Here is a 243,793-nt window from a genome sequence, read left to right as displayed (position 1 = left end):
AGGAGATGGGCCCTGCTACTGGCTGGGATGAGTTTAAACCAAACTCCTATATCCCAAAATCCAAAGCAGGCTCCACATTTTGTAAATGGCCTCTTATCTTCTTCGTGCTCTGACCAAGCCCTGGCTTTTCCCTGCTCCTGTTTGTGCGGGGGGAGCTGATCATTGAGTTGCCACTTTTGCTGGGCCTGCAGCTTTGTGCTCTGGCTTCCTCAGTCCTCCTTACTGTGAACTGGCAGCTGCATGTGCATATTCAGAGATGGCGCATAGTGCTGGACTGACAGCTCTGCAGGCTGAAGCCCTCTACCTAGGGCACTGGTATAACTCAGGCAGCAGCCGGGAAGCTTTGCCTCACACTCTCACCCATGTAGCCTCTTCTCTGCATCCCCCCTACCCCTGGGACAATTTGTCCCTTTGCTGTTGCTTACCAATGACAATTGTAATAGCTTTAATGACAGACCCCTATTCTGACAGGAACTGATCTGATGCCCCCTAACTCATTGTGCTTAGGGCAGCAAACGAAGATTGAACGTCAATGGTGGTGGGTCATTATACCACATCTTCCATCGCAGATCTTCCCTACCCCCCTCTCACCTGCCTCTGTTCCCCCTGGGGCGTGATGAACACTAAAATCAACTCTTTTCTGAAAACTTGGCCTAGCCTCAGTTCCAGCCTGTCGCAGGGAGCAGTGGTGCCCATGAGGCTGGGCTCAGTGAATGTCAGAAACAGAGGCCCTGCAGCGCAGACTGCTGCTAGCTGACGAGCCCCAAGGTGGGCATACAGAAACTGCTGGGTGGAAGGGATGTGCGTGAGACAGGGCACTCGAGCTGCCGGCTGGGGAACAGCAGCAGACTGCACCCTCCACACCAGCATTGCCACCCTGATAACTAATCAGTGTGATCTCAACGGGGGCTCAAGCTGCTGGAGAAGAGAAAAGTATCAAGGGCCTGAGGCAGGGGTGGAGGCTGGATCAGTAGCAGGACGTTCCATGGCGTCACAGCTCAGATTCCTACCCCCACTAAGTTACAGAGGGGAGACTGTGAAGAGGACGGGGGAGGGGTTAGATGGGCAAAACCTTCTTGGAGGAGTTTCAGGTTTAGCTAAACCAAACCAAGGATCCTGGTTTCAATTAACTGATTCCTGGGAGGGCAGCTGGCAGTGCTGGTTAGAGGAATGGCTGTAGCACTGGCCCACCTTTGAATTGACTGGAGGGTGATCAGATGCCATGAGGCCAGGGACAGGACAGATCAGGGAGCACAGGATCTAGCTCCCCTCTTGTTACTAAAGGAAAAAAAACATCTCCTGGCTCAGTGGGAGGGGGCAGTGAGTCCACTGTTGGGGGTTAAAGGGCTGAGGCCAGCAATAACTGTCTCCGGCTAGCTGGCTGCTATGACCCCTGGCCAGAGCTCCTGGAGCAGAAGCTGTTGTCAGTCCCCCTTCTGGCTCTGCCTGCTAATCATCCCCTTCTCCATCCCTCCCCAAGGTCTCTTTTCCCTGTTCAGCCTCCCTTGGGACCTGCCCAGCTTCTAGCTAAGCCTCTTCACAGCTCTTTGCCCTCTCCTGCAAAATGGCTGCCACTCCCCCGCACCCCCTGGGCTTCCCAAACTCCCCCATTCTCAGCCCCCCAACCTCTCTCCACTCCACCCCAGGGAAACACTTGTCCTCCATCACTGGGCGCTCAATTAGGAACCTGAGTCTCATTGGGGGCTGGGTCATGTTAGAAACTGAGGCAGGCTCCTAAATTATGTCGCCCTTGTAACGCCAAGCAGAGAAATGCCTTGATACCTTTAAAACCTGGGTCGTGGGCCTGGTGCCCATCAGCCAGGCAGCGGGTGGGCTCTGCTGAGCAGGTGCATTTTTGGTCACAACTGTGAGGACATGAGGGGTGAACAGGGGTGAGGGGAAAGCAGAAGCACAGGGTCAGGGACTGGGCTGAGGGGGGGGGGGGGCGCAGAGGGACAGAGGTATGGGGAGAGCAGCGGAGCACGTAGGAGCAGAGCTGTAAATCGGGCAAGGAGAAAAATGGAACTCAGGGCCTGTGGGGTGCTGAGGCCCCTAGAAGAGCAATGAAACCTTTGCAGGCCGGCTGCAGGGGGCTGGTGCAGCGGGTGACAGAGGCATAGGACCCAGCACACAGCAAACATCCTTCACCTCCCTCTGCCCAAGTCAGCCATCCTGAGTCAGAAAGACACTGTAAACATGGCACCCACCCTGGCATATGGGGCGAGCTGGGGAGGGGCCTACTCCAGCATTACATGGGGCAGAGAAATGCTCCGTGGCCCCACAGCATGCTGGATTGAGCCTGGGCTGGGCCCATGGATAGTAGGCAGCGAGCGTGCCTTGCCACCTGGCTATTTATTGCCAGCAATGCAGTGTTGACAGGTGATTATTGCTTATTAAAAAAAGGGGGAAATAAATCCACTTTGCCTTACGCTAGCGCCTGAGGCTTTGGTTCCCCGCTAGTTCGTTGTGCTTCAGCTGTCACGGGGTGCGGCTGAAACACCTGCTGCTGCCCCTTGGCTCAGCTTCTGGCTCCGGTTGCACGCGCAGCCAGCAACACAAAAGTCTTATGGGCTGGAGCGGGGGAAGAGAGTAGTGGCACTCAGGGCTTGAGCCCAGTTCCTGGGGAATTTCCCCATTGCCTGTAATGGACATAGGATCAGCTTCTTAGCCTTAAATGTGTCACCTCAGCTAGCAGAATTCCCCCCCCCCCCCACCTCCCCAGGTTGCGTGTGAGTGGAGCAGCAAAGCCAATGTGATAAGATTTCTGACGACTGCCAGAGAGGTAACAGCCCAGGGCTGACAACAGCTAATTGTTTGGTCTGATCCCTTGTGTGGCGTGCTGAGCAGGCTCAGGCTGGGAAAGGCTGGAACCTAACCCAGAGAACGCTGTGGGTTCAGGCACCGCAGGACCACAATTCAGGTGGGGATTGGACCTTGAGTTTTGAGGTGGGCGCGTCTCTCATGAACCTACCGTTTCATTTTCAGTGGTGGTGCTCTGAGGAGGGAGGGGGAGCAGCACAGGGTAAAAACTGGAGGGGATCTGGTTGGTTGAGTGTCTGTTCAAGGGAATCACAGCAGTCATTTGTGTTGGCTGTTGAAGAATCATTAAGTGCCCTTGTGGGTTTCCATAAAGTGCAATTACATGACAAGGTAAAAATGGCCCAGACTTGCTCTAAAGATCTGCCCCATGGGCTGGAGTCTCTTCTCACTTACATCCGCGTAAATCAGAAGTTAACACCATGGGGGTCAATGGAATTTCACCCAGGTAAAACCACTGTAAATTAGAGCAGACTCAGGCTGTGTGCGCGTTCAGAGACAGGGCTACTGACTTTAACACCAAGAGTAATTGTCTTACTCCTCTTGGTCCCACCAAGGAAGGCAGCAATAAAGGACTGCTTTGGTGTCATCTGGCTCTTCAGCAGAAATGTTAGCACTAGTGGTGAGACATGAGAAGGGAAGTACCCAGCTTGACTCTCAGCTCCCAGGCTGAGTTTGCAGGGCAGGCAGTTAGAGGATGCAGCTTTGGATTGTCAGTCAAGCAGGCTGGCTACACAGACATCATGAGAAAGGGAAGCCCAGGCTGCCATTTTTACAGCTACATTTCAGAATGCCTACAAAAGCCTCACTTTCCAGGCCCAGAAAGGTCGTTGCCTGGAGCCACCACTGCCTCAGCAGCAGCTCCCAGCTGGCTCCAGCTCCTGCTTTCTTAAACTTCAGTGCAGCCTTCCCCTGAAGCAGAGGGGAGAGGTAACAAGCAGCTCACATTCAGCCCACGTAAAAGGTAATTAATGGGGTAGTTAGTGGCTTAAAATGTACAGCACCTTGCACAATGGGGCTCAGATTACCCAGAGGTGCTACTGTGATATAAGTAACTAATACTTTCATTTGGGTTTGGGGTTTAATGTGGAGTGAAGTTACTTTAAAACACACACGGCTGCCTTTTCAGCTTTCTCCAGATGTAGACATGGAACCACAGCTCTATTCATTTCCTCTGTAGAGGCCAGTTTTCATGCCAGTAAGGCTCCAGGGTGCGTATGTTATGCTGGGATGCAGCCAGTTCCTAAGGAGTATAGCGCAGCACCCATGGCCTCCATACCTAGCACGGCAGGTGGGGAGTGGCACTGTCCCAGCCTAAGAGGACTTTTGTTTCAGTCCCTCTCAGTGCCAAGCACCTTTACCGATATGGTGCATGAGCGATGAATCTGGGGTTTATGGCCCAGCATCATAAAATCCAACTGCCATGGATCTCATATGACTAACATCTGCTCCCATCCCCCGTCCTTACCTGCTGGGAGCTCAGCCCCTCCTCCTCCTGACTCAGACAGCAGCTGTGTGTTATGACTTTGGCAGGAGATTTAAAAAGTTGTGCTCTGAAGTGGGGATCCCCAGTTGCCTTCAAAGGAGGCTCCCCCGCATCTTCTCAGGGGCCCAAGTGAGATGCATAGCAACAGGGCACTGCAGGCCACACAAGCCTGGCTCAGTGTAGCATGGGGTAGCTGCTAAGGTTAGGAAAGCCTGACATCGTTTCTTTGCTCTAGCCTCAGGTGGCTGGCTGGGCTTCCCTATCCATGAAGCAATTCAGTGCTGGTGAAAAGCATCAGCCCACCCATCTTGGAGCCTGGAGGCGCCTGCCCACAGAATAGGTACAGGCCAAGCAACAACAGCACACACCTCCCGCACTGCTGTGCCTAGACAGGCCACTTCTAGGGGTAAGATGACAGGACAGGTGCCATTATGAGATAGGGAAGAAGGTACCAGAATTGGCACAGGTACCCCACGCCCTTGCAAGCTGGGCTGAGTCCAGCAACAAAACCATATGAGGGAACCTTAGCTGTGTAACTCTCTGCTGCAGGGGAATGGGACATGTCTAGGTCCCATCTTGTTTAGATCACAGTGCAGAGACCATCTTGCGAGAAAGGCATGGCAAGTCCTTCTTCCCCCCATTGACAACTCCCGGAGACCCCATGGGTAACACCCCCCTGAGTGAAAGCGGAGGAGAGCTGCGCTAACAAGGCAGGGAGGGCCCGCAGCTCCTCTCCTCATGCCACTCTCTCACCAACCATAGTGGCCGTATAGCAGCTAGGGCAGAATTTGCCAGCCTGCTTGTTAAGCAGCATCGCTCATCATGAGGAGATCACGCTGGCCGCCTGGGGCTTTCCCACTGGAATTTAAAGGCGGTGGCTTTGATCTAGAAAGCCCTAAACGGCTTGGGAAGTGCTAAGCCACAAGCCCCCTCCCCCGCCCCCTTCTCCAGGGGCAACGCAGTGGCAGGGGAGATGCTCTGGGCGGTCCAAGGGGAGCCAGTGCAGAGAGCAGGGTGAGGTGTTTGTTCACACAGAGCTGTGGGCTGCTGCAGTTCGCACCGAATAGACGCTTTTTCTCTAAACCTGCCTCCCCAGGAGAATCGCCTCTGGCTCCCTAGAGTTAGAGGTTGTTTAATGCCCTGAAACAAGAGGGGTCAGGTCCCTTCCAGTTGTGACTGTCCTTATCATGAATAGCCTCCTCTATTGCTGTAAAAGCCTGTAGCATTGAAGAACAAGCGAAGTCCCTGCTGCAGAGTTTTGGAGCCATCCTTGTGGAATACTCTCTGGGCTTGTTCGGTTACTTTTGCTAGGATGGTTCAAAAAAGAAAAAAAAAAAGTTTCCTCTTTTCTCTTGCGTTCTCCAACACCTCACTAGGGGGAGAGCCCAGGGAGCTGCTGCTTCCCCATGAAAGCAACAGACAACACACAAAAGGCGTCTGAGCTGAACCCTTCACTAGGCAGCAACCGCATGTAGCTCTGGGACCTGAATTACTTCAGTGCCAAAAGAAAAGGAGGACTTGTGGCACCTTAGAGACTAACCAATTTATTAGAGCATAAGCTTTCGTGAGCTACAGCTCACTTCTTCAGATGCATATCGTGGAAATGCATCTGAAGAAGTGAGCTGTAGCTCACGAAAGCTTATGCTCTAATAAATTGGTTAGTCTCTAAGGTGCCACAAGTCCTCCTTTTCTTTTTGCGAATACAGACTAACACGGCTGTTACTCTGAAACCTGTCATTATTCAGTGCCAAGAGCACCATGGAAAGTCCCTGGCAGACCAGAACTTCTCAGGGAAGCTCAGTAAGGAAACCTGCCCTGAACCAGCAGTGCCTCGTTTCTGATGGGGGAAGGGCTGGTTTTCCTGTTTTAGGAACAGGCTGCTGCAGCCATCAGTCAAGAACTCTGCTTCCCACTACCAGCCCCGGAGGGGGTGGGGGAGAGTCAGAGCGGATTGCTCAGAGCTGGCCTGGAAGAATAACAGCAGTGTGTGGTTTGGTCCCTGTGCTCCCCCTGCAGGAGCAGCCCCCATCTATGGAGCTGGGGAGGCGATTCAGACTCCTTTGGGCCAGATGGGGATTGGCCCAGGGCAGCAGCAGCGTGCCAGTTGTTACAGCAGCTGACACTTCCCCTGGCAGGGAAAGGTTCGCTGAGCTAAAGCGTTCCATTCTGCTCCCAGAAGACGATCTGGCATTGACGGGTTTTGGCACGGCCTACTCCAGATGATTCCATTGCCATAGTATCCCAGCTCCTGGAACACAAGAATGTGGCTTCTTAGTCTGGGGATTGTGACAACCCCCCCCCCCCCAGGGGGTTGCAAATAGGTGTCAGAGCATCACATCTGCTCCGACCTATCCATATGGTTAAAGGGAAGGGAGAATCCCAGATAGATGGAAGAGCCCTGGTATGGAAAAGCCAAGAACCCCCTGAACTGGAAACAACCACCACCACCCTGGGGAAGGCAAGTCTCTGCTCCAGAGAGGGCAAATCTTTCAAGGGTGAGAATGTCACAGCTGCTGTTTCTGTATTTGGCATCAGAAACCCCCCAGAGAAAGCTGTAGAACTGTTGACCAAAGAGTAGTCGCAGTCTTAAGTAGCTATTTACTCATCTGGGAAGACCTTCCAAGCAACTTCTTCTGTACAGACAGGGATCTAGTCTGAAGTCGAGCCAAAAGGCACCCCAATGGAGCTGGGGAAGAATACACAGTAACCCTTGAATTCCTCACCTGAATTCTTTGTTGTGAATGATTGGCTCAGCTCCATCTAGCTTGGCAGGACATTGCATTTGGACAATGCAAGGTTGAATTGCCAACACCAGGCTCTCCCAGGTTGATGGTGACTGTTTTCCTTTGGACAGGGAAAAGGAGTACTTGTGGCACCTTAGAGACTAACCAATTTATTTGAGCATAAGCTTTCATGAGCTACAGCTCACTTCATCAGATGCATAAAAGTGGAAAATGCAGTGAGGATGTTTTTATACACACAGACCATAAAAAAATGGGTGTTTATCACTTGAAAAGGTTTTCTGTCCCCCAACGCACTCTCCTGCTGGTAATAGCTTATCTAAAGTGATCACTCTCCTTACAATGTGTATGATAATCAAGGTGGGCTATTTCCAGCACAAATCTAGGGTTTAACAAGAACATCTGAGGAACGGGGCGGGGGGAGGGGGGTAGGAAAAAACAAGGGGAAATAGGTTACCTTGCATAATGACTTAGGCTTGAAAGAGACTGGGAGAGGCTAAGTTAATTGTATCCAATTTGCAAATGAATTCCAATTCAGCAGTTTCTCGCTGGAGTCTGGTTTTGAAGTTTTTCTGTTGTAATATCGCAACTTTCATGTCTGTAATCGCGTGACCAGAGAGATTGAAGTGTTCTCCGACTGGTTTATGAATGTTATGCCACAAGGGGCCACAGCAATGGTTCCCTCAACCCACCCAGCAATATTGTTAATCTATGCAACTATACCCTTAGCCCAGCAGAAGAAGCTGTCCTATCTCAGGGCCTCTCCTTCTGCCCCTCCACCCCCACGAACATGATACAGTTCTGTGGTGACCTAGAATCCTATTTTGGATGTCTCCGACTCAAGGAATATTTCCAACACTCCTCTGAACAACATACTAATCCACAGAGATCTTCCTACCAACACTACAAAAAGAAGGATTCTAGGTGGACTCCTCCTGAAGGCCAAGACAGCAGATTGGACTTCTACACAGAGTGCTTCCACCGACGTGCACGGGCTGAAATTGTGGAAAAGCAGCATCACTTACCCCACAACCTCAGCCGTGCAGAACACAACGCCATCCACAGCCTCAGAAATAACTCTGACATAATCAAAAAGGCTGACAAAGGAGGTGCTGTTGTCATCATGAATAGGTCGGAATATGAACAAGAGGCTACTGAGCAGCTCTCCAACACCACTTTCTACAAGCCATTACCCTCTGATCCCACTGTGGGTTACCAAAAGAAACTACAGAATTTGCTCAAGAAACTCCCTGAAAAAGCACAAGATCAAATCCGCAGACACACACCCCTGGAACCCTGACCTGGGATATTCTATCTACTATCCAAGATCCATAAACCTGGAAATCCTGGGCGCCCCATCATCGTAGGCATTGGCACCCTGACAGCAGGATTGTCTGGCTATGTAGACTCCCTCCTCAGGCCCTACGCTATCAGCACTCCCAGCTATCTTCGAGACACCACTGACTTCCTGAGGAAACTACAATCCATCGGTGATCTTCCTGAAAACACCATCCTGGCCACTATGGATGTAGAAGCCCTCTACACCAACATTCCACACAAAGATGGACTACAAGCCGTCAGGAACACTATCCCCGATAATGTCACGGCAAACCTGGTGGCTGAACTTTGTGACTTTGTCCTCACCCATAACTACTTCACATTTGGGGACAATGTATACCTTCAAATCAGTGGCACTGCTATGGGTACCCGCATGGCCCCACAGTATGCCAACATTTTTATGGCTGACTTAGGGGACGAGAGCTGAGGAAGCGTTATTCTAATACCCCTACTCTACTTGCGCTATATTGATGACATCTTCATCATCTGGACCCATGGAAAAGAAGCCCTTGAGGAATTCCACCATGATTTCAACAATTTCCATCCCACCATCAACCTCAGCCTGGACCAGTCCACACAAGAGATCCACTTCCTGGACACTGGATCGCTCATAAGTGATGCTCACATAAACATCACCCTATACCGGAAACCTACTGACCGCTATTCCTACCTACATGCCTCCAGCTTTCACTCAGACCACACCACACGGTCCATCGTCTACAGCCAAGCTCTACGATACAACCGCATTTGCTCCAATCCCTCAGACAGAGACAAACACCTACAAGATCTCTATCAAGCATTCTTACAACTACAATACCCACCTGCTGAAGTGAAGAAACAGTTTGACGGAGCCAGAAGAGTACCCAGAAGTCACCTACTACAGGACAGGCCTAACAAAGAAAATAACAGAACGCCACTAGCCGTCACCTTCAGCCCCCAACTAAAACCACTCCAACGCATTATTAAGGATCTACAACCTATCCTGAAGGATGACCCAACACTCTCACAAATCTTGGGAGACAGGCCAGTCCTTGCCTACAGACAGCCCCCCAACCTGAAGCAAATACTCACCAGCAACTACATACCACACAACAGAACCACTAACCCAGGTACCTATCCTTGCAACAAAGCCCGATGCCACACCATCACAGGGCCTAATCACATCAGCCACACTATCAGAGGCTCATTCACCTGCACATCTACCAATGTGATATATGCCATCATGTGCCAGCAATGCCCCTCTGCCATGTACATTGGCCAAACTGGACAGTCTCTACGTAAAGAATAAATGGACACAAATCAGATGTCAAGAATTATAACATTCATAAACCAGTCGGAGAATACTTCAATCTCTCTGGTCACGCAATTACAGACATGAAAGTTGCGATATTGCAACAGAAAAACTTCAAAACCAGACTCCAGCGAGAAACTGCTGAATTGGAATTCATTTGCAAATTGGATACAATTAACTTAGGCTTGAATAGAGACTGGGAGTGGCTAAGTCATTTTACAAGGTAACCTATTTCCCCTTGTTTTTCCCTACCCCCGCCCCCGTTCCTCAAACGTTCTTGTTAAACCCTGGATTTGTGCTGGAAATGGCCCACCTTGATTATCATACACATTGTAAGGAGAGTGATCACTTTAGATAAGCTATTACCAGCAGGAGAGTGGGGTGGGGGTACAGAAAACCTTTTGAAGTGATAAACACCCATTTTTTTATGGTCTGTGTGTATAAAAACATCCTCACTGCATTTTCCACTTTTATGCATCCGATGAAGTGAGCTGTAGCTCACGAAAGCTCATGCTCAAATAAATTGGCTAGTCTCTAAGGTGCCACAAGTCCTCCTTTTCCTTTTTGGACAGGGAGTAGTTGCTAGCACAGAGGAAAGCCGAACAATTTGAACTCTGGAAGTTTCTGCTGAATAATAGGACACTTCGTACAAGCCAGGAAAGTGCTGGTCTGGCTGGCTTGCCATGGGGGAGTTCTCATTCAGCTAATGCGTCAGCTTTGTCTACAGTGCATTGAGGGGACAGGGAGAAGTGTAGCCAGCAGGGGGAGATGTAGCTTGTTAATGCTAAGCATAAGCCTGGATCAGTCTTGTATGGAGGCAGCAGAACAAATAGTTTATGTAGATCACTTTACGGAGTGGGATGCCCAGGCCAACCTCAGGCTAGAAGTCAGTTAGGGCTTGATTTCCATTGGCCCTGAGCACACAAGAGTTCCAAACTGCAGTGAACTGGAGCCATGGACACACTCGGCACCTCAGACAATCCAGCCATAAGGCTTTAATATTCTGCTTGGCCTATAGTGCAAGGGGTGACAGGGAATCCAGGGTCTTCACCACCTTAAGATGACCAGTTCTAATCTTACCCGGGAGGTGGCACATGACAGGGGACAGGGTGTTGGGTTCCATGCTGCCCAACTCACCGTGGGTCCTCAGGCAAGTCACTTTTCTGCATTTCCCCTCACCTATCAGAGTGGGATAATGGTGCTTACTTGCTTTGGGACCTATAGGGGAAAAGCAAGGAGGGGGCAAGTCTTTGCTGACTCAATCTCACCATGGTGTCCTGGCCTGGACTGCCCCCAGCAGTAGGTACCGTCTATTTGTAAGCAATGGACTCAAGCCAGAGTCACCCTGGGGGTGACCTACGTAAACCAGAGACAGGTGAACATGTGTGATTCAGTGAGATGGTGGCAGAAGTGACTCCAACACAGCACGATTTCCAAAATCCGTATTTATTTACATTTCAAGTCCAATCACATGCAAATTCTCTTTTCCTTAACAATAGTGTGATTAGCAAAAAAGATGCATTAGAATTTTAAAATAGCAATTAAATATACAAAAATATAGCTTACAAAAAACAGTGAATGTTTTAAAAAACATTCTGCTGCAGAACTCTTAGTGTACAAACAGTCTATGAACCCAGAGGCATAAACATCTCAGGAGTCACACAGTATTTACAGAGAAGGAGAAAACGCCACCCTCCCGCCCCCAACCTAAACCCTTGGTGGCCTAATCACAAGACCGGTCAAATGCTAGCGACAGTTCAGGTACTGATGCTATCAAACTACACAGACTAATTGGTAATGGGACACTTTAGCCCCATTCTAAAAGGATTGGAAAGAACAGTCTACTCTGCCATTAGAAAAGCCTGTACAATGTAATACTGAATGACCCCTTTCTTGCACCCCTTCAGTAGGGAGGGTTGTAAATACTGAAGCAAAAAAGAGAAACTCCTAAGAAAGAGTTCAGGTAATAGCCTGCCCCTTCCATTTACATCCAAAGTCATCTAGATGCTGATCAATAGATAGTTATCCCCATGACATGGAGTTGAATTCTGATCTCACACTGGTATAAATCCACTGGTGGTCAAGGAGTTACTCCAGATTTACACTGGGGTGAGAGATCAGACAGGTCAGCCATCCACTGGCAAACAGCTCAATACTGGGGTCACCAAAAACAAGCAAGGGGGAAAGTAAGCTTTCACCAACCATGTAAAGAGTTTTAGGAAGACACATCCAGGAGGACACAGAGCTATGCCCTGCAGCTCCATTTCCTCATCAAGACAATGAAATCTGATCAAGCTTCAGAATCCACCATCACCACTACAAATGCTCTGGACCAATGGGTCAGTGCAACCTGGTTTATGGCAACTAATTAACACTTGGGCCTTTTGCTTTGAAATACACACAAGAGAGTTTTCAAATGTTGACTACAAGTTGCTTAATTTTCTCCAATAAAGGCAGTCAACTTTTGAAAGAAACACAAGACAGACACATGGTAGAATCTATACTTCCAAATACCTTCTCTGCCACAAGGTTTAGCTTTTACAGTGAACAGTGTATGTTTTGTATCACAAAAGGAGTTGGCACCAAGGACTGGCCATTCACAGAGATCCTGTCCACTCAACTCCTGGGAATGGAAATTTGCATCTATCATGCACTTGGGAGAGAAACAGCAAGCTAGTAGGGATTATCCATAAGCAACTTGTCCTAGTTCAGCTATAAGAAACCAACCATGAACTGACTGCAACTAGCCTGCTAAAATTAGTGGCCTATTCTCACACAGATATGTACACATGTACCACCCATTAACTGGTGGGAGTTATGGGTACATACTATAGGAGAGAATACTGTTAGAAGGTCTATATACGAAGGGACCAATCAATCAAGGGAGATACAATTGCATTTGCCATGAGGGCTTCTACTTTCATCCACTGGCTGAATAGGCTCTGACACCTCTCAAGATCAGACCCTATCACACACAAATCCCATTGAAGTGAATGGGAGTTGTGGGTAGGTGGCCTGTCAAACAAGTATTTTTGACTAACAAGATTGGGAAAGGGAATCTTACCAGACAGGAATGTGGTTCCTGTGAATATTTTAGCCTAATTCCCCCCACAAGCCCGGATCACTGTCTCAAGGAAGTGCTGAGTTTGCAGGGATCTGTGCCACTTTTGGCCACCAGTTAATGTGAAACAAACCACAAATCTGCTCAAGAGCCTGAGTGCTATTTGGCAGAATCTAGTGCTGGGAAATGGAGAGAGGACAACACATTCATATGCTCCGGGATGTGGGTATCACCCCTCCCCCCCATACATTTGTGACATATACCGCTGACGTTTAAGACATTAAATAGCTCTCTTGAGGTAGTCAATTGCTCTAGAGATACCAGACAGATACTATACACAAGGTGGTGGTGTACCGGTTACAGAGACTAGAGTGGAACTGGCAAACTACCTTCATAACATCCCTCAGCAAGGTGAACCTGAGTACGGTTGAGATGGCTCTAAAATGGACAGCAACAGGAGAAAGATGGAGTCTCACTGTAACAGCCCTTTAAAATAAAATACATCTCACTCCACTGGTTCATTGACTGCGTGGATGTGATTGGGAGCTGAATATTCTGGTAAAGCCAAAAGGAATAAATCAGCCATGCTGTAGGTACTCGTTCGACCAAACACTGAAGGACGTAGCACACCAGGCAAGTGCAGGGAATTCCTCTGGCCATTTGAGAGGACATTTCAAGTGGCACCAATTCAGACCAGTTTCTGCAAGAGGCTTTTAACCTTCCCCTCTCCCAGTTTTACAGTTGCTGTGCTGACATTATTCTATATATCTGTATGGTTACCAACCCCTATAGGATTTGGGGACCAATCAGAGCATGGCTTCAAGTTTGCTTGTAACTTGATATGATCCAGAGAACCAGAAAAGTTAAGTTTTGTTTCAGAGAATTTAGTGAAACTAAATAAACTAATTATAGATTGAAACTCTCAAGACTGAAGATCTATGCCCAGAACAGACAGCGGTCCTGCAAACAGCATCATGCAGTCATCTCCTTTGCCTCTGTCCCTGCTTTGAAGAGTCACCCCTAGGAACAAGAAGGAAGAAGCGTCCATGGCCCATTTCTCAGCCTTGCTACTCTGATTCCCAACAAGGGTACCAAATGAGATAAAGTGTCTGGGAATGGAGAGACCAGATGCTAACAAAGGGAATAAGACTGCCAACTCGCAGATCACTCAACCGCCATCATGTGGCCGTGACTTTCAGACACTGCAGACCTAGGCTAGATTACTACCCAGACCTGAAGCTTTTTGCACTACCCTATTACCAACTCACCAACTGAGCCATCAGAAAAAATCCTTAGTGCTGATCCTGCAAACTGTCCTTGCACAGAACTCCATGATTTCTGGAGAAGCTCTGAGCACTGAGAACCTGGAAGGTCAGGAGTTGAATTCATACTAAATTCTAATCCAGCCGCAGGAATGGAGGGACACGGACTCCAGGAGTTGTATGCTGCCAGAGACCAGCCTATGGGTCACTTTTATTTACTGTGGAGACCAAAAGCCACCACTTTCTTAGCGAGCATCCTCAGCGGCCTCGACGTTCAGGGAAGAAATTCACGGATTTTCTCCTGCAGGGCACCTAGGAAGCAGTTCAGCCAGGCTGGCTCTTTTTCCAGGTCACAAGAATGCAGGGATCACACAGTTTTATCCTCAATGATATCTTTCCTGGGTATCTGGCTGGTGAATCTTGCCCATATGCTCAGGGTTTAGCTGATCACCATATTTGGGGTCGGGAAGGAATTTTCCTCCAGGGCAGATTGGAAGAGGCCCTGGAGGTTTTTCGCCTTCCTCTGTAGCATGGGGTACAGGTCACTTGCTGGAGGATTCTCTGCTCCTTGAAGTCCTCAAATCGTGGTTTAAAGACTTCAATAGCTCAGACATAGGTGAGAGGTTTTTCACAGGAGTGGGTGGGTGAGATTCTGTGGACTGTGTTGTGCAGGAGGTCGGACTAGATGATCATAATGGTCCCTTCTGACCTTAGTATCAATGAATCTATGAATGAGATACAGCACTGTAGCCTGTGGTATTCATCACAGAAATAAAATGCAAACATTATCAGCACAGCCAGGAGACAGCAGGGAAGACACTAAGCCAGCCCTGTCACTTTATATTCATAGTTCAAATCCAGATCTTTGTTCCATTCAGAATACAATCTAAGATACCTAATTGCTTAGGTAAGAGTCTCATATATAAAACGTTCAGAACACAGATTCTTCTGAATGACTTAAAAAATGGCTGTGGCAAAAAAATAAAAGTACACAGAAAGGCTCAGTGGTAGTGGTGGGGGGTCAGGAAGGGTGCACGTATCACAGGACAGACTATATGGATCAAATCCTGCTCCTAGTGAAGCCCGTGGCAAAAATTCCCCATTGACTTCAGTGGCAGCAGGAGGTTTTTTGTTCAAGTCTGACCTAAATTATTGTGTAGGCACATTGGAAATGCATATATTAGGCTACATTAGAGAGACAAGTCATCAACCCTCTTTGCGGACATCCATCTATAAGCCAGCGTGCCCTGCTTGGCTGGACCAGAGACAGAAAATCGACAGGCTGAGGCATGGTAGGATTGTTGGTTTCATCCGCAAGAGCTGCTGGTGGTGTGGTACTGTACCGTAGCTCTGTAAAGGGTGCAAAGGTCAAAGGCACCTAACGTTTCTTTAATCAATACTACCGATGACTACCAGCTTGGTGCTGATCGACAAAAGGGAAATAACGGCATTTGGACCTTTTCTATTCTGGTTAAATGGGGAATTTTGAAGTTCACGATGGACAAAGTGGTTAATGGTAGATGTTCACAACCCATCCTTCTTCCCACTGGTTGTTGCAAAGCTCCTCTGCAAAACTGTTCAGTCATTCACAGCTCATGCAAATACCTGCGAGCAGGCAAATAAGCAGAGTAAACTAGCCACAGGTTAACGTTTATAAACAAATACACGTGCCTTCCCCTCCCATCCCGTCACAATACAGTCTGCAAACAACATGCAGGCTGCAATAGTCAAAGTCAGGGCAGAGGGCACTCACGAGTAAGTGAATCTTCCCCCTCGGATGTCCCCTATCCTGATGCCACAGAGGTTCAGGAGAGTTTTTCCATTGAGATCAATGGCAGCAGGATTTGGCCCTTATAAAGCAATGTTTAGAAGACAAAAGGATTCCTGGTAGTACATGAGATGTAAACTGGATTGGATCTGACAGCAAAGGGATCAGGGGATATCAGGCTCCTGGAACGTTGTTAAAGAACCAGAGGATCCGCCTTGAATGGGAGTAGCTGTGAGGCTCTCATGGGACGGCACTCAACAGATGCTAAGCATGCAGATGTGTACCTAGGAGGAGAAAGGGCTGGCAAGCCAAGGCAGTAAGCAATACGCACATTTACGGCATTTTAGACAATGGCTAGCTACGTACATTTAACTTCCCTCTGATCCAGTTGCACCTGTACGGTTTATTATTGGTCTAATTCAGGAATCTCAGTAGTGTCAGCACTTTTGAATCACTCAGAAAGCGGAGCTAGAAATCGGAAACCTACCCTGCTTTAATATACTTCGGCCAAACACCAAGGGTACTCCTCAACCCCAAGAAACGTACATACACAAACAGACCTTATGCCCTGCCACTTATCCCGACACACATCCATTTCAAGTGGGCCACAGAACTCAAAAGGGTGACTTGAATACCTCTGCACCCAGCAGAACGACATGGTACCTCTCTCTAGTTCAGAGCCAAGAGAAAGAAACAAGATAGTCAAGGTTTATCATTGGCTCTGAAGTAAGAGGCAGCAGAGCTCTGCTGAATTTAGTGGACTTGGGCCTGTCTGCGCCAAGGTTAGATCAGCCCTTTGAGATTGTGATTGTGCAGACAGGAGGGCGTGTGGGAGAGTGAGGCGGTGTACTGCAATCATGCTTCACCAACTACACAAGACGGGAAGAAAAGCATGTAACCGCTGGGCCTTGCACTTAGATTTTTCAAATGGGCTTTTTTATTGCAGAGGAAAATAAGGACACATTTATGGCTGCTGTGCAGTTTGCAGTAAGTGCCTGTGTCCAAAGCCAGCTTAATGCCAGCGCTTGGTAGGAAATCATCCCGTCACTTTTCAGAACACTCGGGGGCAATGGATGTTCTCAAGATCAGATCCAACCTCACTGCTCCTCTGGGGTCACGTAAAGGTTGATTCTCAGAGATGAAGACTGGGGAGCCGTGGGTGCTCAGCATCTCCGACACAATCAGGCCATACGTGCACATTAGAGTGACCCAGTTCCCTTACTGGACAGTACCTGCAAACCTTCCCCTGGAACTACTTCAGCCCAGAGTGCTTATGCGCTTGCACTGTCTTGGAGGCAGACTGGTCTAGTGCTGTCCCTGCTAACAGGATATTGTCAAAATTTAAATTTCCGAATAATCCCACAACTTCAGGAAATTCTCCTTAAAGGAACAATGTAAAACCCTTGCTCATTTCTCCAGCCACTAGCAATTCAGCGTGAGGTAATCACTGGCTGGGTTTGGCCTTATGGAGACAGTTTTTAAAGGGGGTGTGAAGGTTGGTTTTGTTTTTTTGAGATGAGAAGATGTCCACTGGCTGCATAGGATCTGCCATTCAAGGTACCCAGGGGCCAGGGTCTTGAAAGACTTGCCCTTGTAAGTTCTCTTACTGTGCTCGTAACATTATCCCTCCTACTCAGCACATCATATAGTCAACTAGCCAGAAACAGGTACCAGGCCTACACATGTAATATCGGCGACAGGGTCCGTCATAAAGTGCTCTCAAAAACCCAAACACATAGGCTTGTTGTTGCCTTTTGTCTTCTTGTTGCGCTGGTGGCATATTGCTTTGGTTGTTCTGAAGTCCAAACATCTGGCCCCATCCCCTAAAGTGCATCGTGGGAGCTCTTCATGAGACAAAGGGAATCCTGGTAGATGCACCAAGGCTGTAAGGAACAGATTCAGAGATCTGCGATTCTCTGCATAAGTCCATCGTTTTCATCCTTGTGATTTTTTTTGTGATGGAAGTGTCCTTTGCTTAGGAGAAGCTATACAATGTTCTCTGCCCCAGGCAGTGGTCCCTGGGGAGGCCCATGGTCCTGCTTATTATGGAGTTGTGCCAGCTGTAGGACAGGCATGTTGCAGAGTGGACACACTTTTCGCACCTCCAACCACTTAATGAGGCACCTGGGAATGAAGAAAAGAGGACAGAGTTAATTCACACTGAACCTGATTACCACCACTGAACACTTTGTACATTTCTCTGGCCCCCCTCATTTGAGCGTCTCCTCTCACTTGCCAAACATTAATTCTCTCAGCCTTTTGGAGGTAGAAATCATTATCTCCATGTTAAAGCTGTGGAAACAGAGCGAAGTGAAATGACTTACCCAAGTTCACGTAGAGAGTCTGCGACAAAGCTGGAATCAAGCCCCAGACTCCTGGCTTCCACACTCACCTGCCATTTTCATCCTATTAGGCGCATTTCTACCTCCAGAGTTTTAGTTCATCTTAAAGTCCCTCTTTGCATTCACGTGTAGAAAGTCAGTTTTATACAGTGAACAGACATTTTTATAGCTGGAAAATCGCTGTGCCAGCTCAATACTGGAACTTGTCAGAGAATCTCACCCAAAGAATTTTAAAATTCCGCACCTCCACTCCCTTATGCAAATAAAAAAACTGCACTTAAACATGCCTGATTCTGCTGAACTGGGATGAACGCCATTATGGACTTCTGCGGTGATGCTCACTGCTGCAATGCTGCTTTCTTTTTAAAGAGCAAGCACCATCCAAGCAACCCCCCATCCTTACAAAAGCCCCGAAACGGTCACAGCTGGCATCCTCAACTCAAGCTCTGGCCTTCTGCCGACCCCCCAACACAGAGATGAGCTCTTCAGAGGCTGCTTTGCACGCAGCACGCTTGGAGAATTAGGCCCAGAGTGTTGCTGTGTTAGCAAAACCCTGCAGGTAGCAATCCCACCTCAGAGCAAAATATCTGGCAGATTTGAGCCCGGTCCCAGGACTTGGGTTCACACCAAAACTGCAGCATGGGAAGTACTACGTGCCGGATGTCAATTCTGACCATCTTTGGCAGGTCAACAGGGGGAAGGTAAAGAACCAGTGACATTTTCCAAAGGGAGGAGGGGTTAACTCCAGCTTCTTCACCAGTATTCTCTCCCCCCTGGGGAACAGGCTCTAGTACCCAAAGGCTGCATTTGAGCTATTGCTAAGTCACAAAGCTGCGCTCCTGCAGGGTGCAAAGCAACCTCAACTCCCACTGAAGCACGGGAGGTGCTCAGCACTTTGCAGGATTGGGTCCTAAGCTACCAGTGTCTGGCTTTTTTCTTTCAAAAGGCTTTTTGGGATGCCTTGTGCACAAGAGAGATAGTCTATTACTGATCTAGCTCCAGAAGCTCATGCAGCTCTTTCCAGTAGAGCGTGCTGCATCTCTGTACAGAGCGTGTGGAATATCTGTCGTGGAACACTATGATCTAAAGGCATGAACAGGTGCAATGCAGAAAAACACAGACATGCACAGAGGGTACATACAGGCCATTACAGCTAGAATGATTTATGGATCTGCAGATTTTTGAGGGAGTAAAGTCACAAAACCTAGTTCCACGTCCAGATCTGGGTCACTGAAAAACCACCTTTGCATGGCGGGGAAAGCATTTTTCCACTCTCTGTTTAGGTTGCATGCTTTGGGGGAGGGGGAAATTATGCATTCATACCATGGGAACACACAGCACTGCTTTAGAGCAAATCTGAGGCTGTGTCTACACTATGCACCTTACAGCTGTAAGGTACGTGGTAAGGTACGCAGTATAGCTGCTCTGTCTGCAGGAAAGAGCTCTGCTGCCAACAAAATAAAACCACCCCCAACAAGGGGCGGTAGCTTTGTCCGTGCGAAAGCGTCTCCTGCCGACAAAGTGCTGTCCACACCGGCGCTTTTTGTTGGTAAAACTTTCGTTGGTTGGGGTGTGGTTTCTTCACACCCCTGACCGACAAAAGTTTTACCAATGGAAGTGCAGCGTAGACATAGTCTAACAGTTCCTTTACGTAGCCAACAATTAGAATCACTTGGTGGACAGCAAGCTGGGGGAAGCGGAGGGAGGGGCAGAGTGGATGAGCTTTTACTGTGTGTTAGCTCAACTAAAATCCTGTTGCAGGGTGTGAAGTTCAGAACTAAACTGGAACGTTCCAGCCCAATAGCTCTAGAGTGCTGTTGGCCTCTCTCCAGCCAGGGATAGAGTGAAAGGTGACTGCAGTGGGATTTAGAGGCCAGCCATGGCCCCTCCCTCTCCCACATCGTATGCTATACAAGAACAATACGTAGCCTACAAATTAACAGGATAACTGCATTTCAGGACAAGTATTTACTTCATTGCTAGCCTTACTGCTACGACCTCGGTGCAGGTCTTCATTCGTTGCCACCCCAATCACTGTAAGCTTCCTCCACCCTGCGTTCTACTCTCTCCACTCCAGCCTGTCAGAAAGGTTACTGGCAAGATTATCTTCCTTTCAGGCCATTCTGATCACATCTCCTCTGCCACTCAAGTCCCTTCACCTCCTTCCCTCTCTCTTTACACATCCAGTTCCAGCTATTAATTCATCAGCCTCTGCACGCCTCTATTCTCACCTCCAGCTCCTCATACATCCCTTGCTACTCCTCACCCGATCTTATCTGGATTTCCATCACCCACTCCACACTTCATGGTCCACATACACTTTGAGATGCCTTGTATACCCTTTGCCAAGTACCTTTGCTCCCTTCCAAACTCTCCAGGAAGGCTCGCCTGTCCCCACCAGGCAAGCCAGCCCCACGCTGCGTGTCCTGCTTTGTTTTGAGCATTCTGCATTGCAGCGAGCTGTGCTTTTAGAATGAAGGTGCAACCTGGGCAGGTTTCACTGTGCAACATGTGGTACAGCGCCGTATACACCTCCTGGAACCCTAGACTTCCAACGCAAGTGAACGTGTGACAAGTCTCTCCATTAAAGGCAAGGCTCGTGCACAGACAACTTTTCCCACCAACTTTCAAGGCAACTGTGACTAGACTTCCAAAGCTTTAGTAAACATGGCTCAACTTAATACAGTAAACGAGGCCTTATTAAAGAGGAGTAGCATTTGTTAATCCTTTAGAACACAGCACAGGCAGATGCTCACAATATAAGCCTTTGTAATTCAGAGGCCATCAATTACTTAGTGCTGCCAGTGTTTCCAAGAGACTTGCAAGGCTTTTGTAAACATAACTTTGGTCTTTTGTACCGACTGGTAGCTCGGCACTTACTTTCTGTGGAAGGCATGTTTACATGGACAGATTCCCAACTCATCTTTGGGCTTGAATTCCTCCAAACAAACGGCACAGATCTGAAAGGTGAGAAAGCAGAGAGACAATGGAATCAGTTGATGGAAAACTTTCTGAATACATACTCTGTAGGTAAGGCTAAGTCAATGGAAACATTCCCCAAGGAACCTCTCCACCAAACTGCTCTCTTGACTAACACTGGAGTATTTTAAAGAACTCTGTTTCATCTTGTTTTGTCAGGGATGCAGATTTGTCAAATGGTCTCACTACGACTCTGCCTTGGGACAGAACACACTTCAGCGAAAATGGGTTACGTTATTCACTTGTGATCCTAACAAAAATATTGTAGGGGAAAAACATCCAGAGGCCAGAGTTACAGGCCTGGTTTACACTACATAGTGAGGTCGACATAAGCTGCCTTGCATCCATCTACGTTTGGAAGTATCTTCACTTAAATTTGGCTCCTGCTGACATAAGTGCCTCCTCTCTATGCCGATTTAGTAACACTACCTCCCCGAGCGGCATAGAGTCACACTACATGTAATTTGGTTAATGCAATGTCAGTATAGACACTGCGTAGCTTATGTTGACTGCTAAGGGCCTTCAGGAGCCATCCCACACTGACAAGACAATCGATACAAGCGCTTCTGGGGAGGACGTGCAGCACCCACACAAGGAGCCACGAGTGTACATGCACAAGTGATTTAATACCTGCAGTGGCTGTATGCCAACATAAATTAGGTCGACATAATTTTGTTGTGTAGACATGGCCACAGTGAACCTGCAGTCTTGACATTTGGACACAACTCTGACATCACTGCCTTTTTGAAGGGCTAAGCTTCTTCTCAATGTTTTTCCTCTAGTATGGGCAAACCCAGAGACAGTATAAGGGAACCGCAAGTGGTCTGTGCTGTGCAGAACCCGTCCTGTGAGGCTTATGCTGAGTAACCATGCACAACCCAATCGGAGTTTGGTATAGTCACATGTGTCAGGGTTGGGAGAGTTTAAGTGATAAGTAACCAAGGGCCTCAGTTCGTTAATCTGACACATTAATCCAAATCAAAGAGTTTAACATTCTCTGCATTTAATACAAATGACTGGGCTCTAATCACCCCAACACAACTTATCGCCTTTTATCGCTGAAGATGATCAGACAGATGGTCAGTCTACATAGACTACCCGACCGCCCTCTCCCCCACCTTGTGACATGCTCTTGGTTTAAAAAAAAGTTCTCTTAGCACGTAAAACTCACTCCCACACAACTGTCACTAGCTCTTCATTGACACTCTTGGCTTAACTGTCAATAGCAGCCACACCTCTCTGGCAATAGGCTCCTAGATCCAGCCAACTTTCCACTGTTGACCACTGGGATATTTCAAGAGAGATAATCAGTAAGCATAGTAGAATATGCACTTGCAGAAAGGCACCAAGATACTCAGTGATCTATGGAAATGATGCCAGCAAAGCAGAAGCACTCAGGAGATTGTTAATGATCCATTTGACTTTCAGAAGTGAACAACTAAAGCTTATGCACACAAGAAACAGAGACTTCTTTCCTACTCAGTATGAAAACCCTGTAAATGACATGTTGTCTGGCAGTAATATCCTATTTATAAAATTCATGATGTCCTTCACTCACTACAGGAGTGCTGGACAATTTGTACAGTGGGGGTGCTGAGAGCCAGTGAACCACACTGTAAACCCTGTATATAATGGAAATCATTTCAAGCCAGGGGGAGCTGCAGCACCCTCTGCACCCCTAACTCCAGCACCTATGTACCACTAACCCACTGGATTGCTGGTAAAAAAAAAAATTATTAGGTGGGGAGATATTTGTAGCTGAATTTACAGGTCAAATAGCCTGCCTTATACCTGACCTAGCCAGGGTTTGTGCTGTACAAGATACCCAGAGAATCCTTCCAAATCACCTTAATCCTGGCCCGTAAGGACTCCTGCTATTCCAACTCTTCAGCCTCTCTTATTTCAAGACTACTGTGTGGGTGCTTTTCATGGTGTGGATAGTTCTTTGTTAAGAATCACGTTCCCATCTGCACTGTGGAAACTACTCTTTTTTGGGTGGGAGGGGCTTAATATAATACATAGTTTAGTCATATAGTACGGACAGGCTGACCCGGGTTTCAACGGTCGTCCCAGACCATGCTACAACCTTGGACTGTATTGGTTTGGGAGGAGGTGAAAATACAACTCAGTCAAATTACAGTAGAATCTCAGAGTTACAAACAACTCGGTAATGGTGGTTGTTCGTAACTCCGAACAAAACATCATGGTGGTTCTTTCGAAAGTTTACAACTGAACATTGACTTAATACAGCTTTGAAACTTTACTACGCAGAAAAAAATTCTGCTTTCTCTTTATTTTTTTAGCAGTTTACGTTTAACACAGCACTGTACTGTATTTGCCTTTCGGGAGGGGAGGGTCTCTGCTGCAGCCTGATTATGTACTTCCGGTTCCAAATGAGATGTGTGTTTGACTGGTCAGTTCGTAACTCTGAGGTTCAACTGTACAATGTAAGTCCTGGGATTGCTACGCTGTAATTGGGTTTCTCAACATGAAAGCTCCTACAGTGCAGATGGCTCCCAAGTTGGACTTCCCCCCACCTCATTTCCATTAGATCTCCAGCAGGGAAAAGACTAGGGCTTTCACCACCCCGCTACTCTGCGACTACCCTTCTTTTAGATCCACTTTGACTCCTTTCCACTGGGAAAGCCCAGTCTGATTTCCTTTCTAACATTTATTCTGTGTGTTCCTCTTCCTCAGCAGTGCTCTACAGGGAGACTGCCACCATGGTTGACGTCAAACATCCATACTTTGCCTATGAGAGCGTTATTCTCTTCTACACTGGGTTGAGCTAGTTAGAAACCAGATTTAAAACCACTTCAGGCCAGCTCAGTTTTAAAACAGGGGTTGGCTAGCTAGTGTTAAGCCCAAGTTTAGAAACAGTATTTTAGGCTAAATCTTCACCATATGAAAAACTAGGAATGAGGTCCTGGTTAGGAGTAGGGGTATAGGCTAGGAGAGAGTTTCTAAGTTTGGTATAGATGCAGTCTGATCCCATCCACCCAAGATGGCTGACCAGTCATGCTAATCCAGTTCAGCAAACACAGCAGGTGGCCCAGTGCGGGTGGGGTCCTTCTCAGTTACTTGCCTTCTGTGAGGCTAATGCAGAAGTGTCTTGTAAAAGATAAAATAGAGAGACTACAAACTTAAGAGGCACATGATCTAGTGGCATAAACCTGGGAGCCAGTAACTCCTAAACTCTAATCCTGACTCAGCCACCTCGGTCACCTTGGGCAACTCACTTAACTGCTCTGCCTGAGTTCCCCCATCTGCAGAATAGGGATAATACTCATCTCCCTCACAGAGTGTTATGAAGGCTAGTGAAAATCTGCCCAGGGCTTTGCATATGTGAAATAGTACAGAAGTAGTATCTATAATGATCACCTCCTGGCTTTCCAAGCCCTAAATACAAAGGAACAGAATGTTAAATATCCTGAAATACAAGTAAAATGAGAGCTGATTGAAGCTCGTTAAAGGTGGCTTGTTATCGGAAGTGCTTGTATGAGGAATACATTTTGATTCCTTCCTCTGAATCGCAGGTTCCCCCTCACCCATTTTTGATGCTTCCAACTCCTTTCACCTCTGACTCTTCACTGAGATGATCCTTTCACTGGGGCTGCATCATCGATACTTGTGCTGGCAGTAGTGCAGGGCTCTTTAATGTGTGTGCTGTATTTTGATGCTGTTCTTCTCATGAAACTGGAAGCTCCCAAAAGGCTGAGCAAAGAGACCATCTGTCCCAGGGCAGCACGCTCTAAGGGCCAGAGCTGCAGGAACACAAGGAGTTCTTGACTGCTCAAGCCTTTTCCAAGGGAGTAAGATCAACTGAGTATATCCAGTCATCAGTCTCAAGTTCTCTTTACAGATCAGATCAATCCTGCAGCTCAGGCAAACTCTCACAGACTTCAGTGGAGCTTTGCCCGAGTCGAGCCCTCAGGATTGGGCCCCAGAGTGCTATCCAGACTTCTTTTCTCCAGTACCATGAACACACAGTTTGCTACATGTTAAGAGCCTGTCAAGTGGCACTACAGAAAATAGAGCAGATGTGCGGACTCAAAGAGCTTTACGGGTTCCTTTCCCTCCTGAGTGTCTGCTAGCTGTCACGAGCAGCAACTGGTGCCCCAAAGGTGAACTGGAGTCTGTTCATCTTCCTTCCTAAGCCAAGTTGCTGAAGCCCCATAATTATTTCTGCTGCTCTTCTTTGAAGTCTCTCCAGCTCGCCTACATCTTCCTGGTAAACAGGTGCCTGGAAGTGAATGCTGCACCAGGGCCTTAAGTACCGTGGACGAGAGGCACCACAGGTGGACTGAGTATTAATATCATTCCAGGTGCAGTCTCAGGTGTATCTCAGCTCCTTCGGTAAATAAACATTCCCACCGCACACCGTGAACGCTTCACAGTGGCAGGGCAGATGCTGTGAAGAGTGTACGCTGGTTAAGATAGCCACTGCTGCATCCCCAGAATACTGGACATGCCAGTACTTCTGGGAATGGTGTGGGCCCAGGTGTGATCCCATTTGTGAGACCTTGCACATATGGTATGTGCAAGGTCACACCGCATGGAGGACGCCATTTTGAAGAGCACACTGCTCCGCCTGGATCGGTGTGACCACAGAAAAAGAGGACCGCCTGCCTTAAAACCAGGCGAAAGGCCTGCCTAACTCTGGCTGCTGGATGAAGCAGGCACACACGTATTACTGCAAGTCTAATTATCAGAGGTAGATGAGAAAATGGTGTTTCTGACGGGGAATATTTTTGAGACCATCCAGCAAACTTCAGTAGTCCTGTGGGATATTCCTTCCCTACCCTTTGTTATCCAATTTTTGTCCCCCATGTTCCTACTTTCCAATTGTGATCAAGTTGCCCCTTAAGCTTCTCTTTGTTGAAATAAACAGATTGAGCTCCTTGAGTTTTTCACTACAAAGCATGGTTTCCAATCCATTTATCATTCTCATGGTTCTTCTTTGAGCCCTCTCCAATCTATCAACATCCTTCTTCAATTGCGTACACCAGAACAGGACACAGTATTCCAGCAGCAGTCACACCAGTGCCAAATACAATTTCAACCCATAACAATGTACACGTACATCTAGGCATCTGGTGAAGGGGGCAGGGTGGTGAGGGTTGGGAGAAGTGGTGCTAATTGGTGCATGCTCCACCACAATCCTGGAAGTTAAACACTGGAGTAAGTTGCCTAGGGAGGTTGTGAAATCTCTGTCACTGGAGATTTTTAGGAGCAAGTTAGACAAACACCTGTCAGGGACGGTCTAGATAATACTTAGTCCTGCCCTATGTTCAAGGGATTGGATCAGATGACCTCTCGAGGTCCCTTCCAGTCCTATGAGTCTAAGGACGCAGTGTTTTTGCTAAAGTAATCAGCAGCGGCATAATTCTGAATGTACCAAAGTAGACATCTTGCTGGTGTGAATGGGTGCCCTTTCTACCTTTCAAGGTATCGTTTATCTGCAGACTGAGGAAGGCAGCATTGTTACGGCTCATAGTGTGAAGGAGATCTCTGCAATCATAATGGACAGAAGCAAAGGTGGCTGGGTGTTTTTAAATTGGAATGAAGTCCCACGGAGTTTACTCAGCCCAACTCAGGTAGCAACCAGAAACGTACCTGTCTGACCCATTACCAAGTCTTGGCCAGACTGAGCCAGAAATCACCTTTATACTGTTATATTTGACAGGTTTCAGAGTAGCAGCCGTGTTAGTCTGTATCCGCAAAAAGAAAAGGAGGACTTGTGGCACCTTAGAGACTAACAAATTTATTTGAGCATAAGCTTTCGTGAGCTACAGCTCACTTCATCGGATGCATTGAGGGACCCACATTTGACTTTCTCTTTTATCTACAGTTTTCTATCATCTTACATACATTATTTCTGTCCCCATATGCTTCACCCCCACCCCCGTGTCACCCCAAACCAACCCAACATCCTGCCCAAATCTCAGTGTAGGAGCATTCCTGATCCAGCAACAGCAAATCATGTGATACAGAAGTATTTCAGAGTCAGGCTTCCAGTTGTTTCATTAACAAATTAGACTTCTAAAAAATTCTAGGACACACCATGACAATGGCATCTGTTTACATTTAGCTAGTTCGGGGACTGGGGATGTGCGTTACATAACATACATATTGTGCTCCCAGTGCCCCATGACTGCTGCAGACCCTCTGTCTGACCAACACAGTATGCTGCCTCAGGCCACGGTTGTCTGTCCATTGCAGTTACTCAACCCTCCATTATTTCTGCTTTGTTCTGGTCTCTTTTGCTGCCTCTATCCCTATTAATTCATGGCAACAACTGGAGCCAACAGAAGCAGAGAGATGGTGTGCTGTGGGGGGCTGTCCTTTCAGAAACCTGTCTTCTGCAGAGAGTCACACAAACATTTTGGCTACAGCGTTGAGTACTACGCCATGGCTGCGTTAGGGAGATGCACTTTGGCCACCCAGAAACGGAATGGAAACGAGTGTGTTTAAGTTTAAGCGGGACAAGAGCTGACAGTTTAGTCATTAGTCTGTTCTGATCACCTTCCTGTAACATTGAAACCACATTAAAAATCCAAACTGGGTTACTAAGTAACAAGGATGTGGCAACAGCTCCTCACTACTGTAAACAACCTTTCTGTTCTTAGACAGCCTGGTATTCAACTCCTTTCCCACTTACAAGTCTACAGTTAAACCCTGGCTATGCTGCAATCAGAGAGGTTGGGTGTACAGTCCCCCTTGCGCTGGGGCCTTCACTAAATCCAGAATGTTTTCCCTCATTAGTAAGATCTCCACCACTCATTTCTCTCAGCCATTTCTATCTTCCTCCTTGCCGGCTTTTATCTCACCTCTTGCCTTGCTTCATTCTTTCCAAAAAACAGCCAACAAGCCATTCAGTCATAGATGCCAACCCCCCACTCATATCATAATTTCATGGCATCAAGTTTTGTGGACAAAGCCTTCCAGACAAATTGACCTTAGATGCAAACTCTGTCCCTCCCTCCTCCAATTAAAATATTAGCATAAAAACCCATTTTTTAGTCCTGGGGGGCTTAAGTTGGGATATTGAGTTCTGCACAGGTGCCTAAATAATCATTTGGGGGCACATGATTGGTATTCTGGAACTTAAGTACCAACCAGATGTAAACCACTGTTGTTTGCTGTGTTGGTCCCAGGACAATAGAGACACAAGGTGGGTGAGGTCATATCTTTTACTGTACCAACTTCCACTGGTGAAAAAGACAAGCTTTCAAGCTTCCACAAAGGCGTACAAGACATTACCTCACCCCTGGTGTCTCTCTAATCTGATATAAATGCAGAAATGAGCACCTGTAACAACACTGATCGAGAACAATCAATTGTTCTATTTTCTCCTGACCTATTTACACCATAAATAGTAACATGGCGGACTTTTCTTTTCATTTGTTCCCTCTTAGCTGTAGATTTTTGGTTATTCTTTATTTACTTTGCCCATCTCCCTCAACCACAAGTCTGCACTAGTGAATAGAAGCCGGAATGTGTGAACTCTACACGAGTTGTATAATCATTCCAGAAAAGGAACGTGACGAACAGCTGACTCCTGAACTGCAGAAAGAGGCCTTGCTCTGTAGGCGTAACTCATTGCAGCCCAACAATACTTGCTTACCTCATGCAGATTAAGCTCTTTTACTTTTTCCTTTAGAATAACCTGCAAGACAGAGAGACAGCATTAGGACCGGGACTTCTACCATTTCTGATCGCTGTACTTCAATTGTCTGGTGCCAATTACATCAATTGGGTCTTCAGAGATTTCCTTTTAAATAAATAAAGCTGATGTAAATAATTTCCTTTGTATTTAATCTTTAACGGAAGTAATTTAAAAGTGAAAATTTCTGTGCAGTATTTCCCCCACTTTAGCTATATGGATTGAATATCCCTAACAACCAGTGAGGAGGGAGGGTCCCCTGAGCCTGAACATCAACAAAGCAATTTTTAGCTTTGCAATGGGAGCCCAAGTCAGCTGACCCAGGCCTGCTGTGGGTCTTTTACTCCACTACTCTAAGTTTCTCCTGTGCTTCCCCAGGAACCTGGAGCTTCGAAGGAGGGCATTTTATATAGATATATAGATTTACAGATAGTTCATGAACGTAGATATTTTTGAACACTGATATACATGTGTAGGCAAATTATAGCTAATATTTTTAGAAGTTTAAAAACAAAAAAACCCACCAGAAACTCGACAGCCTAAATAAACCAGACATGAATATTAAACTAGTAAAAACAGTTTTCAAAATGCTCGCCAAGAACACATTTGAGAGGGAAGGCAGCTATTGTGCAGATTACAACTGCTAATCCAAAAAAGGGGATGAAATCTAGAGAACCTCCTTCTGAAATCAAGTATGCCATGTTCCCATATTTGTTTGATGAACTTCATTATTCAGATATTTCCTCCTCTTACCAATTCATCCTTTTTCCCTTGTTTTTGTTCAGAGTTCTGTGTCTCCTTTGGCTAACTAGCAGGGAGTAGGATTGTAATCAAAGGACTGTAAATTTGTAATGTTATTAATGTCAGAATGCTTGCTCAGACTACAGAATTGAAAGATAAATTACCAAAACTAAAGAACCCTGAGCCACAAGGTGGGTGAGGACCAGCTTCTATTGTTGGAAGAGATTGGGTCTGGAGAAGGTAACCAGAGTGTCACGACTAAATAGAGGCTGGGACAGATTGTTATACATGAGGGGCCAACACATGTTGCAAAAAAATATTTAAAATGAAAGAGGCAATTAACACCTCTGCAGTCGTAAGACAAAGGAGGGATATTAGGTTACAAATTGTTGCATTGAGCCATAAAATCAGTGTCTCAGATGATTTTCAGTGTCTAGCACAATTATGAATTTAAGTTCCCAGGCTCGTCTTTTGAAAGACTTTCAGGTTTCCTTTGAGGACCAGGACTGAGAGGTCAGATATGGAATGATTGCTTTGTCAAGAGTGTTTGCTCACTGGTGATAAGGAGTTTTTGTCTTTTATTATTTTTCTGTCTGAGTTCATTGAACAGCATAGTGATTGTCTGGTCTCTCCCACACAGTTGCTGTTGATGCATTTGATGCGCTGGGTGAGGTACTGCATAGGTTGTGATAGGCATGTGTAGGACCCATGGATCTTGAAAAGGTGTGTTGTGAGGGAAACTGATCATCGTAGCAGCACAGATGTGTCTGCAGGTTTTGCATCTGGTGTTCTGGCAAGGTCTGGTGCCACTTTGAGTTGGTGTGTCCTGGGGTGTGGGAAGCTTGCTTCTGAGGATGAGCTTGGCAAGGCTGGGCCGTTGTTTGAAGGCCAGAAGAGGAGGTTCAGGAAAGATTTATTTCAGAATGTGGTCGCCGTCAAGTATAGGTTGTAATTGTTTGATGATATCCCATATGGGTTCCAGGGTGGGAGTAGTAGGTGACAACTAGGGGTGTGTGGGCAGCGTGTCCCCTTCCTCCCACCCTACTGGAGCAGGTTCTCTTGCAGTATTTGGGTGGCCTGTTCCGTGATGCAATTTACTTCTCAGTCCTTGTTTGATTAAGGTGCGTATCCTGGACTTTCTCCTTGGAGCAGATTCTGTGGTATCTGAGTGCCTGTCTGTAGATAACAGATTTCCTGGTGTGTCCTGGGTCGTTATTGGATCTGTGGAGGTAAGTGTGGTGACCTCTGGGTTTCTTGTAGATAGCTGTCTGTAGAGTTCCCTTGCTTAAGCTGATTGCAGCATCGAGGAACGGGAGGCTGGTGTGGAAGTGTTCTAGAGAGTTTGGTGAACAGATGGTAGAAACCTATGAGGTAGTTTAGGTCATCTGTCCAAAGGATGAAAGTATCTTCGGGCAGGTCTACACTACAAGCTGGCATCAGCATAGCTACACTGCTGTAGCGCTTCTGGTAAAGACACTCTAAGCTGATGGAAGAGAGCTCTCCCGCCAATCTAGTGCCATCCGCTCAGGGGATTACAGTCGGTATAAATGTGTCGCTCAGGGGTGTGGATTTTTCATACCCCTGAGTGACGCAGTAGACTTGGCCTCAGGTATATCATTGGTGAGTGTTAATTTTTCCAGAAGTTCTTCCTCGGAGGAGGCCCTCCTAACCTTCCTTTGTCCCATGACTGCAGAGGTGCTGATTGCCCACTTCATTTTAAGGGGTCTCTTTCCATGTGCTTAACAATCTGTCCCACCACACAGTTAGCTGCAACACTCTGGTTACTTTTTCCAGACCTGAACAAGAGCTCTGTGAAGCTTTTCTCTTTCACCAACAGAAACTGGTCCAATAAAAAAATATTACCTCACCCACCCTATGTATGTCATATCCTGGGACCAACATAGCTAGAACACTAAAGAAAGCAGGGCGTTTAAATTTATCCTGCCACTAATTTATTAGCAATGTTTATTTTGAAGCAGACACTGATGTGTGTCTATGGGAGTGAGTGGAAGAAGTTGTTTGATCTGCCAAAAATACTTGGAAACATTCCCTACAGAGAAATCCCACTATTCCAAATTCAGTACACGGCTTTAATGCCCTCAGGATTAGTGTAATCTAACCCAGCAAGATACAGTTCATGGGAACTGAATTTAGATCCACTGGGACAGCATTTTTCTTTTATTGCTGTAGGAAAGGTATATTACTACTTATTGTAAACATGGCAAGAACTGAGAGTCATGTTGCTGGGGCACATCTATTGCCATTCAAGGCAATGGCAAAAGTCCCATTTGACTTCAATCAGGACAGGAACAGATCCAACCATGAGGAAAAGTACACTCAGGTTTTTCTGACCGCTCCAGACAGTGCAAGCTCCAGGCACAGAAAGTCAGTGCCTCAATTGGCAACTCTCCCTCCCTTCAACCAGGAAAATCCAGTCAAATACAGGATTTTAATTGATTACATTAATTGCCATCTGTGAAAGCCTTGGATGTTTTGTGAAGGAACTGAACCCTCCTTGTGTGAAGGAGGCTGAAAGTCTTGTATTTTTCCCTTTTGTTATCTAGCCTCACACAGTTTGACCCACAGCTCACTATTGGGTTTGAGCTATGATATACCAGTCAATTTCCTGCCACATGGCTGCTCCACTTATAAATACATTTTTTGAAAGTTACATTCTTATAAATCCCTGATTTTCTCTTCTCTGCTTAGTCGACTCCATCCTTTCTCCATCACTTTGAGGAAGCATCTGGTATATAGGGAGTAACATTAAGAATACAAATCCTAGATCGTTGTAGGGAACAACTGACCACATGCACGGATATAGAGTAAGGCCCTGATTCTGCAAAACACACAGATGTGTGTGACTTTAAACATGTGGATATTCCCATTGACTTCAATGGAACTACTTATGTGAGTAAAGTTAAGCACTTATGTAAGTACTTGCAGAGGTAGGCCTAAAATGGCAAGACCTCAAACTCTGGAACAGCTCAGTGGAAACCTAAAATGGTGACCATCACAAGAAATTAACAGTTCTTGCTCAGATTTATCTGTAAGAAGAGAGGGAGAAAAAATAGTTTCCTATTTAACATCTCACCTGTTTGTAGGCATAAAGCTCTTTGTGTGCCTGATGTCTGAGCCTAGAAATCGAGAAAGGAAAATATGAACAAAATAAGCCAAAATATCAGGATTAGCACGAAACCAGATAAGAGAAAAAGAAAAAAAACCCTCTCATTCCCCCCTCATATTTAATAACTTTTTTAGTTTTGAAAAATATAGGACACATAATGATGCAGTATCCAGTTCCCAGGGAGTTAGTTTAAGAGCTTTTATATCGCTCCAATTATATCTATCTCCATTCAATTGCTGAGAACCTTCTATGATTTGTCTTTTTTGAACTATGTAATTTGTTGCAAAAGCATTATCTGAGTTGTTAAATGACGCTCACCAAACTCTTAACCTGTATAAGTTACTGATAGGACAAACAACTAACATACATGTCCATTTCTCTTCCCCCCAATTACTTCTTCACTAAGATTCATATGCTGGGTTGAATGGACACTGCATCTTTTTTTGGTGATGGGAAAGTGCAGAATACTCAGGGCTCAGTGCCTGGGGAATGTAGGGGAGAAAGGCACCTCTGTTCATACTTTAAATGTGGGGAGTGGATAGAATGAAAAGAGAATTGCCCCTTTTAAATATTTACCATTCGAGCCCTACTCATTGTACTGAGTCGTTAAATTAATCTCAAATGCCAATTGTTCGCTATGCTTTTGACATGTAATATTGTTTCAAAGAAGTTTTCTGATATCCAATGTCTTATAGAGAAACATTCAAGGTAAGTCATTGCACTGGTTAAAAAGCAAAAGATAAATATCCCTTTTTAAGAGGAAAATAAATATGAGAATGATTTAAACCTGGTGTGAGATTTTGCAGCTTTCAGTGCAGTTAAGGGACATGAGGCAATTTAATAGCCAAAGAGATAATCACGGTTAAAAATTACAGGAAATTGAAACTTTAACCTGGGAATTTATTTTCATGTACTTAATTCAGCAGAAGACCAAATGATTGTGGTTACCTAACAACTGATCAACTTGTGTTATATTTAACTGTGGAGCCATAATCATATGAGCTCATTATAGGCCATGACTCCACTTTCACTTACGCTGGTGTATATGATGAGTTACTCATCTGGAATTCATGGAGTTACACTGGAGTAAAATCAATTTTAAGTGAGATCAGAATGAGGTCCATACTAAAGATTTTATGGCTGGGATGATTTAATTGGGGATGGGTCCTGCTTTTGAGCAGGGGGTTGGACTAGTTGACCTCCTGAGGTCCCTTCCAACCCTGATATTCTATGATTCTATGCAGTGAGAGGCATAAGTGTAGGGTATCCTGAGTAGTTCTTAAGGCTTTCACATTGCTAGCCAAGTACAATTTTTGTTTTCTGTATAGTTTCATTTTTGGGCATGAATCAAGAGGTGGAGACTAAGTGGATGAATCCACATTAAAAAGCTCTTGAATAGCAAGGAACTCCAAATGGGGACAAGAGATGAAGTATTTATTTATGAAAATGAATGAACGGTTAAGTCACAGATGGAAGTGTCCCATCCCATTTGCTAGGGACAAAAATGAGTGAAACAAAAAATACATTAAACACATCAGAGCCTTAATTTAGAATCAACAGAAAATGCTTAGTGTACCAACATGGTTACAAAAAGTTACAATCCACATAACTTATATGTATTTAATGTTAATCTTGTTTCACAAGCTATACATCTGTTTTTGGAAACCTCCAATGGCAGGCCTAGCCTAAAACGCCTACACTGGGGTATGGGGCTGAGAGGAAAAAGCAGCACATTTCCTAGTCTGTTAGTATTACAGCTGTGCTGGTATGGTTGATGCTCTGCCATGGTTTCCATTATAAACACGTACATTCAAAGACAGAACTAGGTATTAACAGCTACTCTAGGCTGGATTACATTGATGATTTTTAATTTAAGATTTATTAAAAATATATTTGCCAGCCTTAATAACAGCAGCGTCATTTATACAGCTCATTTGAAGATACAAAACCCTTTACAAATGTCAATTGTGCTTATAAAATCAAAAATAGCTTCTCGTTTTAAGCTTGATATTTGGTAAATCATTCATAAAACTGAAGAGGAAAGTTATGGATGTTAAAGAATTGGGCAAGGACTTTTAGAACATGGTCTGAATGTGCAAGCACAAAGGCCAGACAGATGTAAGTAATTTTTCTGAACCGTCATTCACTGCAGTCTCCAACACTGCTTGAAGACATGTAATTTACTGACCTGCAATTCTGCTTCTCTGAAAACATTCCAGTGGGATGCTCATTCCTGGGTTTCAGCTCCCTAGCATTCCACTGATGGAACTCCCCAGGCTCTCAGGTCCCTAAGGGCTGCACTTGGTCCCTAAGGGCTGCACTTAACACCATGAATCAGGCTGACACGCACCAGTCCCTGAGCTTAAAGCGCTACCCTTGACATGTTCCTATCAGTTTGGAGAGTACAAGAAGAAAGTTTCCTGAGACAAACCAGTCACAAAAAAAAAAAAAAAAAAATCAAGAGGCAATCATCTCCACCTCATCCCAATCGAGATAATTTTGAAACTGTGATGAATAAGTAGCAGGAGAGAATCTATCAGAAGCTACCAACAGAGAAGCTGAATTCTAGGGCCACCATTTTCTCTTCTCTAAAGATACCATCCACTAGAATTCTCACTCAACGGATGGCCCAATAGTCAGAATAAAACTTGCAACAGGCAGCAACTAGAAGGCAAATGCCAACCAGGTGCACTGGGATTAAGAAATCTCTGTTATCATTGAGAGGTATCTCAGACAGACTGTAGGATATGCCAATAATAAGAGTCAGGGTAAAAGTGGCCAGCTCAAGGGGGATCCCCAAGGAAGCAAAAAAAAAAAAAAAAAACTTTGGGGACAGGAGACCGTGGCCTTCCCTTTCTGGGGAACAAGTTCTGGAGTCCAGAGAGACCAAAACCAAGATTCCTTTCTGGAGACCAAATGCAAGCAAGAATGCTCTGTGACAGTGGGGAAAGAGGACCCCACAGCTGCCTTGCAAATGCCTTATGGAAACACTGCTTATGCAGTGGAGGCTGCCTTCTCCCAGGTCAACCTATGTTGTGAGCACCGAGACATTGGACAAGTAGAGACCAAAGCTCTCATGCAGGTGCTGAGCCTCTTCAACTGCACATGCTACAGCATCACATACGAAATGATGGAAAGTCTCTGGTGCTAACGCACTGAGCACATTCCAGCACTAAATTGCTGGATAAGAGGCACCAATGTCACACCAAGGCACTAAAACTGAGAGGGTCCAACCCGCACCCTCCCAAATAAAAAGCCTAACACAACCCAGCACCAAAGCCCTTAGAAGCCAAGGAACCTTTCAGAGCCTGAGGAGTTTTTTCACCAGTCCCATGCCAGAAAGCTGGTACCCAGAGTGAGTTCTGGCAGATGGTATCTTTAGAGAAGAAAATATGCAGTATTTTAAAAACATGCTCTCCACAATTAGTGCGGCAAGATAGTGAAGACATATTAATCTCCAAAATTAATCACTCATTTCAGCTACAATTTAGAATCCCCTTCCAATGTTTATGCCCCACACCCAGTGGATTCTCTCTTTAAAAAGGGAATATTGCATCGCTTTGGATAATTTTGTTTCTTTCAATTTCAAGTACTATTAGAATATGCTTCAGTAATGAAGTGAGTAAACTACTAACTTAACAAAATTCAGAGGAAATAACATTTTATAGATTTACCTCCATTATTAGTACACTTAACCTCTCCGAGTTCAAAGATAGAAATCTGTAAACCAGGCAGCACAGTCTAGAAGAAAAAACCTCATAAAAGTCTTACATTTTGCACCGGAGTAGCGTTTAAAGATGCAGTATCTCTGGCTGTACTGTCTCAATGGATCTACTAGTTACAGCCCACAATGGAAGTACAGTGGAATGTCCCTTCTCTATTGCTTCTTTATGAAAAAGATCACTCTTTGGCTGGAGCTGCTATTAGCTTCTGTTGGTTACATTTATTTGCTCCTCCCTTTGTTCCTTCAAATCCTGAACTGAGAGGATTCTCAGCTTGAAAAGACCAATGTTTTCTCCTTCCTAGTGAGTACAGTACCCAGCTTTCTTAGTATTGTATATTCAGTGACAACATCATGTCAGTATTCTGTGCATAGGCAACAGTGATACGCCAGAGGCGATATTATATTCAAAGTGGAATTCATTAAAGAATTGGCCTACTAGACTTCCGAGAGAGCTATTCGAAACAATTTGTGACACTCAGTCAAAAAATGCAATTCACCATAGAGACACAAACCAAATACAACGCCTCCTTGACATCTGACACTGTCCCAATGGGCTTGGGGAGAAATCCACAAGTAAGAACAAGCAAAAAAAAACCAAACCCATGCAATAAAAAGTTCCCATTATATTCAAGATGACTGTATAATTTCCATGGGCTGAAAATAGGTTTATATGAGAAGACAAATCCTTATTTCAATTGGCAACAAAAAAAAGAAGAGAAGGAGCCCAAACTCAGCGCAACAGCAGTACATTTGTGTGGTAATTCTCTCCGTGGTAAAAGAGATCTGCTTTTAACAAAGAGATACCGCATCTTTAGCTTTCCACAGCTGACAAGGAATGACTTGTTTAATCTGAGCATGTTTAAAATCGGAAGGGCAAAAGTGAACAAACAGCCTCTTTGGGAAAGAAGTGCCCCACGTTTCCTTACATAGTTCGAAATATTTCAGCTAAAGGTGGCAACCATAAACATGAACACACTATAAACTGTCCGAAAGTTTGATTATGGACAAAACTAGCATTTACTTTAAATTAGCATAAACACCCCTTTAAAATATTTAAAGGAACACACTGGTGTTAGTAACCCTCCGAGTTTGGGTTTTATGGACTGAATGCAATACATTTGGTGTCACATTAATTAATTTCCCCAAAGTTAAAGCAGATAAAAAAAATCAGCAACTGTCTTTGCAAAATTTCTTTTCCTTGTTAAAAGGCTGAACATAAGAATGGCCAGACTGGGTCAGACCAAGGTCCATCTAGCCCAGTATCCTGTCTGCCGACAGTGGCCAGTGCCAGGTGCCCCAGAGGAAATTAACAGAACAGGTAATCATCAAGTGATCCATCCCTTGTTGCCCATTCCCAGCTTCTGGCAAACGGAGGCTAGGAACAACATTCCTGCCCATCCTGACTAATAGCCATTGATGGACCCATCCTCCATGAATTTATCTAGTTCTTTTTTGAACCCTGTTATAGTCTATAGTCTTAAGGTAGAATGCACCTAAACGGCAACATGATAGGCAGCATTACTTTAAAAGAGTGGAATTAAATGTTCCACATCTGCATGCCTTTTAAGAGTAGAAGAACATTTAATTTTATTTCAGCCCTTCTTGCAAGCCTTCTTGCCCTCTTTTTCAGGACAGATTTCATATATAACCCAATATACTTCTGTGTAAAGCCAATCTGATTGTGGAGGGGAAAACTCTTGGCTCCCACGGAGTGTATTATGGAGCTTCAGAAGGTAGGAATACAGTCGACTCCTGAAACTATGGGCAGGTCTACACTAAAAGCGCTACATCGGCGCAGCTGCACCGCTGTAGTGTGTCTAGTGAAGACACTCTATACTAACAGGAGAGCGCTCTCCGTTGGCATAATTACTCTACCTCCGTGAGAGATGGAAGTGATGTCAGAGGGAGAGTGTCTCCTGCTGACACAGCACTGGTTTGGACAGGGCTTAGGTTGCTGTCATTTGCATCACTCAGGGCGATGTCTTTTTCACACCCCTGCGCGACATAAGTTAGATGGACTTTAGGGCAGGTCTACACTACCACTTTTGTAAAAAGCAGCTCACTTGGCAGTTTCTCCAAACAGCAGTACCGTTTTTTTAATCCAGGCAGCCATTGGCCTAGCTGTAAATACACCAGGAATCAGGTCTTACCAACGTTTGTTTTCCAGTACCTTCAGTCTGACACATTAGTGCATCAAGTTACCTAGGGGGTGCTCTTTTATCGGCTTTATTTGCAACTCCTAAAACCAAATGCTTGGAAGCAGCACGATGGTGTAGTAAGGAATGGAATATGGGAAACATGTACCAAATAACTTCATGTCACAAGCTCCATCTGTTAGTTGCAAAAAGCACTTTTTTCAGCGACCAGCATTGCTACAAGTAAAAAGTTAGATAACGGGATACTTTGCGTTAGCACCTGAACAAAACCCTGTTTTGGCTTCACAGACTGCATTAAAATCAAGCCCTCGTGCATCATGCAAGACCTAAATGATCTGGTCCAGTCAGTATCATGGTGTGGTCTAGTCAATACTGCATCTGTTACTGTTTATTCATATTTATTTTATCCTACTCCAAATGCAGTTTTGTATTAAAATCGTAACTTCATTGCAGAAGTTGCCAGGGGAAAGCAGAAGGTTTAGTCAGGTAGGTAGCGTATTACTGGGGATTTTGGCACACAAAAAAGGTGCGGGAGGAGCGTTTATTTTTGAAAAACAAGAGGTAGTTCAAGCTTTTGGAACTGTGAAAAAGATGCATCTTTTCTTACCCCTTTTGGAGCAGGGGCAGATGGGGCTAATTTTTTTAAGGTGTTTGTATGGAACAGGGAGAGTTTGAATTCCTCATTCTCTATCCACGCAAATCATGACAGCAACTAATTCCCTCATTGCATCCAATCCTACTGCCACTGCATCCAATAAAGACATCCGAGTACATTTGCCTATTTCTACTAAGCTGGTCAGCAATGGAATAGTTACTAATGCTGACATGTAAAGAATTACACCTCAGAGTCAAAACTCTACTGGTATGAAGGGACAGTGCCCACTTCTCTCTGGAGCTACTGCTTCAGAGACTCTGCAGATTCAGGCAGATGTCTCTATAGTCAGCTCATATTTTGAAGGCTATCTTTACAAACATGACAGGTGGAGATCTAATTTTATTTCAGAAATTCAAGCTGAAGTTCTGGAGCACAATTATGCAGTAAATTCAAAGGAGGACAATTATGTGGCAATTTACATGGCTGCAAATCAAATCATATACGAGGCCCTGACTAATGTAAGTTGTTCCCATACAAAAGGTTTCTCAGGTTCATGCTTATCCTGCAAACAACAAATGGAATTGCTGATTATGACTATAAAAGAGAGGGAGGCTTTTTACAGATTCATGGAGTTTAAGGTCAGAAGGGACCAACAGATCAGCCTGTCTGTTTCATTCGGTTATTGCTGTACTGAGCCCAGTAACTTGTGTGTGGCTGAAGCATCTCTTCCAGAAAGGCCTCCAGTCTTGATTTGAAGACATCAAGAGATGGAGAATGCACCACTTCCCTTGGTAATTTATTCCAATGATTCATCACCCTCTCTGTTAAATGCAAATTAGAAGTTAGGCACAACTTTTGTCTAGCTTCAGTTTGCAGCCATTGGCTCTTGTTAGGCCTTTCTCTGCCAGATTAAAGAGCCCTTTAGTACCTAGTATTTCCTCCCTGTGAAGGTCCTTACACACTGTAATCAAGTCACGTCTCAATCTTCATTTTGATAAGCTAAACAGATTGAACACTAAGTCTCTCACTGTAAGGCATGTTCTCCAGCTCTCAAAATCTCTTTCGTCGCTGTTTTCTGCACCCTCTCCAATTTGTCTAGATTTTTTTTTTTTAAAAGTACAAACACCAAAACCAGATGCAGTATTCCAGCACTGGTCTAACCAGTGCCGTCTACCAAAGTATAGTCACCTCCCTACTCCCATTCCCCTGTTTATACATCCAGGGACTGCATTAGCCTTTTTGCCACAACATAGCACTGGGAGCTCATGTTGAGTTGCTTGTCAACCATGACCCCCCCTAGATCCTTTTCAGAGTCACTACTTTCCAGGATACAGTCCTCCATTCTGTAGACGGGGCCTGCATTCCTCGTTCCTAGATGTATAACTTTGCATTTGGATGTATTAAAATTTGTTGGCTTGGTAAACTGGGCCCATTCAATCAGGATTACTCTGTATGACTGACCCGTCCTCACTATTATTTATCACTCTGTCCATCTTTGAGTCATCCAAAAGTTTTAGCCGGCTTTGCTTTGCTTCGGGCAACAGTTATTGAGCTGCAAATATGTGAACATTACTGAGTGCTTGTACTCTGCTTTTATGATCTAAGGGATATCTACGCTACTGAAACTGCTGGTTTTGACTTTTAGGTATTAAACACAGCAGCCCCATTGCCCCCATGCCAGCAGCTATCCAGCCAGTGTAAACAGGGTCAATGGGTCCAGTGTTCACAGTAGCAGAAAGTGCTTCACTCCTGTTGGAACAAGGCATCCAGCAATGGGTGTAGAATCCTGCTGATCTCGTCTACATTAGTGAAACGACCATTTTCAATACCAGCTTGGGAGAGAGCGTAAAGGGCAGCCTGCTGTCTGACGCTGGGCAAGAGACAGGCTCCAAAGAGGAGGAGTGTGTGCATAAATGTAAAATGTTAACGAGACGTTAACGAGAAAGATAATATGCAGAACAGCTGTGTGTATGTAGGTTTTCAGTAGGAATTTTGCAAGGTATCTAAGATGTGCGTGGGGTGAAGTGCAACTGCTGCCAATAAATTGAAATCTTCACAAAGAGATCCTTTGTTCCTGACCACTGAGGAGAGGCAGACACAGCCTTGAATCATGCAGACTGCAGCGTGCTGACTTTTCAGAATAGACTTTTTTCTCTCCCCTCTATTGTAGGTTAGTATTTATTTATTTGGCTATGTTTCCATTCTCCCATTCCATCTGGGAGAAATAGTTTTGCCTCACAATTAAATATTCAAACTTCCCAAAACCAGAATGACCTTTACGGACCACATTCATCACTGTTCAGATTAACAAGTCAACCCTGCATCATTAATCTCTAAACTGAGCTGTTGAATGAGCAATTTGTGTACAAAAGCAAATGGGGCAGGTATCAAACATTTCTTAAGCACACAGTACATGAGTTATTAATTAAAGGGAGAGATGCATCAAAATATAAGCAGCAAGCAGAAAACACTGATGCCAAGAAATCATGCTTTTCATGCACGTTTAAATTACAAAAAAATCCACTTTAAAAGCAGTACATTATAATTGCTTTCCTTTAGACTCAGCTCTAGAAATGTGCCTGGATCCAATTAGGTACTTATTATATGTGCTCTGGATGGATTTAATATATATGAATGTGTGGGTCTAATACTAAGCCACTGAGCAAATTATTCTACTTAAAAATGGAGAATTAAAATAATTTCATAGATGATATCCAGTGGTAAAGACCAGACAACACTGTTTGCAGTACCAGATGGGAAGACAGCACTATCCAAATCTATTCAAGTAATACCTGTAAAGTAAATCAACAATGGATTCATTAAATCTAACGTCTTGCTGCGCCTATGGAAAATTTTACCATTTAGGTGGGGGAAAAAACAGTGTTTTGTTTTCTTTGAACACTACTTAAAAGGGTTCAATCCTAGAAAAGGTAGAGTGCCTCCAGCAAGGTGCTTAATAGTACTCTCCATGCCTGAATGAACCACGGGAAATGTTTGGCACATCACATGACTGGGACCAAATAGATTTCAGTTGGCTTCAGAAAATAGTAATGGTAGTTTATTTACCTGATCAAGTAGCAACAGAAGAGTAAACTAAGGATGAAGACGAATATGGCAGTGCCAAAAACCACAATGTATATATTGAGAGGCAGGTTCTGAAACCCAATGTTCGGCATCCTGAAACTGTAATGCTGGAAATCTGAGCTCATGGATGGGCTGTGAGGAAACAGAAATAAAACAGAAGGCTTTTAGGTGCAGTCAGAAGAGACCAAGAATCAAAATCGTGTTAATTTTTAAAGTGATGAATGACAGCTTGAACATTTTAGAAGGAGAGAAATAAAGACGACCATCCCATTTCCTGGCAAGTATGTCTCCCATGCCCCTGAGGAAGCATTCCAGCAGTACCAACAACATTTGATTGTTCCCTGTGACATAAGAGAGGGGAAAGGAAGAGAAATGCTATGTTGGCTAGTTCACGCTCCCACAAGTTTCTTCTTCGTGAGCTAAGGTCCTGGTTTAGCAATCCCAAGACCAGTCCAGCATTATTGCAGAGCAGATGGACAATAAACCATAGACAGAACTTTTTCTCCTCCTTATGTGATCTTATCCAGTTATTTCCCTTCAGATAAACACATGCAAGTGCTTTAAAAAAAATGCCACAAAGAGTTACCACAGATGTACATTTACATAGTACATGTTATTGTGGCCAGTGACCATCAATACCTGAAACCTGAACAACCAAGAAAGGAATGTTTAAAGGGCTGAAGGGCTTTGAATTAAGAGGATTTTATTTTTTTAACAATTGTTGAGACCAATTCCTCATCTAGTGGAAATTCCCCTCTGAAAACGTCAAACATGCAAATAATTGACTGCTATCCAAACCTGTTCAAATCAACACTGAGCTGATCCTTGTCTTGGCTCAAGCAAAGCTAGCATTCCTACTTGAATATGGCGTTTCCCTTTTATTTTAGGTGTGGTTTCCTATGCTGCAGTTAGTGTAAGCCTGCATGGGGGCAGAGAAGAATGCAAGGAGATTTCCACTAACATATGGCACAGCCACAGGAAAATTACAGGTTTCAGCGTAGCAGCCGTGTTAGTCTGTATTCACAAAAAGAAAAGGAGGACTTGTGGCACCTTAGAGACTAACCAATTTATTTGAGCATAAGCTTTCCTGAGCATCCGATGAAGTGAGCTGTAGCTCATGAAAGCTTATGCTCAAATAAATTGGTTAGTCTCTAAGGTGCCACAAGTCCTCCTTTTCTTTTTAGGAAAATTACAAGTGCCATAAAACTGGATTTTACAACTTTCACACGGGTCAGCTAATGTCTACCCATGTGAGGCAGACTGGCTCAAAGACAGGTTGTAGGGTGTACGCCTCTGTCTAAACCTTCATTGATTCTCCCTGATCATTCAGGGGGCTTACTAAAGTGCCAAATCATCTTTGAATAGGTGAAGCTGATTTGGATAGGGCAACACAGGAGGAGTATGGAAGGAGAAGGCGGCAGTCAGCTCAGCTGTCAATTTACCAAGATTCAAGCATGAGACCAAAATCAAGTCCCAACAGAGGGACCAAATTACATTGTATAAACTCATTATTGCAAGCAGCTGCTTAACATATGATCTCTCCCATGATTTCAGCTTCATGTTTCATTATATGGGATGCCAATATTTTACAGTAAGCATAACAGACAGTATACTGAATGCAGGTAAATCTAGATATAAAATGAATAAAATACCTTATAATCAGGTAAAATAGATTAATTAATGTCTGTACATAGTCATTTAAGTTACAGTGCTACTAATTAGAGTTTATACAGCAATGTTTGGAAAAGGCTTTGAAATCCTTGGAAACAAGTGCATATTTATTATTGTAACTTACTATAGCTTGTAAACAGCCCTCTTGCAAAAAGATCATGCAAATATTAATTTATCCCAGCCTTCCAAATGAACGTACATCAGATCAGGCAAAAAATTTACCTGCCCAACTCTACTTAAGAATTAAAAAGAAGATGTTTACCTGTTCAAATGATTTGCCCAAGGCGAGCGAGCGTGCAGTTTGCAAGGCTGAATTACCCGCTGTTAGCGTGAAGCTTAATGAAAAATTATCCCTATTTTACGAAAAAAAGAACGAGGAGTACTTGTGGTACCTTAGAGACTAAAATGTGTTTGGGCATAAGCTTTCATGGGCTAAAACCCCTTCATCAGATGCATGCAGTGGAAAATATAGTAGGAAGATATATATACACAGAGAACATGAAAAAATGGGTGTTGCCAGACCAACTATGATGAGACTAATCAATTAAGGTGGGCTATTATCAGAAGGAGAAGAAAAGTTTTGTAGTGATAATCAGGATGGCCCATTTCCAGCAGCTGACAAGAAGATGAGTAACAGTAGGGGGAAAATTAACAGGGGGAAATAGTTTTTACTTTGTGTAATGAACCATCCACTCCCAGTCTTTATTCAAGTCTAAATTAATGGTGTCCAGTTTGCAAATTAATTCCAATTTTGCAGTTTCTCGTTGGAGTCTGTTTTTGAATTTTTTTTGTTGGAGGATCGCAACTTTTAGGTCTGTAATCAAGTGACCAAGGTGGTTGAAGTGTTCTCCGACTGGTTTTTGAATGTTATAATTCTTGATGTCTGATTTGTTTCCATTTATTCTTTTACATAGAGACTGTCCGGTTTGGCCAATGTACATGGCAGAGGGGCATTGCTTGCACATGATGGCATATATTACATTGGTAGATGTGCAGGTGAATCAGCCTCTGATGGTGTGGCTGATTTGATTAGGTCCTATGATGGTGCCCCTTGAATCGATATGTGGCCAGAATTGGCAATGGGCTTTGTTGCAAGGATAGCTTCCTGGGTTAGTGTTTTTGTTGAGTGGTTGCTGGTGAGTATTTGCTTCAGGTTGGGGGGGCTGTCTGTAAGCAAGGACTACTTTACAGATGAAGAAACTGAAGTACAAAGGCAAATGAGTTTTCAAAAGGAGGCTCTATTCAGTCCTATTTGTGCATGTTCAAACATTTTTGTGTGCACTCGTAAGTGCTATTGTTTGTGCACCATTGATGCTACATATAAATCCAAGAGTTACTTGCACTTGCATTTGTGTTTTATTTCCACATCCAAAGTTGCATCTGTGCTGTTGCATCAGCACAGTCTAAAACCTCCGGAGCCATTTTCTGGGGTGTGGCGGAAGTCAATTCCCCTCGGCTTGGAATAGCTTCCTCCCTTTGCATATTGACGTAATATAGTCAGACTTCTTTAAGGGATTTGACTTGGTACCACATGACATTCTGATTAAAGAACTTGAATGATTTAAATTAACACGCCACACAAAATGGATTAAAAATTGGCTGATAGGTCTCAATGTAACTATAAACTGAGAATTGTCATTGAGTGGATCTGTTTCTAGTGGGGTCCTGCAGTGATTGGGTCTTGGCCCTACGCTATTTAGCATCTGGAAAAAAAACCACAATCATCACTGATAAAGTTTGCAGATGACAAAAATTGGGGGAGTGGTAAATAATGAAGATGACAGGTCACTGATTTAGAGAGTGATCTGGAATACTTGGTAAACTAGGCATAAGAAAACAATATGCGTTTTAATACAGCTACATGTAAACGTATACATCTAGAAAAAAACAACATAGGCCACACTTACAGGATGAGGGACTATCCTGGGAAGCAGTGACTCTGAAAAAGATTTGGATGTGGAGGTGGATAATCAGATGAACATGAGCTCCCAGTATAACGCTGTGGCCAAAAGAGCTAATGCAATCCTGGAATGCATAAACGGGAATCTCGAGTAGGAAGAGAGGTTAGTTTATCTCTGTATCTGCCACTGGTGTGATCATTGCTGGAATATGGTGTCCAGTTCTGGTGCCCACTATTCAAGAAGGATGTTGATACACTGAAGAGGGTTCAGAGAAGAACCACAAGAATGATTAATGGATTACAAAACTTGCCTTATAGTGATAAACTCAAGGACTCAATCTATTTAACTTAAAGAGAAGGTTAGGATTAACTTGATTACAGTCTAAGACTTTGTCTAACTAGCACTTTTGTCAGTAAAATTTTTGTCAATCAGCGGTGTGAACCCCCCCCACCGACATACATTTCAGCAGGGTGGACAGCACTATGTTGGTGGGAGATGCTCTCCCGCCGACACGGCTACCACCGCTCGTTGGCATAGAGCAGCAACACAAGAGACCGTACAGTGGTGCAGCGGGATAGCTGTGCCACTGTAAGGTCTGTAGCATAGACATAGCCTAAGTATCTTCCTGCTGAACAAATATTTAATAATGGGTTCTTCAATCTGGCAGAGAAAGGTATAACCTGATCCAATGGCAGGAAGTTGAAGATATTCATACTGGAAATAAGGTGTAAATTTTTAACAGTGAGAGTAATTAACCATTGGAACAATTTACCAAGAGTCATGGTGGATTCTCCATTGCTGGCAATTTTTAAATAAAGATTGGATTTATTCCATAAGCTCTGCTCTAGGAATTGTTTTGGGGCAATTCTCTGGCCCGTGTTATGCAGGAGGTCAGACTGGATGATCACAATGGTCCCATCTGGTCCTAGAATTGCTGAATGAATCTATGAATATGCCCTTTCCTTTTTCAAACCCACTTCTTCCGTTAAACCATCCTCTGCTGATCTCGTTGTGGTTTCTTTCATTCCTCCTTGCATGTGAGCCACTGTTACCTGCATGGCATTTACAGGATTTATACTACCCACTTTCAGAGCAAGGAACCAGGGCCTTCTTACCTGTTCTGAAAGCACTGTGTACTCTTATGCTCCTCTATAAACAGTAATAAGGTAGATGGCTGTGCATGTATTATACAACGTATAAGCTTAGTTTTCATGGGAAATGAAAAACCCACCAAAAGAATTAGCGCACAGAAGGCTACCCTTCGTGTATGTTGCTTGCCCTCACCCCTGTAAGAGCTGTGGAACGAGATCATTTATATTGATTTTTTACTCAAACCTGCATAACAGTTCTTCCAACATGTGCTAGCATCAGTCATATTTGGGATTTGCATCACCTTCAAACTTGGCTCTGGTTTATTTTCACTAATACCCCACTGAGTAACAAAGGTGTCTCTGTAACTTTAAAATTACCTTTCATGCTGTAATACTGCTGTGTTCTCTCTCACTGGCTTCAGTTCCATAAGATAGCAGTTAAGTGTTTTCATAGTAATTTCTTGCAACTTCTAAGCTTGATTAAAATCCTTAAAGACCAGAATATGTACCAAAAGAGCCTCTGAGCCAAAGCAGAAATGCTCCAATAACTTCTGAGTCTAGAAGCTTGTATACACCCTTAAAGCCACTTCTCGGGTACTGCTTATAACACAACTGTCTGAGGCCTTGTGTTTCAAATGGGATTAGCTATCTTGTGACAACTATGTTGATTTAAGAAAAAAACCCAAACCCAAACTTATTTTCCTTGTCTAGACAGAGTTAATACAGTTTGGTCTTGCAGTAGGAGTTTGGGGTTTTTTCATGTGTCCCTTAACTGGGCTACTGCAGCCTTGTTTAGTCAAAGGCTGTACTATGGATCAAGGATTCTGTTAAAACACAATTTGGTCACGTTTACATTGCAAGGGGGAACCATGTTGTAACCATTTTAGGGTGTGTGTTGTAACTGGATCCCCAAGATAGCTATAGTGTATATGGGATCTAAGGCAAAAGAAAGGAAATGTCTAGTTAAAGTCAAAGTCAACATGCCAACCTGACCCTCCCTTTGTGGTATAACAACAAGGACAAACAAAACAGCCGCACACAGATTGTTTGGAACTCCGTACAACACCTTAACACAACTAGATAAGGATAGTGTTACAGTTTTCCTCCTTTTGTCAAATTAAGCAGGCTCTTAATGCTAATTGCTAGTTTTCAGCGTGAAAAGCTATCACAACAAAGTGGGTAAGGCAGCTTCCCCCTCCTCCCGAAGAAAGGAGTTTGGGAAGGATGTATCTCCTCCTGTTTTATTACAGGTACACTTTAAACAGTATTGCAAAAGCAGCAGGGTTAAACAAACAGTTATGTAAACCAAAAGCTTTCCATAGGCTGATCTTGCCACATCTTTCTACTTCGTTTTTCTATTGAACACCATTTATAAGTATTACTTCCTTCACCCATCATATGCTACACATCACTTCTTACTTTTATCCAGTGACTTGGCTGCGTTTTACCTCTCATTCTGAAACAAAAGCATTGGGAGCAATTCTTCATCCTCCGACTAGTGCTTCGAATTTTGTTGTGTTCAGACATTATGTTATCCAGTATATATGCCATGGTCTTTTATATTTATGACCTTTGGTATCAGATTAACTATAAAAACTCAGTTAAAGCAACATTCTTCAGAGCAGGAAGTGAAAAGGCAGTTTATTAACCACTAAAGAAAAAAAGAGATGGGCAGTCTTAAATATCTGATCCTGACAGACATCACTTTCCTTCCTCTTACAGTTTGTATGGCAACTTCCACCTTCTCTGTACGTGTATATATATCTTCTTACTATATGTTCCATTCTATGCATCCGATGAAGTGGGCTGTAGCCCACGAAAGCTTATGCTCTAATAAATTTGTTAGTCTTTAAGGTGCCACAAGTACTCCTTTTCCTTTTGATCCACTCAGTCATTCCTTCCTTACATGAGGTAACCCTAACCAACCAATACCTGAAAAAAGTGTAAGTGGGTCTAAGCTGACGATTAAACCCGCCCTAAAACTATCCTAATTAAACCAAATGAAATTCAATCAGATAATAGGCCTTATATAGCCTTTACTCAAGTCATCAGTTCCACTTAAAACAATGAACTGCCTTGAGGCATACTGATGGAAGTGGAAGTAAACTTGCCTGGGTGCTGACCATGCTGTGCATGTTCTATGAACAGGCTTCACAGGATTCGAAGTAAATCGTTAGTTGCCAGTAAACATTGATTTCACCGGACACAATGAATCGACGAAAAAAATATCTATTGGTAATAGTCTGCAAGCAAAGACTCCCCTGCACCTTGTGTCTGCAGGGATCTGGTGTCACCTGCTGCAAAGGGAGTCCCCTGCGGCACCACTGTGAAACCAAACATTTATTTAAAAATAAGTAAACAAATAAATAAATAAAAACCAGAAAAAAGGTTTTAAAAAACCTGATATAACTGGTGAATTTACACAAAACAAAACTGGAATTCTGCCAAGCCTATCTATAAGTAAAGAAAGGACTTCAAACTCTAGGACTGTCAGTCCAGCACTTTTCACAGCATAAAATTCTTTCAGCAATACAATACATTTAACTCTTGCCACATTGGGGTCAACCTGGCAAGTTAATTTTTTTCTTCTATTCCATAACTTAACATAAAGACATGGGAAATAAAAGTGTCAAGTAAAAACCATTAAAGGTTAGACTGAAAATATTCTGCATGAGATTTGGGAAACAAATAGCTTTAAGGGACTTTGTATAAACTGACAGATTTTTAGAAGTTGGGCTCTTCTTTTAACTTGTATTTTAGTCTACTTCACAGATCTATGAAGCAGCAACCGAAAAGAAAGAAGATTTTCTTTGTTTTTTTTTAAATTTTGATGAAGTGTTTTTTTGCTTCTGTCCCTATTTGGAAGTGCTTTGCTTAATGTAAAGAACTCCTTTCCCTACCCCAGGCACCTTCCTTCCAGACACATCAGATCCTTCACTATTCATATTTCGATGGGAAGCCAACGGAGAAGGTGGTCAGTCACCCAGAGATAAACTGTAAAATAAGCAGAGATTTGTCAAAAAGGTTTTCTATTCTAGGGTAATCAAATAAATGTGGTAGGAAGGGGTAAGAGTGCCTTGATGTACCCTCTTATCCATAATAAGGGCAGAAGATCAGGGCCTAGGAAAAAGCAAGTGTAATGACGAAGGATTTGAGATAGCATAGCATGCATTCAACATGCTCTAGATGATCTTGCATCGTTTGTTGCTCCTTGTATGCCAGAGCAAGTGACAACCTTGCATGTGTACAAGAAATAGGGCGGTTTTGAGGAAAGGAGCTGAGGTGGGAGCAACAGTGAAATACAGAAGGGGTTGGGGATGTCTCTCATTAGGGAGGGAAAATGGCACTGAGAGGATAGTACAGGAATTATACTCAAGGAGAAAAGGAGATTTTGCACCAGTGCCCATGGGTAAGAAACCAGAATGGGGTAGAATCTGCTCCCCCAGATCATGGTAGGGCACCAACTGAACTCAATGAAAAACAGCCAGGGCAACTATGCCACTGGTATTTGAGCATGTGTGTGGGGGTATGGGGAAGGCAACTAAAAACTCAGCTTCAGACAGATTTGAAAAATCAATTGGCCAGTGTGAGAATTTGGGATGGAATTCTGTTCAAAGCTGAATTTCCGTACGGCTCTAATTGCCACTGCCTCCAGCAGAACCCTGTGACCTTGCAGCGTGTGAAGTTTCTGGGAGGGGGGGATTAGACGGTTGTGTGCCCGGGGGCTTATCTACATTTGAAATGCTACCGTGGCATCGCTGTACTGATGTAGCGCTTCAGTGTAATACTACCTGTGCTGATAGGAGGGGTGCTTTCGTCGGCATAGGTAGTCCTCCTCGAGAGGTGGTCGCTAGGTCGAAGAATTCTGTCTACACCAGGGCTATGGTGGGCTTACCTACACTGCTCAGGGGTGTGGATTTTTGTTAAGATAACAATCTTCTAGCGTAGACCAGTGTGTGTGTGTGTGTGTGTGTGTGTGAACGTGTATGTGTGAGTGGGACAGAGATGTCAACAATCCCAGACACGAAAGGAATAAGCAAGTTGAAGGAAGATTAAAAATAAGCACTTTGCTATAGGAGAAAAGAGACTGAATATCTTGAATCGTAACAGACCCTGAAAGAGGAAAAGTACAGTATACTCCCATGAAAAGTCCCAAGAGATTGCTTGGAGGAAAGTTCTAGTAGGTCCACAAGAAATGTTACAAATAAAATAGCTTAACTAGAAGAATATGGACAGAAAACAAACTCTTACAGGATGAGGAAGGGACATCAGAGGGTAGCAAAAAGGTGACATACGGACTGGAAAATAGAAAAGGAGTACTTGTGGCACCTTAGAGACTAACCAATTTATTTGAGCATAAGTTTTTGTGAGCTACAGCTCACTTCATCGGATGCATGCAGTGGAAAATACAGTGGGGAGATTTATATACGCAGAGAACATGAAACAATGGGTGTTACCATACACACTGTAAGGAGAGTGATCACTTAAGATGAGCTAATACCAGCAGGAGAGCGGGTGGGGGGGGGACGAGGGGGGAGAAAACCTTTTGTAGTGATAATCAAGGTGGGCCATTTCCAGCAGTTGACAAGAACGTCTGAGGAACAGTGTGGGGGGGGGGGAGGAGGAAGGAAATAAACATGGGGAAATAGTTTTACTTTGTGTAATGACCCAACCACTCCCAGTCTCTATTCAAGCCTAAGTTAATTGTATCCAGTTTGCAAATTAATTCCAATTCAGCAGTCTTTCGTTGCAGTCTGTTTTTGAAGTTTTTTTGTTGAAGAATTGTCACTGTTAGGTCTCTAATTGAGTGTCCAGAGAGATTGAAGTGTTCTCCGACTGGTTTTTGAATGTTATAATTCTTGACGTCTGATTTGTGTCCATTTATTCTTTTACGTAGAGACTGTCCAGTCTGACCAATGTACATGGCAGAGGGGCATTGCTGGCACATGATGGCATATATCACATTGGTAGATGTGCAGGTGAACAAGCCTCTGATAGTGTGGCTGATGTGATTAGGCCCTATGGTGGTGTCCCCTGAATAGATATGTGGACACAGTTGGCAACGGGCTTTGTTGCAAGGATAGGTTCCTGGGTTAGTGGTTCTGTTGTGTGGTTGCTGGTGAGTATTTGCTTCAGGTTGGGGGGCTGTCTGTAGGCAAGGACTGGCCTGTCTCCCAAGATCTGTGAGAGTGATGGGTCGTCCTTCAGGATAGGTTGTAGATCCTTGATGATGTGCTGGAGAGGTTTTAGTTGGGGGCTGAAGGTGACGGCTAGTGGCGTTCTGTTATTTTCTTTGTTGGGCCTGTCCTGTAGTAGGTGACTTCTGGGTACTCTTCTGGCTCTGTCAATCTGTTTCTTCACTTCCGCAGGTGGGTATTGTAGTTGTAAGAACTCTTGATAGAGATCTTGTAGGTGTTTGTCTCTGTCTGAGGGGTTGGAGCAAATGCGGTTGTATCGTAGAGCTTGGCTGTAGACGATGGATCGTGTGGTGTGGTCTGGGTGAAAGTTGGAGGCATGTAGGTAGGAATAGCGGTCAGTAGGTTTCCGGCACAGGGTGGTGTTTATGTGACCATCGCTTATTAGCACCATAGTGTCCAGGAAGTGCTCAGGACTGGAAAATGTTTGTTTCTTTAAAAAACAATTAGAAGAAGCCCTAGTACTAGTAGCTTCCAGAGGCCCTAATAAAGATCAGGGTCCCATTGTGCTTGGCTCTGTACTAACACATTATAAGGAACAGCTTACAGTTTGTGGCCCTGATCCTGCCATCAGATTTGCATGCATGGCCCTTTACACTGGAACATTTTAAAACACTAGATCCACACTGAATAGGGAATTAAAATCCTCCATGTAAATTGCCAGTTCACACATTTCAGCTGAGATAATTTGAATTAAAACCAGGGGATTAATGCACTAAAACAGAAAGCCTCTAGTTCAGAACTAACTTCTTCTCTCCTCTTTTATTACACAATTCAATGAGTCAGACATGTCAAGGTTTAGCTCTGGGACATAAGCCTATTTCTTTGTCACTTACAAAAGCAATTATATTAAAGTATGAGTTAATGGAAGATTAAAGGTTAAAAATGTAAAAAGCCCAGGAGTCAGGAAATGAAGTTACAGGACTCACAGCTACAGGACGCACAGGAACATGCATTTGCCAGCTTTGCTCACATATACTTTTGATTGCAAACTGGACTATTAAAGATGGACGTAAATATACAAAATGGCCAAGTTCATATCTACAATAATGCCACTATAGTCAATGAAATCACATGAGCCATGAATTTGGCCACTATGTGTAATGCCATCAAGGTAACACTAGTATGAAAACTCAACATTTTCATTTCCTAATTTTAACACATGAATTCCAACTGTATGTTGTTCACTTGGTTTATATTTATTAAACAGGAAAGAAACTGCTTGACTTAATGCCATTACACAAATAGCTCATGTAAGCTCTCTGGATCATACTGGACTTTAGTGAATGGGTTGGGTGAGGAGAGAGCTCATGCCTTCACTGTCAGTGGATGGAGACAGTTCTCAGCATAAGTGGGTTAAAAGGGTAGCAATGCATCAGTTTGTATTGTGACAGTTCTATCTTAGCAATGGGAAAAGACAGAAATAGAATATTTTTAAACAGAAGCTTAGCATTTGTGGTAAACTGGAATGCAACTGTCCCTCTCCATCATTCCCAAGCGATTTTATTCTGTTCTCGGCGTTAAGACAGAGATTTGGGAGAGGATTTATAAGTGCATGTGTGCAACATTCACCATCTCCTTGTTCACATTGTCCCTCCATGTCTCCTGGTTAGGTTGGTCAGAGAACCTGCATTTTTCCTAGCACCCCAACAACCTAATGAAATGGGTGTGGCTTCAATAGACTGATACAACTTAACACATTCCCAGGAAGCATGCTCAGAAATGTTTTCACTGATTCATAGATTTTAAGGTCAGAAGGGATGTCACAGCCCCTTGTAAGGGTTCCCCTGAGGGTCACGCCACAGGCTGCTAATTTGGGCCCACATGCTGGGCTCATGCACTCAAACTTCCTGAGTCTGAGGAAAGCCCAGGCACTGCCTCCAGCTTTGGGTCTCTAGGCACACTCTTGGGGTGCAGATCCTCCTAGAACCCCTTCCTGAGAGCTGAGATCCATATCCCCACCTGGGACTAGTGCCAGCTCCCCCTCAACTCCCCAGTGGCTAAAGCCCACTCTTTCCCAGAACTCCAACATTGTGAGCAATATGACTTACAGTTTATCCCTTTAGGAAGGTGTGATAATTGAAGCAGTTAACACACAGGGGTTTGGAAGCTTTGCAAAGTCTAGGAGTACTTGTGGCACCTTAGAGACTAACCAATTTATTTGAGCAGAAGCTTTCGTGAGCTACAGCTTACTTCATCGGATGCAAAGTCTATCACTCTTCTCTCTGCTGCTAAAATGTCTGGTAAGATCCACCTCATCGGATGATCAGAGTCCTCCACCAGGTGATCTGTTGTTAAGTTACCTCCCTGGGGAGGTTCAGACTTGAGAAACTGGTTTGCCCTGGATAATAACCAACTTTGTCTCTGGAAATGGCCCACCTGATGATCACTTTAGATAAGCTATTACCAGCAGGACAGTGGGGTGGGAGGAGGTATTTTTTCATATTCTCTGTGTATAAATAAAGTCTGCTGCAGTTTCCACGGCATGCATCCGATGAAGTGAGCTGTAGCTCACGAAAGCTCATGCTCGAATAAATTGGTTAGTCTCTAAGGTGCCACAAGTACTCCTTTTCTTTTTGTCTCCCTTATGGCTTCTATGTGAATAGAGGACCATCAAGGTTTAATGATCCTCCATTGTATCACCTTGGAATTTCACTGGAACATGGAGGTAGAAAGACAGAGAAGGCAGGCAAGCTCCATATTCAAAATGGAGCCTGCAGTCTGATACATATATGCATAGCCTCTCCCCAATAACAAACAGAATTCATAGCTGTACTTAGTCTCTAAGGTGCCACTAGTACTCCTTTTCTATAAGCTGTACTTAGATTCCCCAAACCATCAACAAGAGATCATTAGAACAAACTATTTATAACAGTTCCCTCCCCCTCCACTGAAACTTAGTAAAAGACTTCGGTCTTGTCTGTATTCAAAGTTGCATCAATTTAACTAGAGGTATGATTTGAAGCTAGTTTAAGCTACAGAGGAGCAAAACCCTGTAAGTCAGGTTTAAAATGAATTCAGAGACCCTGGGGGTTTTTCACCTTCCTCTGCAGCATGGGGAACAGGTCACTTGCTGGTTTGAACTAGAGTAAATGGTGGATTCCCTGTAACTTTAAGTCTTTAAATCAAGATTTGAGGACTTTCCATATCTCAGCCAGAGGTTGTGGGCTGATCATAGAAGCGGGTCGGTGAGGTTCTGTGGCCTGTGATGTGCAGGAGGTCAGACTAGATCAGGGGTGGGCAAACTTTTTGGCCCGAGGGCTACATGCGGGTGGGGAAATTGTACGCAGGGCTATGAATGTAGGGCTGGGGCAAGGGGCTGGGATGTGGGATGGGGTGAGGTGTGCAGGAAGGGGCTCAGGGCAAGCGGCTGGGGTGCAGGAAGGGGCTCAGGGCAGGGTGCTGATGTGCAGGAGGGGTGCGGCAGTGGGCTCAAGGCAGGGGGTTGGGGTGTGGGGTGCAGGACGGGTTTGGGGTGCAGGCTCCAGCCCAGTGCCGCTTACCTCAAGCGGCTCTGGGGTGGCAGAGGCGCGCAGCGGGGCTAAGGCAGGCTCCCTGCCTATCGTGGCCCCACACCGCATCCGGAAGTGGACAGCATGTCCGGCAGTGGCTCCTGGGGGTGGGGTGGAGTAGGTGCTCCGCTGCATGCTGCCCTCACCTGCGGGTACCACCCCCGAAGCTCCCATTGGCTGCTGTTCCCCATTCCCAGCCAATGGGAACTGCGGGGGGCAATGCCTGCAGGCGAGAGCAGAGCACAGAGCTCTCTGCCCACCCACCCAGGGACTGCAGGGACGTGGTGCTGGCCACATCTGGGAGCGGTGCGAGGCCAGGGCAGGCAGGAAGCCTGCCTTAGCCCCGCTGCGCCACAGGGCTGGCAATCCCGCAGGCTGGATTGAAAGCCCTGACAGGCCGGATCCGGCCCACAGTTTGCCCTTCCCTGGACTAGATGGTCATGATGGCCCCTTCTGACCTTAAAGTCTATAAGCCCTCACAGGCTTTCGTACCGATTTAACGAAAAACAGTTAACTCAAATTTAAACCGGTGGCAACTTGAATATAGACAAAGCCTTATTCAAATACCCAGAGGTATGCATTTAGCCATGAGATATGATTATTTTATTCATCTGATATATACATACAATAATCAAAATCCTCACCAGGTGCACACATCTAAACTGAATTCCACGTGATCTTTTGGGCACAGTAGAAAACAGCAGCAAAAAAACCCCCTAAAAACTATTTTTAAAGCTGACCACCTCACCCACCAAAACAGCTCAATGGAATTTTCTCTAACTTCTCCTCTGTAGTAAAGCCAAGCCTGGGCCACTTCAACCCAAGGGGAACATTTTGGAGCAAATTATGAGCACACGCAAAGGGGAGGTTACTTGTGTGAAAAGTTAAGGTGAGAGTCTTCAATCACAAAAGCTATAATAAAAAATTACTCTGCAATTGCTACATACTTCTTTGGGGAAAAGGCTCTTTGCCAGCAAATGCTAAACCAAGGGCCAAGAATGCACTCTGTGTTTCATTTAAAGAAGTAGGGGAAAGTTAGCAGGATCTGTTCCAGTTGCGAATAATGTCTAAGTAATTAAAAAAAACAAAAAAACTAAACACTAGAGCAAAGGGAAAAGGAGTGGAGAAAAAACCATGATACTTGTTTCCATTTTCATATTCTGTAGTTTTATAATAGGCTCTGGAAACACAGCCTAAAAAAAAAGGACAACATGTTTCCACAATATATACATATACACATACACATTTGCTATGAGATCCTGATTAACTGGCTGTCTGGGATGTATCTAATATCTGCTCAGAGTCCAGCCAAGATGTTAAACTAACGTAATGTACTGCACCAACATGCTCTCATTAATCAATGCTAAAACCCTATCCTGTTCCCTCCCAAATGAATTTGAGACTAGCTCCTTTCAAGAATATGTTTTATTAAAAGCAATCTACAATAATAATGAATATATAGAAAACCACACAGGTTACAAAAAGTGACGGATTTTGCAAGCATCTGGATATCACGTCATTCAAGAGCAAGACAATATTAGTAGCTAGTGCATACTGTTATGGAAATTCCCTTAATTACAATATTGTCCATGAAAATAACTTTCTTTCTTTGGCTATTATTTATCCCCAGCCAGTCTGATACGCATGGGAATTTGTGCAAAGCAGTAACATGAACTATGACTGGCTAAGAGCACATGTCCAGGTCATGCTATTTCAGTACCAACTAGCTATCTGGAATCAGGTTTGCATCTCTTGTAGTTACCAGCTCTGTCTTTCTGATGACATGAATTATACATAAATCCGATACTTTAATCGGATTCACAGAAACAAGGAAGTTCAGAATAAAATGTATGACAATGGCCGAAACAAGAATATTAATAATCTTAATAAAATACTTGAGTGGTGTTATATTTTATATAGTACCAATATATTATAGAATTTATAGTGTTAAAAACACCATAAGATGGTACAAACTTATCCGAGACAATGTTAAACATTTGTAAATTCATGAATATGGAATACTGCTTTAGTGACACAACTTTTGATTGGCAAACTGATAAAGACCTATATTTCCCTCCACGTGTTTGTTTTATCCACACAGATTTGGGGCAGGCAACTCTCCGTTATATGTTTGTACGGTGTCTGCCAAAATGATGCCCTGGCTTCTAGGTGCTACTGTAATGCAAATGAATTATAATAGTCATCATGCCATAATGGTACCAAAGTTACCTCTCCAGAAACAGGAGAGATTAGAATAAGTGTACTGCTTTACTGTGATTTATTATATCTTGATAAGCTTTAACTTCCTAAGTTATATTAATTCATTCACAACTTGGTCAGCAATATAATCTGAAATTTTAATTAATAAAATTAAATTTATAAGGCTCATGGAGCTACTACTAATATTTTTGCTAAGCAACCTAAAGTTCAATGAGTTTGAGAAACATGGTATAATTAATTAAAATTACTTAACTAGTGTGTGTTTGTTCTTACAAAAAGCTGAAACTCCATCTGTAACCCTATTATTTCTTGGCATTGTGGCGACTCAGAACTGCTCCTGGTCTTATACACACACAAAGTGCACTGCAGTACACAGAGGAAGTATAATATAAGGAAACAGGTAAGGGCATAGGACCAAGTTAAGATAAGGGATATGAGTAATTTCCATGCAAGTTGCACCTACTTATGCCAAGTTGGCATTTGGCCCAGCGTGTACACAACTGGAGGTTGAGACGCTGATCTGGTGTTGAAATGGTGATTCAGGAGGTAGCACTCCGCCCTCAGTCACTAGTATATAAAGCCTACGCCATGAGGTTGCTATGCTGATGGATGTCCCATGTTTCAGATGAGACATAAAACCAAAGTCTAGTGACCACCAGTGGTCACTAAAGATCCTATGGATCTTTTGGCAAGAATATGGATGTTAGAAAGGAAGCATGATGGAGCAGCTGCAATGGTGAAATGGAAACAAGTATCCCCCGTGTCCTGGTCAAATTCCAAACCTACATAAAATCCCCTTCCACTTTCAATTGCTTATGACATTCTTCAATTTCTCGCCTAGCCATTAAGCAGGGCTGCTGTGTGCTCTTAAGGACTTCCCACATGCCACCCTAGAATGGTCGTATATCCCTTACCTACTCCCTAAGAAAGTTGCAAAGCTTAATTCATGTTTTCAAAGCACAAATATTTGGATAGAAGACACTACAAAAATACAAACTTATTTAAAAGAACAGAGTAAACATGAAAGCACACTTTGTTCCAACACATCAAAGGCGTTTGTCCTCAGTAAAGACTAAGTCTATGACAAACCTGAACATTTTACAGTACAGCAATGTAAGTTACCTAAGAGTAGGAAATGAGCCCCTTCCCCCCAAAATCTTTTGCAAAGTGGAAAAAAATTTCCACATCCTGCTAACTCCTAACGGCCAAGTGGAATTTTACTCAACTAAAAAAAAAAATAATTTACCTTTGAAATGAAAAAACTTGCAGCCTTTTTCTTTCTGAGGCCCCCTACAACATACTACAAAACTTCAGGGCCCAGCTGTGGGGCCTCAGGGCTCCTGGCTTTAGCCACCGGGTGTGTGTGATGGGGGAGAGAGGGAGGGAGGGATGGCAGCTTGGGGTTCCAGGCACCGATGGGCTCAGGGCTCCCCATGGCTCCGCTCTCAGCTTCAGCCCCGTGGCTCTGCTCTCGGCTTCAGCCCCATAGGGGGCACCGGAGCTCAGGGCACCCGGCTTCAGCCCTGTGGCTCTCCTCCCAGTTTCATCCCTGTTGAGTTGCCAGGGCTCGAGGACCCGCAGACCCCTGAAGCCAGCTCGCAGACCTCCTGGGGGCCACGGACCCCTGGTTGAGAACCACTGGAATAGGTGATTTTTTTGCAGAAAGCTATAAGCACTAGAGAAAGAGTGGTTTGTAGCTACTTCAATACTATCTAATATCACATCCAAAAATAAGTTAAAAGAAAATTAAGGTCGCAAAGTCAAGCACTCAATAGGAAATGGCAGAATTAAGGTTCCTGTGTGGCCTTAATTCAGTCCCCATGTGTATACGCATGATATGGTCTTTGATTACATGATCATATGGAAAATTTCAGACTGAATGGCTAAAGTTTGGCAAAAAGTCATAAGCAGTTCAAAATAGAGTCTTCTAATGGAAAGCATCAGGCAACCTTAACTCTATGTGGCCCTATCAGCTCTGCCTATAATACAAGGCAAGAGCGGTTAACTCCTGTTATTTAAGTTAGAAGATAATCATCAAATTTGAGGAACTGCTTAAATGTACCGTTATATGTGAATGAATTTGTGCTAAGAGTGGCATGGAAATAAATGCAGAAAATAGATCTCTAGTTTTCATTAGTTCAAATTCCTTCATCCAGTGCTTGTTAGGAAGGCAGGCCACAGTCTGCTCAGGGCTGATTTAACATTTTACAGAAAAATCAAAAGAACCTCTAACCAGCCTAAAATAGTGAGGAAATGAAGTTCAAAACAAAGTAGAACATTTTTCGTTCATGATGTGCTCAGATTGGACTGAAGCAGAAATGAGAAATGGAAGTGATTCATTAGGTCATTTTGTCCATCCTCTTGCCAGTGGTTTCGATGGAAGTCCAACCCAGAAAAGTACGTGTGTGGCATAACTACAGAAAGCTTGCAGAGCAGCCAGCAACACACATTTGGAGATAGTCATAAGATCCATATCCAGTGTACTGAATCGCAGAAACCTAAATTACATCCATTAACTGCTTGTGCCCACAAAATTGTCCTACCCGTGTATTTGCTTCTCCCCTCCTAGCTATGAAATAGTACTTGAAGAATTTTTTCCTTTGGCCTTTTGTTTCACTGTTTCCTGCCACAACACCTCTATAGGAGATCAAAATGTCGTGTCCCTCAGCACTGACTTTCATTTCTCGCCAGGGTGGTGGGAAAGCATGCAGCGTTTTTTCAAATCCATATACAGCGTAGGCTAGTATTAACGCTATGATGGTGGAACAATGACTCTAGTTTTAGATTGTCCAGTTTTAAAGGGTCACTATCGCCCATCTCGCATAGGCGAACAGGAACCTTGCATAATGTTGTCGCTTCTTTTGTACCCACACTTTCTTATTTTTCATAAAATACTATCATGTACTTAAAAAGAAAAGGAGTACTTGTGGCACCTTAGAGACTAACCAATTTATTTGAGCATAAGCTTTCGTGAGCTACAGCTCACTTCATCGGATGCATACTGTGGAAACTGCAGAACACATTATATACACAGAGACCATGAAAAAATACCTCCTCCCAACCCCACTCTCCTGCTGGTAATACCTTATCCAAAGTGATCACTCTCCTTACCATGTGCATGATAATCAAGTTGGGCCATTTCCAGCACAAAAGTTTGTGTGTGGGGGGGCGGAGGGTGAGAAAACCTGGATTTGTGCTGGAAATGGCCCAACTTGATTATCATGCACATTGTAAGGAGAGTGATCACTTTGGATAAGCTATTACCAGCAGGAGAGTGGGGTGGGAGGAGGTATTTTTTCATGCTTTATGTGTATAAAAGATCTTCTACACTTTCCACAGTATGCATCCGATGAAGTGAGCTGTAGCTTACGAAAGCTTATGCTCAAATAAACTGGTTAGTCTCTAAGGTGCCACAAGTACTCCTTTTCTTTTTGCGAATACAGACTAACACGGCTGTTACTCTGAAACCTATCATGTACTTAGTTTCCCTTCGTGAGAGGGGACTATCTGATAATCTTTAGGATTTCAAATTTGGTGCACAATTGGTGGCATCCTATTTGCATGTCCCCCATGTCCTGTGCTGCTACTTGTCCAGCACACAGACCAGACAGGAGGAGCAAAAGTGCTAAAATGACATGCTCAAAGGTCAGTTTCTCTCTGCTGGTCCTATTGGTCATGGGAGACCAGTGCTGTGCAGAAATAAACACAGGCAAGATCCTCTGCGATTGTTGTAGGAACTCAGGGTACAGGTGAGGTTGGAAAACTAACAAGGTAGTTTCTCTATTTCCCTATCACCCCCAAGCAACAGAGGATCATGTCTATTCTGTTTCCCATTGCCCAGCAACAGCAGCAGAGTGAAAATGACTAGGATCCTGTCATGTTAGTACTTCTAGCCAAATGATGTGTGCAGCTGGAGAAGAAATGATGTGATGAGACTAATCTTGGTCTCACTATCCCTGTCAGGTCTCACTATCCCTGTCTGGTATGTACTCAGATATTGGGGATTTGGGTTTACACACTACTGTGTTGACCCCCTCAGGCCAAGTGGAGGAGGAGAGGTGTAAAGTGACACACACAAAGATTAAGTGAATTGTCCAAGGTGACAGAGTCAGGAGTAGAACACTGGACTACAAGCTCTCATCCTCTGCTTTAAGTACTAGATCACACTCCAAGCAACTCTCCACTAATATTTCCCCCTAAATTTGAAAGGGAAGAATCCTTGACACACAAACAAAATTAAAACTCCAGATCCATGTGCAATTCTTCACAGTGGCGCCAAATGGCTCTCCTTTCAACACAAATCCATATGTTCCTTTTAAATAAAGACACTGAAAGCCAGGAATGAAGCTGCTCCATGAGATGTGGATGTAGAAACACAACAACATCCTCTTTCTGCTTCATAGCAGTCAACGTTCCAGGCTGGCATTTCACAATAAAGATAAAAACAGCACTCCACCGTTATTGCTCAATTCAGTTAATTTCTTCCTCTTTCCCAATGGCCTCTAGCTTGCTGTGCCCATTCTTGACCTCCCGTGTCTTCCCTGTACATGATTACTAGAGTCCACTGTGGAATACAAACAGGAAACCCTTGTACCACTGAGCAGTAAATTCATGGATACTATGAGGCCAGATACAGTTAGCTATAGGTAAGGCTGCGATTCTGTCATAGAGGTTGCAGAAGTCACAGATTCCATGACTTTCTGCGACCTCCATGACTTCCACAGCTGTGGTGGCCGGCGCAGCTGTCGCCAGGCCAGCCACACTGGCCGCTGCTTGGAGATGTGCCAATATCAGCAGTGGCCCCGGGGGCAGCCAGAGCAGCAGCCCCAGGGACAGCCCCAAAGGCCATTGGGAGAGTAGTCCCCGGGGGCCTTGAAGCAATGGGCTGCTGGGGGCAGTCAGCCCTCACTGCTGGAGCAGGGGCCCCACAGAGCAGCGGGGCCCCAGGCGCAGAGATTTAGTCATCATGGGTATTTATAGTAAAAGTCATGGACAGGTCACAGGGCCGTGAATTTTTGTTTACTGCCTGTGACCTGTCCATGACTTTTACTAAAAATACCCGTGGCTAATTCTTAGCCTTAGCTACATGGCAAGTGCACTGGTGATCCATGGATTTACAATGATGACTGAATAAGGGCAGAGGCTCAGAGAAGGAAGTCATTAGGTACAGGGTCCCTCCAAAACTCTGATCCCCCCAAAATCCTGAAAACTACTTTCTTTGCCAATTCATGAATTGTTATACTATGACAGGGGTTCTCAAACTGGGGATCACAAGGTGGTTATGTGGGAGTCATGAGCTGTCAGTCCCCGGGTCAGCTGTGGGGCTGGACCTGTCAACCCCGCACATGGCTAACAGCCCCAGCCCTGCTTTGCCCCCCCAGGTGTGGGACTGACAGCCCCAGCCCTCAGGGCGTAGGAGTCACACTCAGAGGCTTGCTGTGTGAAAGGGATCACCAATACAAAAAGTTTGAGAACCACTGTACTAAAACAAGGAGTGCTGCTAAGGAGAACGTGAATAGGCCCGCTCATATCTTTTATGTTAATACACAGACATCTCATCATTTCTCTAACGGAGTATAGTCAGAAATAAAATACCAAGAGATTAATAGTCTGCACAGCATATGTTTAAGGTAGGCATCTTGTGTTAGGTGCAGGAATGCTGTCGGTCACCAAGAACCAAAAGGTAAATGAAATAAAGACTAGCTGAGTTCAGTATGGGGATACAGAGGAGGAACTAAATAAGGTTGCTATATTATCTCAAAAGTTTTTAGGGAGTAGTTTGAAAAGGGACCAGGTGGCTCCAAGGACTAGCTGTGGAACAGCAAAGTAGCATGGGGATAGAAGGGAAGAATCTTTATTCCTGGGGGAATTCTGCACCACGGCACACTGCAGAATTTTGCAGAAATTAATGCAGTGCATTCAGAATTTCCTTTCCCCCACAGAAATGGGATGCAGTGCTGCTGGCCGCCACTAGGGGATGCTAGACCCAACAGGGTCCAGCTCACACACAGAAAACACTGCCAGGGGAGGGAGCAAGAGGGTTCCTGGCAGCTGCAGTTCCCAGCATGCCCTGAGGGAAGGAGACGGCGGTGCGTAGGAAACTCCATGCAAGCCTGGGACCCAGCATCAGGCTGTTTCTCCCTCTGGATCCCTGGGCTATGGGGGAGGGAAGGGTGTATTGGCTGGCAGGGGCACCATGGCTGGGCTCTGGGGGGGAGGGGTTCTGGGTGTCTGGCCCCCTGGCTGGGCAGGGGGCAGAGAAACAGGAACTGGGTTGTCATAGGGGTTTCTTTAACTCTCTACTCCTGGGGGAATTTTCTGTGTGTGTATTGTTACAGACATACTTGCTGACAGGTTTTTTGAAATAAATTACCAAAATAATTGAAACTGGTGTGATTATCTAGTGTTATTTTGATAAATAAAATTTGCAGAATTTTAAAATATTGTGCACAGAACTTTTATTTTTTGGCACAGAATTTTTAATTATTTGGTGCAGAATGCCCCAGGAGCAAATCTTGTACTGCTGTTACCCTCATTCCTTGTTCTGTGAACACAAGACTTCAGTCTCCAGGGATGCCCAAAGTAGCACCTTTCACCTGCACTAAATTTTGTCTCTCTCACACTCACACACACACACAATAGAGCAGCATGCAGATGACTGAAAAGCTGGTGTCCTGTGGTAGAGAAGCACTAACAAAGCCGGTGAGTCTCCTATTTGTTTTAACAGGAGATGTGTCCCTCCACTCTTGCAAGGCAAGGGTACATTTTGGAGCTCAGTGGGATTTTTTGTTTTTGTTTTGTGTTTCGTTAAAAGATTTTAAGATATCAACATTATTTAAAAAGAAAAAGGAGGACTTGTGGCACCTTAGAGACTAACATATTTATCTGAGCATAAGCTTTCGTGAGCTACAGCTCACTTCATCATGAAGTAAGCTGTAGCTCATGAAAGCTTATTCTCAAATAAATTTGTTAGTCTCTAAGGTGCCACAAGTCCTCCTTTTCTTTTTGCAGATACAGACTAACACGGCTGCTACTCTGAAACATTATTTAAGAACCTTAAAAAAAAAAAAAAAAAAGGCATTCCTCACCCTACTCCGATAGGAATTTGTGCCAATGCGTTTTTACTGTTTGTTTTACATCCTTCCTGATGCCAACAGAAGATGTTAACCTCAAAATGTGCTAAATATATGGTTTCTCTTTCCCCACATTTTAAAGTAACAGCTGTTTTCTGTGGAGGAGGAGGAAAGGTTTTCAGAATTCTCGCAGTTTGGTGGGAAGAAAAAAAAAAGTCCTAATGCAAGTTCACGCAATATTTTGGGCCGCATCTTGTGATTTTTCAATACTGTGTATGCTTTACTATCGGCAAGCGGAATTTTTCAACTGTTCTGAGGCGGTTAAAGAAATTCCATGGAATTGTAAAGAGTCAGGGATACTGAGATTCCACTATCCCACGCTGGGAACTGCAGCAGGGGAAATGAAGAGAACTGAATACTGTGACTCCCTCCGCAACACTGCAAAATTGGCCAGTGAACGCAGCAGCATTCCTGGGGCCTTGCACAGGGTGTAGTGTTGTTTGAGTAAACAGTGACAGCCATAAAACAACATGATTTTCCCTCCTACAGTTCCTCCCACCCTACTGTATACTCAGTGGTACGAGCCTGCACAGTTTATAAAATAAAACAAAACAAACCCAAAACCTGATCATGTCATTTTACAGGATAAATTTGAAACAGGAAAAAAAATTACAGTAATTTACTGTTGTGCTCTCATTATTAGGGGTAAAATTCAATTTTGACTATAAGCCAGGCTGATACGGTCTGCCCCCTTAAGAAATTCACAAGCCAAACTGTAGTGGCCTCAAAATTAGTAGTTTAAGTCTGGGCTAGAGGTAGAATTTTTCATCCACGTAATTGGATAATAGATTATTAAATTATGACACCCTTAAAATAGGAGTATTCATCTCAGTTCAGCAAATCTAAGTTCTTTGGCCATTTATATTACTTTTTGACTAGATAATTTCAGTTCACTAAGTTTTGTCTCTTCTCTAGTTTTTAATCAATAAACTATTAGCATTTCAAACATCAGAAGGGCACATTGGATCAGAGAGGCTTACACTGACTGCTAGAGACCTACGGTGGCTGCAGGATTTTTTTTTTTTTTTTAAGTTAAGTTTCTAGCCTTTTTCCTCGCAGAAGCAGACCTCAAAGTGTGTAACTCAACTGTATGTCAATGAAAAAAGGAAAAATTTCGAAGTTAATCAGACCAGCTGTTTGCAATTAAGATGTTTAAAAAATGGTGTTTGGTTCTGTTGCGGGGGAGGATACCTCTTCCCCACTTCTGCAGCCAGATACTAGCTAGAGAATAGAAAGTCAAAGGCAACTGCAATGAAGTTGGATTTTTTTATGCAATAGATGCACGTGTATAGCAGGTTGGTAGGGGGTGCACAGGAATAACTCCCTGCTGGGTTGCCTACCCGAGTTCCCAATTCCTCTGTTTCCTTGTTTAGGTTTTTTATCGGCTTAAACCTTAACTCTGAATTTTCCAGTTTTCAATTCTAAAACTCACCCACTACGTTAATACAAGGATTTTTACCTTTATGTTACTGCTTGCAACCTTAACTTCACTTTACAGTGGTTTTTTGGGCCTAGGATACACTATTTATTGAGATCTATTGTAAGATTGCTGCAAAGATATTGGGAGTGCCTAGGAAAATTAAGCCACCAGCACAAGAGAGAGCGCTGCAGTGGTCAAGAGGTCTTATACCAGAACTTTATAACTTCATGTAATTAGAGTCTTCTACTGGAAGGCAAAAGATATAGGCACCAGCCACACAACTTAGCAACGAGCATCCAGGCTATGCCAACTATCTCTTTAAAAGGTCAAGAGAGCATATGACGCAGTTGAGTAGTAATACAAGCTTTTAATACAGGCTAAAGATACTTTAAACTGGTCCATTTATCAAACCATAATCTCAATCTGTCAGCATTCCCAAGTCCCTCTTGCTACCACTATGCAAGCCTCTCAGCAGGAGAAAAGAAATTGAGCGGACTGTTTCTTTCCTCAATTCCACCCTCCCTACTTTCTATACACTTTGTACCACCTCTGTCTTTAGGAAAAACTCCGCAAAACGTAAGCTTAAATTTTAAAAACAAAAGACTGGAATTAAACCTACACCGGGGCTCCACAGGCTAAACTGTGTTGGTGGAATGATAATTTTTTTTAAGTGCAGAAGAGCAGCATTATTGAAATTCTGTAAGAGAAGCCAGTTTTCCTCAGCTCCATGGGGGCTGCCATGTTAAATCACATTTGAATTCACAGAACAAGGCTGCTCAAATACCACCATGGCAGCAATTGGCACATTTCAATGAGACTACCATGGCCTCATTAGTGTAGTGGAAATCATGAGCCTTCCTTTGTATACATTAAAAAAGCATGTCTTTGAAAGCATACTGGGGGGCAGCCAGGGTTTTCCGGCTTGAAGCTCGGCAATTGGACATCACCTAGCCTACCTAGGTCAAGCAAATACAGAAATAAAACAAGCTGGGGAGAAAATTATTTTAAACAAGCCACACACAAAGGAAGATTTTAAGCAGTACTTTGAAGGGGGAGAGGGAGGGTCAGTAGGGTGTAACTTAATCCTTACCTTCAGATCTGTCCAACTAAAACCTACTTTTCCTGGACTCCAAGGAACAGCATTTTTGCAATAGGGTCTTTTTTTTATTATTAGAATTAAGGGTGTTTTTTTTTTTTTTTTTACATTTTTAGAATGTAAGTACTTAATTTGATCTTTCTCCCCTTCACATCAGATACAAGAGGGCTAGAAAAACAGCCCTTCCTTTCTGGTCCAACTAGGGTCTGCCAGTCACCCACAGGAGGCAAGGGGACTGATTCTGAAATCATTTTCCTACAAGATAAAACTCATTCTAAACTAACAAATGAAGGTTACATAATCAAGTGGCTTCAAAAATAAATCCTCTTTGTGTATGATCCTGCATACCTCATTCGGGCAAAACTCCAGGGTCAGTTGCAATTCCCCCTGTGTAGGAGCTGCAGAAAGGTACCCTAAATATCTTATGGTACTGTCTTCACTAGCATTGTTAAAGCGCGGCTGCGGCAGCCTTTAACATGGCTGTGTAGTCACGGCACCAGTGCCGGGAGAGAGCTCTCCCAGCGCTGTAAAAAACCCATCCCCAAGGGGGGGTAGCTACCCCCGCGGCTCCAAGCACGGGTGCACTGTCCACACTGCCACTTTACAGCACTGAAACTTGCGGTGCTCAGGGGGTGTTTTTTCACATCCCTGAGCGAGAAAGTGGCAGCGTAGACAAGGCCTGAGAAATGAACAACACTGAGTATGCACCAACTGCATTCTTTTTTAGTCTTTTAAATAAAAGGAAAAAACCAGGTATCAATTCAAGTTCTTGGATTTATTAAAAAACCCTACAAATAAATTCAATATTTAAATTAAAAAAAAATCTTACTAACAGCAAATAGATTCCTTCTTAAACCTATACTACTTTGGGTACACAAATGGTGCTGCTTAAAAAAAAAAAAAAAAAAAAAAAAAAAAAGAGATAATCCCTGCAATTTTATAAGCCGCTAATCCACTGATCTCATTGAAAAGGATTAGAATTATTCTCTTACTAGCAAATTAAAGGAGTTCTGAACCCGATGTAAAGGAAAGCAAAGCACAATCCACATCCTGCAGAGACTGCTACCACACAGAAAGTCACAGATGAGGAACCCTCATCTGGCTTCCCATTAAAGAACAACTACTCTTTCCCCCATAAGTAAGCAGAGTCAGGACTGAGAACTACCCTGCCCCATAATATATGGCATGCAAGAACAAATTCAACCCAACTGCTATTTTAGTCAGTCTGACTATTACACAAGGTAGTTGAAACATCTGAGTTCACGTCCAAGATGAATTCCTGCCATGTATGAAGCACCATGAGAAACCTATGGGCAAGTCTACACTATACAATTACGCTGACCTAAGTTACGCTGACATACAGCCACTGCAGTAATTAAATCGCATTTGCATGTCCACACTATGCTCCTGTGTCCGTGGTGTGCGTCCTCACCAGGAGTGCTTGCTTAACTATCAGTGTGGGGCACTGTGCGGTGACTTCTAAAAGGCAGCAACAGTCAACATAAGCAATTCAATGTCTACACTGACACTACGTTAACCTAACCACATCGACCTAAGCGCTACACCTCTCATGGAGGTGGAGTTATTAAGTCAGTGTAGAGGGTGAGTTGCATCGGTGGGAGTTACATTTTAGTGTAGACACTTAGAGAGTCAGGTCGATGTAAACTGCCTTACGTCAATCTAACTGTGCAGTCTAGACCAGAGCTATGAATGACATCATGACATTTTGTGGAAGAAAATGTGTCACAGAGATGTTCTCTATGCACTGTCTTACCGTCTCAGTTGTTGGAGGAGGAAAGTAACAATTGATACATCGGCTCCATAAAAACAAATTTATTTTGCTCTGGTCACTGGACACTGAAAAGTTCAAAACAGTTTCAGCAGAACCTCCCTCTCTTATCAGCAAGCCTGATAATTCTCTCAAAAATCCTGGCAGTCTCACCCCATTTCACAGCCAAGGTTTAACGGCAGAGTTCTGTAGTCAAGACTTGCACTTCTAAGATTTAATTACTTGTAAAAATATACTATAGGATATCTATGGAAGTACTGTGAAGTATTATCTGTCATTAGAAACCAACTACATTTCTCAAAACAGACTACATTGTGATACAATACCTTTGATTTTTAAATAGTCATATTTATTCAATCCTTCATTAGCAAGATCCTACTGCGAATTTAGTTCCTGTGTCATAAAAAAACACTCTCAGACAATGAAAAGAAATCAAAATAGAAAGTGCATTAAACAATGGACAGATGATATAACAGACAATTTATTTGAAGGGAATCAAGTCAAATCTGACCCAAAATTTAGATAGAGTAAAAAGTAAGCTTTTGCCAATATAAATCTCTTAAAAAATAAAATCCACTGACACCTCCACTGAAGTTCTGAATTGTATCTAATCCTGGTCTATGTGGGGAAATTGATTGGCACAGCTATAGCAGAATATTTATTTGGTTAGAGATATGCCAGTCAATTTCTGCATGTAGACAAGCCGTAAAGAATGACTGAGAAAGAAATTAAACAGCACGAAAAGGGAAGTCACATCTCTGTTCTCAGGCTCTTTTTCTACTACAGTGAATGCTATGAGTAATCTCCATTCATGCAAACATTCAGCTGAAAAAGCAGTCACTCCCTTTCTGCTTTTCAGCAACGTCACAATATCACACTCAGCATGCAACATTCTTTGTGTAAGCATGTAAAAGAGGCCAAATGTATAAACAATAAGCTAAAAACAGAACTCACATTATAGTTTGATGTAAGCCCACGCTCATTTTGTAACAATGACCTCACTGCTCTTACACTTGATCAGCACTGTCATCACTTGATAAATATTAGCACTGCAACATTTGACCACATGGACTTTACATTGCTTTGAATTAAGACTGCCAGTGCAATGGCAGCTACTGCACATGCATATACCCTCTCTATGAAGCAACATAAATTACAAATATCCATTTGCAATCACAATACTGTACATTAGTCTGCAGTCACAACCGTCCCTTCTTGTATTTTAACTTATTGTTATCAAATCACCAGTTTAAATACTTCCACTCCCAATATTTCAAATTTTCATGTTAGCACAAAAGTTTCCTTCATAAACCAGACTAGCTCATATTGAGCAGACATATTTCATGCCAATCGCCTTTTCTCATGACTTTTCTCTAATGGCGAGAACTTTGCATTTAAATCATCTACTAGGAGTCTGGTTTCAGAGGAGCAGCCGTGTTAGTCTGTATTCACAAAAAGAAAAGGAGTACTTGTGGCACCTTAGAGACTAACAAATTTATTTGAGCATAAGCTTCCATAGCTCACGAAAGCTTATGCTCAAATAAATTTGTTAGTCTCTAAGGTGCCACAAGTACTCCTTTTCTTTTTACTAGGAGTCTGTTCATCTTAAAAGCACCGATTTATAGGAGTTCAGGTACATGAACCCTAATGTGAGAGAACAGAAAAAACAGTGCACCTCCAATACCCAAGCCTTTCCTGCTATTACCATAGTAATGCTGGATATTTAAACCACTACAGAGCAGGTGCTACCTGTATTTAACTACTAGTATCAGAGCACAACTTACAGAAAACTGGACATCTGAACGGAGATGGACATCTGTAAAGAAATTAAAAACAAAAACACACACACACAATACAGCAGCAGTTGTCAAACAAAGAGCTCCACTAACCCCACGACTCACTGGCACTGCTGGGGTGATAGCTGTGGTGTTTTAAATTAATACAGCTCAGACAGCCCTGACGAAGCGCAGGAGTTGTAACTGACACACACATCTGCTATGCCAGTCACAGCCAACAAACAAAATGAGAGATGGGTTTTTAAAACAGCACCACTGTTTTTTAATCATCAACCGAGAGGCACTCATAAAAACAATGTTAATGATCGATCAGAGGGCAAGAATGCATTAGTCCCATCAGATAAGAGTTATTGTTCCAGTGACAGATTCTCTATAACAATAAGAAAAGGAGTACTTGTGGCACCTTAGAGACTAACCAATTTATTTGAGCATGAGCTTTCCTGAGCTACAGCTCACTTCATCGGATGCATACCGTGGAAACTGCAGCAGACTTTATATACACACAGCGAATATGAAACAATACCTCCTCCCACCCCACTGTCCTGCTGGTAATAGCTTATCTAAAGTGATCATCAAGTTGGGCCATTTCCAGCACAAATCCAGGTTTTCTCACCCTCCACCCCCCCACACACAAATTCACTCTCCTGCTGGTAATAGCCCATCCAAAGTGACAACTCTCTACACAATGTGCATGATAATCAAGTTGGGCCATTTCCTGCACAAATCCAGGTTCTTTCACCCCCTCACCCCCCTCCCAAAAACCACACACACAAACTCACTATCCTGCTGGTAATAGCTCATCCAAAGTGACCACTCTCCCTACAATGTGCTATTACCAGCAGGAGAGTGAATTTGTGTGTGGGGGGGTGGAGGGCGAGAAAACCTGGATTTGTGCTGGAAATGGCCCAACTTGATGATCACTTTAGATAAGCTATTACCAGCAGGACAGTGGGGAGGGAGGAGGTATTGTTTCCTATTCGCTGTGTGTATATAAAGTCTGCTGCAGTTTCCACGGTATGCATCCGATGAAGTGAGCTGTAGCTCACGAAAGCTCATGCTCAAATAAATTGGTTAGTCTCTAAGGTGCCACAAGTACTCCTTTTCTTTTTGCGAATACAGACTAACACGGCTGTTACTCTGAAACCTGTCTCTATAACAATAGTGTTCTTAAAAATAATGGTCTTTTCCTCTTTAGTATAAAGAGAAATGCAATAATGAGCTAGCTACTTTGAAGAGAGATGCATTTTTTTCTTTGATTCATTTTAATATACTGAATCCCTAAATATATAATACAGTTTAAAGTAATCCCTTCTGGTGATTATATTTCTCTAGTACATTAATCTGTATGTCCACAGTGTTCTTGCTTTCAATGTGTTCTTTGCATATCTCAAACGTAAAGATGGTTTAAAAAGAGCCTTTTAATTTTAAAAATAAAAAGGTGGTCAGGCTATGTGTTTAAACACAGGAAAGTAGGGGCCGGTGGATAAAAGACATTTTTAAAATTCTGGTAAAATTCTAATTTAAATATCAGATTTAATATCAGAACATTCCTAGTATTGTTCTGACACAATACTTTCAGATTCTTTTTTACTATAAAGCTTTTCCTCAAATCATTGCAGAGTTAAAAGCCATATTGGAAAATTGATTCCTGGATGGCCAATACTCTAGATTACGCAAACAAAAATATAAATATCTTTGTACTTTCCACCTTCTTATCACTTTGGCCAGGGTGGATAACTAAAGTAGACAAGACAGTTTCATGCACAGGTTCTCATGATCTAAGACACTGTTAAAGGTCACAACCCGTCCAGATGAAATGTTTCAATACTAAGATTTTTTTTTAATTTTATGAATTCTGTAAAACAAACCCACAAAATCTAAATTTGGACCTAGAAACACCTGATAGCTTGACAGTGCCCTTAAAAACCTACTAAAGAGGGATATATTATAACAACTGGACGCCTAAACCTGGTTTATTCCCACATCTGCTTCCTCCTCTTCCCATGCCCAAAAACATCTCTGGAGAAAGTCTCACGATCATGCAGTCTTCCTCCATTGCAACTCTCTTCTCTCCCTCCTTCAGTACTGCTGTAGACTCTTATCAAACAGCTTTATTTCTCCATCCTCATTGACTCCTATACCTCAAACTCCATTAGGAGTTTGCTATATTTAACTCACTCTTTGCAAAATCTTGCTTGTTTTTCAAAGAAAAAAATCGTCAGATCATCTTATATGGTCCCCATATACTGAAGTATCTGAGCCCCACACAATATTTAACGGCTTTTTTGCTCACAACACTCCTATGAGATAGGGAACTAAGGCACAGAGAGGCTAAACAAACTTGCTCAAAGTTACACAGGAAGTCTGTGGCAGAGCAGGGAATTGAACTCAGGTCTCCCAAGTCCAGGCCATGGACTATTCTTCTCTAGAGGAAAAGCTGCCACCACAACCTCCCTTCCCTTCCCTCTCACTCTCTTCTGCTTTTCCCTGCCAACATGTATCCTCTCCTTCTGTCAGAATGCTGTCTTCCACTCCATTCTCTCCTAACTAATCAACCTACTGCGTTCCCACTCTCAGCCATCCCCTTTCTCTCCTCCTTCACCTTTCAACCTTTTCTGGCCTATTTCACTCAAAATACAAGCCTGCTGTGGTCTTAACTCAGCTGCTTCTCTAACTTTGCCCCACCTCCACCTCAGTGAACATGCCATTGCCTTGAGATCCTCTCCTCCATTTTAGATTCCATCCAGTCCCTCCTAACCCTCTCCAGTCCACACAAACTGCTCTCCCCAAGGTTTCTAATGATCATTTCCTCTCTAGATCCTAGGGCCTGTCCTTCATTTGCCTTGACTTCTCTGCTGCTCCTGGCACTGTTGATAGGACACTGCTAAAAATCATGTCCTTTCCTGGCTTGAGATACCATCTTTCCTGGGTTCTCTTCCTACCTCTCGGATCACTTCAAAATCTTTCAGTAGGGTGGGAGTCTTCAACACACACCCATCTCTCTGTGTGACAGTCCCACAGGGCTCCAGTCTTGATCCTCTCCTCTCTTTAATCCCTGTAGACGGGTGACTTCATTGCTCACAGAGGTTTAAACTGTCACCTATATATTGCTAGGTTTCAGAGTAACAGCCGCGTTAGTCTGTATTCGCAAAAAGAAAAGGAGTACTTGTGGTACCTTAGAGACTAACCAATTTATTTGAGCATAAGCTTTCGTGAGCTACAGCTCACTTCATCGGATGCATACTGTGGATGCATACTTTCCACAGTATGCATCTGATGAAGTGAGCTGTAGCTCATGAAAGCTTATGCTCAAATAAATTGGTTAGTCTCTAAGGTGCCATAAGTACTATATATTGCTGAATCACACCTATCCTCTGGGCTCTCAAGCCGTCTCTCTCAATTCGCTCCTCATCTCAGCCTGTTTATCCAATGGTTCTCCTCCGAGAAGTCTCCACCAGCTTACACTTAACATAGCCAAACTGAGCTCATGATTTCCCCCCAAACCTTCTTCACTAATGCCGCTTCCTGTCACTGCCAATACACCACCACCCTCCATAGCTGAGCCTCATTGTGGGTCATCCATCTTGAATTCCTCCCACCCTTACCTCATACATCCAGGCTGTAACTTAAGTCATGCCACGTCTTTCTTCACATCCTATTTAAAGATCTAACCTCTTCTGTTTGTCCTAACAGTCAATACTCTCATCCAGGCCCTCGTTGGTCCTAATGACTGCTGACTCCCCCTTCTGGTCCCCTAGCACTGCCATACAAAAAAGCAGCTACAAAGATCACCACCTTTGCCTCACCACCTTCTCTTTGTATTCATACTCTGGCTCTCCCTATAGCAACAAATCAAGCTCAAGCTTCTCAAACTTCATAACTCTGCTTTCCCTATTTATCTGAGCTTGATTTATCACATTACAACCTGCCTCCTCTGTTCCACCCATTGGGCAGCTTCTCACACAAACATACCTTATGCCTTCTTCCACACTGACCCTTATGCACTGAGCACCCACACTGAATTGTACTCTAAGGCCAATAACCTCTCCTCAAGACGCACCTCTGCCATGATGCCTACAAGAAATCAGCCAATGAATAGCAGCTTGAGGACAAGCTGATCCGCATGGTTGGTACTTTTACATCATGATGATGAAAAAAACTCTATGTGTACACAAAAATTGTATATTTGATAGTGTTCCCCTCCCTTTACATGCTACTTCCTAGTCAACTGTTCAGAGCAGGGACCGTGTTTGTTATTTGTTTGCATAAAAGACTGCTAATCCTGATCAAGATCTCTAGACACCACCATATTATAAATATTATAAAATGATGACTAAGAGAACTAACAGGCCCTTGTAGTTTGCTGGGCCCGCCAGATTTTGTAGAACAGACTATCTTTGCTGCTTGGAAAAAAATCTCGTTCTCTCTTTTCAGGAATAAATAAGTTAGTTCAATTAACTGATCAGCGCCAGTGAAAGAGGCTATCGTAGTCAATTGCTGGTTTGATAGTTCATCTGCCCCCTCCAGATGAACGGCCAATAAGGTCCACTAGCTCAGAGGTTTAACTTCCTAACTTTTGCAGCAAATATGTACCTTTTAGAATGGGTCACCTCCAGGAGAGTGGTTATTATGGTTAAGGTAGAAGCAACCAAGAGGCTCCAGCTTGTGCAAAACACGATAGCCCAGCTCCCTAGCTAGAGGAATCACATCACCCCTGTACTCTATACACTCCATTGGCTCACAGTTCATTTCCAATTCAAGACCCTGAGCCTTATTTCCACGGCATGCATCCGATGAAGTGAGCTGTAGCTCACGAAAGCTCCTGCTCAAATAAATTGGTTAGTCTCTAATGTGCCACGAGTACTCCTTTTCTTTTTATGAATACAGACTAACACGGCTGTTATTCCGAAACCTGTCATTTACAAGGCTGTGAGCAGGTCAAGGCTTTTGTATATCTGAAATAGCCTCTCCAACTACAAGCCTCTGAGCCAAGTGTCTTCTGGGACAATGCAGTTAACAAGGCCTAGAAGAAAAGTTGCAAAACTGTAGATAAAATGTCTTGGGTCAACAATGCTCAACTTTGATATCAGTTCTATCTCCCGCAATAGCTAAGCCAAAGCCTAGCCAGCTTCAGAACATATTACAAGATCCAGCTATGAGCCATAGATGTTCTGCCATAACAGAAAGTTAGGAAACCCTAATATTTGGGGTGAAAGTTTTAAGAACTAAACCAAAGCAAAAATGTTCAGGCCTACTTTATGTACACATCATAAAGAATTAAAATGGGTCACAATTTTTTTCTGCTGTATGGGTCACCTTTAAACAGCTGCTGCATTCCACTGGGGTATGAATGCTTCCCATATAAATTCAGACCTTGAGATCAAAGGCTTTGCATAGTGATTATCATCTCCAGGAAGAAGCTTCCTCTGCCTTTGCATTACCCTAGGGCTGGCCTTGGTTTACTGACTGCACAGAGGAGAGAGTGAACGGCTAGGGGAAAAGCTGGAGCAGCAGTAGAGGTTGACCAGTAAGACCACCTTGTGTTCTATTTAGAATCACTGATTCTACTGATGTTCTGTGAAGGGTAAAATAGCTTTGTTGATCTCTACCACTGCAAGAGCAGGAGAGTTATGCATTTGGAATGACACTTGGATGGCAGCAGCCTGATATACCTCTAGCCTATGACAAAGTCAGTTGCTGCTTGTGTAACATACTGGTGGGTGGGTGGGTGTTACAGGCTCCCCTTTTGCACTGTTCCAGTGGATAAGTTTTTACAGCCCCCAGGTACAGAGCTTTGGCTCAAACTGATGCAGCTCAGGCTTTCAAGTCTGCAGGTTCCCAGTTCCATCCTTGGTGCATCTGCCAAGAGGACAGACATCATGCTTGCTATGACTTTCATTGGCTAGATCAGCAGAGGATGGGCCCTCACTGCTGCTACAATGTCCGACCAGGGGGGAACAAACACCCCTGGTTCAGTTTCTAACGGTGAGCTTGAGCTTAAGGCCAGTGGAGAAGTGCTGGCTTTGTAGATGACTAAAGAGAAGCATAAAGATGGAAAGGGTCCTGTGTTTTAATGTGCAAAGGAGTGGTCCACAGGCATAAAAAAGCCTTCACTTTATGTTATTATCCCAGTCTCTTGTCTAGTCTCTCATCTACCCTTTTCAGGAGAGGTTATCGAGGAAGTGTTGGCTGGGAAGCCCCAATACCACTTGGATCAGATGATACAGAGCTCAGTCTAGAATCATAAACATTAAGGTCAGAAGGGACCATTATGATCATCTAGTCTGACCTCCTGCACAATTCAGGCCACAGAATCTCACCCCCCATTCCTGCAATAAACCTCTCACCTTTGTCTGAGCTATTGAAGTCCTCAAATCATGGTTTAAAGACTTCAAGGTGCAGAGAATCCTCCAGCAAGTGACCCAGGCCCCATGCTGCAGAGGAAGGTGAAAACCCCCCAGGGCCTCTTCAAATCTGCCCTGGAATCAAACAGTCTCATGTCATGGAGGCAGCTCTGATCAATGTAGCGGTACTAGCGGACAATCTTCTGGTGATGGATTTGCCCTTGCTGATGTCAGCAGCCACTCAAAGATGCCTGGGTTTTAGTTGCTTTCAGTCTGGAACGCACAACTGAATCTAGCCTGTGGCAGCCTGTCTAACTTCCCCCTCCTCCTCGCCTTGAGGAGATCTACTGGAGTCTCCCTTGGCTAAAGCATGTACTATACACAGAGAGATGCACCAGTGGGAGTCTGGGCTAGAAACCTGTTCCCCTGGCTGCCAGTCCCAGGCCTGAACAACTAGACCACACTGCCTCTCCTGGCTGTCTCTGGCATCTGGTACAAGGCTTTCCCACATTGGTCAATACATTTTGGATTCTTTCCACCCCTCCCAGAGATACCATGGCTTTGCTCTGAGACTTTCAGGGGTATTTCTGCGGGCGGGAGGGGGGGAGCTAGGGAGGAATTATGGAGATTGCTTGGACCAGCAGCAAGGGCCAAAGGTACAAAGCCACACAAAGATGGGAGGGTTTAGGGGAATGCCTTGAATGCTTGTGGTGCATTTTAGATGCATTTCCATGCATGTTAAAATAACTGGGACTTCTCCCCCCACAGAGAAACCTGGACCTCTCCCAACTATCTATGACCAAGGAGAGGGCATGCCCCGCCTTGTTGTGCCCAACCCCCACCCCTAAACAGGGTGAAGGGGAGGATCAGCCCTAGGAAAACTGCTCTTCTATTCTGCATAGGGCCCTTAATTACCTAGGTCAGTTCTGGGCCTCCTTATCAGGTTGAGCTTCCTCTGTCCCATTCCCTCTCTCTTCCTGCTGCCCCGCCCTGCCCCTCCTCCCCTGCAGACTGCACAGTGAGGGTCTGACAGGAGGCAAGCTGCAGTGATTCTGAATGGAGTTTGGGGCACTGGATTCACCATTCAAGCCACAAAGCTGCATGTCGTGCACTAACTGCCCAAGCGGACCTTACTGGCACACACTAGGTACCAGAGCACATCAACATAGTCCAGCAGGGTCACAGTTAGAGCACAGCCCGTGGCTTGGGCAGGGAAACAAGCAACATCTTGGCCCACTCAAAATCTCCATAGCTTGTTTCCTATCAGACGCTCACTGCAGTCTGTGCATGTGCCATAAGGGTGGTGAAGAACACCCCCCACAGCTGCGGAACTATTTGCTGTGTTTGTCAGGTGTGCATGTGTGTGTGACTCATCAAGTATGCGCATGCTTGCAAAATTTGTAGGCTTAAACCTGAATTAGTAATTACATGTAAAAATCAGGAGCATTACAGAAAATTAGGGTGGGTTGGCATCTCTGCCCGCCCCCAAGGAGTTCTTCCTTTTGAGACTATTTTCTTTTTTTCTGTATTATTTGAGGGAAAAACTAGCTAGTTTTTCTGGGCTCTGGGCCAAGATTTTCTTTAAGGTTTTGCTATAGATTGCCTAGCACTCCAAATATAGTAACCAGAGGAAGTGCTTTATGAATACAGTAACTGAATAAATAATCTGTTTCACCTGTGTTAATTTTATTATGTAACTAGTTTAAGGTAGTTTTATTTACATCTGATATAAACACATACCAAGAAGATTGTAGTTGCTTAGTTTATTAATAAATATTGTAGGTTACCCAGGTTGGGATCAAGAATAAAGTCTGAAACATTCCATTCCATTCTTGCTGTCTCATAACTCAAACAGGAAGAATATGGGCAAATTTTGTTTTATTCATCAGTGTAGTTTATCGAGACAAGCCATTTCACTGTTTGAACTAAATGGGCCAAACTTATCTATGGTGTAACTCCACACACTTAGAAGTTACACCTGGAATTATTCTGGTATATTGTATTTCCCTTACTAAGCAATAACAGGGTGGACTATTGTTTAAGATTAGTAATTATTTCAGTTCAATAATTTTGACATGATAAAGCACACAGGTACTGCCAAAATTAATACATCAAATGTGTGTGCCTAGGAACAGGTTCCACCTTGGTGATATGGTTCTATACAGTATGTATTAAACAAAAGAGGACATGAGATTTTAAGCATGGCTTCACTCTGAAAAGTGACTCAGCAGCCTAATATTGTGAGGTTGATTTCATATCAAATTTGTCCAGTTTATAAGTAAAAAAAAAAAAAAAAAAAAAAGACAGTTTTTTCCTGTTTGCAGGCACTAGACTCAACCCACAATCTATAAGTCACGCTGGGTTCTTTCCTATTTCTGCATTATCATGATGATAAAATTCTGCAGGCCAAATTCTGCTTTCAGTTACACTTGTACCAACCAGCTATTTTCAAAGGTGTTGCATAGGTGTACCAAAGAGTAGAATTTGGTCTTGTAACTGCAATTTAACAATTCTGTTGATGAAGCATGATCCAGAAGTAAATGCAGCTCTCTCACAGAGCTCTTTTGGCTCTACAACTACTCATAAGAATAAATTCTTCCATTTCTGTCCCCCACCCCAATAAAGCAGATAGTGATCTTGTAAAAATGGCACCTTGGTGTAGTCAATAGATCTGTTCCCTGTTTGCACTGCAAATCCTTTTTCATATTAGAACTGCCCTTTAAATTAGGCAGGACTCTGGGAAGGGGATCTATATTTTATGCACTTTCACACATCCTTTTTTTCTTCTTCCTCTCAGCATAAGTGCTCTGCAGATATGCTTAACTTTAAGCATGTGAGTAGTCCACTTTAAAATCAAACATGAACTTAAGTGCTCCTATGAATTAGGGCCTTAATGAGCTTCTGGTAGCAAGAGGTATATATAGCCTGCATTTGGAGAGGGATGGACTTTATCTGTTGTAATAGATCTTTTCCATCACTAACTTCTGTATTTGAATAAAGAAACATGGTAAAACAGAAGAGGGCTCTCAGCAATTAATATAAGAACCATGCTTCAGTTGCCATTTAGTTTACCAGCTAACATTAGACTGCTATATGTCTATTTGATATAGTATATACTCATGATATAGTTCTCCAACATACCTAATCTAAATTAGCTGATTGCTACTCCACACACAGCACAAACAAATAAATAACAAAAATGAAATGTGAACTATGCAGCTAAGGAAAGGAAACACTCCAGCTAGTGTGCACCCCACAGACAAAAAATAGGTACAAAAGAGAAATGATTAAATAAAAGAACAGAATCATACAGCTCTTGTCTCTATTTGGCTTAAAGTCAGTTGCAGACTGTGAATAGGAGCCCTTCCTAGTTGAAACAGCCCTGCAGAGCAGTAACAAAAACAAAGAAAAGCCAGTGAAACAAAATTTCAGCTCAAGAGCCCAGACATTATTCCTTTGTAAAAATGAGAATGAGGAATGCATCTCATTATTTTCTAGCAGCCCTGTGAGAGGAGCCACTGAGCTGGGTTACGTGATATTGAACACGTTATACATGACAGAAAACTCCACATCAAAGACGGGGAGCATGCCAGAGCAATATGTAATCAAAACCTCCTGTCAAGGGGGGTGTGTGTGTGGGGGAAATCCAACACATATACACAGATGTGGAGGATTTGGCACCACCTAGCTATTTGCACATGGTGTGCGTGGAAGGTTCGAGGAGCGCTACTTGGATTGACTTACACATTACAGATATTAACGGAGCCCTGCATCATGAGTATTGCACCAGCAAATACACCTCTGGGAACAATTCCGCACTGGCTGGGGGAACAGACTAAACGACCTAATACATCTTTTCCATAGCAAGTCTTTATGCTTTAAGACTTCCTCCCATCAACTCACAGATTCCCTAACCCATGCATTGCCCATGCACCCTAAAACAAAGACATATGATGCAAGCCAAGAAGCAGAGGGTGCATTTTCTCTCCAGCATTCTCCGCTGTGTAATCTACCCACCACCCCAAAAACAGCAGCCTCTCGGATGCTTAGACTGTCTCTGTATGTGCTTGCATGGCCGGAAAGTCCATCTCATGGTACAATTTAAATATGAAGATGATGCTTTTATCAGAATCACAAATGTATGTCTCAGCCCCTAAAAAGCCATAGGATGTGCTACAACAATACATTAGCAGCAACCTCTCTGCCCTACGTCTCCACCAGACAGCTCAGCAGCACAGAGCAACAGAGAGGACACACTCGATTGTGCCATCCTGGGCAGATTGCACCCACCTCTGACACAGCCCTGAGAGGGGTGTCTCTTTTGCACTTGCTGGCAACCTTGGCACAGCCCAGGATGTCAGCCAGATATGACCAGACCAAATTGAGAACTTGGGTTGGGGATTTGGGGGCCTGCATGTCTCCCCACGGGGCATGGCTGATGCCAACCGCTCTGCAGGATGGGGAGCGCGTGATGGCCCCCGGGGCTCCGCTGCACAGAAAGATGCTCCCCTTGCATCCCCACTCACTGTCAGGCCAAGTTATCCTCCTCGCACCACTCCTTGCCCCACTTCAGTCAGGTGGAGGGGCTGAGGCTCCCCTCCCTGAGCAGGTATCTGGAGGTAACCACTGCTCACCTCCCTCTGCCCTCCAAGGGGTTCAGGTCTCCTCCCCCAGAGCAGGTCAGAGCCCCTCCCAGCTGCCAGAAGCCCCAGGAAGAGAGGGGGCAGCTCCTCCCTGTAGTGCCCCCCGTCCTTCAGTGAGACCCTGGGGCAGGGGGAACAAGAAGCTCTTCCCCATCGCCAACCTGCAGCGTACACCCCGGGAGGGGAGGGGGAGTTTGGGGGCAGCTCTCCCCCCTCCCTGCAGCTTACACCGGGGGGGGGGTTGGGGGCAGCTCTCCCCCCTCCCTGCAGCTTACACCCGGGGGGGGGGTTGGGGGCAGCTCTCCCCCCTCCCTGCAGCTTACACCCGGGGGGGGGGTTGGGGGCAGCTCTCCCCCCTCCCTGCAGCTTACACCCGGGGGGGGGGTTGGGGGCAGCTCTCCCCCCTCCCTGCAGCTTACACCCGGGGGGGGGTTGGGGGCAGCTCTCCCCCCTCCCTGCAGCTTACACCCGGGGGGGGGGGTTGGGGGCAGCTCTCCCCCCTCCCTGCAGCTTACACCCGGGGGGGGGGGGTTGGGGGCAGCTCTCCCCCCTCCCTGCAGCTTACACCCGGGGGGGGGGGGTTGGGGGCAGCTCTCCCCCCTCCCTGCAGCTTACACCCGGGGGGGGGGTTGGGGGCAGCTCTCCCCCCTCCCTGCAGCTTACACCCGGGGGGGGGGTTGGGGGCAGCTCTCCCCCCTCCCTGCAGCTTACACCCGGGGGGGGTTGGGGGCAGCTCTCCCCCCTCCCTGCAGCTTGCACCCGGGGGGGGGGGTTGGGGGCAGCTCTCCCCCCTCCCTGCAGCTTGCACCCGGGGGGGAGCCCCGCCCCTCACTCACCCAGAGATGCCGCCCCGGCGGAGGGAGTCCGTCGATGCCGCAGCCGCCTCGCTCCCGCTGACTGACAGACACACAGCCCGGCTCTGCCGGAGCGCCAGGGACCCGGATCTGGAGGGCCCCGCCCACTCCCCTTCTGCCTCGCGCGGGGAGCCTCCCGCTCTGCGCCTGCGCCGAGCGGCGCCGGGGCGGGGCCGGCGGGGGGCGTGTCTGTCTCGGCTGCCGCCTCCCGCCCTTCGCCCGCGCTCTGCAAGGCCCTGGTCACGCCTCCTTCCCAGGCTGGGGGTGCCCAGGCGCGCAGCGGGCCCCGGGCTGGGCCCATGGGGCCTGGCTGCCGTGTCGCCGCCCCGCGCCCCGGGGCCCGCGGGCGTCGCTGGCTTGGGTTGCCCGGGCGTTGCGACCTCTTGTGCCGCGGCTCGGGATGGTTGGCGTTTTTCTGAAAGCCTCAGCTCCGGGAGTCCTGTGATTATGTGAGAATCTTGGCTTTTCGTTTCTCTTCAAAAAGTGAGTTCCTAGCCCTTTGTGGCTTCAGAGAAATGTGCAGAAAAGCCAGAAGGCAGATAAAAGGAACCCCAGACTCATGATTTGTTTTTTAAGCCACCTCATGACTGGGGGGGGACCTGCTTTTCTGGGTGTCCCAGTATAGAGGTTTCCTAATGGCGGGTAGAGAGCTAACGAGTCGGGTGGTGCTGGTTCCTTAGTCACATGTCCAGCAGCTAAACTGCATTAAAAAAAGCAAAGTACAAAATACAATTAATATTTTCCTAATCTTGCTTCTCTAGGTAAGCAATTGCTGCACTTGCCATAGAATGTTATGTGATCAAGAGCTTGGGGGGAAGTGACAAAGAAGACTGAATGGTGTAATGCCTCCTAGATGATATCCCCATTAACGTGTGATCCTTGGTTATGACCAAGAGTGGGACATCCCATCCTAGTATCACACAGGTGCATTGTCCGTGGTGCCAAGTTTTTGGTAAAGCTGATCTATTTATCCTCTAAGGCTTTTCTTCAGGGCTTGGCTATGGGATAACTGAAGTGGGTTTTAGCTCACGAAAGCTTATGCTCAAATAAATTTGTTAGTCTCTAAGGTGCCACAAGTACTCATTCTTTTTGCTGATACAGACTAACACGGCTACCACTCTGAAACCTGTATTTTACTTACACTGGACTGGGGCTGTGTTACGTAGAATTGGTCCTGTTTTTATTTTGTGGCATTGTAAAGCTCATAGAACACAGCCAGATGCTCAATAAAGTGAAATAAAATGTCCTGCTGGACAATATGGTTGCATTTCCTGAGACCCAAAAGAGAGACAAGGTGGGTGACGTAATATGTTTTATTAGACCAACTTCTGTTAATGAGAGAGACGAGCTTCTGAACTTACAGAGTTATTCTTCCAGTCTGGGAAATGTACTCGGAGGGTAGGCCTATGGCTGGCCTGCACCAGTTGACTTGAACTTCCAGGGCTCAGGCTAAAGGACTCTTTAATTGCAGAGTAGACGCCAAGCTGCTTCCCAAGCTCTGGGACTCTCCCACCTTGCAGCATGGCTTCACCAAGGGCAAGTCATGCATGACTAATCTAATTGCCTTCTATGACAAGATAACTGGCTCTGTGAATGAAGGGAAAGCGGTGGACGTGTTGTTCCTTGACTTTAGCAAAGCTTTTGACACGGTTTCCCACAGTATTCTTGCTAGCAAGTTAAAGACGTATGGGCTGGATGAATGGACTATAAGGTGGACAGAAAGCTGGCTAGATTGTCGGGCTCAACGGGTAGTGATCAATAGCTCCATGTCTAGTTGGCAGCCGGTATCAAGTGGATTGCCCCAAAGGTCGGTCCTGGGACCGGTTTTGTTCAATATCTTCATAAATGATCTGAAGGATGGTGTGGATTGCACCCTCAGCAAGTTTGCAGATGACACTAAACTGGAAGGAGAGGTAAATACGCTGGAGGGTAGGGATAGGATACAGAGGGACCTAGACGAATTAGAGGATTGGGCCAAAAGAAATCTGATGAGGTTCAACAAGGACAAGTGCAGAGTCCTGCACTTAAGACGGAAGAATCCCATGCACCGCTACAGACTAGGGACCGAATGGCTAGGCAGCAGTTCTGCAGAAAAGGACCTATGGGTGACAGTGGACGAGAAGCTGGATATGAGTCAACAGTGTGCCCATGTTGCTAAGAACGCCAGTGGCATTTTGGGCTGTATAAGTAGGGGCATTGCCAGCAGATCGAGGGATGTGATCGTTCCCCTCTATTCAACACTGGTGAGGCCTCATCTGGAGTACTGTGTCCAGTTTTGGGACCCACACTACAAAGAGGATGTGGAAAAATTGGAAGGAGTCCAGCGAAGGGCAACAAAAATGATTAGGGGACTGGAACACATGACTTATGAGGAGAGGCTGAGGGAATTGGGATTGTTTAGTCTGCGGAAGAGAAAAATGAGTGGGGATTTGACAGGTGCTTTCAACTACCTGAAAGGGGGTTCCAAAGAGGATGGATCTAGACTGTTCTCAGTGGTAGCAGATGACAGAACAAGGAGTAATGGTCTCAAGTTGCAATGGGGGAGGTTTAGGTTGGATATTAGGAAAAACTTTTTCACTAGGAGGGTGGTGAAACACTGGAATGCATTACCTAGGGAGGTGGTGGAATCTCCTTCCTTAGAATTTTTTAAGGTCAGGCTTGACAAAACCCTGGCTGGGATGATTTAGTTGGGGATTGGTCCTGCTTTGAGCAGGGGGTTGGACTAGATGACCTCCTGAGGTCCCTTCCAACCCTGATATTCTATGATTCTATGCAGGGTCCTAGAGCTCGGGCCCCAGCTTGGGCTCCAATGTATGCACCATAATTAAACAGCCTCTTAGCCTGAGTCCTGCTGACCCTGACTCAGCTGGTACGGGCCAGCCGTGGGTTTTTAATTGCAGTGTACATGTTCATATTCTCTGTGTGTATATAAAGTCTGCTGCAGTTTCCATGGTATGCATCCGATGAAGTGAGCTGTAGCTCACGAAAGCTCATGCTCAAATAAATTGGTTAGTCTCTAAGGTGCCACAAGTACTCCTTTTCTTTTCACATATTTCAAGGGACCATTCAAGGTGAAGTGCCTTATTAATGCTCCCTCCAGTCATAGGGCAGAAAGAAAGGGAAGGGAAAAAAAGGCAGCTTGTCAAGGTGCTGGCGGTGGTGGGAAGGTTGTTAGTGGGTTATAGTTTTTGTAATAAGCTGTAAATCCAGTGTCTCTATTCAGTCCATGATTTTTAATATCTATAAAAGTTACCATTTTAAACTCCCAGGCTTGTCTTTTGAGGATGTTGTGGTGCTGTGCCGTTTTCCTTTGAGAATGAGGCCTGAGAGGTCAGATACAGGGTGGTCATTGTGTAAAAAGGGTTCACCCACAGGTGAGCTCTCCACAGACATAGGGCTTGTCTACCCTGGCAATTTACAGCACTGCAACTTTCTCGCCCGGGGTGTGAAAAAACAGCCCCCTGAGCACTGCAAGTTTCAGCACTGTAAAGTGCCAGTGTAGGCAGTGCCCCAGCGCTGGGAGCCGCGGCCCTCGTGGAGGTGGCTCTGCAGCGACCACACAAGCCACATTAAAGCGCTGCGCGTTGCCAGTGTAGACTAGCCCCAAGACGTACCAACCCAAAGTGGCAACAGACCCTGGCAGAACAGCAGATGCAAAACCTGCAGATATCTCTCCGCTGCTAGAGTGATCAACACCTACCACAACCCACCTTTCAAGGGGTCCTACACATGCCTACTTAGGCATCTGAAGAAGTGTTTTTTTACCCACTAAAGCTTATGCCCAAATTAAAGACTAACAGATTTAAGTGCCGCCGGACTCCTCGTTGTTTTTGTGGATACAGACTAACACGGCTACCCCTCTGATACTTGATGCCTACTGAGGGTAATCAGACATCCTGATATTAGGGGTTTTGTCTTATATGCACAACGATACGCTGACCCCATCCCGAGGAAAAAAAAGTGTTCCAGTTTTTCACACTTGCTATCTGGTCAGCCTGTGCCTATCAAAACAAATGGTGTACCTCATCCAGCCCAGTAAATGCCCCACTAACAGCTATGTGGGTGAAACCAGGCAGTCACTGCACTTGCAAATGAACTCACACAGAAAAACAATAAAAAGACAAGAATACCGTATCACCTTCTTACAACAATCTGTAACCCACTAACAACCCCCTTCCCAAGCAGCCTTTTTCCCCCTTCCTTCCTTCCTCTCTCCCTTCTTCCCCCCATGACTGGAGGGTTGTTAGTGGGCCACTTCACCTTGAATGGCCTTGAAATATGTAAAAAGAAAAGGAGGACTTGTGGCACCTTAGAGGCTAACAAATTTATTTGAGCATAAGCTTTCTTGAGCTACAGCTCACTTCATTGGAATGCATTCCAATGAAGTGAGCTGTAGCTCAAGAAAGCTTATGCTCAAATAAATTTGTTAGCCTCTAAGGTGCCACAAGTCCTCCTTTTCTTTTTGCGGATACAGACTAACAGGGCTGCTACTCTGAAACTTGAAATATGTGTTAACTACATACGCTGAATAATTTGCACCACCTTGTAGTTAGCTGTGACACTCTGAGTATGTTTCCCACATGTGAGGAAGAACTCTGTGTAAGCTCGAAAGCTTGTCTGTCTCAAAACAGAAGTTGGTCCAATAAAAGATATCATCTCACTCACCTTGTCTCTCTAATATCCTGGGGCCAACATGGCTACAACAGCACTACATGGGACCCAACAGGGTTTTTGGGACCCCAACCCATCCTGCACCTAGCACTTGTGGATCCATCCTCTCTGAAAAAAATGGAATAAACCCATTGGAACATGTATGGATGGTAACCCTATGCATCATAGTAAGAACAACAGGGAAATGTGCATGCTCTTAGCATTATGTGCCTTTAATAACACACTCCTTAAATAACATTAAGTAACAGATCATCATCCCCGTCTTTGAAGACAACTAAGGTTCTATTGCATCACAACGTTCTTAGAGGGAAGTGGGGAAATAGGAGTGTAAGGAGGTTTTCAGAGCAGTGCATCAGCATGATGTCACGATGCTAGGGTGTATGCACCAAAAGTACCAGGATGTGAATGAAGCTGACTCCATTTTTGCCAATAGTAGGTACTTCTGTGCTCTACCCTTCCCCTACCCCCGCCTCCTGAAAAAGGAAAAAGTTGCTTAGATGGAAAGATACATCTGAAGCCAGATTTCAATAGGATCACAAAGTTATATAAAACAGTGATAGAAGAGCCTTTGAGACTATTAACCAGATTGGTCAACTAGCGGGCCCTAAGCATAGTTTTTATGCATTTAGCCCAGACCCTCAAAGATATTTACGCTTCTAGCTTCCATTGATTTAGGAGCCTAAACACCTTTGAGGATCTGGGCCTCAGTAACTGTGGCTGCAAACAGTATCTTGTTTCTTCCCAGAAGCCAACGTTATACCTGGCTGTCTCCCTGGAACCAGTTCAGCACACTGTGTTTTTTATGCAGTGCAGCTGGCCCTCCCAGTCATGCCACTGTAACCAGTGTGGCCAGTCCTCCTTCCTCCCTGCTGTCTGTGCAGTAGGATGTTGTCCCACAGGTTCTAATGCCACTCTTTGTGTATGCTCTGCTGAGGCAGTATGGGATGACTGCCCATATTTTCCAAGAATGCACTGTTGTAGCATGGGGAGACAGATGCCCAAATGTTGTCTAGCCACAGATACAGACAGAGCAGTTACAGTGTGGACACCACTCTAAACCATGTTTTTTACTGGCCCAGAGGAGAGTTTCACAAACTGATTACAAAACTCTGCTTGAGGTAGTTGTGGGGAGAGGGCCTTAGGTTGACCGTACATGCATGTTTAAATTTAATGTTCAGCTATTCCCAGTCTAGCACTGTTGGTAGAGAGATTCAGGTTTATTTTATTTTGATTCTGCTGATCTTTAGCCATAGACATCTGTGCAATCCATGGCCTTCTAAGTGGGAATCTGCTGCTCATTAATTTTCTTCCAGGTAGGGCATTAGAGCATCCCTTCAGAATATTTAAGATGCCCATAGTTAGGTGTTGTCGTTGTGTGCTGTAAGCATGCACCCTCCCTGAGATGTATGTAGCACAGAAGCCAATCCCACTACAAAGAAACAACTTTGTAAGGATTAAGCCACTCATCTGGAGCACCTACTCTAGGTTTCACACTAATTGTGGCTTCCAGCAGCTTGGAGCAGTTGCAAAGGGAAAACACCATGCTCTGTGCAGGCTCTTCATTGTAACATCTGATACCTCATGAACATATCCACAAAACAGCTGGTGAAGTAGGGGAATCTCCCCATCTAAGACGTCTGGAGGTGAGGCACGGAGATTGACTAAAGTGCCCAAGGACACATAGGGAGTCTGTGGCAGAGCCGGGATTTGAACCTGTCTCCTGAGTCCCACTGTAGTACGTTAACCAACTTTTCAATCACTGGCAATGTTTAAATCCAGGTTGGATGTTTTCTAATAGATCTGCCCAGCTCAAACAGTGATTGATTCAGGGAAGTTCTCCAGAAAGGCCAGTTAAACCCCAAATAGCGATGCTAAGATGGAAGAGTGCAAAGGTTAATGAAATCAGGCTCTGCTGAAAAATGTTTGGGCTAAAGCAGAAGATTGGTATCCGTTCCTAGCTTTGCCACACACTGACTTGGTGATCTTGGGAAGTCATTTCCCTCTGGGTACCTCAGTTTCCTTTATCTGTAAATCTAGTGTAATGGTACTTCCCTAGCTCCCAGGGATGTTGTGAAACTTAATTCAAGGATGGTTGTTACAGTGCTTTGATGTACATGGATGAATGTTGCGACAGCATTACTTTGGTTGTAATACGCAGATTCTCCTTCAAAGAGGCTTGGCAGGACTGAACTCATACAGAGCTAGTGACTGCTCCCCAAATGAGTTATTGCAGTGTTTCCCAAACTTGGGATGCTACTTGTTCAGGAAAAGCCCCTGCTGAGCTGGGCCAGTTTGTTTACCTGCCACGTCCACAGGTTTGGCCGATTGCGGCTCCCACTGGCCGCAGTTCGCCGCTGTAGGCCAATGGAGGCTGCGGGAAGCTGCGTGGGCTGAGGGACAAATTGGCCGCCACTTTCTGCAGACCCCATTGGCCTGGAGCGGCGAACCATGGCCAGTGGGAGCTGCGATCGGCCGAACATGCGGACGCAGCAGGTAAACAAACTGGCCCGGCCCGCCAGGGGCTTTCCCTGAACAAATGGTATCCCAGGTTTGGGAAACACTGAGTTATTGTTTATAAATTGCTCAGCCTTATCTCACCAAACCCAGCTCAGGACATGACAACATTCCAAGCACTTCTTTCTTCCCAGAGATGGAGATGTTGTTTCCTGGTGACAAATAGTCACACAGATCTTGCTTTAGCCGGATGTTTTACTAGAGCAGACAGGCATGGAGTGAATGTCAGGACAGTCCACAGCTCACTAATGTTAGCAGGTCCTGGGCTTGCTTTGCATCTTATGTATTTTACTGTAACTGGATGAATTCCTTCAAACTTGCTCTTCAGACAACTTCACCACAGTGATCATAGAACCGTTGAGCTTGGATACACTGGGGTTAATCTGGTTTCTGCATGCAGGAATTAGGGAAGGTGAATCTTAGGTGAAATTCACCAGGGAAGAGGAACTTTATCCACCAGGGCTTCATCATAAGCAGCATCAGCACTGAAGAATCTGTACATCTCCTGGATGTCCTGGCTCCAGCTAGCTCTGGATCTTCCAGCAAAAGAGAGGTTGCAAGTGGTGGCAAGGGCTGCTGAGATCTCATTTCCGAGGGGAGGAGACATTGTCACCTGGAGTTTGCAGGCTGAATTCCATGCTGGAAATGAATGGGGCCCTATATCTTCTAGCTAAGATGTTCTTTTATAGATGAATTTTAAAAAGCCTCTTTAACAGTATAATGAACATATTAAACTCTGTTTCAGCTGGTTTCCCTGCCCTCTTTAACAGTATAATGAACATATTAAACTCTGTTTCAGCTGGTTTCCCTGCCACGCGTATCCTTTTGCCTGAACCCAATACCCTGCCTTTGCTAATGATGATGGCAGCACAGCGTTTTCTTCCTGCCACCCTCCTAGAAATTGTTGGAGGTCATCTGTCCTCAAAGAGCAAGCTAGTCTCCTTGTGAAAACAAACTATTCATTGTCTTTTTCAAAACCAGAAAACGAGCTATTTGCCGTCTTTTTCAAAACCAACAGATCTTGTTTTCAAAAGGTCTGCAGCCCAGGTGATTGCAAAAACCTATGTACAATTGCATGCCTGATTTGCATACCTGAAAATCATCTGATTGCTTAAATACTACAGTGTTAGGTGCTACAGGAAATCCTGTTAAGACTTCGGGCAAGCGGTCATGGTAATTGCATCTGCAAATTAGGAGCATAATTGCACACCTGACAACTTAAAGATCCGGTCAGTACTTTCCCCTTTGTCTTCACAAACAAACCGTTGATCCCACCCTCACTGCCTAATTGTTGTTTGAAACAATAATTGAAAGTCCCATGAGAGTGATTTTTAACAAACTGATTTTAACGCGCTTCACCGAGCTCCATCAGGAGAGAGAAAGTTCTCTGACCTTCCACAGACTCCACCCCTACAAGTCTCCAACTGTAAATAAAGTGACAACACACTCAATCAGTGAAACATCAGATAACAAGCATTACCTCATCAGAACAGATTCCCATTGGCTTGATTATACTTTGAGGACATGTCAATTTTTCAAAAGGAGTACTTGTGCCACCTTAGAGACAAACAAATGTATTGGTCTCTAAGGTGCCACAAGTACGCCTTTTCTTTTTGCAGATACAAACTAACACGGCTGCTACTCTGAAAAAAGATCAGAACGCTCTCCCTTCCAAATCAGGCCTCAAAGCCAGCAGAGAAATGTAAGGGCTCCACAGCTGCCTTAGGCAGGTGGGGGGCAGAGTTTGGGGGTGCGGGTTCTGGACACCACCCACATTTCTACAAACCTGCCACCCCTGTTATTAATCTCTCCTTGTACGGAAGCTGATCCATACCCCTAATCATTTTTGATGCCCTTTTCTGAACCTTTTCAAATTCTAATATATCTTTTTTGAGATGGGGTGATCACAACTGCATGCAGTATTCAAGATGTGAGCGTACCATGGATTTATATAGAGGCAATATGATATTTTCTGTCTTCTTATCTATCCCTTCCTTAATGATTCCCAACATTCTGTTCGATTTTTTGACTGCCACTTCACATTGAGTGTTTTCAGAGAACTATCCACAATGACTCCAAGATCTCTTTCTTGAGTGGTAACAGCCAATTTAGACCCCATGTAACAAAGTAGTTCCTTAGGAGGGCAGATCAATCTTTGCTTGTTGTTGGTTGGTATGACTAGAAAGCAGTAGTCACAAGGTAAAGAAGATTCAAAAGAGAAGGTTCTTCACTGTATTTAACATACAACATCCCTGGGTAAATTAGAACAGCAAATGTAGGAAAGTCAGGAGTAAACATAGTACAGAAGGAAAACACTTTATATATAGGGAAGCTGTTAAAAATAGCTGGTAAGGCAAATGCATGCTTGTTGGCACTACATAGGCTTGGAAGAATTAGAATTTTATCGATAAGTGTCTGTAACTGTCAATTTTACTGTACACACACAAAGTGACAAACAAATATTTCCATTAATAATCATTGAAATTTACAGATAGGCCATTTACGGTGACCTAACCAAGCGCGGTATCTAAACTGACACTTTGTCGATATAACTTTGCCGCAAATAGCTCTACACCTCTCGTTGAGGTGGTTTTATTTTGTTGGCAAAGCAGGAGAGTTTTGCCAGTGGAAGGAGCAGTGTAGTGTGTACACCGCCACTGTTTTGCTGATGAAAGCTGCCTTTTGTCGACAAAACTCTGTAGTATAGACAAAGCCCAAGGCTCTGTCCCAGTTCCTGTAGCATATAGTCTTATACAAGGAATTGCCATTAATTTAATTTTGATCCTAGAAAATAACACTCCTTTCTGATGTAGCTATGCTGGTACAACTTTTTAAGTGTAGCCCCAGCCTGTGTGTTCCCATTCCTTCCACAGCCCCAGCCTGTGTGTTCTCTCTCTCTGTTTGTTAGTGTAGATGACCGACAATTGGAAATAATGACTCCTGGAGCTGAACACCGAGGGAACTTTATGCCTGGTAACGCCTCCTTTTGTGTTGGTTTTTCATAGCATTTGGTGTTGAACTCATGGGATCTGGATTTCTGTCCTGTCATGTGATGGTCGGCGGATGGTGAAAGGACCAGGCTACATTGATGTGTTAAGGTATCACTGGCAGCTGGTTCATAGGTAAAGATCGTCATATAGTTGGTTATGACTGCTGATGCTGCTTGGGGAGGGGGAAAAAGCAAATAAAAAGAAGGGGCCAAATTCATCTTGACTGCAGTCAGCTGTCTAGGGGTCAGTGTGACCTATGGGCCTTTGTTTAAACATAGCTAAGACTCAGAAAAGAGATAATTGGTCATCTACTCTCCTATCCCTTAAATAGCAGCATGGGTCAGTGGGTAGCTCCTTAGACTGGGATCCAGGCGTCCTGGGTTCTGTTTCTAATGACCTTGTTTGTAAACTCTTTGGGGCAGCAGCTGTTGCTTTGTGTGTGTCCAAAACCTGAAATCACACTCTGTAAGCACTATGATAAAATAAACAATAATCTAGGGCTGTCAATTGGTTGTTAAAATTAATCATAAGAATGGCCATACTGGGTCAGACCAAAGGTCCATCCAGCCCAGTATCCTGTCTACTGATAGTGGCCAATACCAGGTGCCCCAGAGGGAGAGAACAGGTAATGATCAAGTGATCTCTCTCCTGCCATCCATCTCACCCTCTGACAAACAGAGTCTAGGGACACTGTTCCTTACCCGTCCTGGCTAATAGCCATTAATAGACTTAACCTCCATGAATTTATCCAGTTCTCTTTTAAACCCTATTATAGTCCTAGCCTTCACAACCTCCTCAGGCAAGGAGTTCCACAGGTTGACTGTGCGCTCTGTGAAGAAGAACTTCCTTTTATTTGTTTTAAACCTGCTGCCCATTAATTTCATTAAGTGGCCCCTAGTTCTTATATTATGGGAACAAATAAATAACTTTTCCTTATTCACTTTCTCTACACCACTCATGATTTTATATACCTCTGTCAGATCCCCCGTTAGTCTCCTCTTTTCCAAGCTGATTAATTGTACTATTAAACAATAATAGAATACCATTTATTTATGTATTTTGGATGTTTTCTACATTTTCAAATATATTAATTTCAGTTACAACACAGAATATAAAGTGTACAGTGCTTACTTTATATTTATTTTTGATTACAAGTATTTGCACTGAAATCCCCCCAAATTGTATTTTTCAGTTCACCTAATACAAGTACTGTAGTGCAATCTCTTTATCATGAAAGTTGAACTTACAAATGTAGAATTATGTAAAAACAAAAAGCATTCAAAAATAAAACAATGTAAAATTTTAGAGCCTGCAAGTCCACTCAGTCCTACTTCTTGTTCAGCCAATTGCTCAGACAAATAAGTTTGTTTACATTTGCAAGAGATACTGCTGCCCACTTCTTGTTTCCAGTGTCACCTGAAAATGAGAACAGGCATTCTCATGGCACTGTTGTAGCCAGCGTCACAAGATATTTACATGCCAGATGTGCTAAAGATTCACATGTCCCCTTCATGCTTCAACCACCATTCCAGGGGACATGCGTCCATACTGGTGACGGGTTCTGCTCGATAACAATCCAAAGCAGTGCGGACCGATGCATGTTCATTTTCATTATCTGAGTCAGATGCCACCAGCAGAAGGTTGATTTTCTTTTTTGGTCGTTTGGGTTCTGTAGTTTCCACATCGGAGTGTTGCTCTTTTAAGACTTCTGAAAGCATGCTTCACACCTCATCCCTGTCAGATTTTGGAAGGCAGTTCAGATTCTTAAACCTTGGGGTGAGTGTTGTAGCTATCTTTAGAAATCTCACACTGGTACCTTCTTTGCATTTTGTGAAATCTGCAGTGAAAGTGTTCTTAAAATGAACAACATGTGCTGGGTCATCATATGAGACTGCTATAACATGAAATATGTGGCAGAATGCGGGTAAAACTGAGCAGGAGACATTCAGTTCTCTCCCAAGGAGTTCAGTCACAAGTATAATTAACGCATTATTTTTTTAACGAGTGTCATCAGCATGGAAGCATGTCTTCTGGAATGATGCCCAAGTATGAAGGGGCATATGAATGTATAGCATATCTGGCACATTAAATACCTTGCAATGCTGGCTACAAAAGTGCCATGCAAATGCCTGTTCTCACTTTCTGGTGATGTAAATAAGAAGAGGGCAGCATTATCTCCTGTAAATGTAAACAAACTTGTTTGTCTTAGCGATTGGCTGAACAAGAAGTGGGACTGAGTGGATTTGTAGGCTCTGAAGTTTTACATTGTTTTGTATTTGAGTGCAGTTATGTAACAAAAAAAAAGTACATTTGCAAATTGCACTTTCACGACAAAGAGATTGCACGACAGTGCTTGTATGAGGTGAATTGAAAAATACTATTTCTTTTGTTTATTGTTTTTACAGTGCAAATATTTGTAATAAAAACAATATACACTTTGATTTCAATTACAACACAGAATACAAGATATGTGAAAATGTAGAATAACATCCAAAATGTTGAATAAATTTCAATTGGTATTCTATTGTTGAACAGTTTGATTAAAACTGTGATTAATTGCAATAATGTTTTTAATTGCGAGAGTTAACTGTGATTAATCGACAGCCCTACAATAATCTAATTTCCCCTACCAATGAAGGATTATGTCAAGATAGTGCTGACACAGCAGAAATAGGATTAATCAGAAGACTGCCAGCATGTTTGAAGGGGATAGCGGCTTCTAACCTCAGGCTACATGAGTTATGCTGGGTGGTTTTATCTAATGAAATCTTTTTAGTGCTGTGGGAATCCCAGCTCAGACAAGAGAGGGACTTGCCAAAACACGCCTGAGATGTGCTTACGCTGAACAAACAGAGTGTAAAGACTTGTGAGGATGACTTGTAACACTAATACCCATTGACAAAACTGATCTCCCTAATCTTTGCTAAATGCCCACAGTGAACTGGTTATATTGAGCTTTACATATTGGCCAATCCTAAATGTTCATTGATGAAGCTTGGAGCTAGGTCCTGTCAGTGGGAATGGTACAAGGAGTAGGAATGCTCACACTTAGCTATTGGCCATGAATTTGAATTAAAGCTCTTCTTCTCTTGCAGTACCCAAAGCTTTCCCACATCTGGGAACATATGCAAACCTGGGGCATATTTGTAGGCCCAGTAAGTTGCTCAGGCAGCTTTAGGTTAAGCCCAGCTGTGATATCACCGAATGGTGGCAGCTTTTGGGGGCTGCCAGAGGTTGCGCATGCTGCCTTTGCCCTGCATTTCTTTTTTATTCATTTTAACAGAAGCAAAGGTTTGACCCTTTATTAATAAATGGTTAATCCTGGGGTAGTAAGTAGAGACAGCTGTAGCACCAAGTTGCACTGAATCGCATTGTCTTCAATGCACTGCATTTAAAATGTTCATGCACAGGAGCCAAGAAAGCAAATGGGGCAGCCCAGACTCACCAGTTTCTCCCAGGCAAGTTCCTTAGCACCGTAAGTGCGGAGCGCAGGAAATGCCCCGGCCCTTTCAGGTATCGAAGGGGTAGCCGTGTTCGTCTGGATCTGTAAGAGTGGCACAGAGTCCTGTGGCACCTTATAGACTAAGTCTATAAGGTGCCACAGGACTCTTTGACCTTTCAATGTTCTCCGAGTCCAGTTTTTACAATTCCATGCCGAAAAAAAGGAGGTGTGTCCACTTCAAGAGAGCAGGGGCATCCCAGGCCCGCATGGCTTCCTGAAGCTGCCATTGGTTCGGAGGACACAAGTGGTGATGCAAAGTTTTCAAAGGGGAGGAAACATCAGGATAATACATTAGAGCAGAGCTGCAGCTCTGCTAGAATGCAGGTCGAGAGTCACTGTTTAAAAGATGCTTATTCTAAGTGCTCTAAAACCCACCTGGTGATTCACAGGGCCCTGAAATTTGCTGCGCGCCATTAGAGGTGTAGAGTAAGGATAGTGGTCCAAATTTGGGGTCATTTGAGTAAGGGGTTCCTGAGATAGAGCCCACTAAAAAGCCACATCTTTACAAAATCACTTGGTGGTTCTAACTTTTTTTGTGCACCCTGAGGGCTCATATTATTGCTGTGATCCTCCTCACACCGATCTTTTTAGTATAAAAAGTCACTTGCTTGGTGCACTGGAGAGCTCTGAACAGAGTCAGCTAACAGGAGAGCTTCAGAGGGAATTGCTGTGGACTCTGTGCATGGAGGTAGCAGGACTTGGGGAGTGGTTCATTTGGTCCCTCTGTTGGTGGTTTGTTTGATTTTGTTCCCTGTGTGTGAATGGCGTTGCTAGGCTGTGTAAGGACCTAAGACAGGTCTGTTTGTTGGTGTCTTGGTAAAGGCTGCAAGGCTCTCACCCTGGGAGCTTTGATCAGCCCTGCTGTTTGAAGTTGGGGTGGGGGGTGCGGAGACTGGAGCTGATACGCACCACTGGTTCAAGGCTCAGTTCTTCCAAGGGAGGTCTAGTGATGAGACAGGGATGCAGCAGGCAGGGCTGTTCTGCAGTGCCCCCTTCAGGGACACAAGCAGTACAGTGTCCGGTTTCCCCTGCCCCCTTAGTCTGCAGCCTTTGGCCACCTGCTTGAGGCTGGGTAGCCTGCGCCATAAGCTTGGCATCAGTCTCTAAACAAAAATAGCAACTCTGGAGTCAGCTGTCTGCACTTTTAAACACGCGCGTAGTTTCGGCACTTAAGGCCAGGCCTTGGCCTGGGTCAGCACTCAAGGGCTCCTTCCCATCCCAATCTCACCCACCTCTGCCCCTGAGCAAAAACAAGCAAGCCTTCTTAATGGGCCTGGTGGTTCCTGATTGGTAAATATTTGCTCCTGGCACATATAGGCCTCTGGAGGACTGTCTCGTTGGTTGCCCAATCCGAGTGGATTTTCCTTGGGCAGGGAGTGTCTGGGTGCTGGTGTCTCCAGAGAAAGCCTGATAGACCCCATCACAGGGTTCACTGTAGAAGGAGGAAACTGCAGCATCTCAGCTACCGCTCTGGTACCTGTTGGCAAAAGGTGACCTTTTAATGACAACCCAGATTCAGGCCCACCAGTGTCAGCTGGAGCCCAGGGTGCTCAGCATCCCCCTCCCCACAGGATCATGGGCCCGGTGATCCTGACCAGAGCAGGCTCTCCCTGCGCCAGTAGGACTGCGATGGCGGCAGCAGGCGGGCAGGGCACTGAGTGCCACCAGCTCCCCACCCTGGGGAGAGGGAGAGGCCCACAGGGAGGCGCTGATTGATGGGCTGGCAGTGCGTCCCAGGCCTGCGCCAGCCACGCTGCCCCCCACCTCCTGTGGGTATCCCAGCCACAGATATCCCCTGCAGGACCCCTCAATACCTTCTCCAGTGCCCCACAATATCCCTCCCAGTACACACCCACCCTTCCAGCACCCCCCAAATATCCACTCCAATGCCGTCCAATGCCCCCTCCCTGTAGAGAGACACCCCTTCAGTAGCCCCCTAACTGTACCCTCCTCGCAGCAGTGTCCTCTATTTGGAACTTGAAATATGGTAACCCTAGGGGTGGCTCCGTTCTCACAGCCTCGGGTTCCAGTGCAGGTGGGAGCAAGTTCGCCCTTCTAGCAGCAGCTGCCTGCTCCCAGTGGCTGGGCTGGGCACCGCAGCCAACCTTGGGCTGTATGGCCGTGAGCCTGGCAGCCCTGGCCGGGGACAGGGAAGCCAATGGGAGCAAGGGACAGTTCCGCTCTGCACATAAGGCATGTGGGGAGAGTGACTCAGCTGCAATGGGAGGTCCCTGGGTGGCGAGCAGGGTGTGACTGGGCAGCTGAGAGGCAGGGGCCCAAGGGGGATGAGTACTGCAGGGAGCATCATAGGGAGCAGCTCATGACAGCTGGGTTCTGTGGGCCGGGGCCGGCTCCAGCGGTTGCGTTGGCCAGCGCCGGGCTCCTTCGGGACAGAGCCAAGAGTGTGTCGGGGCGCACCTTGGAGCTGTGTCGCCCCCCTGCCTGGGGAGCACTCAGCCGTGCAGAAGTGGTCTGGCTTGGGAAGCCGGGCAGGGAGGGCTGCCGGGCAGCCAGCCAGTGCCCCGACTCCCAAAGTGCGGAAACCCAGGGGCCCAAGCATCTCCCATCAGCTTCTGATCTGCCGGCTCCAGGTAGGAGGCAGTGGTTTTCAAACTGTGGGGTGCGTTCCCCTAGGAAGACATACTCTACAGTTTGAAAACCATTGTGCTAAACAGAAAGCAGAAATCTGGGGGGGGCACATGACCCCACATGTCCCCCGCCCCACATGTCACCTTTAGGAGGTGCAAATGTGCTTGCTCACCCCAGGTGGTAAAATGCTTAGTTATTGCTCTGGAAGAGCACTACTGACTGCATCCCCAACACTTGCTGCAGCAGTTTCTCTCTGCTCCTTGGAGAACTCCTGTCCTGATATGGAGTAGGCATGTCCTGGCTTAGCAAGGAAGATCTAACCAGATCACAGCGCCAGGTGAGATAGCTGCCGTCAGGCACTAGGGTGCCAATGTTTGTTGTAGGCACCTCATACCAAACATAGGGGCAGTGAATGCATTTGCTTGGATAATAAGGACTGCACAAACAGGCCTTTAGTTTTTTACTTTGACACAATGACACCAAAATAACAAGCGGATTTTAAAAAGAACATGTAAAACAACCAACAAAGTGTTACCAAACCAGCTACTTCTGACTGTACCACCTACCACCCCACACTGGAACCCATATGGGGTCTCATCAAACAACTACAATCCATACTTGATGGGGACCCCATCCTGAAAGAAATCTTTCCTGAACCTCCTCTTCTGGCCTTCAAACAACCCCCAACCTCATCAGCAGAAGCAAGCTCCAAGGGTGGATTTGATTTAAATCAAATTGATTTAAATCACTTGTCAGGAAGACTCGATTTAATCATGGGTTTCTACATAAAAGTGCATTCTTGTTGGTTGTTATAACCTTAATTCATATTCTTCACAACTCAGATAGATATAGGTTTCATTTTTAGAAGGTACATATTCTACATTTTTAAAGAGATTTATTTCGAAAACTTTTCAGATTAGTTTTGCAGCTATATCAGAAAACGAATGCTTGTTTGATTATTTCATTTACCAAAGGTAATTGAAGCAGATATTTATGAAGTCATTGGGAGGTGAACTATCTCCAATTCAACAAGTTAATCATTAATATTTGGAGGATTTTCTTGCCATGCTGTATTAGGACGAGAACATCACTGGACAGACTTTTAAATTGTTTTATTTAACTAAAACAACAATGTTATGTATTCTGGATTTTTTTTCTTCAACAGCAAACATATAATATTTTAAACAAAACAAGCATATGAATTTTTGAATTTCGTTAAACATTCAAGTTTTTTAAAATCAGGTTTGTTTTTGTTAAAATTGTTTTTAACTAAAATAGTTAAATGAAATATTTTTTTTTAAAAAATTAAATCAACTATATCCTCCAGGTCAACATGAGAAACTTAAAATTTTGGCTTCTGCAGCTAACTCAGTCATCTTCACCTTCATTTTCCTGTTTGTTCATAATCTGGAAAAGAAAAATGAGCTTTCCTGCTTTTTCAGGTCCCAAATGATTTCTCAATTTGGAACGAATTAGTCCAAAGAAAGAAAATATTCTCTCTACACTGGCAGAAGAAGCTACTGCTGTTAAAAGTGAGATTATCACGTCAACAGTCTCTGAATCCAAGTGCTTAGTGACTTCCTCCAGTTCACTGGTGTGACTTTCTTTAAAACTATTATCAGCAAACATATATTTCTTGAATGGTTCACCCGTAGCTCTGAAGTTTATTGTAGTTGGCATTATGGAGGGATGATTGCTGGATGTCCATGTCACAGCCAACTCCTCTTCGTCAGCAGTTAAGGTTTGACCCTGGTACCGAGTATTGAGAATATTTGCAAGAAAATGAGCTGGAGACAGTGCTTGTCCCATTTGTTTTTTTAATGCTTGTAATTTAACTCTGTCATTGCATATTTCTCTTTTTAAGATCTCACTCAGTTCCTTCCAAATTTCAACAGCGTCAGCAATAAAACAGGTATTTCCCTGCATTTTGTTCAAGGCTACAGAAATAGGCTTCAGGGTACTCAGCATGTGTTCAACATTTCTCTTAAGCCCAACGCTGAGAACTTTGGCTGTGACAGTACCATCTATTCTTTCATGATTTTGTTCACAAAACTGTCATCAGATTAGGCCAGTTCTTGATTTCATGCTCAAAACAGTCCACTACTGAGTTCCATCGCAGGTCTTGTGGGAGAGTTAGCTTGGTTCCTCCCACTTTTTTCAGAGCAGCTGCTGCCAAGTGGTTGTTACGACAGTATTTTGCAATTTCAACAGCATTAGCCTTTATTTCTGGAACACTGAAGTCTTTGGCTAGGAGGTGCATCAAATGAGCACTGCAGCCGTATGTTATTAGCTTGGGACTCTCTTCTAAATAATTTCTTCTCATCTTGGATACATTTGCAGCATTGTGTGTGACCAAACTGTGTACTAGACATTTGAATTTTTTTTCAGTTTGTTATAGCTTTTACTGCTGCTACCTATAAGTATTCTGCTGTGTGTGCATTTCCTGATGTATCAATTGTTTCTGTAAGGAAGACATTCTTCTGTTGTCACACAAGCACATACAACAGGATCATTGTGGACATTGTTCCACCCATCAAGACTCAAGTTAACAATTTCACCCTCTAGACCTTTTGCACACTGCTCAATTTCTCTTTCATACACTTTATGCAGCAGTTTGCCTGTCTCATCTGCTGTTGGGTGGACTGTATCCTGGTCTTAATGACTGAACCATGTTAATGAAGTGTGGGTTCTCAATCATACGGAAAGGAGAGTTTGTTGCATAAACAAATCGGGCAATTTTGTCATCAGTTACCTCTTTTTGTAATCTGCAGGTTCTCATCACAAACTTATTTATGGTTGTTTCTGGGTGATGGAGTGGTTTTTTTTTTTGTTTGTTTTTTGCTACAGGTGATATCCTGTGGATATGTGATATACATGATGTGACTGAAACACTATCATTGGCAGATAACTCTGAAACTATAGAAAAATGATGGTGATCTTGAAGGTGGATAGTCTTCAAATCCTATATGTTGATGTTGCAGGCAGGAGTAAACCCCTTTAAGGCCCTGCCAAAATGCTGGCTGTATCCTGCTCTCTGTCCAGGAGCAGGGAGCCCAGCTGCAAGCCCTAATGAGGGCTGGCTCAGAGGAACATGCTAAGTTAAGTGCGGACAGCTGGGCTGAGGCATGAGATAGCTATAAAAGCCCTGGGCAAACGTCAGTGGGGAGGCTAGCCTGGGAGGAGATAGGAGGGTGGTATCGCTGTCTCCTTACCAAAGAAGGAAGCCGCAAACGCCAGGAGACCCTGGGGAGGGTCTGTGGGCCACTAGCTGTTGGGGAATCTGGGAACTGCACGAACACTGTAAATAAAGACACTTGGGTGATCCAGCAAAAGAAGGTGTGGAAGAGTCTTTATTACACCAGCCTAAACACAGCGCGCAGGCTCAAGAGGGAGAAAGCCTGCGGGGACCCTGTGACAGCTGAGGATGGATTCTCCTAAACAAAATAAGTCAGTGTAGTTATTTAATTATTATTACCACCCAGCTCATTTAGCATTACTCATTGTATTCCCTGTCAGTACCACTTCAAAGGTGAAATTGTAACAGGAAGATCTGCCTCTTTCAGCTAGTTATTTTTTATCCCAACTGCATCTAAAATGACAGTAGCATAGAGTAACAACTATATTTTTTGCTCAAACATGAGAATTCAAGAATAGTGCAGAAGGAATTTTGTATTTAACAATGACACTTTGTTAGTTTCCCAGACCTGAAGAAGAGATCTGTGTAGCTTGAAAGCTTGTCTCTCTCACCAACTAAAGTTGGTCCAATAAAAGATATTACGTCACCTGCCTTGTCTCCACCAGACCATTTGACTAATTGATTATTTAAAAAAACTGATAGTGTGTGTGTGTAAACAATCTGGCCAGTATTTTGGGAGCCTTGTGTTTAGGAGTCAGTTATTTTCCATTTTGTTCCTCTCCTCCCACCGTTTATCTAGGGCTGTTCAAATCCATGCCCATTCATAGAATATTAGGGTTGGAAGAGACCTCAGGAGGTCATCTAGTCCAACCCCCTGCTCAAAGCTGGACCAATCCCCAACTAAATCATCCCAGCCAGGGCTTTGTCAAGCTGGGCCTTAAAAACCTCTCAGGATGGAGATTCCCTCACCTCCCTAGGTAATCCATTCCAGTCCTTCACCACCCTACTAGTGAAATAGTGTTTCCTAATATCCAACCTAAACCTCCCCCACTGCAACTTGAGACCATTGCTTCTTGTTCTTTCATCTGCTACCACTGAGAACAGCCGAGCTCCATCCTCTTTGGAACCCCCGTTCAGGTAATTGAAGGCTGCTATCAAATCCCCCCTCACTCTTCTCTTCTGCAGACTAAATAACCCCAGTTCCCTCAGCCTCTCCTCATAAGCCATGTGCCCCAGCCCCCTAATCATTTTCGTTGCCCTCCACTGGACTCTCTTGAATTTGTCCACATCCTTTCTGTAGTGAGGGGACCAAAACTGGACCCAGTATTCCAGGTGTGGCCTCACCAGTGCCAAATAGAGGGGAACAATCACTTCCCTCCATCTGCTGGCAATTCTCGAGCTCCTTTGTTATTTATCCATCTAGCAAGGGTCTTGTGCTGCGCCCATCATTGTGGCTTCTGATCATGTCACTGCCATCTTGTGGGGAGCTTGGCATGGTTCATGCTGGGAGCAGGGCAGCTTTGTGGCTCAGTCTCCTGTTTGAAGCCATCCCTAGCAGGGAGATGGACCCTCTCACCCCTCTCTAATGCCTAAGATGGTAGCTCGGGGTCACCATGTGCCACGTTTTTCACGTTGTATTGCCTCGTCGTGCTTAGAAGTGATAGGACGTGATGGCATGTGAAATGCTGGAGGACGGACACTCCTCCTGCTAACCAGTATTGAAATTGCTTGCAAAGGCCCATGGTGGCAGGGGTTGCTAGGAGCTCAGTGCTTTTTGCAAATCCGGTCACTTATTTACATGTTGAAATATGGACTCAGGAGCCTCCTTTGGCCTTTCCTAGTTTTTAACTCTTGGCCTAATTAGTCCAGCCCGAACTGTTTCCAGGACTGCATGCTCTGGACGACAGTCGCACAGCTGTGGCTCCCGTGCCTGCTCTTAGTGGTTTTTTTAAACCCTCCTCCTGAGGAAATGACGCCCTGTCCCTGGGTCTGTTTTCATTTAAGCCACATACACACTTGGCTCTCCAAACGCAGGAGTGTGGGGAGAGCAGCCCCAGAACGTTCTGCTTCTGCCTCCAACACAGAAGCTGTCCAATTGTGGACGGAAGGGGTTAACCGCAAAGGGATGAAGGCGGGAACCCTGGCTGGTGGCCAGAGCAGAAGAGTGTGAGTCATGACTCCTGGGTTCTATGATTGGCTCTGCCAGTGACTTACCTTGTGGCAGGTCACTTACCTGCTCTGTGCCTCCGTTTCCCCTTCTGTAAATAGTGTCGGAGTGTTGGGGTTTAATGAGTGTTTAAGATGCTTGCATGGAAGGATGGGGTGATGTTTAACAAAGGGCTAACTCTGCTCCAGTCACAGCTCAGAAAGAAACCACCACTCTGTGTACTCAGCCTAACTCAAGGAAACCAAAACATAAACACATGCGTTTTAAATCCCTGAGACCAAGGCCATGGGGCACAACAGATACGTCTTTGTTCCAGGTGTCAGCAAGGAGTTCACAGCTTGATGCAATCCTCCTTCGCCCCTCGCCCCGCAAAAATATTTGCCTTTGTAATAGATTCATCCTGTATCTGTCTCCTTTTGCAGATCATGTCGGAGGAAGGGACCAATCCAGCAAGCTTCTGATTATCCTCAGCTACTGCTGACTTCACCTCTCAGGCGTGAGCCTTTAAGTACATCGCTATAATCAACTTGCAGTTTTGCAAGTAGATGTTATAGCTACAGGACTTCAGGGGCCCCAAAGTCCTATGGAAAAGTCTACGCCTAGAGTGGATGTGGTCTGGGTAGATAGCTCAACTTGAGCAAAATGCATAGAAATCAAAATCCATAAAGAGAGGGCTGCAAAGGGAACAGGATCTGTAGGGGGATTAGCTGGTCAGGGGCATATGTGTGTACACAAATGCCCAGGTCCAGAATTCAGCTTTCAGATCCTGAAAGTTTATATGGTTTATAGGATAGTGGTGTCTGTTTGCAGGGCATAGATCCGTTATCAGGTGACCCCCAGCACCTGTTAGTTCTGGCTGGTCCCTTTAAAGCTACACTCACTTGGCAGTGACTGGACGGTGTTACCATCTGAGAGCTGTTTAGGGGGCCTCTTCTGTAAAATGACCTAGCAATCTCAAGATGTCCACTGGGGACATGGGTCCACATCACACAACCCCTAACCATTCCTGTCAGGTTCAGGGAAAATATCCAGGATGTAGCTGGTCCGAGGGGGTTAATCCTTTCTGCTGCTCCTACAGAGACAGCCTCTCCTAGGTAGGGACAAGGCACCTCAGGAGCTAAACAGTCTCCTGTCTGGTCAGTACTTGGATCGGATGGAAGACTCAGAGTGCTGTAGGAAATAACCATACTGACTCTCTCCCTCAGAGCAGCCAGTGACCTCGATACCTTTGCAGAGGGTTGGTAAATTGGGGATTCTATTTTGGATGAGATGGACGACCAAAGCCCTGACTATGTGTTACTAAAGATTCCCTGGGAATAGTATCATTGACCAAAATGTCCTGGCCAAAGCCTATTGTGGGCAATTGTTTCTTGCCTACTGCTCCTGAAATACTGCTTACAGGTTCAGCTGTATACACAGTTTCCTTCCCACTGCCTGTCGCACACTACAGTGAAGTGTTGCATGATATTAAACAGACGCTGCATTCCTGCCCAGTGATTCCCATCTCTGAAGCTTGTAGAGAGCGCAGGAGTCCTTTGCAATAAAAAGGTCTCTGTGAGTGCAAGATAATGTGAGAACTATTATTGTTTTAGTTAAGATCCAGTTTTGTTCACAGATATGTGCATCCAACTGAAGTCAAGCAGAATTGCATGATGTACCGGGGGAGTGGGGTGGGGCCAGAAATTAACCCATTGAGTGTCAGATACTGGGTATACATACAGAAATCAGGAAGGGGCTGGTCAGACTTGGTGCTAAGGCAAAGGATGAGGAGACAGGTTTGTTCCCACTTCTGCGACGGACTTCTGTGACCTTTGGTTACTCAGTGATCCTCAGTTCCCTATTCTGTAAAATGGTGATGGTCATTCCAAGGAGGGAGCGGAGCTGGGATGACACAGACTGCTGGGACTCATATAATGCATTTAAGGCAGGGACCGTTTTTTGTGTGTGGTGTGTTTGTGCAGCACCTAGCACAATGGGGTTCTGGTCATGACGGGGGCTCCTAGGTGCTACGACAAATCAGTAATAATGGGGAAGTGTAAACTGAGTATCAAGAAAGGGAACAATTCTTCATTAGCAGGGAGAGAGACTGGGTGAGCTCACTGGCTTGTTCCATCTCACTTCTGTGAGCTCCCATTCCTGCTTGCAAAGCGCTTTGAGATACGTGCTGCAAAAGCTCAACACAGTGATAGTCCCGTGTGCACTTTATAAAGCGAGTGGAGTTTTGAGCAGGGCTCCAGTTGAAAGGACAGTGGGCGAAATGGGCCCTGCCACATCTCTACTGGCTGTTGCCATGTGCAGCAGGCAAGAGAAGTAATGTAATCCAGTTGGTCTGGCTCTGCTCCTTGGATGACGTAAGGGGGATGTTATGTGATATCCTTGGGAGTGCCTGGCTGTTTGGGAATTGCTTGTCAGATACATCCTCTCTCTGGTTCAACAGTGAAGCTTTGTGGCGCTTGTGTTTATCTTGGTTGATAAATGGAGCAGCAAGGAAGGCTTATGAGTAATACGAGCTTCTAGGATTTCTAAAATATGAATTCCTTCATTGTTCCTTCCCCCGTCTGCCTCCACTGTATGTATTCCCATCACCTTTCTCTGCTCCATGAGATACTCCCCCGCTCCAAAACTATCTTCCTCTGCAAAACCTGTTAACGATTTCTTTTAGGGATCTCCCTGATCAGTAGGATTGTAAATGCACAGCAACAAACTTCAGTTTAAAAACTGAATGGCCTCATTGGATATGTGGGGAGGCATTTAAAAGAAGAAGAGACAATTACTTTCATACTTGCGGTGGGTGAATGTGCTTGCTTGATAAAGTGGCTAACTTAGTGGTTTAAGTGTCAGTTTTAGGTTGCTTAGACGCCTTCAGGTTCAAATCCTGGCAGGGTTAACTGAGCCCTTTGTGTCTGAGGTAGATAAATTTATTTCCATGCAGCCTGCTATGGGAGGGGTCTTTTAGAGGAGACCATGGGTGATGGGTATCATAGGCCAGGGGAGGCTGAGCCTCCCCAAACAGCCTGGTGTGGCCCTGCTCATGTTCCACCACCAGGCTCCCTGCCTGTTTCCAGTTCCCTTTCTGCTCTTCTGTGACCCATGCTGAGGCTGGGGTGGGCGGAGAGACTGGTGCTCACAAGCTGATAATCCAACACTCTCCCAAACTTTAGAAGTGGGCAAACATGTCAACGTGAGAAGGGAGATAAAAAACGCATTGTACTGATATCTCTGATGGATACTTCCTTCATGGACTATTGTGCCACACAGTCCTCACATGCCTTGTTCACTTCACGGTAACTTGCCGTCTTGTGCCTAGAGACAGGGCCATGTTCCTCAGTTCTGATCTGGGTTTTGGACGTTCCAAAGTTCAGATCCGACCCATTTTAAAGATGGAGCTGTTTTGTGTGGGAAGCATTTATCACACTGTGGGCAATACTGGGGAAAAAAAATAAGATCAATTGTGAAATTCTGATCCTAATCCAGGTTTGGATTCGGAACCATTCCGAACATGACAGCGTTGGGCATCCTTGAAAGTCATTCTGGGACCCTTTAACACGCTGTGACCCCCAATTACTGAGTTACAAGTGGGATGATCCCAGGCTAAAAAGGGAACAGGCAACAGCTGTACACTCTACAGAACATACTGCATGTACAATGAGCGATGTGGGGTGGAGATTAGCACGTGGCTGGTGGGAATCATGCACTGACTCTGGTCAGCTGTGGCACAGAATTTGAAAACCCTGTCTTGCTGCACTGGTGTAGGGGGGAAAATCTTCCTTCTCCACCACTGTGTCTGCAAAGTCCTCTCCAGTGGAAGTGCCCTGAGTTGTCAGCATCCTGGTGAATCCTCTCCCATCCCACATGCCATGAGGAATCTTCTGCTGTCTCTGCAGATGGGTCTGTTGGATCCAGACAGGGCTGACTGCTGTAGTGAAGGGAGCTGCAACATCTTTGGCGGCATTCAAACTAGTTTCAGTCACAGAGGACGGGGCGCTTTGTGCTCACCACCTGCAAGTTGGATGTATGCCCCTCGTGGCTAGTGACAGGAAAGGCTGAGATGGACATTTCTATATGAGAAGGTATAGTAATTTATTCCCTCAAATGAGCAGTCATTAGACCCTTACTGTCTACGGTACGTACATGGCCCCTATTACCAGACTATCTGAGCACCTCACAATCTTTAGTGTATTTACCTTACAACACTGCTGTGAGGTCGAGCAGTGCGGTTATCCCCACTGAAGTGATGGGAAACTGAGGCACAGAGAGTAAGTGACTTGCCCTCTGTCACACAGGAAGCCCATGGGAGGGCAGAAGCTTGAACCTAGGTCTCCAAAGTCCAACCAAGTGCTCGTGCATCATCCTTGCTCTCAGGAAGCCGTGTCACTGGCTCTCACCAGTCCTTGCTCTGTCCCTAATCTTGCCTTTTTAGAAGGATATTAAAGGCAGCTCTGGAGTCCTTACGTTTTTCTGCTGGCTTTGCGGCCTGGATTTGGAGGGGAGAGTGTTCTGATCTTGATCCTCCAGAACTGTCCAGAGTAGCCTCTGATACCGCTTCCTGTGCGGCTTTGCTAACCTTCCTGATGTCCCTCGCTGGGGTAGGCAGAGTCCCTTGATGGTTCCACTCTTCCCTCTTTGATAGGGCTCAGGGGGTGGAGTGGGACAATGGCTCATGGTGAGATCAGAGCTGCAGCATTATTACTGTGCAGATGACACACAGCCCGGTTGTGCTTTCGTCACACCCAGCTGGTGCTTTCCCAGGGCTTGGCTGAGATTAGGATTTAGGTGATAGTTTGCTGGCTGAGGCTCAGTCCAGACCCAACATAGATGTTGCTAGTGGTTTGATGAGGCTGGAGGAGCAGCTGTTGGTGGGAATCTTGAGGGTATCCTTGTCCCTGTTGTTGAGTTCCTCAGCCTTTGTCCAAGAAGTTTTCCATTTGTGTCTGTGCTCCTGTGTCTCCAACTATTCCCGAATCCCTGTTGTCCTGGATGGCCAAGAGTACTTTTTCCTCGACCCAGACTGTATCACACTACTTATTCATAGCATTGTCACCTCAGGCCTGGATTACTGAATGGCACTCTTCTTGGAGCCTTGCCGCACTGCCACCTACCCACTCTGGCTTCAGCCTAGTTGCTACCCTACCTTACCCATCCTAGCGTTATCCATTACCACACAGCTTTTTCTAAGCACGCACATTTATTCTTAAGGGGAAAGCAGTACAGAGAAAATATACTAAAAACAGTCAAAGAACCCCCACACTTTCTAAAAAGCTGACTGGAGTGCACCCCACCTCCAACCTCAGGCTCTGGTAGGTGTCAGTCCTTCAAACTGTCATCAGACCAGCCCACAACTGGGTTTTCCCCATGGTTAAAAGTTCAGAACTGTCTCAGATTCAGAACCAGAACCACCATAAACAGTTTAGTCTTTCCTTTGTACTGCTTGGGCCTTTGATCTTGGGCCCATGTAACAGGGGATCAGCAGACAAAGGCCCACTCCTTAGGGCCTTGTTTGAAAAGGCTGGGTTTTTGCATAACTGGAGGTGGGGAATTTTTATTCACCTTCCCCTAGACCTTACCCAGGAAAACTACTTAAGACTTTTTGTTCCAAAAGTCCATTCTTGTCTGGCACATTGTTCAGTATAGTCCAGGGAACCCCTACGTCTCTCATCTCCCCCTGGAGAGGTTCCATACACTCCTGGCCTGCAATAATACATAAACCAGTCATTTAGTACAATGGACACCAAAGATACTTAAGCTTAATTCAATAAGGTATCTTAAGAATATGGCAGTAAATTGCTGTATCTGTCACAGTCTCTGTAATTAAACATCTGGGAGCTGCTGGCTCAAGGAACAGCTCTCCCTTGTGGAATTTGCCTCCTTTGCTGGTCTAAACTGTCTGAGTGTGTTTTTAGGATGTGGGCCTCATACCAAGCCCTATTCTCCAGCATTTGCTTATTTGTTTTAGGGGAAAGTCCTCAGCTATTCTAGCTCCTTGGAAGAGTCAAAACATGGGCTGTTTTTTAAACCAGATGTTGTGTGCGCACCTACAGCCATGGTGGACTGGGAACATTTTATAAATAGTTGCAGAAATGCGGAATCTATGCATCATACCCTGCATACAGGGCGAAGGAATTTCAGGGTGATTTTGTATTGTGTCACATCTAGCTTAACAAGTGGAACAGGTATTGTTTATGGGTGGATAATAAAAATGTAGCATATTCTTCCTTTCCAATTGCAGGCAGTGTGCTGTTAGCCATGGTACAAGCTCACAGAGAATTGAAGAGTTTAAACAGGATTCAATGGGGAAAAAAACTCAGCGAATAAGTGGAGTCAGACACTTGGCCACAGGGGTTGTTGCTCCCCTGGCACCTGATCTTGCAAAGCGCTGAGCAAACCCCGGCTCCATTGAGTTCAGTGAGACTTGCTTGTTGTAGGACTGCACTCACCTGCAGGGTGGACCTGATTGCCAGATCTGGCCACGGGAAGGAATTTTCCTCTAAGTGCTACTGGCAGGAACTTTTGGGTGTTTTCTGTCTTCTTTCAGAGCAGGGATTGCCTGGTCAGATCAAACAGGCACATTACACAGAATCAACTTTCTGTAATTTAGCAGGGATGGGCAACACTGGACCTTGGTCCTTCCTGTCATTTCTCTTTACATGCCTAGGTCCAGCACATACTGCTGTCTCATCTAGATTGTATACTCCTTGCACTGTCCCCAAATGATGGAATCCCATTACGAACATACCCACTATCAAACAGTTATCAGCTTGTCACTTCTGCACACCAAATATTAGTGATTGCTCTTCCACCCCCGGAAAGATAGTTATTAAAGCTTTCCCTTCCTACCCTCTGATACCAACAGCGGAGTCAGGCAGGACAGTGCATCTCTTCTATCATGACATACTTTATTTTCTACTTTGCTGCACTACTGCATGAGCCAGCAGGGGAAAAAAAAAAAGTAAAACCGAAAGTCTCTGGAATCCAGTCCTGTCAGCTGGAACATGCTCCCTCTGGAGTGGGCAGAGTGGAGCGCAAGAGAGGACAGAGAACAGAGCGCTAGGAAAGAGAAGAGCGTAGGGACAAAAATTAACTAGAGTCAAAATAAGTTGGTGCAAGCTGGAGCCATGTGCTCTCATGTGAATGAGGCTGTCTTCTAAGGGGAGGGCCACCGAGAGGATAACAGACCTGATACTAGTCCCAGCTCCCTAGAGTGATTGTTATAGCTCCAGGGATAAAGGCTTGCTCTTCGGGCGAAAGGATAGAGTCAGGGCTTAAATTCAGCTGGAGCTGGCCAGAGCGGAGCTCCAGTAAATATTTTCAAACTTGCAGGGCTGAAGCCCCAAGCCCTGGTGCCCTGCAGCTGAAGCCTGGCGCCCCAAATGCAGGGTGTGGGTGGGGGCTCCGGGAAATACTGTATGAGAATATAAGCCCTGGATAGAGTTAGAGCACCAGTTCCGCTGCTCTGTACATGAGAGAAAGAGATGGACATAGGAAGGGCAGACAACTGATTCTTTACTGTGCCTCATCCTGGTACTCTTTTCACTTGGCCCTGATCGGACTCTGGGGGTGCACAGGCTCCATATGGTGGAGGGAAACCTCCCAGAGTAACACTGGTTTCAGAGTAGCCGCCGTGTTAGTCTGTATCCGCAAAAAGAAAAGGAGGACTTGTGGCACCTTAGAGAGTAACCAATTTATTTGAGCATAAGCTTTCGTGAGCTACAACTCACTTCATCGGTGCTGTGCTGGGTGTGGATGGGGTGCCCTGTGTGGAGCAGGGGAAGGATCAGGCAGAGGGTGATGGCTAGAAGAAGCACTTGCTGTAAGTGATGAGCGTACTGAAGTACAGATGGCACATCACCTGCGGGTAAATCAATGGCTTTAGACCATGCAGAGTAGTCCACGGGCTGCAGCAAGTTTCATAGCACAGCCACAGCCTGTCAGGAAGGGCACGATCGGGTGGATGGGGAATAGCAACAAACCGACGCTTGAACTTTGTTTCCCCTCACAGTCCCAGAGCTGATCAGTGTTATGGCTCAGAGACCTGTTCTCTCCCTCCCGCCACTGACTCAGACAGGCAGTTTGCAGTGTTGATGTAGCTGTCCATTCAGTTACAGCCCAGATATCAGCTGCTGCAAGGTGACTCACGATTATTCCCTTAAGCGCTTGGGGCCACATCCACAGGTCTCGCCTGCTCCATCCCCAGGAAGTGAAGTCAGTGAGCTCCATCTGAGTACGGTCTGAATGAAATCTCACCCAGGAGCTCAGGGTTTGGTTCCTTTCAGGGGAGTGAAGCATGCTGGGACTGCGGGTGTTACAAATAAGCCTTGAAAGCAGGATGCTTTCTTTTTTCTGCCCGTTTTCCCTCCCTGCGTCTCCTCCTGCCTCCCGCCTATAGCTACAAGAACTCTGCTATGCAAGCTTCCCCCGAAGCTGTTCCGCTACGGACGAGAGGGCACAGCATTGAGCAATGCCACAGGTCCCCCTGGCTGGTTATGCCGTGGAATTAGGGTGACCATATTTCCCCAAGGGAAAATGGGACACCGCGTGGGGCTAGCCTGAGGCCCGCTTCCTTGCAGGGCTGGCCCAAGCCCTGCCTCCACCACACAGCCGGGGCTGGTGTCGCTGATCAAGTTGGCAAAAGCAAACAGGACAAATGCTCAGTTTTGCCAAAAAAGTTAGGACAGGGCTTTAAAAAGGGGACTGTCCTGGCCAAAACGGGCTGTATGGTCTCCCTACATGGAATGCCCCCGAGAAGTTGTCATTGGCTGGTCTATAGGTGTTTTCCTCTAGGAGCCTGGGTTCATTAAGAGCTGAGCTTGTCATCCCTGGTCCCACCGTTTATGGGAAGGGTTTATGTTATTGACATGCTGGGGTCCCTGACCCTGCAAACTGTCCAGATTCCGGAAACTCTCCTCAAAATCAGCTCAGCACTTCTAAGCATCAGGCCAGTGACTGAGGGGCCTCAGTGATTGGTCCAAGATCCCACAGGAAGGCTGAGGAAGACATGGGACAGAGCCCAGAACTTATGACAATGATCCAGCGGTTGTGTGGATTCCTCAGTCCCCCTTCTTCCCCCCAACAGCTGCACACCATGCTCGAGGGATCTAAGCAAGGGGCTGTTACAGTTTTGTTAAAGTATGTAACAAATGGGGGGGGGGAACAAAAACAAAACAACCACCCACCAACATCCTTGAAAGCACTCAAATCAAGATGGAAGATGTGGAAGTTCCGTATCTGAAGGCCGCTGTCCTAGACAATGTGCAAGTTGGCTCCAGGGGCCAGTGACTAACGTGCACAGAATGCTGCAATTAGATTTATCTCAGTTATTCTAGCCACAGACTGGTAGCAGAAGATGAAATGTTTTGGAGTCTGATTCTGTAGTCAATCCAGATACAGAGCCTTCCTTACACCACATCACAGTTCCAGGTGGGGAGCGGCAGTGCAAGCCAGCGCCTGGTTCTTTAAAAGCTGTTTTGGCCTTCATGAAGGTGCCAGAGTGGCAGTCTGGAAGAACAAAGTCTTTTCTTGACCCCCAGAACAGACACAGAACTGGCAGCAGCAGCCCAGGCTTCACCAGACTGCCCTGCCAATATATTCCAGCCCTGTCCTGGAGAGAACTAGCTAGCTGTAAGGGGCAAAAGGTAATTCATTCCCTGCGGCCCATTTGTCCTCTTTGCTGACACAGACAAAAAACGTACCAAGTGTGGGGGGTGTTTTCTTGTCGCATAGATACTTGTCCACTTGGACCTACACTGAGAATTGCCAAACTCATTGCACATAGAACAACCTTTAATGGTAACCACAGCAGAGAGGCTGAAGACTGAAGGAGCATAGAGAAGGAATTCCCTTCCCATGGTTAGATTAACAGAGTTTCAGAACAAAGGGAACCATTAGGTCATTTATTCTGACTTCCTGTATAGCACAGGACATTACATCCAACCTACTTACCCCTGTATTGTGCTCAGTAACTGGAGCTCACGTGAAGCACGTTAACAGGGGATAGCTGTTGCTGTCTATGCTACACTTCTTCTGAAGATTTCACTCCCTGGCTGGCAACTTTTTGGAGCGCTCTCCTCCCATTAACATTTTAAAAGAAAAAGACACGACCCAATAAAACAGCCATTGTCTCCTGGCAGGCTTTCAAAATGTACCTAATATTAATGCACAAGGAGTGCCGCGTCAGTAATACAACAAGAGTAAAAACAGTTGGATCGTCTGATCATTCTGCCTCTGCTGCGATGCCTCCAAAAAACTTCTTTCTAGCATTGTTAGGCTAAGGAATTCTGCTCGTTTCTGCGAACCTCCATTCATTGTATTGTAACCTCGTCCTTCCAACCTGCCCCATCTGCATTTCTTCTGCCTGTTGCATTCTGTCTGAAACTTAGATCGTCAACTGTCTGAGATGGGGCGTGTCTCGTTGTCTGTACAGCACCTAGCACAGCAGGACCCCAATCTCCAACTGGAATTCCTAAATGCTACTAGAATATAAACAACAGCAGTGAAGTAAGCACAAGAGAGGATGGAATGGTAGGATATTTACATGACAGTGGTACAATAATAGGATCTCTGAGCTGTTCAACATATTCATAAATGATTTGGAAAAGGGGGTAAACAGGGAGGTGGCAAAATTTACAGATGATACAAAATTACTCAGGATAGTGAAATCCAAAGCAAACTGCAGAGAGTTACAGACAGGGCCAGCTGTAGGTTTTTTGCTGCCCCAAGCTCCGACAACTTCCCTGAACTATCCCTGTGGATAGTTCCCTGAAAACATCCACTCAATGTGCAGCAGCCATCAAAAATCTAACAGAATTTTAGGAACCGTTAGGAAAGGGATAGGTAATAAGGCCATAAATATCATAATGGCCACTATATAAATCCATGGTACGCCCACACCCTGAACACTGCGTGCAGCTCTGGTCACCCCATCTCTGTTGTTTTTTCTTGGAATTGGAAAAGGTAGAGAGAACGGAAACAACAATGATGAGGCGTCTGGAACCGTTTCCATGTGAGGAGAGAGTAAAAAGACTGGGACTGCTCAACTTGGAAAAGAGACGACTAAGGGGGGGATCTGATTGAGGTCTATAAAATCACGAGGGGTGTGGAGAAAGTGAATAAGGACGTGTGATTTACCCCTTCACATAACACAAGAACCAGAAGTCACCCAATGAAATTAATAGGCAGCAGGTTTAAAACAAACGAAAGGAAGTGTTTCTTCACACAACGCGTTGTCAACCTGTAGAACTCCTTGCTAGGGGATGTTACGAAGGCCAAAACTATAATGGGGTTCAAAAAAGAATTAGATAAATTCATGGAGGATAGGTCCATCAATGGCTATTAACTAAGATGGTTAGGGATAAAATCCCATGCTCTGGGTGTCCCTATACCCCTGATTGCCAAAAATTGGGAGTGAATGAGAGGGGATGGCTCACTTGATAATTGCCCTGTTCTGTTCATTCCCTCTGAAGCACCTGGCATTGGCCACTGTCAGAAGACAGGATAGTGGGGTAGACAGACCATTGGTCTATCCCAGTATGGCTGTTCTTATGCAAAAATAAGAAATCTCAAGATGTATAAAGAACCATTCTGAAACTACTGACTGCTTGAGCAAGGCATCTGGGGATTAGAGGAATTCACTCTTAGCCCTAAGATATTAGTTCACTTCTAAACATAGGTTGCAATATGGACCATCTGGATATAATCAACCCTACAGAGAATGGAATGTTGTAAATTCAGAGTTCTTCCAAACTGTCCCTCATTCTGCTCTCTATATAGACACTAACTGCCTCACTGTGCCTATAGTTCAAATGCAGTTCGAATGGTTTGGATACAATTGGAAGATACTCAGCTGCATGAGGGGTCAGGAGTTGTAACTAGAATTATCCAGGACAACCATTAAACCAGAGTGCGTAGCAGAAAGCCAGCCCAGAGTCCACATGGAAACCTTTGTGAATCAGAGGACAAAGCTGCTTTGATATTAGGACTCCAAATTTGGACCACTGTCCCTACCCTGCACCCCCATGAACGTAGCAAATTTCAAGACCACCTGAGTCAGCATGTGGCTTTTAAAGCACTCAGAATCCATCTTTTAAACAGTAAGTGACTTTCAGCCTTATCTCTAGCGGAGCTGCCAGTATGTTGATTTGGATATTACTTGCAGTAATGGAGCGAAGTTAATCGCAGTACAGCTTAAGAAAAAATTCTTGGTATTTAGCCTAACCGTAAGAATGATTAGACTGTGCAGTCATTTCCCAAAGGAGATCATTCGAGCTCCATCGCTTGGGTTATTTAAAACAACACTAAAAATCATGGTCTAAATCCTTCAGTCCTATCTCAGGCAAAACTCCCACAGAGCCTCAATCCTATTACTCCAGACTTGAACTTCCTTTCTAAAATATTAATATCACCGAAGATTTATGACCAGTGAAATAATTTTAAAAATCTATTTGACTTTCTACCATTGCTGCTATTTGTTTGGATGCTTTTTCATTTCCATCAACCAGAACAATAAAATTGAATAGACAGTTTCACTTTTGTTCAGCCCATTTCATTTTCTGCCCCTTGCACAATGCTCCACTGCTTGGGTTGTAAACACAGCAAGGCAATATTTCTATCCAAACAAAACTCTGCTTTCAGAGGAATTTTTTTTTAAACAAAAATTTTGGGGCAAAATTTCCATTATTTTTATGGTCAAAACACTAGCCTGGGAGGGAGCAAAGACAGCTGCGTTTTTAATCGAGCTCCACCACTGACTTGGTGTCTTATTTTGGTCAAATCACTTAGCGGCTCTGTGCTTGTTTCCCCCACCAATTTGTAAGATAGAGGTGATATTTACCTGCCTTACAGGAGTGTTGTGAAATCAGAATGTGTTCATGTAAATTCCATGGGATTGGATCCTTAAATGGAAGGTGCTCTAGAAAGATAATGTCTCATTATTTTATTTAAACCTTTTTATAAAACTTCATCCTAGGACCTAATTTAACCAGCTAGTGTCTCTTTAAAACTAGACTGGGTAAAACTCCAGAGAGCATCTGAAGCACACACAGTGAGAATAGCTGATGGAGGGTTTAATAGAACATAACTATTGTAGCAGAAAATTCTGCATTGATCCCTGTGGCGGTTGACTAGATGATCTCGTAGCTCTTGTCCATCTTCAGTTTCTATCATATGATTCTCTCTTTCAAAAGCGGTTGCACCGTTACGTAACTTTAGGGAAAATCTCTGGGAATGTAACAGCAAGGTCACAATAGGTGAAGCCACAAAGCCACTGTCTTGGGACAGTTCTGTATCAGGCTACACAATTTGCTCTGATCTTGCAAGCATGCAAGGTTGTTGCGGTCTAACCCAAGAGTGAATGGAGTTTGCTTGCTGGCCCTAGTAAGATAAAATACCCCTCTGCACTGGGCACTAAAAAAAGTCTCAACCCCCTGACACCTGATGGCTTACTTGCCTGTGCCCAGGGCGAGCCTGGGGCGAGGTAGAGGTAGAGAATGGGCATCTCTGAAGAGGCATGGACTTAAGTGTGATGCTAAGCGTGTCAATGAGGCATTTAGCTAAATATGTCCCTAAGCAGGACTAACTGGGTGGCTGCACAACAGCCCTCTCACATCAGGCTGGGTTGGATTCCCCTCTGCTCACTGTCCTGCTCATCACCTCTCACCTCGCTCTTCTATAAGCATACGCAATTTGGGGGAGCAAGTTTTCCCTGGGCTCAGTGTGAATCTCCTCTCCAGTGGGGCAGGCGCAATGTATGCTGGTGTAACCCACACACCTCCTGGATGTGGTGTTCTTTCCCATCTAGTGGCACCGAGACCATTAGAGAGAGAGATTAAATGAGTCTGCTCTACAGCCTGAGCTACCAGCCAGTTGGCTTTTAGCTCATGCTGTAGAGGCTCATGCAGTAATTTCCAGAGGTCCCCGGTTCGATTCTGCCTGCTGGTGACCGGGGTTTGTCAGTGTTATGCTGGCTCACTGGGAAGCGATCACCCAAAGGAGGATATCGGGCCACCGCACCTGGAGAGACAGTAGAACAGTTGATATCAATGGAGGAACTGTAATAGGCCAGGCTGGCTGAGCGCCACTCGTCAGACTGGGGACATTCCAAATCCCAGAATGGCAAGGACTCACCTAGCGATGGGGCCCAAATTAAAACCCCAGGTCTGCACATAACAGAACTGTAGAGGGGTTCAGTTCTGGCCAGGAATCCAGGGCTGAAGCCCACATCCTGCTATGAAAAATTCCATCTGATTTTTAATGAGCAAACAGTTGGTCAGGACTTTGGTTATATAGTACACCCGTAAAACACAACACCCTGTATGGTCTAAGAAGACTCAGAATGAGCACAGGGGTTGGAGCCAGGAGTTCCTAGGACCTAGTCCTGCCTCTGCTGCCAATAGGCTGTGTGGCCTTGGACAATTCACTGAACCTATCTTGGTTTCCCCATCTGTAACACCAAGATGATGATACTGATCTCCCCAGCAGTGGTGTCAGGGTCAGACAATGTTTGTACCTTGCTTTGGCAATGCAAGCCCCTATTGTCCTTTGAGTTATACAGACGCAATCCCATGAATATCAAAAGGGCTGCACCAAGTGTATCAGAGAGGAACATCTGACCCCTGGTATTCTACTATCAGAGCTCTCCCAAAGCTGAAGCACTGACTCAGAGGAAAGACCAGTGGCTACTGAATTACCAATTCCACTCCCTGCTGGATTCTCCTTGGAGGGCTCCCAACCAAGAATTGACCAGATCTTCTGCTGCTTAGCTGATAAGAACACAGCTGAAAGCCTCATACAGCCGCTGGAGGCTTATTACACATAGAACTGAGCTGACTTTACTTGGTCCCACTTGGCTCCTGATTTTTTACCTTCCAAACCCAGCTGCAGCCTATCCATCCATTTTATGCCCCAAGCTTGTGTTTTGGCAGGACAGTCATGCTTCTAGGACATCATGTTTCCTTCTCAGGCATCTTACAAGGTTATTAAGTGGCCACTGCCTTGGCAGGGGAACTCTGTAGCAGCAGGAACTGTTCAGTTCTGCCTGGAGATCAGGAAGGCCATGTGGGTTTGGGGCAAAGCCTTGTTTGGAGGTCATGTGAGCTGCGTGCTCTCAGAGCTCGGGCTAATTATAGCGGGGTTGTGTCTGTTTACGGCACTAGCACTGAAAATGCGACCCTGCCCTCATAATTCCATTTAAAATATTGTTAAAAGGAATCCGGCAACCTGAAACCTACTCAATTAAAAAAAGAAAAAAGAAGGCAGAGTTGAAGAGTTTCACCCCCTCCCTCTGCCCCTATGCTTGTTGTTATTTATTTATGATGTGTATTACAGCAGCACCTAGGAGTCATGTCCCAGGGCTCTGTTTGCTATCGGCTGTACAAACACAGACCAAAACGACACTCCCTGCCCCAATGAGTTGACATCTACGGAAGGCACTCGGCCAGTTTTGTGGTTTTACAATCACACTTTCCTTTTTGTAAAGATATTTCTCTCTCCTTCCTATGGAAGATCTCCCACACAAACAAGGGAAATTGATTACACAGGTGAAAGTGACTAAGCACTGTTAGGATATAGATATTCAGGCCTGTCTGCGAAGGCCTATACTTTAAGAATTTAGGTGTATTCTTATCACTTAGCTAGTTATAGAGGTATAAAAGAAAGAATCAAAATCACAGTCTGTCTGTTTACGGGCCTTCTCTTACAGTGACAGTCTGAGGCCCTGTTCTTAGGCCTGGTCTACATTATGAGTTTATGTCGAATTTAGTAGCGTTAAATCAAATCATCCCAGAGAATTGGATGTGGGAGAGGGGGTTAGTTTGGTTTCTGCTGCTGCATGTTAACACGAAAACCGCAGCACTTAATGGCCAACTCAACGAGCTTTGCTTGGTTTGGGAAAGGAGAGCGCTGCTGTTATGAAGGTTGCTGGCGAAGCTGAAAGACTATGGCTTACCATGGCCGCCTGCAAGCCGAATTCTGTTGCCTAGCACTGTGTGTGTGATCTCTAACAACAAAGCCGCAGGTACTCAATATAAGATGCAAAATGTGACCTTGTACCAAAATCACATGTGCTATGTAATGTGAATAGTGTTGTTCACTGTGAAAGAGTATAACCATTGTTCTGTAAAATGTATCTTTTAAAATACTTCACTCCTTTTTTTTCCTCCCGCAGCTGCAAATGTTTCAAGCCTCCCTCTTCTGTCCCAAAAGCTATCGCAGATAAGCCGGCGAAAAAAACGCACGCTCAATGAAACGTTCTCTGAGCTCATGCAGTCGTCCGGCACTGACAGAGCTCAGCAGAATGTGTGGAGGGACACAGTAGCACAGTACAGGAAAGCGGCCAATGAACATGAGGACAGGAGGGACGTTTGAGATAAGAGGTGGCGTCAGGAAGATCAGAGGAGGCATGAGGCAACGCTGAGGCTATTTCTGGATGAAACGGACATGCTCCGGCATCTGGTAGAGGTTCAGGAACGGCAGCAGGATCACACACTGCCGCTGCAGCCCCTGTTTAACTGCCCTCCCTCCTCCCCAAGTTCCATAGCCTCCTCACCCAGACGCCCAAGAACGTGGGGGAAGAGGGGAGGCTCCAGGCACCCAACCACTCCACCCCAGTGGATAACCCAAGCAACAGAAGGCTGTCATTCAACAAGTTTTGAAATGGCCTTTTCCTTCCTTCCTACTCTCCTCCCACATCCCACCTGGGCTACCTTGTGAGTTATCTCCCTATTTTTATAATCAATTAATAAAGAATACATGTTTTTTAAATGATAGTGACTTTATTTCCTTTGCAAGCAAGCTGTGATCGAAGTGGGGAGGATGGGTGGCTTACAGGGAATTAGCATCAACCGAGGGGGTGGGTTTTCATCAAGGAGAAACAAACGGAAGTGTCACATGGTACCCTGGCCAGTCATGAAACTGGTTTTCAGAGCTTCTCTAATGTGCAGCACTTCCTGCTGTGCTCTTCTAATCGCACTGGTGTCTGGCTGCATGTATTCAGCAGCCAGGCGATTTGCCTCAACCTCCCACCCCGCCATAAACGTCTCCCCCTTACTCTCACAGAGATTGTGGAGCACAAGCAAGCAGCAATAACAATGGGAATATTGGTTTTGCTGCGGTCTGAACGAGTCAGTAAACTGCGCCAGCGACCCTTTAAACGTCCAAATGTACGTTCTACCACCATTCTTCACTTGCTCAGCCTATAGTTGAACAGCTTCTTTCTACCATCCAGGGTGCCTGTGTACGGCTTCATGAGCCAGGGCATTAAGGGGTAGGCTGGGTCCCCAAGGATAACTATAGGCATTTCAACATCCCCAACAGTTATTTTCTGGTCTGGGAAGTAAATCCCTTCCTGCAGCCGTTTAAACAGACCAGAGTTCCTGAAGACGCGAGCGTCATGAACCTTTCCCGGCCATCCCACATTGATGCCGGTGAAACGTCCCTTATGATCCACCAGTGCTTGCAGCACCATTGAAAAGTACCCCTTGAAGTTTATTTACTGGCTGCCCTGGTGGTCCAGTCCCAAGATAGGGATATGCATTCTGTCTATAGCCCCACCACAGTTAGGGAATCCCATTGCAGCAAAGCCATCTAGTATGACCTGCGCATTTCCCAGAGTCACTACTTTTGATAGCAGCAGCTCAATGATTGCATTGGCTACTTGCATCACAGCAACCCCCACAGTAGACTTGCCCACTCCAAATTGATTACTGACTGACCAGTAGCTGTCTGGCATTGCAAGCTTCCACAGGTCTATTGCCATTCGCTTCTCAACTGTGAGGGCTGCTCTCATCCTGGTATTTCTTGCGCTTCAGGACAGGGGAAAGCAAGTCACAAAGTTCCATGAAAGTGCCCTTATGCATGCAAAAGTTTCGGAGACACTGGGAATCATCCCAAACCTACAACAGTATGCGGTCCCACCAGTCTGTGCTTGTTTCCCAGGCCCAGAATCGGCATTCCACGGCATGAGCCTGCCCCATTAACACCATGATCTCCAAATTGCCAGGGACTGTGGTTTTAGAGAAATCTGTGTCCATGTCCTCATCACTCTCGTCACTGCGCTGCCGTTGCCTCCTTGCCTGGTTTTTCAGGTTCGGGTTCTGCAAAAACTGCACCATAACGCGCGAGGTGTTTACAATGGTCATAACTGCTGCAGTGAGCTGAACGGGCTCCATGCTTGCCATGCTATGGCATCTGCTTGGGCAATCCAGGGAAAAAGGCACAAAATGATTGTCTGCCGTTGCTTTCACGGAGGGAGGGTTGACTGACGACATTTACCCATAACCACCCGTGACAAATTTTTGGCCCCATCAGGCATTGGGAACTCAGCCCAGAATTCCAATGGGCAGCGGGGACTGCAGGAACTGTGGGATAGCTACCCACAGTGCACCACTCAGAATGTCGGTGCTTGCCATGGTACTGTGGACGCACATCGCTGAATTAATGTGCGTAGTGTGGACGCATGCACTCGACTTTATACAATCTGTTCCCAAAAATCGACTTCTGTAAAATCGGAGTAATTTTGTAGTGTAGACGTACCCTTAGGCTAAGATCTTTGGCTAAGCAGCAGAGGCAGCCATAAGCTGGGAAACAAACGGTCACATCCTCACATTCCAAACTAGTCTCATTGAAAGAAGGTGCTATTGGGCTGTTAGAAATATAATCCTGTCCTGATAATGCCTATCGCCTCCAGAGAAAGGGAAGTGCCTAGAAGATGTAAAAGGAAGTTTAGTCTGATAGTTTTCTGTTTGGTAAGAACTCACTTATCAATAGACACAGCTTGGAAATCCTTATGTCTTTTTTCAGAGTAGCAGCCGTGTTAGTCTGTGTCCGCAAAAAGAAAAGGAGGACTTGTGGCACCTTTGAGACTAACAAATTTATTTGAGCATAAACTTTTGTGAGCTACATTCATTGGATGTCTTTATAGATGTAGTTGTGAAATCCTCACTTCTGTATTGTTTTGTCATTATAGTTCCCACTTTGCTATTATTTATTTGCATGGTCTCTGTCTGGTTCTGTGATTGTTTCTGTCTGCTGTGTAATTAATTTTGCTGGGTGTAAACTAATTAAGGTGGTGGGATATAATTGGTTAAATAATCATGTTACAATATGTTGGGATTGGTTAGTTAAATTTCAGGAAAACGATTGGTTAAGGTATAGCTAAGCAGAACTCAAGTTTTATTATATAGTCTGCAGTCAATCAGGAAGTAAGGGGGGAGAATGGGAACAGGGAATGGGGGTTGGGAAATTGGAATCATGTTTAGCTAAGGGCAGGAATGGGAACAGGGACACAGGTGTAAGGCTCTGTGGTGTCAGAGCTGGGAAGGGGGACACTGAGGAAGGAAACTGGAATTATGCTTGCTGGAAGTTCACCCCAATAAACATCAAATTGTTTGCACCTTTGGACTTCGTGTATTGTTGCTCTCTGTTCATGCGAGAAGGACCAGGGAAGTGAGTGGGTGAAGGAATAAGTCCCTAACAAGCACAACGTGCACACACAATAAATACACTAAAAACAAATGTGTCTCTCTCTAATCTCTTTCAGTTACAAGGAATAGCTCCACTGCTCACTAATATTAACAGGATGGTTCGATTGACTTAAATGTGCTTTGGCTCAGGACCATTGTCATCTTCAGTGTTGTTTGAAACAGTAGCAGGTAAATATAGTGCAGGCCATTGTGATTTTTTTTTTTTTTGAGTTGGTGCCTCTCTAACTTCCAAAACGCGTGCAACATTTTCATTGCAATTTGCTGGCCTGTTCTGTAAAATGGCTAAGCAGGGGCCTGGGATGGGCCAGGACTCCTGGGTTCTATATCCAGCCTAATCACTGACTTTCCTCCCCTCAGTTTTTAAAATGCTGAATACAAAATATGTTGCAAGTTACTTTTTAAGTGAAGCTCTACTGTGAAAAGGGACTACGTAATAACAATATTTGAAGTGTCACTTGGCTGTGTTCAGGGTCAGAGCTGCTGACTTTAGTGCAAAAAGTAATTTCTTCTTGCTTTTTACTCCCAGTAACCCAGTGTGAACTGGATTCCACTCCTTCTTGTGTTCCATAAATAGAATTGGTTGCAAAGCTTCCATGCAAGACTGATCAGTTACTCCAGTAACATGAATCTATCTAGGTACTTATAGAGCCTTTGTCATCACTGTCTTCAAGCACCTTCACAACAGCTCTGAGTCGGGGGAAGCACTGTCTCCATTGGACAACTGGGGAACTGAGGCACAGAGTAGATTAAGTGACTTGCCCAAGGTCACCCAGGAAGTCTGTGGCAGGGCTGAGCATTGAACCTAGATCTCCTGCATCCCAGTACAGTGCAATGGAATTCCTGGGAATGATGCAGGAGATGAAAAGACTCCAGCTTTACTCTGGTCCCCTTAGTGGTGTTTGCAGGGATGGCAATGAGTAAATCTCTTGCTTTTTACATGAAGACTGATCACATTTGATCTGGAGTAAAAACAATGTAAAAAAAATATATCCATGGAATGCCATGATGCCATTTTTACTTTTGTCCTGAGCCAAAGTGCATTTTCCAATGCAATTACCCACATCCTCACTTGCTCCCAGCACCCTTCACACACGGACCTCTTCAAGGAGGTGCGCTTTACGCCATGTCAAACAGTGCAAGCTGTGCCTCTGCAAGGCCAGTGGGGGACGTGAATTCCAGGGTGAGGGCTTTCCACTGAAAATGCCATATCGCCTCTGGAGCAGATTCATTCCTGGCATCAGCCCAGGGCCGTTCAGTGGGTGAACTTGGCCCTGTGGTCACCCAGCTGTCAGATGGAAGTACTGTTGATTTTTTTAGCCTGCATGGATATTATGAGCCCTAATGATGGTTTGTAAAGCGCTTGGAGATCTCTGAATGAAAGGTGCTGGGCAAGGGTGGGACAAAACTGTTGCACAGCTCTCCCCAGCAATCACATTTGCATGGTTTGCTGAGAGTTAGATTGCATGCTGGACGGTGTTTGAGGGTCAGCGGCAAAGAGAGGCCACACCTGGGAAAGTGTGCGTGTCAAGGGTAGCCAAGGTAGTAAAAGCCTGTCAGGAAGAGGGCGGGATTCCTGATTGGACCAGGCAGTGGGATGGGGAGAAGAGAAAATCCCCCCCGTAAAACCAGGAGAAAAGCAAAGCGGTTGCCTTGTGGGTGAAAGGCTGGTTGGCAGGGGAGTGGAGAAGGAGAAATGATTGTTCCTACCATTAAATGAGTCTATGCAGTGAGTTTAGACCCGAACAAGTATGCTAGTTAAGACCCTCATTTCTCCCAGAAGGGACTGAAGGACCCTGCTGGGAAAACCAAAGGAAGCCCCAGGGGAAGCTGAATAGACTGATGTGTTCTGGGTGACATGTGGAGGAATGAGGGGAAACGAGGTCAGAGGACAGAGAAGTGGGGTGCAGACTGAGTGAGCAGTGGCTCTCAGGGCAGAGTGGAGAGCAGAGATAAGTGATAGAACCCCACAAGAGCCCAGCCCAGGTAGAGAGGTAAAACAGGAGTTTGCTTTACATTTCACCTTCCTTCCTGCACAACAAGCAGCCTGCTCAGTACAGGACATGCTGCTTCCGCTCCCCCCACCTTCTCTCCTCCATCATTCTCTCTTCCTGCAAGAGTTTTGGGGTTAGGAGACGGGACAGCAAAATCAGAGTTAGCTCCTCTGCTCTCAAGTACCCTGTCCCTCCTCTGCTACTGCCCATGGGGCAGGACTCTGAACACCGTTTAGTTCTGTCCCTGGGCATTGCCCCACAGGAGCAGAGCCCTGGTTTGTCCAGTCCAATATGACACAGCAAGGCAGCTCGCTGGTCCCAAGCCAACACCATCCTGTGCAGCTGGGGACAGAACTTGGCCCACTAGAATTAGAAGTAAGCCATGGAGAAGTCACAGCAAATGCCACCCGAATGTGCGGCAGTAACTGACCTGCTTTTCTAGGCACACTTCTGCATGCCCCATTGAAAGCCATTGTTCGTTTTTACTTCTCCCCCTTATCTCCCATGGTTTGACTCAGCAGCACTGACAAAGGATCCTTCAATCGCTACAGCACATAATAGCCTGGGCTACTGCATGTGATCACGTCTTCCTCTAGTGGTTGGTCCCAGCAGGAATAAAACCCTGCTACTTACTGACCACTAGCAGAGCTGCTCAGGGGACAGGGCTTGTGGTTCTGGTGCTGAAGGTCCCAGATTCACTGCCACAGTATGTAGGCAGTGTAGTTGTAGCTGTGTCAGTCCCAGGATATTAGAGACACGAGGCGGGTGAGGTAATAACAGAAGTGGATCCTGTGACGGGTTGGATCACAGAAACCCCTTTGGGACTGCCACCTGATGTGCCTAAACTACCTCTGACCCTGTTTTCCCTGCCAGCTTGGGACTTCAGTGCCTTGCCTTGTTTGAGCCAGACGTATTTGCCTGCTGCAAACACAGATCCAAGTCTGAACCACGTCCCACACAAGCTGTGGGCTTAACTGAAAACAGCTTAAGAAGTGCTCGTCTCCAGCCCTCAGATACCCAACTCCCAATGGCGTCTAAATCCCAAATAAATCCATTTTACCCTGTATAAAGCTTATACACAGTAAACTCATAAATTGTTTGCCTTCTATAACACTGATAGAGAGGTATGCACAGCTGTTTCTTCCCTCTCTCCCCCCAGGTATTAATACATACTCTGGGTTAATTAATAAGTGATTTTATTAAATACATAAAGTAGGATTAAGTGGTTCCAAGTAATAACAGACAGAACAAAGTAAATTACCAAATAAAATAAAATAAAACACGCAAGTCTTCATCTAATACAGTAGGAAACTAAGTGCAGGTAAATCTCACCCTCAGAGATGTTCCAATAAGCTTCTTTGACAGACTAGCCTCCTTCTAGTCTGGGTCCAGCAATCACTCACACCCCTGTACTTACTGGCCTTTGTTCCAGTTTCTTTCAGGCACCTCTTTGGAGTGGAGAGGCTACCTCTTGAGCCAGCTGAAGACAAAATGGAGGGGTTTTCCTAGGGGCATATATATTTTCTTTCTTGTGGGTGGAAACCGCTCTCTTCCCCTGTGTAGAATCCAGCTATAAAATGGAATTTTGGAGTCACATGGGCAAGTCACGTGTCCATGCATATATCAACTTTCTACAGAATCTACAGATTCCCAGGAAAGCTCAGATGTGGATTGGATCTATCAGGGTCTATTGTTAACCAAGTACTCCCAATTACTTGAATAACCCCTTCACACTATGTTGACCAAATCTGCCTTAGGTGCTTTCTACAGCAAACACTTTAAATACAAGCATAGAGCCAGTGCTCATAACTTCAGATATAAAAATGGTACAGTCATACAAATAGGATGAATACATGTAGAAGAACATAACCTTTGCAAAGATACTTTACATGGCATATCTAGCATAAAACATATTCCAGTTATGTCATATTTACACTCATAAGCATATTTTTATAAAGCATTATGGGGTGCAATGTCACAGATCCCATAAAAGATATTACCTCATCCACCTTGTCACATTTGTCTGGGGCAGAGAATCATTTATTATTTGCTTGCCGAGCACTAGCACAATGGATGCCAACTGCAGTATTAACATTACATCACAATAATTTTTGCATGGATAGACAGCCCTCAACCAACCCCCCCAAAGTGTCTATCCTGGACATTTAAAATAACAGTTCAAAAGAGGAAAAATCCTGAAATCGTCAAGAGAAATCTATCCCTTCACCATCAGACCTTAGGTGTCAATTAACTTGAATCATCTGTAAGGTTTGTTTGAAAAAGTGTGGATGAATTGCCATCAAAAACCTCTTGCTCTGGGTGTCCCTAAACCTCCAACTGCCAGACACTGGGACTAGGTGATGGGGGATGGATCACTCAATAATTGCTCTGTTCTGTTCATTCCCTCTGAAGCATCTGGCATTAACCACTGTTGGAAGATAGGATACTGGGCTAGATGGACCATTGGTCTGACCCAATATGGCTGTTCTTATGTTCTTCTAGTAATTATATATGGGGTGTTCCTATGAAGTTTTACCTAAGCCAAGAGAGAAAAAACATCCCCATCCTTAATACACATTACATATTGCAAGAGCAGGCAGAATAATGAGTATTGATAGCAACAGGCTATTACAGATTGGCACCCCAAGCAAATTCATCCAAACATTTAACGAGGGATTCATGAATACCATCCCTTTCACCTTGGATAGAATGGGCAGGTAAATCATGGCATAGAGAACAAAAATGAAGTTTGACGGGACAGTGCTAGGTTAAAACATACATTTACATCAACGAGCGGTACAAACTTATGAAAAGTCTCTGCCCCAAAGAACTTATTGTGTTAAGAGCTATTGTTTACCTAACACACTTGGAAAATAAAAGTATATCGTCAGTTACTGTTGTTCAGAGTCTCTTTCTAGTCAGTTTTACTGTTGATTCACCTTCTCAGCCCCCTTGGTCTGCATAATTTCTGCCTTGCATAGAAACTGCTGGGGGGCCCTTGTTTGTCTGTAAAGCACCATGCACACTGTTCAGTGCTATGCCAATAATAATATTAGCTGCAGTGTTCACACCTGGCTGCCTAAAGTTAAACTCCATAAACACAAATGACCTTATATCAGAAGGGCTGAGTGCCTGTAGCTCCCATTGAAATGAATTATCCCCATTGTACAGATCAGGCTCAAAGAGATTAAGTAAAGGTACCACAAAGGTGGTCAGACACCATATGAGAACCTAGAAAGACAGATGACAAAGTCAAGGATATAAAATTCCCGACTAACTCCTGGTCTCACAGTTAATCCACCAAACCCCATCTGCCCCCAGAAAAAGGCCATAGCAGTTCTCTTGATGAGGATTAATAATAACACAGAGCATTAGTCATTCATTCACCAATGGGAGGAGTAAAATCCACATCATACTGGATCTGCCCTTTAATTTGGTCCTCTGGTCTATCTAGAACTGGCTCCAAGGCTTCCGGATCAGAATCTGAATTTTCTCAGGTTTAGGAATGCTCTGATCCAGGCTTTGGTTTTAGCCTGTAATAGATATGGGAGCCAACTGTGGCTTTCAGACTTGGAGTTGGACTTGAGACAAGCAGCCCTAAAATTTAAATACCATGCTTGAATCTTGGGCTCCTTTGGGTTCAGGCTGAGTGGCAGGAGAAAAGACTAGGTAATGGCTAAGCTCTGTTTGATTATGCAGGCTACACAAAACCAAACACGCGGAAGGAAAAACCCAAACAAGTCATTAGGCAAACAGTGGGAAATGATCCCAAGTGACAGAGCAACTGAGCTATAATGAGAAAGTGGGGCCAAGTAATGAGAGATGATTAACTCCTAAAGCAGGATTAAGACTGTTAGTATCACTCTGTAAATCAGGACTTAATAATGAAGGTAGCAACATCACTAGACAGTCACCACTAGACTGCGTGTGGGAGGAAGGGCACCCTGAATCTCAGCTGTAATCAAAGCAGTTACATAATGAGGGAGGGGTAGTAGCTTCCACGGTCCTGCGGAGACTTGGCGGACAAGAAAGTGTTGTCGTAAGTTTCACACAAGACTGGGATCCAGTTGTCAACTAAGGCTAGCAATAGTTTTAACTCATTCCCAATGCAGACTGCAAGCAACTGGAAGCTTGAAGTCAGTGAGGTTAAAAAAGATTAAAAAATAATAATGGAGAAATGGAGTAATTTAGGATAAAGAGGAAAAAAAATAAATGATAAAAATGACACCACAAACCCGCCATGGTCAGTCAAAATACAAGTTAACACAAACCGGTAGAATTCTAACTTGACACGGATGTGTGGGTATTTCAGGGTTGCCATTTACTGAGCACCCCCTTGTGGCCAGGAGTGCCTGTGCAGCACCCCTACTCTATTTCCCCTTGGGGCTGGGTTAATAGCCAAACCCAGTTCAAAACAGTTCAGTGTCTCCAAAATAACACCCATTACAGCAACACAAAAGTTCATAGACGTCTCCGGCTCTTCTGCCGCACACACAGCTCTTCACGCCGCTGCCAGTCCTGTCTTTCCTAGCAGGAGGTCACCTTCCTGGTTTTCTTCTCCCTGTTTTGAGAGAGAAGGTAGCATATATACCGCCCTCCACTGGAGAGCTTCCCCTCAATTGGCTGAGAGAGAGGGGAGCCCTGCCCACCCTACGCTGCAGGGCTCCTGGTATTGGGCCCTTAAAAGGATAGCAGCCTGGCTTTCCCCCATCCAGTTACTAATTCCCCAGGACCGCTTCCTCTCTTCCCACCACAAGGCCATTTCCCACAATGTCCCTAGAATGGGGTCTCCTGGCCCTTCTAGTCTTAAAAGGCCAGTATACTCCATTACAGGTATTTATACCAGATCTGGCACAATAAATATTTCACATTATGAACAACCCCCCCTCCACCCCGATCTTAAAAAAGCATAAAGGCTGCAGAGTCAAGCACTCAGAAATGAGGGAATTCTAGAATTTAGGTTGTCCATGCAACTGTAACCCACATGCTTGCACTGTAGCATTTAGTGATGTAAGTAAGGGAAAAAAACAGAGCCCTCAGAACAAAAACAAGACCTATGCATCCTCCCCACTGTGTGCCTACAGACTTGCTAGAGCCAGGTAGGGATACTCTGCTGGATGGGCTAGAATCATCCAGAAATTGCATGGGGGAGGGGGAAGCATTAGGTGGGCTCATTAGCTGTTTGAAGCTATTTGGATGATTTCCATTGTGGGCAAGCAGCCTGGTAGGTCACATCCAGAGTCACTGAGAGTAGAACCATGAAGAACATAAGGTGATGGGAAGAAGTTCATAAATGGGAGGAGTGGGAGGACTCAGTGGTAGAACAGCACAAGGAGCAGGCAGGCCTGACTGTGAGGCTTTTGTTCCAGGAACTTTACCAGTCTGTTGGATTAGACTGCAGACTCCCTCCCTTACTTCACTGGAGAAGAAGAAAACTAGATTTGCTGTGGGCTGTCCAAAGCACCCGCTGTTGCTGCAGAACCTCAGAGTTTGAAGGAGGCTCTGGGACAACCACTAGTTTCCCACACTTCAAGGAGTTGGTGACAAGAAGGGTAAATCCTCTTAGGGAAGTGCTCTAGGGGAACAAATGCACATGTGAGCAGAATTCCATTTTGCACTGAACTTGCATAGTAACACATACTAACCCTCGGTGGGGAAACCCCTGAACGCATTGGCTTTAAAAAAGTTGTTATTGACAAGTCACAGTTGTGTCAAGGATTATAAATAAAGGGTTGTGTAGTCCTGTAGCTGTAGATTTAGTAAGAGTGTTTGTTTAGAGATTTTATGTTGCTGTCTTCAGACCATGATCTGGGCTGCTTATAAGCCAGCCAGCCAGCCAGCCAGCCAAACAAAACAGTTCTTTCCCTCTCCCTGCCCGGAGAGAGGGAGAAGCAGAGTAAAAGAAAAAAAAACAAAAGGGGTCTGTTAGGGAGCTTATTCCTTCACCCACTTACTTCCCTGGTCCTTCTCGCATGAACAGAGAGCAACAATACCTGAAGTCCAAAGGTGCAAACAATTTGATGTTTATTGGGGTGAACTTCCAGCAAGCATGATTCCAGTTTCCTTCCTTAGTGTCCCCCTTCCCAGCTCTGACACCACAGAGCCTTACCTGTGTCCCTGTTCCCATTCCTGCCCTTAGCTAAACATGATTCCAATTTCCCAACTCCCATTCCCTGTTCCATTCCCCCCCCCCACTTCCTGATTGACTGCCGACTATATAGTAAAACTTGAGTTCTGCTTAGCTATACCTTAACCAATCATTTTCCTGAAATTTAATTAACCAATCCTCACATATTGTAACATGATTATTTAACCAATTATATCCCACCACCTTAATTAATTTACACCCAGCAAAATTAATTATACAGCAGACAGGAACAATCACAGAACCAGACAGAGATTATACAGACAAACAATAGGGAAATGGGGACTACAGTGACAGAACAAACACAGAAATGAGGATTTCACATCCCAGCTATTGATAAGTGAGTTCCTGCCAGACAGGATGCTATCAAACTAAGTTTCCTTTTACATCTTCTAGGCACTTCCCTTTCTCTGGAGGTGATAGGCATTACCAGGACAGGACTATATTCCTAACAGCCCAATAGCACCTTCTTTCAATGTGACTAGGTTGGAATGTGAGGATGTGACCAGTCGCCTCCCAGCTTACAGCTGCCTCTGCTGCTTAGCCAAAGCCCTTAGCCTAAGAACAGGGCCTCAGACTGTCACAGTAAGAGAAGGCCCTTACACCAGCAGACAGTGATTTTGATTCTTTCTTTTATACCTCTATAACTAGCTAAGTGATAAAAATACACCTAAATTCTTAGAGTATAGGCCTTTGCAGACAGGCGTGAATATCTGTATCCTAACAGGGTCAGTCTCTTGATGACCTCTTTAAGGTTTGGTTTATCTGCATGTTCTAGTGTCCTTCACCCACAGTTGATAGCTGGTCCATGCAGCCTCAGGGGTGGCTAGGTCTGTACCCATCTCCTTTTCCCCAGTCTGTCCCTGTAGCCAGCAGTCTCCCACCTAGTCACCACCCCTTCCTCTAGCAGGCTTTCCCTTTTTAAGCTTTATCTTTCCAGGGAGAGCATCCCTTGCAGGTGTGTTGGGTTAATGCTGGCTGTGCCCAGAGAACTTGTTAGCTTCCTCGCTTCTAGAGCAGGGTGTGCCCCCTCACACTTTCATAGCAGAGATTTAGCTCCATATAATAGAGAGACATGTCAAAGTCTGAAAAGAGTAGACACTGGTCACCACACAAAAGTGTGCGGAGGTACAGGAAGAGGAAAGAAATATCATAGCAGATGTTAGCACATCACTCCCCTAGCCCATCACACAGTCTGAATTCAGTCCCCTTGTGTGTATACATTGTGAGCTACACTTTTCAATGATGTGATCACATGCTGTGTTTCCCACAGGATTTCTGGGCAATATTCCTGCCTCTGCTGAATGTTTGGCATCACCACTTTCATGCACTAAGTATCTCGTGATGCTTTGGAGAGAATGACCCAGGGATGCTGGCTCTCCTAGGCAGGAGTAACCTCCAGCTAGTATGGATTGTGTGCTCATGAGGGGGGCAGAGAGAGAGGCCAGCCCATGAACACACAACCCGACCCCTGTTGCTCCCCCACGGGAGGGCTTCCTCAGAGTCAGTGCTTAATTTGTAATGAAAGAGGTGCCAGGGCTCAAGCAATTAGGTGCCTGGGGTTCAAGAAATTTTTTTTTACATTCATAACCAATGCAGCAAGCCCAGAGGTGCCAGGGTTATGAACTGCCAAGCCTTGAGGTGCTGGAGCGCAGCCCTGGCACAAATTAAAAGCACTGGTCTGGGTGTAGATGGAAGGAGGCAGCAGATTCCTCTCTGACCTCAGTCACAGGCTTCCTGTTCCCTCTGCGTGTCAAGAGGCACATTTGGTTCCTTGGTAGCGTCCAAGAGTGAGGGAAGGAGGGAGAAATTAACTGGAACAATGAGGGAGAAGGGGAGCTACCAAGGACGAGGCTGTGGCAGACACTAGGGGCTGCAGAGGAGAAGGCTCTCATCCCAGAGAGGGCGAGAGTGCGTGGTGGGACAAGGGGAAGGCTGGCACAAGGATTGTCCCCATTTTACCGATGGTGAACTGAGACAGAGAGAGATTAAGGGCCAGCTTTTAAAAGGCATTTAGGTGCCTACTGGGTTACTCCCATTGAAATCAATGAGTTTCACCTAGGGTGACCATATTTTCCCAAACGGAAAATGGGACACCCCACGGGCCAGCCCGAGGCCCCTCTTCTCCTCCCCCCATGCGGCTGGCCTGAGCCCTCCCTGCCTCCTGCCTGCATGGGGCTGTCCCAAGTTCCCACTCCTCCCACAGGGCTGGTCCAAGCCTCCCTGTACGGGGCCATCCCGAGGCCCCACTGCCACCCACCCACTGCAGGGCTGGCCCAAGCTGCTCTCCCAAGCCCTCCCTCCCTCATGGGACTGGCATTGCTGCTCGTCCCCACCACCCTGCACATTCCTCCATGCCCCGCACCCCACTCTTTTTGGCAAAACTGTGCACTTGTCCAGTTTGTTCTTGTGAACGGATCATCAGTTGCAAGAGCAAACGGGACAAATGCCCAGATTTGCCAGAAAAGTCGGGACAGCCGGGACAGAGCCTAAAAAAGGGACTGTCCTGGCTGAAACGGGACTTATGGTCACCCTAGATGCACCTAAATACCTTCGACCATCAGGCCCTAGTGACTTGCTCAATATCACACTGGGAGACTGTGGAAGAGGCAGGACTTAAACCCACATCCCCCACACCCCAGTCCATTGCCCTAAGTGCTAGTTCATCTTTCTGGCTAGGCACAGGCCTGAACTGCAGCCCTTCAACACCACTCCCTACACTGATGTGCAGCAACAGCTCAGGGGTATGACATGCTGCCTTCTCAAAGGGAGTGAGCAAGCTGCCTGCCCAGGGGCTCAGAGTGCCTTTGGGTTCTGCTAGGCCGGGCTTCACAGCCTGCGCTTTTAGAAGAGCTTGTTTTGAGTCGCAGGCTAGAAGCCTGATCACAGGACTGGGTCTCACACGCTCCAGGGTTTTAGATTATGCTTGTGTTGGAGACTCTGTGGCCTTCAGCAAATCATGTCGCTGCTCCGTGCCTCGGTTTCCCCATTTGTGAGGTGGAGTTAATACTTATCTACTTATCCACTTATCCTCAGAGGGGTGTTGGGAGGTTCACTAGGTAGTGTTTGTACCACACCTTAATGAGAGAAGAGGCTATGTAAGAGCTAAGTATTCATATGCCTAATTAAATTAATATCTGTAGGATGATATGGAGGCTGATTTAATACTTGGCACTTATACCCCTCCCCTCCCACAAATATACTACTAGTGAAGCTCAGGGATGAGCCACTTCAGCCCAGGAGGTAATTCGTAGGTGGGGAGTTATGAACAATTGAAAATAGACTCCACATATGCAGCCCGAGGCCTCCGTGTTGGCCTCCTAGCAGCTCTCCCCAGCCAAGCAGGGTTGGGCTGGCTTGGGATTTGGTTAGGAAATCTCCAAGGAGCACCTGCGTGTTGGTGTGGGTGATTCAGAAGGTGGCTCTCGTCCTGCTGTGTCAGCGCTGAACCCGGGCCCAAACACGATAGGAGGGACCACCAGATGCTCTCTGCCCAGAGAAGAGAGCCCTATAATTTCAGCCCAATGAGTTAGTCTTGATTTCCGTGCTACAGAGATACTGGGAGCTGTTGAAACTGCTGCAACCCTCCCGCCCTCCCCCGGCCCCCGCCTTGAGAGCTGCTTTTGTTGGGTGTGGTTATGATTTATTTAGGCGGTATATCCTAGTGGCGAGGACACGAGACTGGGACTCAGAAGACCTGCTATCCATCCCCAGCTCTGACACTGCCCTGCCAGGTGACATTGGGCAAGTCATCTCCTTCTCTATGGGTATGTCTACACTACGAAATTAGGTCGAATTTATAGAAGTCGTTTTTTTAGAAATCGGTTTTATATATTCGAGTGTGTGTGTCCCCACAGAAAATGCTCTAAGTGCATTAAGTGCATTAACTCGGCGGAGTGCTTCCACAGTACCAAGGCTAGAGTCGACTTCCGGAGTGTTGCATTGTGGGTAGCTATCCCACAGTTCCCGCAGTCTCCGCTGCCCATTGGAATTCTGGGTTGAAATCCCAATGCCTGATGGGGCTAAAACATTGTCGCGGGTGGTTCTGGGTACATATCGTCAGGCCCCCGTTCCCTCCCTCCCTCCGTGAAAGCAAGGGCAGACAATCGTTTCGCGCCTTTTTTCCTGAGTTACCTGTGCAGACGCCATACCACGGCAAGCATGGAGCCTGCTCAGCTAACCGTCACCGTATGTCTCCTGGGTGCTGGCAGACGCGGTACTGCATTGCTACACAGTAGCAGCAACCCATTGCCTTGTGGCAGTAGACGGTGCAATAGGACTGGTAGCCGTCATCGTCATGTCCGAGGTGCTCCTGGTCGCCTCTGTGAGGTCGATCAGGAGTGCCTGGGCAGACATGGGCGCAGGGACTAAATTTGGAGTGACTTGATCAGGTCATTCTCTTTAGTCCTGCAGTCAGTCCTATTGAACCATCTTATGGTGAGCAGGCAGGTGATACGGATTGCTAGCAGTCCTATTGCATCATCTTCTGCCTGGCAGGCAAGAGATGAGGATGGCTAGCAGTCCTATTGTACCATCTTCTGCCAAGCAGCCATGAGATGAGGATGGCATGCAGTCCTCTGCACCGTCTGCTGCCAGCCAAAGATGTAAAAGATAGATGGAGTGTATCAAAACAAGAAATAGACCAGATTTGTTTTGTACTCATTTGCAAACCCCCCCACCCCCCCGTCTAGGGGACTCATTCCTTTAGGTCACACTGCAGTCACTCACAGAGAAGGTGCAGCGAGGTAAATCTAGCCATGTATCAATCAGAGGCCAGACTAACCTCCTTGTTCCAATAAGAACAATAACTTAGGTGCACTATTATTAGGTGCATTATTTCTTATTGGAACCCTCCGTGAAGTCCTGCCTGAAATACTCCTTGATGTAAAGCCACCCCCTTTGTTGATTTTAACTCCCTGTAAGCCAACCCTGTAAGCCATGTCGTCAGTCGCCCCTCCCTCCGTCAGAGGCAAACAATCGTGCATCTGAGTTGAGAGTGCTGTCCAGAGCAGTCACAATGGAGCACTCTGGGATAGCTCCCGGAGGCCAGTACCATCAAATTGTGTCCACAGTACCCCAAATTCGACCCGGCAAGGCCAATTTAAGCGCTAATCCACTTGTCGGGGTGGAGTAAGGAAATCGATTTTAAGAGCCCTTTAAGTCAAAATAAAGGGCTTCATCGTGTGGACGGGTGCAGGTTTACATCGATTTAACGCTGCTAAATTCGACCTAAAGTCCTAGTGTAGACCAGGGCTATGCCTCTGTTTTTCCATCTGCCAAAGGGCGGTTAATGAAACCGACCTCCTAGGCAAAGTGCTGTGAGACCTAAAGAAAAGATGAGAAGTGCTGTGTTAGAGCTGGTGTTGTTCTACTGCAACAGGGCCTAGAGATGCCAAGGGAGAGTGGGGCCCTGCTATGCCAGGGCTGTGCAAACACAGTCAGAGACAATGCCTGCCCCTAAGAGCTTACGATTTCAATAGACCAGGCAGCCCAAGGAAGTGCCAGCACCCCATGTTACAGATGAGGAACTCAGGTCCCGAGAGAGGAAGTGACTTGTCTAAGGTCATGCAGCACGTCAGGAGCCCAGCTGGAGGTAGACCCCAGGTGTCTGGCCTCCCAGTTCAGTGCCCTAACAGCTGCCTCTCCAAGAGCTGACTGTCTAAATCAGTGGTTCTCAACTGTGGTCCACCACTTGTTCGGGGAAAGCCCCTGGCGGGCCGGGCTGGTTTGTTTACCTGCCGCGTCCGCAGGTTTGGCCGATTGCAGCTCCCACTGGCCGCGGTTTGCCAAGGGACGTGCTGGCCGCCCTTCCCGCAGCCCCCATTGGCCTGGAGCAGCAAACCGCAGCCAGTGGGAGCCATGATCGGCTGAACCTGCGGACGCGGCAGGTAAACAAACTGACCCGGTGCACCAGGGGTTTCCCTGAACAAGCGGTGGACCACAGTTGAGAACCACTGGTCTAAATAGACAAGACAAAGGGTGGGAGAAGGTAAGTATTAGCCCCATTTGATGGATGTGGACCTAAGGCATAAGGGCCCAGATCCTCAAAGGTGTTCAGGTGCCTAACTCAATTGATTACAATGGGATTTAGGCACCTCAATACCTTTGGGGACCTGGGCCAGAGAGATTAAAGTCACATAGAGTCTGACACAGCCAGGAACTGAGTTTGGGTCTCCTGCTTATCCAGTGTCTGAACCACAATTCAATCCTTCCCCTCTGCGTGCAGTGGAACAACTGCTTTTATGTGCGTGATTCTATGCCCAGGTAATCTAATGCAGGGCTAAAGCTTTGATATCTTCTGAGATAAAATCTACAAGAGAAGTGTCAGGGATTAGTTACTGGTGGTGTAACTAGGCAACCAGCAGCAACATGTCAGAAAGTAACCAATGTAAGCTCCCTCCGACACACCTCTGTTATTTCATTCACCATCATCTAATGGCTAAGACACACCTGCATGATTTGTATTTTTCCTGCTTGTGCTTGATGGAGTCTGGACAAACCGGTAGCCTCTCTGTTTATGTAATAATGCTTGACATTTATAATCTGCCCATGGTTTTACAAGCACTTCCTTAGGCTCATAACGTCCCTGCCAGGTATCATGATCCCCATTTCACCTCTGGGGAAACGGAGGCACCAAGGAGTGACACGATGTCCTCAATGTCACGTGGTGAGTTTAGGGTTTGTAACTGAACCGGAGATCAGGGCAGGTCCACCACCTGGTTTTGTTGCAACCCTTCACGTGGCTCTTGCTGCATCCCTGTCACAGGTCACTGAGCCACAGTCTTTGCCCTTGTCTTTCCGATGAGTGGCAAGAAAGATAATTGTTGATGACATGCACTCCTTTATTCTAGATGGCTGTTCCTGCTTCTACTGCCAGTTGTGGTCTGAGGATGCAGGGAGGACACATGCTGAGAAGAGAAGGCCATCTCCTCACAAGAACTTACTGGCGCTCTGACAAGGCTGCGGGATGGGCAGAGTGGGTGGAATACAGACATCCAGCCCAGGGAGAGGAGCCGGATTCAAGGTCAAATCAGAGCCAGGGCGTGGCAGTCACTATCTTGGGCATTGCTTTGACAGCAGCTGAGCTGGATCAGGAGAACAAGCACGGTTCTTCCTGGTTCCGAACTGCTGGGGGTGGTTCACACTGACCTTTCTCTCTTCAAACAGGCGCAGCATCCCTTTGGCCTGGCCGGTCATTCGGTCACCTCCGCCATGCTTCCAACCCCTGCCAGAGCCAGGAGGCCGAATCAGGAGGGAGGAGGGCCAGTGTCCCGGTGCCTTTTCAGTTCACTCCACTGGGCTGGACGGAGGGCAGATGGGCCCTAGAGGGAAGGGAGACCTGGGCAGTGAGGGCTGCCTGGCAGGAGATGAGAGCTGTCAGAGCCAGGAGATGGTTCCTGGGGAAAGGCTGAAGGCAAGGGGAGCAGCAGAGGAGTTTGCTGGCTGACCTCCCTGAGTCAGAAAGCTGGAAAGGGTTGAAGCAGCAGTAGCAGAGGGATGTGCCTGCTGGCTCTAAGTTGGAGAGCTGAAGCCAAGGCTGGAGAGGACTGAAGGCAGGGAGCAGCAGGGGACTTACCTGCTGATGTCTCCACGCTGGAGACTCGACCAGGGGGAGGGTGAGAGGGCCAAGGGGAATAAGGGGTGCTCCCCTGGTAAAGATGATCTCCCAGCAGAGAGGCTGTGGGGTTTTCTGCTGGGTAGAGTGGGGTAGCTGTCCTGGGAGAGGGACAGAGGAGGAAGATGGACAAGGAGCCTAGGTGTGGTGAAAGACACTGGGGTATGGTGATGATGCATGCCCAGCACAGAGGCTGAGTGGTGTGTGTATGTTCCTGCTGGGAAGAGCAGGGTTTTAAGGACTACAGGCATTAGGGGTGATAGGGGCTACATTTTGGGATTTTTGTTACAGACTATTTGCATTACGTTTTGTAATAAATTGTCCCCAGGATGGGTATTATTCAAGCAAGAGAGCCTGACATAGGATCCTTGGGTTACCCAAGTGAGGAAACTGAGGCAGAGTGCCAGTGAGCCACCATTGGCCATGAGGGGGCACTCAAGAGGCAGCAGGCCCTGCTAGAGATCCCCTCATACCTGGGCTCCCTATGCTGTAGCAAGACAGAGTATCGCCAAGGAAAGCATTCATTCCTAGGCTTTGTCTACACTAGAATAGTCTTGCTGGCAGAGCCAAACCAGCGTAACTATACCAGCAAACTCTCCTAGTGGAGATGCAGCTTACGCTGGCATGAAAGTGCTTCTGCCATAATATACACCAGTTCCTCAGAGACCTATCCCAGTTATCCCAGCAAAAGCACTTTCATGCTGGTATAAATGCCTCTCCTCTAGGGCTTATCCTGGCAGAGCTATGTTGGTTACAAACCTATACCTCTCTAGTCAGCATAGCTCTGCTGGTATAGGATTTAAGAGTAGACAAGGCCGAACTCTTGAGATCCTTCTTTGCTAAGGTGCTGTCCTCACTGCAAAAAGAGGTGAGCCTTTACAACGAGTTAGCTGGCTCAGTCTCCAGTCCCAGGGCGGGCACTGTAGTCTTTACCTTGGTGTAGCTGGCTGAGGTCATCCCTGGGTGGGGGGTTGACCATGCCATGCTGGAGAGTGCTGAGCTGCTGGTCACCCTTTCTTGCCCAAATTCTCCAAGAGGGAGGGTGTGGGGAGAGAAGAAATATATTTGCTGGATAAGGACAGGACCCTTGGTTAACCCTTTGGACTCACTGCCCTAAAGGGAAGGGGAAAGTGAGAGAGAAAGTGCCCCTTTGCATGGAGAAGCTGGGGTCACCATCTAGACCTTTAAATGAATCTGGTTGAGGAAATCCTATCTGAGTGCATAGCGACTGAGATCAATATGGCAGCAGGCTCGTAGTATGCCCTCTGTGCTACCAACTAAGTGCTGCCCCTCTCTGCATGGGGAGCTCTCTCATACCGTGCAGGGTTTCTTAAGCCTTTTTCTGTCTTTCTTTAGAAACACAGGAAGAGGGATTTATCATTCAGAGGATATGGCTGCACAGGGAGAAGACTGGCCTAGAACAGGGACTGGGAGACCAAACGCTTCTGTTCTGTTTCCACCTGTGAGACTTTGGATGAACTCAGGTGTTGTGTGACTGCTCCACTTCCACAAGGGGCATGAAAACATAACTCAGAGGGTTTAATCAAGGTTGGAAAAGTAGCTGGAGATCACGGAGGGACGCGAAGTGGTGTTATCCAGGAATTGGAATGAAGGGATCATGATGTTGCCTAATTGCCACCTACTGTCCCTTCTGCTGCATTACAGCCTTTATCTGTGTGCTTATGAGACAAAGCAGCAGGCGGTTCGAGTACCAATTGGGCAGTACGATAGCAACCAAAATATTACGGTCAATAAGAAATCCAAATCCAATAATTCTTCCAAATAGGTGCCTCGCCGGTTGAGTAGCTGGGGGGTGGATTTGTGCAGCCAAGCTATCCAACCGGCAAAAAAGAAAACCAGCCGCTTTCCAGTGAGCCAGACCATACACAGTGTTTCAATGCCAGCCTGATCCTGGCCAGGGCTTCAGGTCATACATTGTCTGCCCCACCCAGCTGTGTACATGGCCTCTCTGGCAGGATGGTCTGTTACAGCTGGATTTTTACTCCACACACCGACCCAGCGGTTTGGTAGCTAAGTGGTTAATCTCATGGTGAAAGGTCACCTCCTGCTGCGGATGGGCCCCTGATCCGTTGGGGTAGCACTGTTGGTGTGATGCCGGTCCTGTTGCTCCCTTATGTACTGTTGCCTTCACTCCATCAGCTTGTTAGGCCACCGGCTTGGGGGAGCTTTGACAGCTGACCTAGCTGTTTGTTTGGTTCCCCCAACCCGCTAAGTCTCCATTCTTCCCTCTAGCTAGGGATGAGCAAATGCCATAAACTTGGGTTCAAACACTGGGCTCAGGGTTATACGTGATTCATCCCAGCTGTTCTGTGGGAGGTTAGGGAGCCTCTGAGCACATCTATTGGCTGGAGCCCCACATGCGAGTTAGGCGTCCAAACGCCAACCTCCCATTGGTTCGTGGATGGCTCTGGGGCTTAGGTGGGAGAGAGGTGCCTGGTGCCAGAGGAAGGCAGCAGCGTGCATGCCCGGAGGCGGGAACCTTTACTGCAAAGCTGAGAGGCTGAGTGAGGCTAGGCACTTACCGTGATAGGCGGGGTGCCTAAGTACTTTTGTGGCCCCCCTGGAAGCGGGATGGTGCCTGTCACCTCAGCACCCAACACTTGAGATAGGCCTGACCCAAAACTCCAGGTCTCAGCTTCAGGGGTGAGATTTTTAGAAGTGTTGAGCATTGGCCTAACTCTGCTCCCATTAGAGCCAAGGGTGATCTTGACAGCGCCCATGGAGTGTCCAGCTGTGATCACTCCTGATTGGCTAAGAATTGGGGTCAGCCTGTTATTTTCTTATCCATCTTTCCCAGCCCATCCAGGCCCCGCTTATTTGTTTCTCTCATCCTCCAGTTATGTCCTGGATTCTAAGATCTCTGGGGTAGCTTTTGCCATTGATCATGTTTGTGCAGCCCCTGGCACAACGGGGGCCTGGCCGGATGGAGGCCTCCAGGTGCTATCATAACATAAATGTTAAACAAGAGTAATAAAATTCCCATTGACAGAAGTGGGAGCAGGCTTCGGCCAGGCCCTGAGCACTTCTGAAAATCCTACCCCCATCCCAGAAACAACTGCAACCTGCAGGTGAGTATGTATTCCTGCTCTCCTGCTGTTCCTGATCCACTGTGAAGATGAGCCCTTCCCAGGGAGCAATGGCTCTTAGATCATGCTGTAGCAGCTCATGGCTTAGCAAATACTTAGTCCTGCTCTGAGTGCAGGGGACTGTCCTAGAAGACCTCTCGAGGTTCCTTCCAGTCCTCTGATTCTGTGAACTAGTAAATGGAAGCAGCTATTGCCATCCAGAGCTCAGGATCCTTAAAAGCCTTGCAGAACCATTTTTATACACATGCTGCCAGTTAATTAGCTGCTAGGAAGACTATATTGCTTGGCTTTTATATTCCAAAGAAGCTTATATAAAATTCACCAGCTAAGGAAGCAAAAGGACTATTATATAGGGTTAGCTAGGGAAGTTTTAGCCACACGTTAGGTGTGCTATTACTGCAGATCCACTTCAGGCTTGATTCTGCAAAGGGGCTGAATGCCGTCTGTTCCGACTGATTCTACTTGGTGTGGAGTGCTCTCAGCACTGGCCAGCATTGAACTCTTGGGTGACCGAGGAGACCAGCCTGCTAATTAATCCATTTGGATCCCCCAGGCAACAGCGGTGGAGGGTTAATAGAGCCATGCACAAGCATTAATAGCCAACATGTAACAGAGAGCCTGATCATATTGTTAAATATGATCTAATTTAAAATCAATTTGAGAAACGTTTTATTCTAAAATGCTTCCCCATTTACATTTAATAAGCCCATTTCATTCCGGAGCCCAACTCGTTTGATAATTTCCCTGTCATAAATATAAAGGGAAGGGTAAACCCCTTTGAAATCCCTCCTGGCTAGGGGAAAGCTCCTCTCACCTGTAAAGGGTTAAGAAGCTAAAGGTAACCTCGCTGGCACCTGACCAAAATGACCAATGAGGAGACAAGATACTTTCAAAAGCTGGGAGGAGGGAGAGAAACAAAGGGTCTGTGTCTCTCTGGATGCTGCTCTTGCCAGGGACAGAACAGGAATGGAGTTTTAGAACTTTTAGTAAGTAATCTAGCTAGGTATGTGTTAGATTATGATTTCTTTAAATGGCTGAGAAAAGAATTGTGCTGAATAGAATAACTATTTCTGTCTGTGTATCTTTTTTGTAACTTAAGGTTTTGCCTAGAGGGGTTCTCTATGTTTTTGAATCTAATTACCCTGTAAGATATCTACCATCCTGATTTTACAGTGGGGGATTTCTTTATTTCTATTTACTTCTATTTTTTATTAAAAGTCTTCTTGTAAAAAACGGAATGCTTTTTCATTGTTCTCAGATCCAAGGGTTTGGGTCTGTGGTCACCTATGCAAATTGGTGAGGCTTTTTATCCAACATTTCCCAGGAAAGGGGGGGTGCAAGTGTTGGGAGGATTGTTCATTGTTCTTAAGATCCAAGGGTCTGGGTCTGTAGTCACCTAGGCAAATTGGTGAGGCTTTTTACCAAACCTTGTCCAGGAAGTGGGGTGCAAGGTTTTGGGAAGTATTTTGGGGGGAAGGACGTGTCCAAACAGCTCTTCCCCAGTAACCAGTATTAGTTTGGTGGTGGTAGCGGCCAGTCCAAGGACAACGGGTGTAATATTTTGTACCTTGGGGAAGTTTTGACCTAAGCTGGTAAAGATAAGCTTAGGAGGTTTTTCATGCAGGTCCCCACATCTGTACCCTAGAGTTCAGAGTGGGGGAGGAACCTTGACATTCCCCATTAACAGGAGTATTTCCTCTGATCACACTGCAGCCGTGGCTTTCTGAAGCTCTTTTCGTAATCTTCCAGATGCTTTGTAAACTTTAATGAATCCTTGCAAGACCCCTTAGAAAAAAAAAATCAGAATTGTGTGGGTGGGTCACTGCTCACTGCTGGATGGAACCAGAACTGCTCAACTGTGTGTCATGAACCCTGCACTGTTAGCAGCTAATGCTCCCTTAACCTGAGTGGTGGACTCTCTGGTTTGGGAGTAGAAGGACCTGAGTTCTGTGTCAGCTGTTGTCCTGAAGTTCCAAAAGACCCCAGTATGTAGTGGTAACTCTATCCACGGACTTGTAACAGCATTCAATAGAAGTGATAGACAGGCTGGCAGAGTAGGCCCTAGTTGGAATGCAAATAGATGTAGCTTTTGTAAGACAACTGAATGTCACCCACAAGTGACCAGCAGGTAGACGTTTAAGACAAAGACCTTGATCTTGCACCCATTGAAGTCATTGGCAAAACTCCTGGTGAGACTAGACCAGAGGTAGGCAAACTGTGGCCTGCGGGTCACATCCAGCCCGTGGGACCATCCTGCCTGGCCCCTGAGCTCCCGGCTGGGGACGCTAGCCCCTGGCTCCTCCCCTGCTGTCCCCCCAGCCCTGCAGCCTCAGCTCTCTGTGATGCCTGAGCTCTGGCCTGCCGCTCCTGCTGGGCAGCGTAGCGGTGTGGCTGGCTCTGGCATGGTAAGGGGATGGGGAGCAGAGAGGTTCCGGGGGTCAGTCAGGGGACAGAAAGCAAGGGGTGGTTGGATGGGTTGGGGGTTCTGGGAGGGGGGGCGGTCAGGGGACTGGGGATGAATAGGCGTGGAAGTCCCAGGGCGCCTGTCAGGGGGAAGGAGTGTGGATAGGGGTCAGGGCAGTCAGGGGACAGGGAGCAGGGGGGATTGGATAGGGTATGGGTTCCCGGGGGGGGGCAGTTAGGGGCAGGGGGTCCAGGGAGGGGGCGGTCAGGGGACAAGGAGTTGGATGGGGTGAGAGTTATGGGGGGGGGGCTGTCAGGGGGTGGAAGGTGGGAGGGGGCAGATAGGGGGCAGGGGCCAGGCTGTTTGGGGAAGAACAGTCTTCCCTACCAAGCCCTCCATACAGTTTTGCAACTCCAATATGGCCCTTGGGCCAAAAAGTTTGCTCACCCGTGGACTAGACACAGGCCTGTATATTTGAAACGTTCCTAGTAATGAAGGTTGCAAGTGTTATCCCCCTGGTAGAGGGGAAACTGAGGCAGAGAGCTGGAGATTTGCACTAACAGAGCCCTTCCTCCTCGGTAGAGGAATATTCCCAATAAAAATGCAATAAGGTCAAGATGCCCTACACAAAATGCAAGATCCATTGACACTCTGATAGTCCAGCATGCTACCCTACTCTAGTGAAATACAATCAGGTAAAACAGGAGGAAAAACCAACTCATCATGTCTGGCTGAAATGATGGCAGAGGCATTTAAAATCTGTTGTTTTCAATTGACTGTCCTGCTGGGAGATACCCAAAGAGACCGTAAGATGCCATAATTCCACCAAGATGTAGCAGAGACATGAACAAACAGTTCAGCATCCTTTGAAGATGAAGTGGGAGAGGAACCTGGTGACATTCCTCATATCCAGCTCGCCTGCTGGGGAGTGGAATCTAAACACATAAAGCATGCACAGGCATGTGGGAGAGCTGCAGAGGCTAGAAAGAGGCAGAACCTAAGTGTAGGAGACTTATGTGCCTAAGTACTAGATATTAGGCAAGAATGATGCACTGCTCCTGGTCTGATGTGGATAGGGAGGGACTGTGGCTGAATGGTTAGAGCAGAGATTCCTTGGCTCTGCTGTCATTTGTTGCTGATTTGGTTGGTGGTCCAGGGAAAGTTACTGTCTCTGCGCCTCAGTTGATAGGAATTGCCATACCAGATCAGTCCTATGACCCCATAGTCCAGAATCCTGCCTCTGAGGGCAATCAGGAGTGGATGCTTCTGAGGAAGCTGCAGGCTTCTCCATGTGTAAACTCACTGGGTACACTAATTAACTCAAAGGGGTGCTCTGGGGGTTATTAATGCTTATTCAAGACTTTCCCATCCTGCGATGGGAAGTGAGGTCTCTTGGTTTATGCACAGGGCTGGGAATGGGGGATTTCTGAGTTCTAGTCCTGATTTAGTGGCAGCTGGTGAGCCTTGGGGAAGGTGGTGGGTCTTGGAGGCTCAAGCAGCAGCTGCAGCAAAATGGGGCGGGGGGCAGTTGGGTGCTGAAGGAGAGCCAAGTCTTCGTTTGGTCTGTGGTAAACTCCCGGAAGGCAGAGAACGTCTCACCGAGCCTGCCTGGAGTGCTGTTGAGGGCAAATCTCCATGGGTCCCAGCTGCTGCAGCTGCTTCTTCTCTTGAGCTTTGTTCCTTTGCAGCGGGGCAAGCTGCAGGCTGCAGTGACCATGGAACGCTCTCATGTGCTGTGCGCTAACTGCCTGCCCCCTGTAGACCCGGCTGGTAGTTTGTGTTGATGTCATTCAAGCCGCTGGGATTTTTGCTGAAATGAGCCCAGCGTTTGAGAAGCCCTATATTGCCCAAGCACTAAATAGATACAAAATATTGCCTTTTCCTACGCTTTGTTCAATACTTCTCTCTGCGCTTGGCACTTTATCAGCGGGATAAACCAGCTTCATACAGCTCCTTGGCTAGATGCCCTAGGCTGAATTTCTTGATTTTGCAGGATAGTTGCCTTATTCTGTTTGTCACAGATATCTGACATCAGAATGCCAAGCCAGAACACAGTGCTGACCAAGCAAGCATGACTGCTGTGAGATCTGTCCTCGGATACGGTCCAACCTCAGGAATTGTTCAGGGAATTGGACAACTGGAAGGGGCGGGGGGGAGGGGTGGAGTGGGCTCAGCTCAAACAAGACGTGTTCTGATCATTTCAAGTCACCTGGGTAAGATTCACCAGGGTTTAACTCTTTTCTTTTAGTGAATAGAATCATGGAAGTTTAGCGATGGAAGGTAAGCCAGCCCATCTCTACCTCAGCAGGCTGGTTCCCTACTGTATATTTACTAGATCTACCTGTAGTCTAATGTTAAGTGTCCCAAGCAATGGGGCTTCCAGCACATCCCACGGCAGGTTATTCCACCAGGTATTAGATGCAATCATTAAGAAACATTGTAATAGAAACACCAGAGAATGCTGTGACCAGGATGGATGCAGGTTGCTTGAGCTCTGAAACGGCCCATGGGTGACTGCAGAAAATGTTGAAATTAAATCTACAGTTTCCACCTTATAGACCACCCATGAATGAGATTCAGGGTGCACTACACGCTCTATCGAGATGGATGGGTGGAGCAGAACACAGAATACCTGAAGTGGAAGATGACTGTAAAGAGAACAAATGACAGGTTATGAAGAACTGTAATGATATCAAGGCTATTAAGACCAATTGATCTAGAAAGCTGCTCATGATGACGTAACATCAGGATTGTGGGTGTCCCTGAGGAAATAGAGAAATGCAATTCCTCTGAATTTGTCCTTAAACTGCTAAATTGTCAGATCTGCTGGTAGATTTTTGTTTTGATGTAGAGTGGGTACACTGGGCCCTTGCCCCAAGGAGGTCAGCTTAGAGCACTGACTGTGAAGTTCCAAGTTTACAACTAAGGAGTTTATACTGTATAAATGCAGAGAAAAAAAGGGATTGTTATGGGGAGAACCAACAATTAAAATACTGTTCTTTCAATATTATGCCCATGATGTATGTGGTTGCAATGAGGGCAGCTTTTAACCAAGAAAAACAATTGGCCAGGAAGATGGACTGGAGGTATTTTATTAAATACCTGGCCACATGCCATGTTAAGAATGGTGAGAAGATAGTATCATTCAGTTCCCTTCTTGAGGCAGAAAAATACCTCAGAAATCTGCAAACACCTCCCTTGTAAGAGGAGACATCTATGGAATGATCTGACCATATGAAATGTATGTATTGCTCGATGAGATCTGATATGGCTGCTCCAAACAAGTTGATGGGCGCTAGTTGATATTGATATTTTAGTTCCTTTTCTTTTTTTCCCTATGATTGGGGCTGAAGGGATATTATCAATTTACTTCCTATTGCCTTAACTGATGGAAAAGGAGCATCAGTGTAGAATCTATCATTTGATAAGTAATTATATATAATAAGTGCTTTATTAGATGGTGCTTCCTTATGGATTAATGTATCAAGGTTCTGTTGGTAATAGGTGGTTACTATAGTTGAGATGTTTGGGGACTCAGAGGCTGTGAGCATCTTCAAATTTCACCTGATCCGTATTTTGGACGCTTTAAACAGATTCTTCTTTTTGATTGTATGTTACTGTAGTGGGGCAGATTGGCTGCCCACAGACCTGGAGTGGGAGGGGTCCCTCATTGAATCCTGGGGGGTGGAGCCATACCACGCTCACCCTTCCCACTGGAAGTTAGTGGGCGGGACTGGAAGTATAAAAGGTGGGCTGGAGAACTCCGTTGGGAGGCAGCCACTGGAGGAGCCAGACCCCTCCTGTGAGCTCCTGAGCTGGGCGGCTGCTGCAGACCCTGAGGGAGCAGAGGACTGGTCAGGACCACCAGGGCCATTTACAGACCTGAGCATGGAGGAGCTGCAAACGCTGACAGAAGCCTTCTTCCAGGATGACCCTCTCCAGAGCCAGTACCCTGAGGGGGAGTTGGGAAGTGGCCCGGGGTAGCTGACCCCTGTCTGGCTGCAACACTGAGAGCAAGTGAGTCGGTGTGTTGCGGTCAGGACCCCACGGACCCGGTGGCAGACCACTCTGCCACTGTTAGAGACCTGGGCTGGGATGCAGTGGAGTGGGTGGGCCTGTGTCCCCCCTGCCACCCAAATCCATGTGGGACAGTGTCCCCCTCTCTTAAGCAAGAAGCCTGTGCTTGTCAGCCCTCCACCAGAGCTAGGAGGCCCTACTGTTTGCTGTGCAGCCCTGAGCCCCTCAGACTCTTTACTGCCCTGACCAGGAGCTGGGGGTCCATAACTGTGTGTGTTTGTTCGGCCCTGCCCACAGGCCTGAACTCATGTCTCCCGTTGTCCTGCTGATCCCCACGTCAGGCAACCCCTGGAGATGTAGAGGGGTGGATTGGCCGCCCACAGACCAGGACGGGGAGGAGCCACTCCCTGCAACTAATGTGTATTTGTCTATCCTGTCTTTTCTGTTTTGTTTTTTCACTTCTTTAATTCCTCTTTCTGCCTCTCCTTGTTACCCTCCCATGTTGGGAATTTCCTTCCCACTCCTGTAGAATATGTACTGGGAAGCGACACCTTACCCCTGGATTATATAACGTTCGCTGCTTTGATATGCAAGAACGATATGATGCTCAGGAAAATTTGCAATGTCTCATTTATTCACAAAGCAACTGTACATTTTATCCAGTACATTTTAACAATGGTGGCTCTGATAATTTCCTGTGCCCCTTGGACTATAAGGGGTTTAATAACCTTATTACAAGAAAAAAAATACTCAATGCTTTAAAAAGATATTAACATTGCCATGCTCCAGGAGACACATCTGACAAAACTTGAAGCTTGTGAACTGATGAGGAATTGGATAGGCCTCTTGATTTCTAGTTGCTTTAATTTGAAAGTGAGGTGTTGCTCTACTAATCCATAAAAAGGTGAAAGTTAGTATTCTGAGCACAGGGTCTGACAGTGAGGGCAGATTTGCTGTGCTCAAGGCTGAAATTGGCAATTCTATAATCCTCTTTGCCAATCTCTATGGGCCAAACCAGAATGATCCCAATATTTTCCCTAATTTTTTAGGAGTATTAATGACATGGGCCACCATCCTATTATTATAGCTAGAGAGCTTAATGAAAATCTAGACCCAGTCCTTTATAAATCTTCTCCATCTTCATATAAAAGCACAAATATTTGTCAGGTACTTCCTGTAAACCTAGATCAGCCATGTATATATGATGTGTGGAGACTGGGTAAACCTAAAGCCAGGGACTACAGGTTTTTTCCCCACAGCTCATTCAACATATTTAAGATTTGAACTATTTCTTAGCGTTACAAGACTTGATCAGTTCTGTCACCAATTGTGGCATTGGTACTGTTCTATCTGACCATGTGCCTATACGTGTGTCTTTTAGGCCCCCAGAGTATGCACCCCCCCCCCCCAACTAAAATGTGGAGATTCAATACCTCTCTGCTGTTTGATGCATCGTTTGTTAACTCCATCCAACAGGAGTTTGAAGTTCTTTTTTAAAACAAATGCCCCCACTGCTTCATCAGCTGCCACACTTTGGGAAGCCTTTAAAGCCTGCATCAGAGGCTGTATCATCTCTTTAAAAAGAAATGGAGAGAACATAGACTTGATACCCTTGCAAAGGAAATTAAGGCCTTGGACATAGATTCTTCCCCCCTCCCCAGAGAAACTCAGAACCCCCATCAATCTAAGATGGGAACTCAACAAACTTCTGTCCCAAAGGGCTGAGTTTGCTTTATTCTGTTTGAAGCAAAACTACTAGAAATCTGGTGGGAGAGCTGGCAAGCTGTTGGCACACAGACTTAAACAAAAGGCTAACAGAAATAAGATTGCTGCTTGTACCTATTGGGTCCTGGGAAGTGGGTGGGCAGCTACCCCACTCCATGAGAAAGGGCTGGAACAGGCCAGAGAGGCTGTGCAGACCAGCAGTCAATCAGCAAGGGCCTGGGGAGAGCCAATCAGTGCCGGGCTGAGCCCTATATAAAGGCTGCCTAGCAAAGGAGAGGGCAGTCTCTCCCTGACTAGCAAGGGAGGAGGACTGGCTCCTGAGGTAAGGAGGTAGCACCTTGGACAGAGCAGTGCTGGGCAGGCTTGAGGGAGTAGAGAGCAGCTCTGGCCCAGTTACCTGCCAGGCTGTGACCTCTGCTAAAAAGGGTCAAGGAGGTGCATGGGGCTAAAGGGGAAGTGGCCCAGGGAAGATAGGTGGACAAGAGGGGAGAGAAGGAGGGCAGAGAGAGGCTGCTGCTAGAGGGTCCCTGGGTTGGGACCCAGAGTAGTAGGTGGGCCTGAGTCCCCCTTCCCCTGCTTACACTGCACCTGGCAACTGAGGAGTGTGGCTGAGACAGACTGCAACTTGCCCTGAGGAGAGGGCTAGACTTCGCGGTTGTGGTTGGCCACTGAGGCAGGTGCAAGCCAAAAGACTGTTACACCTCCCCCCCCCCACCCTGTGGAAGGGGGTGAGAATGGAGTAGTGGGCACTGCCAGAGGGCCGTGTCCTGAAGAGGATGCTGCTGAGTCGGGGGCAATGTGGGTCCCAAACCAGCAGAGCAGATGATGGGTGAGACACCATGTGCAGAGGGCACTTCACAGGTGACAAGCTAATCCCGGAGCAGCCACCAGGAGGTGCCAGTGGTGGTGAGTCCTGACCCCATCACACTGCTATTCACAACAGTAGCAATACTTTGTATAGTACAGTCAAACATAGGTGCTAGAACTAGGGGTGTGGGGGGTGCTGCAACACCCCCCAGCTTGAAGAGGTTTCCATTATATACAGGGTTTACAGTTTGGTTCAATGGCTCTCAGCACCCCTGCAGTCAGATATTAAATATTTATTGAGCTGAAGAGGGAATCAGTAAAGAACTCTTTTTCGTGGATTCTCTTCCACAAATCTCTGACTCTCAGAAGGAAATTTTCAACGCCCCACTAGAAATAGCAGAACTGATTCAGGCTATAAAAGAAATGAATGGCAAAAAGTCTCCTGGTGCAGTTGGGTTCCCAATTGAATTTTACAAAAAATTATCTGAGACTTTAACACTAGGTTACTACATATGCTCAATGAGGCCAAGAATCTGCAAACTCAAACTGTAATTTCAATTTTTCCTAAACCTGGGAAAGAACTCGGACTATGTAATAATTACAGGACAATTTCTTTAATCAATTGTGATGCTAAGATTTTAGCTAAAGCTCTTGCTATGTGAATGGACAAAGTTCTCTTACACATAAATCAGGTAGGCTTCCTTCATAATAGACATGGCTCATATAATTTGCATCAACAGATTGCTATTTCCTCTTTAAGAAATTCTAAAGAACCTGTAGGTGTATTTCGTTAGATGCTGAAAAGGCCTTAGTCCCAGGCTGTGTGATCAATCTTCCATGTGTTAGCAAAATTTGGATATTGCTTGGATTGCATTTTTTATATTCTAACACAGTTTCCAAGGTAGTCACCAATAAGAAAAGATATTATTTCTTACCCCTTTCCATTACACAGAGATACTAGGAAGGGCTGCCCCCTTTCTCCTCTGTTTCATTTAGTTGTAGAACCTTTAGCCTTTGCATCCAAGCAAATCAACATGTTCATGGTAGCCGGGAAGGCTGAACAAAGCATAAAATTATGCTCTCAGTGGTTCTCAAACTTTAGTAATCCAAGGACTCGCATTTTGATTTAAAATTTTGCCCAGGCCCTGTCCCCACTACACCCCTGCCTCTCCTCTTCCCCGCCTCTTTCTGCCCCCTCCTCCAAGTGCCTCTATCCCCCTCCCTCCCAGCATCTCCTGCGTGCTAGGGAACAGCTGTTACCAGGTGTGCAGGAGGTGCTGGGGGGTGGAGGAAGAAGTTGAGGGAGGGGGAGGAGTTGATCAGCAGGGCCCACAGACCCTCTGGAGTACCCTCACGGATCCCCAGGGGTACACAGACCTCAATTTGAGAAATGATGCTCCTGTATTTGTATCTATGCCCGAGGTTACAATTCCTAACCTTCTAACCACTATTAATACATTTGGACTCCTCTCAGGATATAAAATTAATTGGGGGGGGGGGTAAATCAGAAATTTTAGGAATTATCAACTATGCCCACAAAGGCCTTTTCTCAAATTGGGACTTTCAATGGCAATCATCCTACATGGAAATATTTAGGAATTCTGATTCCCCAAAATATTCAGGACATCCCTAAGGCAAACACAGAACCAACTATTGCCCAAGTGGATTTGGGGAGATGGAGTTTGTTAATCCCCAGTTTGTGGGGTAAAATTAATTAATACACTGAACATAAATGTCCTTTCTAGAATTTTGTATGTCTTGGGGGAGGGGTGTGTGTGTCTCTCCTTATTTCTATGCCTCAAAGTTATTTTGATAGATTCAATATTGTCAGAGCATTTATTTGGGGCTCAAGTAAGAAACCTAGCCTGGCACTGAACTAAATTACTGCTCCCTCTGTGACTGGGAGGATTTCATTTTCCCAACTTGGAAAATTATTCTGTCTCCTTTCTGTTAACCCAAGCGTCTTTTTGACTGTTAGATATGACCCCACAGACTCCACCTTGGATTCCAACTGAATGAGAATTGGTACACCCTCTCCCCCATCAGGCATTGTAGGATCAAATTACTATAGATCTGATGGCTTCAGAGCTCTCACAATAGCAGCTGTGAGGCAAGCTTGGTCAGAGTTGACTAGAAAATTCTGCTCCCATCCACTCTTCTATGTAGAGTTGGCCCTATGGAGCAATCCTATCCTTAAACTTGGTGGCAAAACCTTCATGTGGAGGGATTGGATGGACAATGGAACTATAACTATATCACAGCTAATTGGCAATGATACACTGAAACTATTTGTAGATCTTCAGCAACAGTTTGGCTTGCCCTGCTCCAGAGCATGGAAATATCTCCAGTGAAAGCTCTTGCTTATGAATATATTTTGATGGGATGCACTAGGAGCTCCAGAACCTCTGGAACTCCTATTATTTTGGAGGAAACTCCCTGGGTTTACTTGCCCAGCGGTAATATTTGATTTTTCCGGCCCGCAAAACTGCCAAAGACTAACTTGAGAGTTGCTTGGATGAGAGATTTGGATACATGGCGCTCTCTGAGCCAATGCGATCCAATTGAATATAATGCTTAAAAAAGCAACTATAGACCTGAGACTACTGCTTATTTTCAAAAAGGTGTCTGGTATATACTGGTCCCCACATAGACTAATGATAATGGGCCTCAGAAATGCTGACTGCTGTTGGAAATGTAACTCCTTGGTGCTCCATTAGCTCATGTGTTTTGGGAGTGCCCCTGTATCAAGAATTTCTAGTTTGAGGTGGACCAAGGGCCTAATTTGATATTGGATGCTAAATTGGAGCCCTCCTCCAGTTTCATTCTTGGATATATTCCTGATACCTGGAGGTTACCTGGTAACAAGGTAGCATGGTTCCAATGTACAGTTTTCATTGCTAAAAAATTAATCCTGTAAAAATGGAGAAGTTGATCCCTATCAAATATTGATGTGGCTGACCTCACAGCTAATGAATTACTGGCCTTCTGCAGAAAGGGAATACTCAAAATTCAAAGCAATTTGGGCTGACTTTTTTTAGAGGTTTATGATTAATGTAGACCCTGAAGATCAATATGTCCCTTCCCCTCCCCTCCCTTTATCCTAAACCTCTTTATTTACTTTGCATATTATAAGAAAGCTGGTATTTTGGTGTTTGGAAAATTAATAAAAATAATTAATAATAAGAAACATTGTAATAACCAGTCTGATTCCTCCCCATGCTTAATTACATCCTTTTTTCACCTATACCCCCACCCTTGCACTACCCTACATGTTCTGTATCTTGCCTGATCCTATGTATTGCCATAATGAATGTCCTAGATTCAAAAGTCCAGTGTCTTGTTACTGAAAGTCATGCAGTGACTTGAAGCAAGTTGAGAAAAGAATACATGGAACATAGTACAGGGAACAATCCTACATAGTGGGGAGGGTTGCTTATAAGGACAAACTAATCTAACAGGACTTTCTTCTCTGCTCATTGATTCTCTCCAGGGTGGATCCAAGAGGGATTCTCCAGTGGATCTACCCTGCAATCTGATTACATGCTTCTCACACCAATGGTGGCACACAGGGTAGGAAAACAGTCTCTTCCATCCCTCTGTCATTAGCTGCTGCTTCTATCTGCTCTAAGCAGTTGAGATCAGCTGTTCTGCCCTCCCTGCTAAGGGTTCTCCTTAATGTTTCTCCAGGGAGACCTAGTGTCCTCATTCCAGTTGGTTGTTGAGTTTAGTGAGTGTTGTGACTGCCCTTTCTATCCTTTATGTCCCTTCTTTTGGGAGGTCTCAATTGGCTAGCATGGTGCTGCCCAGGTAGGTGAACCGTTCTACACTTTGTCTTTGCTGTCTAATGTGATGTTCCTGCTTGATGTCTTGGTTTCAGGGATGGTTTTTCTGCAAGCTGAGCCAGAAGAAAAACAGCTGCAGGCAGCAAGGCATACCAATAACCTAAGCAGGTAAGAAGTAGAAAACACTCCACCTTGGGGTTTCATGTAGCCCTGGCTGCAAATACTGATCTCTTCCCAAGGGTCTGCAGACTAATTATAGTGCACCTGTAAGAGAGGAGGAGGATACTGTACTGAGAAAACAAATCCTTGTTGACCTGCCACTGCACCCTTTCATGTTCCTGTGCTCAGACAGCTTGTTAGCCTTCCTAGTAATTATTAGACTTTGCTACAGAACAGAGTGAGACCTTGCCAGAGATTCTCATAGTGTAGCCTTATAGAATCATAGGATGATAGGACTGGAAGGGACCTCAAGAGGTCATCTAGTCCGGTCCCCTGCACTCAAGGCAGGACTAAGTATTATCTAGACCAGAGGTCTCAAACACAGCCTGCGGGTTGCATGCAGCCCTAAGAGTTGTTTCCTGCAGCCACCAAGCTCCCTGCCCCTCTTCCCCCAGCATGCCGCATTCCCACGCCTCTGTCTACCTCCAGGCACTTCTGCCACCAAACAGTTCTTTGGTGGCAGTTTGCTCCTCCCCCCTGGAAAGCGCTGGGAGCTGCACACTCAGGGGAGGAGGCGGAGAAGAGGTGGGGCAGGGATTTGGGGAGGAGGTTAGAATAAGGGTGGGGGCAGGGCCTCATGAAAGGGGTGGAGTGGGGGGTGGGGCCAGGGGCAGTGTGTGTGGGGTGTCAGTGATACAGCCCTTGGCCCAATGTACTAGGCCTCATGTGGCCCTCATGGTGGTTTGAGTTTGAGATCCCTGATCTCAACCATCCCTGACAGGTGTTTGTCCAACCTGCTCTTAAAAATCCCCAGTGATGAGATTCCAGAACCTCACTAGGCAAGTTATTCCAGTGCTTAACCACTCTCACAGTTAGGAAGTTTGTCCTAATGTCCAACCTAACCCACCCTGGCTGCAATTTAAGCCCATTGCTTCTTGTCTTATCCTCCAGAGGTTAAGAACAATTTTTCTCCTGCTTCCTTGTAACAACCTTTTATGTACTTGAAAACCGTTATGTTTCCTCTCAGACTTCTCTTCTCCAGACTAAACAAACCCAATTTTTTCAGTCTTCCCTCATAGGTCATGTTTTCTAGACCTTTAATCATTTTTGTTGCTTTTCTCTGGACTTTCTCCAGTTTGTCCACCACTTTTCTGAAATGTGGTGCCCAGAACTGGACACAATACTCCAGTTGAGGCCTAATCGGCACGGAGCGTGGAAGAATTGCTTACTAAATACTCCTGCTAATACATCCCAGAATGTTTGGTGGGTGGATGTTTTTGTTTTTTTTGCAACAGCGTTACACTGACTCATATTTAGCTTGTGATCCACTATGACCCCCAAATCCCTTTCCACAGGACTCCTTCCTAGGCAGTCATTTCCCATTTTGTATGTGTGCAACTGATGGTTTCTTCTTAAGTGGAGTACTTATTGAATTTCATCCTATTTACTTCAGATTATTTCTCCAGATCATCTTGAATTTTAATCCTATCCTCCAAAATACTTGCAACCCCTCCCAGCTTAGTATCATCCACAAACTTTAAGTGTACTCTCTATCCCATTATCTAAATCATTGAAGACATTGAACAGAACTGATCCCTGCGGGACCCTACTCATTATGCCCTTCCAGCATGACTGTGAACCACTGATAACTACTCTCTGGGAACAATTTTCAAACCAGTTTTGCACCCACCTTATAGTAGCTCCATCTAGGTTGTATTTCCCTAGATTGTTTATGAGAAGATCATGCGAGACAGTATCAAAAGCCTTACTAAAGGCTTATCTGATAGCTGTTAGATCAGTGGGAGTTACTGGGTGTAACAACCTCTTGGGCACTGTACACTTAAATCCAAATAGTTCCCACTGATTGCTACTTCCTGTTCATCAAATACAGATGTTTGATTATAACTATTGTTAAAGCATCTGACTATGTTGCTGGAGTGGTTTCAGAATAAGACTATAAGGACTGGTAGGGCTCAGGCCACTGGTGGAGTATTTAACCTTACATAATGCTTAACGGCAATTGCTGCGCACAGAGCGGCAGCTAGAAACATGCCTTCTCAGCAAGGGCGATCAGCTCAGCTAATGTCTCTGCAGTGCCAACAAGATAGCCAGCTCAGCTGACTTCTCATCACTAACAGGGGGCCAGCGACTGGGGCTTCTGAGCAAGTAGATGCAGCCAGGCCTGCAAATGGTGGTCTGCATTCCTTTTGATACATCAGCCCTCTGATAGAGCTAGGATCTCAGCCAGGGAACTGCTTAGGATAAGCTCTGGGGAAGGATCCCTGACTTGACAGATGCACTCAGAACTGTTACTGTTTGGCCTTCACCTCTGCTAATTACTCAATGTTCAGCCAAGCCTGAGGCAGAGCATTGACCAAAATGTTTTTATGCAACAGCTGAGGCCAGCAGAACCTCTGTAACTGTCCCCTTGTGGCCTTGGGCAAGGCCCTGCTCAGCCTCTCAGCTTCATTTAACTTCTGTTCCAGCTTCCTCTTTGGTGAAATGGGAATAAAAGTACTTCTGGGCCCCACAAAGGAGCCAGGACTAATCGGTTAATGTCTGTACAGCCCTGGGAGGAGGAGGACTGAATGCGAGGGGTAAGTTACTCTTGTCCTGTGCCCTAACAACACTGCCATCCTTTGGAAAGTGCCTTGCAATCGACTGATAAACACTGAGAGTTGGGGTTTATTATTACACAGACTCACACTGACCTCCTTTCTATCCCTGTAAATTGCAACCCAATCAATGCAGCATTATCTTGTATAGCACTTTCCATACTCCTTCTCCCCAAAACACAGAGCTGAATAAGAAATAATAGAGGGAGAGAAACTTGAGTGGTACAAGTAAAGGAGGGCATTAGTGAGGGAGGGCATTAGACAGTATTAAGACAGAGTTATCACTTCTGTCCCTATACTGTTTTGCTGCAGGCATGTGACAGAGCACTGAGAGATACAGTTTGAGCCAGCACTCTGGTCACTGTTAGCACCAGTTGGCTTCCCCTGGGGGAAGCCTTTTTGGTCAGGTTGCCTGATAACTACCTAACCTAGTCTGGACTAGTAAATGAACTAATTAACCCATTAACAGGCAAGTGGCTTAAAAAGAGCACTGGAAGGAAGTGCTTGAGAGAGAGAGGAATGAATGAACGAGAGCAGGCTTGGAGAGCCTGAAAAGGAGAGGTCTGAGTAGACTTCAAACCCCATCCCCACTGGAAAAGTTGTGGAAGCGCTGATATGTATTGGTGGAGGGACTGAGGCACTGTAAACAAAGTACATGCCACTGTTGACCAACAAGAAGGTCTTAGAGCAGTCTTAGTGGATGAGGGGGTGCAGCACAGAACCCCATCACAACTAGGGTGCAGCACAGCACACTCACGTGTTCTGCCCCAGAAGTGGCTGCACTTCAGTGTTGGGTGAAATGATTGCTCTGTAATATAACTTGTAGAGGTTGTTAGTAACGTTCTTTGGGATACAGTTACAGGCCAGAAATAAGACAATTGTCATGATCATCTCTCCTCACATGAAATCTGAAAGGAAGTGAAGAGGTGGAGACAAGCAAGGAGGCTGCTTCAGCAGAAGGGATGATGACCATGCATTCAAGTCTGTCTCCTGGTGGTAGAGGGAAATGAGTACAATAGTTCCTCTATGGAAGGGTGGTTCCAAAGCACTTTGCATTTCCATAGCCTCTTCTGTCAGAGGATCACAAAATACCATCATCAGAAAAAGGGAGCTACCTATTTGTCGATTCGCCCCTAGATGCCTGGCTTTTGAGGATGAACTGAGCTAAACTTTGACATTTAAGACAAAGGACGCAGCAGTACTTGGGGCTCTGTTACTGAGGGGCAAGGTCTGGTGGGGCTAGTGGTGCAAGTGGAATCCATTTCTTACTGGTGTGGGTGGGTGGGTGGGGGGGAACAGCAGTTAATGGGGGAGCCATGTGACTCCTCCCTGCCCTGCTGGGCAGGCCCCATGCCCACAGCTCCTCTGGGCGGTTCTATCACCCCAGCCCTTCCACACAGGGTCTCCTCTGGCTGTACAGCAGCCTCTCCAGAGGACAGGGCTGCGGGCGGCACAGCTGGACTAGAGGAGCTGCTGGCGTGGGGCCACCCAGTGGCCCCATGTTCTGCTCCTTTCCCCGCTGTGGTTCCTGGGAGAGGCCTGTGGGGGAAAAGAGCAGAACACCAGCAGCAACTCTGGCAGCTGTAGCAGCCCCAGCCCTAGCCTCTGGCGAGACTGCTGTACAGACAGAGGAGACCCTGCGTGGAAGGGCTGAGCTGTGCTGGAGGTCAGGGCCAGCTCTAGGTTTTTTCTTCTTCTGCTATGTATGCTTTACCAATGAAGAGGGACTTTACTGGTCTGGAGTTTTTTGTGGAAAAAGAGCTCTAATGGTAGAACATATTACAGAATGTTAAAAATGCTTCTGTGGATCTCAGGCTACGCCTGGTATAACAAGAGTCTATTCAAAATGTATTGGATGCCACAAAGGTGGTGCAAGATGGGGGGGGCCTTGTCCTGTGTTAGTTGTTTGTGGTGTAACAAAGAAAAAGGAGCCCTGATGCTTATGCTATGGGACTGACCAACTGTCAGGTATCTGTGAGACAAGGTGGACGCAAGAGTGGAAGTAGTGGTTGGTTTCAGCAACCAAACCTCAGCTGAAAACTAGATCCTAGATTATGGACCTCCTATGCCGGGTTTAACTCCACCACAAAGACTTTGGCTCTTGAGAGCTGTAGTGGTTACCAAGCGCTTGATTTGACAACAACAGACCAATTGGAAGATTGGGCCAAAAGGAATCTGATGAGGTTCAATAAGGATAAGTGCAGGGTCCTGCACTTAGGACGGAAGAACCCAATGCACAGCTACAGACTAGGGACCGAATGGCTAGGCAGCAGTTCTGCAGAAAAGGACCTAGGGGTGACAGTGGACGAGAAGCTGGATATGAGTCAGCAGTGTGCCCTTGTTGCCAAGAAGGCCAATGGCATTTTGGGATGTATAAGTAGGGGCATAGCGAGCAGATCGAGGGACGTGATCGTTCCCCTCTATTCGACATTGGTGAGGCCTCATCTGGAGTACTGTGTCCAGTTTTGGGCCCCACACTTCAAGAAGGATGTGGATAAATTGGAGAGAGTCCAGCGAAGGGCAACAAAAATGATTAGGGGACTGGAACACATGAGTTATGAGGAGAGGCTGAGGGAGCTGGGATTGTTTAGCCTGCAGAAGAGAAGAATGAGGGGGGATTTGATAGCTGCTTTCAACTACCTGAAAGGGGGTTCCAAAGAGGATGGCTCTAGACTGTTCTCAATGGTAGCAGATGACAGAACGAGGAGTAATGGTCTCAAGTTGCAGTGGGGGAGGTTTAGATTGGATATTAGGAAAAACTTTTTCACTAAGAGGGTGGTGAAACACTGGAATGCGTTACCTAGGGAGGTGGTAGAATCTCCTTCCTTAGAGGTTTTTAAGGTCAGGCTTGACAAAGCCCTGGCTGGGATGATTTAACTGGGAATTGGTCCTGCTTTGAGCAGGGGGTTGGACTAGATGACCTTCTGGGGTCCCTTCCAACCCTGATATTCTATGATTCTAAAGCTTATGTTCAAAACAGAGGAGCAGGCTTATGCCCAGAATAGATCAGTGATATTCAGACCTGTCTGAGGTAGCAGGGAAAGGAAGAATAGCTTATCAATGTAGAGAGCAATTTATGAATTTGAATAAATGCAGACCCCATTTCTCGATACATTTGGATAAAGAATACTGAGATAGATCAAACAATGTTAAACTTCCATTCCACCTGCTTTTCCTTTCCCTCCTCCCCCAGTCTCCTCTTTCCATTTTTTGCCTGTTTGTGTATGTCTTTTACTTTTTTATTTTTTATTGTTACCCCCACGATACCATGTTATCTGTGTAATATTGTCTGATTTTTGTATTGTCTGGTCTTGCAGCTTTGAGAAAATTGTAAAGTTTTGTTGCATAATTTTATTGGCTATCCTATGAAATGAGCAGCATGTGGTTGACCTTTTTGTATTTTGATTGTTTATGAAAATTAATAAAATACAAAATAGCAGTCCAAAATTGGTTCCTGAAAACCCATTTAGTTATTTCAGTGCAAATTTGGGAATAAAAGTGGCTAAGCTCTCCTTTGCCATGAGTATGGTTGCCAGGTGTCTAGTTTTTGACTGGAAGGCCCAATCAAAAAGGGACCTGTCGGATCTGGTCTGCACTGCTGACCGGGCCATTAAAAGTCCCATTGGTGGCACAATGGGGCTAAGGCAGGCTCTCTGCCTGTCGTGGCTCCCAGAAGCAGTGGTATGTCCACAGCTCCCCCTTTTAGGCGTAGGGGCAGCCAGGAGGCTCTGTGTGCTTCCCCCACCCCAAGCACCACCTCTGCAGTTCCCATTGGCCGGGAACCACGGCCAATGGGAGCTGCAGAGGTGGTGCCTGCAGACAGGGCAGCATGCAGAGCTGCCTGGCCATGTCTCAGCATAGGAGCTGGATAGGGGACATGCCGCTGCTTCCGGGAGCCACCTGAGGTAAGCACTGCCTGGAGCCTGCACCCCCTCCTGCCTTCCAACCCCCTGCTCCAGCCTGGAGCACACTCCTGCAGCCCAAACCCCTCATCCCTGGCCCCAGCCCAGATCCCACACCCCCAGCCAGAGCCCTCACCCCATCCCGCACCACAATCCCTTGAGCCAACCCGGTGAAAATGAGTGAGGGTGGGGAGAGTGAGCAACAGCTGGAGGGGGATGGAGTGAATGGGGGTGGGGCCTCAGAGGAGGGGCGAGAGTGTTCGGTTTTGTGCCAGTAGAAAGTTGGCAACCCTAGCCGTGAGGCCTACAAAAAACAATGAGACCATACTGGGTTTCTTTAGCCCCTTGTATTCCAAAATAATTGTCCACACACATTAGAATCAGCCTAACAAAATCAGTTTTAATTCACACCTTATCTTATGGGGTGAGTTTGAGTATTTAGACCTGCTTGAAATGACAACACTTTGCTGGTAAAGGCCAGTGCACCTAAAATGTATTTGCTTCCCCAATCTCTGGTTCTGTGCTAGCTCAATTGGTTGACAGAACTTGCAAAGCTGTGCCATTTCCAACTCCTTCCAAAGGAGCTCGTGCTGAACCCGTATTTATATCTTGTAGGGAGAAGGGGAGTAGATGACTATTGAGCAGGAATGCTCTTACCTCTTTCCCTTTCATGTGTAGTCAGTGCAGGTCTAATAGAAGTGCTCGGAGGAGGAACAGTAGAGGCGGTAGCAATGCAATTCCCCCCATGCTACCTACCAATACGCTCAGCCTTTAGCCCTAAAATGCACACCTCCAAGCAAAGTAGGTAGCTCAGTCTATGGCCTGTTCAGGCCTTTGCTTCTCTTCCATGATTGCTAACAGTGTGCATTTTGGGTGTCTCTCTTTTTTTTTATGGGGATGCTGACATACTAGGGACTGGATTGAGACAGATTCATTTCACACAAGCTACTAGATGGCAATAACTTTCGCTCCCTATTGACCTGGCCCCAATTTGTACATAGTGAAAAGTTTATTTGAGCATACGTTTTTGTGAGCCACAGCTCACAAAAGCTTATGCTCAAATAAATTGGTTAGTCTCTAAGGTGCCACAAATACTCCTTTTCTTTTTGCGAATACAGACTAACACGGCTGTTACTCTGAAACCAGTGAAAAGTTGTCTTCTTATCCAGTCTGCCACCAGATTAGCCTGATAGTGAATTGTGAACTTGTTGGCTAGACTTAATGTGTGGGTGTGGCCTGTGATATGCTGGAGGTCAGACTAGATGATCTGGTGGTCCCTTCTGGCCTTAAATTCTATGGGTATGTCTACACTGCCATAAAACACCTGCAGCTGGTGTCAGCTGACTTGGGCTTGTCGGGCTCCAGCTGCGGGGCTATAAAATTGCAGTGTAGACCTTTGGGCTCAGGTTGGAGCTGGGAGTCCAGGACCCTGTAAGTGTGGTGGGCCTCAAAACCTGGGCTCCAGCCTGAGTCAGAACATCTACACTGCAGTCTTATAGCTCTGCAGCCCTAGTGAGCTGACACAGGCCAGTCATGGGTTTTTTATTACAGTATAGACATGCACTGTGACCCAAGGCTGGGACCCACTTGTAGGTTGCCTACAGAGTGTGCCAAAAAGAAACTAAAATAATCCTTTGCCGTCCTCTAGTGGTCCAATTAAGAAATGTAGTTAGCATTCAGTTAAAGCAGGCAATATTACATATCTTCTACTATCACACCACAACTTATTGCATAAATCTGCAGCCTCTACCCTAGGAAAATGTCTACTCCATGTAGCTAAAGAAATCACTGTGAGCCAGCCATATTCCCTTTGCCTCAGGTCCTGGCTAGCAGAATCTAAGAGGGCAGAAAAGGAGGTGAACACTGGAAAATATTATTTTCCTTTCCTCTGCTGGTTGGACAGCAGCAGATGCATTTTAATGAAGCACATGGTGTCTGGGGGAGCTGAGGTCCTGGGACAGGCTGCAAAAGGGGTTTTGCAGACCTCTGTCCTCACAGAGAAAGGATGGCCCAGTGGTGAGTGCACTAGGCTAGAATTCAGGACAGTAGGTTTAAAATCTCTGTTCTGCCACAAACGCCCTGTGTGACCTTGGGCAAGTGGTTTAGGCCCAGATCCTCAAAGGTGCCTAACTCCCATTGAAAACAAAGACCAGTGGGAATCTGGGCCTTAGTGTGTCTGTCTCTGTTTCCCATCTGTACAATGGGAGAATAGCACTGTCCTGCCTTGCCGTGGATAAATAGATGAAAGAGTGGGAGGTAATGAGGAGCCATGAATGATTTCTAACCATCTTTGTGGTGGGCATTAGCAGAGCACAGAAAGTTGATGTTCGAGTTAGATGAGTTTTTTAAAAAAAAATTAAAACGTTCTCCCCCCTGCTCCTTCCACCCCAAAAAATGGCCTAGCTCCAAAACAAAAAATTTTCATTTTTAAAATGACACTTTTTGTTCAATGCAGAAAGAAAACGTTTCCTTTCTGCCTTCAGGAATCCAGGGCATGGGATGGGGGAGGATTTTTTTCATTAACTCCCTCCTCCCCCAAATTTTCAAACTTAAAAAAAATCTTTTAAAACAACAAGGGATTTATATTTCCATGACCACCGCACCCCTGTTTTTTGCCTAGCACAAATACAATGAAGCTTCCCTTGGCCCATGTCAGCTACCAGTCACCAAGACCCCCTGTTATTCTAGCTGCCACTTAAGGTCTGTCTACACTGCGATTAAAAAAAATAGGGGCACCCCAAGACTCAGAGCCCTGGTTAGCTTACTCAGGCTTATGAGGCTCAGGCTGCTGGGCTAAAAATTGCAGAGTAGCTGTTTGGACTAAGGCTGGAGCCTGGGCTCTGAGACCCTCCTGCCTCACGGGCTCTCAGAGAGCCTGGGCTCCAACTCTAGCCCGAACATCTACGTTACAATTTTATAGTCCTGCAGCCCCCGCCCCATGAGCCCAAGTCACCTGACCTGAGCCAACTGCAGCTGTGCCACAGATCTTTTATTGCAGTGTAGACGTTCCCCCTAGAGTCCTGACTCTCACAGTCGGACTTGGCCCCTAGTGACTCCCCCTCCCATGTAGACAAGCCTTTGGTCCCATCTGTTTTACTGTGTGACAGGGGGATAATTTCCTTACAGGAGGCCTATCCCTGCTGGCCTGGAAATCACTGTATTCAAGGCAGGCAACTGTGCTCCTTACTCACGCCACCGGGCGAGGGTAAATCCCAAGCTGCGGAAGTGGGCTGTCTGCTTCGTTCAGCTGTGAATGCTTCACATGTTGTACGGATGGAATACGGGGCAGGGCACAAAGATTCAATGGCAGTTGGGGGGCTGTGGGATGGAATGTTGGGGGTATGGTTCTATAGCAGTTGGGGGGCTGTGGGGTGGAATGTTGGGGGGTATGGGGTGGAATGTTGGGGGAGCTGGGCATAGTTCCAGAGCTGTTGGGAGAGGGCTATGGGGAGGCCCAAACAGTCCACAGAAGTTGCGGGGGGGGTGTCCCATTGCTCTATGGCAATTGGGGTGCTCCATGGTTCTGTCACCCCCTCCTGTTCACCCTTCCAGTATTGGATTGTTCAAGATTGTGTAAAAAACAACAAGGCAGACTTACCCTACTTTGCGCGTCTGGGCCTGAGGATCCTCAATGTGCTCTGCACTGCATGGGTGGAACCTTGGGGTGCCGCAGAGTTCTTTGGCAATTGGGGGGTGGAATGTTGGGGGCCTCATAGTTCTATGACGGTTGGCAGGGCCGTGGGATGGAATGTTGGTTATGGGGCAGGTTCCATGGCAGTTGGGAATGGCTGTTGGGTGGAATGTTGTGTGGGCCTTGGTTCTATGGCAGTTGGGAGGCAGTGGGGTAGAATGCTGGGGGGCCCATGGTTCTTCGGCAGTTTGGAGGGCTGTGGGATCCAATGCTGGGGGGGGGGGTAATGGTTCCATAGCAATGGGGGGTTGTGGGGTGGAATGTTTGGGGGGCCAGAGTTTCCAGCTCAGTTAGGAGGTGTCTATGGGGTGGAATGTTGGGGGTGCACGATTCTGTGATAGTTGGTGATCTGCGGGATGGTATGTTGGGGAGATTATAGCTCAATGCACAATATTTCAGTAAATTGGATGCATCCTTAGTTTTTTGGCAGCTAAAATTAACGGAGAAAGCTCAAAACTATGCACATTTAATACCCCATTTAGAAGATACAGATTCTTACACTTACCCTTTGGCATAGCTCCAGCACCACAAAACCATGCATATGATCTATGAACGTATTAACAGTGTTGACACCTGAATGGATGGCATCATGATCTGGGGCTCAACAAAAGAGGAGCATGATCGTAGGCTTCAGGAAGTCCTGCATACAACTTGAGCTGAAAACCTCAAACTAAATAGGGAGAAGTGTGTTTTAGGGGTTACAGAACTGGCTTATGTTAGGGACATTATTTCCAGTGAAGGTGCAAAATCTGATAAGAGGAAGATTTCAGCCATTGAAATGATGCCATGTCGCCAGTCAAAGAAAGATGTCCAGTGGTTCCTAGGAATGGTTAATTACCTTGAAAAATTCATACCTGATCTATCTACCAAAGCAGCAGCTTTGAGAGAAAACTCCTTGAGAATACAAATGAATGGTGTTGGGGTGCAGAACAGGAGGAATCATGGTCAAGTTTGAAACAACAACTGATACAATAGCTAGTGTTGAAGTTCTATGCACCAGGAAGGCCTATTAAAATCTCAGCACACGCTTTGCAGTCTGGGTTAGATACAGTGATTTTACAGAAGCATGAGGATTGTTGGCAACCAGTGGCATGTGCATCCAAATCACTGACTGAGGCAGAAACCAGATACACACAGATTGAGAAGAAGCTTTTAGGAATATTGTTTACCTGTGAGAGATTCAATCAGTATATTTATGGCCAGATAGTGGAAGTCGAAATGGACCACAAGCCCCTTGATATGGTTATTTAACAAACTGCTAAATGACTATAACTTAAGGATTCAGAGAATGGTGATAAAGCTGCAAAAATATGATTTGGTTGTGACCTAGATGCCTGGTAAATTCATGTTCACTGCAGATGCACTTTCCAGAGCAGTGACTCCCACTACGAAACCAGAGAAGACTTCAGAGATAGAGATGCAAGCCTATGTAGATATGATTGTAAAGTCAATTCCCTTAGCTAATAGGAAACTGTAACAAATAAGAGGGGAAATGGAGAACATGAATCAGGGATACTTAGAGACAGTGGCCCCAGAACAGTGGGGCCAGGGGGCCATGGCCCTCCCACTTTTTGAAAGTGGACAGGCCTGGCCTGTCCACTTTTCATCATGGTGGACCCCTTCCCCTCCGCTTCCCGTCCAGGGCAGATGGTGGTGGAGGGTCCGTGCCAGCTCCCCACAGCTGCCTGCATGGTGCTTACCCCAAGCTGGTTCTGGCCAAGGGGCGGGGCCTTGGAGCCGCAGCCCGGCCATGGTAAGAGCTGCTTGGGCAGCTGTGGGGAGCCATGGTGGACCCTCCACCTGCCCGTGGTGCCGGGGCCCTGAGCGGCCTCTGGCCCATGTCCCCACACCCCAGGCCCTCCACCCAGGGCAGATGGAGGGTCCATGCCATGGCTCCCCACAGCTTCCCGCACAGCTCTTACCATGGCCTGGCTGCAGTTCCGAGGCCCCAGCCTGAGCTAGGTCAGGGTAAGAGCTGGCAGGTAGCTGTGGGGAGCCTGGGTCCCTCCATCTGCCCTGGGTGGAGGGCCTGGGGACCTGGGCAGGGGGCTGCTTTTGGCTCCTGGGTGGCCTCCCCGATCCTGCTCTGGCTTCCGGCTTGGCTGGGGTGGGGCCTTTGGTGGAAGAGAAGTGGTGGGGTGGGGCCTTGGGGGGAAGAGGATGGGCCCCCTGGAACCATCTCTTTTGGGATGTCTCTGCCACCCTTGCTTAGAGAAGTGATAATGAAAGAGTGGCCTGAACAAATAAGCAGTTACTCTCCAAGTATAAGAGACTATTGGAACTGCAGACATGAACTTACTATGATAGATGGGGTGATTTTCAAGGGCAGTAAGGTTGTAATTCCAATGAGCCTCTGAAAAGAAATGCTGTAGAAGATCCATGAGGGTCATTTAGGACTTGAGATGTACAAATGACAAGCACGACACTGGGAAAGGGGGTGGGATATAAGTGTCTTCTCTTCCCCACTAGAGAGAAGTATGAGGTGATTCAGAAAGGGGATGACTAGGGCTGAGCAAGAATGACATGGTGCTCCCAGCAGAGATGGACATCTTGGCTGGGAAGTAGGTCTAGAGATAGGTAGGGCAATAAGGTGCCCTTGGAGGGGTAATTACAAGCTGGACTCTAAGTGGTGCTGGTGAGCTCTGCACCAAGGGAATGAGAGTGATTTAACCTGGAAGTGAAGGGGGTGGCCTGAGACAAATGAAGCAGTGTAGGCGTGGGACCTTGAATAGGCACTGCATAATGTTTAGGGGGCCCAGGCTGGCTTACAGAGAGAGCGAAAAGAAGCCCCACAGCTCTTTATTCTCCTTCCTTAGAGGAGGGAATGGTTGCACAGACACTTGAGGTGGGGGACTGTGGCCTCATGGAGGGGTGAAAGACTGCTGGGGGACTCTGCAGGAGTAGCTGTGGCTCAGAGAGGGCCAAGAATGGCTTATTAGAGCCCTGTCTTGTTTGAGAACCTTGCTACCCCAGAAAGGGGGATACTACTACTTTAGGTGGAGGGTTGAATTGCCCTATCCCCAGAGGGAGAATGTGGACTGGTAACGACACAGCTACACCTAACGCTGAGTTAGGGAAGGTTCCTGTCACACAGCTTAGGCAGACAACACAAACACATGGGATGCTCGGCAGAAAACTGTACTTTATGACCTTGATTTTATATAGAATGAAATGATGGGCTGTGCTTGCAGGGTGCAGAGAAAAGTGAGCTTTGAGGAGGGATTTCAGAACAGGAGGGACGGGTGCCTGCCTGGTACATTGGGGTGAGGGGGGAGTTCCCAGCAGCATGGAAGAAAGCAGGTAGGATAGAGTGAAAGGAGGTTTGGTGGGAATTGCTGGCAGAGACAAAAGGATGAGGGGAAGAGATGCGATTAGGCCTGGAGAGGTAGCTGGGGGCAGAGCTGTGTTGTGAAGGTATTTAAAAATAAAATAAAGCCACCAAAGAAGAGAAGCAAAAAATCTGCCAAATCTTTGGTCTGAATCCCAGATAGCTCTGGCTAAAGGGCCTAGTGGAAGGTGAAAACGTCACTGGACGCAGCCTAAGACGCAACTTGCACAGGATATTGTTATTTAGAATCCAAAGAGCCTCATTTCCCCTGTCTGCCTTCCTATACACAGGAGCTGTCCTTTCTCCGTACAGGATTTCCTGGAACAATTGGTGCAGCTGTCTCAACAACAACACCAACACAAGAACTATATTAAAGGGAGTACGAAGCGGAGATGGGGGCGATGGAGCCCCAGGTCACGCACAGGGAGTGTTGCCCTACATTCCCTTTAAGCAGATTTCAAATCCAGCCCTTTCTCTCAGCTTTCGAGCCAAGCTCAACATAAACAAACCAGTTCATATGGAATAAATGTCAGTGCCACAGTTCAGGAGGCTCCGTTTGTTTAGCAGCGTTTTTTGGGGATGGGGGTGTAGTGGAGGGAGCAGCCGCCAGGCCTGGAGCGTGGAGATAGGGAGATCGATTAAATGTTTGAAAATGTCATTTCATCCCAAAGGCTCGGGAGAAGCAATTAATAAGTCCCACTGATGCCAGCGCACGCTGATGCATGCTGTGTGCACTGCTGCTCTCTAACTCCACTTCAGACGCAAATGCTCAGGGTGAGTGCGTTTCACATTGACTCCTGGAGATCGATGGCACGTGCTCTGGTTTGCTCCTGTGTCTGTGCAGTGTGTGCTGCCCTGTCCTTAGGGGAGATACCCTTAGATCTGTGCTCCTTACCTGCCTTTTCGTGGGCGAACAGGCTTGGTTTGTCTCTGGTCCCAGAATAAATTTAATCTGGATAGCTTCGTTTGCTGTAGCCTTGAATTAGCATATAAAGAGTTACTTTCTCCCAGATCACAGGGTAAACATCTTCTGCCTAATGTATCACCTTCTCTCTTTATTTTCTAACTGTAAAAAGGTCGTTCACCCATTTCCCAGTGATTCACCCCTTTGAACAGCAATTTGAACTCTTGACACCTAAGTGATGCACTGCAGCTGGAATGTGCTCTGATTCAAGGGGAATGAAGGCCATATAAGTACCTGGCTGGATAGATAGACAGAATGCTCTGTGAAACAGGTGTGTTTCAGAAGGAAGATGTCATGGGTTGCCTGGCCCTTTTAAGGAGAAGCTGGGCCCTGGCTACCCGCAAGGAGATCATTTAAAGGGAGTGAACCCATCTAGGCAGTTAACTGAATAATGAGCACCTGGGCCTGATAAAAGGCCATCAGGGCTCAGTTGCATAGAGGTGCTCCTCAAGAGAGAAGTTATCTGAGACCCTAGCAGGAGAAGGACTGGAGCCTGTCAACTTCTCCAAGCTGACAGGTGAAAGGAATGAGTATAAAAGGGGAAAAGCTGCCTGAGGCCTACAGCTGGCCTGAAGCATAATCCTGCTCTGGGAGGAGAGCTGGGGGACTCCTGGATTAAGAAGAGGAAGACTTCTTGATAAACCAGCTGCATGAGGAGGGCTGACACCTGAACTTTGGAGAGGTTGCTTGTCAGCATAAGTCCAGGGCTGAAGAAGTGTTGAACCTGAAGGGCTAATAAGGATGGATTGTCCTGGTAACTCTGGAAAATGAGCTAATAAATGAGACCATGTGCACCTTATTCTCAGTTCCTGGATCTGAGTAAATCACTGCAAGACTGCAAAGAGAGAAAGAAGGCATCCAGCTGGTAAAGCCACACTGTGCCACAAAGGGATGCACTCAAGGGTGCCACCCTGTGACAAGCGGTACTACAAGTGGAGTTCTGAGACACCCTCCCATCAAGGAGGGATGCCCAAGCAGCCCGGTGCAGGTGTCTTCCTTGGCAGTGACACATTTACCCTCCCACGTCAGCATATGGAGGGGCAGCCAGAGCGGCAGCAGTTCCAGCTCCAGTTTGTGGGGGTACCCAAAAGCAGGAGAGGCCTGTGGAGGATGTTCCATGAGAGGTGAGAGTTGATTGTCATTGACAATAAAAGAGACAAAGGTACCAGGCTGGATCAACTGAATGAATTGACTGCGAAGAAGTGGGGCATGCAGGATGGGTTTGCCCCTGTAATAACACAGATGATAAAGATGGCCCGGTTGCACTGAGCACTAGAGGAAGGGGGGGGGGAACTAAGCGGTTCAAGACACCGGACCACAAACTGCTGAGGTTTGGCCTATTGTGAAGTCTGAACAAAGGACTGAGGGGATCCAGTTTGGGCAAGGAAGGATGATGCCCCAGGGGCAGACTGTTTTGGTTGTGGGGAGAACTGGCACATAGGTGTTTTCCTGCTAAGAATGTCAATGTTGGGCAAATGGGCTGTAATTATGGGGAAGCTGGAGCCTACAAGAATAGATGAATAGGGGATAGGCAAGGAAATAGGCTGGGGGTATAAAATTGAAGTGGGGGGACGGCCAGGGGTTTCACTCTTCCCATTGGTTAGGGAAGATACCCTGACACCACTTTCAGCCCCAGAGGGTGAGAGGCTGGGGAACTCAAATAATCTGGTAAAGGAACTAGGTCAGACCCAAAGCTGTTCTGTCCAAGAGGGGTTCAAGCAACTGCCCTGGGGGATGACTAGATCTGGGTGTAACAATGCTGGTTCTGGTGGGACCCAACTGAGAGTGCCAATTCAGGACAAATTGCTTAAAGCAGGGCAGTTACAGCCCAAGGCTGGGGTTTCTATGCACACCAAGGCAAACCAGACCTGCCAGAGAAAACTTTGGTTTTACCCCACTGGCTAACCACAAGTCACACAAGCAATTTCCTTAGACACTCCAGTTTCCCTGTATCACCACCAGTGCCACTCATTGTGGGGACAAATGGTTATGAAAACCAATACCCCAGTAAAAGAAAAAATGTTCTCCCAATCCCAAAGGACCAAGCCCTAGACCCAGGTCAATATACAAGTCAGCTCTTACCCACAAATCATGCTGTTGCCAATCCTTTAGAATCTGAACTCTAAATGCTTATTCATAAAAGGAAAAAGATATAGATGAGAGCTAGAATTGGTTAAATGGAATCAATTACATGCAGTCATGGCAAAGTTCTTGGTTCAGGCTTGCAGCAGTGATGGAATACACTGCAGGTTCAAATCAAGTCTCTGGAGTCCATCCACTGCTGGGATGGGTCATCAGTCCTTTGTGTAGAGCTTCTGTTTGTAGCAAAGTCCCTCCCGAGGTAGGAAGCAGGATTGAAGACAAGATGGAGGAACTGCAGCAGCTTTTTATAGTCTCTTGCCGTGTGGTCCCTGCTTTCTTTGTCCCAAAGACAAGCTGTCCATCTAATGGCATGAAAAACCTCAGAGTTCTGTCCATAGGCATGTCCCTGCCTGCCTTGCTGAGTCCCAAGGTGTATCTGCCTTCTCTCAATGGGTCAACTGGATAGCTGATGGTCCTTAGTGGGCTATCAAGCAGGCTGAGCAGAGCTGACACCAGCTCGTCTGGGGTGTCACCCAGAAGCATAGCATAAGTTTGAACTACAGACAGTATAGAGCCAATACTTATAACTTGAGTACAAAAATGATACATGCATACAGATAGCATAATCATAACCAGCAAACCGTAACCTTGTCTTAGACACCTTATTTGACCCCCTTTATACAAGATTTGGTGCCACTACAGGACTTTTCTTGCAACAAAGATCTATATGGTCCCAGTTCATGTCAATAACATCACGCTGGGGTTGAGCATGCCAGAAAAAAGATCTGGAAGGCCAGGGAAATGCTAGCAACAAGAACTGTGATGTGGCTGTCAAAACAATTCAATAGACTTCAGGTTTGGAGACTTTCTACCAGCAGTTGGATGGTTGGACAAAGAATCAGGAGGACCAAATCTAAGAAATTAGGTGGAGGGGCTGACCACACAGTGGGAATGAACCAGGCAAATAGAAGCAGTCCTTGAAAGGGCAAAGCAGACATGGGAAAATGAATATGCAAGGCTGGCCAATGAGATTAAGATGCCTCCTACCTGGGAAGGAAACACTTCACACTCAGGGAAGGAAGTAATTTGAGCCAGCAGATAAATTGGCAGGCGATGACCTAGGAGCCCAATTGCAGATGATGCAGTAGTTATTGCAGGAAGTGACATGCCAGAAATTGAGCCTCTCTCGTCTGTCCTCTGAACCAAACAGGCCCAACTTCTTCTCCTTAGCATATGCACAATGTGCCTCAAGTGGCATGTGACCAGGATTCATCACTGAATTTGGTCTGTGGTTGGATCATTAGCTTTCCCAGCTTGGCCTGGGTTCTGATGGGGAATGTGATGTGAATGCTGATTCATGCCTCCGAGGACAAGCCTAAAACACTGGATTCCAACACTCTGAGGAAGTTCAGATCTGCATCTAGACCTGATCTTCACTCCTGCATCTTCTATATAATGGGCCAAACTCAAACTACAAATCTAAATCCCAGAATTTGGGAAATTTGGGATCTTGGTCTGAACTTTGTAGCCTGGGGCCCATCTCTCCTCTACACTACCCCACACTTCTCTATAAATAGTGTTTAGGCTTCTGGAGGAATTCTCAGCGTGAACTAAGATGGCTGCAATTTGTGGGGTTTGCTGCCACAGATCCTTATTCTGGTATAGGGAGAATTGACAAAAATCCCAGTGAGAGACTGGGGGTGGGAAATGTCTTCCCTGCAAAACCAAGAGAAAGCTGCTATTTAGCTGTCAAACACCTGGGTGAACCTTAAGGCTTTCATTTTGGCTAAAGAGAGACGAGTTAGGCTCTCTTCTATTGTTTAGCAACTGGTTCAGACTACGCAGTCATGGCCTGGGTGCAGCCTGCTGATCCCACACTTGGTGCTACAACTACATGGTGTTTGGTAAACAGGATGTTGATATTTTTAGCTTTCCTGTCATCAAGCCTAATAGTAGCTGTACAATGACAAGTCCTCTTGGCTGCTCCTGGCAGTTCCAGTATGGAAAGATACAGGGTCGATTTCAATCTGTTGATTTCTTCGGTCTCAAAGCTGCAGGTGGGCATTCCCAGAGGTCCTCTGCCAGATTGATTAACACTTCATTTTCCATCCCACCCCAGACTCTGAATCCCTACCCAAGCCTGGGAAAAACAGAATTGGAACTTGGCACAGAGAAACAAACCAATCCTGAAATCGCTCCAGCCAGCGTTTGCTATAGACAGTGTGGAATGATGCTGGAGGTCTCCACCAGGCCCCTATAGATTGAAACAGAGGGTGTGTCTTGCAAAACACACCATCTCCTTATCTGTGGTCTGATGAGTTGGCTCCATTATGTTGGCTCAGGAGGGATGGCAGACACTGACTGGAGCATGGGGAGTAGTCTGTGGTCTGGTGGGCTTTCCAGAATGGAGCTGAGGGCAACATGAGGGGAAATTGCCCTGCCTCTGCCCATGCTGTCTATGGGGATGAGGATCAGCGAGCTAGAGCTTTGGGTCCCAGGCAGGCACAGGCCAGGGATCTCACAAAAACTGTGCTGAGAATAGCTGAGCAGGAAACAATTTTCCCATCCTGTGGGAACTTTCAAGAAAAATAATAATAAAAATTTTCCCATCTCAAATCAGAACAAAAAACTGAAATCTCAAATATTTTTTAACCTAAAATCCAAAAAAAATAATAAATACAATTTTTGGATCCAATCCATCCAAATATTTTGTTTTGATCATTTCAGAATGTTTTACTTTTATTTTGATCTTCTTTCATATTTCTTACTGTCAATTTTCTTAAATTTAGCAATGAAACATTGTTTCAATTGGAAAACTGGAACTTTCTGTTTCCAAAATATTGAAATGACAATTTTGAAAGTTTTTTTTTTTGCAAATTTTTTTTGCAGTGATATTTGTCAAAATCGACCCTTTCCTATGAAAATATTTGGTTTTGCCAAATCCGCATTTTACATTGAAAAACCATTTCATCAAAAAATTGCCACTAAGCTCTAGGGCTTAGCTCTTGGAGGTGGACTCTCTGCTTTATAGTGTCCCCTCTGGTCAACTCTGGGGTGGCAGTGATAAGCTCACAGTGACCTACATCTTTGTCCACCCTTTGAGCATAGCTGGATGGAATGGGGAGAAAGTCAAATGTACAAACTGAGAGATCCTTGATGGTTTGAAAACCTCTTAGAGGCTGGGGAGAGGGAAGAGTGAGTGGAATACCTGGGTGTTCATTAGGAGTGGGATTTTCAAAAATTCTTATGTGATTTAGGAGCACAAGTCCATTGCCTTTCAATCAGACTTGTTCTCCACAATCACTCAGGCCTGGTCTACACACAGATTTTGTTCTGGTATAACAATTTCAGCATGGGGATGGGGGAGGTGATTTTTCTTATTTACTGACATACTTATGCCAGGAGAACCCCTAGTGTGGACACACTTTTATATAACAAGAAAAGGAGTACTTGTGGCACCTTAGAGACTAACAAATATATTTGAGCATAAGCTTTCGTGAGCTAGTCTCTAAGGTGCCACAAGTATTCCTTTTCTTTTTGCGAATACAGACTAACAAGGCTGCTACTCTGAAACCTTTTATATAAAGGTGTCTAATACCCATATAGCTTATTTCCTTTTCCATATGGGAATAAGCTATCCTGCTACAAGCACATTTATACGGGTATAACTGTCCATGCTAGAGGAGTTGTACAGTACCGTTAACATGGTATGACTCGTATATGCAAATAAGCCCTTAGGTGCTTTTATGTGAAAATGAAGAGGACTGTGTTATCACAGTGTGCTTTATGACTTAGTGATCTCTCTATTGTTTCCTGCAAAGATGGCAGGGGTGAAATCAGGGTTTTCATAAATTAGGTTAAAGATTGAGCCCCACCATTGAGAAAGTATATAAAATTAGCTATAGTGGCATATGGCTCTTAGATTAGTTTTCCTTTCTTTCTCCCAGATACAGCCAGATCAGCTAGAGCCACTGGCCTGCAAAAACCTCTCGGTCATCAAATGGACCCTTCAGATACCAGCCAGACAGCTAAGAAACTTGAACTCCGCCCATAAGATGCAAGGGGAAACAGTGACTATTTGGAGGTTCAGTTTTGTGTTGACTTGTGTATTTCAGATTGCTCAAAATGAGGTTGTGCAAGAAGGCATAAAACAGCATAGTGATCAACTGAGTTGTGAGCCTCAGCAAAGAAACAAGCCATTAATCCAGCTGAGCCATAAAAACCTGTGGTCATTAAAGAGCCCACAGCACCTTTTAGAAGAGTTGGGGTGTGACTGAGTGCACCCCAGTATTCACACCCTAAACACTATTGTCATAATCTCTGATTGTTAGCCTTAGCGCTCTCATCTAATCTCCAATGGCAGACTGCTGATGTTATCAGGCAGGCAGGAGGTCATGGGCAACTGGATTGGTGCTTCTGTGGCCTCATTTAACTGTTATCCACCTAGGGAATCATTTAAACAGAGAAAACACTTAGTCATGAAGAAACTCTACGCCCACCCCCAGTCTCCCCGCTGTCTTACTTCAGTCAGAACAGGGAATGGCAGTCCCTCAGTGGGGCCACAGGGAGACCCTCCCTTTTTAAAAAACTTGGCTGGGCAGTAGGGACACTTGAGAAGAAGAGGTTTATTTTGCAGGGCTTCTAGTCCTGCTCTCGGCATCACCTGCCCTAAATGTTCTCCAGGAGAATGTCAAATCTAGTCTAAATTCTTAGGCACATGCCAAGCTTTGGGAGTGTTTACAGGCAGCCTGTGCAGTCTAGGATGCATGAGTTCATTGCTGTGATACAGGCTAATGACAAGTATTGTGTGTATTGAAGGAGGGTTATGAGACCTATCTGAAGGGTGAAAAGCTCTCAGAGGTTAGATTATGAACCCGTTATTCGTACTGATGAGCAATTACCTGCTCCAGTTCGCCATTAACTCCAATGCAACTCCTCACATAAGTAGCCGCTCATCTGGGAGTTCACACTCTGGCCCTAAGGAAGGACAATTGTTCAGGATGGTTATAACTAGGAGTAAGGGGATTAAGTTGAGCAAACCAGTACTGAATATTAATGATGAAATCTACTCAAGTGATGTACTTAATGCACTGCTGCATTTACGCGATACCCTTAAAACTGAATTGGACAAAGCACTGTGGAATTCATTGAAGGGATCAATCCTGCACTGTTTGGGGGAATAGACTTAAGACATGTGGCCCTGTCTTATATGCCATATGAAGGCAAAATGACAATGGGAGTACCAGCCTGCGATCTGTGACGGGTGCCTTCCCTCTCCAGTGTCTGGCCTATACTTGTGTCTTCATTATGTTAACTTCTTTGGGTCACCACTAAGGTTGTGGAGCATCTAGGTTGTTCTTCTAAGCACAGCCTGTCACCTCTGATTATGGATCTCTGAGTCTCTAATACTCCTGGATGAGTGCAGCAGCAATGGCTGTGCTGGAGAGCTTCCAGGGTCACCTGGCAACACCGAATTCACCATCCATATGATGTTTTGTATCCGCGATCACGGGATAAAAACTCATACTTTGGGGTTTTAAGTAACTGCAACTTTGCCTGCTGTTTGACAGAGAGAAACAGAACAGATTCCAAACTGGCTAATAGGCAACTGATTAGAATTAATCTGTGACCCTTCATCCATGGTTCTCAAAGCACATCATAAACACTAACTAGATGAATCTGACCGCACACCTGGGAGGCAACTATTATTCCTATTTTACAAATGGGTAAACTGGGCATGCTAACCAGCACTGTCCCGTCATTTCTGTGTGCTCCCCCGTCTGCTTGTTGTATGCAACTAGTGTCTCTTGTCTTATACTTTGATCATAAACACTTTGGGACAGAAATCATCTTTGTTCTGTGTTGTCCAGTGCCTAGGACAATGGAGTCCTGGCCCATGACTGGGGCTTCTGGGTGCTACAATAATGGAAATAATTAATAGTTACGTGATTTGCCCAACGTCACTCAGCAGGTCAGTGACAAAGCTGGGATGAAACTCAGAAGCACTGACTCCCAGCCCCCTGTTCTAGTCAGTAGGGCTCAGATCCTCAGTGTTCAGGCACCTAGCTTCCATTGGCGTCTATGGCATCCACATAAAGTGGCGGGATGTGCCGATCTCGTAGAGTGTGCAGTGATCGGATACTGTTGAATGAGCTAAAGAAAGAAATACATGGTACAGGGCTGATCAAAATTGCAGGTGATATTTGATTAGGAAGAGTTGTTTGTAAACACAGAGGAAGATGAAGGCTGAATCCCAGAGGATTTTGGAGAGATTAGAGGAAGGGGATGGGATTCATTTAAAGCAATGCAGAGGAATGCCAAAGGGGGGACAAACATCTGAACACTAAGCCTGTGTGGAAGATATGAGATTGGTGGGCTAGCTATGGTAGGAGCTATAGAGTGTTGTATACATGGTCAGTCAGATAAAGGGAAAGGTGGGACTCTGCCCTCCCTGCGCACCAGTTGCTGTCCTGTAGGGGGCACTGAGGGAACACACATGCTGTTTCTGAAGCACAGGTGAAGGATGCGTCTGAGTGTAGTGTAAAGGTCCAGCAATCTTTTGAGTATCACTGAAAATATTAGTAGCAAAACTGTGACCTACTAACCCCTTGGCTCACTGTCCGTGTCTTGTTCAGGCTGAGTTCTATAATCCAGGTACAGCAGCCATGTACTAATCTCTTGGATGGTGGTTGGAGAACGTCTATTACTGGGATGGCTCAGGGCTACTTAAAGGTTCTTCCTGGACCAAAGAGGAGACCCCACTAAATATTTAGTGTTGGCAAAATTGGCTGCATGTTTGCTCCCCTCCAGTTGGTGCCTTCCACAAACTTGGTCTAATGAAAGTACAATGAGTCACTTGACAAAGACAAGAAGCACCTACAAAGGGTGCCTGACGGGACTTGGGCTTTTGAGTTTGGTTAGTCTGGCAACCTTAGAAAAGTCTTGGACTAGGTTAGCAGGGAGTGTCCCCCTTCAGGACAGGCAGTGTCTTCACTGATATCTGCAACACATCATGTACTCCCTGGTATTATAAAAATAATAAAACAGAGAACCATGAGCTTGTTCCCATTGAACTCAATAGCAAAATTCCCACTGCCTTCCCTAGCAAGCAGGATTGAGCTGGATTTGCATGTCGTAGGGTAAACTGGCCCTTTAAGGGGGTTGGGGCTCAGCCTTATTCACCTGTATCAGGTTTATACAATCTCCCCAGGTGGAGGGAATGAGTCTAAGGGTCCCGTGGTGGGGGGAGCATGTGTCTAAGATCTCTGCTGGGAGATCTAAGAGCAGCCTTTGGTCAGTCAGGGCTGATACTGCAGGGAGAGCAGACCTGGGTGTGAGTGGCCTATTAAACAGCAGACCAGCCAGGAGATCTAAGCTGGGCCCTGGGAAGATATCCTGGGAAGGATAGTCAGAGCCGTTTGAGTTGTGGGATAGACAGCTCACTTGTGTAGGGTCCCAGCTTAATTTGTGCCAGGGCTGAGCCCTGGCACCTCTAGGTTTGGCAGTTCATAACCCTGGCACCGCTGGGTTTGCTGCATCAGTTATGAATGTAATAAAATGGCTTGATCCCCACCACCTAATTGCTTGAGCCCCGGCACCTCTTTCCTTATAAATTAAACACTGGGCAGGGACCCCAGTACTGCAACTCTCAAAAGTTCAAACCCATGAGGTGTTTTTTTTTTTAAGGTTATCATTTGTTTTTGGTCTTTCTTTTGAGGTTTTTGAACCCCCAACTCCTCACCCCCCTTTTGTATGGGTCTATGTGTGAGATAGCTATGCGGTTGCCAACTTCCCCAAGTCTTTAGAGTAAGGTCCCATTGGCCCCTGCTGCAGGAGCTCTCGTGGGTTGCTGGATAGTGCAGACCTTCCACCTTCTCTGCCACAATCTATTTATCCTTCCACCTTTCAGCCCAGTAATTAATTACGAGTCCCTCATCAATTCTTGACCCTCAGCCCTACATCTGCTCCTCCTGTTTTTCCAGAGGCTTTCCCCACCCTCCGGTCTGGAGGATTAACCATGGTGGGTCCTCTTCTGCCCCCTTCCAGGCCTGAGATAGGGGGTGCAGCTCTAAGAGGTTTTTCACACACTCTCCCCATCCCTGGCCTGGTGTTGCAGGGATGCAGTGGGGAGGAGCACACAAAAGACTGACCCACTATTCAGAGGATGAAGGAGAAGATCTTCCCTGAGCTGCTGGGGTTTTTCTGTTCCCCCACTGTCCCTCCTATGAGAATGGGTAGGAGAAGGAGGATCCAACACCAAAAACTCCTCTTGGCTCTAGAGTGGAGTCCTGCCTCCTTCAGTAGCCCTGATTGGTTACTTTTCCCCCCCAAGAGGTGGGGATGTGGGGAAGGCAGCCAATCATTGCAGGTTTTCCACTGGGTATGGCTGGAATTTCTCTATCATCACCAGAGTGGCTCCAGCTGTGGCCAAAATTGCCTTCCTTCAAAGGAAATCATGAGAGTTAACAATGCTTGGACACGTAGTCAAGTGTGGATGCAGATTGCCCCATGCTGCCACCCTTACCATCAAGGGGAAGAGGGGATTGATACCTGCCAACGCGGGCTGGAAGTTGAGCCCAGGAAAAGGCTGTTGTGGAAGAGGACAGACCCTGTGAAGAAGGGCTGTGCCTGGCAGGAGTTGGGTGGAGGATTGGCTTTTCTTTTTGTTTCCTTTTGGATTCCAGTTGTCTCTGGATGGGGTGGACTTTCACAACTTACTTGGAAAGCAAAATCAGCTCAGAGCTGGTGGTCTCCCATTTGAGAGAGGGAAACTGAGGTAGTGGATGGTCCCAATGCCAGACCGGGTAAGTCCCATGTCCACTGGATGAATGTTTCTCTTTCACTAAGAGTGCGGCTGGCATGTGTAGTCTCCTCCCGGTTTTGCCCCACAGCAGTAGGGTTCACATAAGCCAGACCTTTAAAGTACAGCCCAACCTACAGAGTTTTCTCTTGACTTCCTTGATGATGACCATTAACCTGATTGTTGTGACTTCCATGGCTGTTTGCTCTGGCTGCCCTCACAACCAGCAAAGCATGGGGGTGACAGGACCCTCTGGAGAGAACTTTGCCCAGTAAGCTCAACAATGGGCTATCACTCTGAAAGGACGGGGCGTTGATTAGATTATTTTAGTCGTGGCATCACTGCAAGCCAGACAGATCCATTTGGCAGAACTGCAGGAAGCACCTGCTGTCCGGGTTAGGTGTTTTGCTGTTTGTGTTTATGGGATATGGACACCTGCCCCCTTCCTCCCTCTGCGTTTAATTAAGTGATCTTCTGGAAGCCACAGGCTAATAACTGGAGTAGTAGTATATTTATGTCAATCAGCCTTTACCACAACGCACAGAGAAACAAAGGACCCAATTCTCTTCTCGCGTATGGACAGATCCAAAGCCCATTGAAGTCAGTGGAAACTGGTGTAAATTGGAAGTAACTGCATATCAAGCCAATGGGATTACATAGGTAAAAAGGTAATGGGCTAGATTCTGCTACCCTTGTGTTGAATAAATACTTTACTCTTGGAGTAGTCCCATTAAAATCAATGGAGTAAGAGGCTACTGAAGGAGTAAAGGTGGCAGAATCCAGCTCTGTGTAAGTTAGAGGTGAATTGGGACCAAACAGTTATGTGATTACAAGAACACAGTATAAACCAGGAATGCACATTAGTGTTTTTCCTATAAATTTCAAACCACATGGGGTTCCAAAGGACATTCATCTGCTGCCTTCCTGGTCAATGCAGTATTAGATAATGACCCATAATATTGAGACGCCTGGCTTGCTTTCTTCTGACTCTTCCCAGTACCTGTATTAGATTTCTCACAGCATGAAGTCCTGATTCTTTTGTTCTAGCTTACTGGGGATTTTCAATAAGTCTTGGAGCACTGGGGAAGTTTCAGAAATCTGGAAGAAAGCTAATGTTGTGCCAATCTTTAAAAAGGGTCAATGGGATAACCTGGGGAATTATAGGCCTGTCAGTCTGACATCAATCCCGGACAAGATAATGCTGAGGCTGATACGGGACTTGATTAATAAAGAATTAAGAGGAGGATCATGTAATTAATGCCAATCAATTTGGGTTTATGGAAAATAGATCCTGTCAAATTAACTTGATTTTTTTTTTATGCAATTACAAGTTTGGTTGATAAAGGTAATAGGGTTGATGTAATAGACTTAGATTTCTGTAAGGTGGTTGGCTTGGTACCGTAAAACACTTTGGATTAAAAGGCTAGAAAGATATAAAATTAACATGGCCCATGTTAAATGGATTAAAAGCTGCCTAACAGATAGGTCTCAAAATGTAATTGTAAACAGGGAAACATCACTGAATGGGTGTGTTTCTAGTGGGTTCCCACAGGGACTGGTTTTTGGCCCTATGTTATTTAATATTTTTATTAATGACCTGGAAGAAAACAAAAAAATTATCACTGATAAAATTTGCAGATGACCCAAAAATTTGGGGAGTAGTAAATAACGAAGAGGACAGGACACTGATACAATGATCACTTGGGAAGCTGGGTGCAAGCAAACAATAAGCATTTTAATATGGCTAAATGTATACACCTAGGAACAAAGAATGCAGGCCATACTAACAAGGTGGGAGACTATCCAGAGAAGCAGCGACTTTGAAAAAGATGTGGGGGTTGCGGTGGATCATCAGCTGAACATAAACTCCCAGGGCAACACTATGGCCAAAAGGGCTAATGTGATCCTGGGATGCTTATAGACAGGGCTCTCAAGTAGGTGTGGAAAGGTTCTTTTACCCCTGCATTTGGCACCTGTGTGACCACTGCTAGAATATTGTGTCCAGTTCTGGTGTCCACAATTGATATATTGTCACGGGTTCAGAGAAGAACCACAAAAATGATTAAAGGATTAGTAAACATGCGTTATAGTGATAGACTCAAAGAGATCAATCTCTTTAGCTTAACAAAGAGAAGGTTAAGGGATGACTTGATTCAGTCTATAAGTACCTACATGGGGAACAAATTAATAATGGGCTCTTCAACCAAGCAGAGAAAGGTATAACATGATCCAATGGCTGGAAGCTGAAACTAGACAAATTCAGACTAGAAATAAGGGGTACATTTTTAACAGTGAGAGAGTAATTAACCATTGGAAAAATTTACCAAGGGGCAAGGTGTATCTTTCCATCGTTGACCATTTTTAAATCCGGAGCGGATGTTTTTTTAAAAGATATTCTCTAGAAATTATTCTGGGGAAGGTCTCTGGCCTGTGTTATACAGGAGGTCAGACTAGCTGATGGCAATGAACCCTTCTGGCCATGGCATATATGAATAACTCAAAAGGGGTCTGCATGGTCTTTGATAGTCATAGTATTCTGATCTGTAGCATTCATAGATATTAAGGTCAGAAGGGACCATTATGATCATCTAGTCCGACCTCCTGCACAACGCAGGCCACAGAATCTCACCCACCCACTCCTGTGAAAAACCTCTCACCTATGTCTGAGCTATTGAAGTCCTCAAATCGTGGTTTAAAGACTTCAAGGAGCAGAGAATCATCCAGCAAAGTGGCCTGTGCCCCATGCTACAGAGGAAGGTGAAAAACCTCCAGGGCCTCTTCCAATCTGCCCTGGAGGAAAATTCCTTCCCGACCCCAAATATGGCAATCAGCTGAACCCTGAGCATATGGGCAAGATTCACCAGCCAGATACCTAAGAGAGAATTTTCTGTAGTAACTCAGATCCCACCCCATCTAACATCCCATCACAGGCCATTGGGCCTATTTACTATGAATATTATAGCTATTAAGGTCAATCCCCTCAGAGGGGATTGTTCATTGTACAGGAGTGTGTGAAGCTTTTTGATTGTACCTAGTATTTACACACTACCTTCTGAGGTGTAGATCTCAGTGCTTCATAGAGGAGGGCAGGTAGCGCTAGCCCCACTTAAGAGATAGTGAAGTACTTGTCAGAGGTCACCCAGCAAGTCAATGGCAGAGCTGTAAACAGAACCCAAGGTCTCCTGAACCCAGTACCTATCCACTGGGCCACACTTGCCTTTCAACTATTATCTTCCTGCCAGGACCCAAGTTTTGAAGCCAGGACCACCAGCAGCATCCTTAGCTGCTTCACTATAGCTATGTATTGAGCCACTGCCCCGGACCAGGAGCCTAACTGGTAAAGGCCTGCAGGCTCACAGCAGTCATGCCCCAGGTCCCTGATTGGATGGACAGGCAAAACTCTCATTGGGTACCTGGACTATATAAAGGCTCCAACAGGAAAAGGAAGCTGTCTGAGCAACAGACCGTTGCTGGCTGGTTGCTGCCTAGACCACATTTCCTGACGCTACCTTGTTGCCCTGTTGCCTTGCCCAATCTCCCTCCCCTCCCAACCCAACCCCTTGCATTGGATTTTCTGGCTAGTGACCCCTCTGAGAACTCTGACCATTGCCCCAGACTGCCTCTGATACAGGCTGACCTGCTAGCTACCCACACACACTTGACTACTGCTTTGGACTGCCCCTTAACTTGCCTCAGCAACCGGGCATTACATTTCCACACTCATCCCAACATTGACTATCATAGTAGACGAGAACTGAACTGCACATAGATGGCTAAAGGCAATCCTGCCCTGTCAGGGTTCATAAATGTGGGGGGAGCTTGCACTGCTATTGTCTGTGCTGTATTTGCTTTGTTGCTCAATAGAGGATCTTCAGGGCTGTCAATCTTGCCCCAGCTGTCATCACTAAGGCCTGTCATCAGAAGGGCTTGGCTCCCACAACTGGGGCTATCTTATCAAAATTGCTCAGTACGTTGTTTGTTGAGCACTCTTGGAAAATATGGCCACTTAGTGTAGATGCCTGAAGGGGAGCTGACCTTTCTTAAAACTGAATTAATCTTTCCCCTTCCTGACATTTGCCTTTGTTCTCAGATAGATTTTAATGCTATGAAGAGGTAATTTCTCTAGACTAGCCTGTTGTCATTATAGGACAATGGTTTTCCTGCTGGGCAGAAGTGAAAAATATTTCAGGGTTTCCAAGCTGGATCTCTTTAACTTCCAACCCACATTAATCAGAAGAGTTTCCCCACACTGAAGGTTGATAGAAATTGTAGCCATTAGTTATAACCACCAGGGTCAGACCTTTATATCAATTTAGTTATCAAATACTGTAATTAAAAGAACTAATTTATTGCTTTTTTACTCTTCCTTAACCTATCCAGTGTTGCCTCACTTTCTTGGTATTTGGGACAAAGTTAAGCTCTTGTCTATTCCAGGTACATAAGGAATGACTACACTCATTCAGACGAGTGGTTCTCCTAGTATAAAAACCTTTCTCTGGCAGGTGGCCGGTGCCAACTGCTTCCAAGGAAAGTGCAAGAACCCTGTAATGGAAAACTATGAAATAACTTACCCATAGGGTACATTTCTCCTTAGCCTCCATCCGTTAGTGGCTAGCTCATAGCCTGAAGCATGAGCTTTTATATCCCTTGTAACCCCATCACATACTACCTAATGAGAGGTTTCAGAGTAGGAGCCGTGTTAGTCTGTATTCGCAAAAAGAAAAGGAGGACTTGTGGCACCTTAGAGACTAACAAATTTATTTGAGCATAAGCTTTCGTGAGCTACAGCTCACTTCATCGGATGCATACTGTGGAAAGTGTAGAAGAATGCATCCGATGAAGTGAGCTGTAGCTCACGAAAGCTCATGCTCAAATAAATTTGTTAGTCTCTAAGGTGCCACAAGTACTCCTTTTCTTTTTGCTCCTATCTAATGTATCTCTGGGTGTTCTCATTATACATATTACACACAGAAATCCTTTCAACGAATGCTAGGATTGCAAAATCAAGCACTCCCAAGTTAGGAAATGCCAGAATTAAGGCTGCCCATGCAACCTGAATTCACCTCTCTTGTGTGTATGCATTATAATAGTCTTTAATTACATGGTCACATGCTACTTTTTCTACAGGATCCCTGGCTCTAGGCCTTATTTACTGCACACTATTCGAACCCTGCTCTGAAGATGGAAATATTAATTTCCTTATGGGCTTTTCTATGGTGCTCATTGCTAATAATTGTGACGCATCCAAATACTGTAATGAATTTATTTTCACAACATCTCTGTGAAATGAGGGGGTGGTATTAACCTCATTTTACAGATCGGGTGCTGAGGAATAGGGAGATTCAAGTCAAAAGTGTACCCGATTTTGGGTGCCCAATTTGAGATACCGAGGGCCTGATTTTTCAGACTACTTAGTAGTCTGTAGCACTTCTGAGGTTCAAAGCTCAGCTCCCATTGACTTTGGGTGCAGCTGTGAGTGCTCAGCCCTTCTGCAAAGCAGACCCCAGAGTCTGAAGTGGGGCACCCAGAAAATGAGGAACACACAATTAGTGACCACCTGTGAAAAGTGTGGTTTAAACAACCCACCCAGTATCACACCAGAACTCTGTGACAGAGGCAGGGATGGAATCCAGGGCCCCATTCAACTGCCTTACCCATGAGACCATCCTTTCTCTTCCTGCAGCCCCCGTCTCATTAGCTGCACACCTTTGGGCTTCTGCAGCAAATGAAGCAGGGGTGCTACAGACAACAGCATCCTTCACTGCACGACCCTGTTTCATCGCCAGCGTGAGTCCTGTGGGAAAAATAGTAGGTGATCACATAATTAAAGACCATATCATAATGCATACACACAAGGCAGCAAAATAAGGTTGCATAATCAACCTTAATTCTGTTCTTTTAAACACAGGGGTTTTTTTGGTGCCTGTAATTTCCTAGGTTTTCAAAAAAGCAAACAGAACACACAGAAGTTCTCTCATGTGGAATCATACCAATCCCTACATGGTTTCCTTAGCAGGATTGCAACCTTTAGTTCCACCACACAGATCTCTGCCACTTGAGCTAAGAGAGTAACTCAGCAGTAACAATAATACCTATCCTTCAACAAAAAAACTTCAAAAACAAAGACTCCAACGAGAGACTGCTGAATTGGAATTAATTTGCAAACTGGATACAATTAACTTCGGCTTGAATAGAGACTGGGGAGTGGATGGGTCATTACACAAAGTAAAACTATTTCCCCATGTTTATTCCCCCCTCCCCCTACTGTTCCTCAGACGTTCTTGTCAACTGCTGGAAATAGTCCACCTTGATTATCACTACAAAAGGTTCCTTCCTCCCCTTGCTGGTAATAGCTCACCTTAAGTGATCACTCTGGTTACAGTGTGTATGGTAACACCCATTGTTTCATGTTCTCTATGTATATGAATCTCCCCACTGTATTTTCCACTGAATGCATCCGATGAAATGAGCTGTAGCTCACAAAAGCTTATGCTCAAATAAATTTGTTAGTCTCTAAGGTGCCACAAGTACACCTGTTCTTTTTGTGAATACAGACTAACACGGCTGCTACTCTGAAATAATACCTATGTCTTCTACAACTCTTTTCATCAAATACCATCCTCTATGTGGACCAGGCACTAGAGGGCGATGAGACGCACACACTGGATTTCATAGCTATTTGCTGACGTGGAGGAACATAAAGACTGGAATCTTGGGTTCAGTTCCAGCTTCTGGAGGGGTGTGTGTTTTAGAGGGCACAGACCTGTCTGCCACCCTAAAGTCTGCCCTTCTGCTAGTTCTGTCACCCTGCCTTCCAATTCTGATATTGTTACCCTCCCAGTCTCTTGCTCTGGGCTCCTCATCCAAGTCATTGCAGTAAATCGATGTTAAAACAAAGAGAGCTCTCTTTTAATTTGCTCTAATGAATAGAGCATTTCTCTGTATTCTGAAGCCACCAGGAATTGGAATTTATTAGTATATGTGGTTCTGAGCCCGTTGTCAGTTTAAAAATAAAAAGTACAGAAATATAAGACTGCAGTTCTGGGGGAAGGCAATTTATTCAGTTGCATTTGTACCTTTCCATCTATTCTGTTGCCCTAGGATAGATTTTAATTGCATCTTAACATGACACAATGTTTTTAGGCAATAAGCTTTCCTGATGGGCTGTTGGTAAGGTGTCATTCATGCTGTAAGGTTGCTGGGAGCTGTGATACACCTTAAAATGAGAAGACTTGGAGAGCGATTGTTTGAAAAATCTACAGACAGGAAAACACCATAAATATTTAGTGAGAATGCAGCCTATAAGATGTAAATATGGGGTTCAAAAAAGAATTAGATAAGTTCATGGAGAATAGGTCCATCAATGGCTATTAGCCAAGATGGTCAGGGAGGCAACTATGGGCAGCGGGTGAATCCCCGCTTTGGGGAGGATGGTCTGCCAGCCCTACCCCTTCTGCCCAAGGCCCCGCTTCCCTGCATGCAGGAACCCTGAAACTCCCCTCTTACGCCGTAAAAGAAGAAGTCCTGACTCTGAGGGGCCCCCGCAACCACAGGAGCCCCGGCCCGCCTGCCCCAGCCACATCGGGCTGAGCCGGCCCTTCCGCCCGCCCCCCCGAGTCAGACAGCCCCAGCACCAGGCCAAGCTGCGAGCCTCCCCGAGCACTGGGCTGAGCCGCCGTCCTCCCTCAGCACTGGGCCGGGCTGAGCCACTGGCCTCCCCCAGCGCCGGGCTGGCCCCAGCATCGGTCCTAGCTGCTGGCCCCCCTGATCCCCGAGTGCCTGCCGGGCCAAGCCGCCGTCCCGCCGCCAGAGTTTGGCCTGAAGGGAAATTACATCATCGGGTTATTCTTGCTGTGAAGTATTTCCCATTTGTTTTGCTAAAAGTTCAGTTTTATCTAGCTGAGACTTGGATAAATGGCGGGGGAGAAAGCTATGATTAAACCTCCTTCTCTGGTTGAGTTTCATCCTAAGGTCTCAGATTTGTAACAGGCTACCTGCAGGTTAGATCCTTGTGACTGACAGAATATAGTGAGGTTTTATTTTTGCTCATAATTGACAAGGATTGCAAAAGGCCAAGGTCCTTAGGCAGTGGCGAGGTCCCTGCTCCAGGAATCATCTTGACATTTTCAGCCTTGCTAATTACAGCCTAATTCCTTACTTCCTCTTTTTGGGGGAAGAATCATAGAATCATAGAATATCAGGGTTGGAAGGGACCTCAGGAGGTCATCTAGTCCAACCCCCTGCTCAAAAGCAGGACCCATACCCAATTAAAACATCCCAGCCAGGGCTTTGTCAAGCCTGACCTTAAAAACTTCTAAGGAAGGAGATTCCACCACCTCCCTAGGCAACGCATTCCAGTGTTTCACCACCCTCCTAGTGAAAAAGTCTTTCCTAATATCCAACCTAAATCTCCCGCACTGCAACTTGAGACCATTACTCCTTGTCCTGTCCTCTTCCACCATTGAGAATAGTCTAGAACCATCCTCTCTGGAACTACCTCTCAGGTAGTTGAAAGCAGCTATCAAATCCCCCCTCATTCTTCTCTTCTGCAGACTAAACAATCCCAGTTCCCTCAGCCTCTCCTCATAACTCATGTGTTCCAGACCCCTAATCATTCTTGTTGCCCTTCGCTGGACTCTCTCCAATTTATCCACATCCTTCTTGAAGTGCGGGGCCCAAAACTGGACACAGTACTCCAGATGAGGCCTCACCAATGTCGAATAGAGGGGGACGAACACGTCCCTCGATGTGCTCGCTATGCCCCTACTTATACATCCCAAAATGCCATTGGCCTTCTTGGCAACAAGGGCACACTGCTGGCTCATATCCAGCTTCTCGTCCACTGTCACCCCTAGTCCTTTTCCGCAGAACTGCTGCCTAGCCATTCGGTCCCTAGTCTGTAGCTGTGCATTGGGTTCTTCCGTCCTAAGTGCAGGACCCTGCACTTATCCTTATTGAACCTCATCAGATTTCTTTTGGCCCAATCCTCCAATTTGTCTAGCTCTGTATCCTATCCCTGCCCTCCAGCGTATCTACCACTCCTCCCAGTTTAGTATCATCCGCAAATTTGCTGAGAGTGCAATCCACACCATCCTCCAGATCATTTATGAAGATATTGAACAAAACCGGCCCCAGGACCGACCCTTGGGGCACTCCACTTGACACAGGCTGCCAACTAGACATGGAGCCATTGGTCACTACCCGTTGAGCCCGACAATCTAGCCAACTTTCTACCCACCTTATAGTGCATTCATCCAGCCCATACTTCCTTAACTTGCTGACAAGGATACTGTGGGAGACCGTGTCAAAAGCTTTGCTAAAGTCAAGATACAATACATCCACTGCTTTCCCTTCATCCACAGAACCAGTAATCTCATCATAGAAGGCGATTAGATTAGTCAGGCATGACCTTCCCTTGGTGAATCTATGCTGACTGTTCCTGATCACTTTCCTCTCATGTAAGTGCTTCAGGATTGGCTATTAAGAAGGTGACATTGCAGCTATCCTGGGCACATCTGGATCTCATAGGTTTCTATACTCCTCGTGAATTTAGTTTTATGTATAGGTTTTTAGAATGAGTCATTCTCAGATAATTCCATCTCCGCCTGGTGATGGATACAAGAAAAGTCTGTGCTAGTTTTATTAGATCTGTTGGCAGTATTTGACCCAGGTGATTTGATTGACTTGTCTGCTAAAACTTGTGTGAGTGGCCAGCAAGGCCTTTCAGTGGATTCCTTCCAGTCTGAGACGTGCCAAGGACTCTCACATGCTGGGTTCAACATGATTCTATCTTGCCCCATCCTGTTCGATGTGCACGTAGAGCCATCACAGTGAAGGTGAACTATTTGGGTGTGCAGCATCACCAACGTGAGTGGCACTCCAATCTATACCTTTTCACTCAACCTGGATGTTGTGGGTTTGCTGCTGTCCTGGAGCTTGATGGAACTGGAAGAGAGGATGGCAACAATCTGGTGTTGGCTCAGTCTGGATAAGAGAGAACTGGTGCTGATACAGGAAAGGAGAAGCATCTGAAGGAAAGGACAGAGGCTGTGAGTGCACCCTCCTTTCGGGATATGTACTCAGCATTCGTCAAGAGAAGTTTTTGGTTTTGGATTTTTTTGGTCCCATCAATGCTCCTGGATTGCTTGGTGACAACTGTGACATGAAGCACTTTTGTCAATCAGGAGTCTGAGTCCTGGCATCTCTGATGCAGATGTAGACACAGCGATTCATGCCTTTGTGACTTCCATGCAACCCTAGTGCAGGTAGGCTGGTGGTGAGGAGAGCACCTTTGCTGCCTCTTACTCAGTGCAGTACCCCATCCTTGGCCTCTGCAATGGCAGCAGGGTGCCAGCAGTGTTGAACAGCTTCAGCCAGGTACATGACTCTTTTTCCAACACATCCCAGAAATGGAACTTGTGAACCTTCCTCTCCAAGACAAACCACCAGACATAAGCTCCTGCTCTCCCCGAGTCTCCCTTGCGGGTTTTCCCTTGGTGGTTCTCAAAGTTCTCAGTGGCATTCCCTCAGCTATGACCATCATACCCCTATTCATGCAAGAGGTCAAAAGTGGTGTATATAGCTTTTAAAAATTCATGAAGCTCACAGAAACCATGATTCCCACGAAAACTGCAACAAAAATACAACCTGGGCTATGCCTGGACTTCTGGCCCAACTTCCTGCCCATAATGATGACCAACTGGAACAAATCAATGTCCTGCAGACAACACACTAAGTTACTGTATAAATGACCCACAAATAGATGGAATTGGAGCTAGAACATGAACCCTGGTCCTTCCAAAATCAAAGGTCTCTAGAGCCAGATGAAAACTCCCTGGCTTGGAAGCAGTTCTAAGTCCGTATTCCTCTAGAAGGCAACAGTGACTAAGGCACACAAGCCCTGAGGCCATGTCAACGCCACAAACTTTGGCTGATGCATGTTACATCAGGATAAAGCCACTGAAGTTAATATATTGCTTATGCGTGTGCATACTTGACTCCTAGCCTTGGGGGTGTGCATACTCACCAGGAGTGTTTGTGTCGATGCACAGGTTGGTGCACCATGGGTAGGTATACCAGTGTGCAACTCTTCACCATCAAGTGTGCTGTCTTTTGAGAAGTTTTTGCAATGCATGGTTGGGCAAAAATGGTTCACGCAGGAGTGACTGGGAGCAAGGGGTCAACTTCCCAGCATGCAACTTTCTCCATCCCATAATGCCATCTATATCCCATAATTTTGGTGCCTTTTTAAAAAATCCCATGAATCTGTGTAGTCCCCCTTGCTGAGAGAAACATGGAGCCTGCACAGTTCTGCACTGTTGTCATGAGTATTGCAAGCACAGGACGCACAATCCTCTAGTGTTTGCAGACCCGCAAGAAGAACTGCATCAGAAGGGAACATGACGACTTTGTGGAGGACAGACTGCTGTGGGGCATAGCAAAATCCAATTCAAGTTTGTTGGTGGCATTCACAGAGCAGCTGCAGATGGTGGAGCACCACTTCTGGGCCCCAGAAACGAGCACTGACTGGTGGGATCACATTGTAATGCAGGTTTGGGACGATGGACAGGGGCTGCAGAACTTTTGGATGCAAAAAGCCACATTCTTGGATCTGTGAGCTGAGCTTGCCACAGCCCTTCGGCATGGGGACACCAGAATGAGAGCTGCGCTGATGGTGGAGAAGCGAATGGTGATTGCACTGTGGACACTTGCAATGATGGATTACTATCAATCCATGGGAAATCATTTTGGAGTTGGAAAATCCGCTGTGGGGGCTGATGTCATGCAAGTGTGCAGGTGTTGCTGACTGGGCCGTGGGTGGTCAGGCCTAGTAGTGAAGGAGAGAGTTCGGCCTACCAGTTAGAGCTGGGTCCAGGATGGACGGAGTCTAGGAAACAAGCCGAGGCTCAGTATAGCAGGGGCAGAAGCCAAATACCAGAGCCAGAGGGAGTAAACCAGTCATAAGCCAGAGGCGGAGCCAGGGATCAGTACCGGAGAGACAGAAGTTGAATGCCAGAACCAGAGTTGTAAGTCAGAGGCAAAGCAGGGGGTTGAAGCCACAAGTCTGAAGCCAGAGAGGCGCGGGGGCTGGAGCAGGACTGGAACAAGGGCTGGAGCGAGCAGGGCTGGAGAAAAGGCTGGAATAAGCAGGAGCAGGGGTGGAACAGGTGGGGAAGGGGTGGAGTTGGGGTGGGGCCGGTGGCAGGGGGGCACGAGCAAGGGCTGGAAACAGGGACTGGAACGCATGTGAGCACAGCTGCAGCATAGTTTGTGTTGAGCAGCTGCTGATCTGCTGTGGGGGCTCTGATTGTTTTAAGGCAGAGCAGCTGGGCTCACTGGTTGCCCAGCAAGTGTAGTTAATCAGGGAGCAGGCCAGCAGCTGCTGTTCCTAGCCGGTCTGGTCCCTGCCAGCAGGGCCATGAATCACCTCCTGCTACGCAGGACTGTGACTCTGGGCAATATGCAAGACACAGTGGAGGGATTTGCAGCAGTGGGGTTCCCAAACCGCAGTGGGTTAATAGACGACACTCATATCCCTATATTGGCACCAGACCACCTTGCCACAGAGTACATCAACAGAAAGGGCTACTTTTCAATGCAAGTGTTGGCGAATCACTGGGGATGCTTCACCTATATCAGTGTTGGCGGATGAGGAAAGGTGCATGATGCTCGTATCTTTAAGTACACAGGACTGTTCAGAAAGCTGCAAGCAGGGACATTCTTACCCGACTGGCAGATGACCATTGGCGATGTTGAAATGCCAATAGTGATCCTGGAGGACCCAGCCTACCCCTTGCTCCCCAGCTCATGAAGCTGTACACCAACCACCTTGACAGCACCAAGGAGAGATTCAGCTATTGGCTCAGCAGCTGCAGAATGACAGTTGAATGTGCTTTTGGTAGATTGAAGGGATGATGGTGTTGTTTATCAACAGGATAAGATCTCTGTGAGAAAATCATCCCAGTGGGTATAGCTGCCTGCTGTGTCCTGCATGATATCTGTGAGGCAAAGGGGAAAAAGTTGTTGCCAAGGTGGAGAGTGAAGTTTGACCAGCCAGACACAAGAGCTATTAGAAGAGCTCCACACAGGGCTGTATGGCTGAGGGAAGCCCTGAAAGAACAGTTTAACCATAAGCCACTGTAATGCATTATGGTGAACTGTGCACTACCTGGGCCTGCAGTTTGGGGGCCTGTAGCTGAGCAGTTACCCCACTCTGATAGAAAAAGGCTAGGGTGGTTGGGGAAGCAGCCACAGCTGGGGCCACACTCCAGTCAGGCCACACCTGACCCTGTTATAAGGGCTTAGGGAGGAGCTGGGACAGTCTTTCTCCAGACTTAGAGTGAGAAGCACCTAGCTTCCTGGGAGCAAGGTACCTGAAGTGGAGCAGGGCTGGGGAAAGGCAAAAGGAGCTGGGAAGCTCCAGCCTGGCAACTCCCCAGGCTGCAGGCCTTGTTAAAGGCCCAAGGCAGGTACTGGGGCTAAAGAGGTGTAGCCCAGGGTTAGGCAGAGGCAGCGAGTCCAACCTCCTTGCCAATGATGAGTGGCCATTACGGACTGCAGTCTGCCCCAGTGAGAGGGGGCTAGATGACGACTGGCAGTAGCCACTGAGGCAGTGTGGGGTTAGAGGGTTGGGGGTTCTGGGAGGGGAGACCCAGAGTGTGGGGGTACTGCTGGGGCAGAACCCTGAGGTAAAGGGCACTGGGGTCCTGGGAGGGACACGGGGTCTGAGGCAGGCGAGACACCGGCCAACAGAGGGCGCTCTGGAGTGGGCCATGAGCTAACTCCCAGGATGCTCAGCAGGAGGCGCTGTGGTGGTGAGTCTCGCTTCGCCACAGGGCCTGTAAGGCATTGTGTGGTGCTTGGTGCACATCCATGAATATAGTACTGTCAATGCCCCTATTGCTTGTGTAGTTTTCGCTGAACATTTATGATTCTTACACAGTGTTTGTCACTGATCCTATGAGTTGTGTTGCACTATACAATAACAAGCAAGCAGATGCTTTCACTACTGCTAGGCATTCTGTAGCATATGTCAGAAACTCATAAAGATGAATGATTATCCAAACAATGGAATTTTGTTGTGTAACAAGAACACTGCAAAAATGGTGCAATTTAAAAGCAACTGCATTAAAAACTTAATAAATTATGGGAACAGAACTTAATAAGGGGAAAGAACATTCGTGTTAATTTTACCTCTACACACATTGACCATGGCTGTCACAAGTCAGTGTACGTGAAGCTGTGGTGGTCCTTACTGTACCCTGGGGTACAGTGAAGTGGTTGGGGTAGGGTTTGCAGCCCCTGATGCCACATGGGATGATGAGGGACGGTGCCGGGATGTCCTGAAATAGAGTTCTCCATGGACTGCTGTTAAGGTTCCTTCCCCACTCTGAACTCTAGGGTACAGATGTGGGGACCTGCATGAAAAACCCCCTAAGCTTATTTTTACCAGCTTAGATTAAAACTTCCCCAAGGTAAAAAGTATTTTACCTTTTGTCCCTGGACTTTATTGCTGCCACCACCAAGCGTCTAACAAATATAACAGGGAAAGAGCCCACTTGGAAATGTCTTTCCCCACAAATTCCCCCCAAGCCCTACACCCCCTTTTCTGGGGAAGGCTTGATAAAAATCCTCACCAATTTGCATAGGTGAACACAGACCCAAACCCTTGGATCTTAAGAACAATGAAAAAGCAATCAGGTTCTTAAAAGAAGAATTTTAATTAAAGAAAAAGTAAAAGAATTGCCTCTGTAAAATCAGGATGGTAAATACCTTACAGGGTAATCAGATTCAAAACATAGAGAATCCCTCTAGGCAAAACCTTAAGTTACAAAAAGACACAAAAACAGAAATATCCATTCCATTCAGCACAACTTATTTTATCAGCCATTTAAACAAAACAGAATCTAACGCATATCTAACTAGATTGCTTATTAACCCTTTACAGGAGTTCTGACCTGCATTCCTGCTCTGGTCCTGGCAAAAGCAACACACACACAGACCGAGAGAACCCTTTGTTTTCCCCCCCTCCGGCTTCTAAAGTATCTTGTCTCCACATTGATCATTTTGGTCAGGTGCCAGCGAGGTTGTCTTAGCTTCTTAACCCTTTACAGGTGAAAGGGTTTTTCCTCTGGCCAGGAGGGATTTAAAGGTGTTTACCCTTCCCTTTATATTTATAACAGCTGCAAAGGGAGGTGAGCCTGTGTTTGTTGAATCTGTAGGTCCACAAGAGCCTGCAGCATCTGTGTTTGTTACTGGGGAAGCTGCACTATGTCCTGGTGCATCTCCTTCTCCTTTTCCTGCTCAGACTCCTGTCCACTCTTTCCTTCTCCACACAGTCTGCACTATTCACCCTCCAGGCCCTCTGCTGACAGTCTCATGCAGCACTGGTTTGTAGGATCTCACTGAACATGTCATCCTGGGCCTCAGGGGATCAGAGGAGGTGTGTGTGTATGGAGCCACCCCTGCAGCTTTGCGCCCTGCACGGCTGCCCCACTCTGGTTATGGCCCTCGCAGTTTGGGAAGGCAACACCTCCCTGTACTCCTCCCAGATCTGTGGCCTTCTGATATGCCTGTCACAGCTCCTTTGCTTTCATGTGGCGCTGCTCCTGACCCCTGTTGTACCCCTTCCTTCTCCTGAATCCCCCGTGCAATCTGCTCATAGATGTCCACATTTCTACGGCTGGTCTGTAGCAGGGCCTACACAGCCTCTGCGCTTCCCCACAGGCCCAGGAGATCCAATGTCTCCTGTCCGGTCCAGGGCAGAGTGTGTCTGGAGCGTATAGACAGCAAGGTCAGCTGGGCAGTTGCACGCAGCACTGGAGAGCGGCTAGGTGTACTCGCCAAGCTGAACAATTGGGAAAAGGCTGTTCAAAAATTGGCAGGGCTTTAAGGAGGCTGCAGCTGGTCTCTTTGACCCCTTGGCAGTAAAGTTCAGAATGGTGACCAGAGTGGCCAGGGTTGAGCAATGTGGGACAGCTGCTGGTGGACTGTTAGGATCAGCAGAGGTAATACTGAGTCTACATTCACACTGTGTCAACCTCAGTATATTGACCGTGGCTCAACAGTGCCCGGGGAGGTGGTGTTACCATGGTGCCATACCGGGGCACTTGCATCAGTGAGAGACGAATTTAAGTGTAGGCACATGCACAATTAGGTCAGTGCAAGGCAGCTAACGCTGACCTAGCTTTGTAGCATAGACCAGGCCCGAGCCTATAAGCAGTTCCACATGTTCAATGGGACTACTCAAGTGCGTAAATATTTGCAGGATCTGGATCAATGTCAATACCCTGCACAATGCTGGATGCTTCAGAGGAAGGCTTAAAACCCTTATTGAGTATCTATATGTGCAGTTCATCACCACAGGGGGAAATGTCTTCCTGTGAGCACCTTACTATGCCCTAAAGTGAAAGGGTTGACAGGCCTTGCAGCTTCATCTGAGCTAGGGTGACTGCAGGCGCTATTTTTTTATTCCTCAAAATTTTTAATCCTTTCTTGCCACTTATCCAATTCCAGATGTCACTACAAAGCAGGAGATTAAGAGATTATGACAAGTATGTCAGAATACAGGAGGAGATTAAGAGGTCTCGTTAGTGAAAGATAATGATCAACTCAAATGTAGATGTCTGGAAATTGTAAAGGGATACTGACAAGATGGAAACCATAGACCCGGATGCTCAGCTGGCGTAAAACAGCAAAGCTCCACTGACTTTATGCTGATTTACACCAGCTGAAGATCTGACCTCCTATATTTAAAAAGAAGCTAGCATCTTGAAATGTAATCACTTTAAAAAAGGAGTTAAAGTTGTTTCAAATACTAGAGTGTCACTTTTAAGTTGGTTTCAGAGTAACAGCCGTGTTAGTCTGTATTCGCAAAAAGAAAAGGAGTACTTGTGGCACCTTAGAGACTAACCAATTTATTAGAGCATAAGCTTTCGTGAGCTACAGCTCACTTCATCAGATGCATATCGTGGAAACTGCAGCAGACTTTATATATACACAGAGAATATGAACCAATACCTCCTCCCACCCCACTGTCCTGCTGGTAATAGCTTATCTAAAGTGATCATCAGGTGGGCCATTTCCAGCACAAGAACATCCTTAGTAGTGTTTTTAATAACACGACTATGGATGATTAAAGTTGAAAGAACTTGTAAAATCCGACTGACTTTTCCCGCATGGGCTCAATCTGTTTCTTTTTCATATTTCACAGAGTAGACGGGTCAGTTTGACTTTTGTTATAGACAGGATCGCTTTGTGGGTCTCCTGCATTGGCTCAGAACTGTTGCTGCTGACTGAAGTCCGCTTAACTTCCAAAGCTATTTCATTTGAGGTATGTGTTCCTGATAACACTAATTAGGTTTCACATTCAAAAAGAGAATATAAGATTTTACTCAATATCTTCCAAACCCAAACATGCGGCTGAGGGTCCAGAATTCTCAAAGTTACTTAGTAACCTAACTCAGACTGATTTCTATGGGAATGAAGTGCCTAAATACCTTCGAGGATCTGGGCCTAAATTCCTTGAGTGTACCATTATAGACCGGCTAACTTCGAGAAACATTCAGAAAAAACACAGAAGGAAGGAAGGAAATAGTCTTTGCTTTAGTTGCTGGTTTCCTATCAGCACTCCCACCTGTAATCCCCTACTTTGGGGATGGTGCCAGAACTGGGGTGGCCAGAGGCTCAGTTAGTGAATTCAATGGGAGTAGGTTTGGGCCTGAAGAAGCTACAGTTGTCAACATACAGGCTGACTCAGCTGTTCTTCAAGCAGTCAGATGGGGTTGGAGTAAAGCAGCACTCTCCTTACATTCTACTTTGCTGCAGGCTATGCAACCTGGCTCTTTAGAAGGGCTGCCAGATACTGGAAAGGTGGTTTTCTCCCATCAGCAAAAGAAAAGAGAAGGCCGATCCAATAAGATTATTGGAGCTGTGTGGCTGTGTAATTACATTACTCATGATCAGTCATGTCAAAGGATGACTCACCCTTCACTCCCCTAGTTCATGTTGCTCCTACAGTATGCCACTCATTTCAGTCAGTTCACATGTTGGCTCTTTAATAGTTCCTTTTCCTTTGAATTTCTCCTGGAAAATCATTCCCAACAATTAGAAGTTGCTTGTCTTCCCTTTCCCAGGGTATTGAACCAGTACCTAAGCAAGGAGTTAGACGGCACAGAGTTGCCACCTCTCCGATGCAACTGTAGTATAGTGACCACAGTGCATATGGAGCCTGATCCAATGTCCTCTCAAGTCAACGGGAGTTTTTCTATTGACTTCACTGGAGGTTGCACCAGGCCCTATATTACTGCTTATTAGTGGCTGGCCTGTAAAAGGAGGAAAATCCTACTAGCAGTGACAGCTGGAGGGCTCCTTTCAGAAGTGCTCTAACACCATGGGAATGGGAAGCATAGATGTTCCTAGATAAGCTTTGCTTTTAGAGTCGGAGGTGTCTGGTTTCACCCCTAGTGTGGCTGAGCTGTGGTCATGTAGCAAAAAAGCTCAGCGTGCACAACTGGGGCCAGGTTTTAAAGTGAATTCTGCTTTCTTTTAGGCACCACAACAAGTGGCTAGAGTTTCCAAGCAGCTCAGCGTGTTTGGTGCAGAGCCGTTTAGCAAATCTGGCCTTAGTTGTGGATCCTGAGCATTTGGCAATCTGATGCTATGGGTGATCACGGATTTGTTGTGAGTCTCTGACGTGGTCATAAAAGGTCCCATGGCACTCTTCAGAAGAGTGGAGGTGTTAGCTGCAACATCCTGGTCAGTCCCCAGGTGGCTAGCTGCATTCTCTCTAGGCATGTTTCCCACGCTCTTTCAGGTGAAGTTGTTCTTCCCTTCAAAGAATTACATAGAAGATTAGGGTTGGAAGAGACCTCAGAAGGTCATCTAGTCCAATTCCCTGCTCAAAGTAGGACCAACACCAACTAAATCATGCCAGCCAAAGCTTTGTCAAGCCTTCACTCTGCATTAACTTGTCATGTTGCTGGCATCCAGTGGTGGTTGCTTTCTACCCTACATGTTGCAGGGTAGCTGAAATGGTGTTCATAGAATCATAGAATATCAGGGTTGGAAGGGACCTCAGGAGGTCATCTAGTCCAACCGCCTGCTCAAAGCAGGACCGATTCCCCCATTAAATCATCCCAGCCAGGGCTTTGTCAAGCCTGACCTTAAAAACTTCTAAGGAAGGAGATTCCACCACCTCCCTAGATAACGCATTCCAGTATCTCACCACCCTCCTAGTGAAAAGGTTTTTCCTAATATCCAACCTAAACCTCCCGCACTGCAACTTGAGACCATTACTCCTTGTTCTGTCATCTGCTACCACTGAGAACAGTCTAGAGCCATCCTCTTTGGAACCCCCTTTCAGGTAGTTGAAAGCAGCTATCATATCCCCCTCATTCTTCTCTTCCGTAGACTAAACACCCCCAGTTCCCTCAGCCTCTCCTCATAACTCATGTGTTCCAGTCCCCTAATCATTTTTGTTGCCCTCCGCTGGACTCCTTCCAATTTTTCCACATCCTTCTTGTAGTGTGGGGCCCAAAACTGGACACAGTACTCCAGATGAGGCCTCACCAGTGTTGAATAGAGGGGAACGATCATGTCCCTCGATCTGCTGGCAATGCCCCTACATATACAGCCCAAAATGCCATGGCCTTCTTGGCAACAAGGGCACACTGTTGACTCATATCCAGCTTCTCATCCACTGTCACCACTAGGTCCTTTTCTGCAGAACTGCTGCTGAGCCATTCTGTCCCTAGTCTGTAGCGGTGCATTGGATTCTTCCGTCCTAAGTGCAGGACTCTGCACTTGTCCTTGTTGAACCTCATCAGATTTCTTTTGGCCCAGTCCTCCAATTTGTCTAGGTCCCTCTGTATCCTATCCCTACCCTCCAGCGTATCTACCTCCCCTCCCAGTTTAGTGTCATCTGCAAACTTGCTGAGGGTGCAATCCACACCATCCTCCAGAGCATTAATGAAGATACTGAACAAAACTGGCCCCAGGACCGACCCTTGAGGCACTCCACTTGATACTGGCTGCCAACTAGACATGGAGCCATTGATCACTAGCCGTTGAGCCCGACGATCTAGCCAGCTTTCTATCCACCTTATAATCCATTCATCCAGCCCATACTTCTTTAACTTGCTGGCAAGAATATTGTGGGAGACGGTGTCAAAAGCTTTGCTAAAGTCAAGGAACAACACGTCCACTGTTTTCCCTTCATCCACAGAACCAGTTATCTCGTCATAGAAGGCAATTAGATTAGTCAGGCATGACTTGCCCTTGGTGAATCCATGCTGACTGTTCCTAATCACTTTCCTCTCCTCTAAGTGCTTCAGAATTGATTCCTTGAGGACCTGCTCCATGATTTTTCCATGGACTTAGGTGAGGCTGACTGGCCTGTAGTTCCCAGGATCCTCCTTCTTCCCTTTTTTAAAGATGGGCACTACATTAGCCTTTTTCCAGTCGTCCAGGACTTCCCCCGATTGCCATGAGTTTTCAAAGATAATGGGCAATGGCTCTGCAATCACATCCGCCAACTCCTTTAGCACTCTCGGATGCAATGCATCTGGCCCCATGGACTTGTGCACGTCCAGCTTTTCTACATAGTCCCAAACCACTTCTTTCTCCACAGAGGGCTGGTCACCTCCTCCCCATGCTGTGCTGCCTAGTGCAGTAGTCTGGGAGCTGACCTTGTTCGTGAAGACAGAGGCAAAAAAAGCATTGAGTACATTAGCTTTTTCCACATCCTCTGTCACTAGGTTGCCTCCCTCATTCAGTAAGGGGCCCACACTTTCCTTGACTTTCTTCTTGTTGCCAACATACCTGAAGAACCCTTCTTGTTACTCTTAAGATCTCTTGCTAGCTGCAACTCCAGGTGTGGTTTGGCCTTCCTGATTTCACTCCTGCATGCCCGAGCAGTATTTTTATACTCCTCCCTGGTCATTTGTCCAGTCTTCCACTTCTTGTAAGCTTCTTTTTTGAATTTAAGATCAGCAAGGATTTCACTGTTAAGACAAGTTGGTCACCTGCCATATTTACTATTCTTTCTACACATCGGGATGGTTTGTCCCTGTAACCTCACTAAGGATTCTTTAAAATACAGCCAGCTCTCCTGGACTCCTTTCCCCCTCATGTTATTCTCCCAGGGGATCTTGCCCATCAGTTCCCTGAGGGAGTCAGTCTGCTTTTCTGAAGTCCAGGGTCCGTATTCTGCTGCTTTCCTTTCTTCCTTGTGTCAGGATCCTGAACTCGACCATCTCATGGTCACCGCCTCCCAGGTTCCCATCCACTTTAGCTTCCCCCACTAATTCTTCCCAGTTTGTGAGCAGCAGGTCAAGAAGAGCTTTGCCCCCAGTTGGTTCGTCCAGCACTTGCACCAGGAAATTGTCCCCTACATTTTCCAAAAACTTTCCAAGTGTTGTATATGCAGTGTTCACCAGTTAATACCACAGACCAGTAAACCTTCATTATCTGAGGTGTTTTTGATGGGTCCTACTTCAGCTATAAGAAATAGTGAAGATATCACAGTAAAGTCAAATCACGTGGAGGTGCAAATGGTAATGTTGTTTACACTCTTACACAGATAGTGCTTCTTAAAGTGCTTTAGGAGCTTTGAGAATTTGAGGTGCTATTTCTATGTTGGGTGATAAAAGTTATTAACTTTAGTAGATCGCTAAAGATAGGTATGGGTTTTCCAGGTAAATAAAAGTGACTAGTCCCAAAGAGCTGACATCTTAAATCAGACATAACACAGCAATGGAAGATGGTAAACAAGGGACTATTGAGAGGGCCAGGCTTAAAACAGTGAAGACCATAAGACTGAAATGTGTGCTTCATATTGGAGCCTCTCTTTTTCAGTTAGTACTTGGAAAAAGAGTCTGGAAAGATAGCAGGGGACGAAGTGAGCAATGGAAAGTTCACTGGAGAAAGTGAGATTGGAGGAAGGATTTGAAGTTGCACAGCACACCAAGTGAGGGAATGTGGTCCAGCTGTCAGGGGAGCATGCTGAGAAGGAGACCAAGGGAGCATCAAGCTGAGCCTACTTGACACAATGTGGGGAGTGGCTGGGAATCAAGGGGAAGAGTCTAGGGGAGGAGAAGTTGGAAAGTGACATGGAAGAACTCTTGAAACCAGTGCAGGGGCACCACATTCAACAAGGCTGGTGAGGAGTCTGGTTCTAATGGCAGCATGTCAGCCAGATTTGAGGGATTCAGGGTCAGTCTTGGGGGAAGCTGCGAGAGTTTAGGCTATGGATAACCAGGGGATGGGTCAATGTTTTGGCCGTGAGGAAAAGTCAGATTTTAAAGGTACCATGTTATGGAGGAAGAATGGGCAGGATGCAGCAACAGCCTGCACTGTTAATCAGAAAACTGCCAGGTAAAGGTGATTCAGATGCTGCCTAGATTTGCTTCCGATTCTCCAAGACGAGCAGCTTCAGATTGATATTTTTATCTTTCTCTGCTTCGTGTCTTCATTTGAGGCCAAATTCAATAAAACATCCCAAACCCACTTTGCACAAGCCTGGAAAGATCTGTTTGTAAATGGATGCAGAAGCAAAGACACTTATTAAAATAATATTTCAGTAGCTGGTGGGACTCGTAACCGTCTAAACCGACGTGTTCTGATTCATCTCAGTCCAACCAAAACAGCCAGGGAATGGCTTAGAGCAGGTGCTGGCCACCCCACCTGTTCCCTATTTTTAAAACCAAACTGTGAAGCTTCCTAGGGGAGAGGAGAGTTTGTGCTGAAAGAGAACCTAGAGGCCAAGGGTTTTCTCTGTGATGAGACGGGAATCTGTCTCCAGGATGCCGGCTAGGGTAGTTCTTACAGTAAGGACAAAAGTGGTAAGAGCTCTTTGCTCCCAGGTCTGAGCAACCTCTCCCTGCTGATCCCCTATTTGTCAGGCATGATGCCTTCCAAACCAGCATCCTTCCCCTAAGAGGCTGGCCCTCTGCTCTTCCCTTTCTGAGGATGGGCTACCCACCTTCCCCCGCTCATCACTAAGGGAAGTGTTTCCTGCAGGAGAAACTCTTGTGTTGAGATGTGGTGACGTTTTCCAAGCTGGAAATAATTGATGAGCTAGTAAAATTGTCCTGCACTCACTGCCTGCAGGATGTGGGAGTGCCCTGGCAAACTCAGAATGGGTGGCAACTTCCTGCTTTCTTATATGGCTGGTTCAGGGCTCCTGCCCACTCTTAGAAGATGAGCTCCATGAACATGAAAAGGCAGCTGGCACACTCTCTACTCCAGGGATGGGCTTTCAGGACTCACTCTTTGCCAGCTGCTTTTTTGTGCACCTGGCTCTTTCTCCTCCCTGCTCTTCTGGGATGGGCCCAGGAGCATGAAACATCTGTCAGCAGCTTTCTCATGCAGCCACTGTTTTGCTCCTGCCTGTCCCTAGGGCTAGGCTTCCTGAACAAGTTCTTGGCCAACTTCTTCTCTCATGTGGTTTGCCCTCTGCACATGCCCCCATGCTAGAGGTGGGCCTGGGATTCCAGGGGGGTCAGAGAATCCAAACTCTGATTCCAAGAGACTAGACTTGTCTACAGGTGTCAGTTCATCTGCAGGGGACAAGGAGCAAGCTGGCTTTTCAGCTGGAGCTGGGGCTTCAGGTCCAAACTTGACTCTGGGATGAGTCAAGGCTCTGGTTACTGGAGTAGAGAGGCTGACAGCGGGGAGATGTCATGCTTGATCTCTTGTCACATAGAAGGAACTGGATAGTGGGTGGCAGATGTGGACAGGAGGTTGTGATTCTTGTGTCAGAGGGGAGGGTTGGCTGGCTGGGTGGCAGACTGGCACCAGTCATTGCCCTTCTCTCCAGTGTGGGATCCTGGAGCTCAGGATTTCATTCGTCTCCTTGCAGAGGAAGGGGTTTGGTAGGTTGGAGGGGGATGATTCATTTCCTTCTCTTTCATCCCTCTGGGGTGGGGGATGAGAGTAGAGACCCTTCTCTCACCACAGGGCTCTGACGTTCTACCAGTGCAACCGGCTGTTATAATCCCCAAGCCTCCAGGGCTGCCTGCTCCTGGACACTGCATCCCACAGGGTTTATTGGGCCATGGCTCAGCATCATCCCCACTCTGCCTCCGCAATCCCACACCTCCCCAAGGCCCGCATCTCTTTCAAGGTCTGGATTTTCCACCTGCTTATTGTTTGCAGAGACCCAAGGCTCATTACCTTCTTTCCTGTGCATTAATGCAGAACCCTGCTGGCCTCCAGCAGATTTCCCACGTTGATTTCACATTCCCCCTCTCCCCTGCTGTATCATCATCTAGTGTGGAATTTTATGGCTTGAGAGATGACTGTCCAGCCCTTTCTCTGTCACCATGTCCTCTCCACCCCCCCCCCCCCCCCGAGAGTGGCTTCCCCTTCTGTCTGGTGTTGGGTGGCCCCCATCCTCTCATCAGCGGGGTGAGCAGCACATGCACACAGGTCAGTCATAAGACACAGAATTTTATAGCACCTTCCAGGCTGATGCACTCTACCTCCCTAAACAGTACAGAGCACCCATTAGAATGCAGCCACTTCTGGGTGGAAGGCAGCAGCTCGCTGCTGGGAGAGAAGGAAACTGGGCAATCCTCTGAGCAGACAGCATGGTGGGATCTTTAGCGGAGCAGACAAGACCTTGGTTTTTAAGGTCTCATCTGAAAGGCTTCTCAAACAGAAAACGGTGTGGAACTCAGTTTATTACTGAGGCTACAGGCTGCAATTTGAACCTGTGAAGCGTAGGTATTTAAAACCTGATGTTTGGGTCACTAGACCACCCCCTCTAAAGTCTCTCTGCCCTTAGATATCCAGTAGCAAAAATACAGGCCTGTTTTATGGTGAGGGCCTGGTCGGTTATGCACTGATCCTGCCACAGAAACCAGCCTCAAAATCCCATGGGCTTTTGTTGAGTGTCCTGAGTTTGCCATGGAAGGACTGGGTGCTTCATGCCATTCTCCACACTACCAGTAGGAATCGGGGCCCTCAATCTGTGCCATCTGTGTGCACACACATACACACTTGTACAAAGGCTGGTGTTCAGGGAATCCCATAGGCTTAGCAGTAGCAGAGGGACCAATCAGTGCTTCATGCTAGATAATAGGATTTGCCTCCCATTAACACTGTGAAGATTATATGCATTCAGGCGTGCTCTGCTCCTGTAATGGTCTCATGCTTAACATTACATTTCTCAGGAATTGGCTTCAGGCAAAAACACAATTGGAAAACGAAGAGAGTGCCCAGCTAGCCATCTCTGTGACTATTCTGGGCCTCACGTAATCCAACTAAATGACTAAAAGCTTCTGGTTTGGTTCTGTAACATGCTCAAATCAATAGGGTTTTAAGTTAGCCTTCCCTGCAATACAAGAACAAGAGAGAACTCTATGAAATTACAAGGCAACACAGTTGGACAGGAGATACCTTTTTACAATATAGTTAAACTATGAAACAGGTTGCCATGTACTGTCAAGGCAAATGGCTTGGCAGATATTAAAATATTAGGCATTTATGATACAAATAGCATCGCAGTTGCACTGAATGGTTCTTACAATTTTTACCCTGGACATCCTCAGGCTTCAGGGCATTTGCTCCTCCTTAGCTGGGGTCAGGAAGAATTTCTGCTGTAATACTGGTTTCAGAGTAACAGCCGTGTTAGTCTGTATTCGCAAAAAGAAAAGGAGTACTTGTGGCACCTTAGAGACTAACCAATTTATTTGAGCATGAGCTTTCGTGAGCTACAGCTCACTTCATCGGATGCATCCGAAAGCTCATGCTCAAATAAATTGGTTAGTCTCTAAGGTGCCACAAGTACTCCTTTTCTTTTTGCTGTAATACTGTATAAGGTATAAAATGGAGCATTTACAGTTTCTGAAGCATCCAGTGCTGGGCACTGGTAGAGATGGGATTCTGGCTGGCTGGATAATAGCCTGTACTCCTAATATTTGTAGGGTCTCGCTATCTTAAAGAGGCAATGTCAAAACTAATAAACCCAGTTTTTTACTCTGTTTTTTCCTAATACTCTAAAATGCAGGCCACTTTTTGTTTGTTTTTATTTATCACTTTTTTAAAAGAAAAAAGAAAATGCCATGAATCACCCTACCATAACAAACCAGTATGTGCAGCTCTGTCCTCATAATCAATACAATAACAAACCAGCCACCTTAGCTGTGACTCCATGAGCAACCCTACAATAACAATCCAGCACATACAGCTCAGCATAAACCCCTGGCCAGAGAGGGAGAGCGAGTTTACTGCAAGTGTCTGGGGCTGCACCTGCCTCCTCTATGGTTACTGGTTTTGGTTTGGCCCATCCCTGGTGTATGGCTAATGTTGACAAAGCAAGAATGTAACTGGAAGAGTCTTGGAGACAGTGTTCCTGCAGGTTTAACTGCTGCAGTCAGTGAAAAGCAGTGACTCAATGACTCTGGCTCAGGGAATTGGTGGTAGAGTATGGGGCCTCTTCCCTATTAGGATACATCTGCTCTTCCAGCTGGCGAATAGATTTCAGCTCAAGGAGACAGCCCTGCTCCAGCTCTGATTGAGCGAGTGTTCTAAAAATAGAGTAGAGCTGTGGTGTCGTGAGCTACGGGAGGGACTAGTCACCCCAAGTACGTGCCTACAGTCCATTTTCCAAACCTCACTGGAAGCTATAGCAGTAGAAATGGGATGATTTTTAAGCACCATACATGTCAATATAATTCTATAACATTAAAGGGTTGACATTGAAGCTATAAAGCCAGTAATTGAAGCCAACACTTACCTCACATGTGCCTCACTAAATGCAGGTGTCTGAGCTAAATGCATGATTCTTCATGCCTATTCACTGTATATAATCTCATCACAAAAAAGAAGGCATGTTTGTGCAGGTATTAAGACTTGGGTAGTTTATTCAGCTTTCCTAAATTCCCTTTGCAGTTTCCATTGGATACAGGATACTTCTTCACTTCCTGTCTTAACTGCTTAGAGTTATTTGCATTGTTCAACAGCTGCCACAATCCGTCTCAGAGGTGGCTGCATTTCAGTGGTGAATGAAATGGGTTGCTGGTTCAACCCAGCCCAGTAAGGGGCTATGTCACGCCTGGCTGTAACCCTGGGTGCTTCTATTCTGTGAAGCTGTGTCTCAGAGCCCTGATACCACCAGCCTGCTCACAGCACAAGTCTCTCACCAGCCTGGTTACTCCATGCAGGGTGACCCCAACAGCCCCAAGTTTCCTTCAAACCATCTCCCCGGTAGTGTCCAGTCCCTCTCCCTGGACCCCAAACCCTTACACATTTGCTGCTCCTTTGAAGAGACAGTACCAGCCTCATAGCCAACCAGCCAGCACATCCCTCGGCCCGTACCACTTCCCACAGCTCCCATTGGCCTGGGATGGCAAACCGCGGCCAGTGGGAACTGCGATCGGTTGAACCTGCAGACGCTGCAGGTAAACAAACCGTCCCAGCCTGCCAACGGCTTTCCCTGGTGGGCCGCGGGCCAAAGGTTGCCCATCCCTGGTCTACCTTGTGTGTCAATGTCATTTTATTGTCTCTCCTTGCTCAATTTACATTGGAAACACATTCAAGCAGGCCGAGCCACATTCCTTTATCTAGGATGGAGTGATTTAAGCCCTGCCTGCCAACCCCCTTTTAAGAACATATTTCCAGCACATATTTATGATTTTGCATATATCATCTGTACACACACCATGCAATAATATTAATACCAGCTGGTGGCCAGTTTGCATGTGATACCTTACATGACACATTTTAGAGACAGATTATGACAACAGTGAGCTGGGGTACACTGAGCTGGTCAGGCCAGCTGAGGATTGCTGCTACCGACTGGGGAGCCCCTTGCCTTCTGGCAACAGAGTGCTCTTAGTGTCACAGCTGCACACTAGCTGACTCCGTCCCCTCTTAGACTCTGCTTGTCCATTGGCATCGTGAGGCCTTAGAGAACATTGCTAGCTGCCAGACACATGTCGGGATGGTGGCTTGGCCAACTGGGATAAGGGCAGGAGTTCGATGCATAGAGGGCAGCATAGAAAAACATACACAGAGTGGAGAGACTGTGTGGCTAGCGTACCAGCCCAGGTGCTGAGAGCTCTGGGTTCTATGCTTGCCTTGGCTACTGCTCTGCTGTATGACTTGGGCAAGTCGCTTCCCCTATTTGTCCCTCTGATTTTCCTCCTACCCTTAGTCCCTACTTACACTCTATATAGACAATCTTACTATGTGCACATACAGTACCTAGCACAATTTGGCCCCAACCTTGACAGGTGTCTTTGGGTGCTGCTATAATATACATGATGTTAGCACTGAGGAGCTGAAAGAACGGTACACGATATGAATTGCCATGCATGGCTTGTTATATTGCACTTGATGCAATCAAAACGATTTGAAATATAATTTAAACATGCCGCTCCGGCAGGCAGTGTAGCACGATTTAGGTTTTTCAAAACACAAAATGTCCCAGAAAATTTAGCTTTCCATGGTAGCATCACATCCTTTCTAACAAAGCTCTACAGTTCCCAGCGCTGATTTGATCTGCAGTGACTGCATTCAGCTTTGATAAGAGACTCTCTCAGTTCGCTCTCTTCTTCTCCAACAAAGAACATTTCTGCCAGAGCTTGGCATGGGTCAGAAATTATTAGGGACTGTAAAACTTTATTAATCCCTGGGAAGCCTACTAATTTTGAATAAAGGACCACAGAGACTGAGGTGCCTTGGGAGAGCAGAAATCATAAATGAAGATCAAAGGCCTAGCAGCCACTTTATAAAAAAAAATCTTGATAAATAAATCTACTTTAGTTGTAGCAGTAATAACGACTGATGTCGATAGTGCTCTTCATCCAACCATACAGAGCTGGGAATAAAATTAGACTCCCAGTCCCCAGCTTGAACCACTGCCACGTGCTGCCTCCATATGCTCCATTTGGAAACATCTGTCCTCTTCTAGGTGCTTGCAGACAGCTCTGTGCAGGGCTAGTGAACAAAAGAGGAAAGGAGGGGGGCAGGGGGAGATGTGCAGATTTTGGGGAACCGGAGAGAATTTTGAGTCGCGTGACACCAGGCTCAGCTGAAGGCAGCTTTATACTGTACCTGATGGCGTATTGGCAACAGCTACGCTCACCCCAGTGACTGGCGGCTGCCTCTGCAGATACATCTGAGATAACTGAACTTTAAATCTCTAGTGGAGGCTTTGCTGGTGCATTTAGCAGAATAAGACATTTGATTTCCAGCTGTCAGTCCCCATGGGGTTGCCACTGCCTGCTTCCCTGACCCTCCTGCTCTGGAGGAAGCATGTTGCTGTTCCAATTAGCCAGGTCTGGCCTGGATTTCTGGCAACATGAATCTGCCCTGAAAGGCTGAGATTTATCCCAGCTGGTTCCATGGAGACAGCCATACGTGGTTATGCAGGAGGTGTTAAACACGACCCCTAGTTAGCCAGCTCAGCTGAAACGCTCTTCCCCCCAGTTGCATTCTGCCTAACTCAGCCCTAAGCCTGCAGCCTGGCTGGGGCTCAAGCACATCATGCACCTCGCCTCCTAACAAGTCACACGTTAGCTGTAATGGCTGAATCTAGGCCAGAGTAGGGCATCAGTGTCAGAGCTGGCAACAGAATTTGGGAATTCCTGGCTCCCAGACCCGAGTCCTGATCACTATGTAACACATCTTCCTGTAGCCCAGCCTGTGTACCACTTAAATGCTTCAGTGGATTTCAGGTGTGTGCACAGAAATAAAAATTTGTCTGCTTTTGGAGGGGCACTTTCTGTGCTCCCCTCAGCTGAAGGAGCTGGCTCTCTCCTGGCAGCTGTAGGAACTGGCTGTCCGGCCCTGGAGGAGTTCTGTGCCACGGCCCTGCTGATTGCAGGGGCCTGTGCCTCGGCTTGCCCTCTCTTGCGCATGCCCCTGGATTTTCAAAGGGCATCTCCCAATGTGACTCCGAAGTGTATGACTTGAGAGGGAGAGGGGAGTGCACTCAGATGGGAAATGGAGCCAATGTGAACATCTGGCTGGCCTGCCTTGCCAAGTTTGACACCTAGTATAAATCAAAGATCTTCCTTCCTGCACAGGAAGCCCGGAAGGAACTTCCTGGTGGCATTTTCGTAACTGCTCCTAGGGAACACATCTTCTATCCTCTCCAGTAGAAACTATGTTTTCTCTGGGAAGTTCACACGATTAAAGTTCTTTTTTTAGACACACACCGTTAGAACAATTCCGGCCAGAGGCTGGGAACGGGGATGCTGGTTCCTTCACCCTACTGGGTACAGTCAGGGTTGGATTTGTGCATCTGCCACTAATTAGGCTTCGATAGCAAAGAATTTGAAACTGATTACACCACTGACTGCCTGGAGGTAGGAAGAAATTTCCCCCTTGTAAGCAGCTTATTCCATAATTATCAATGATGAGGTTTCCTTTATCTTCTGGAATCTGGTATTAGCTATTGTCAGACAGGATACCAAGTTAGATGGACTCCTGGTCTGATCTGGCAACTGATGTTCCTACGTTCACTGCTTTATGACTCTCTCTTTACAAGCTCAGTGGTTTTTGATATGTACAGTTGCCCTGAGCCACCAGTTGAGATGCAGGCGTGGGAGCGTATGTTGAAATATGACTGTATATTAAAGGGGACAGTCTAGTAACTTACATTCATATGTGGGTGTGATGGGGTCCCCACCCCACACAAGGCCTGGAGCGGAGGGGTTAAAGTGGATAGGCAGGCCAATTAACTGCCCAGACTACATCTGAAGAAGGAGACAGGACAGGCCACTAATTGGAGATGGGCTCAGCTGGGCAGGAAGAGAAGAGGCCTGTATAAAGCCCAGGAGCTGTGAGCAGCAAGGGGCTGCAAGAAAGTAGTCTATAGTCCCTCCCTGGGAGGAGGGAGTGTGGGCTGGCAAACACAGAAAGAGAGGGAAGCCCGGTAGGTAGGAAAAAGCCCAGGGAAACAGCAGCAAGGGTTAGCATCATACAGACCGTGGCTGCTTGTTATAGGGTCCCTGGGCTGGAACCCAGTGTAGAAGGTGGGCCTGGGTTCCCCTACCAGGCACTGGGGAGTGGTGCAGAGTGTTGGAGATGCCTGCCAGACAGCTGGTCTGGAAGGACTTTGATTTCCCCAAAAGGGGAAGACCTTAGTGACCTGGCTGGAGGGTCAAGCCACAAACAGGAAAGCTGCACTTCCAGGAGTGAGAAGGGGGCACAGGGTGAAAGAGATGATGGGTAGAGACATCACCAGAGGAGGGCAGCGCCTGGCCAGAGCTAATCCCCAGAGCTGCCAGGAGGAGGTGCTACCTGCAGTGAGTGGCCTGCATGACTGTGGGGAAATAATTGTTGATGAGGTACTGTTATCTAGTAGTTAAAACGGAAGGATTGTGAATGAGGACTCCTCGGTTCTATTTCTGACTCAGCCACTGACTTGTTGTGAGTCCTTGGGCAAGTCACTTCATCTCTCTGTTTCCCCTCTTACCCTCTGTCTTTTCTATTTAGATTGTGAGCTCTTTGGGCCACTCTCTTGCTGTGTATTTATATAGGTTTCAGAGTAACAGCCGTGTTAGTCTGTATTCGCAAAAAGAAAAGGAGTACTTGTGGCACCTTAGAGACTAACCAATTTATTTGAGCATAAGCTTTCGTGAGTGAGCTGTAGCTCACGAAAGCTTATGCTCAAATAAATTGGTTAGTCTCTAAGGTGCCACAAATACTCCTTTTCTTTTTGTATATTTATATAGTGTCTTGCTTAATGGGTTGGGGCCTTGATCTCATCTGGGACCTCTAGACACTACTGTACTACAAAAACTTAATAATTCCCACTTGTTTTCTGCCCTTGGGCACATCACTAAACCTCTCTGGGCCTCTGTTCAGCCCCAGTTCACAACAATCTTTACTAGAACTGCGTGAATAAGAACATAGGACTGGCCATACTGGGTCAGACCAAAGGTCCATCTAACTGAGCATCATGTCTTCTGACAGTGGCCAGTGCCAGGTGCTTCAGAGAGAATTAACAGAACAGGTAATCATCAAATGATTCAGTGAATACTTTTTGGACAGATTTTGCCTAACTTTCCCTGCTTGTGTCTTGTGTGAGCTGTGTACACATTTTTGCAACTGTACTTCCTGAATAAATGATTGCTGATATGAATTCTTGGTCAGGAATTTGCTGGGACTCTTTGATATCCAAACATGGGCTACATCGGTAAATTTTTATTGGACACAGAGGCCACGTGTTGTTGCTGGTGTTTCGATTCTCTGGCTGGATGAATGTAACTCTTTGGTTCAGGCTTATGGTGCAAGTTTTTTTGGGTTTCCACAAATATTCTCTTAAAATTCAGGATTTCCACCAACATTCCCGCTGGTGAACTCACTTGCCGAAATGTTCACACAGACAGGGGCAAGAAGATGGGTGAAGTGAATCCAATTGATTATTTTCAAGCAAATAGTCAGAGAGAACTTTCTATGATGTTCCCTCAGTTAAATAACTACTTCATAAGGGTGGTGGGAAGCTTCATCTGCCAAGCATGTAGATGTCCAGAGATGAAAAGCAAGACAGAAGTACCTATTCATTAGGACAAGGCTCTTAACTTTTCCTGTCTGACCTGGCACCATAATTATATCTTCACTTATTAATTACCTTAAGAGCAGCTTTCATCTTCTAGGTGCCTGAATTGAGGGTGCTCTAACCACCTCTCTCCGATCAGCTGAATAGCAAGGATTAAGGGAGGTCACGAAGAGTGGGTGCTCCTGCCACCAATGAATTCTCTCTCATTTTGAAACATGTTCCTATTCGTATCTTGCCATTTTGATGATTAATTATTGTAAATGATTTATTACTTGTCCAAAGTCCTTGCCAAGGATACTGGTCTGACATCAGATCTTTTCCTAGGGAGGTGGTGGAATCTCCTTCCTTAGAAGTTTTTAAGGTCAGGCTTGACAAAGCCCTGGCTGGGATGATTTAGTTGGGGATTGGTCCTGCTTTGAGCAGGGGGTTGGACTAGATGACCTCTACTTGCACTATATTGATGACATCTTCATCATCTGGACCCATGGAAAAGAAGCCCTTGAGGAATTCCACCATGATTTCAACAATGTCCATCCCACCATCAACCTCAGCCTGGTCCAGTCCACACAAGAGATCCACTTCCTGGACACTACAGTGCTAATAAACGATGGTCACATAAACACCACCCTATACCGGAAACCTACTGACCGCTATTCCTACCTACATGCCTCCAGCTTTCACCCTGACCACACCACACGATCCATCGTCTACAGCCAAGCTCTGCGATAGAACCGCATTTACTCCAACCCCTCAGACAGAGACAAACACCTACAAGATCTCTATCATGCATTCTTACAACTACAATACCCACCTGCGGAAGTGAAGAAACAGATTGATAGAGCCACAAGAGTTCCCAGAAGTCACCTACTACAGGACAGGCCTAACAAAGAAAATAACAGAACGCCACTAGCCGTCACCTTCAGCACCCAACTAAAACCCCTCCAACACATTATTAAGGATCTACAACCTATCCTGAAAGATGACCCAACACTCTCACAAATCTTGGGAGACAGGCCAGTCCTTGCCTACAGACAGCCCCCCAACCTGAAGCGAATACTCACCAGCAACCACATACCACACAACAGAACCACTAACCCAAGAACCTATCCTTGCAACAAAGCCCGTTGCCAACTGTGCCTACATATCTATTCAGGGGACACCATCACAGGGCCTAATCACATCAGCCACACTATCAGAGACTCATTCACCTGCACATCTACCAATGTGATATATGCCATCATGTGCCAGCAATGCCCCTCTGCCATGTACATTGGTCAAACTGGACAGTCTCTACGTAAAAGAATAAATGGACACAAATCAGATGTCAAGAATTATAACATTCATAAACCAGTCAGAGAACACTTCAATCTCTCTGGTCACGCGATTACAGACATGAAAGTTGCGATATTACAACAAAAAAACTTCAAATCCAGACTCCAGCGAGAGACTGTTGAATTGGAATTCATTTGCAAATTGGATACAATTAACTTAGGCTTGAATAGAGACTGGGAGTGGCTAAGTCATTATGCAAGGTAACCTATTTCCCCTTGTTTTTTCCTACCCTCCCCCCCGCCCCCCTGACATTCTTGTTAAACCCTGGATTTGTGCTGGAAATGGCCCACCTTGATTATCATACACATTGTAAGGAGAGTGGTCACTTTAGATAAGCTATTACCAGCAGGAGAGTGGGGTGGGGGGAGGTATTTTTTCATGCTTTGTGTGTATAAAAAGATCTTCTACTCTTTCCACAGTATGCATCCGATGAAGTGAGCTGTAGCTCACGAAAGCTTATGCTCAAATAAATTGGTTAGTCTCTAAGGTGCCACAAGTCCTCCTTTTTGCGAATACAGACTAACACGGCTGTTGCTCTGAAACCTTCTAACCCTGATATTGTATGATTCCTAACTCTTACGTTGCCCTTCCTCAGCTGATCATCTCAGCTGTATAGTACTTCACAGTAATTTAGCTCCATCAGAGCAGTTTCTATGGGAAGCAGAACACGGTAATTGTATGCTGCATGTCAGATGAGAGGCACCTTACAGCTGAAAGGCCTTAGGCTGTGGGGCAAAAGAAGAGCGCTTTACAAACACCTTTTTTGCATACCTTTAATGGAGGCCTCAGTGACTGCTGCAATATTTGGTTGTCTGTTGTGCAGCCCATGAGTGGAAGTACTTTACACAACGCACAGTTGACCTATGGAATTCGCTGCCAGACGTTGTTGTGAAGGCCAAAACTATAATGAGGTTCAAAAAAGAGCTAGATAAGATCATGGAAGATAGGTTCATCAATGGTTATTAGCCAAGATGGGCAGGGATGCAACCCCATGCTCTGGGTGTCCTTAGCCTCTGATTGCCAGAAGCCAGGACTGGATGACAGGGGATGGGTCACTTGGTTGCCTGTTCTGTTCATTCCCTCTGGGGCACCTGGCTGCTGTTGGAAGACAGGACACTGGGCAAGCTGCACTGTTGCTGTGACCCAGTATGGCCATTCTTTTGATCTAACTCTTTAGTTGCTGAATTTACACACTATGAAAAGTGCATTCCCGGCAACCCAGATATGAAGTCAGGGCAGCAAACTGGGTGGGTCCCAAAGATGACACAATATCAGTGAATGTCAGGGTTGGGAGCCAGTGCTGATTGTGCTTCAGCTATAGGAATCTGTACAAGGAAATCTCGGCAAACTGAATTCCATCAGGAAACCCATGTGTTACTTGAAAGGTTCTTGGAGCATCTTGTGCTGGTGCTTGAAGTGGAGATGTGCAAAGCTCCTGGATAAAGTAGGAATGGTCCAGAGCTTCATCCATCACAATGATCTGGACTGGACCTCGATGGAGGTTCTTCCTGGCTCCAGGTGAGACAAAGTACAAAGTGATGAAAGACCCCAGGAAAGGCAGTTTGCTCTTCAGAACCTTCTGGCCCAGTGTCATATGCAAGCCTGCTCTTCTGAAATCTCCATCCCTGGCTCCCAGTGCTATCCGGGGCTGCACTCCCCTTTGCCATGCTGTGATCGGAGATGTCATTATCAATAATGCTTGACAGTCACGCAGTGACCCGCCTCACTGATCCAGTGTGGCCGTTTCTCCATTCCTAGAGAATAGATATAGCCTAAGCTTCCTCCATGCCTCCTCTACAAACTAGAGGGGCCACCTCTCTGAGCAGTAGGGGACCTTAGTCTACATGGCCCACTGAGTCGTTGGCCTTTCTGCTGAGCTTGCCAACAAAGGGGCAGACTATTGCCAAGTGGGATGCTGCTGCTTTGTGATGGGGATGTCCCTCCAGATGCGCTGGGCTGAGTTCCCCCAGCTCACTTCACCCAGGGCACAGACCAGATCAGAATTTTGCTTCACAGCTCATTTGGGAGAAACCCCCATGGCTTTGTACATTGGCTGCTCTGACCCGGCTGGTGTTCCACCAGCCCAGCAGGTTTTACCTTGCAGCGGGTCACGGGGAAAGAGAACATCCTGGCAACGTAAAAGCCTTCCCCAGAGTGGCTGTAGTGGCAGCTTTGTTCTCTCCCCTTAGCCCAAGGGACGTGCTCTGGAACACACACAGGGAAGAGGACTCCATCTGCACCTCGCGCCCAAACTTCAGCCAACATCTGGGATGACTGGTGTTTGTTCTTTGGCTAGACTGGGAATTCCCAAGCTGCCTACAACAGAGACTGGCCTTTAACTAATGGCTGGACAAATCTTGCGGGGAGTTTCAAGTAGTTGCTTCATGCTGGCATGTGCCACCCATCTAGCATGCTTCATAGGTTCATAGATACTAACATCAGAAGGGATCATTATGATCATCTAGTCTGACCTCCTGCACAACGCAGGCAACAGAATTTCACCCACCCACTCCCGCGAAAAACCTCTCACTTATGTCTGAGCTATTGAAGTCCTCAAATTGTGGTTTAAAGACTTCAAGGAGCAGAGAATCCTCTGGCAAGTGACCCGTGCCCCATGCTACAGAGGAAGGCAAAAAACCTCCAGGGCCTCTTCCAATCTGCCCTGGAGGAAAATTCCTTCCCGACCCCAAATATGGCGATCAGCTAAACCCTGAGCATATGGGCAAGATTCACCAGCCAGATACTACAGAAAATTCTTTCCTGGGTAACTCAGATCCCACCCCATCTAATATCCCATCACAGGCCATTGGGCCTATTTACCATGAATATTTAATTACCAAAACCATGTTATCCAATCATACCATCTCCTCCATAAACTTATCGAGTTTAATCTTAAAGCCAGATAGATCTTTTGCCCCCGCTGCTTCCCTTGGAAGGCTATTCCAAAACTTCACTCCTCTGATGGTTAGAAACCTTCATCTAATTTCAAGTCTAAACTTCCTGGTGGCCAGTTTATATCCATTTGTTCTTGTGTCTACATTGGTACTGAGCTTAAATAATTCCTCTCCCTCTCTGGTATTTATCCCTCTGATATATTTATAGAGAGCAATCATATCTCCCCTCAACCTTCTTTTAGTTAGGCTAAACAAGCCAAGCTCCTTGAGTCTCCTTTCATAAGGCAAGTTTTCCATTCCTCGGATCATCCTAGTAGCCCTTCTCTGTACCTGTTCCAGTTTGAATTCATCCTTCTTAAACATGGGAGACCAGAACTGCACACAGTATTCCAGGTGAGGTCTCACCAGTGCCTTGTATAACGGTACTAAAACCTCCTTATCCCCACTGGAAATACCTCTCCTGATGCATCCCAAGACCGCATTAGCTTTTTTCACAGCCATATCACATTGGCAGCTCATAGTCATCCTATTATCAACCAATACCTCAAGGTCCTTCTCCTCCTCTGTTACTTCTAATTGATGCGTCCTCAGCTTATAACTAAAATTCTTGTTATTAATCCCTAAATGCATGATCTTACACTTCTCACTATTAAATTTCATCCTATTACTATTGCTCCAGTTTACAAGGTCATCCAGATCCTCCTGTATGATATCCCTGTCCTTCTCTAAATTGGCAATACCTCCCAGCTTTGTATCATCCGCAAACTTTGTTAGCACACTCCCACTTTTTGTGCCGAGGTCAGTAATAAAAAGATTAAATAAGATTGGTCCCAAAACCGATCCTTGAGGAACTCCACTGCTAACCTCCCTCCAGCCTGACAGTTCACCTTTCAGTAGGACCCGTTGTAGTCTCCCCTTTAACCAGTTCCTTATCCACCTTTCAATTTTGCTATTGATCCCCATCTTATCCAATTTAACTAATAATTCCCCATGTGGCACGGTATCAAATGCCTTACTGAAATCTAGGTAAATTAGATCCACTGTGTTTCCTTTGTCTAAAAAATCTGTTACTTTCTCAAAGAAGGAGATCAGGTTGGTTTACCATGTTGTATTTTTTCCCATTTACCATTGACTTCAATGTCCTTAACTACCTTCTCCTTCAAGAATACTTAGAATACTGCTGTCAGCTCCTCCTGCTGCCTGCTCCTGGCAGGTTGGCCCATGGGCCAAAGCCTTCCTTGTGGCTTTGAACATACGCCTAGCTCTCTAACTCCTCCCGTGCCCTGTGATCTCCCTGTCCGGCTTCCCTTACTCCTTCCCACCCTTTCCAGCCCCTCTGTCCCTCCTAGCAGCCCCCACTATCCTCCCAGCTGCCCTGAAACATCCACCCGGCCCACCTAATCTCCTTCCTGGTCAGCTGTCCTGCTCCCAGCCAGGGTTGTGTGCAGCATGCTCGCCTCCATCCCAGCCACTCTGGCCTTCCTTCTTTCACTGCTTTTCATGTGTCCCTCCTCCCAGTAGCTGTTGCCTTTGTACTCCCCTTTATCAGTCTTCTGAAGGGGGAAAAAAATATGCCACAAACACTGAGCTCCTTATGTATTTCAGAGTCAAAATTCCCAACACTCTTCCCCTTTAAATGCTAGCTGCTTTCCAATCTGTTCAGGTTCTCCCAGCCAGAGCAGACTAGCGCAAGCCTGGAGAGCAGACAGGGACCCACACCAAGTATGTGGCTTCCAACTGCAGAGGTGCCCGAGTTTCTTCACGAGCAACAGCCAGTCCTCGGCTTTACTCCTCAGTGTTCAAGCACACACAGAGACAGAGCCAAGAACATGCAATATTGGGTTGCCACCTTTCTAACTGCTGGTAATCAGACTCCCGAGGCGCTGCCTCTGTTCTGCGTCTCCTCTGAGGCCCCACCCCTGCTCTGCCTTTTCTCCCCAGGGCCCTGTCCCTGGTAGGAGGTGGCCCCGGCTGAGCAGAGGCTGGCATGGGTTAATGACCTGGCACCTCCCTCTGTCCTGCAGTAATCAGGCTTTTGGTTCAGGTGCCATTTAGGGTGGCCAGGTCCCCTTTTCGACTGGACTTTCCAATCGAAAACCAGGCACCTGGCAACGCTAAATGGCACTTAGATACAGTAGCCAAAAACTGGACTGTCTGGATAAAACCTGGACGAGTTGCAACCCTAGTGCAATATTCCAGCTTTATTCCTTCCCCCACATGCGCTGTACTCTCACCAAATAGTTCCTAGACATTGCTCTGCACATAAGCTGCTATAATGCCCCTTGCTGGGAAGCTGTCCTAACACCCACTGCCTCCTCCCAGTCACATAGACACATGCATACGCAGGACGGCCGGGGTGTGTTTACACACAGTTTAGCCAGCTATTAGTTCTGTTTATAACCCCTCTTAGATGAAGCTAAAAATACATCGAAGGGATCCAAACAAACCTTGATCCAGCCCCACTCTCCAGCCCAAATGGGCTAAAAATAAAGTGACAAGCTTGCTACAAGTGGTAACACTAGCAGTGATCTGAGTTCCCCTGCAGGACACGTGATTGCCCCTGCGGGGCCCATCTGCACAATGATGTCTGGCTCCCACCCATCTGCCTTAGTGGCAGGCAGCTCACTGGGCTCCAGATAGGATGCCTTGATCTTCCTTTTCAGAGCAGACACCCTTATCTAAACCACACCTTCCAAAGACCCTTGCTGAATAAACTACTGCTGCATTCCTCTAGGTCACTGCTTCAAACAGCTCTCGGTCAGTGGTTCAAATCCAGCTCCAGGATGACGGTGACCCAAATTCTTTAATATCTGACACCTGCGGGGTGGCCTCGGTGAAATGTGTGTGTGTGTGTGTGTATCATGTCTCTGTCATTGCTGGAGGACAAATGAACCCACCAGTAAGGGGCATCATTGTTGGCTGTCTCAGTGGAGAGACCAAGGGCTGAGCTGGCATGAAGCTAAGTTGCTGGCATCCCTTCCCCGGAGGGCACAGCAAGCATCTGGGGTGGTGGGTGGAGGGGAGTTTGCTATCACTGCCTTGCTGTATACTCAGGGCTGGTGCAGCTCACCAGCCCTAGACTTGCTTCTGAAATGACTTAGGAAATGGATATTAAAAGGACAAAACCTCCAAGTTGCTAGAAGGCAGTTCTGCTGCTAGTTCAAGGCTGCCTTTGTTCATTTCCAGCCCTGCCACAGATGTCCTGTGTGACCTTGGCAAGTCACATGAGCTCTGTGCCTCGGTTCCTCATCTGTGAATTGGGGACTAATACTTCCTGTAGCAGGGTGGTCACCCGCTCGTGCCCTGAAGGGCTGAAAAGCCAGCCCTTGGAGAGGGCTGTGGGCTAGAAGCTGGGCTGAGTGGGGAAGTAGCTGCAGCTGGGCTATGCTCCAGTCAGGGCCCAGCTGGTCCTTATGAAGGCTGGGAGCCAGAAGCTCAGGTAGACTCTCTCTGGCTGGAGAGTGAGTGAGGGCCTGACCTGACCGTGGGGGAAATTCATCCGGGGGACCTAGAGTGAGGCAGGGCTGGGGAAAGGCCTCAGGAGCCAGGAAGCCCTAGGCCAGCAACTCCCCAGGCTGCAGGGCCTGGCCCCAGGCCCATATAGGTATTGGGGCTGCCTGAGGATGGGTAAAGGCAGGCAGTCCAAACCCCTTGTTGCCTGTGATGATTGGCTTTTACACTGCAGTCTGCCCCAGTGTGCGGGGGCTCAATGGTGACTGGCAGTAGCCACGACTGAGGCAATGTGGGGATAGTGGATGAGGTTTCCCTGGGGTGGGGAGACCCAGGGAGTGGGGGTACTGCCAGGGGGCCAGCACCCAAGGCAAGGGCACAGGGTCATGGGAAGGACTGGGGGCCAGGGCCAGTGCCTAAGCAGATCACCGGCCTGCAGAGGGTGCTCTGGGCTGGAAATTGAGCTAATTCCCAAGGATGACTAGCAGGAGGTGCAGCTGGGTGAGTCCAAACACTCACACTTCCTTTCTCCCTTGTGCGTGCAGACGCTAAGCTCTTCAGGGCAGGTGCTGTCTCTCACTGGATTGTGTACAATGCCTCGCACAATGGGGGGCTCTGGTCTCAGTCTGACAACACTAGGTGCTGCTGTAATACTACTAATATTAAAGAGAGCTTGAAATCCCATCTCTTGCCCTGATGGGCCCCGGCTACGGTGAAGCAAGCCAGAGAACATTGTGTTTGACCTGTCCACCTCTCTGCTGCTGATTCCTTTCTTGACCCATCGGCAAGTGCCCCAAGCGATCTCTGAGCACAGGCAATGTGCTGCTTGCCTGCTCCGAGCGACCCTGCCAAGCTCTGTGTTGCCCCAACCTCCTTTTGTCGAGAGCAGCCTTCTAGCCAGAGTCACTTCTTGAATTATCAGCTGGCTTAAGTGGCAGATAAAGCACTTAGTTCATGGGAGGCAATTGAGATTTACACACAGGAGCCCATAACCAGCTTCCTGGGCTTTCTTCCTGTTTGGATTGAAATGAAACGGAGCAAGCATAATAACTCCATCCTGGCAGCTGAGTGCAGAGCCCCGGCCTGTGGAAACCGCTCATGCACAATGTGCGCTTTGTGGGGCTGTACTGAGAACCCGTGGGGCACAAAGGGGCTGCTTCTCTGCATCGCGGAAACTGGCAGAGTTCAACAGAGCCCGTCCTTTTTCTCCCACGAGCCGGTTGGCATGGCCAGCCCTGGGAGTGGTGGCTGTATCACATTGTTGGTTACGTAGTCCAATCAGCAATGTGTGATGAATCTCTTATGCCCGTGGTTAGGGAATTTACAGCGGTTCAGAGCGCTCTGTGCAGTGGGTGTGCTCCGTCTGCTAAACACACTTCCTGTTCTCCTGACTAGTGGCAACCGGGCATTTTGACTAACAATGGCTGTTGGGTTAAAATAAGAGCCAACTTGGACTTCTGCCCATTCCTCATATGGAGCCTGAAGCTTTTCTGGGCAAATTGGGGTCCCCCTTTTTAGCTTTATTCCTCTTCCCTGCAGTGAGATCTGGCCTCTGGGACTTTAATAATATTTAGCACTTAAATCACATTTTTCCATCCACAGCTCTCCAAAGGCGGGTTTTTTGCCCCCATTGCCCCCATTCTTCCAGTAAGGAGGTGGGGCACAGGGAGATGAAGTGGCTTGCCCATGGTTACATGCTGAGTCAGTAGCACAGCCAGAAATAGAACCCAGGCATCTGGCCTCCCAGTTTGGTCTCCTATCCCCTGCCCCTTGGAAATCCCAGATTTTTCCTCATCTGAGAGAGGGAAGCCTCCCATGCTGGGTCCAGGAAGGAAGGGCAGCAGGGCACCTGATGCCTGTTGAGAGGTGATTTGCCTACCCAGCTGTTACTACTGAAACTGGCTTCCTAGCACTGATGGCCCCTCACCTCCCAGTCTCTTTTTCAGTGTTAACTTTGTTGTCCCGGGAGCACATTTTAGAAGGAAATCTATACTGAGAGAATAGCTCAGAAACTTTACAGGGAGCAGGCAGGTGAAAGAGGGCAAGCTGCTGGGAGACCGGAAACACTGCTCAGCTTTAGGTTTTCTAGCAGGGTTCTCGCTTCTTGTTCTGAAAAACACCCCTCTGTCAGACTGGGACTTTTGTAACTGGACTCACTGTTCACCATCTGTTGGGTTGAGGACTGTTTGCACTACAGGGATGAGCTTGTCCTTCCAAAGGCACATGGGATCATGTACATTGCCTAACATGCAGGTACATGACATATTCTGGTATAAAGCCAATGGCTGGCCCTTTGTGTTTGAGAAATCATAGGACTGGAAGGGACTTCAAGAGGTGATCTAATCCAGTCCCCTGTATTCAAGGCAGGACAAAGTGTTATCTAGACCATCCCTGACAGGTGTTTGTCCAACCTGCTCTTAAAAATCCCCAATGATGAAGATTCCACAACTTCCCTAGGCAATTTATTCCAGTGCTGAACCACTCTGACAGTTAGGAAGTTTTTTCCTAGTGTCCAACCTAAACTGCCCTTGCTGCAATTTAAGCCCATTGCTTCTTGTCCTATCTTCAGAGATTAAGGAGAACAATTTTTCTCCCTCCTCCTGTAACAATCTTTTATGTACTTGAAAACTGTTATGTCCTCCCTCAGTCCTCTCTTCTCCATACTAAATTAACAAAAAATTTTCAATCTCTTACCTCATAGGTCATGTTTTCTAGACCTTTAATCATTTATGTTGCTCTTCTCTGATCTTCAACTTGTCCACATCTTTCTTGAAATGTGGCACCCAGAACGGGACATAATACTCCAGCTCAAGCTGTATCAGTGTGGAACAGAGCAAAAGAATTATTTCCTGTGTCTTGCTTATAACACTCCTGCTAATACATCCCAGAATGATGTTTGCTTTTTTTGCAATAGTGTTACACTGTTGTTTCAGATTTAGCTTGTGATCCGCTATGCCCCCAGATCCCTTTCCACAGCATTGCTTCCTAGGCAGTCATTTCACATTTTGTATGTGTGCAACTGATTGTTCCTTCCTAAGTGGAGTACTTTGCATTTGTCCTTATTGAATTTTATCCTATTTACTTCAGACCATTTCTTCAGTTTGTCAAGATCATTTTGAATTTTAATCCTATTCTCCAAAGCATTTGCAACCCCTCCCAGCTTGGTATCATCTGCAAACTTTATATACGTACATAAGAACGGCCATATTGGGTCAGACCAAAGATCCAGCTAATCTGGTATCCTGTCTTCCAACAGTGGCCAATGCCAGGTGCCCCGGAGGGAATGAACAGAACAGGCAATCACCAGGTGATCCATCCCCTGCTGCCCCTCCTAACCTCTGGCAAACAGAGGCTAGGGACACTATCCCTGGTACTCTCTATGCCATTATCTAAATGATTGATGAAGATATTGAACCGGACCCAGGACTGATCCCTGTGAGACCCCACTCAATATACCCTTCCAGCTTTACTGTGAACCACTGATACTACTCTCTGGGGATGGTTTTCCAACCAGTTACACACTCACCTTATAACAGATCCATCTACGTGGTATTTCCCTAGTTTATGCAGTCATGCGAGACAGAATCAAAAGTCTTACTAAAGTCAAGATACAGTACATCTACCACTTCCTACTAGTCACAAGGCTTGTAACCCTGTCAAAGAAAGCTATTAGGTTGATTTGACACAATTTGTTCTTGACAAATCCATGCTGACTGTTATTTAGCAACTTATTTTCTTCTAGGTGTTTGAAAATTGATTACTTGATTATTTGCTCTATTATTTTTCCAAGTACTGAAGTTAAGCTGACTGGTTTATAATTCCCCAGATTGTCCTTATTCCTCTTTTTATAGATGGGCACTACATTTGCCCTTTTCCAGTTCTCTGGAATCTCTCATGACTTTTCAAAGATAATCGCTAATGGCTCCAATATCTCCTCAGTCAGCTCTTTGAATGTTCGAGGGTGCATTTCATCAGGCCCTGGCGACCTGAAGACATCTAACTTGTCTAAGTAGTTTTTAACTTGTTCGTTTCCCTATTTTAACCTCTGATCCTACCTCATTTTCACTGGCATTCATTGTATTAGATGCCCAATTGCTATTAAATCCAGGCTACACACACTGGCCTGGACTAAGTGATGACAAAGTCTGGGACATTGGGGAAAGGGAGAAGCTTGAGCCTGTCTGACTTCTACACCAGCTCCAGAATGCTCCCCTCTAAATGGAAGAGATACGACAAGCTGCCACGCCAAATTTTACTCAAAACCTTCCCAGTTCCTGGGAGCAGGGCCTCCCTCTATGACACAGCAGTTGCACTCCAGCTCCCATGTGAGCTTGTTAGCAGCGAGTTGCCAAAGTGCTTTAAGAGACTCTGTCAAGTTGATTAGCCCTGATCACCAGCCTCACTTATGTAATGAGTGTGACACACACAGGAGTGCTTGGGAGAGACTGTACTTTAATTGCTAGCACAAGTTACATGACATGTATCAGGTTCTGAAGGCAAGTGCCCCATCACGTACGTAGACAGCGTAATGTTCACTGACTACTGTGGCTTTTATTGCACCTTTAAAGTGGGGCTGTGGTCAGAAAAATGACTTAGAGGTATCGATTGCCGCTCGTGTAGACATACCGCTGCTAGCTTTAATCTAGCTAGCATAGGTCCTGGAGCAGCAAAGCTGCAGTACCATTGGTTTCTGTGCAGGCTAGTCCTACAAGTAATTACCCCGGGGTTCCAGGTGGGTTTGTGCCAGATCTAGCTAAGTTAAAGTATTGACATACCCTATGTAAAATGGCACCTTCCTCTTAAATTCCCTGCTCCCTGGGTCTCTGAATCAGATCTGTTTAAGGGACAAATACAAACAAGTTTTGACAGCTCTTATACACAGCAAAGATGACAAAGCTACAGACAGCAAGCTGGATCCTAGCTGTCTCGTGCATCAGCAAAACAATTAAATTCTGAGAGTGAGGTATTGCACGGTTTGTATCTCAGGTCACAGGATAAAGCAGCAACATTGACATTTTAAAAATGAAATCTTCTCCCTAGTTAAATTGAGCAAAAGTAGAGCCTGATCCAAATCTCTTTGACATCAAGGAAATTCTCCAGGCATGCTGGAGCAGCTCAGGAAACATGGCTTGGAACTATTTCTTTTGGGCCTCAGCTGACAAATGGAGTGCGCTGCTACGTTTCCTGTGGGCATGTCTCCTTGTATTTGCTTTGGGGTCAGAAATTTGCTCCTGCTACAGGACAGCAAGGGGCTTTTGTAATGCCACACTTCCAGGTGGGTCAGCGGCAGCAGTGATTCATAGATTCATAGATATTTAGGTCAGAAGGGACCATTATGATCATCTAGTCTGACCTCCTGCACAATGCAGGCCACAGAATTTCACCCACCACTCCTAAAAAAACCTCACACCTATATCTGTGCTATTGAAGTCCTCAAATTGTAGTTTGAAGACCTCAAGGAGCAGAGAATCCTCCAGCAAGTGACCCGTGCCCCATGCTACAGAGGAAGGCGAAAAACCTCCAGGGCCTTCCAGTCTGCCCTGGAGGAAAATTCCTTCCCGACCCCAAATATGGCGATCAGCTAAACCCTGAGCATATGGGCAAGATTCATCAGCCAGATACTACAGAAAATTCTTTCCCGGGTAACTTGGATCTTACCCCATCTAAAAACCCATCACAGGCCATTGGGCCTATTTACCATGAATATTTAATTACCAAAACCATGTTATCCCATCATACCATCTCCTCCATAAACTTATCGAGTTTAATCTTAAATCAAGATAGATCTTTTGCCCCCACTACTTCCCTCAGAAGGCTATTCCAAAACTTCACTCCTCTGATGGTTAGAAACCTTCGTCTAATTTCTAATCTAAATTTCCTAGTGTCCAGTTTATATCCATTAGTTCTTGTGTCCACATTGGTACTGAGTTTAAATAATTCCTCTCCCTCTCTGGTATTTATCCCTCTGATATATTTATAGAGAGCAATCATATCTCCCCTCAACCTTCTTTTAGTTAGGCTAAACAAGCCAAGCTCCCTGAGTCTCCTTTCATAAGACAAGTTTTCCATTCCTCGGATCATCCTAGTAGCCCTTCTCTGTACCTGTTCCAGTTTGAATTCATCCTTCTTAAACATGGGAGACCAGAACTGCACACAGTATTCCAGGTGAGGTCTCACCAGTGCCTTATATAACGGTACTAAAACCTCCTTATCCCTACTGGAAATACCTCTCCTGATGCATCCCAAGACGACATTAGCTTTTTTCACAGCCATATCACATTGGCAGCTCATAGTCATCCTATGATCAACCAATACTCCAAGGTCCTTTTCCTCCTCCGTTACTTCTAGTTGATGCGTCCCTAGCTTATAACTAAAATTCTTGTTATTAATCCCTAAATGCATGACCTTACACTTCTCACTATTAAATTTCATCCTATTCCTATTACTCCAGTTTACAAGGTCATCCAGATCCTCCTGTAGGGTATCCCTGTCCTTCTCTAAATTAGCAATACCTCCCAGCTTTGTATCATCTGCAAACTTTATTAGCACACTCCCACTTTTTGTGCCCAGGTCAGTAATAAAAAGATTAAATAAGATTGGTCCCAAAACTGATCCTTGAGGAACTCCACTGGTAACCTCCCTCCAACTTGACAGTTCACCTTTCAGTAGGACCCGTTGTAGTCTCCCCTTTAACCAATTCCCTATCCACCTTTCAATTTTCCTATTGATGCCCATCTTATCCAATTTAACTAATAATTCCCCATGTGGCACAGTATCAAACGCCTTACTAAAATCTAAGTAAATTAGATCCACTGCGTTTCCTTTGTCTAAAAAATCTGTTACTCTCTCAAAGAAGGAGATCAGGTTGGTTTGGCACGATCTACCTTTTGTAAAACCATGTTGTATTTTGTCCCATTTACCATTGACTTCAATGTCCTTAACTACCTTCTCCTTCAAAATTTTTTCCAAGACCTTGCATACTACAGATGTCAAACTAACAGGCCTATAATTACTTGGATCACTTTTTCCCTTTCTTAAAAATAGGAACTATGTTAGCAATTCTCCAATCATACGGTACAACCCCTGAGTTTACAGATTCATTAAAAATTCTTGCTAATGGGCTTGCAATTTCTTGTGCCAATTCTTTTAATATTCTTGGATGAAGATTATCTGGGCCCCCCGATTTAGTCCCATTAAGCTGTTTGAGTTTCGCTTCTACCTCAGATATGGTGATGTCTACCTCCATATCCTCATTCCCATTTATCATGCTACCATTATCCCTAAGATCCTCTTTAGTCTTATTAAAGACTGAGGCAAAGTATTTGTTTAGATATTGGGCCATGCCTAGATTATCCTTGACCTCCACTCCATCCTCAGTTTTTAGCGGTCCCACTTCTTCTTTCTTTGTTTTCTTCCTATTTATATGACTATAGAAACTTTTACTATTGGTTTTAATTCCCTTTGCAAGGTCCAACTCTACTTGACTTTTAGCCTGTCTCACTTTATCCCTACATATTCTGACCTCAATAAGGTAGCTTTCCTTACTGATCCCTCCCTTCTTCCACTCCCTATATGCTTTCTGCTTTTTCTTAATTACCTCTCTAAGATGCTTGCTCATCCAGCTTGGTCTACAACTCCTGCCTATGAATTTTTTCCCCTTTCTTGGGATGCAGGCTTCCGATAGCTTCTGCAGCTTTAATTTAAAATAATCCCAGGCCTCCTCTACCTTTAAACCCATAAATTCTTCAGTCCAATCCACTTCCCTAACTAATTTCCTTAATTTTGAAAGTCAGCCCTTTTGAAATCAAAAACCCTAGTTGCAGATTTATTTTTGTTAATCCTTCCATTCAATTTGAACTGAATTAGCTCATGATCACTTGAGCCAAGATTATCCCCTACAACCATTTCCTCTATGAGGTCCTCATTACTCACCAAGACCAAATCTAAAATGGCATCCCCTCTAGTCGGTTCAGCAACTACTTGCTGAAGGAATCCATCAGCTATCGCATCTAGGAAAATCTGAGCCCTATTATTATTACTAGCACTCGTCCTCCAGTCTATATCTGGGAAGTTAAAGTCTCCCATGATCACACAGTTTCCATTAGTATTTACTTTATTAAAAACATTAAAAAGGGCTCTATCCATATCCAAATTAGATCCCGGCGGTCTATAGCACACCCCAAGCAATATCCCAGGGGAGGCTCTAATAGTTTTCTTCCCCAATTTAATTGTTGCCCAGACAGACTCAGTCATATCCATTTCATCGCTTCTTATTTCTTTACATTCTATCTCATCATTGATATACAGTGCTACTCCACCACCTTTACCTTTATTTCGGTCTTTCCTAAACAGCACATACCCTTCAATACCTGTAGCCCAGTCATGACGACTATTCCACCAGGTCTCTGTTATACCTATAATATCTGGTTTCACTTCCTGCACCAGTAACTCTAGTTCCTCCATTTTGTTACCTAGGCTCCTTGCATTAGTGTACAAACATCTTAATTTTTGCTGTTTGGCCTCACTCACATTCTGTACCCTATTAGGCACGGTTATTTTACTACCAGTATAACCTATTAGACTTGTATCTACACTGCCCTTCCTCCTACCTACAGCTGTATCCACTCTTACTTCATTTTCTTTCCACTCTATGCTAAATTCTGGCGTGGAGATTACCTGGACATCTCCCAACCATCTCCCCCAAATTCCTAGTTTAAAGCTCTCTTAATCAGTTGTGCCAGCCTCCATCCTAGAAGTCTATTTCCTTCCCTACTCAGATGAAGTCCATCCCGAGAGAACTGTCCTCTATCCATGAATGCCTCCCAATGGCCATACATCCCAAAGCCCTCCTTATAGCACCACTGCCTAAGCCATCTATTGATAGTCATAATCTTGTCACACCTTTGTTGCCCTTCTCTAGGAACAGGCAGAATCCCACTAAAGATCACCTGAGCCTCAATTTCCTTAAGCGTCCTCCCCAGCCTAGCATAGTCTCCCTTAATACTTTCCAGCGAGAATCTAGCCGTATCATTTGTTCCCACATGAAGGATAATTAGGGGATTCTTTCCCGCTCCCTTTAGAATCCTTTTCAACCTCAGGTCTACATCCCGTATCTTAGCACCTGGAAGACAGCACACCCTCCTATTTTCTGGATCAGCTCTGGTTACAGGCCTATCTATTCTTCTCAGTAAAGAGTTCCCAATCACATAGACCTGCCTTTTCCTAGTGACGGTGCTATTCTCCAGTCTATCCCCTGTTCCCTCTGGCTGCAAGTTTTTTCCATTCCCATTCTCCCTTGTAATCCTTTTTAACCCATCCTGTATCCTCCTGGGGCTCATATTTGGTGTAATCTCCATTAACTCTTCCCCTTTTCCTATAGGACTAACCGCTCTTCTCTTCTTCCTTGCCCTGTCACCTTCAGTGACTACCTGCTGAGCCCCTTCTTCATTTTCTAACTCTGCAAACCTATTCTGAAGCTCTATTTCTCCTTCACTAGCCCGTCTTTTCCTCTGCCTAGTTCTTTTAGTCACATGCTTCCACTGACCATTTTCCTCACCCAGTCTCCCCTCAGAATTCCCTAGTCCTGCTTCCATCTGCAAGTCTGAGCTTTTCCCTTCAGATACCTCATGTCTTTGCTCCATAATCTGCTCAAACCCCTTCCTAAACTCTACCAGACTTTCCACCTGCATCTCCAAACCTCTGATCTTTTCCTCCATAAGCTCTATCAGACGGCATTTCATGCAGACAAAACGCTTACCAGGTGCCCCCTCCAGGATCATGTACATACCACAGCTTCCACATCCAGTCATCTTCATTGTGTCATCTGCTACATGGGTCACTCCCACTGCCACTTCTGAATCTATCATAGCCTTCCCACCTAAATCCTGTTAATCTGGGAAACACAAACCACACCAAAACACCACCACCCACAGCAAAACCAAACCCCACACAAGCACCACAAGACAAACTCCCACTCAAACTCCCCTGTTTACAGCTCTGTTTGCTAGCTCCTGTGCTGCTGCAGCTGTCTGTGCTGCTGCCTTTATAGGACCCCTAGTCAGTGAAGCCCCGCCCCCTAATCAGGCCTCAGCTTCTCTCCCAGCACAAAGCCCCTACAAGCCTCTACACATACAGATACTACCAATACAAAACCAAACAAACACAAATACCTTCTCCTCCAACAGAACTCCCACTCAAACTCCCCTGTTTACAGCTCTGTTTGCTAGCTCCTGTGCTGCTGCAGCTGTCTGTGATTGATCCTGGGACCTCTTGATCTAAATACCGGATGTGCCTCTTGTCACTGGCTGTGCTAAAAGACTCTTCTGTTAAGCAAGACTATAACAAGCCATAGCTACCACTAGAAAGGGATAAAGTGCCACACGGAGTGGGCATAGGTTACATACTCCCCCTGGCTGGGGAAGCTGGTCCTGAGCTTTAGAATTCCCCCTATGAGCCATGTAACAAGCTGGCTTTCTCTCCAGCTCACAAATGAGCCACTGCCATGGTTGTCCCCCCCAGCTGAGTGAGTGGCGTTGCAAACTAGAAGAGGGGGTTGCCCCTCCTGCCTTTCCACTCAGTTTGGGGGCCCATCTCAGACGAGGGTGCCATCCTGCCTATCCCCAGGGTGCCAGCAGCCAGAGCCTCATGTATCTCTCATGCTGATAAATACAAAATCATTGCATTTAGAATCCCGTACAAAGTCTGTCTGTGTGTCTGTTTCCATATCCCTCAAGAATTAAACTGTAAGCTCAGCGCACCCATATGGCGAGGGTTGCTAGTTTTGGTGAGATGTGTTCCCGGAGGTTTTATCATGTGACATAATCTTTAATTTAAAAGATTAATCTTTAATTTCTGGAGACTCCAGGACAATCCTGGAGGGTTGGCAGCCCTCCACACAGCTGGAGTTCTGGGAGAGGGTGTGTTTAAGCTACGGGGAAGTCTCAGGGGTCAGTACTGGTAATAGCAGCTAGACATGTGGACTGAGGGATCTCAGCCTCAGAAGGGGCTGGTAAAGAGAGGGCCTGGACCCCAAGAGCGTGCTGAGACACCCCAGCCAGAAGCAGTGCCTTGGGCCTTTTCAGACTCAAGAGGCTTAGAAAGCATGTGGATTTAGTTGGGTGGGCCCCAAACACAACACTGTCCAGTTGAGGGAGCTCTACCAGGGCTTTGTGTGTGTGTGAGAGAGAGTGACGGGGGCCACCTAGAGCCCCTGGCATGAGGAGCGGGTAGAGGGGTTGCCAGGAGTCACTGAAGTAGAGAGGTATGGAAGGGTGGCACACATGGATCCTGTAGGAGGGAATGGAGGGAGGCAAGGTGCAGCCCGGGTGACTGCCGTGAGCTCGGCCTACAGAACTTAATAAGTGTGCGACCAGATTCTCTGCTGCCCCCAGTTCCTACTGTGTGTGCAAGGGGAGGGGGCTTTTAGGGAGCTGGCTGCAGTTCCCTGACTCTCTGGTCAGGTCTGCAATTGTCAGGCTGGGGTTTAGAAGCTCCATTCACTCTCAACAGCCCCCATGGAACAGCATGTACCCCCGAAACCAGAGGTGGATTATGGTTTTGTGGGGCCCTGGGCCAGAGCAAGTGGGGGGCCCTTCCCCACCCCTTCCACCTGCAGTCCCCCCTGGTCTGCCCCTCTGGTGTTCCTGCAGGGGAAATGGGATAGGGGCGCATGGGCAGGGCAAGCGGGCGGGCAGAGCAGGGCGGGGCATAGGGGCACCCATTTTCCTGGCTGTAGTGGTTATATTTGAACATCACCCCAAAGGGACACAAACATCCAACCCCCAGACTGTCTTTCTCATTAGGAGGCACTGAGAGAAGTCTATACGTCCTTCCTTCACTGTATGGAATATTGTAAAGCATATCATTCAGAGGTGCTCACCCACCCTCTTAAACAGTAAGATTTTCTTTCTCCACCCCCCCCCCCCATTCACCGCCCTACATCTATTTTACAGGAACTTGAGTCAACTCTTGCCTCTTTAAAACCTTCCTCTTCATAAATAGCCTTGCCTGATAAAAGTAATAACTTCCACTGGTATAGCCCATTTCAACCAAAGCGCACACTCTAGATTCTCAGATTCCAAGGCCAGAAGGGAACACTGTGGTCATCTAGTCTGATCTCCTGTATGACACAGGCCAGAGAACTTCCCCAAAATAATCCTTTTTGATGAAGACTTTGTTGAAACCAAAATGTCTCGGAGATTTCATTGAAAATATTTTGACCAGATCAACTCTATGCAATGCCAGCTCAAAAGGTAGAATCCCACAAACTGAACTACCAACACCCTTTCATGCAGGACACTGGGGTTTGCTGGATGTCGCCAGCCAAAGCCATGTGCAGCCTCTCTAGCTTGTGGCAGCCGCTAACAAGAGCAGTCCAGCACATGCACATGGCACAGCTGCCTTGGTAATTGTTTGACTTTAATAGAGTGCTTTTCATCTTGTTAAATGTTTCCCTCTCTGGGTGTTAAAGTATGAGAACAGATCAATATCTCTCAAACCTCTCCCATAAAGATACACTTGATTTGCCTTCATACACAGGCATTCTGTTCACCCGTCCTGCCTCTCCCCCCACCCCCCTATTAAAATAAGCTGCAGGCAAAGAGCAATTGAAGGTTATTACTAGGGCTGTGAAGCGATTAAAAAATCACTGTTAATTGTGTAATTAATCGCACTGTTAATAATAGAATACCATTTATTTAAATATTTTTGGATGTTTTCTACATTTTCAAATATATTGATTTCAGTTACAACACAGAATACAAAGTGTACGGTGCTCACTTTATATTTTTGATTACAAGTATTTGCACTGTAAAAAACCAGAAATAGTATTTTTCAGTTCACCTAACACAAGTACTGTAGTGCAGTCTCTTTATCATGAAAGTTGAACTTATAAGTGTAGAATTATGTACAAAAAATAACTGCATTCAAAAATGAAACCATGTAAAACTTTAGAGCCTACAAGTCCACTCAGTCCTACTTCTTGTTCAGCCAATCGCTTAGACAAACAAGTTTGTTTACATTTGTAGGAGATAATCCTGCCCGGTTCTTGTTGACAATGTTGCAGGATGGTGAGAACAGGTGTTCTCATGGCACTGTTGTAGCCAGAATTGCAAAATATTTACATGCCAGATGCACTAAAGATTCATATATCCCTTCATGTTTCAACCACCATTCCAAGGGACATGTGTCCCTGCTGATGACGGGTTCTGCTCGATAAGAATCAAAGCAGTGTGGACCGACACATGTTCATTTTCATCATCTGAGTCAGATGCCACCAGCAGAAGGTTGATTTTCTTTTTTGGTGGTTCGGGTTCCGTAGTTTCTACCTTGGAGTGTTGCTCTTTTAAGACTTCTAAAAGCATGCTCCACACCTTGTCCCTCTCAGATTTTGGAAGGCACTTCAGATTCTTAAACCTTGGGGCGAGTGCTGTAGCTATCTTTAGAAATCTCACATTGGTACCTTCTTTGTGTTTTGTGGAAATCTGCAGTGAAAGTGTTCTTAAAATGAACAACATGTGCTGGGTCATCATCCGAGACTGCTATAACATGAAATATATGGCAGAATGCGGGTAAAACTGAGCAGGAGACATACAATTCACGCCCAAGGAGTTCAGTCACAAATTTAATTAACGCATTTTTTAATGAATGTCATCAGCATGGAAGCATGTCTTCTGGAATGATGCCCAAGCATGAAGGGGCATATGAATCTTTAGTGCATCTGGCATGTAAATATTTTGTGATTCTGGCTACAACAGTGCCATGAGAACACCTGTTCTCACTGTCAGGCGACATTGTCAACAAGAACCGGGCAGCATTATCTCCTGTGAATGTAAACAAACTTGTTTGTCTTAGTGACTGGCTGAACAAGAAGTAGGACTGAGTGGATTTGTAGGCTCTGAAGTTTTACATTGTTTTGTATTTGAGTGCAGTTATATAACAAAAAATGTACATTTGCAAGTTGCACTTTCACGACAAAGAGATTTCCCCACAGTGCTTGTATGAGGTGAATTGAAAAATACTATTTCTTTTGTGTATCATTTTTACAGTGCAAATGTTTGTAATAAAAACAATACACTTTGATTTAAATTACAACACAGAATACAATATATATGACAGTGTAGAAAAGCATCCAAAATATTGAATAAATTTCAATTGGTATTCTATTGTTTAACAGTGCAATTAAAACTGCAATTAATTTTTTTGAGTTAATTGCGTGAGTTAACTGCGATTAATCGACAGCCCTAGTTACTACTGCAATATACATTTCCTTAAGTGTCTCATTCAGAAAACTATTGGAGAGTTGCAAGCATTTGGTAATGCAGCCACAATCCAAAGTTACCAGACTGCTCCTAACCAATAAACTTTCAATTTCCGACCAGAGCGGAAAGTGCTCTAATAATTTTAAATTGCTTTCTGATGGATGAACGTGCACAAGCCTCAGATTCAGATCCAACGAGGCAAGCATGTGCCTACCTTTAAGCACAGGGGCAAAGTACCTTGTTGAATCGGACCCATAGGGTTTAAAATTTGAGGAGTTAAAATTTTGCCCCGGGGGATGGGGGGGAAGAGCATTAAACTGTTGGAACCAATGCAGTGCTATCATACAGCTCTTCCTACTGAAGAGTCTCACACTGCAGATGGATAGATGGTACCAAAGTTAGTGTGAGCACAGACACTATCCAAGTGTAAAACATTATCCAACACCTGCAGCCAGCCAAACTGACAACAGCTCTCTCAAGTCATATTTGCAGCTCGAGGAAGACAGTGGGCTTGATTCTCCTTTCAACTGCTCTTTTATTAAGGGTTGTGGTGGATTCTCTATCCCTGGCAATTTTTAAATCAAGATTGGATATTTTTCTATCTGCTCTACTCAAGGAATTATTTTGGGGTCCCTTCTGGCCTTGGAATCCATGAATCTATGAAATCTGGAGTAACTTCACTGATTTTAAAGGAGTCATACTGACCTCAAACCAATGTGTGATCAGAAACCAGCCAGTATCTTCTGTTTTGCTTTTGTATCTTATCTACTTCCAATACGTTTGAAATTCAGTTTTGCATTTAGGTCTTGCTGCACGTAGTCTTTGATTTCTCAAAGTGGGAGAAAATCTCCCCAAGATAAATATGATTGATTGGTCCTGTGTAGTCAGTAATTGTGGCTGCCAGAGTGGCAGCCCAGATACTGTATAAGTTCTGTTTTACACCCATGTGTGTGTCTGTGTGTATGTTAATGTAGCTTACAGGAGGCAGGTTGAGAATTTAAGCACTTTTAACAACAAAAATGTACTTTTGGAGCTAAAAATATGTCCTCCTTGTGGTTACGTCTAAAATTTTATCTCCATTTCCATTCCAAATGATTGATAAACAAATCCCATATAAGACAAAGTGGAATTTCGGACACAGCTTTATATCCAGTATCTTACAATATATGGCGTTCCAACTTGGCTTTATTTTTAAAAAATCTCACTGAGATCTATAATAGAGGCAGGTATAAGAAGCCCTCCATGCTTGTATCCCTGGGATAATACCCACAACACTGCATAGACGAGGACTAATTAGCTGCAATGTTTTGAAAACTTGGAATGCTAAACAAGTGCTAAGTATTATTACTCAATAAGTAATGATTCTATATTACTGAAACCTATTCTCCTTCCACTCCCTCTACCCTACTTCTTCCTTAGGCTCTGGATCATCCTCTTAAAACCCGTTTGCTAAGGCACCACCCTTTCTTCGAAAGCCTGATCTATACCTAAAACTTAAGTTGACCTAGTTGCATCACTCAGGACTGTAGAAAAATTTCACGCCTTCTGCAACATAGCTTGGTCAACCTAACCCCACTGTAGATGCAGCTGGGTCGACAGAAGAATTCTTCCATCCACCTAACTACCACATCTCCGAGGGATGGATTTACTGCAGCGACCGAATAAACTTCTCCGTTGCTATAGTCAGTGCCTACGCTTCAGTGGCATAGCTGCAGCTATGCCACTGTTGCATTTGTAGTGTAGACATACCCTTCATTCAAATCCCTCCTAGAATCTGATGAGTTTGTTGCCTATGTGAGTCAATATAAATAAAACTATATCTTTTAAAGAACCATCAAATTGTGCCATGGCAGACCATGAGTTAATAACAGCATAAACTAACTCTCTAGTTAAGTATAAAAAGAATTTATTTGGGCATAAGCTTTCGTGGGCTAAAACCCACTTCATCAGAACACGGCTACCACTCTAGATAATTATAGTTACTCTGGCCTTCATTCCCAAAGTATCTGAGAACCTCCTGAATATTTCAAAATAGAAATAACAGCAATCTCTCGCTTTGTTTCCAGCCTGTGGGTGAAATAGATGAATTCTAAATGCAGCAAGGCCCGGGGTCATTCCTATCTCTTCAAGTAGTTTATAACCACGGCCCAGATCCTGTTTCCTGTGCTCACGAGTCCCTCCTCGCTGGTTGACAGCCTCATTGTCCTGGTGGAATGTAGCTGTCCTAGGTGGTTGTGGTTATGGAGGGAGAGTCTATCTCTGTGGCAATTTCATGGAGGGCTTTGAATATCAGGGCAGAAATATGGAATTGGTCCCTGTATTCAGTAGGGAACCACTGCAGTGAGCGGAGTACTAGCTTGATGGGCTCATGGTGATCCACGCTGCTAAATAGACCGGCTGCTGAGTTTTGAATCAGTTGGAGATTTTTCTGCCTGTGAGACTTCCTTCCAAGATACAGTGACTTGCAATTATCATGCCTGGAGGACAAAAGTCCTGTTGAAAACTACCGACAGGTCCAAGACTGATAGGATGAGGTCCCATATTCTGGTCAGTCATATATGGAAGTGAGCATTTTTTCCTACCACTGCTGTTTGGGCATCCAGTGGAAATGAGGAGTCTAGAAGGGTTTGAAGGCTGCAGAATAACTCAATGATTTGAGAGCTCTGGACAGTGGAGGATTCTACAGAGCAGGCAAGTTCTTCAAAGTACTTGTCTATTTTCATCTTTCCAAAAGAGTGTTCTTTCCAAGAGAGAGATTGTAAGCTCAAGGCAGGGACCCAGTCTCTATTTGCTCTGTAAAACCTAGCACACTGCTGGGCATGGTATAAATAAATGATTGTAATAATTGAGTGTTTTCTAGTTGTAATATCGCTGATCATTAGAAGGTGCTATGTAGGTGACTTTGCAAATTCTCTAGCTGAGGGTGCAGGAAGTTAGATCTTGTGCTCAGCTGTACCGTTCTTTAGAGAAGCTGAGCACATCCCCCATTCAAGTTGGTTCTCTCTGTGTCTGAGTCTCCGACTAGCATCGTTTCTTAGGAGCAGAGCTGTTACTTACAGGATGTACCCCCTCAAGCAAAAAACATTGTATGGTCTGAAAACATCATAGCAGTGACTCCTTCTGACCTTTCGTGAGTGGTTCAGGCTTGGAGTGTGGGACTTTGGTGGCCCCTGCATACAGCTACCCTTTACGGGAAGGCTTTTGGATCTTGGAGGGTAGAGAGAGTAAATGGAGAGAATTCTTGGGTCTGCAAGCACAGCAGGATAGATCCCAGCTCTGGGGGCATATGATTAGCATGGGGTCAGTTCCCAGCCTGATTCTATTGGAGGCCTCTGCAGTAGGTGCTCTTCAAGCCTCTGGGGTGATTAAAGTGTAAAATTTAAAAATAGGCACAAATGAGCCCAGAGCTCAGAACTAAAGGCTCCCAGTGCTTCCGAGCTGCCTGAAAGCCACAACAAAACCTTTTCTCATCTGCCCCTGAAAAGAAAACCCACACAAGTTCTTTGCTATTCAGACCAAACACAGTGCCAGTTACTCATTCGAGCCTTCTGAATGCTTTCTTTGCTCCCAGCTCATCAGACTGAGCCAACAGTGCAAATAGCAGGGCTGCTGGTTCTAGGTGGGCAGGAAATTAAAGCTGTCGGGGATAGCGTTTTCTAGAACAGGAATAATCAAGGCTCGTCTTGTTTTTTCATAACTGTAAACTGTAGTTAATATGCAAGAGTGAATGTGACGACATCCTGGAGTTCTGTATTTAGTTTCCTTTTGTGGCTTCCATTTAAAATTTTGGCTCAGTTTGTAAGTCAGAGGCCAGGTGTATTTGAGCATTAGGGTGCTCCATGCTTTTGACCTCAAATGATGAGAGACAAGCTAGCACAGAAGCCATTTGTCTGAACCCTCCTAAACACCAGGGGTGGGATAAAATGGGATCCAGCTCTGAAGCATGAGATCTGAAACCATCCACCACTTCAAATATCTCTGTGTTGTATGTTGACATCATCCATAAGCGAGCAAGGATGGTTTTGTGGTTGAATCACAGGACTGGAAACCAGTGTCTGCAGGCTAATTCACTGGATGACTTTCGTTAAGTCACTTAGCTGTGCTTCAGTTTTCCCATTTCTAAAATAGACAGGCACATGATTACTCCCATACCTCACAGGGATGTTTTACTATTACCAAAGTGCAATGATCTCCTCTGATGGATGAGAGTCTAGAATCAGAATGCAGCAAGCTATTTTCATCTGCCTGATCCAGGAAGGAAAAGAGAACACAGCTATCTTAACCACTCAGAAAGCCTGAAGTTGGGGAGTCGAGGGTGCTCAGCACCACCCATCACAGTGTAGAATCAGACTCTAAACCTGCTTCATGCCAGTTTTGTAAAAACCATTCAGGCTGCCTGGAGCCAGCTCCAACCGGTTATAAAACTAGTTCAAGTGATCTGGTCATCAAACCAGCTAGACCTCTCTGAAAAATTTTCCCTGGAGTAGACCAGGTCTTGAACAGCAGAAATGGGCAGTACAAACGAAGTTGCTTTAATTACCACTGAGCACCATAGCATGGCAGTTTATATTACAGTCATGCCCTTTTGTACTAAGGCATTGTACATACACAGAGAAAGGGACAGTCCCTGACAGTGTGGGGGAGGAGAAAGAGAGGTGACCCAGCATCACACAGGTCAGAGACAGAGTAAAGACTAGAGCCCAAGTTTCCTGAATCCTAATACTGTGTCCACTTGACCATGCTGGCTGCCTCCCTGTGTATAGTGATATAACGTCCCCGTCTTGCAAAGCTCACAAGCTGAAGTAGACTTGAAGAGCTGTGCGATGTTCAAAAGCTTGTCTCTTCCACTAACAGAAGCTGGTCCAATAAAAGATATTATCTCACCCAGCTTCTCTCTCTAATATCCTGGGACCAACACAGCTACAACAACAATGCACACAATCTGAATAATTGCCAGGAGAGGCCAGCCAAGGTGGATCAAATAAGAACTGATCCAAACTTTCACTCATCTGGGCACCGAACCCAAATTAAACCTTTCGTGACTTCACAAACCCTTCAACTTTATTTATTTATTTATTTTTCCTCATGGAGGTGGGAACAGGGAGAGGCGTCTCCATGTTTTGCTGCATTTCCTGGCTAAATCCAGAAAGTCCTGGAAGTGTCTCAAAAATCCTTGATTTCTAGCCCAGAGAGGACTGAAGAGGGAAGCAGTGTGGGCTTGTGGTTGTAGCAGGGAATGGAAAGGATTTGGGTTGTAATCCAAACTGTGTCCCAGATTTGCTGTGGGATTAAGCTGCTGAACCTCTGTGTGTCAGTTTTAGTTGTGAAATGGGAATTAAACGCTTGCTCACCTTTCTAAACACTTTTGTGTTCTCAGATTAAAGGTGTATGTACAGAAATGCAAAGTATCAGTATTAGAAGCATTGTGACACCTATCAAAGTTCTGCCCTTCTAAAGGCTGACCTATTACTACAGTATGGACATACTTTTTGGACCAGGATCACTATATAAGATCTCACACCGTGACGACACTGTCTACACTGCGGCTGATGATAACTCCATTTCATCATTAGGAAATTCCCTGAGAGAAACCATCCCAGCTCTGAGCTGGCTTCGCTGTTTGATCCGCTGCCTTTGCCAGGCACCATGTTGCTTCCTTGTCTATTATGATGGCTAATTGGTGGTGTGCCTAAGCCTTGAAAAGCAGCAGCTTGCTGCTTAGATGTTGTGCTTTTAATCCCGTCTTAGCAAACAGTTATGCAGGGATTTGAATTTCATGTTTATGAGCGTGGATCATGCTAGCAGGGTTGGTCATGCCAGGAAACTCTTTGCATTTTCTTTGGCAATTTGTAACTCTGGTTCTCCTGTTGGTATCTGCTCTGACATTGCCTTTGTTTGTATGGCTACCTCAGAAAAGAGTTATTGCAGTTCCTTTCCTTGCAGCCTGCATGAAGCTGGTTATTTTTAAAGTGAATGTGGTGTTTGCACAACTTGCTGGACTAACATCCCTGCAAGCTGGAGCTCTTTCTACCCACAACAGGCAAAAGCCAAGTTTCCTTTCTTTGCTTTGTTAATTTGCTTCATGCTCTCAACAGGACAATCACTAGTGGCGGGGCAGGCTTTGAACTACTAACCTAGGGCTTGAGCCAAAGCTTACTGGCCTTGATGCAAAGAATCCCACTGGGCTATGAGAGAGAGGAAAGACTCCATAGTTCATTCCCATTCCCTAAGCAAGAGGTTGCCCAGCTCTATCTTGGTGCAGATGACCCGTCAGTGTAGACATTTGTCTTGCGAACAACCTTCCCTCTCATTCACAAACACACAACACCCCTGTGACAAAGGCAGCAATTGCTTATATGAGGTGTTATTATCAGGACATGTCATGTATTTTTATCATCTTTAAATCTCCTTCCCTGACCCTGGCCACTCACATGAACTGTTCTGTTTTCACTATACCATTCTACCAGTTCACCACAGGCTTAGTGGTAAAAACACCCATGCCCTATATGTCACTAGTACAGGTGGAACTGCACCAAAGGCAGGGCAACTGGTGGGAGATTTCCCCAAAAAGCCAGTGTAGATATAAGCAAAGGGCAGATACCAGACATGAGGGGAGAGAGGTGGGCATAGAGACTGAAGACAGAGTTTTGTTAAAGGAGCTAAAAGGACACTGACACAAACCTCACAGGCCCAGTCTAACTCCAAATGAAGTGAATGCGAGTTTTGCCTAAGTAAATACCACAGGATTTGGCCTCTCTGTTTTTTAATTTTCTTCCTGCTGTTAGTCTTATGACCTCAGATAACTAAGGCCTAGACACGACCTTGACCCATGAAGTCCAGATGTTCATCTCTGATTCAGATAGCGAGAAAGACTTTGTACATAATGCTTTGGACTTGAGTTCCACTGGACATATCTGCATGGATTTGGATCTTACGTCTCTTGGTTCACTGCCACACTGTGGTCATTGGCACTCTAATATCTTAGCTACATCACTATCTGAACTTCCCCAAAACCCAGGGGATGTTTCAGTCCGGGGGTTCGGTTTGGCTCCATCTTCCTTTAAAATGGAGAGAATTTTAAAATTCTAACATTCTTTTTCCTGTTTAGTCGATGTTGTGTCCTTGGTGCTTTTCTCTCTGCTTGGATAATGAAAACAGACAAGTCACTTCCACTCTCAGGGTGGTGAAACAGTGGAATGTGTTACCTAGGGAGGTGGTGGAATCTCCTTCCCTAGAAGTTTTTAAGGTCAGGCTTGACAAAGCCCTGGCTGGGATGATTTAGTCGGGGATCGGTCCTGCTTTGAGCAGGGGGTTGGACTAGATGACCTCCTGAGGTCCCTTCCAACCCTGATATTCTATGATTCTCACTCATTAGCACAATGTGAAGGAATGTAACTAACACATGTGGTGCTCCCCATCCCCCCGAGCCATGGATGGAGCAATCCAAGCTGAACCAAACAAGTGGGACTGAATGAAACTGAGCAAAGTAAATTTTAGGTTGAATATCAGGAAAAACATCTCAACCACGAATGCTACCAGAGTGTGGAAGAGTCTCCTGAGGGAAATGGTGGAAACCTCATCACTTGGGTCATTTTGCAAACTGGACAAAATGTTAGAGGTTGTACTATAAAGTACAGTCCTGCATCGGCCAGGGACTAGTTGAGGGGCAACATTTCAAATTTAGTTGCCTGAAGTTTAAGACACCTAAATAAATGCCCTGTGTGTTTTTTTGGCAGTGCTCAGCATCTTCAGCTCCCTTTGAAACTAATATGAATGGCAAGTGTTCAACATCTCTGAAAACTAGGCCATTTATTTTGGTATCTCTGTATGGATTTCGGTGTCACCCAGGTTTGAAATCTTTGATCTAGATGACCTAGCTCCCTTCTATCTTTACTAAGGACTTGCTGTGACCGAAGGACCTCTTAACATCAAGTTTGTAGGAGGTGCAGAGCGGTCACAGCTTCTCTTTGATCTGGTGTGTACATTCTTGTTCATCAAAGAGTTTCACGTCAGGTCTTGAATAAAAGCCTGTGTCACCTTCTGGTCACCAAAATAATTGTGAAATGTCTATACAAATACTATGTAAGGAATTCTGTGTATACCCTGAAAGGCTGTAGGCTCTGGTCACCAGCAAAGGTGAAAAACTGGTGTTCTTTTGAACAAGAGATGTTTGTTCATCTATCTGTTCACATGTAACCTGAATATTGTCTCATTCACCGTGGGCTTCATGTCACGTGTCTGAACTGAATACAAACAAAGGATAGTGAGAACTTCAGAGAAAGGAACTAAGTGAGAGAGAAAAGCAGTGGGAGGGCTGGGGAATCCCTAT

The 243,793-nt window shown here is 45.8% G+C and overlaps 1 protein-coding gene and 1 long non-coding RNA gene across 10 annotated transcripts; one reads left to right on the top strand and one right to left on the bottom strand.

The window, feature by feature from the left end:
- Positions 1-11,103: 11,103 nt before the first annotated feature.
- Positions 11,104-82,895, bottom strand: RNF24 (ring finger protein 24). Of its 6 annotated transcripts, none has more exons than XM_073342943.1 (6): positions 82,826-82,895; positions 42,161-42,310; positions 32,587-32,629; positions 28,713-28,754; positions 20,987-21,066; positions 11,104-17,888 (listed from the first exon to the last, which is right to left on the bottom strand). In XM_073342943.1, the coding sequence occupies exons 2-6, from the start codon at positions 42,301-42,303 to the stop codon at positions 17,750-17,752; spliced, it is 447 nt and encodes a 148-aa protein (XP_073199044.1). In that variant the 5' UTR covers positions 42,304-42,310; positions 82,826-82,895; the 3' UTR covers positions 11,104-17,749. The 6 variants fall into 6 exon arrangements, with proteins under 6 accessions (XP_073199044.1, XP_073199047.1, XP_073199048.1 ...); XM_073342946.1 differs by lacking the exon at positions 82,826-82,895 and adding an exon at positions 71,108-71,197; XM_073342947.1 differs by lacking the exon at positions 82,826-82,895 and adding an exon at positions 71,096-71,182.
- A 189-nt stretch (positions 82,896-83,084) lies between these two features.
- On the top strand, positions 83,085-143,873 carry LOC140910875 (uncharacterized). Of its 4 annotated transcripts, none has more exons than XR_012158781.1 (5): positions 83,085-83,326; positions 93,034-93,150; positions 120,566-121,106; positions 138,869-139,041; positions 140,997-143,873. It is a non-coding gene; the product is annotated as an uncharacterized lncRNA (long non-coding RNA). The 4 variants fall into 4 exon arrangements; XR_012158779.1 differs by having other exon boundaries at positions 140,989-143,872; XR_012158782.1 differs by lacking the exons at positions 138,869-139,041; positions 140,997-143,873 and adding an exon at positions 123,938-123,978 and having other exon boundaries at positions 83,086-83,326.
- Positions 143,874-243,793: the final 99,920 nt, after the last annotated feature.

The sequence above is a fragment of the Lepidochelys kempii genome, chromosome 4 (genome assembly GCF_965140265.1).
Source record: "Lepidochelys kempii isolate rLepKem1 chromosome 4, rLepKem1.hap2, whole genome shotgun sequence".
NCBI classification, from domain to species: domain Eukaryota; kingdom Metazoa; phylum Chordata; order Testudines; family Cheloniidae; genus Lepidochelys; species Lepidochelys kempii.
This window is presented reverse-complemented; position numbering and strand designations above follow the sequence as displayed.

Coding starts and splice junctions, on each gene's coding strand:
- RNF24 (XM_073342941.1), bottom strand. CDS start 71,022: ATGTCCATCTCCGTTCAGATGTCCAGTTTTCT. Junction 32,630..42,160: donor TTCTGTTGCTACTTGATCAG/GTAAATAAACTA, acceptor CTCGATTTCTAG/GCTCAGACATCAGGCACACA. Junction 21,067..28,712: donor AAGAGCTTAATCTGCATGAG/GTAAGCAAGTAT, acceptor CTCACCTTTCAG/ATCTGTGCCGTTTGTTTGGA.